Source organism: Zonotrichia leucophrys, chromosome 3 (assembly GCF_028769735.1).
Source record: "Zonotrichia leucophrys gambelii isolate GWCS_2022_RI chromosome 3, RI_Zleu_2.0, whole genome shotgun sequence".
Taxonomy (NCBI): Eukaryota; Metazoa; Chordata; class Aves; order Passeriformes; family Passerellidae; genus Zonotrichia; species Zonotrichia leucophrys.
In genome coordinates this window covers 38,423,205-38,711,562 of record NC_088172.1, presented here as the reverse complement: position 1 = coordinate 38,711,562, position 288,358 = coordinate 38,423,205, and the positions used below count along the sequence as shown (strand labels likewise).

Sequence of the window (288,358 nt, the reverse complement as noted above, 5' to 3'; positions counted from 1 at the left end):
TATGTCCCAATGGGGATTATCAAGAGTTGCTTCTACATCATGCTGCTGCTAGATGAAAGCTGGAAGTCCCCTGTGACTTTGAAACAGTTGGTTCTGGAAAGTAGGAAGAAAGCAGCTTCTCTTATCATCCAGAGCAACATTAGAGGTATTTTAAGTGCATTTGAGTCATCTGACATTGTGACGTATCATTTGAACAGTGGCCATACACTTCCAACTCCAAGAACTCAGTCTCGCACGATAACATTTACATATATTGTCTGTGGAGACATGCTCAGCTGTGACTTGCTAACTTAAATCTTATGAAATACTTGTCAGTGGATCGTGTGGCCTGGAGGATGTAAGGAACAACCTGCCAGCTCTATCAGAACCAGGCCTATTCTCTTCCCACCTAACGTGCCAAGCTCATAAATCAGTCGCAGTGCATCATGCTTTTATTAATACACAGTGGTTGTACTATTCCAGGACTGCATTATCACTGCTGCTTCTCGTGCATCAAAGATGTGGTAATCCATCTGTGTTCTGGCTAACTCCTTTGGGATGTTTCATGTGTGGCTGTGGGGAGACCAGCAATGCACTGGCCCTGATTCTGGATAGCCTATCCATTACCTTGGGAATGAACTCAAAGGAGCACCACAGCAGCATTCATTCTTGTCCTTGTGTGGGCTGAAATTCCAGTACATGCAACATGGCATGCTTACAGAGGGGACACAGGAAGAGAGTGGGAATTACACCTGTTTCTGTGAGATTAGGGATGATTTCTGGATATGCTATGTGTGAATATGAAAACAAAACACACTTTTGCTTTGGAATTTCACGATCTTACTCTACAGGTGAATTCCAGGATTATGCAGGTTTAAATTACTGGGATATGTCCTAAGTTTGTTTAGATCAGCGTGATTAGTGAAACTATGTTGACATTGATAGTTGCTATCATTTCTTAAACCAAAAAACCTAAGGAAGTTTCCTATGCCTTGCTGCTCTCATGCACATATCCAAATGTGGAGCTAAGGAATAACTGGTTTCCCAAAAATGCCCTGAGAAAACAGGATACCCTGTGTAGCCAGCATAGCTATGCATCCTAAATATAACAGTGCTGAGCATTCACAGAGCAGGGTTCAGGTTTACCCCATGTATGGCAGCCTGGCATGTTTAGGGCCAGACGTCCCCACCATGTAATGTGAGCGCTTCCTTGGGTGCCAGGCCAGCTCCCAGCCTGGCAGCTGCTGGCTGGGAGTGCAGTTCCCTGACCCAGACCCACCTCCTCCCAGCTGGAACCATCCCTTCTGCAAGGGGAGGTGGTGTGTGGCACGGGCAGCTCCGTCAGCCCCTGCACAGACCTGATGTGGAGGTTTGCTGCTGTTGATGGATGTGAGCAGTTGGGTTGGTGCGCTGGGCTCTGGTGTGGGTGCAGAGGTCCCCTCTTGGTGGTGCATGCAAGGGGTGCTGAACGCAATGTGCCACCATGGAGCGGCTCCAAAGCAGGGCCCACGTGCAGAGATGGGAAGGAAGGTTGCCCGGCCCCCAGGAGCCTGCGTCCCCACCTTGTGCAAGCTGTCCGCACACGTTGCAGCAGTGGGCGTCCTGGGACGGTGCCGGCAGCGCCTGGGGCGGCCTGGAAGTGGGTAATGCCGCTAGTGTGCCACTCCTGTCTGGGACAGAGGGGCTCTGGCACCAGGCTCCTCTCTTATGGACACTTTACAAACACCATGGTGCCTCATAGAAACTCGCTGGGCCTCCTGAAGCCCCCTGGCAAATGCCAGCCTTGCAAAGTGGGGCATGAGCAGCTGGAAGTGTGAAGGAGGCCGGTGCCAGCACAGCACAGCACAGCAGCCATGGGCATGTTGTGCATCGCTTCCCCCCACGCACGCCGCTCCCCAGGGCCTCCGGGGAGAGCAGAGGGGAAGGTGCCACGTGCAGAGCAGCTCACTCCTGCCTGGGAGGGTGACGCACTGGGGTGCCCAGCTCCGAGGTTGTGTGCCTCCATGGAGTGGGGCTGTGGTACCCATCTTCCAACATGTTTTTGGCCCTGAGATTTTTTGGATAGTCTTATGAGTCCCACGTGTGGGTAAGGGTAGGACTTTGGGAAGTTTTGGGAAGCGTGCTCTGCTACTCTGCAGAACCCCAGATACAGATCTTGTTTTGCTGTGCTGTCCCACAGGAGGGTCTCAGAGTAACTGACAGTTCACTGGATTTATGTGGACTTGAGGAAGGTTTGATCCCTTCCAATCCCTTTTTTCCCTGCTCTGTTCTCATCTGCTAGGGCTGCTCTAAGCTTTGGCAAAAATTCCCTTTTTCATATTATGGCTTAGCTTTGCCCAGTGCTACACAAAGCCTCTCTTGTCCAAGAGACATGGCAATCTGTACCTGAGGTGACCATTTTATGGTTAATGGCAGATGAATTTAAAAAAAAAAGGTGTATTCAGAGGGCTCTTGGGTGGTTTGTTTCACTTTACTGCCAGGGAGGATATCTGCTGTCAGTGCTGTCTGCTGTCCTGGGGAACTGTCTGACAGCTTGGATATTGTCTGTCAGGATATCTAACATGACAGCATGTATTTCAGAGCACAGTCTGAGCCCTCTTGGGATTATAGTCTTCAAATTTTCTTACATATGATATACCATTGTGGATTAAAGCATGGTGTGTCTCATTGGAGACGACTGAGGAAGCTGTGAAGAAGACAATAGTCCTATTTGGGCAGAGTTAGGCAGTTCAGCAGTATGGCAGGCATCATCTGCCATGAAGCTGGATCCTCTACTTGGGGAACACAAGTCTTGCTGAGGAAATCCATCTCATTGACCTGCAAGTTAAACAGCAAGGGCTGATGGAAACCTGGATTCCTTGGCCATGGCAGGCAAAAGGAATTCTCCAGATACTATGCTTGTGTGGGGCTCCAGATGGCCCACCTGAACTAGGCAAGGTATGGTTTGTGCAAGCCCTGTGCAAGCAGGAAGCTGCTGCCTCCTTAAATCATCTGGTGGGCAGGCAGTCAGCCTCTGCAGAGAGAAGGGAGGTAGCAGAGGGTCTGAAGCAAGAAGGAGGTCTCCAGCATCTCTTAACAGGGCTAAAGGATGATCATTTCCTCAGACATCAAGGAGGGGACTGGCTGCACCCCATGCTCTGCAGAGTGGGACCCTGAGCACCCACCAGCATCATCATCCTGCTCTCCCCCTCCATAGCCTGACCTTGCCCCAGAGTCCCAGGTGGCAGCTGCTTTGGAGCAAGATTCCCAGCTAATGACTTCCCAGCTGATGACTTCCCAGCTAATGACTCAAATGACTTTCCCATTTGGGGAGAAGAAGGTGAGAGCTAGACCCTCTTCCAGAAAACCCTTGAAAATGTCCATTTTTGCTTCCCTTTGAGATGCTGGCAGGGAACAAGGACAGGGTCATTTAGGGAGGATCTGAACAAACCCTGACAGAATCCATCAGAGAGACTGACATCCCAGCAGGGGGAGAGAGGTGGGGCAGGCTGCTAGGCCTCAGGGGGTGCTCTTTTATATTTCATTTATGAACTCTTGATTTGTATCTGGCTGGGGTTTGAGCCCATATGAGTCACGTTCACATGGGAGGGTGGGAGTGGCTTCATTATTTTCTCTTGAATCACCCCACATTTCTCTGTCACCAGAACTTGCTTTAACAGCCACGTGCGTGTGGGTATTTGTGGTGTGTGCCAGACCTGGCCAACCTGCTGGGAACGGGCTCAGCTGACTTTGCCTCAGCTTGGTGGACTTGGCTGTGTTTGCCTTACAGTTGGACTTGCTGATCTTGAAGGTCTCTTTCAACCTAAATGAAGCTAAGATTTTATGATATGTGAACTGTGGTATTATGAAGTGTGAGCAAATGCCATTCCACAGGAGTTTCTCACTGCTTGTTTTTTACACAAGGCTCTCCAGTGAGGGGTCAGGACCCCTTTTTTGACTCCTCTACTGGATTCTTGGAACACCAGTGTGCTTTCTCTCTTTGCTTTGTAGCTGGGCAGCATGAGCCTATAGCAGTCACTGCTGTTGGACCTCAGTAGTGCTACTGTCACCACTGACCTGCAGAATCATAGAATGGTTTGTTTTGGAAGGGACCTTAAAGATCATCCAGTTCACCCTGGACACCTTCCACTAGATCAGGTTGCTCAGGTACCTGCCCAACCTGACCTTGAACACTTTCAGGGATGGGACAGCCACAAATCTCTGGGCAACGTTTCAGTGCCTCACCACCCTCACATTGAACAGTTTCTTCCTTATATCTAATCTAGACCTGGCCTCTTTCAGTTTAAAACTATTGGCCCTTGTTCTGTCACTATCTGCCCACATAAGGTCTCTCCGCCTTCTTTTTGTAAGCCCTCTTAAGGTACTGGAAGGCCACAAGGAGGTCTCCCTGTGGCCTTCTTTTCTCCAGGCTGAGCAATCCCAGATCACTCAGCCTGTCTGGGCAGGAGAGGTTCTCCATCCCTCTGATCATCTTCATGGCCTCCTCTGGACTCCCTCTAACAGGTTCACATCTTGTGCTGGGAACCCGAGCTGGATGCAGCACTCCAGATGGGGACTCAGAGAGCAGAGGGAAGGGGCAGGATCACCTCCCCTGACCTGCTGACAACACCTTGTGATGCAGCCCAGGATGTGTTTGGCTTTCTGGGCTGCAAGTTCTCAGCTGGCTTATGTCCAGCTTTTCATCGATGAGAACCCCAAATCCTTCTCCAAGGGCTTATCTCTGTTCTTCTTCCAGTCTGTACTCACCTCTGGGATTGTCCTGACCCTACAGTGCCTTGCACCTGGCCTTGTTGAACCTCATGAGGTTCTCATGCTCCCACATCTCCAGTTTATCCAGGTTCCTCTGGATGGCATCCCTTCCCTCTGTTGTGCCAACTGCAGTGCTCAACATTGTATCATCTGCAAATTTGCCCAGGATGAATTTCACCCCATTTTCTATGTTCTTGATGAAGAGTTTGAAGAGCATTGGTCCCAAAATAAGAGCCCTGAAAGGGCCTGATATCTCTGTGAGCCACTGGCCTGAGGGCACAGGACCATCACAGGCTGCCCAGTGCTGGGGCTGCAGCAGGGCCAGATGTGGAGGGACAGAACGTAAGAAAATAGTGCAGAAGGCAGTCTCACCCCTGAGGAGCTGCAGCTGTACTTAATCACCAAAGATTAGGAAAGGCCTGCCCTTAATAGGCCACAGCTGTGTCCAATAAGAAGCTGAGTGCCACAAAAGAGTGGGTCAGCTGGGTGAGGAGAGAGTTGGAGTTTGTTGGCTGTGCTGTTAAGATGGTGGAGTCAGTGCTGTGAGGAGCTGACCATGAGAAATCACTGAGACGGTATGGAACTTTTGAAATAAGTTGATAACAACCAGGCATCTGGGCAGTAGATCTGTCACTGTCTCAAAACCCAAACCTAGCTTTGCTCATAGGGATGATGGCTGTCCTGGCTTGGAGCAGCTGGTGCAGTCCTCGGAAAAACACGTATGGAAGCTGAGAGGTACGGGGTAGCACAGGCCCTGTGAGGGCAGAACTGGCCCTGTGAGGGCTGTGCCATAGCTCCTGATGTTCTTGGAGAGGAGAGCAGCCTTTCAACCATGCTGGGAGCATACCATGCTGCAAACAGTGTGTGTGAGCAGGGCAGAGGCAGCCAGGCCAGTGGGTGCTGTGCCCTGCAGTCCCCTCACACTCTAGCTGGCTCCTGGTGATGCCAATGGGAGGGCAAAAATCCAGCAGTGTGCTGTGTCCACTGAGAGATGTGGCCTCTGAGCTGCTGCATGTGCGTCTGCAAATGGGGACCTGCAGTGAGAAGCACCTCAGGATGTGCCCAGGCCTTGCCCATCCCGGCTGCCAGAGCAGGAATGGCACAGGGAATGTGTGACAGGCTTTGGCAGCTGGTCAGAGTGTAGTGCAGCCTGGAGGAAGGAGAAGAGCTATGAGGCCCTGCTGCCCAGCCCAGCAGCCCACAGAGCTGGGGCTGCTCCACTGAGCTGGAATGGCCACAGGGCCAGCTCTGTCCCACCAGAGCCACAACTCTGATAAGCCTGGGAGAGCTGGGGCTTGCAGGCCTGCCAGTGGAGGGGTGGCTTGTCAGGAAAAGGATGCTGTGTATTTGCTAGGGGGTTTTTGCTGGGTTTTCCCCTCTTAAGACACCCACAGTCAAATGTGAAATTCACATTTCTCTACAAGACTTTGGCCAAATACTCTCTAACTCATAAACCACAAAAAATTTGAACACAGTTCTGAGCCAGCTCCTTTCCTAGAACCTTTCACAGCAGGCTTGTCCCTGGTTTTTCTGGGAGGTTTCAGGGCAAAACTGTTGCATCCTGGCTTTGATTTTGCAAACAGCTTCTTGAGGCTTGAAAAAGAAATGCCTGTCCCAGCTGTTGCCATTTTCAGCTTGCTGTGCTTGGCAAGAGTCTGTGCCAGCAGAGACCCTCCCTGGTGTCATAATGGGTTTGTGAAAGTGGTTTGTGCTGGCCCTTGTCCTGGGCAGTGACCGGGTGGGCAGGTACAGGGCCCCAAATCTAAAGTCTGTGGTGCAGTATCTGTTTGCTCCTTCGTGTAGGCATGGAGTGTTTGACAATGGGCCTCTTTTTCCTTAAATATAGAACTTGGGAAGGGGCCAGAGAGCTAGGAGGAGACCTTTCTTTTGTTCAGGTGGGACTGAGCAGTTCAGTAGCCAAGAGCAGCTGGTCAAGACTTCTGTGGCTGGCTGCTGAGGACCTCTGCCAGGGGTTGCCTGCCATCTGCTGGCAAATCCCATGGGATGGACAGAGCCCAGGAGAGCACTGCAAAGGGAAAGCTGCTGTGGTTAGATAGTAATGCTCTGGCCAGAGGCAGTATTTCTGACAGCATCAAGGGCCGAGGGATCATCACTCTGTTGCTCCAGGTGGTGAGACTGAAGACTGCATTATTGTCCAATACAGTTTCATAACCCCACTGGTGTGGACAGGTTCCAGAGGTGTGAGACCTTCAAAAAGGAGGCCTGAAATTCCTGATCTGCTATTGCCTGGCATTCACATACATCCTGATGCCAGCACCTTGTCTCTGTGTGGTGCCAGCTTCTGCCCACCACCACCAGGGCCTGCAGTGACCCCCATCCCAGACTCAGCCTGTTCTCTGCAGTTTTGTGGCCCTGAGCTGTGCTGGATTCAGGGCTGTGGCACTCTCTTTCCAAAGCAGGCATCACCAGGGCCTTTTCTTCAGGCCCACAGGAGGATGAGATGAGGGTGATGCCAGAGAGGAGCCTTGGATGTGGGGTCAGCAGGGCAAGACAACAAGAGAAGCAGGACCTGGCCAGGCTGGGACCAGCACCACAGCCAAGGGTGATCCCTGCAGGCAAGGAGGTGCTGCTGAAGTGCCCAGCTGGGGCAGGCAGAGCAGCGGGGTCTGTGTGGGCAAGGGGGAGCAGGCAGCTGGGCACTGCAGCGACACAATGGGGCAGATGTTGGTGAGTTCAGAGTGGCCAGCTGGGAGTTCTGTGCCTCTGAGTAGCAGTGCCTGGATCTATTCACATACCAGAATGCTCCTGTGGTCTGGGGCCCAGGCAAGCAGGCAAAGAGGATGTGTACATGCTCCTGGGGCAGAAAGGGCAACGCTGTGATTTACAGCAAGTGCCTCCCCTCCCCTGTCTCTGCCATGGAGATAAGCACTGTTTTGCCTGAGCCTTGCTGTTTGCACAGAGAACCTGTTTTCCAGATTACTCTACATGCATTTTGCCTTCTTCATGTCTGAGCAGTCAGATAATGCTGGAGGCTGAGTTAGTGTGCAGAGCAGAGGCACGGTGAGGGCCCAGCCTGCTGGGTCAAGCACCATTAGCACCATCAGCAGGAGCAGCAGATTGGCCCTCATGCCAAGGGCTGCTGCAGCTGATCCCTGCTCTGAGCTCCCTGCCAGCTTTGCTCCTCTGCTCCCTGCCCTTGGCTGCAGACAGTGAATCCCACAGGCAGCCTGTGATGGCTTCTGCAGGAGACCAAGGACCTGCCCATGGGGGCTCTTTGTGCTGATGCCTCAGCCTGCCTTCTCTCTGCCCTTCCTTCCCTTCTGTGAATAGCTGGGCTGGAATAAACCGCTCTGCATTGCCCATCCTGAGCATGATTCTTTTGTTTATTTCCCTACTGATTTTCTTTTTGTACCCATTAGGACTAGATTAGGCTGAGCTTTGTGGCAGTATCAGACCCTGGTTGTGAGCAGTGGCAGTTGTGTGAGACAGAGATTTTGGGCAGTTTTTTCTGGGAAATTGTGGCATTCCAGCACATCCATCTGTGCAAAACCAGGCAGTAAGTCTGCTCAGACCCTTTAGTACATTTTGAACATTCCTGAATTAAAGCTATGTGAGGGCAGTTCAGAAATGAAGCTGGGAGCAGTTCTGGTGCCAGGACACAGGCATCATCAGGAATCACCTCTGGCTCCTGTGACAGTGACTTCTTTTAGCCTTGAGAGTTACAGGAGTCAATACCTGCAATGATTTTTGCTACATCTTAGCTTTGATATTTTTTTTTACCCACAAAATTTTCCCACTCTGTTTCACTCTCTTGTCTCACTCAGGTGTGCTAGCTATGCCTTTTTTGTAATAAACTTTTAAACACTTGCAAAGATGATTGCATCCTTAACCTGGGGAGGGGATTATTACTGATTATGTAGAAATTCCATCTGGGAGCAGCAAGCCCCACTGCAATCACTTTGTATCAGCACCTGAAGGCAGACACATGGCCCTAAATATAAGGCAGGTATTTGTAAATGGGATGGGTACCATGATTATAAAAAGAAGGTTAATGAAATGGCAGGCGCTGTGCATGTGTGTGACTGTCACTGCAAGGCTATACAAACTGTCCATCTTGCTCTCTAAGCTGCTTTCTGGCTGTGTGTCTGTATTCCCCCAATATGGAGCTGTTGAAAGAGATCTAAATCTTCAGGGTATTGCACAACCTGAGATAAGGCTGCCAGGCTTGCTCAATGGCAGAGGGATAATAGTGGCAGGCTCTCACAAAAAATACCTGCAGGGAGAGATCCCGGTTTCATTGGTTTGTTTGTTTTAAGCTGAGCTGTATTCAGCTGTACTTGCATCTGGTGTTGCCAAATTCTGTAGCTCCCTCTGCCATATAACTGAATGCTGACTTAGTTACCTTAAAATGTAGCATGAATTCCCGTGCTGCACCAACTGCTGGAAAACATTCAGCTGAGGAGAAGGGAATTCAGGTGCTTTCAAGAGATACTTCCTCAGTGAGAATGGAAGGTGATGCTCAGGAGATTGGCCCCTCACATGCAGCTCTCTGAGGAAACTCAGTGCAGGGTGGGAAAGGAGTAGCAGCATTTCTTGCTCCACTTGCAGAGCTGCAGCCTTTTACTCTGCTTTTCCCTGAGGCCCCTCACCACCAAGCTGTCCTTAGTGTTTTAGCCATACCCTACTAATCCAAAATAGGGGGGTTTCTGTGCTGTGCCAGCAGGGTGTCAGCCTGAGCCCTTTGGCAGCAGTGTAGGGTTCCTGAGGGCTCGATGGGTGCTGGCACCTGGCCCAGGACAGCCAGGGCTGCCAAGAGCCAGCACTGCCACCGCTCCGCAAGCAGAACCCGACACCAGGGCAAAGCCAGGACAGCTGCAGCAGTCACACACCAGCACACCATCTGGGGGCTCACACAGGGGCACAAAAATGAGCTGTGCCTAAATATAACCCCTTACAGCCACCCAAACCATGCTCTGCAGGAGGAAATCGCATCTCCCACAATCTGTCCTCATGCCACTGCTGCACGGAGGCACTCTGAAGGCTCCATCAAATCTTTAAAAGGCCTCAGACAAAATGAAACGTTTTTGTTATGGTGTCACAGTAATCCCGATTAGGGCTGTAATGCAGGAATGTGTGAGATACAAGGTTTCTTAAACAGGGGCTGTTTATGCAAGCATTTCCTTGCCATGCCTGCTGGGAATACAGCCTCGACAGGAAAACGGCATTTGCAAACAAATGAGCAGAGACACACCAGCAAGTTCTCATCTCGGAGGGAAATTAGCATTTTAATATTCAGTGCAGGGTTTTGCAAGGCGGCCAGGGCTCCTAGGTGCTGTGTAATAATGACACCAATAATTAATAATAAATCTGATGCTGAAATGCCACGGAGTTAGGGCTGTCTGCATCCCTGGAATGTGGCAGGGGCTCAGAATGGAAGCTGTTCTTGTGGCACACAGCTTCCTGAGGATATTTTACAAATGGGGACAGGACACTCATGGCTAAAATTGAGAGATAAGAGGGGTGGCATGGAAGTAAGGAAAAACTTTAGTGCTGAGAGAGAGAGAGAAAGACAAAGGATTTGTAGGCCTGATGCTGCTTCTGATGTTGCTCTGGGACAGAGCATCCTCAAGCAGTGCTGGCCCAGGCTTTCCACCCCTTGCACACTGCTGGTCCCATCTGGGCAGGGACAGTGAGGACATGGTGCCTGTGGGATGCAGAGTGGGATAAACAAGGATGGAGCTGTGGGCAGTGGAATCCCTGCAGCTCTGTAATGGGATGGGGGGATGGAACCTGGCCTGGGCAATGGGAAAAAGGGTGGACAGAGCCACCACTGATGGCAGGCTGGGAGGCAGCATGAAGGGAAGGCAGGAGGTGTTGCCTGGCAGGTGCAACCTCTCTGTGCCTCCAGGGAAGGGGATGCCGCTGGTCTGGGGACTCACATTTCTCCTTTACAGCCTTGTACAGAGCTGGGAGGAGATGCTGCCACAGCTCCTGGCTGGCCCAGCTCTACGACAAAATCTTGTAAAGGAGAGGTGCAGAAAATATGAAAACCTTGTGGAACCTTTACATGGAAAACTTCTCCCATGAGCAGCTCCTCCTGTGGCTGACGCAGGGCCACCAGCTCAAGGTCATGAAGGTTTGAAGACTCCTGAGCACAGGCTGTTGAACCTCCACCTGTCCCAGAACTGCAGGATCCAAGCTAACAGGGAGTGTTTATCCCACCAGATGGCTTAAAGGGGTTTTGTTCCCCAGCAAGCTGCTCTGAGGGGTGGTTGCTCACAGGCAAGGTTCATCTCATAACATGGCCATGTGCCACAGCCACTGTGAGGAGTTTCTGGCAGCCTCTGATGCCCTGCAATTAATTAGCTGTGGGCACAGCAGGTGCCTCTTTAGCCCAAAGCTGCAATTTCACCACAGGCATTTCCCCATAACCTGCTTCTGATGTGACTTTTCTGTCAAATGTATCTGTTGATCTCACTTTTTTTTTTTTAATTTTAATTTTAACAATGCCTTTTACTACTCTCTCCAGAGCCATTTGCCAGCTGCTGCAGTCAGCCATTCCCCACACATGCAGAAGAGGCTCAAACTAGGACTTCATTTCACAGAAGGTGAGAAATGCACAGGCTGGGGCTGGTGACAGGATTGCTCCTTCCCAGGGTACCCTCAGAGCCCCAGCTGCTCTTTTCCCTCCTTCCTGGCCTGGCCAGCACAAACTCATCCTTACTGCTCTGGCCAGGAGCCTCTGAGAGCTGACTGCTCTTTGTTGTTTTATCTCCTATTTCTGTACATGTATTTTGGAGGTCTTTCTCTGAGGTCTGCCTGGGTGGCTTTTGCCTCTTTTTATGGGATTCTAAAATTATTGGCTGGTGTTTATTGTCTTCATTGGGTGAAATGCTTACAGCCTCTTGCTAAATCTGAACAGTTCCTCTTTAATTTGTGTTTCTGTCTTCTCAAACCCTAAAGGGAGAGGGAAAGATATTTTGAGTCCAAATTAGTTGTTTGAAAATTGTGCTTTGCGGGGAGAAACATGCTGCTAACTGTGCAGAAGGGAAGTTGGAAGCCAGCTGAGGAGGGGATTTTACTCAGGCCAGTTTCTTCTCAGATACCTGCCCGTTTTGCTGGGCTACATGGACTGCAAAATGGATTGATTTTAGATCCCTGATTTCATAATAACCTTATGGGCTCATATCAGCAGTTGCCCACAATGTTGTTGGGTCATACTTTGGAGTTTGGAATTGGGTGAGGAGGAAGCGGGATAGCAAGTAAGATTACAGCCATGGACTTGAGGAAAGCTGAAGTTGCTGAATGCCTTCTGTGCCTCAATTTTCATTGACAAGAGCATCCCTCAGGAATCTCTGACCCAGAAGACCAAGGCAAAGACTGTTGGAAGGAAGATTTTCCATTGGTCAAGGAGGATTCGGTTAGAGAACACCTAGGAAAACTTGGCATCCACAAGTCCATGGGCCCTGATGGGATGCATCCATGAGTGCTGAGAAAGCTGGTGGCCACCATAGTGAGGCCATTTGTGATCATCTCTGAAAGGCTGTGGCAATCAAGAGTGGAGCCTGAGGAGAAAACAAATGTTGTCCTGATCTTCAAAAAGGGCAAGAACAAGTACCCAGGGGACTACAGTCCTGTCATGCTCACCTCAATCCCTGGAAAGGTGACAGAGAGTCTCATTCTGGAAGCCACCTCTATCCATATGGATGACATGAAGGTCATCAGGAGGAGTCAGCATGGTTCACTAAAGGTAAATCCTGCTTGAACAACTTGAATGCCTTTTGTGATGTGACAGCCACCTGGATAGATGAGGGCAGAGCCGTGAATATGGTCTACCTCAGCTTCAGCAAGGATTGTTTGATACTGTCTCTCACAACATCCACATAGGCAAACTCAGGAAGTGTGGCCTGGATGAGAGGACAGTGAGGTGAATTGAGAGCTAGATGAACAGCAGATCCCAGAGGGCTGTGATCAGTGGCACGGGGTCTGGTGGGAAGCCTGTCACTGGTGGTGCCCCCAAGGATCAATACTGGGCCCAATATTGTTAAACTAATTCACCCACTGCTTGGATGAAGGGGATATGCCTCCTCAGAAGTTCACTGAAGACACAATCCTGGAATGGCCAATATTCCAGAGTGCTGGGCAGCCCTTCAGCAGGACCTCAACAGGCTGGAGAGATGAGCAAAGAACTGTGAAAAGTTCAACAAAGACAATTGCGGGGTCCTGGACCTGGGGAGGAATAACCCCATGCTCCAGTACAGGCTGGGGCTGACCTGCTGGAAAGCAGCTCTGAGGAGAAGGACCTGGGGATCCTGATGGACAACAAGCTGCTCATGAGCCAGCAGCGTGTCCTTGTGGCCAAGAAGGCCAATGGCATCCTGGGGTACATTAGGAAAAGCATTGCCAGCAGGTTGAGGGAGGAGATCCTGCCCCTCTGCTCAGCCCTACAGAGGCCACATCTGGAGTGCTGTGTCTGTTTCTGGGCTCCTCAGGACAAGAGAGGTATGGAGCTCCTGGAGTGGGTCCAGTGGAAGGTAACAAGAATGATATGGGCTCTGGAGCATCTCTGTTACAAGGAAAGGCTGAGGGAGCTGGGCCTGTCAGCCTTGAGAAGAAATAACTGAGAGAGGACCTTATCAATGTCCATCAGTATCTGTAGGAAGATGCCAAGAAGATGAAGCCAGGCTCTTCCTGATGGTGCCAAGCAATAGGACAAGAGGCAATGGACAGAAACTGATGCACTGGAAGTTCCACCTGAACATGAGTCTGAACTTCTTTACTGAATGGGTGACCAGATACTGGAAGAGGCTGCCCAGAGATGTTGTGGAGTCTCCCTCATGGGAGATATTCAAGAACTGCCTGGACACAGTCCTGTGCCTTGTGCTCTTGGATGACCTTGCTTGGGCAGGAGGCTTGGACCTTCTGTAGTCCAGCCTGATCCATTCTGGATCCTGTAGAATCTTAAAGCTTCATGCAAACTACCGAACCAAGCCCAGCCTCTTTAGTTTGAGTTGCACCCTGCCCTCTCTACTGTGAGGTGTCCAGAGGTTTGGTGTCTGCTGTTGCCCTTCATTGGCCATGAGCCAGACAATTCCCAAGCTGTGGAATTCTGTGCAGCCTGGTGGCATTGAAGCCACAACCTGAAACACCTATGGAGTGGATCCAGGCTGAACAAGGATGAGCTGATGAGACTGCAAAGTAATTTATTCTGGCAGTGGAGATGGAAACACCCAAAAAGCGGCTCCCAGCTAAATGGGTGAGAGTGTTTTAGCAATGGTTTTGGGACAGTCAAAATGATCACCTATGTAACCCACATAGCTTCTGAGAAAGGAAGATCAGGCCTGTAATTGGAGCAATAAAAGGGAAGGATCTGCTGTGGTCCATATTTTGTCAGGTATTCCTAGAGTGCCTGTGAGGCGTCAGGCTGGCCATGCAGCTCTGTGTTAGGCAGGGCTTTCTTATCCTGCCACCCTTTGCCTGTGCTTAGGACCACATCCCTCACAACCACATCAGTCTTGCCCCAAAGTAAATGATATGTGAATGAATGAGGAATGACAAAAATATTGCTGTTTCAATTTCAAGCAGCCTTCAGCCAGATCTGTTCTATTTTTTCTTTATGGTTGGTCAGTTCTTGCACAAATGTGGCTCTAAAGGCAATTTTCCAGAAGTGGAAGCATGAGAGCAGATTTTCCACAGAGGACTCTGCAGATCAGTGATTTATACTATTTTTCATCACCAGTGGGAAGAGAACTCTGTTAATAAAGGGAGCTTTTCGAGAGAAAGTGATTACTAAACACCTCCAGGATTCTGCTTTGTAAGAGATGAGGAGGATGTTATTTGCATTCTCAGAGATAAATACATTTTCTTCATCTCACTGGTGCCCAGACCATGCAGATTCGATGAAGAGCTCTGCCTTCAGTGCTCCTCTCATGTGCCCACTCAGGTGCATACAAAGGATCACACTAGGAAGCGAGTGATATAGCTGAACTTGCCGTGTTTTCAGCTCTGTAAATCCAGCCAGGGTTCCCAAGTGAGGTTTGGGATATTAGATGGACTGTAAAGATCAGCATCTGCACAAGCAGGAGGTTGTCTGTAGCCTGACTTTTGCATTTATTTTTATTTTTAATCTCTTCTCAAAGCGGCTGTGGTGCTGCCTCCCTGACTGCAGTGCACGCACGTTGGATGGAGATAAAGCATCACCATCTACTGGTGGCTGGGAGCATCACGGCAGAAGATTTTGGAAGGCAATGGTGCTTTTGCCAGGTACAGGTGTGAGATGATGCAGAGATTCCTCCTCCAAGGACAGGGAAGGTGGTCACAGCCTCCTTGGTTGTGTTAGAGCAGCTGAAGCCTGGCAGGTAATCCCTCATTTCCCCTTGCTGTGGCAGTGCCAGTATTGGTCCTCTGTGCAGGAAAGTTTGGTGCTCGTGGCACTGTTTTCCCTGGGTTTGTGTGACACATGATGGGCTGGAGCAGTCGTGGCTTCACTGCCTGGAAATGAGAACTGAGGGTGAGCCCATGAGCCAGGATGCCCCAGGAGAGAGCCAAGCCCCACAGGATGTGGGCTCAAGTCCCTGGGCTGTGAAGGGCTCCAGCCTGCTGGACATCTTCCAGGCCGTCACAGCCAGGTGTCAAGAGCAGAAAGGATCCTGGTTTTGCTATGCCCTTTGCAGCAAAGTAACCTGTGAACCCAGAGCAGGGGTGTGTGAAGGCAGGAACATGCTATTTGCTGCTCTGATTCAAATGTGTTGACAGGTTGTTGAGGTCATCCAGGCATGTTGCAAGCTGTGATGACCCAGGGGAGGAGGTGGGAGTCACCTCCTGCTGTCAGGGGGGTGTTCCACAGCTCACAGCCTTGCTGCTGTCATTGCCTGAATAGCGGAGCAGAGCACAGCCGTGGCTTGGTTTGTGCTCCTCAGCAGAGGCATGAGGGCCCACAGCCCATGCAGGTGAGGGCATGGGTGAGCACAGAGGGAGCACTGCTAGGAACAGGATCTTTGCTCATAGCCATGGAGCTCCATCCATGGCAGCCAGTGAGAGGCGGTGGTGTACAGGCAGTGGCTCTGAACTGCGCCTGACAGAGAGTGGAGACCATGGAGCTGACCACCAGCAGCATGCAGGGGATCTCCCACCTGGGATGGCTTCCTCTGAGAGCTGCTCACAAGTCCTAGCTGGTCTTTGGCCAGTGCCCACCAGCTCCTTCAGGATGTGAGGGAGATGGAGCAGAGGAGAAAGGGAGATGATGGGAGAAAACAGAGTGAAGGGGTATCAGAAGGCAGCTGGGAAACTGAGAGGATTTCACGGATGGATCTCCTTCAGCAACAGCAGCTCTTTCTCTGTTTCCTCAAGATACTCGAGTGACTTGTTCTGCTGTTAAAACCTTGCCTTTGGTCCACACGGGGAGCAAAGTTTTGAGGTGGCAACCACCCTGGAAGTCACAGTATGATGTACACAGCTTTATTCCTTGCATGGTCATTCATTCCCTGCTTTCTGGATGGGATTGGAAGCTGGGGCTGAGTTTTGTGCTTCTGCTGCTGCCAGCATCCAGGGTTTAGCATGGACACAGTCTCTGCTGAGACAGTGGGATAGAAACCGTCTGTGCATACCTCTGTGTCTCTTGTCAGTAAAGGTGCGCAGGAGATGTGTCTCTTCTTCCCAAGCTACTTGGACCTGTTGTGTTGAATATTCCTTAAAGGAATTCTTACTACCAGCAGCACCCAGCAGATGGATCATGTGGACTTCTTGGATAGATACCATCATTGTCCACTAAATCTTGATTTTGCTTCTGTTTGCCAGTTAAAAGGCAGTCAGAAAGAAGAGGTATTAAGAGCCACCCCATAGTTGTTTTATGCTTTTTCTTGCTGAGAACATTATAAATTCTCTTTAAGCACCATCATCTCCCCTCCCCATTTGCAAAAACCACAGCAAAGATATGAGAAACACCTCCACATTTCAAGGAAACACTGTTCAGGGAGAGCCTCTCTGTCCATCCGTCACTGCTGTTTCTCTCCAATCTACCATTCTTGGCACTTGCAATGTGCCACAGCAATCACAGCCCACATCCCTGCACAGCAATGCCTGTTGCTCACTCCTGTGCCTGTTGCCAGTGGAGCAACTGCTGGATCAGGAGTTTGTCAGGCTGGGAGCCTCCTCTGACGCTGTCACCAGGCATCTGAAAATTTTGGTCTTGTTCAACCGAGCTGCAAAACTCCAATATGTCAGATTTTCTGTGGAAGGGACTAGCAACCTTGGCAGTGGAGAAAGCAGCAAGTCTCACACCCTGGAAATGGTGGGCCTGTGGGCTCCTGAGAAGTTGAAAATAGAGCAACTTGTGTTGCTGGTTGATGAGTCCTGGGCAGCCAGGGAATGGTGCTGAGCGACTGCTTAGGACAAGTGTGGGCTCCTCTGAAACTTTGCCAAAGTCATAGCCTTTCCACAAGATATTTCAACATCACTGAATTGGCAAATTCTAATGAAAAAAAAATATCTCAGCTCATTTTTCTCTGCCAAGGAAGAGATCCAGCTTGCTGGAACAAGAACTTTGGTAACACATCCAAAGCCACAAATTTTCCTTTTTTTTTTTTTGGTCCCCTCTATCTTCTTCATTTATGCTTCAAATTAATCATGGCTTGATGTCTCTCAAACAAGTGGAAGAAAATGCAGAACCTCACTATTTTAGTTCTTTCATTTCACAACTCTTTGCCTGTTTTTTCCATCTGAATTGAAGTAGTGTTGTAGGATGGTGGACCCAATTTTTCCATCTAGTCAAGTTTATGTTAGGAGTAACTGTCCTGGGATCATTTTTGTTTGTATATTGGGGAGTCTTAGAGAAGCAAATGATGTATAGTAAGCACACAAAATCACTCCTTTAGTTTCCTGAGTTGCTGAGTTTTGAGCCGTCAAAACACTGAGTGGTTTGATTTGGTATTAAAATCAAGTGCATTTTAATAATGCCCTTTGGAAGACTCAGCTGAGTTTTCCAAAAGTCATTATTGTCACATCACAGTGAATCGTCTGTGATTTGTTTTGAATAAAAACAATATTTAGTACCTTAAAATAATTGTCTTGAGAGGACTGGAAGTCCTTGAGCCGGTGCAGTCTTGGTTCAGTCCCTCTCGAGGCAGCCAAACAAATTCAAAAGGAACAGGAGCAAGCAGCATCCTGAATAATCACTGCTTTCTGCCTGAAATCTCACCCAAGCCAGCGTGACAGGGTGTAGGAGGAATACTAAACAAACTGTTAATCCCAAAGTCTTGGCAGGAATTGCTGAGCATACCTGCCTCACTGTGGTCTTACAGCATATAGCAGGCATCAGAAACCCAGTAAAGGAATAAACTGGGTCAGCTGGGACTAAAGTAAATGGAAAAAAAAATTGTTGCAGTCCAGGTCATTTTCACTGTGAGATTGAAGAGCTGAGTGTATCAAAGTGAAAGCAAAGCAGCTGAAATGCCTTGGGTAAGATATTGGCTTCTCTAGCATGTCACCAAAGTTCATTTGTACTTTCATATTTGTCTAAAGAACACAGGACCCTGCAAATCTGGACCAGTCACACATGCCAGTTCCAGAATTGAAAAGGAAGGACAGCTTCAGCTGTATCAGGTTAAACTAGCAGTGGTTGTTGGTAGCTCCTTTAAGTGAGGGGAGGCACAGGAAATGCAAAGGCTTTTTGGAGCAGGGTGTGTGTGCTACAGAGTGTGAAATGACATCTGTTGTGGGATTCTCTACCCAGATATGAATTGCCTTGTACAGGAAATCAGTTACAGTTAAGTGCATAATAGCCAAAATTAGCTCAAATGAATTTACAAACAATGTCATTTTTCTTGCCTCTGTTGTACAGGAGTGGTGGTGTGCCTTAAAGGACAGACAAGACCATCTCTTGGTAGGGCTTCTCCTGGAAGGTCCTTGCTGCAGTGTTATCCATCTGTGCTGCTTGGCTTTGGCATTATCTTCACCCACTTCTGTTTCCCTTGTTCTACTTTTGCATGGAAAAACCCATGTTGTGTATTGCTCCATGAGAGTGGCTTCTTCATCTCTCTTAAGAAACAGTGGATGTGGCCACAGGACTTGGCACAGGATTCATCAAGGTTGTAAAATCAGAGTTTGGATTTGCTTTCTAGCCATTTGTGGATTTCACCTGGCTCAGCTTTGCAGCAATATTCAAATCTTTAAAGTGTTTGTGTTGCCAACATCAGCCTGAGATTGGGTTTTCTGAGTGAGGTATGCTTGCATGTGTCTTTGGGAAGTCAGCCTCCTTTTTCTTTGACTCTTCATAGCCTAAATGCGAGCAGCCCAGTGAATGCAAATTCACCCATGGCATTTTGTGTCCCTAAATGGTATGCAAAATAATTGTGCTTCTATAATTGTGTGTGGCAATAGTTTTTTAATCTGTTGACAAAGTTGTCTAAAATTTTTGACTTCAAAGTAGAATTTTTGGTGACAGTATCTGACAACATCTGGCTGCATATCCACATGTAGTCTCCATCTGATTTTTGTGAGACACACACAAAATGTGTCTCTTGTTTTTGGTACTTTTCTTGCTCTAAGGAATTAATTTTTTCTCAAAAATTTCAGTTACTCTTCATTACTCTTTACCATATGTTAAAGTCATATTGCATTAGAAAACGAGTAGCTCCTGTTGACACATGGTCTGCTTTATTAGCCAGGGTGTTATTTTGCAGTGTACAGTACACACAGGATGCATTCCAGATCCCTGAGGTGCTTGTTCTTGGCGTCCTCCCTGCTCTGAAATCTCTGCTGCCACTTCCTCCTTGCTGAGCCCACCAGCAGGCAGGATCTGGGAGTCCAAATGCAGGGGTTTAAGATACTGCTGGCACTCAGCTCCAGCCCATGTTCCTGCCAACAGAGAGAGGGACAAATAATATGAAATCTGAACCTCATCCAGGCTGTTTCACAGACCATATATTTGCTGAGGGCACAGAGCAGACACCTGGTACTGGTATCATCCTCAGTCACTTCAGCTAACTCTGTCAGCTCTGTGTCCTTGGTTAATCATGCTCAAGAGCTTGAGCTAACACGGTGTGCTGCTGGTTTTTTCTGCACTGTTAAGGAGCCACAATGCTTTTCCTTGAGGTCCCAAAGAAAGTCCAGTTTTCAAAAAGAGCTCCAAGCATTGGCATGGCAGCAGTGAAAGGAATTCAGTAATTGCCAGCATGGTTTTACTAAGCAGCTGCTACAAAAATTTCACCTCATCAGTTTTCTCACTGAATATATTTGTAAGTAGTTAGAAGGCACTTCTTGCATGTCTGATCATTTGCATAGTGAAAGATACAGACATTCAACTTGGTTTATTATATAACTCATTTGATAAATATTTATGTATATGAGAATATCTCTATATAGCAAACAGATGTCCATCCATTGAAGAGAAAAACATCTAATTTGATGATGTTTAGAAAATTTCAAGGAGTGGAGAATCTATCAGTTCCTTTGGTTGATGGTTTCAGCAATTATTTACAATACCTGCTATGGCCATGGACCTTGTTTTCTTGTTTAATGAATCTGGCTTAAACCTTCAGCTTCTAGTTTATATTAGCTCTGCTTCTGCTAGTGTTTAGAGCCATTTGGTTATTGTACTTTTTCCTTATTTGGGTTCTAATGCAGCATAAATTCTAGTCACTTCTTTGTTTTCCTTCTAACAAGATTACAAAATTGAACTGTGAGTTCCCTTCACCCTCTTTGAAGCATTTTCTTATCTATATATTTTGGTAGGAAAGGTACTAAAGATCCAAATACAACCACTATAAAATGCAGAGTATTCTAAAGGGTACATATTCTAAAGAGGCTTCTCAGTTCCCCAACTAAATACAGACTGGCAAAGAATAATTTGGTAGCCCTGCTAACACTGCTGTAGCAGCCAGTGCTGCTGTTTTAGGAGGTTCTAGGGAGCTCACAAGGCCACATTGTCACTTTATGGTCACATCAGTGTCCAGGAAGTTGTGGTGAAAGCCTTAGAGCAGACAGAACTGGGAGAATGTTTGCCACTGAGCCTGTGTGTGCTGGTGTGCTCTCTGGGGCTGTGTGGGATCACTGGTAACACAGGAATACTGATGGAATCATAGAATGGTTTGGGTTGGAAGGAAGCTTAAAGACCATCCAGTTCCAATCCTCCTGCTGTGGACAGCACTTCCACTACACCTTCCACTGTCCCAGGCTGCTCAGAGCCCCATCCAACCTGTTCTTGAACACTGCCAGGGATGGAACATCCACAGCTTCTCTGGGCAACCTGTGCCAGCGCCTCACCACCCTCACAGGAAAGGATTTCTTCCTAATTCCTAATCCAGATCTGCCCTCTTTCCTAATAATTCAATAAAAATCAAAGGTGGGATATTGAGTGTGCTATGTTTTGTTTAATTACAGCACCCTCTTCAGAATTTCACTTTAAACTTTTGCTAAAATTTATTTTTTTACCTACTCGATTTCTCTGTCTTTCATATGACATTCCTGAAGAGCTCTGTTGTGAAGTTATCATGGAGTTTAGCTTCTACTTTCCCTAAAAGCCAAACTCCATGTGTATATCCTGTAGATGTAGTCCAAAACCGAAACAATATTCAGATAAATTCTCATTGCCATCTTCCTTATAGACTAACAGGCTTCTGTTACCCCAGAGACTTGAGATGGAGTAAAGACCTGCAAAGATTTCATTGTTTTCCTGAACATTCAACTTGCTTTTCTGAATTTCTGTATGATTTTAAGATTATTCAAGGGAGGTGTTTATTCATATTGAACCAGTAAAGAAAGTTTCCATGATGAAACACTCTGTTCATATCCATTCAACATCTGTATGGCTGCAGTAACTAAATACAAAAGCACAGTCTGGAGGGAGAGCTTTTGAAAATGTGAAGCTGAAGTGGTGCACACTGAAGGACTGTGGTTGGATGTATCCTGGTGGGTGTCCACAGTACAGCTAGGAGACAGACACTCTCTGGGCTTTCAAAATCCTGTCTGGGCCTTTATTGCACTGAATGCAAATCCTGAGTGAGTTCTCTAAGGGACCATCTCATGATTATTCCAGAGTTCTGTCCAGGACACAGTGGAAGAAAAAATATAGCCAAAGCCATAGTGAATGCCTTTGGGCTGCTGCCACTGCCTCGTGCCTGCCTGGCCTGCTCTGAGCAGCAGCAGGGAGCAAAACAAGGTATATTGAGCATATTTGCAGCAGCTGCCAACAAACCACTCTCCCATCAACCTTGCTACAGCTCTGGTTCTTCCAGACTCATGAGACAGTGCTTGGACCCCTGAGAAATCCGGGAATTGCAGATTTCCCTCCTTGTAGCTCAGAAGAATCTCAAAAGTTTTTGCTTAGCTGGGTACCTGTGCTAATCTGCTTTATCAGCCTGCTTGCTACACTGCTGACCATGTTTGTAAGTCTGTTAAATGTAAAATGATGAACAAGCTACTGCAGTGTCATTGCAAGACTTCCAAACTGCCAAAGTAAATGACTTATAGCGCCTTAGTTTACTTTCTAGCAGATAAAAATAACTTCTGCACCACTGCCTAACCTTTTGTAAAGACAAGATTTCTGCAAGTGGTTTTCAACACCAGAATTCAATGGCTGACACACATTTATGCAAGTAAAGCTTGTTTTGGGCTTACTCTCTAGAAGCTGTGTTTTCATTGATAAATACATTTGCCATGGGTCCTGAAGGTTTTTTCCTGCAAGGGAACGGAAATTTCTAACTTCAAAACAGGAAGTGAGAGGTTGCATTCAAGATGTGTTGTGGTTGATTTCAGTAAGGGTTTTTTTCACCAGTGTGATAAAAGCAGATGTCAAGAGAGAGATCATGGATGAGTCTGCCTGAAAGCCTGGGGGGAGTAGGCAGTGGGTAGATCAACTGTGTTTCTTGTTTCTTGCAGTTCCTGCACTGTTCCTCATCTCTGGTCTACAAACCTTGCCATTGGAAGTGGGGAAACACATGGGTCAGGAATTGGCTTTGTTTAAGAAGTCATTATCTGTGTCCATGGAACTGTGTTGGCAACACCACCAGTTATCTGCCATCCCCACCACTTTGGTGTTTTGGGTTCAGCTGCAATGGGAAGCTCTGTGTACACACATGGGTGTGTTAGAACCACGCCACAGGTACGTCCCTCTAACATCTCCCATGTATTGGTGACACTCTTACTTGACTTAAAAAGGGGAGGCCATGAACAGCCCTCACCAGTAGGTGCTGGATTTTTCCTAGTGGGAATGTCAGACTGAAGGAGATAATTTTGTAAGCTGTCTCATCTCCTGTTACACATTGTAAAGTTCACTCCTTCCTCAAGGACTGTGCAGTATCAGATGTCTCTGAACAACAGCCTGCTTGTGAGTGCCAGAAATGAGGTTGACTCAAATTTTCTTGTGATGAACCATTGCACATTCCCCTTGCAGGATTAAAAACCCAATGTTTTAAACTTCTGGAATACCCTGAAGAGTGTTTGTCTGCTGTGAACACCCTTGGTGCTCCCACCTGAAGACATTACAGGAAAGAGATCACAGCCTTGCTTCAGTTTCTTAAATCCTTAATAAAATCCCTAAAATTCTTCAGTAAGTAGAGTTTAGATGTGGATGGCCTCACCTTGACACATTTTAATTACAGAACTCTATCATGCCTTCTTTGATGTATTTTCTGTTGCACAAGAGTTTATCGTGGAGCACAATCCTTTGGGAAGACAGCTGTGTATTGTGTGAGAACAGTGCTATGACTGTCTCCAGGTGCCTGGTGAAAAACATCCCAGTCAGGAATGATGGGGACTAAATGCACAGTTACTGCCTCATGTAGGACTGGCATAACAGGATAGGAGAAAAGGCAAGCTCAAACAATGTTGTGCATCTTCACAGGCTTGAAAGTAACAAGGCAAATCTCTGAGCACCACAAGTTTAAGAGAGCAGACATTAAAGATATTACATTAATAACCCTTAGAAATGCAGGCATGTGGGAGTTTGATATTAAATTTAACAGGACTGCATGAAAATTTCATTGCTATGGGCAGTAAAGTAATGATATTATCAAAGAGACAAGCATAGAAATGTGTACAAGAATGCCTACAAGTGATTGCAAAGAGAAAAAAACTATGGATTTTTTGGGCTTAAAAATGTTGCTGAAAGGGATTAGGTTTTCTCTCATGCTCAACTTTTACATTAGATATTCCCTACCCACCATACAGCTACTGAAAACTTGATTAATTTACTTGTAGGAAGCAGGACACTAAAACCAGGCACATGACCAGCAATGAAATATTTAATCAGAATGTTTACTATTCATTGGTGTTTGTTTATGCAAATAATTATTTGGCTAGTGTGGCTCTTTGAAGAAAGAAACTCCTTGTTAAAGTACCTGTGCTGCATTCAAGCACATACCATTTTAAACCTGAAAAACATTCTGCAGGAAAAAAAAAAAACAAAAAAAAAAGCCCCCAAAACCCCAGGATGATTAAATTTAATGCTGGTATTTTTAAGGTAAAACTGAAGCAATTCAAAAATTCATACTGAAAGAAAACAGATCTATCCTTGGGCTTTCTGGCTTACGTATCCTAAGAAAGGAACTGCAACAAAGTCTAGACTCAGTGTTAAAAATGTCCTTTGCAGATGCACAGAGACACATGGGGAGCTTTGTCAGAAGCAGCAAAGCCTTCAGAGCTGGTGGATGAGGTGAGCGGTCTCACAGCTCACCAGCTGCAAGGACCAATCCTCTGCTGAACTCATTATTCAGGTTCCTGGTTGTGTAACTTGCTGTTTTCTCATTTTGCTGGTGTGGTCAGGAGTCACTCAGAGCCAAAGACCCTGACAAACATCTGCTTTTTCCAGGTCTATTGGAACAGATTGTCACCCTGAAGCCCCAACATCTGCTCTGTGCAGAGGAACAGTTGTGGTGCTTGCTTGGTGCCAGAGCCTCTTAAAGGCACATTTCCCTGCAAAGCAGCAGGACCTCGCTGTGACAGCACAAGGTCTTGGAGACAGAAGGCTGACTTCCTGGGATTTAACAGGGATTTACCTCTCAGCTTTTCCTGTGCTTCCTAAAAAATGAAGTACACAAGTAATAAGGTTGAATGTACTTGGGTTATTTTGCCCATTTGTTTTGATTTGGTTTCGGTCTTCTGTGTTTTTTCAATAGAGCAGCCCAGAAAGAGATCGTGCAATCTGCTGGAAAATGTGTCTTTCATCACAGAGTCATAAAACAACTTAGGTTGGAAGGGGACTTTGGAGGGCATCTGGTCCACTGCCTTTCTCTGAGCAGGGAAATCTTGCAACTTCTATCTATCTGAGCAGGGAAATGAAGTTCTCTAGGGAAGAAAAGCCTTAAATATGACAGCTGCACCTGCAACAGTTTTAGGATTTTTTCCCCTGTATTTGGCCTAATTATCAGAGCCCAGAGTGACTGTGCTGTTAAAGTGTATCTGTTCCAACAAAACCCTCTGCTAAGCTAATTACAAAGGTCTTCTGTTGCAACTCACTTTGCTGATCCTTAAACAAATTCAAAGTGATTATCTTGGCCTACTAAGGGCAAGGCAGAAAACTAAGTCCAAATGTGATTGAGGTTTCATTACAAATTTGAGAACTAATGACAGTCAAGTAGATATGGGATATGTTGTATATTTTGGTTCTATTAAATTATAATTCTATTTTACATTGCTTTTAAACTTTGGGGGCAGGGGAGGAAGGTGATGTATCCAAATAGCGGTGCAGACTGTAAGGTTACTAAAAATGATTCAGATATTGCTCTGTGAAATAAAAATAGTTTTACCCTCCTTTAATTCAAAACGTCCACGTGAAATACACTACAGCCTAAATATATTGGATTATTGGATTGTAACAGGAGGATGTAAGCACATAACTGCCTCCTTTAATTTCGTTTTGCATTAAATACAAGAGCGGGCTGAGGCGCTCGGTCAGTGCGGGAAGGCTGAACCGGGAGCCCGGGATCCAAAGCTATGGGGGCTGTGACTGGCGCGGAGCCGGCCCGGGGGGCGCAGGGCCCCCGAGGCAGCTCCCGGCTCCCGCTGCCGGCTCCGGGTCCCAGTCCTGCTGCCGGCTCCGGGTCCCGGCTCTGGCTCCCGGTTCCCGCGGGGAGCGGGGGGCGCGGCGCGCGCCCGTTATTCCCGCCCATCATTCCCGCCCGCCCGCCCATTCTGCTGGCGGCGGGCGGGGCCCGGGGCCGGGGGCGGGCGGGACGGGACGGGACGGGACAGTGCCTGTTCCCCGCACGGCCGGGACAGCGGCGCCGAGGCTCCCGGCTCGCAGCCGCCCCGCCATGGCTCTCAGCTCCGAGCGGCTCTTCGACTCGCTGGGACACTTCGGCAGGTACGGGGGTGCCCCTGGCTGTCACGGCCGCACATCCCGTGCGGGGAGTGATGCTGCCCGCGCTGGCCCGGTGTCGCAGCTGCCCCAGGGACAGACAGCACCGTGTGTCCGTCCGCGCGCGCTCCCGGCATCGCGCAGCCTGCGGGGCGCTCGCTCGGACACAGCGCCACACGCGCGGGGACTGTCACAGCGCGCAGAGAGCGACACACGGCACCGCGCTGTGTGAACTGACGCGGAGCTGGCAGGCGCTGCTGCTTGTGTCTGCAGCACTCGGCACCCCCCGTGCGCGTTTCCATCCACGCAGCGCTCCAGCGTGTGCTCACCCACATCCATCCCCGCGTGTGCCGCGCTCGCACAGCAGCGATTCCGCACATCCCACATGGCCAGGTAGCGCTGCCGGCACCACGTGCGTGCGGCCGCCCCGTCAGGGCCATGCACTCTCAGGCATCTGAAACTCACACATTTCTGGCACGTGTGAGCACACACAGACACACAGACACACACAGACACACACACGCAGCCCCAGGGTGTGGAACAGCCTGCGCACTTCAGGGATGACAGAAGGGCACAAGCAGTATGCAGGGGAGCGCTGTGTGACACTCAGGCTGTGTCTGCTTAGGGGCACAGGGCTGTTGAGTACAGATGATGATGTGGTTTTTATTGAGGCTGGGTTTGTTGTCTGTGTTACAGGCATATGGAGTATGTGCGTATATCCTTATCAGCAAAGGTTTACCTGCGTGGTAAATGATGTGTGCCCGGTGGCGAGCTTCCTTTGATGTGCATTGTGGCTCTGGGGTGTGTCTGTGTGTACAGAGGCCTGGGTTTGTTGGATGGATACACAGACATGGCATGTGTGTGTCTGTTTATGCTTCTGTAGCTCTGGATGCGAGGCTGGCATCTGAGACTGCTTATAGTGGGTAATGGAGAAGAAATGTTAGGCAAGGAAATTGAGTTTTAGAGGATATGAATATTAAGGCTAATGGGTGCACATCCTCACAGCGAGCTCTCTCCTGCACGTCCGTGCTGTGCTGTTCATCGTGGGGTTTGCAGGCACACGCTCCTCGGAGCAGATGGATGGAATAGACCCACGTGTCGCAATCTGGCTGTGAGCTCAAGCTGTTGAGGTGCAGTGTTGTGCTCTCTGACTCGGTGACCAGTGAGCCAGCCTAACCCACAGTGCCGGTCTTCTCTCAGGGGCAGGCAGGAGCAGCATTTGGGACAAAGCCCGGGAGCTCCTTGTAATGGTTGAAGTGCCTGAACTGCAGCAGGAGAGGCTCTTAATATCATGTGCAAGCAGTAGTGGTGGGTATCAATAGCCTCTTCAGATGGTTAGGATGGAAAGACATTTTCTTGTTAAAGTGGCACCTGTGCTTAAATTAGATATTTGACTAGGTTGTGACTTACAGGCATGTGTATCTGAACAAATCTCATTTGTTATCAGTGGTGGGTCAGCAACAAAAATGCCTTGTTCTGTGTGAACTAGGAGAGAAATCCTAGCAATCAGTTGATTTTGCTGCTGCTGTTGTTTCTCTGTTTTGTGCTCTTTGTGGAACGCAGGCACTTGATGCTGAATACTGAAATAACACAAAAGTAGTTATTTTTAATTACTGGAGTAGTTTTCCTACTTGAGAACATTTATCAATACTTTGGATAAAGTTTTCAAAACTACTTCTTGCAATTAAAAGGAGACCAATTCTACAGCAATAACCTAGGGACCAGATTGTTTGAGATGCAGTTCGTAAAGAGCTGCTTTAAGTTTAGGAGCTTTGAGATGAGATGCAGGCTACCAAGATTTGCATAGTCCTGTTAGACTTATGGCTGTTTGAGATTTCAAAGGCCACACCAGTGATGTGGTATTAGTACAACAGTAGGTACAACAGCAGCTTATGGTGGGTGGAGCTATTTATAAATATTGTAAAAACTTTTTAAAATCCCTTGATAGTGCTAGATAAATTATCCTATTTCATATGAAAAAAGTTGTTCATAACTGTAACCATAGAGTTAGTTCTGCTCAGTTTGCAGCATCCTGGCACTAAGAGATAATCAGTGGTTCATTTCTTCAGTTAAAGCAATTCCCATAAAGCCCATATAACCTATGCACTATATATAGATTCTATAGATTTGACACAGTCAGATTCTGGGCAATCCAAGCATGACTGTTAGTATCTTGAGACTGTTTTGATTTTCTTAAAATCTGACAGATGCAGTAGAGAATGAGCAGCTGTTCATACATATATAAATACTGAGATAATATGCATGCATTTTATATACACGTAATATATAATATATAGCTATATAAAAGTTATTAATATACAGATAATATATAAGTTATTAATATAAAGATTATATATATACACCTTTCCCATTGATTAAGTTTGTGAATTTGACAGAATTAACATTTACAAGGATGGTGACAATATTTTGCTTTCTGTTTGGGCTCAGTTTCACAAGCCTCAGTGATGCCATTGTTCTTAATAGGGTCTTGAGACGTGCATGAACAACCATTAAAAATGTAATGTAGCATGTGCCATTAAATGAAGACTTTATGTCTCCGTTTGAATTTCGGCATGGGCAGCATCTGTGGCCTATAAATTCAAGAAGATTGTTTCAAACATTGTTCTTGAGTCTGTGGAGCATGAGATCACTGGTCACTGTTGCAGAGATTGGGTGACAGACAAATGGCGCTTGCCTGACTCAGATGGCCTCATCACTGAAGGGCTGCCAAGCCTTCAAGGGTTGCCACTAAAGGGCTGCCAAGCCTCCCAATGCACCTGCAGTGAACTGCACCCTTCTCCCGTGCAGCACATCCCGCCAGGCTGCACTATGGGCTCTCCCTCTCTGCCCCTCTCTGCCCGCCCACGCCAGGCCCAAACCCCTCCCAGGGCCCGTCAGGTGCAGTCAGACACCGCTGTCCCTAAGGGGGACACCACCAGTGGGCATCGGGTTGGTAGCACGGGGGGTGAGTGAGCCTTAGGAGGTGGCTCACACTGCCTGCATGGCTGGTTCCCAGGTAAACTAAAGGGCTTTTCATAACTTCAGTGACTGTAATCTAGCCGCAGGACATAAAGCATACATGTGTGGTTGCTGGTTAGAAACAGGCTGCGTGTCCTGCTGCTCTCATGTGTGCCATGGCAGTGTGCTGAGTGGAGACGTGATCTAATCAGGAATGACTGTCTGGAGGGAGCTCTGGGGAGGTGCCCCTTCTGGGAAGTGTGGATGAGTGTGAGGATTTGATTTCCCAGCTGGAACGTCTGGTAGCTCTGAGATGCAGCTCACACAGTGTGCAGCGTTTTCCTTGTGATTAACAGTTTTCAAATCTTGGCTTATACTTTAGCTAAAAGCAGGTGGTGAAAATTGTCAGGGAGAGAGAGGAAGACTGGGTGTCACTGACACTATTTCCAGATTTTGTAATGAAGTATTTTCAGAATCTTTTAAAAGATTGCCTTTTCTTCTGAAATATTCTGTCTTTTACAAAGTTGAGTACGTTACCTGGATTTTCAATGTTGATTTTATATAGAGTACATTTTACTAGCAGCTAGACTATCTAATAAATTAAAAATTACTGCAGTTTATCTCTACTAGATATTCATGTATTTATTCAGGTTTTGACATCTTTGCACTGTTGTTTTCTGTGAACTTTTTGCCTGGTCAGTGGAGTTGCTACTGTTTGGACTGTAGAAGCAAGCAAACCAAAGTTTAACAATGGCTGTTGTGAGGAGGAGGGAAGCAGGACAGGCTGCTTGTTTGGATAGAACAGTCACCTGTTCCAGCCAAACATGGGATTTAGTAGACATTAATACACTTACCAACAGTTTTGACATCTCTTTATTACCCTGCAACTTTTCTAGTGTTTATAAATATATGAGAGAGTCTGCTTAGCTAAAAAACTTGTTTGACTTTTTTAGAAATTCTTTGTTGTGGACTTCTGCGGACTGCTGCTCAGTGCCCTTGTGGCAATATTTGAGTGGCCTGTGCTAACAACTGTTTCTCCTCTCCCTGCTTTGCAGAGCTTTGGTTCACTTCTAAAGCTCTACACCAAACAGTCTGTCTCCTTTTCACATCCTGGAACTTTTCCAGGCTCTTCTTTTCATGCTCTTGCCCTTATCCTCTCTCTTGTTCCACAGCTCACAGCTCTTGGGATCAGATTACATCTGCAAATTGTGCTGTGTACATGTCACTTCCAGAAATTCTTGGTTTGTATTCCAATTAACAAGGAGTCCCAAGTATCTGAAAGATCATGCTCACTGCTTCTTTTCACAAAAAGAAAAAAAGAGCACTTTCAAGCAATGATTTTTCACACTCACCTGTTTTACAGATACCTTGCAAGGTTCTTTCCCAGAAAAATATATTTTCAAGTGGAGAAGTGTGCTTGTTGGAAATGGAAAGAAATTGGTTTTCCTTTTTCAAGTTAGTATGGAGAAGCAGGCCATTGTATTCATATTCAGCATTTGAACAGTCAAGTATTAATTTAAAAAGTGGAAGCATTACAAGATTTTTCTCAAATACTAATACATTTGGTACTTAGTACATTCTACACAAAATTAATATTTTAAACAATATAATGTGAATTTTTGCTTAACCTTTGAGTAGTTTGCTGAAGATGAACAAAGTGCCATGGTTTGGAGATTGTTTTTAAAAAAAAATCCTTTTTTCCCCCATATACTACCTTATACAGTGAAAAAGTTTATTGCAACATATCTGTCATTCTGTTTTCAAAATGTACCAATGCACAGCTGTCAGACAGAGGAATCTCATATCTAAGTCCTCCTTTGGCTCCCAGTCAGGGGTGGTGTTTGACAGAAATGTTTGATAAGCATTCTTACAACCATGCTATATTCTAACATCTGAGCCAGCCTGTGCTCATTTCAGATATTCATGGGATGAAACAGGGGGACTTGAGCATTTATTTTTCTCCCCCTTTTTTTTTTGTGTGTGTGTGTGGGGAGGATATTTTGCAAATAGTGCTTAACCTTGTTGGTTGAAAGGCGTGGTAATAGCTTTGGAGAACCGAGACAGCCCATGTGTTTGCAGAGAGCAAACTCCAGCAGCCCAAACAAAGGCCTTATTATCTATGCCTGACTAGGCAAAAGTGGAAATATTCTCAAGACTCAGAACCAAAGCTGGATACTGGCAAGTGCTCCAGGGCAATGGTGGCAATGCACCAGCAGCGTGGTCTGCAGGAGGCTCTAACAGCATCTGCAGGGATCCAGGTCATACTGAGAGCAGTCTGAAGCAAGATCTGCATAGACAAAGCTGTTCTGCCACAGAACATCCTCACCCTGGAGGTGCTTGCCTGTTCCTGGCTTGAAGAAGTAGATTATAGTAAGAGAAGCAGATTAAAAAGTAGATTGCCATAATAGAAAGATGACTAAATAAAAAGTGGGATGAAATTGCACCTGTACTATCCATTTCTTCTCTAAGTCTAGGACCTGCAGTGCGAGCAACCCTGAAACCTAAAGCTGGTAAATCAATTATGATTTGTAAACCAGACGGCTGAGATTCACCTCTGAAATGTTGCCAGCACCCCGGGGTGGCTTCTAAACCAAGCTGTAACACAGACACAGTTATGGCAGCATAAGGCACTTATCACACATGTCAAGGAGCTGATGAGCAACTCTTTCATCCTGAAATATTATGGTGTGAATGAATATGAAGTATGTAGGGCACTGGACAGTGTGTTCCCTGTAATACAATGCCTAGGACAGGGATACCATCCCTATAAAAGCTCTGTCAGTAATTTTCTTATAATAGTAAAGATTTTCAGCAATACTAAGATATCTCTAAGGTGGAAGGAAATTTTTATTAAAGGCCTTACTCATGGAAAGTCATGCAAGCAGAAAGCACCTTTAAATTTAGGAAATTTTTGTAAGGCCCCCGTAGCCTTAAGCACATTCTGTGACAATTTCTGTGCCATATTTTGCTATATACAACAAGCACTGAGATGCATACACTGCTGATGTTTTATTTAAGATAACTTGAAGCACAAGACTCTAGCAGCTGAACAAGAACATGAGATCCTCAACTTTTCAGAAATATGGAAAAAAAATTAGCAAGCCAGAGGAGATATCAGGAGATGTCTTGGTTACAATTGCAAGTCTGGAAAAAGTGTGATGAAAAATTGTACAAGACAGAGATTTACAAGTCCTAATAATGATAATTTGGCCATCAGTGTACCATATTAAGGTGCAGATTAGCAGATTAGCTAATGTACAGTAATATAGTGCCATATTAAGGTACACATTAGCAATTAGCTAATCTGTAGTAATATAGTGCCATATTAAGGTGTACATTAGCAAATTAGCTCATGCACAGCAGATGTTCTTTGTAAATCACATGTGGTGAAAATATGATTTGAGGAATCTAGAAGCACCATCCATTGGATCATGTACTGAACCCTTTCATCAAGAAAATGTTTTCATCAAGAGCTGAAGTTGGGTTTCCTCTCCCTCTTCTCTGGAGGCATTACCATTAGGTAGCTGCCTCAGAGATGCAGCTGCAGCAGTGGTGCTGAGGCAAGAATGCAGGACAAGCCCTGAAGGATAGATGGAAAAGGCCAATAAGGCAGCAAGAAGTAGAAAAGAAGTGCTGAAACGGTGCTTCAAAGAACTGGGAATAATTTGCTGCTCTATAAAGAGCAGTCAGCACCAGACTTTGGATGGAGTTCAGTGCCATTTAAATGTGTTATATCCATGATGGCCTGAACTTTTCCAGCTGTATTGTGAAAGAGATATGGAAGCATCTAAGTTCCTACCTGATACATCTGTAAAAGTCTGTTCTAGCTGTGTGGGGAATCAGTTGTCCAAAGCACTGGAGAGCTCACCTCAGTATCTTCACAGGGCTGCGGTGCAAACTTCAGACCCTGTTAAATCACCTTGTCCAGAGGGAGAACTGGACTATTAAGGGCATGACCCATCTGTCTTGTTTTCCCTATGTGGTTTAGGACAAGGTAAATCCTGGTTTGTGTGTGGTTCCTCACCAAGTGGAAAGGGGACCTAGAGTAACAGTATAGATGTATATGGATTGCATACTGTATACATTATATTGCATCTAAGTGAACTGTAAGCATGGTAAAATTATACACATAGTATCTCATTTCATTTAAATAATTTGTATTTAGGTATCATATTCCAGAACAGATTGTTGTTTGATCTTTTTTCCTGTGTCTTTAGAAGTGGTGTATGTCAGCAGAGCTGGGAATACCATAAGGCTGCTACAGCTCCATCTTTCTGAGGGAGATAATGCATGTTAGTTCCAGGTTCAGAGAAACTGGAACCTCATCCCATTTACACCTGTATTTCAGGCTCCTTGAGGGACTGTCATCCTTTGTAGATCAGTGTAGCCAACCTTGGTTCTGTCTCACCCGTTGAGAACAGAGGGAGCAGTTAGTACAAAAGTACATTTATGTAGAAGAACCCTGGTAGGTCTGAGCAGAATTCGGCTTCTTTATTTTTGTGGAGAATGGGACCTCTAAAATTCTTGTAAATATTAATGTGCAGTTAGAATATAGGATTATTCCAGACCATTCCCTTGGATGAGATAGCACAAGGGAAAGACTCAAGGAAAGAACCTGCCGGTACTGTGGAAGTAAATAACGGGTTGTGCACTCGCAGTGAAGAGGAACAGTTTGGAGGGAGGATGAGCCACGAATCTGCAAACGAAGCTGAAAATCCTCTTGCTACCCATAGCCACCTTTTCTGTGGCTTTAGAAATAACTTGCCTTGCCTTGGGGAAGATGTGCTGTCAGGGCTGCTAACCTGGGCCCTGCCAAGAGCTCCTGAACGACTGGTGGGTCATCAGTGTGGACTCCTGAAGAGAGAGGAAGAAAGGACATACTTTTTACTCCTCTTCCATGTCCTAACTGGGTTTTAACAAAGCCTGCAGAAGACTTTGTTAAAGATTCAAGCTAATCTTTTACAGAGAGGGAGCAGAGCTGTCAGTGTGGAGGCTGTTTTATTTCTCATGTAGTACATAGCCGCTAAACATGGGCGTACTTAATTCCAGGAACTAAAGCATGCTTAACAGAAGAAAATCATTTGACCATACCAGACTCTGCATGAAATTGAGTCTCTTTCTTCAGGCTATAGAGATATAGAATTGAAAAGGTAGGATTCCATATAATCAGGATTGCAACTGGCAGTATTCTCTTCAACAGGAAAGAATCTGTGGTTGATGCTGAGATGCTTTGATTTACATGTTGACTTTGTCCCAAATTTTAGAAGGCAGAGTTATCTGACACTTAATTCCCTTAATGTAATGTCTTGTTAAGTGATTTTTTTAAATGAAAGATTCAAAAAAGCTAATAAAGCAAAGATATCTATTTCAGCTCTTGGGTTTTGCTTTTGATGAAGAGTGACTATGGTGAATGTCAGAATTAACAATGAACATTGTAAGAGTTGCAAATGGAGCCAGGGAGAGTAAAACTACACATTATCTAGTATAAACTGCTTTATGTAGCCCATAGAAATAGACTAAATTACCTTAACCATGTTCAAGGCTGTGAAAGTAATGGTTTGGATAAAATCACTGCTTATATTAAGGAGGATTTACAGAACAGAGCAATACAAAATTCCATGACATTCCTCTCAAGTATTTACAGAAATGATTTGAACATACTTTGATCCATGAAACTAATATTCCATATTATTTCTAACTGAAAACTCAGAAGATACTTGTAGGTACAGGAACAGCTACAAACATTCCCTAGGAAAGTGATGTCCAGTGTTCTGAAATTAATTACACAGACTCCTCACTTGTTTTGTATTTTTCCATGAGAACTTTCAAAAACCTGTAAGAATGAGTAACTTTAAAATCATTTTCTAGGTAGGAAGAAATTAAATTTCAAATGTAGAAATTTAAAACCTTGGGTAATATACTTAACAATGTGTGGCAGGATGTGAAGAGAATTTATGTAGAATTTTTACTGAAAATGAACTGTCTGTATCCAGATCTTCTTAGGTGTGGATTATAAATAGGAAACAACAACAAAAAAAGAGTTCTTAAAAGGCATAATATAACTATGAGAACTGTAAGGCTTAATTACTTTGTGAATAATCTTTAAAAAATAGATTGCTCATTGCTTCAGCATAGGCAGTTTTCACCACTCTGAAGCAGATATTCAATTAATGTGTTTGTACTGTCAGCTGCAACAGATGCAAGGTTTTGCAGAAGAAATATGTAAATAGAGTAACAGAGGTGTAAGAGTGTTATTAACATGACAACCAATTAGTTTTATTTCAGGATTATAGACAGAAAAAAAAGTTAAAATAAATATAAGCTAGTTTGAGCAAAGTTAGTCCATTGTGTCAGCAACGTAACCAGCAGAAAACATCCTATTTGCTAAATGGGAAAGAAAGAATGAAATATAACTGCCTATACATGAAGTACTGCCTATGTCTATTGTTAGGTAGAACCTCAATAAAAACACTGAAATTCTATTAGACACTTTACAGAAAAGATTTGCTTATGTAAACTGATGGAAATGGTACAGTGTGGAAGGGAATGAGATACCTAATTTGGATTTGTCCACGAAGCAGAGGCTGACCAAAAGAAAACAGTGTTACCAGAGAAACTGGAATTGAGTTTTCCCTGTGACAGTAATGCTAGTGATACATCATGCAGAGTACATGCTCATTTTCTAAACGGTAGATGTTTATAGAAATGCCATTCCTGGAATAGAAACTTCCAAGTATAGAGCCTGAAGTGTTACTACTGTTCAAGTGTAACCTCTCTGCTGTGTGTAACATGAGTCCAAATTATTCCCAAACAAAGCTAAGTCACTTACAAACTGCATGGTCATGTTCTTTTAAATTAAATTACCTGGTATATGTCCTTAACCCATGTATTGCAGAAAGGGCAAGTGGGTAGCTAGAATAAAAACAAAACTGACTCCATTGTTGGAATTGCTGTTGCTCCCAGTGATGTGCTCCCCCTTAATGAGAGGTTGCTTTCCCAGGAAAGTCAGATGGAATGCTTATGTGTACCTTGGTAGCTTGAGTGCAAATCCAGGGCCTCTGTGTCTTTCCCAGATTCTCTGCCATTTGAATGAGCAGGTTGGGCATTGGGCTGCAGGGGCTGGGCCATGGTCACACCATCCTCCTGCCTGGCTGTCCCCTGGGGCAGCAAGAAACCCCGGGCACCTTTAGCAGCAGCTCCCTTTTGGCTGTGTGTGGCTGTCCATAGGTGAAAGCTCTGCTGCTCAACTGCTGAAACCCAGCAAGATTTATTGTTTTGTCACAGGTGATGACAGGAACCTTGTATGCCTGATTTAAATAGTCATAAAGGGAAGAACTGTAGAACTGTTCAATTAAGTTTCAAAATATATATCTATTTTTAAGTATGGCCCTTAATTCTCTAGCACTATTTCCATGCTGCTGTGGCTTCCTTCATCTGAGCTGCCATACCAAATGCAGAGTAGTGAGCAGCCAATGTATTTTTCTTCTTGACTCTAATGAACAAATGCTGGACTTGTCTTAATCAAAGGCAAATGTGCATAAGTTTAATGGGATAGAAGTGAATTCTTCAGAAAATCAGTTTTAAGTATAAGAATGATTTGGTGTGTGATGTTTGATGCACACATTGTTGTCAGTGATTATAATATTTAATTCCTGAGATTTTCCTGATCTCCACAGTTTCCTTTATTCCTGTTTCATCTCTGCTGTTGATAGGTTTAAACTGGACATCAAGCACAGCATCTTCTGCCTCTGAAAACAAATTTTGGCAATAACCCTGTGGGCTGAGACTCTCAGCATAGTTCAAACTGACCTTCGGAGGGAAGGAAGTTTATTCTTGACACCATAATTCAAATCAGGCTGTGCATGTTGTATATTTAAGGCTGCCTCCAAATCTGTATCTCTGCACCATAGCAAAAATACTCTTGAGTCACATTCAGTTCCTTTCTTCTCAAAAGATAAATGTGGAAGTGCATCATCACTTTTTGGTTTAGAGTGGAAAGAATGCTGAATGGCTTTTCTCACATTAAAAAAACCCAAACCAAAAACCAATCAACCCAGGATGGAATACAGAGGTTAAAGTGGTTACTGAACACAAATTCTTTCAGAAATAGTAAATATCTGGATATTTCTTTCCACTGAATCCATCCTGTTGAGTGTACACTGCACAACAAAAATGTACTGTGTTTTCTGACTTAAGAAACTTAAAAATGAGGTTGTTGACAAGACAAGCAGTAAAAATAGTTCTTGTAAAGCCCGTGGAATAGTGCAAATATTTTGCTAATCTCAGAACAGTTTTGTGAGTCTATTCTACACCAAAAAGATTTAAAACGTTTATATTAGATTTTGATGAGTATCTGGTAATTCCCCCTCTTCTGTTTTTGATTGACAGACAAGAAAATCAGAATCATATTTTATTTAACATAAAAATTAGTGTCCAGCAGAAATTCTTGTCCCTGCCATACACTGCAATGACAATTCTAAAAGAACTCTGAGGCTGGGGATTTATTCTCTAGCATATACATGGCAGTGTGCACTTAAGTATTTTTTGCGTGAGAGGTGAACAACTTTCCAAATAGACTGGTATGGATAGTTTGCATGGATGTAATATAAATTAGACTGAACAACTAGTCCAGCTTATTGCTTTTGTGTTTCATTTTTAAAAATATAATATCTATTTTGACTTTTTTATTCAAGTCAGATCTGTTTGCCAGACAATATTCACAGATGGTCCACAAAAGAAATACCACCACAGCTGAGGCTAGGGTGCACTGTGTCTCAAGGGGGGAATAAACAGTGGCAAAAGAGAAGGGAGAAAATATCTTGCATTGACAGTGCCACAGAGATGTTGTGCTATGAGACTACAGCCAGAGCAACAGTGATCTGAGATCTAATTCATTGTTTTAATGGAACAGTATTTCTCATATTCAGGTACTGACATGGTATTACCAGTTGTTTTTCTTACTGATCTTTGAACTTGTGCAGAGGAAATAGAAATGCAAAAATCTTTTTTTACTATAAGCTGCAAAGTGAAAAAAAAACCACTGTGGAGAAATATCACAAATATTTTAAGAGGGATTGGAACATTTTCATGTTGTGTCTTGCTTTTGTGAAGACAATTTTAGGCTCATTTGACTTCTGGCATTCATTAAGCATCTCTATACTGGAGCAGTAGCCTATAGTCTTCTTGACTTCTATATTTGACACTCCTGGCAAGAGTGACAAAATGTACTTGCCAAGTAATTATCTCCCATGGCAAGTCACTGAAGAGATGGAAAAACACTGAGAGGAATTATCATACCTTTTAGGACAGTCATCATGTTCACAGAACTTTTTTTTTAAATGGCAGAAAGTGGGGTTTTAAAAAGGAAAACATATCTGTAAAATATGTTAGACTATTTGCAACAATATATGTTCTATAATCTGTAGTGTGTATGTGAAGATGATTGGTATCTAAAATCCTATTGCCAAAATCTGCCCTTTTTGAGATCAGTCCTGGAAAATAAATCACAGAATTTGCTTTCTTTGGGTGAATTTCAACAGTGTTTTTTGCTCCTGCAATGGTATTTTCTTACCATTTCCATGCACGAACAACAGTATTTCTTTACTCAGGAAAATTTAACTTTAAACATTGAGTTTGGTGTGGTTAATAAAGGGATTATAGTATATATTATAGTATATAGTATATATTATATATAATATATAATACATATACTATATATTATATATATAGTCTATATACTATATACTATATATAATATATATAGTATATTATAATACATATAGTATATAGTACGTAGTATGTATTATATAGTATATACTATATACTATATAGTACATAGTGTATGGAATATAGTATATGGTATATGGTATATAGTATAGTATATATAATATATATATATGTGGTTAATAAAGGGATTATGGTATATATATTATATATATAGTACATACACTATATACACAGTATATAGTATATGTCTGCAGCAGAGAGTTTTAAGCTCAGTAATAAAGGACTTTCTTATCGGTTTGGGGTTCTTAAATTAAGAATTGGGGGAAAAGTTAATAATTTACAGTGGGGAGCAAGGGCAGCCTAGACTTTACCCTGTGTGGATATTGTGCTGTAACCTCCTGCCCTGCACAGCACCCGGGAGCTGCTCCAGGCTCCCGCAAAGGCCGGGGGCTGCTGGGCCATGGCATGGGCACAGCCAGGGACCTGTCCCAGGGCTCTGACACTGGGGCAGGGCATCCACATGGCCACAGCATGGGGTCTGGGATACGGCTCATGGGCCATGGAGTTCAAAGGGAGGTGTCCCAGGTGGCAACAGAGGAGGCAGCAGCTCTGTGCTCCTCCTCGCTCAGCACTCTCTGCCACCCCAGTCTCTGTTTGTCCATCTGCACTGAGGCTGGACCTGTGCCCTTGTCCCTTTTCAGTCTCCACCTGTTCTGGAAAGCAAAATTCCATTGACCTGTAGTACTCTCCCATCTCCTTCCATCCCTACATATTTATCTTCCTACATCCCTACACATCGACCTCGCTACACACTTTTCATTCTTTCCCTGTGTTGTCCCTAATGGTCGGATTCATTCCTCTTTGGGAACTATACGGGTTAAGGAATTTCCTGACATTTACACCACTGGTCTTTCTGGAAGAAAAGTTCTTCCTACCCACGCGAGATTGGCAGAAGCCTATAAGGTTGGGCTTTTCAATCCAGGACCGGGGGGAATGCTGTTAGAACACTGCTGCAGTCAGCAGTGGGTTTCCTTCACAGCAAAACAGGGCTTTCAGGGCAGTTTTTCTGTGTTTTGTATGCACAAAAATATACAGAGTATATACAGAGAGAGGCTTAGCCAGCCCAGTGTGGAATTTTACTGGAGAGAGCAGTAAATAGTTTTTGCAGGCAGGGAAGCAGCCTGTTAGTGTGGTGCAGAGTGCCTTCAGACCCTGGTGCTTCCAAATGCTTTTCCAACTTCACATCAGGCCTTATTCCTCCCTATCCCAGCTCTCCCTGCCCGCTCCTTGGCTCTTTTATTGAGCAGGTAGTGGTTAAAAACTGCAGTGCAATCCCACCTGCAAAATTCTGATCAACATGGTTATTTTGCTGTAAAAACCCATTTTCCCATTCTTAAATGAAGTCATATTCAGCATAAATTATGTCTGTTAATGTATATCTAGTATTCTGACTTCTTGTGTTTGCATTGATGCTGCAAATTAGGTAAGAAAAATAATGGTGCTACAAAGTGGATTTCTTTGTTGAAACTGAGTAAGATTTTCATAACATGGGAAATGGAAGGATGTTTTTACAAGAATAAGCTATATCTAATTGTAAGTTAAACCCTTGAAAGATGGGTGAAATATTGTATGACAGGTATTTCTTTAAAATGAATCCTTTATTGCTTTTTACAGAGGTGGAAAGAAAGAAGGGGCACAAAGAAGAGGAAAGCGTACAGACTGTAGTTTGTATGGTTGTCAGCAGTAACAGGAGGAGGAGGAGAACTGAGAATTCTGTACAATGAAGTGATAAAAGAAAAGGAAGATTTATTCAAGTTGTACCAGGGTGTTTTATAAGCTAATAATAGTCTTATGTTTGAAAAGGGGACATAGATATTAGATTTAATGAGAAACTTTCTTGCAGAAAGATTTGACAGTGGAGCAGTCTGTCAAAATGGTCATTGAAGTATGATCACAAGAAATGTTCAGGAAGAGATAAGATAAAACTCTCAAGTGAGTAGTGAGAGCAGAGATTAACTAGACCTGCTCATAGCCCTAGTGATACTGTTGGGCTTTGAATTTGTAAAAATTTGTGTAGTGGATGGTTTCATGCCATCTTCTCAGACTCTATCCTTAAAAGTTGTTATCTCCCTTAAGCCTTTCCAACAAAAAAATGGCATAAATTTATCTTTCCTACCCACTCTTACTGAGATGAAGATAAATGATGATCCTGATATTTCTTGTATTGCCAGAACTGATTAGGAAACTCAAGAGGTGTGTATGAGAGTTTGAAATTATTTCATTCTCCCTCTCTCTCAGAAATACCAAGTGGATTATTTGACACTGCAATTTTCCAATGCATAATGACAGAAATTGCAAATACTGATTCCAAGTATGCCACTTTTTACTAGCTAGTAGAAGATGTAAGTGACAGCTTCTAGGGGTTTAATTTACTATTATCTCTTTCTAGCGTTCTGCATACTGCAACAGTAGCCCAGGTTGTTGAATTTGGTCGTGCTCTGCTATTTTTAAAATGGGTTTGTGTCTTTTGATGGGAACAGTTTAAAATGAAACTGGAGAAGAGGAACTGAAAAACATTGTTGACCATATTTGTCTGCATCAATAGGGTCCCAAGGGTCACATTTCAAAATAACCTTTGCTTTTTTTGTGGTCCAGGATAGCTCAAACACCTTTCAGAGCTGTTTCAGCCTTGCTTTGACCTATGGCTAGCTACTTAATCCCCAAGAAGCTGTTCTCTTGAGAGAAAATTGATGGGCTTGAAGGGTTGCTGTGGTTATGTTCAGTTTCTCCTGACCATATCTTTCAGTTTTGTTTGGGAAGGAGCAGCACAGCACCTGTGTGAGGATTGCCTTGCAGCATCCTCCAGAGGGATGTGGAGCCAGATTTTGAGCTGCCACGGTGGCTTTAGCAATTGAACTCACTCCTCAGGCTGCTGTAGAAAAGTCAATAGAGCTGTTAGTCAAGACAAAGGGGGATAAAAAGCACTGCAGCAGAACAACAGCAATGTCAAATGCCATTGGATGGACAGGATAGGCTTTTACATCACCAAGGAAAGAAATAAGAATCAAGATAAAAGGCAGAGGAGAATGAGGATGGTGAATGGAGGTGTGCTTTACAAGAGAACTATTTTATTGGAAATGTTAATTGGGTATTAAGACAATGTAGCCAGTAAATTCTGCTTCAGTACTTTGCTTATAGATAGTTTCAAAATTATGTAGAAATTTTGATGATAGATTTAAAAGTCCTAGCGTATCTACTGTTGAGATCTGTATTGTGGGAATTCATGGCTAGATTAGATACATTTTGGAGAAGGCGTATCTAGAATCTGCATTGTTTACAGCGATTGGAATTGCTCTGAATTTTCCCAAAAGATGTTTCAAGGCATTTGGTTTTAGACATTATTTCCTATAACTTCAGCAGAGATAGCCTCTGATCATGTTAAAAAAACCCCCTGCTTTTTGTTTCATGCTGCTAAGGCCTGCTGTGTCCTGCAGAAAGAATGTGTGTATAGAAGCTCATTGAACACTTCTTCAAATTATTGCAATTCATTGGCCTTCAGGAAATAAAAAAGGGAGGAGAACAAAAGCTTTTTTTTTTTTTCTGAACAGATGTTGTATTAATTAGATGCATAATTTAAATATTTAATTGAGAAAATTACTCCTTATGCTTAAATTATCAGAAAATGTCTAGAATTTGCATACAGTGACACTAGAGTTCAATGCAAGTCTTTTGAAATTCTGAACATGTGCAGTTTTTTTACTAAGATTTACATGCATCTCAAGCAAGCTTTAAAAGCTGTTAAAATACCCAAATTCAGGCTAGGCATAAAACATTCTTTCACTAGGTTTGCTTTATGATACAATCTTTAATGGATAACTGCACACCCTGTTTAAGCCGAAACCCAACCCAGTTCAGAGCTCTGTTTTGCTACAAAACATTTCACATTGTTCAGATTCCATCTTCTACGTGTGTCTACATGTATTCTCTCTTTGTCTTTTGGCTGCAATAAAGAGAGATGGAAAATAGATGGAATTCAGCTGTAGAGATACAAGTAGGTGGAATGAGGGTCTTAATGTGTTTGGTTTGTTTTATTTGATGCACATATCGCTACTCCTAAGAACCTGAGGTTGCAACATTTTGGTTTTTCTAAGCATCCAAGTAATCTGAGGCCTTATTTTAAGGGGATGTGCTGCAGAGATTTGGAGGGTGGAAGGCTCCTTCAAACTAAGTGCTTAAGGTCCAAACTGTTTCATTTTAAATTGTCTTCTCTGTATTACTGAACACATGACTAAGAGCAGCACTCATTTCTTAACAATAGATGCCAAATTATGGATCTTTTTCTCATCTTTGGTCTCTTGCAGAGCTTAGCTAATATTGAAGCAGCACCACACAACAAAACACTTGACACGTTAATGATATCTCCATTTACTGATCTACCCAAACAATTACACTGAATATTTTCTTCATGTATAGAGGGCTTTTCCTCAGTAATATGTTTTCTTTCCCTTGACAGATTTCAAGCATGTGTGTATTTTGCATCTGTCTTTCAAGCTATGTCATGTGGTATCCATTACTTAGCATCTGTGTTCATGGCTGTTACTCCTAACTTTGTGTGTGGGTTCCCTGGAAATGTGAGTAGTGTTCTGTTCCACAACTCCTCTGCATCAAGTATAGAGGACATCTGGACACTATGGACATCAACAGAAAACTACATTGTAGTCCAGCTGGAAAATGGAGAAATTTGGGAACTTGATCAATGCAGCAGGTCCAAACGAGAAGTCACTTTGGATCTGGCGTACGAATACAAAGGCAACAAGTCTGTATTTCCTTGTTCTGATGGATTTCTCTATGATGATACAAAGTGGAAGAGCACTGTTGTTACACAGTGGGATCTGGTCTGTGACCGAGAATGGCTTGCAAAATTAATCCAGCCTACCTTCATGCTTGGAGTCCTGATTGGAGCAGTGATTTTTGGTGACATTGCTGACAGGTAAAGTGCCATCCTCTGAAAACTGTAGCTTCAGACTACAGTAACTTCATGTGTATCTACCTGGTTTTGTTGTTTCTATTCATTGTATATTCACAACTACATATGCAACATCCAGGAGGTTTGGATGTTGCTTTGTTCACAGATCTGTTTAACTTGGTTTCTTTTTCCTGTAACAAGTCCTAATTTTAAAATATATTCTCAAATAATTTACTTTTAAAACTTTTTCATACTTTCTCATCCATTGTTCCAGACCTTGATCCCTGAAACTGCCCTGTGCAGCTAGTATTTGTCTTTATATTTTTATTTATTTGTTTGGTTGGTTATTTATTTTGGCAGGAATAGCAATAGCTCATTGTAATAGCAATGTTAAAACCTGGGAATAGATTTTCACGTCATTTTTCATGAGAAGAGGTTCCTCATGGAAATGCAATTTTTTTTTTTTTTTTTTTTTTGTAGTATGACAAACAGCTGAAGGGCTATTAGAAGATTAAATATCATGTATTTGAAAATCACCTTTCCTAACCTGTGTCATGAATACAGCTCAATGGAGCTGATGCAAAGGCTATGAGGGTTTAATCAAGCCCCCTTCATAAAATAAGCACCCATATACTATTTTTGCTCGTTGTCCAGTTGTAGGTTTTCCCTGAAAAATTAGCTTAGACTTCAATCTCTTGAAAGCTTGTGAACATAAGAGGAAAAATGGGTGTGGGTGAGCTGTGCTGTAGCTTCACTCATTTACAGCATGAACAAAGTTCTGTTTGAGCACGAGGAGCATCAGTCCTGGAGGGACTCTTGCTCACAGTTCCAAGGCCCATTCCTGTCCAACAGTTCCTCCCTGGGTGTTATCTCAGCCCGTGCACTGAAATCCAGCATCAGAGCTGGACTCAGAAGCAACAGTGAGCCTTGGGGTGTACATCTGTGCTCTCCTGCCTCACTTGGTTTCCTCTCTCAACACAAACAGGCATATTCCTGCCTCAGAGAGCACCCAGCCATGCCTGTCTGGCCATATGAGAATCAAATATCCAAGTTATGTTGAACTTAGCTTTGTCTTGGGCGCTTTTTGTGCCTGTGCTTTGCTTCGAAGGCTGGTTTACAGTTATTTATGTCTTTCTGTAAAGGAGCTTGTTGACTGACAGTTCTGCTGGGTGGAGAGTGATGTTTCATCCCACGTCTAAGACTGTAAGCAGGACAAGGAGATCAGGAGTGTTGTTTTCTGATTTTCCGTCATTAGCACAGCACTACAGTGTGACAGTCACAACATGGGAATGCCAAAACAATGATGAACTTTTTAATTTGGCTTTTAGAACACATGGAATCAATCTGCTTCCCAATCCCAGGCTTTGCAAAATTGTATTTAATACAAAACCAGAATATAATACTAACATCTGTTTTGAGTTTCTTTAAATTATTCATAACTTTATTAATTAATACTTGGACATGATTTATAAGGTTAGGATTGTATTGTTCTCATTTCCATTAATTCAACCCATGGACAACCAGTTAAGATAATACACACATTCTGAGTTGCAGATTTACAGCTGCAGAATTTACAGCTGCAAGTTATTATTTTCTGACACATCCTGGCTCATGGGAAATAAGCTTGTGTATCCCTCCCATTACCAATTAACAGATTTCTCAATAGAAGAGCTCTGATAGCTAAGAGTTACTGGGATCTTTCCTGGCGGGGATCAAAGACCAAATCATGACTTCAGGTCAAGACTGGGAAAAAAAACCAGGAGGAATTTTACTGGAGTACGAAATACTCACATAAAAAATCCCAGTCCAAAACTCCTCAAACTCTCTGTCTAAAAGTAATATCCCCATTTGTAAAAAGCTGTTTGCAATGGAAGAGGTAATAAGAGACCAAGCAATTATTGTCGGGGAAGAAAAACAATTCCACGCAGTTTGTGTTACAGAGCATTTGTAGATAGAATGTAGTGAATTCCCAGTGGAGTCTTACCTACTGCTGCAGCTAGTGTTTGACATGATTTTTTGCCATTAGTTTACTTTCTTCCTAGATTTCTGTGGTTTTATATGCATGCATATGTGCTGTCAGAAATCAGAAAATTATGGGGAGCTGTGTGATTGTCATTTATTAGAGAATTCAGTTTTAAAGAACTGGACAAAGGTATGTTACAGAAACCTTTCATTACTATTAAAATTGGTTGTTACTTTGACAAAAGATGGCATGGTATCCCAGCCAACTTTTGTCAGAAATTATTAACACGATGCTACTTAATATAAAATAGCTGAAAAATTGATTTATGTCCTCATAAATAGGAGTAAAATTGCCAATCAATTATGTAGAAGTTAAAACTGGAGGTGCACATATGTAATGCTCAATGCACATTGCTTCCAGCCAAGAATTGTGGAATGGAAGTTCCATTCATCCTTTTTCTTAGAAGCTGAAATTGCCGACAAATTAATACAGGTAACTAAACCAGAATTTCTGTGGTGAGTTAGTAACTTCTGTCTAGGCTCTCTGGAGCTGCAGGTGTATTTTAATAGAATGTTTGTGGCTATGGATGATTTCATTACTGCTGTGATTTGCAGGCTGGGAAGACAGCGTGTTATATGGTTCACAAGTGCTGGTCAGTTTGTGTTTGGCATCGCGGTGGCCTTCACCTTTGACTACTACAGTTTTGTGATTGTGCGCTTTCTCCTCGCCATGGTAAGAAAGGACCTTCACCCTTGGCCCTTCTCCGTGCCATTTCTTACCCCTTCTCAGGAAAACCTCCCTTTTGTTATTATTTCCTCTCCAACTTCATTATTCTAAAGCCCCGTCTGTTGCACTTATTTCAGCAGAGCAGGGAGAGTCTGAATGTTCTTGGACCACAGCAGTTTTCCTCTTTGAATTAATAGAAAGCGTCTGTATGAAGCAGTGTTTGCTACTTCCTCCATCCCAACCTCTGCTGGACTGGTAATTAAATACCAAGTGTGAGCAGCAAACTCTGGATTCTGCATTGCAGCTGCTGTTGCATTTCTCCTTATTGTTAGAAATTGAATATTTTTTTTGCTTAAACTAGCAAATCTATAATAAGTATTATTTTTATCTCTACCATTTTGAGTGATGGAGGAGAGATGCACATTTTCTCTTCCATGCATCTCTTTGATCTTTTAAGCTGTATCTGGAATATAAAATGCATAGGCAGATATGTTTAACACCTAGATGTTTTAAAGGTACTTAGTACTAGATGTACTTAAAGGTATTTCAGTATATGTGTTTATGCAGACCCACACACACAATTTTATCTGTGTGTGGTATACATCCAATATCTGACACATACTCAATATTTATACATAATAACTAATTTTAAATAACTATTTTACAGCCCAAAGTACATTCTTGAGCTTTTCACTACATAATGCATAAAGAAATTAGAATGCCATCAGAAAAAAAAATCGTCTAACTTACTGAACATGGGTTAGATATTTAAAAATATTCCCATCATTTATTTTGTTTTGCTGACAGTGCCTTAGTCAAGACAGGATCTTGTACCTGGAGCTCCCTTTGCCTGAATTTCCTAGCAGGAAAAACTGCATCATGTCAGCCTTAAACAGTGAGATCTACAGGAGTCCCTCTGCTGACTCCCTTGGCTCTTGATGCCAGGTCCTGTGGTAGTTTAGAAATGCAGACGGCTCTGACCAGGCTGATGCTGTAGGTTTTCTCTGGCCACCGGGACTGATTTGCAAGGTGCACTCCTAAACTCTAGCCCTGTGCCACTGCAGTCAGTGCAGCTTTCCTATCAGTGGGTTCAGAATTGGAGACTGGTAACTGGAATATTGTTAATGGGAAAAACAATTAATCAAAACAATATACTGAAATATTTTCTAGTCTATATTGTCTAGCTGTGTTTTGCAATGTTTTAAGATACCAGGAATTTGATGTTGAGATATTTGAGAAATTGAAATATATATATTCAATAATATATATATATATTCAATGAAGAAATACTATTATGCAGAACATGCCAGGAATTGCATTCACTTGATGCCATATGAAAACCTGTAATTGTGTATGTATATGAGACTCTCTTCCAATATTGCAAAAACTTTGATTTAATGAGATATTTTACAAGGGTGTGGAAGGTAATTGTTCGTAAATGTGCAGTTTTCTGACATGCAGGGTATTAATGTTCTGCTTAAAAGCCGAGATCAAGATTTTCAGAAGTGACAACTACTTCAGGGGACCTCTCTTTCCCAAGCATCCAGTTTGTGATGTCATTAAGGGACCTGATTTTTGGAGGAGAAGGGCTTAATGACATCAGCAAATTAAGTTTCTTCACAGGTGTCTCTGGCTGGCTGTCCCTCACTACAGAGAAGCATCCTAGTTCACATCACATTTTTAAATAGTGTCCACGCAGTCAGAAGGTTTGAGTGCATTTTTTCTCCAGCTGACTCATTTTCATGGTTGCCTTTTTTCTGTCAGTGTGAGACAGGCCAGAGCGGTGACAATTTAGCATACACAGATGTAGAACATTGTTAGGTCTTTGGTTTTTACTGCTGGTGCACAGGGAGAGGAGAAACAAACCTCACTATGTTTTTTGTTTTGTTTTTTTCTTTTCTCTCTCCCATCCTCCCAGGTTTCAAGTGGCTATCTGGTTGTGGCTTTTGTTTATGTGACTGAATTTGTTGGCATTAAAGCACGAACCTGGGCTTCTATGCATGTCCATGCTTTTTTTGCTATGGGAATTATGATTGTGGCACTCGTGGGATTTTTGGTTCGGACCTGGTGGGTCTATCAGATATTTCTATCCATAGCAACTCTTCCCTTTGTCTTGTGCTGCTGGATGCTCCCAGAAACACCCTTTTGGCTGCTGTCAGAGGAAAGATATGAAGATGCACAGAAAGTGATTGATACAATGGCAAGATGGAATAAAGTCAGCACTCCCTGCAAAGTTTCTGAACTGTGCTCAGTCCAACAAGACGATGTGGCCAGTGGCAGAACGGGTGATGATGATACATCCTCAGCAAAGAAGCACAACATCTTAGACCTGTTTTGTAACTGGCAAATTGCAAGAAGGACCATCACAGTCTGGCTGATCTGGTTCACTGGGAGCTTGGGGTACTACGTCTTCTCCCTCAGTTCTGTCAGTCTAGGAGGCAATGAATATTTAAATCTCTTTCTCATAGGTAAATATTCTTGTACCTTATTCTGTTAATGACAGAACTGGAACAAACATTTAAAAATGTCTATAGATTTGACAGCCAATTTTTTACTTTGTTCATTCAATTGTGAACCTTGTTTGAAAAGTTTCTTGCTAACTTTTCATAAAATTGACTAACACAGTATCATTCACTCCAAATTCCACTGTATCTGAGAAAAAAAAAATTAGAATTTGTGGGTGCACAGAATTCTTCTCTGTCTTTCTGATTGTAAAACCATATTCTGGCTTGTCTTCTCTTTGCCTTGGAAGCTTATAGCAAATCCACACAAACACCAGGGGAAGCAGACAAGCAATACAAAATTCACACAGCTCTGTTAAAGGCACAAACTAGGAAAATGGGAGAAAAAATATTCCTTTTATCACTTACAGTCATGATATATTGAGTTTGTCTGTGTAGAAAACATAGTCATAATCGTCAGAAGGAAGAGTCATTTTCTTTTTCTCAGAAGTGTCTTTTTAATTAAGTGGTAATACTCTTTTAATTTTATCATTCTGGCTGTAATCTTTCTCTGGCATGTAAGTTGTTTACAAAGGCAGCTAAAGTGCATTCAGGGCTTGATCCAAAGTTTGTTAACATCAGTAAAAATATTCCACTGACTTCAGAAGACTCTAGATCAGACTTGCAGCTCTGAGCCAGTGAAGAATTAAATCATGTGCTTTGCTTTGTGCAGCTGAGTACTCTCAGTGAAGTGAATGTGACTGATGGTGTACACAGGCTCACAGAAGGACTGGGGCTCTCATTATTCCAGTTTGTTTTGCCCTGTATTACAGTGTATTGTTAGACTGATGTGTTGAAGAGTGGGTGCTGGTATTGCACAGATAACTAAACTGCTATTGTGGAGTTCACTGTACCCACCTCTTCTAAAAATATTTTAGCAGACTAACAGACCCTGAATAATTACAACCTGCTTTTTCCAACACAACCCCAAAATACTGTTTCCTGATATTACAGGTGTATTGACATGCTATATGTACTTAATAAAGGAATCCAGGCTGTTCAGGGCTGTATCTTACGTTCTTCCTTGGTTTTCTATTGGACATAGTACCATTCTTCCTGAGCAAATTGGCTTAAAACGTGTCCAAACTGGCTTTGGCTCAGTATTATTTGTCTAGGGGCAAATCATGTTTACACAGTGCAAACAGGTCTAGCCAAATGCCAGGACCTTTAGAGCAGCAGAAGTTTTTCTCTGGAAAGGAACATTAGGACAGGATGATCTGTATTAAGAGCGGGCTATTGTAAGCCCTCTTTTTCAGGGAGAAGGGAGAAAGCTGGAACTGCACTCTGTATTAGTGGGGCTTACTCAGAAAACTGGATGTGGACAGACCTTTCTTGCCTTTTACTTTGAGATGGTTTTGAACTGATTCTGGTGTGGCTACTGTTTCCTGTCCAGGTGGAAGCTGCAAAATCCTGAGAGGTGTGTCTGAGTGACACTAGCAATATTCCCTGTGGGCACACTTGAGCTGTTAATGTGAAAATGCCCGAAGGAGAAGAGCAGCAAATGTAGAGCTTTCAGACAGAAGTGTCAGTGTCATAGAAACAGAACTGTGGCCTTGCTCTTTTCTGTAATTTTCCACCCCAAAGAGAACTGGAGCTGCTCTGTGCTGTGAAACCTGTTTCCCTTGTCCTTCTCCACTCCCACTTCCGTATTTTAGGCTGTTCTCTGCCTTCTGTCACACTTTCTGTAACCAAATGAACTAGCCCAACACACTGGTTATCTTTAGATATTACTTGTGTTACTAGCCCCTGGATCAGATAAATTCCCCATAAAGAGGAAGTTACAGTTATGAGATGAATATGTGCAATCATGACTTAAACTGAGATAATTTCATACTGACAGGTGCTGTGGAGTTGCCTTGCTATATCATTGCTTGCGTTGCGATGGACAAACTGGGAAGGAGAAACACACTCATTCCGTTCCTTATTTTAAGTGCACTGATCTGTGTTTTAATTATGTTCATACCTCAGGTTAGTCATGTATGCTTGGAAGTGTTCCTATAGCAGAAATTGATTTTAAAGGCTCTTAAGTCAGTAGATGCAGCTGCTCTTTCTAAATCACAGAATAGTTAATTAAAGGCTGGTTTTAAGTTGCAGCTGCCAGTCTAAGATAGATTTCTGTATTTTCAGTACAAGTTTCAATGTCATTGCTGGAGTCACACATAAAATGCTCCCAGGGCTTCAGTGAACCAGGACTGGTAAAAAGTGATGTGGAAACTAGTAACTTATTGAGCAATTTTTAAAAAGCAAGCAATGAGTATTGCTTATTGTTTAAAGAAGTGTCACAACTTTTGAAGAACGTAAATTATGTTTGGAAGGGTGTAATTTTCTGGTGATATATTTATTTGTGCTCTCTTTCATTAGGATTTCAATATATTAATTATCTTAGCAAATATGGCTGGAAAATTTTCCATAGGTGTGGCATTTGGCCTTATATATCTCTACACAGCAGAACTGTACCCAACAATAGTAAGGTAAGAACTTTGGCCAGTTATGTATTTTTCATTAATTAATTAATTTTCATTCATTAATTTGTTGTTCTACACAAGATCCAGCAGCTCTTGGCATCAGTGGGGGTGATCTGAAAGACTTGGGATGGTATGAGTTCCTCAGCTGCCTCAGAGCTGTCTGGAGTTTGGTTGTACCATGGTTTTTATTTATTTTGCATTCCATGTGCATTGGTAGGTTCTACTGGGGAACTAGAAGAATACTCAGTACTTTCTTAAACATGTTTTATGCCTTTCTTATAAATCCTGGTTATTAATCCCATGATCTGTGCTGAATGATAATTATATTTTTAATCTTAATTACAGAAGCAGCTGCATTTCACTACAATATAAATTTACATTGGCATAGCAACAGCTTCTTAGTATAATTGCTTAAAGACACAAATCTTACTGATGTTTTAAGTGTCTGTGCATTTCTAATTGTTTCCTTTAACTGCCAGAATTCTTACTCAAATTCTTTTCCATGTAGATCACTTGCTGTTGGAAGTGGAAGCATGATGTGCCGTGTAGGAAGTGTGGTTGCTCCTTTCTGTGTTTATCTGAGAAGTGTCTGGATTTTCATGCCACTTGTAGGTATTTATTTCAATGGTGAATGTTTTTTGAAAAGGTGTATGTGTCACTTTTTTTCTCTTTGTAACTTACTAAGTATGTTTTTCACGTGACAAAGAAAGTAAAGCTGAACATTTATTTCAAAAAGAAAATTGAGTAAACCATTCTAGTTTGAAATTTTCAAGTCCCAATTCTAGTAGCCTCATATTATTAAAAATATGCTGCTGAAGCAAAAGAGAGACTTTGAATCGCTGAAATATTCAGAAAAGTTTTTATAATAGAAGAAGAAAAATATTTATGCTCTGAATCCTAGCATAAAATTGATAAAAATATTTTGCACTTATCATGTAGCATTTAGGAAGTGTCGTAGTCCAGACTTTTTTGCAGGCCCAGTAGCTTTTGACCATGCTCCTGATGTACTTTAACTTTTTTTCAAAGGCATAGTTCTTCCACTCCTGAAGTAACCACAGGTAGCTGGATTTTCTTACATTATGCCTTAACATTTTCCATGGCTTCTTTGGGAGCATCTTTGCTCCCAAAGATGCTCCATTGCATCTTTGGAACAGCCTCCCAAAAGATCAAGAAGGTGTTGTGCTTACTGTATTTGTTCACCTCACCTGTCCCAAAGCTCTTGTTCTGTGTTTTTCACCAGAACTGAACAAAACAATTCATGAGATAGAAAAAGATAAAGAAATGGTAAATTGATCCGCTTCATGATGACTTTGACAAGCACCAGAAGCAGGTCAGGTTACCATTAGGTTTTGTCTTTTACCACCAGTTGCCCCAGAAAAGAGAGGTGGGATCATTCCTTTGTGGACTTTGGGCATTATGTAGTAAAACCACTACTACAAAATATTTTATGTGTTCCCTGCTCACACATGAATCACATTTCTTCATTGCATTTCTGTTATGAAGCATTTGCTGCTTAGAAATCCTGCAGCAATTCAATCCTTTTTTTCTCCTGAAAGATAAATGATGCTTATATATGTAAAACCAGATGGAATTCCAAAATTTGTATTAAATTTTTAAGTAAAGAAATGTTTATTAATGATTTAGAATAGTTTAAATTCTCTCAAAAACCCCTTAGAATTCACTGTGACTAGGGCACTGCTGTTATATGTAGAGTATACATGTCAGAAAGTGAAAGTGTAATGGGATGTGTCTTTAACCTGGATTCATAGTCAAATTTTATCCACCATATTGGAGTTTCCTAAACAAGGGCATTTGATTTGGCAACTAAAAAATCTTTAATTATAGATTGTTTCAGAGAATTCTTGTGAGCTCATTTCATTACTTAAATTAATTACTTTTGGTTGTTTTTGATGAAAACTAAGAAGATGAAGGAGACCACAAATTAATTTATTTATTCAAGTTCCTAAAAATGTTTTCTTTCTTAACAATTTCTCCACCAATATATGATCCCAGAAAAGACAAAGAAACATTTGCACAGCAGAGTGGTCATGGGAAAACATTTCTTTTTTCCTCTTGTCAGCATTTTGCCTTTACTCTGAAATAAGATTTATCTGTGCAGAAGTGCTGCAGTCAAACCACAGATGGGGAACTGCTCAAATGTTTTGGAGAGCAGTGCAAATGGCAGTATAAGCACAGGAATTATTTCAGCTATGAACCACTCTCAGGGTACAAAAGTTATACAGAGTTTTTGTAGAGTTGAGTAGTAGTTCACAGTGAACGTTTCCATTATTAGCTCCTGTTATGGAGCATTTGTCAATTTTTTAAATAGGCTTGTCTTGAGTTAGAGCATAGCGTGCCAAATCTCAGGTCAAGTAAGTGTTTTGGAATGGAAGTGAAATCAAATGGATTACATTTGTAAGTAAACTGATCCACATCACCCTGATCTATTGCAAACACACACACTGTTGAACAGTTACTACTGCTGTTTGTTTGGCACTCTGCCTCATGCACAGTTATGCCACCTGTGAGTACTGCAAGCATCTTGAGTGGCTATAAATCTTCAATAAGTCTATAAATTTAATAACTTGCCAAATATGTTTTTCATGTGACAACTTTATAGAAAATGTGCAGTAAAACAACTACTCCTTATATAACCTATTTCTGTTTCTCAGGTGTTAAGAGTTATGTTGCAATAGCTCTTTAACAGGGTTGATTTTTCTCTCAGAAAAAAACATAAATTAGAAATTTAAAAAGCCCACACTGGTGTTAATAAATGATTACAAACCCTCAGTCAAATACTACTGGTTTTTCATGTCGAAATATAACCTTTTTTTGTTGAAGTAAGAACTTTGTCAATAAGATCACATTCTAGATTGGTTCAGAGGCATCAGATGTGAATATAAACATAAATAGCAAACTATAATAATAATTTGTGTTCAGAAGTAAAGGTATTGTTTTGTAGGGATATTTAATTCGAATTATCTTTTCTTCTGGAGTATATATATCAAGTCCTAGTCTCAGACCACTGCAGAATTATAAATGCTGGTCCAGAAAGGGAAGAGGACATAAGAAAAATAATGGTACATATTTTCTGAAGGTTTCTATGGTATCTGTTAGAACCTACTGATTGTACTGAAATGTTGGGGGACACTCTTAAGAGTTTGACTAAGCAAGAAATCAGATTTCAAATTAACACCCTGAAAACACAATGCATTTAACCACGTATGCCTGTCAAATTAACTTCAACATACTTAAATACCTTCTACAATAACACAAATACACTTTATTTGTAAACATAAGCATTTGACTATACCAGGAGAACATTTTCTGATACTGAATTATGTATTTAAAATAGTAAATACATACATGCAAAATGCATACCTTTGTAGTGAGGGTTAAATTATGTCAGATGCTTATGAAGAAGTGTGCCAAGACTGCAAAAGAGTTGCATTTACCAAATGTGAGTTCCTTCATTGATAACTGTGGCTACTGCCCTTGAAAAGGTAGATGTCGTTGAATTAATACACTGTGACTTGATTGTTTTATACTCTGTCTGTTGTAGGAAATACTGGAAAAGGGTTTGAGGGTCAGGGAGAAGGGAAATGTACTGAATTACTCAGCATGCAGCAGCTTTCATATAAGAGGGGTTAAAAAAAGGAAACTAACATGGGATGAAATAGAGTTCTGAGAGCTGAGATGAAAAAGCAGGAAAGATGGTGGTGTGTACACTTACAGAATAGTGAGAGTTCTCAGGGGAATAATGAGAGGTAGGTTCATGAGGAGGGAAAACATGAGAAGAATGCCAAGTGTCTAAAAAGAATAATGAAAAGAGAAAAGACACACATATTCAAAGCACACAGTGCTACTTTAAGCTTGTTCTTTTGAGTACCACTAGTGACCCAGTTCTCATACACTCCAAATTTATGGGTGTCCCTAAGATTCAATATCCATTACAGACCCCAATATCCTCAGTTATAAACTTCTGACAGACTAAAGGGTGTACATAAAACAGGATGTTATGGAATAGCTGCCATGTGTCAATTTATCTTGTCTTTCCATGTCAGAAAATCATGTCTGAATAGTAGAGAAGAAATTTGACACTCAGAAATGAGATTTTAATATTTTGGAATATATTTTTAAGTATCATTCCTGCCACATACATGTCTAAAAGGATCTTGTTCAGTTTGTGCCATTTCCTCTAGTCCTATTACTGCTAGGATTGGGTTTATTTAAACTTTCATGGTAAGACCATGACTTTTATTTTCACTGTAGTTTGTAGTATTTAGCAGTATTTTGATTTTTTTTTTTTTTTTTTGGTCTGGCCTCTATATTTATTGCAAAGCAAAAAGGAGGGTAAGCAACACTGCATTTTGCTTCTCAAAAGAATACAGGAAACAAACTCCTCTTTTTTTTGGAAGGGAAGAGAAGCAAAACCAGCATGATGCATGGGCAGGCAAATAGCACTGTTCAAGGTTACAGTAGGGAATTCTGATTTTAAAGCACCTTCCTGACTTAAAGTCTGGCTTAGCTGCAGATGGTAGCTGGGCAGCTCTTGTCTCAAGCTCTGTATGAGATGTAGGCACAGTGATTCCAAATGTTCTCTCTCACCCTTGGAAAGAATGCATTGAGCAAAGGACAGACTTCAGAATCAGCACAGGGCAAGGTAATGATAGTACAGCATCAAAGTTCACAGTCACAGAATGGAAAAACACTGAGACCAGGCAGGATGTTCTGTGTGAAAGCTTTTCTATCAGGAGAGAATTAGGTCATTATAACCTGGTGTTGGAGGACTGTCAGGAGTTTAATGCTGTTCTGTACTCAGAGAAGCAAAGTGGGAATTGGTGTCATTGAACAAGAAATAGAAATGTCTGTGTGAAGGGAATGTGAATGGAAAGAGTAGATATTCCTGGAACAAGTGAGTATTTCTCTACTGACCCCACATTATCCTGATCCTTGCACCACTTATGGTGCTGCTGTGGAATTGTGTACACCATGGACAAATCCAAAATGTGATCTCAGTGCAAATGTCAGTAGATGCCTGCACTCCTCACAGTTCTTCGAAACTGAGTTTAGCAAAGTATTCCTGTTGAGAGCTAGCAGATGCTGAAGAGCTCTCCTGAGCACAGATGTGCACTTCTGTGGCTCTGGGCCAAAGAGCCCTATTGAGAAATTCCAGTCTGGCTGTGTAGAGAAGGAACAAGCACACAGGTACAGGTAGACAGGAGTTGGAGTGTGAATTGAGATTCCAGGTGGCAGGGGAATTGTAGCTCTGTGAACATGCCTGTAAAAAAAAATGTATGCAATCCTAGAATCAGTTCTTAAATACACTCCTGATACTGAAATACTCAATGAAGGTAATATGTGTTGTTTACTCAAACAGAATTATTCCTGCTTGCACTGTATTGATCCCTTGTGAACAAAACACTTCACTTGCTCATTCATTAATTCTGCTGCATAATCTTTTCATTTATGCAACAAAAAAGGTAGATCTTTTATACAGGCAACATTTAAGACTTATGATCTTTGCTTTACAGTTCCTTGTACTTTATTATAGATTTACCCCCAAGCAAGATCAAAACTATGGTCAGATTGAAAGACTTATTTACCTTTACACCTACTGTTTATTTCTTCCAGTTGCTTGTTGGAATCATGGCTCTTCTGAGTGGAATCTTAACCATAATGCTTCCAGAAACACTGGGAAAACCATTGACTAATACTTTAGTGGAAGCTACAGAAATGGGAAGAAACAAGAAAAGCTGTTCAGAAAAGACTCCTCCAGCACATAGTGGTGCAGCATCAGAAAAGATAGAGATGTTTGGTCAAGAAAGAGTCAGCACTGACAAATAAAGCAGCAGCAAAATGGCTGTTCCCAATTTTAATCACTATCTAATTTATATGATCTCTGTATTCAAGAAATGTGACTGTTCTATAACATCTGTGCCTTTTACTTTGTATTCTGTCTTCCCTTTTCAATACAGGAATTGTATGAAACCTTTTCAAAGTGACTGAGATACTGCAGAAAATTGATAGGATTTCTAGATCTCTAATCAAACTTACCCAGACTTTAAACTGACTTGCTGTGACCAGTTGGAATGATTACTGTAAATGTTGGAACCTACCTGATTACATGTATGTAAAAAAAAATGCCAATTCTTAGCTTCACATTTTCTGCAGTTAGATTTGTAAACCTACAACAAAGTGCCCTGCCTGGTCTCTTCCTGTTGCAGCTGCCAGTTACAGGCTTGAGACTTCAGAACACAGTAAAGTGTTAAAATTCAAGAGAGAAGCCTTATCATTGCATCAGGTCATATCAATAATTTTAAACTAATTTATTCTTTTTCTTTCAAGTTTTCTACTAGAAATGGTGCCATTGCTAACAAAAGGAAAGTATTCTATGGCACAGCTTCTGACTGAAAAAGTAATACTAAGTTTGCAAAATGTGCAAATAGTTTGTATATTCATTCTGTTGAATGGCAACTGTATTTTTATTAGGGGTTTAGAAAAAAAGTGTTCACTGGATCTATTGCGGTTTTAGTTTAGGTAAAACTGAACTGTCTGATCCCATTTAAAGTCACATTCATTCCAGACCATTATTTCAGTGCACCCTTTCTCACTTATTTCAGCTTACATCTAGCATCAGATTTTTCATAACTTCTAAGAGCTAGACCAGCAACTTTGCCAAATGCCTCCAGGAAGGGCTTCATAGTCCTCAGTGGAAAACAATAAATGGCATATGGCTCTTATTCAGGGTCTCTGCACAGAAGTGGATTTAGTTATTAATTTTTGGTAGAAACGGTTTCCACTCACCATTTTTCTCACAGATCAGCTGTCTATAACTGATTTTTTCCTTATTATATCACACAAAACCAGTTAGAAAAATAGAATCCAAAAGATGGTAGCTGGAGGACACTGATCAATAGAAGAGTTACTAGTAACAGTTTTAGTCAAAGTTACTAGTAACAGTTTTAGTCAAAGTGTCAAAACATGCCACTGCTGCATCAACACATGCCTCATGTGTGCATCAACACTTATTGTTGGTGCAGTGGTTCTGTCTTATGACTCTGGACCATAGAAAACTGATAGAGAGGAATGCATCATTCTGGCTGCTTCTTTTATGGCTTTCTCCCACCTCCCCTTTTTCAGTCTCTCGCTAGAGCTGGGGGTTTCTTCCTTGTCTGAGGATCTGCATCTCCTTTGCTTGACTACCCTTGGTCTGAGGTGAGCAGCACAGCAACATCTGCGTGCTGAGGTTCAGACAGCCCTCTCTTGCCTGGGCTGTGTGAATTCAGTCCTCCCTGGTTTGAAATCAGTGTCTTCCCCTCTTAGGCCCCTATTCTCATGGCATGGTCTCATCAAAACAGGTCTTCCTTGATCTTTGCCATGTACCCACCCTAAAAGATGTCTCTAATACTGTATTCTATATGCTGTAGAAATTAATGGCCACATTTTTCAATTATATCTGCAGAGTTTTATTAAATTCAATGACTACTGAAACCAGACTAATGGTTTATATTCCCTTATAAAAGATTTTATTCTTCACTGCACTGTCCTAGAATTTGGTCCTGGTATTAGGAGAAAATAATACCTATATGAGGATCAACATGCTTTAAAGCAAATAAAAATCAGTAAATTTAAGTTCAGGGAGTTTCCCTGAGATAATTACATAGAAAGCAGAAAGGAGTCTTCATGCTTCTTACAATTCTGTGGGTGTTCCAGTGTTTGCAGGGAAAACCTCCAGAAAGACCTGCATAGAATACTGTGGCTTCTGTCCAGATATGAGTTCAGCAAAAGCACTTAACCTTCCCCCTGTGAGTAATCCCATCATTATTCTGAGAATGACTTGAATACATACTTTGATGACTGAAGATCAGATTACTCACATGCTGTGGTTTTTTTATTTTGCTGAAGAGCAGACCCAGTATTCTTCCACTGCTTTCAGGTCCCCCTCCACTTCCCAGAGCACAGCAGAGCAGCTCTCTTTATCTGCAAGATCTGCTGCCAAACTCTTCCTGCCCTGCCTTAAATAAGGGTTTAATCATGCTAAAAAACCACCATCATGCAATACACCTAACAAGGAATTAAACTGGTACTGTCTTGCCTTACAACCACCCTCCCCACACACAGAGCTCCAAAATCTTTCCTTATTTGGGGGATCTTTCACACTGATAGTCCCTCTTTTAATATCTCAAAACTCTAACTCCATCTATCTTAAAACTCACTACTCATAACTTTTAGGAACAGTACAGTCTATTTCTAACAAGGTATTAAAGAATATTTACAATTAAATTTTCTTCTTCCTTATCTGCTGAGAAACTGATTTTGGTCTTACCCCACCAAGAACACCCAAAGCATATTCCTTTGTGTTCCTTTGGCTTGAGGGATTCAGGATCTGGTCATGTGTAATCAGTACATACAAGGTAAAGAAAAGAACAAGAAAAAAGTTAACTACACAATGATACTGATACTGCTTACAACTAAAATTGAATTGAGTCTAGACCACAATGCAGCTTGATGGTTTAACCCCAAAAGCCATTTCCTCCTGTCACTGAAGTCACTTGGTATTTGGTCTTTAATTCAAATGACCCCTGAATTTCCCTGAACTAATGATGTTACTGTTTTTCCTTGGAAATAAAATGTTTGTTGATTTACAGGTACATCTTTTGTGATTTTATGCATCAATAGCATAGAAATTGCCTTGGGGTGTCCTATTCTTTAACCTGAGGAAGAGTATTACTTTTAAAAAAAGGAATTAGCATGTATCTCTATGTCTCTAGCATTTCTATTTGCTTGTTTTTTCCATATGGGCAAAAATATGTTTAACACTAGTCATGCATTATAAATGTAGGAAAATCAGGGTGAGCTGCTTTCTTTCTCTTAAATATTCATAGATTTTTTAAATCCCCTTGCAAGAGAGCACTGAGTTTGAGAACAAATGCTTCTGTTCCAATGGGGCATATTTTCATTTCAGTGCTCATAGGAAGAATTAATTTTCATAGTTTCCCACTTCAGTTCACAAGTCCTTTTATGTTTGTATTTGTCATCCTTATCTTAGTGCAAATTTTTGTGCTCATCAATGTCTCTGGAGTTACACAATGGTTTTATGAGATAATGAATTAGAGTCCTTATCTGTCTTAATTGCTGGTCACTATTGCATGATGGCAAATATTTTTGTCCAAAATTTGATATCCAGTTTTATTAGACAGTTTTGCAATTTTTTAGGACATACCTTTCTGGGTTAAATATAACAATAAGAGCAACTATTATTAGTTTAATGATAACTAAGGAAAAATAGTAAGTACATGTGTTTGATATTTCAAAATTGTATTTTTAAGCTATACAAAAATATATATATTTTCTATTTTAACAGCTTCATTCAATTTCTCTGTGCAAAATTCTGTAATTTAACCAACTATGTAGGAAAAAATTGCTATGCAAATCATGTGTGGTTATCATATGCTTTGGGTGGTACCCTGAATGTCTGAACAAGGGGTGAAGCCTCCTGGAAGGCAGAGGGCTTTTGTGTCGTGACTCTGTGGAAAGACAAAATGGCCTGACATCCCAGCTCTGGCACGGAGTGAAGGATTTCACTGTTGGCATTCTCCTGTGTCTTCCACAGGTTTATTTTACCAACCCCTCAGGTGGAGTCACTCAGGAAGCCTCTGTGGCATCGGGCTCAGCAGTGTGCATGGCCTGTGAGTGCCTTTTGGAAAGGCTTAGGAAAAGGTGAGCTCACTTGTGCCTGGACTCTTGGTCCAGAAAGGCATTTGTGACTGCAGAAAGGAGGCTCTGGATTCATCCTGCACCCTTTACAAACGTCTGAAAAGTGTTTGTCTGAATCCTAGAGCAGATTCCTAGGGGAAAAATTAGACACAAGGACTAAAAAGAAAATAGAGTATTGACAAAAACTGAGTTTATTCTATCAGGGAAAATTCTAGTCCATGGTGACAATTAGTTACCTCTCACAGGAAGAAAGACTAAAACACATCTATGTTCTGATAGCCCCATAATTTTGTACAAGATTCTGTACTACACGGAGCCTGTCTTTTGGTTACATGGGGGAAGTATGTACTCGTAAGAAAGTTTGTTTGCCCAGAATTTGTGGATTTAATACAATATATTTTTATGGGTTTTTTTAAATGTGTATTTATTATCTGCAATTATGTGCAAGAATAAAGTCAAACACACATTTTTTTAATTTTTACATCTTTACCTGATTTAATGAACTTCTATCACCAACTCTTCATTTGGTTCACACTCCCTTAAAGAGGCCTGGCTGGTGTTTTGGCATTCCATGGAGATCCTACGGTTTAGGATGGCAAATATCCTGTGTGTGTCTTTTCCCTGTTTGTCTTTGCAGGTGTAAACCAAGATTTGGGTAATGTGTTAAGTGGTGACTATGACAAAAGGTGCATTAAAAATGTCTTGTTTTGCATTTCAGTTGCAGGAAAAACATGATTCTTTCTTGCCTTTGTTTGTATAAACTCAGTGGAGCAGCAGTCCCTCAGACACATTCAGTAATGACAAAAATAGCTGTAGATACTGAGGGATGGGTTTGAGTTACCAGAAGAGAGAGTAGGTGACCACAGGAATGACAGAACAATGTACTTGTAAGCATGTGGTGTTCAGTGCATGTGAAGACTTAACTACAGCTTCCTCAGGTGGGAACTGGAGTGGGCTCAAAGTGCAAGGAAAATAAGAATTGCAGCAATTCATAGCTCTATTGTTATTTGTCCCCTTAAAATGTCTCAGGAGCCTATTTATTCTTCACTTCCCTTAAATCTCCAATTAGTGCAAATGACTCAACTTTCCATGCATATTTTATTAATCTTGTGTTTTCTGATCAAGTTACACTCATTGCTTTGCTTCATCATTTTTTGAAGGCTTAATGCATCCTTGCCAGGTGATTTACATTCCTCTCTGAAAGTAGCTGGAGTGAATGGTCCAAATAGTTGCTGCTAAAGCTGAGAAACTTGAATCAAGCCTGATAGACTGATTTCAAGAGCACTGAGTTCAATCAAGCTGAGAAAAATCAAGCCTAAGAAGTATATACTTCATATGGGGAAATACCCTTTTTAGTATGATTGGTATATAAACAGTGATTACAGATTCCAGTTTCTGGACAAAACAACACTTTCAAAAAATTACTAACCTAGATTTATGAATAATCAGAAGTAATGGGGAGTATCTCATTTAGTGACAAGCCCACTCTATTGTCTCTGCATTCCTGGCTATCATACAAGCTATGGATACTGCTTGGTCATTTGTTGCACATAAGTCAGATCCAGCTATGGAATGCTCATAGGCATTCAGTTATTAACATTGCCTCATGATCTTCCACATGGAGATGAACAGACTGGCATAGGAATATGAACAAAACAGCATCAAGGGGTGATTCTTGTTAAGATTGTCTCCACAGCCTCACTGCTAGTGATGAGATTAAAAAGTGGTTTTGACTGAGGTAATCAGCCAAATGGCAAAACAACCATCCTAAATGGTTGGGCTCTCTCTCAGTAAATATCTTCACAAAGCTTTTCAATAGGAATGTCATCACTGCTGGGTTCTTCCTCATGGAGAGAGAATTCCCCCAGAAATAAGTAAATAACATGGGACAACAGCAAAATGAGGCACAGCTGAAACTCCTTGCTGAAATAGTAACTTACCATGGACACTGATGCTTGACTTGAACTGGTTGAAGAAGTGGCAGATAAATGGTGCATGCCATTCACAAGATCTGAAATAGGTCAGCACTGCTGTGTTCAGAGAGGTCATTTCTGCCCATTGTTATGGCTCTGTTCAGAACAGCACACAAAGCAAAGGGAATGCTAAGGTAAAAGGAAACACTTCTTAAGCACTGCTCAAGCTGGGTAGGTGGTGTGCTGGGATGCCACTGGCAGTCATGGTTCAAGAAGAGCTCCAAGTACAATCAGGGTGTGTTTGTTCTGGGCCAGAAGGCTGGCAGTCTCTTCCCAAACAGACAAATCATGACTTGCACTTTACCAAACACAATGTCTTTGTTCACCTTTGCAAAGTATTTTAGCCCATAGAAGATTCTTTTCAATAATATTATTATTAGATTAGGTATCCCAAACCAGTTTGAATTTCCTGCATCTTATTCTCAGGAAAAAACACACTGAGAATTCCATGAAACATTCAGACTTGCACAGACATCTGTCACAGAATGTTTTGATCCAAATCATTCAAATTTGGCAACATTCTAAGCAATAAGCAGTGGAATCTCAGGAGGAGAAGTAGCAGGCAGTTTTTATCTTAGCTGGAACCAAAACCTCTGTTTATATTTGTATATTTCCATATGTGAAAGGATCCTTTCCAAACCCATTGTAGATACCCTGAAATGACTTAGACCAGTGTTCATTTTACAATACAGCAGGCCTACCAAAAATTTAACTTCTAAACAAGCAAACCTGTGTTCCTCTGCTGCCTTCCCTTAGTCCCCTATTTTCAGAATACTCAGAAAAATCAAGTCATACTATAATTTGGGAGAATTGTGCCTTATTCCTGTCACTGTTGAAGGGAAAATCCTTTAAAAAGTTATGTATCTCAGAGATCAGTGAAGTGTAGTGCATCATGGCTTTAGTTTTCAGAGCACAGCTAGACTGGGAGGCAAGAACAATCCACCGTGTGTGGTGCGCGCTGCTGCTGTTCATACAGACACCCTTTGGATGGCTGCTGGCCTGAATTCAAATGGCTACAGAGAAAAGGCACCTGCTTGGAAGATTCTTTGCAAATGCTGTTCGACAGGGCTGGAGGGGAGTGGTCGGCAAACATCGTCCCGCTGAGTCTTCAGGGACGAATGCTCAGGCTGTCAAATATTAGCCAAAATATCCTGCCAACAGCTAGTACCCCGGAGTAATAAACCGGGGTGTACGGCATGCAATTTCATCCCAGAGCTCCTGCAGAGAGGTTTGTTTTTGACAAACTCATGTTTTTGTGCTGAAAACAGCCCTGCCTGGCTGCGCTCATTGGGGATTTGCGGTCTGGCAGGAGCCCGCTCGTTCCGCACCGACCTGTGGTGGCTGGAGTTCCCCTCCTGGCCGCTCAGCGCCGTGGCAATACTCAGGCAGCTCCAAAGCACTCGGAGCATGACTGCCTGTGAGGGACGGCAAAGGACAATGTACCCCGGGCAGCACAGCGGGTCCCGTTGGGCCTCCCCCGGAGGGAATATCAGGGGGGAAAGTCCTGGCAGGCGGCAGAGAGCCCGGCCCTGGCAGAGGCCGCCGGGCGCTCCGGGAGCGCTGCCAGCACCGGAGGCGGCCCGAGCCTGGGCCTGGGCACAAACAGCTCCTTCATCCAGCGGGGCGGGAGCCGGGCCCCGGAGCGCCCCGGGACAGGGTGCGGCGGCCCCCGCGCTGCCCGGGACGCCGGCTCTTCCAGGCGGGACCGGGGGCCTCCTCCTCACCAGGTATCGCCTGCTCTCCCCGCTTGGGTTGTTTCCAGACCGTACCTCTAGGTGAAGAAGTAAATGTCGGATGCCGGAGCCCTTTTGCAGCCGAGGGCCGGGAAGCGCCCGCAGTGGCTGCGTGGGGAATTCCCGCGGGCAGATCCCATCTCCCGGTGCCAGGCAGGGAGGGCTCGGCCCACACACCGGGGCGGGAGGGGTGAACCGCAGGGCTTAGCTGGGGGGAAGGCCCGGGATCGCAGCTGCTCGCTGTGCCCTTCTTCCCCGGCCTGAGCGGCGACATGCCGGCCCTGGGGAGCGAGGAGCGCAGAGAGGATTGATTTCCTCTCCCGTTTGGGAGAAAAGCGTGTGTAGGTGCTCTTGCTGAAGGCAGCTCTTGCAGGTGGCTGATGGAGGGGGTATCCCTACCATCCCTTCGGAGGTGTGTCCCATGCTTGCAAACAATCCATCTGAAGGAGCAGCTGAGGCCTCCCGGGGTCCCCTGTGACAGTGGCTCTCTGTGATCACCTGCAAGTCCTGCTTTCTGGCAGCAGTGCTGTGTGTGTGCCAAAAGGCTGAGGGGATCGCTAGGAGCCTTTAGAGTCCTTTGTTCGGTGAGGAAAGATCATCCTCGCCTTTCTCCTGCAGCACTTCCTAAAAGCACATCTCATAGGGCAGCCCAAAGAGCAGAAAGGGGACCTGGCCAGAGTCAAAAGGCCAAAATCAGGAGCTCCTCCACAGCAAACACCCGAGAATAAATCAGTCTTTGCCCAGAAAAGCCCCTCTCTGGGGTCGTGTGAAGGGGAGTAACACCAAGGGTGCTTGTAAACTGGGGAAGTGATAAAACAAAAGTGATCAACAAAAAAAAAAGAAAGGAAAAAGTATTCCATGGCATGCGCTGACAGGGACAGTGGGTACAGCTGCCCTAGTGGATGAGGAGCGTCTCCAGAAGCTCAGAAAAGCTTTAGCCTTTGCTTCCCAGTACCAGAGGCTTCACACTATTCAAAACAGTGTTTCAGCATTTACTTATGATGAGAGTCAGTTAAAAAAAAAAACACACACACAAACTAAGCCCTTCAAATATAACAGGTTTTGGTTTTCTTTAGTTACTTCCTGTTCTAACTTTTCTGGTCAACAGTTCAGCTGGGCTTTTTCCACTGTTTATTTGGGTGTGTAAATATGCTTATTTTGGTAGGCCAGCCAGATTGCGACACAAGCTAAGAGCGTCAAGCCTGCTGTGACCGTGGGCTGCAGCTGCAGCTGGCAGTGGATGTGCACGTTCCTGTGTCTCTGTGTGTGTGTGTGTGTGTGTGTGCGTGCTGGGGAACAGTGTGTTTGTCCATACTGGCCATGTTACCCACTGCCAGAATGATGTTAGAGCTGAAAGTTAGTGGCACTTAGTGGTGACTACAGCTATTTGAGGCAAGAAAGAATAAAGACCCCCTTGTGTCACATGAGGCTGACATTGTCTCTTCAGATTTGGGAGTTGGGAGGTGAAGTCACATCACAAAGTATCTCAGTATTTTTAAAACTAATTTGTTCTGGCCTGGGAGAAGCAGGAGTGTGGCAGGGACATGAAACCCACATCAGGCAACTGGTGTCCTCCTTGCTGGGGAGTACAGCTCCAGGTAACTCTTTCTGGCTTCTATCCTGTTCTTTGTACACTGTGAAGGGAGAGAGCTAAACAATACCTGTCACCATTCACATCCCTCCCCAAGAGCTACTGCAGCTGATCTGCTTTTTTAAATGCTGATTTTTGCAAAACACTCAGGCCTGTCTGAGGGGATGAGAAGTGTCAGCCCTGCTGGGACTAAGCTGGGCTGCCACATCAGCTAAAAATACTTTCTCCTTCTCTGCCCTCCACCCAGCAAGATGCAGGCCAGGGCAGAGCCACAGGTGGGCCTTGCACTCAAAGCAGGATCGGTAGCTCTGCAAAGCCTGAGCTGTGCTTGCTCATACAAGCTGTGTGTAGCCTCTGCTTTGCACCCAGTTAGTTTTTGGCATGAAGGCTTGTGTTCCTGGACTGCAGCAGTAGGTGCAGGAAAAGTGATGCATTAGACAGGTGCTTGTCATGGTCTTCTGAGATGTTCTCACAGGCTCCAGCACTGTCAGCAGCCCCTTCCTGCCCTCACTGGATTTTACAGCACAGGGATCAGTTGATATCAAACTGGCTCATCTGCAAAAATCCCATCTGAACTGGGTAGACTTGTGAAACCTGAATCTCCACCAAGCCACAGCTCCCCTTTCTTCCCCAGGGACAGGGAGGTCAGTCAGGAAATTCAATCTCCACCATGGTCCAAGGGCTTCAGCAAAGGAGAGTTGTGAGGGACAACTGAAAGCACATCTCTGGCAGGTGGATAATGTACCCGTTGCATATGTTCCAGGGCAGCTGAAAAAGCAGGGCTGTGCTTGTCCATGGACTGCTGGGAGGCTCACTGGGCACTCTGAGAGCCACACACCATTTCCACAGCTGCCAGTTCTGAGTGAGAAGGTTTGTTCACAAAGATGTATTTAGATACCTTTCTCAGAACCATTTTTCTCAGTAATTACAGAATTATTACCCAGCCCCCCAATTTCTCGTTGCTTACATTCTTCCTTACTTTCCCTTTTCCCTTCACACAGCATTTTTCCAGACTGGGTTTCTGGGTGTCAGCCATGCAGGCCAGCAGTTCTGCTCCAGGGTCCATTTTCCCCCCTGTACTGTGTCCTCTTCCTCTGCTGTGCAGGCACTTCTGTAGTCAGCTTGTAAAAGAAGATGTGATAATTAACAGAAAGAAACTTAAGCATTGCCCAGAGAGGAAGGAGATGGGTTGTAACAACCCTTGGCTGTGATGCAGAAGGAATGCAATGACAGGCAACCGTTCCTGCTGCTCTTTCCCTTCTTGCATAGCAGAGACATCAAATTTTAAGTAGTAAAACCTCAGGGGTAAGTGAGAAGCTGTGTGAACAGTTATGAGCAAGGATCTCATAAATAAACCTGACCTATCATAATTCCAGGTTGTCTGTCTTGCCTAAATGTACATCAAAGATGCCAAAAGCCACAGGAAGATGGTAAATCAGCCTGTCATTGTCAAGTGCAGGCACTGGTTTCCAGTAGAAGTTCTCAGAGAGCAATTAGTGAGGCTGGATTTCTAGTCACTGATAAGCAAGCCCCATAGGAGAAACCAGAACCATCAGGGCACACAACTGAAGGTCTGTCTCGCTCAGCATCCTCTCCAAGAGTGAATATTGTAGCTATTCCAGGAAAAAAATTAGTCATAGGCAGAAGGGATTCTTCCCCTATATCCTTGGTCAGATTTTGGTAGTAACCTGTTGAAGGGGTGTCTGACCCAGCAGGAGCCCCCCTACTCACTGTTCAAAGCTGCTAAAGGATTTATCACCTCTGAGGTTGCCCAGTCTCTCTCTCCTGGGCCCATTTAGTCCTGGCTTCGGGGAGTTTGCAGGGTGCATGGAGCTGCATGGTTCAGTTCTGCTTGGTGCCTTCACCAGTGTGAGACCTGAGCTGGTCATGCCAGGAACACAGGCTGGCGCTTCACTGGGATGGGCAACCAGGGGACTGTCTACCAAGAGCTGTGTGCCACTCCTCAGGACAGGTGCCAGCTCCAAAACTTGCCCAGGACAGGGGAAAACAGGGGGAAATAGCAACAGTGCTTTTCCTGGAGAAGCAATCAGCAGGTGAGGAGTGGAGTGGAGCCCAGGACATAAAGCAAGTTATAAAGTAATGCAGTGAGAGGCAGAAATACAGGTCCTTGGAGCAGCAGGACTGGCTGGCACCTAGGGACTGCCATGTGCTGCTGAGAGAGCATGGCAGCCTTGGGTGCCCACAAATCTGTCCAGGGTAGTGAGTCATGCTGGCAGTACAAGGACCAAGAATGGATTGGAGACCTCCAGTGTGATTTGCTTCCGCTGTCCAGGCAGTGACAGCCCTCACTGCTGGAGATCCCAATGTTCAAGTAACCTTTTGGCCTAACAAGCTTAAAAAAAGCCAATTTCTCCAGAGCTCTTTTCACCTGACACAATAGAAAACTTGATGAGTGCCTCAGTCCCTCAGATTTTATTGAGGAAACCTTCCCCAAAACAGCCCAAGCCCTAGTGGTGCACGTGCAGATCTGCTGAGGATGACATAGTGGCTGCTTAAAGACTTTTCAAAACTTTTTTGTCATGTCAAAAGCTGATTTTTTAAACCTAACCGCAGTCCTTGTTGTGTGCAGCAGTTAATTAGTTGTTGGGGAGGATTATGTTACATCTCATGGGGGTATTTCATAGCCTGATACTCGCCCTGGATGATAGTGATGTGTGATATGTTGTTTCCAAATGCAGGTAGGAGCCTCTCTCCTCTCTCTGCTTCCTGGAGATGGCCTCACCCAAGGTTGCAGTGGTGGGTGCAGGAGTCATCGGCCTGTCCACAGCACTGTGCATCACTGAGACTTGTCCCAGCTGTTCTGTGACAGTCCTTTCAGACCAGTTCAGCCCCAACACAACGAGCGATGTGGCAGCTGGGATGCTCATCCCTCACATCTACCCAGGTTCGTTTAATTCAGGGCAGCACTGCCCGTGGCACCTCATGCAGCTCTGTGCAGCGGTGCATAGAGGCTCAGAAAAAAAGGTGCCTTCACCTGTGTTCTCTGTCTGTCCCATATCCTTGACACTCATTTGAATGCTTCTCTTTGCATTATTCCTCTCTGCACGTTTGGTTTTGTTCACATGCAGACACACCGATCCACAGGCAGAAGCAGTGGTTCCAAGAGACCTTCACTTACCTTTTTGCCATCAGCAACTCAGCCGAGGCATCAGAGGCTGGCATTCACCTGGTCTCTGGGTAAGAACAGCCCTGGGGCAGCCTTTGGTACATTTGTGCTGTGTTCTGGAGCAGGTTTTCTTTGCTGGATTCAGGGGTATTCCCTTCAAGGAATAGCTTTTATGTCTATATTCCCAAGAAACTGCATTGTAGCTGCTCACTTATGATGTGTTTTTAGGCAAAATTCAGGAACAGGTGTTCACAGAAAACCTACTCAAGTCTGACCAGCACCAAATCTCTTTTAATAACCATTGTTTTCCACACTGTTACCTACTAGCTGTTTGCAGCAGGGATCATCTCCATAGGAATGGGACTGCAGGATCCTCCAGCTTCAGCAAATAGGTGCAGGGATTCTACTGGGTGTGTTGGGGGTGTTTTATGCTGCCTATTATGTACTGAGAAATTTGCCTCGTAGGAGTATTGAGACTGAGCACTCTGTAGCTTTATGGATACCCAAGGAAAGGGGAACAAGTGTGCAAGTGGCCCCACCAGGTCCTGCCAGGTGTCTGCAGTTGTGGTGGGGACGCTGTTTGAGGGCACTCTGTACGTACACCATCACTGGAAGGGCTCTCTGCAGTTTATTTACCCTGGTGTGCCACCCTCACACCCAGCTGTGCTGACCCTTCTGCCTGTTTGCCCAGACAGAAGGTATTGCAGGAGCAGGCAGCAATTTTTCCCCCTTGCTGTTAGCCTTGCAGAGCTGCACTGGTGGGGGGAAAGAGGTTCTGAGCTCCTGGGTTTGTTCTAAGATTGCCATGACACTTAACATGGCAGAGCAATAGCAGTGAAGTTTTCCAGATTTTTCTCTGTCCTTTTAGTTGGCAGATCTTTAAAAGCCCTCCCAAGGAAGAGTTACCTTTCTGGTCAGATATTGTGCTGGGATTTCGACCAATGTCCGAAGCAGAACTCCAGAAGTTCCCGCAGCACCGATTTGGTCAGGCCTTTACAACCCTGAAATGTGACTGCCCACCCTACCTCCTGTGGCTGGAGAAAAGGTAGGGTTTGCTGCAGGCTGGGCATGCAGGGGGAAACCCTGGCAGAGGGACTGGAGACAAGACAGGGTTTCCTTGAGAGCCTTAGATTTGAACAAAACTGGGAAAAGGCTGTTTCTCATTGCAGGAAATGCAACAAGCTCTTGCTTTGGGAGAAGCACGGGAAATAAATATAGAACTTTTCTGAAATGTGGAAGGCCCTATTTGTGCAATGTCCACTTTCTCCCAGTGTGTCTGTACAGTGGGGCTTGGAGTGTGAGCAACCCTGGGCATAGGGCAAACGTAGCCACAGGGGCTATGCTTGGCCAGCCAGACCTTGAAGGTACATCAGGAGCCTGCCATGTCCTGAGAAAATATGTGGCCGCTCCACATTTGCCAAACTTCCCAAATAGTGTCCTTCTAGTGTCCCTCTGTTTTTGAAGATACCTCCAGTGTCTGTGAGAATAAGCACATCTAGGAAGGTGTCTTATTGTGAAGACTTTCCTCTTATGAAGTAACTGGACCAATTAATCTCAAATTTGTTCAACAATTGGAGTAATTTCTTAATCCATTTAGCTGAAAAAAATCCCAAAATGTTAAGCAGCATCATCTTAAACACAGTTCTTGAAAAAGTTTGCCGGCATAAGATGGGTGATGGCTTCAGAGTTCATGCCTGGATTGACATCAAAGTTAGAAAATCTGCCAATTTCCAAATTTTTAAGTTTCCCCCCAATACCTCAATTTTGGAGAACCATATGAGAGACAGGATGCAGATCTAAAAGGCCTTTGACACCCTGGGACATACTGGAGTAAGTATTTAATCCAAATAAGTACCTCTAAATTGAGCAAATGGCTGTATCCGCTTGAGAGAAAGAGACAGGCTGCAAGCTGATTTGGGGTTAAGTAAAGAGATGTGTACTGACACCAAGGTACAAATTGCCAGCTCAGCTGGTTACTTGGATGCCTTTCATCACACTGCAAAATGTGAAAAAGCATTTCTTGTTGTAGCAGCCAAGCGGGCCGGGAGTTCTCCTGTGGCACCAGTGCCATGTGAGGTCTGTGCCATCTACTCGGTACACATGATCTGTCATGTTTCATTGCCTAACTGAAGCAAATTTCTGCTGCAGGACAGCTAAGTTGTACAACCCATTTAGTATCTGCCATGTGATTTCTGCTCCCTCTTATTCCTGCTGTAGTCTTCTTATTTCTCAAAGGATGTAATCTAATGAGATGATCAAGCTCCTTTTTTTTCTCTTCTCCCTGGTGATGAGAAGTGAGAGAATATTAAACATGTAACTAATTCTCAAACCCCTAATGACCTGAGCAGTATTTATAGACCATTCTCCTGGCAATCCACAAGGAAAATTTTTGTTGTGCCCACCTTGCTTGGCCAAAAATAGACTTCAGGAATTTTTTCCTGCTTACTTGCCCGAACTCAGGAGTTTTCAGGAGGTTTTTTCATTGGTGTATTTTTTATGATGTGGTGACAGAGTCCCAGTTACAACTCTAAGGAGCTCTTCCTGCAAGTTGCCCAGCCACAGCTGCTGCATGAGAGCTCCCCTGTTCTTCATAGACAGCTTCAGTGTCCTGCTCCATCAGGCCCCAGAGCATCAACTATGCCCTGGATTCTTGGCTCACTCACTGCTTTGTGGGAAACCACTGCCTTCATAGTAGAGTTGATGACTTTGCCAGCTGCTAGAATGTTGCAGAGGATGGGATTTTCCACTTAGTGCATCACAGACCTGTCTCCTGACATGCTTATGCTAAAACCCCCAGCAAAAACCCCCTGCAATGGGATCCAGCTGACAGCATGCAGGGACTCCAATTCATACCAGTGATTTTCCACAGGGAAGGGCTTCAAAATTCAGGCAAGTTCAGGGGAGGATTTGGCATGAAATTGAGTTCAAAAATGAATTTCAAGAAGAGGTGACTTTCACTGAAGAGCAGACGTGTATGTATAGTGCTCTGAGCTGTCCTGAGTGACTGCTGGCTGCTGCTCCAGAAGGTTCTGGCCACCCTGGGGGTCCTGTGCCACGTCTGCCCAGCCTTCGTGTGGATATTAGGGCTTGGCACATGGCATTAGATGGCTATGTAGCTCAGGAGGTGAGTTGGGAATGAGTGTGGCAGCACATAACAGGCACATTGAAAGGAGTGTAGGACAATAGCTCTGCCACTAGCATGAGCAAGTTGGTAAATAAATCTGTTGTTTCCCAGCTTGCTTGGGCTGTTAAATCTTGATACTGCTATAGAAATGAATCAGACCACAAAGACCTGACTGTTTGCCTAGGGTCTGATGCCAGACGCTTCTCTAAAATTGCTCAACTTGCTGTACTTTTTCCAGCCCCACCAGGATAGATACCTCTGAGCAAATCAGATAAATCACAAACAGAACCTCCATGGCATTTTCTTTGCTTTTTGTCCTATCTATTGTTTGGTTTTGATCAGTATGTAAAAGGCAAAGGCAATCTATCTCATTTGCTTAATTACATGTGGGTTTCTTTTCTGCCTCACTTCTGGAGTCTTTTTGCAGGTTGAAAGCAACTGGCACCCAGATGTACACCAGGAAAGTGGCAGACCTGTGGGAGCTGCACAGAGAATATGACATCGTTGTCAACTGCACAGGCATGGGAGCCCACCAGCTGGTGGGGGACGAGCAGCTCTTCCCTGTCAGGGGACAAGTACTCAAGGTTCACGCTCCTTGGGTGACACAGTTCATCCGGGATGGAGATGGCTTAACTTACATCTATCCAGGAATACACAGGGTGACCCTGGGGGGAACCAGGGAAAAGGGGAGCTGGAGTCTCTCTCCTGATGCTGGCACTACTAGAGACATCTTTGACAGATGCTGCTCCCTTGAGCCCTCACTGCAGGGAGCTCAGGATATCGAGGTGAAGGTGGGCCTGAGGCCATCCAGGCAGTCTGTGAGAGTGCAGAGAGAGGTTTTGAGCCAAGGAGGAATTAAGCTCCCAGTGGTCCACAACTATGGGCATGGGGCAGGTGGCTTTTCAGTGCACAGGGGCACGGCCAAAGAGGCTGCTGTCCTGGTGGAAGAGTGCATTTCTGCTCTGCAAGCCTCCTCATCAAGGGCTAAGCTTTGAATCCCAGAGGCTCCTTTTCCATTTACAGCTAGTGCTGAAAGCAGCAGCTTGGACTTTAGGTCCATTACTGTATAGAAGGGAACTAAGTCAACATCTTGTTCCAGTGCAGATACTCAGTGGTATCTGTAACCACCTTGGAAAGGCATGATGTGTTGATCCATGTATTAGCCCAGCTGATCATCTCCTCCATCTGCCCTGGGCATTTATCTTAGTCTCATGTGAAGAAGACAAGATACATAACAGGGATCAGATTGCTGCAGTATAATACAAATAACATCAATTTAGCATTTCTGCACCTGCATCTAAAGGGTGTCAGATGCAGTAGGCTCAGATTCAGTAAAAATAGGTTGTCTCCTCTTGTACCAAATTTAATCTAGAATTGCCCTTGCTTCTGCCGCCTTGCTGACAAATTTTATCATTGTCTATAGGATTTAAAAGGAAAAGAAAACCCCATGCAGTGCTGCATTGCAGTGCTGCATTACAGTGCTCCAGGTCAGCTCTTATAGAAAGCAGTGTTAGGTCACTGTCACACACAGTGACCAGGCAAGTGTGATTTTAAGAGCAGGTCTGTAATACCCATCGCTGTATTTGCTCATATTGCACCTCAGGGAGCTTAAAGTTTCTGCTAATATTGCCCCACATGAACTACAGTTTTGTGTGTCTTTTCTCATGCTAGTTTGCAAATCTGTTTTTTCCCTTCAAGGCCCTCTTGGTTTTGCTCTTAGACACCAGTGATTTCCCCCCAGCCCCTCCCCTCCTCCCCCACACAACATTGATATGGCCTTTGTTCTACTGAAGAGGATTTTTCAGAGTGGGCTGGGGAATGCAGCATCCCTTTTCTACTTCACAACAACACTGTCTGATTTCCTTGCAACAGCTGATAGGAATAAATTGGAGACAAACCAACAAGGGTTCTAATACCGTCATCGGTTTTGTAGAAGAGCCATTTAAGACTGGATAAACACTCTAAAGAAAAATGTGTCTGTAACTGGACAGGAGCGAGCTCTTCTGCTGTAAGAAAGCCGAGTCCTCTGCTCACTCCATGGCAGAGGCTCTGTTGGGCTTTACACTCTCCTCAGCAATTCAAACCCTTTGATGTGTCTGAAGATAATCACTCCCCAAAACTGGATCTTACCATCAAAGTACAGGTCTGACTCTTAGTGAATAAATGACTCATTAAATCTTTAATGGCTCACTTGAGAGTGTTATCATCCATTTTTTGTCTAGCTTTTTTGTCCATAGAATTACAAAACCATTCAAAATCCTTCAATAATTCCAGTGATTAAAATTAACGGATAAATAAAGTTCTAATAATGAAGCAAAGGTCACTTCTGTAGTGTTTTCTTTCATAAGCAAGGGATTTTCTTTCATTTGGAATGGCCTGACAGGGCCAAGAAAGGCCACACTCAGCTACCAACTCCTGCTGTTCTCAGGGGGGATGAGGACAGTTATCATTTGCAAGGGACAGCTGTCAGAAGAAACATCACTAAATTAAATTATGGGTCAATAAGCGCCTGGGACCAGCCTAAGCCAGCCCTGCCTTCAGCAGGACTGAAGAAGAATGAAAAGGAGAATCCTCATTTTCTCAGCTCTGAAAGCTAATTTTGCACTCCCCCCTTTGTCCCCCCCCATTTGTCCTTTCCAGTGGTATGAGAGGGCAGAGCTGCTGCTTTTGGCAGCAGTGTTGGCGTAGGGCTTGTCAAACTGCAGCTTTGTCCTCAGCTAACACAGAACATAAAAATACATGGAAACAGAATATAAGAATGGACTCTTTTTCTTAATCTTTATTTTAAGCTTTATAATAGCAAACAGTGTAACTTGTCCTGGAGCAAGAAATGCTACTAATGCTAATAGGGTGATTATAGTCCCATAAGAAAGCAAAGCTGTCCTTGTGCACTTCTCTGCAGGGTGATGGGGTTTCTTCTAATCTACTTCTAAAAATTGTCTGTTTGATGCAGTGTCAAAAACAGGTTTGGCTGCAAAGCTTATCCATCTGGTGTCCTAGCTCTGCTCATAGCCAGCAGGGAGGACAGCCACTTCTGGTCTAGGGTCTTCCTCATCTGAGGGGTAGCTCAGTGTTTCAGATGATTTGTCTTCCACAAAGTTGTTGACTTGCTTCTAAAACCATTTATGGTGCTTCTATACTCCCCAACATCCTGTGGAAACAGGTTCTGTAAAGGGAGAAACTTCTTTGTCCAGGAGCAGAGCTTGTTGCCTTCATCTTTGTCTTAAACCTAAAAATATCATTTGATGCCCCTTTCTTCCATGTTATGAGAAGTAGTGACTCCATGTCCCATTTGAGTTTATAGAGTTCCACCATACTCTCTCTCAGACTCTCCTTTCCCACCTTGAAGAATCTTGGTTTACGTAATACATAATTGCCTCACTTTCACAAGCCCTGATCCTCATGGGGTTATCTGTTGGAGAAGACAGCACAGTGAAGCATAAGCAATCCAGAAGGTTCCTTCTCCAAGTGATAGAGCAGCCAACAAGGCGAGGTCCTATGCTGGACCCTGTTCTTGTCAACAAGGAGGGGCTGGTGTCCCAAGTGAAGATATTTCTCAGGGGTCAGTATTGGGGCTGGTGCTGTTAAAAATCTTTGTCAGTGTCACGGACAGTGGGAGTGAGTGCACCCTCAGCAAGTCTGCCAATGACACCAGGCTGTGTGGACACACTGGAGGGAAGGGATGTCATCCAGAGGGACCTTGGCAGGCTTGAGAGGTGGGACTGTCTTGAACTGTCTTGGACTTGGCCTTGCTGAACCTTGTCATGTTCAACAAGGCCAAGTGCAAGGTCCTGTGTCTGGACTGGGGCAATCCCAAACACAAATACAGGCTGTGTGGTGAATGGACTGAGAGCAGCCCTGAGGAGAAGGACCTGGGGGTGTTGGTTGAGGAGAAGCTCAACATGACCCAGCAATGTGTGCTTGCAGCCCAGGAAGCCAACTGTATCCTTGTCTACATGGAAGCAGAGTGACCAGCAGATTGAGGAGGTTGATTCTGCCCCCCTGCTCTGCTCTTGTGAGACCCCACCTCAAGTGCTGCATCCAGCCCTGGGGACCCCAACACAAGAAGAATATGCACCTGCTGGAGGGAGTCCAGAGGAAATAATGAAGATGATCAGAGGGCTGGAGAACCTCTGCTATGTATGTAGGCTGAGAGGGCTGGGGTTGTTCAGCCTGGAGAGGAGACAGCTCTGGAGAGCCCTTACAGCACCTCCCAGTACCTAAAGGGGGCTTACAAGAGAGTTGGAGAGAGATTTTTTGGAAGGGCATGTAGTAACAGGAATGGCTTTAAAATGAAAGAGGGTGGATTTAGATTAGCAAAAAATTCTTCACTGTGGGGGTCATGAGGCACAGGTTGTCTAGAGATGCGTGTGCATAATACCTGGAAGCATCCAAGGCCAAATTAAATGGGGCTTTAAGCAACCTGGTCTAGTAGAAGGTGCACCTGCCCATGCCTAGGGATGGAACTAGATGATCTTTAATGTCCCTTCCAAACAAAACCATTCCGAAACTATGACCCCTCTTCACTTCATAATATATTAAAATGCTTTCTAGTAACTAGTAAGCATTTAAGTGGCAACCAGATACCTGTCCTGAGTAGTACTAGGTGTTTCAGAGGCTGTGGCTGGGTAGTGAGGCAGTCTTCCTCCCAGATCAGCCAGGTGTTTTTCTCTGCTGTTGGCTATACTGACTCAAACTGCCTAAAGGAGTTGCAAAAGCCATCTCATGAGTTTGCACAAAGTAACAACTGTTACTTTGTGCAAACTCATGAGATGGCTTTTGCAACTCCTTTAGGCAGTTTGCACTTTACTGCCTTGAACAAACTGGTACCACCAGCAGATCAGTCATTTGCCTGACTGATGGGTCTGTGGATGAACACTGGCCCTACATGATCCCTCTAGGATGCAATTGGCAGCTTCTCTCCGCTGTGAAGAATGGGTGATTTATCCTTACCTTGTCTCTCTATCCTGTATGCAGTTGCTGACTCATGAGAGGATCTTCCCTCTTACCCCATGCCAGATTAGCTTCTTAATGGGTCCTTGGTGACAGATGTTGTTAAAGGCTTTCCAGCAGCTGAGCAGATCACAGCTAGCGGATTGCTCTCATCTGCAGCTTCACAGTTTCCTCTGAAGCTGTCAGAGGGTGGTGGAGCACAGCTTCATAGGCTCTCACTGCAAAGCTCTGCCAATTCTCCCCTCTTAGTCTGTCTCTCCTTGCAACTATTCTGTTACTATGGCTTTTGCTGTTTGCCTGCCACAGGTGTCAGATTTAATGGCTTGCATTTCTCTAGATCCCTTTCAGCACTTAAAAGAAAACAGCATCAATTGCCATCCTTTTTCTTTGGCTGTTTTAAGTAAAAGCTTATACACTGGCTCTTATAGTGCAATAATTTCCATTAGCATTCCTTAAAAACCCACAAGCAAGTAACATCTGCTTTTCATGAATTTGCTACTATCCGTTGCATTTGTTTGTTCCAAAGCCTCATCTAATGACCCTTCAATCTGAGGCAGCTTCCCTGCATTATCCCTTTAACAAATGGTTCTGCTATGGGAATTTCACTAAGCTTCTCTGTGCTGAACACAGACACAAGTAATCTGTTTAGCTGTTGTGTTAGGATGTGTTTCCTCTCAAACTCCTTTGCCACCTTGATCATCTGCTGACTGCACACTCTGGTCACCTGCAGAACCCTCCAGCAGGCTCCCTGCTCCTGCTGGGATAGAGGAGGCTCCTGCTGGAATAGAGAAGGCTTTTTGTCTCAAAATATTTTTATAGTCTTCCTTTCTGTTTCTGCTTTTAATTTGACAGAGTTCATGTCCTTTTCCTAATTTGGAGGGGATCTATTTTGGTTCTTTCCCCTGTAATTTTTATCATGCTATTACAATGACCCAGTAGTTATCTTCCTTCTGGAATATGTCTGATGTTTCTGACTTGTAATTATAATGAGGTCAAAATGGCACCTTTAAACAAACATAGTCATGATTCTCTGCTCCTCTCTTCCTCTTCACTTCTCCAGTTTCTAGCTTGAAATTCTTTTTAAAATCTCATTCTCACAGAGGTTTTCTCCCTGGTTAAAGTCATGCCACAAAAAGATTGGGCATTCTATTCAGAAACCTCATCTTTTTGTTCCAAAAGCTTTCAATTTGCCAAGAATATGCCCTAATATTTTGGGAATAACTGAACATCCTTCTGTTATGTTTCCCTGGGCATGGAAAATTTAAATAATCTAAAATATATCCTCGATCCATAGTGATGCTGCCCTGTGCCAGCTGTGCACCTGCCCACAAAGGGGAGTCACACTATTTCAGAGCCTTCAGGCCAGCTCACTGCTGCTGACTGCTTTCAGGCAGTTGAAGTTTGTTGAGATGAGTCCTGGCTGGCTTCAGCTGCCCAGCCCCAGGTGTCGGTCTCCAGCAATATCTCATCAGCCATCCCTGAGTTTCTGCTCCTCGCTCAAGACTCATGCCAGGAGCTGAAGCAAAGCTGCAGCCTCTGTTGCCTCTCCAGCTCCAGCTGAAGATGAGCCAGCAGCTAAGGAATTTTCAAAACTCTGTTTTGATCTTAAATCTGTCTGTGCTGCTGCATCAGCTCTGTAGATTTCATCTGGAATCACAGAACAAGTGTCAGAGAAACACTCTGGGAGAGGAGAGGATTAAGAGTGGAAGGTTCATTAAACCTCCCTGACTTCCTCATGCTGATGAAAGGTGTCCTGAAAGAAAGACTTCACTGTCACCTGGGCAAAGCATTTTATCCCTGTGCTGTTCCTTAAGCATATGCGTGTCTGGACATAAGTTATCCAAACTGTGCTTGAGTATTTCCTTCTTATCCACACTTTCTGATCTACACTGAAGAGGCACCCCTGGCAGATGGCAACCAATCTGGCACACTCACATGGAACTTCAAAGGTGTAATTGTGGTATAGAAAGAGAACGATTATATTTTGAGATATTTTTATCAATCCTTGTGATTCCAGAGAGCAGATGGGATGTGTGATGGATTTTAGAGCTTGAGCACAAAATGATAGTTTTCTGCAACAAGGAATTTTGTTGATTTTCCTCACAGAAATAATGCCATAAAGTCATATTTCTTGATAGAGGCTTTTGCTTCTCTTTAAAACAAATTTCTGGAAAATACAGGAAAATTGGCATTCACTATTCATTAGCATTCTCTTCCAGTCAAGGACTATTTGAGCTAAACTGCAAATTCATTAGGAATAAATGTAGCAATTAGAGATAACATCATGGCGTGGACCGAGATTTTTGTTGTTTTCACAGCAATCAAGTGACTATTGTTACATTGTCCGCTGCTCTGGTCTATCCTGCTCTATTCCCTACTTTCCACCAGAGGGAGATATTGGATCAAGCAGTTGCTGAAAAAAAACTTCGCACCATCTCAAAGAGCAAATGCAGTGATGCTTAATTCAGTGGAAATCTGGGTGCCTGTCGGGCTCCTACATACCTACAGGGCTTGGGGGATTTGGGTGCTTCAGCAGAGCTTTGAAAAAGGATCGTGGATCCTTTATGGATTTATGGAGAACACTTAAAAGTAGTACAAGAAAATGTGAAGGGAGCAGCATACAAGTGGTTGTTAATAAAAAACCCCAAGGAAAAAAAAATAGGTAAAGCTGCTGCTATAGCAGCATATCCCAGAGCTTTTCCCCCACCAAAAGGCTGGAGAGAAAACCATTGTCTTGGATAGCCAAGTGTCCTCAGCTCCTCATGTTGTGGGTTCTTGGGGTCCCCCAGCCCCTCAAGTAATGCCTGGGTTGGACATCCTGTGGAGCAGTCCCCACGGGGCTGCACCCTGGTCCATGTGTCCACTGGCTCCTGACCAGGCTCCTGGTGAGCCCAGACACCATTCTGGGTGCTCAGGTATTAGAAATTACTGCTTCAAGATCTGAAATAGACTGGTTTCTTTCTGGGAATTTCCCCCTCATGTCTAGTTTTCTCAATGCAGAAGTAAAAATTACTGGAGAAGGAAAAGCAGACATGAGTCAAAACCCAGGCTTACTAAGAAAGGGAGGTGCTGGTGAGAAAAGGAGGAGGGAAGAAATTTTCTGAAAGTGAACAATTTCATTCAAATGGTATTTCCAAAAGTAAAAGTAGTTTCAAGGGAATATTTTTCCTGTGTTTTGCTTTCATCCTTTGAGACTGTGTTACACCACTGTCAGCAGCCAGCACTAGGGGAGCACTGCCCCACATCACTTTGCTCCTATTAATGTCCACTAGCCACCGTAAGGCCAGTATATTTCTCAGACAGTAAGAGACATGTACCATGTGCATCACGTGCTGTGCTCTCACCATTGTCGCATCTTCCACTTTTAGATTCAGCTTCTCCAAAGTCCCAGTCAACCAGTGGATATCTAAGCCTGACATTAGCCTTTCCTTCAACTTGCCAGCCAAACAGAGGAGGGGAGGTTTGTTTTTTTTCTGTGTCATCAGACAATTAAGCAACTGAGCCAGCTGTTGGTGTTTCAGAAGCACCTGTGTGTGAGCCTTCAGTCAGCATTTTGGCTAAAACAAACTTCTGAAAAACAACCCTTCCCTCAGGGAACACAGTAGAGCCATGGAGGGAGCTTCTCTGTCACACAAATGAGTGGTTTAGATTGCTTAAAGGATCACCATCAAATATATTAGTGAAAACAAACTTTAATACAAATGTAAAAGTCAAGCAAAGCCTGATATATAATATATAATTTATATGTATTATCCATGCAGTATTAAAGGCTTATTATAATACTGTATGGATAAAACATATAAAGAATAACCAATTAGAATCAATTTAGAGTTATTTATATTGAGGCCAGGGATGTAAAAAGGGGTAAGGAAGGAAAGGTTAGAGAAGGCTCTCTGGTGGGTCATGAGATTCAGAGTGAGCTCCCTTGCTTGCTGGACTGCTTCTCAGAGAGGTGCCCACACATGGCTGGATCCTATCTCAGACTCACACAAGGTTAATTGTTTGTCTAAAGGGTCTAGAAGCACCTAAATGTTAGATTAATCAAGGATCAACTACAAACAGTAATAACTGTTAAGGATGCAAGATAATAACATGCATACTATATTTGCTAGAGGGTGCTCAGGTGAATACACACCCCCAGATATGTGTGTGTTCAAACATACAAAGGTTATACACACACAGGCACAGATATATAATGTATAAGTGCAAAGGTATATGTACTAAAACATTTCCCTTGAGAATCAGTGAAACACTCATATCTAACGCCCTTTTGGCATTTCTTAATGGGGTGAGGTGGGGTGTTGAGCCTCAAGTATTGGGATATCAGTCCAGGTTCTGTCGCCAGGTGACACTTCTCTGAATTTCACAAACTTGAGAGTTTGGGCACTCTGAGAGGCGTCCCACACAGAGAGAAATACTGATGCAGCCCACTGCAGTCCAGAAGAGTTCAAAGGGTCTGTCTTGGCTTTAGGGCCATGAGATGGTTGGCTTAAGCCATTGATACATTTTCATCCTGGCTGCAATCTGGGTATTACTGGAATTTATGAAATTCCAGTGAGGATGGTACTGTTCCACTTGAGCTACTTTTCAGATAAGGAACATTCCAGGGCTGTCAGAGGTGACTAATTATTCCTGCTGTCATCTCCCACCTTGATAAGGCAGCAGGAGTTCCTGGTACGGTCAGTACCATCCTCCACCTTCCCTTTCCAAGTTTCCAGTATGCTTCACCACCAATCTCTTGTGGAAAGGCCTGAGCAGGCCAGAGGAGGTGGGGGAGGAATGAACCACTCACACTTGCTTCCCTCCTTGCTAAACAAGAACATGGTTGGGCTTCAAGGAAATGAAGCCTCTCCTCTGCACAGACCTTGTAGCCTGGTGATTCAATTGATTTCTTGGTCGGTGGGGCAGCTGGTCTCCTTTGAGCATTTGAAAACTGGATTTAGGCTTCTCACATGCTTGCTGTGACTACAAGAAGAGCAATCCCACTTTAATGTGTGCTTCCAATAAAAAAAGCTCAAAGGGTATTTTTGAAATAAAGAAGAAGAGGCAGCTGAACTCCAGGGAAAGACTTCAAGAAACAACCCACTTCTCTACAGAGGTAAATCCCCTGAGAAGCACTGGCTACCTACTGCTTCTGAAAATCCCTCCATAATCCTGGGTGGGCACCTTTTTTCTGTGTGGTGAGTGTATCTGCACAGTGTCAGCACTCCAGGAATAATCACAGGACAAATTGACACAGAGATTTGCAGCAGGATAATTGCCTCAAACAGAAGGATAAATAGCTTTTTCTGGCATTTAATGGGCCTCTTAAGTGAACGGCAATAAACTCTGTGCGAACAGCTGTTTTCCCTCTTTTTCGTCCTTTTGCATCTCATCCATAATTATGCACTAAAATGTTCTTGTCTGGGTTGCTGAGAGCAATCTTGTTGCTGTTTCTCTTTGCAGTGTAAGGCTGAGCACTTCAGCACAAAGATTGAGTAAAAAACCCTGGATTCCTAAAGGCTCCTGCCACTATATATCAGCGATCATCTTTGCTTCACGTTAAGCCTGAGGGAGAAGTTAAGGGGAAAATTTGTCTCATCTAGTTGCTGCTCTGCATGTCCCAGTGTTGGGGTGTCCCCCTGCAGGTCTTGGTGTCCTGGGCTCCTGCTAGGAGGTTCCTTTGCCTGCCTGGCTTCTGGCACTGACCCAGCTACAGCTCAGGAGAAGCCATAGCTTCACTTTTTCCTTGCAGGGGAGGTAAGTGGCCTGTGAGACACTCCTCCCCACTCTGTGCTGGCTGGACCTTGGGGAGATAGCAGAGCAGCCTTTCCTCTGTAGCTGGTGGCTCTGCCTCCAGCCTTGCCGACAGGAGAGTAGGAGGCACAAAGCAAGCCCTGCAAAAAAGCCTTTATGCTTTCAGAAACATGTACTTTATCTGCTGATAGAGTACAGAGAAACGACCTTGTTCCTGAGGAAATTCAATACATTCTGGCAAAGGGAATTCCTCCTAACAAGGAGCCCATGAGCAAGCCAGGAGCTAGGGCACAGCCACAAGCATTATCCTTGCTGAGAGTTCCTCACTGGAAGCAATGCCAGCAGAGGTGCCTGCATTGTCAAAAACCCACTCTGTCCTTCCCAGTGCATCTTTGAAACCTCAGACTGGCCTTTGCTTCCCACATCCAGAGCTGAGGAAGGAGGCAGACATGCTGCAAGGAGGCACATGCTGGAAGGATGAGCCCTGTGGTAGCACCTAACCTACATACAAACTCTTGGCTGAGGAGGTTATTCCATTTGGATCAATAGCGGCGTCTCTGCATCATTGATGCTGCTCCACATGACATTGAGGGCAAACTGCTTGGAAAAGAGCCTGCGGGAAGAACACTGAGTTTTATCCTCACCGTCTGCTCCCAGACAGGCTGCTCAGCTGCAGGGGAGCTGTGGGATCTTTTCTGCTGAGGGCAGACCATTTCTCTCCTCCTTGTTAGGATTGTATCTAAGACTTCGAAATGCAACCAGATGGAGGAGAGGACTGGCTGACCACATGGTGATAGCTCAGAAAAACAACCTTTTTGTTACAGATAAAAACTGAATTTTAAAATGTCCTGAAAAATGAGATGCTTTCCAGACACGTGGATGATGCCTTTATTATAGGTGGATGCATATTATTAAACTGGCTTGCATACTGGTCCTGAACATTTTGGAAAGCCTCCTATCCTAGGAAAGCTTCTTTTCATCCATCAGGTCTCAAGGATGCTGCCAGCCACTCCCAGCTTTTATTGTTTCCTATCGGCTTTAATGATGCATAAATTGTATGGACACATGCTAGTGTATCAAACAACATTACAAGACAGACCATGGAAAAAGTGAATAGTAATTATGGGTCTTAATTTGTTTGTGAATCTTCTACCTGAAACATTTTGCTACTGTTCTTCTCCCTGTCAGCCACAGTGCTTTGGCTTGCACCTCATTCCCTCTTGGAGACCCCTTTTCCCTGAGTGCTTGCAGATGAAGGAAGGTTTCTCTCAGTGACATCTGCTCCATTGTTCCAGTTCTGTTGCCATCCCCTATCTAAATACTTTGGCATTTGTACTGTTCTATATAAGCCCATTAAAAACATCTAATAAAAAGGATTATATAATTTCTTAGAGCCATCATTACTACTCCAGCTGTGGTGTTTTGTCAAACTCTGACAATTATAGATTAATCCCTATGCCAAATTACACTTTTTAATGAAAGATATTCATCCTTGAGCTTAGAAGTGTAAAAATATAAGTCAAATTTATTGCATCCAAAAAAACCGCAGAGAGCTGAAGCCAGAATAACACTAAGATAATCTTTAAAACATACAGAAAATAGGATTTTTAATAGAAACACAGGGTGATTTCTAAGCAAAGCTGGATATCTGCCTAGGATTACAATATAGATACAGGGGAAATACAGATGATGAACTGATATCACAAAAATCTTTGTGCAACAGTATATGAACTGCATGTGAGTTATCACTACTTGTTTCCTGTAAACTGGAATATCTTTATTTTATAATGGCAATACATTTTCGATTTTTATACTAATATCTCTTCAATAAAATTTCCAGCTCTTATTTTAAAAAGCTGGCAGAATTTTGCTTGTTCAGAATGATTGGACAATTTAATAACAGGCAGGCTGTACAAGCACTGTTATTCCTATCCAGGACTGAAACCCAGCTTCTGGAGGCAACAGTTGTATTTTGTGGATACCCCAAGGCTTAGGGTTAAATAAATAAAGTTGAGGCCCAGGAGTAGCAGAGAGCTGCAGAGCATCTCCTCCCAAAGGGCCGTCTCATTCTTATTCTTCTTCTCCTTCCTGCAGCGAATGTGTGTGCACAGGTACACGTGTGGATGAGTGCAACCACACAAGGGTGTGACTCACAGGTAAACCTTGAGCTATAATCCCCGCTCCAGGCCAATAATTATCAACCATCTCTTCCATCAAATTTGGAGCACACGGCTAGGCTGTGCTGTTCGATTCCCTCTGTAGCTGGAGGGAAAGACAGCTTCTGCCTGTGCCTCGTGCTGTGCTGCTGAACAGCAAGATCAATCTTGTGTTAAGCTGCCTAAACGGCCCACAAGCTTGATGAGAGCTAATGGGAGACTGCATGAACATATATTTTTTAGTTGTTATCTTCAAACTCACCAGTGGCGAGCTGAGAAGGCGTTTTAATGATTCACACAGCTTTGCCTTGACAGCTGTTCAGACACGTATTTCTCAGCAGCGGTAAGTGGGTAATAGACCAATACAGCCAATTTACTTCGCTGTTGCTAGCATTTAAAAGATAAGACAAAGAGATTATTTCATAGTTTTCAGTGGGATTTAAGGCATGGGAAGGAGTAAGGGCTGTACCTACCTGGCAGAGCTGTGTGCAGGCTCCATAGAGGTCTGTCACTTGGTGCATAAAGAAATTCTTCCAGGATTTTTAGCTGCAATTTCAAGGAACGGAACTGAAACCAGGCTTGCACAACAGCCATCACTGAGAAGCCACCCAGGGAACCACAGTCTTTTAATTCCATGTTCCTCAGGGCTATGGCAGAGCTTTCGCACATAAATGCACAAGGCAATAAACTGGGCCAGGACCAAAGCTCTGAGTGCTACAGACTCAGGATCTGAGGCACACACATCTTCTGTGGGAAGGACACACCGTGCTTGTGGAAGTTTCTACACAGAACATCTCTGTTTTCAAGTGCACTGAACAACGTCACTGATTTTTGAAGCATTAGTCAGGAGTGTAGGAGGAAGGAGAGGGAAAAACCCTTCCTTTGCTCTGTCCTGTAGATTTTGGCAAGTGGCTCATATCAAGTCCAGAGCCCAGAGTCAAAAAGAGTGTTTTTATTCATTTACTCATTTTATAGGAGGAAGGTTTGACTTGTATTAACAGCTCTTGGAGAATCCTAGGGGCTCCTAGTGGCATTTTTCCTGCCTGGGGTTTAATTTTGCACAGGGATTTGGGCAGACATTTTAACTAACCAGAAGATAAACAAAAGCCCTGACAGTGGATGGAGGCAGAAGATGAATGGGGTAGGCAAGGTGTTTGCACTGGAAATGGCCATAAGAGAGAGAAACATTAAATAACTGCTGCAAAGGAGAGATTTCACTACCAACAATATTCCAGGCAAGAGGTAATTTGTAAGCAGCAAAGATAGCACTGAAGCAATGAAATTTCATTTGTGTTAAACTTTTTCTTTCTAGAGGTTTATCACTGTCCTCTTACTACAGAGAAATTTGTAAATGAGAGAGAAATTTTAACAGTTTAAAGACTTTGCCAGGAGAAACTGAGGGAGCTGTAGCTCTGTGGTACCTACATAAAAAGTAGATACTGCAAGACCAATGTCTGATTTTGGTTATCAGGGCACGAAGCTCCCTGTTCTCAGCAGAAATTGCACGCTCACACTCAGAGTCGCTGTTCCAGTTACTCCTTGCGTTTCATGGCAGCAGTTTGTGCTCAGCTGGATCCAGCTTGATGAATGTCCCTCTAACACCATCCATCTTGCTTTAGGAGAGCAAGCAGGGGAGGTTATTTGCTGCCTGACTCAGTGAGAGAGCATGTTTTGCGAAAGATATGAAACTTTGCAGAAACTGTATTTCCCAGCAATCACCTCAGAAAGGCCCATCCTCCAGCTGGACTGGAGTTTCATGCATTATGCTAAAATTCTAATTTGCTCTATTTCTCAACAGGCTTTGCTCACACACATATCTTTGCAGCCAATTCCTGGGGGAGGAATTGACTTATAATACACTTGTTAAATGAAGAAGTGAGACTGTTTAAGGGGCTTTCTTAATTCTCACTGATTCTCATGCTAACCCTGATAAGATTTCTCATTGTCCCTGAGATTTCATGAGATCTTTCTCTACCATTGTTCTTTTGTTCTCTATCTTTAGAAACCCTCTGTTGTGTTTTTAACAGGCAGACTCACATTCATAAGAAATTGCAGGGCAGGGGAGTGGGGAGGAAGTCACAAGAAATAAAACTGTTTGTTAAAACACAAAAGGAAAATGAAAACACTGAGTTAAATTAAATAAATTAAATAAACTATTCTTTATCAGGACCCCTCCTAGCATACCCACAAACTGCGGCTTATCAGCTTTCTAAGGAAGGGAATATTTTGTACAAGGTCAGCACTTACAGCTCACTGATGACAGGAAGAGTGGCTGGATTCAAGTATTTGAGCTTTTTGCTGAAATTACACAAAGAGAAGAACAACAAATGAAACTCAGATGCTAAAACTAAGAAAGACCTTGCAGTTTCTATTCTGCTCTGGTAGATGTCTTTTATCTGAGTATGCATTGTTAAAGCTTTTAGGAAAGCTTTGATTTCTCAAGGATTAAACTTCAAGAGAGAGTTTTAAAATATATTTCTGCATTTTATACTTCTGGAGTCAACCTGCCTTCAAGTCTTCCTCCATAACCATACACACACAAACTTATATTTTAATAGGACCTTCACATACCCTCATTTATTGACTCGGTGCTGATAGCTTAAAACAACATTTGTGCTAAGAATTTTGTGAAATAATACCCCTGCATTTAATGTTCCTGAGGTAGGTCTAAAATCTCTCTTCCCTGAACATTACTTTTGTCCTCCATGTGAATGCTGCCATTCCACAGAGGAGCAAAGTGATGCACAGGCACCCCTGTAGCAGCCCAAGTGACCATCTGCTGATGAACTCCAGGTGATGCTCACAAGTGGGGCCAGGTACATGTCTCTTAAGTTGATGTCAGTCATGATGGTGCAGTTGCACTCTCCCTTTGCCCTCAGGAATGCATTTCTTCCTCACACAAGCACCAGGACTTGTCCGATCCATTCGTGAGCCACCTAAGGGAAGTGGAAATAGGAAAAGTGTGTGGTTGTCAGAAGATCCACTTCCAGAGCCAGCTGGCTTCCCTGTGGCAAACATCTGAGCCTGAAAGCTGATCAAAAGATAGGATTATATCAACAAATGTGTCCAGGTCTATTAGGAAACTGCTCCAGATAGGGTGTATTTTGAGTTAGTTTTCATCTGTACCAGGCCCTGTTTTGACTTAGTTGATGACAGAGGAGCCACCCTCCTGCTATAGGAAAGGCAGGTAGGACTGACACACATTTCCAAGAGGAGCCTACATTTATGGTGTTTTAAAACAATCATGGAATTGCTTTAACCTAATTCAGAAGGACAATTTGCCTAAAAAATAGAGAACAGCAATGTTTAAATGGTGGGAATCACACACCTCACCTGCCAGTGCATCCGTGCTTGGAGCTGCACTGAAATCCCACTTCTCCAGACAGATCATTCCTCCCTCCCTTATCTTCCTAGGTGCAGCTCCTCCATCTTGCTGCCAGCAGGTCAGGTTGCTTGGCTGCTGGCACGCTCCACTTCTGCCAGCGCTCCTCTCTGACCTGCTCTCCAGCAGCAGCCAGCTCTGGCTCTGCTCCAGGCTGTGAGGAGACAGGAGAGGTCACAGAGGAGCAGTGCAGCCTGCTGCTGAAGAGAGGACACCAGAAGGAGCTTGGGGCAGCAAGCCTCTCCCTTGCCAGCAGACAAGGCAGGGGCACTGGAAGCACAGAACTGCTCACAGGAGACAAGAGTCACAGCCCCTCTTCCCTATTGTCAAAGAAAAAGGGAGTAGTCATGTATCCAAGTCCTGCATATCCCGTCTGGAAATATATTTATTACTCACTGAGCTGCAATTTGGTTGCCATTGCCTGGTCCCTGTTCCCGCAGAGTTTGCCTCCTGTCATTGACCCTGCTCCTCACCTGTGCTTCTGCTTCAGAAAACCCCACCAGCCACCCCTCCCTGCTCATGCCTTAGCCATGGATTAGTGTTGTGTCTAGGATCAAAGCCCTCCTGAGCACTTCACAGTTCTTCATAGCATGTCCCCATTGCACAACAAATGCAGGGCCACCTGTACACCCACTGACATAAGCAGGACCTGTCCCCTGCACTGCCCCTCAGCTCATGCAGATCCATTCCTTCACTCCTGAAACCAAGGATGTGTCATGAAAATCATCAGGATGGTGTGACTACCTGGGAGAGAGGCTAGGAGGCGAAGTATAAACATGAAAGAGTTACTCATAAGCACGAGGTGTTGCAACCAAATTAGGGCACCACAACTGATGTTTCACGCAGGCTTCTCACACCCTTCAAAAGTTTAGGACCAACATGATTTAACAGGTCACAGAATCACAGGTCACTAGCTGCCACACCACTGGATGCTAATCATAGTAAAACTTTCCAAAGCACATCTATTTTTGCAGCATTCTTGCTGCTTGTCTATCGATCCAGATGTCCCTGGAGTCGAACTCACTAGAGTTAGTTATCTGTACTGCCAGAGATACTGGGGGGAGAAGGGGGGTTTCACAGACATGTCAGAGGAGCTAGGATTTTGGTGTTATCTTGGCTGTCCAAAATCCTTTATCCTTCACAGGCAGCTCAAACCTTACAAGAAGGAAAGTCTTTATTTCCAGGTCCGGGTTGTCCTTTTGTTTGACTTCAACATAAACAGTCCCTAAGACTCCAGTAAAATTTCACCACCTCGTGACATCACAGTTGTTATTTTCAAACTTACCTGAACTAATCTAAACTAAACTAAACTAAACTAAATCTGAACTAATAGGTACCTTAAGAAGTCAGCACACTTCCATTCCATAGAGACGAGCTGATACAATAGTTAGGGCAGAGGGCTGTGTCCTCTCTCAGGCCGGCTGACACGCACCTGTGGCTACACAGCGGCGCGGCCCCACGTTCGCAGCGGGCGCCGTCCCGGCCGAGGCGCGGAGCATCCCTCGGGCCGCCGGCGGGCGAGCACCGCTGCGTCCCGCAGCCCCCGCCGGGCCGGGACAGGGGCATCCCGGCCCCTCCCCGGCCGGCCCCGCTCGGGGCGGGGACTCCCGGCTTTCGGCGGCGGGGGCCGCGGGGCCCGGCCCGCCGGCGGCATGAGCCCTGCGGCGGGGCGGGGGGGCGGCAGCGCCGGGCAGGGCAGCCCCCGACGCCATGCCCAAGGAGCGGCCGCTCTGGCGGGGCGCCGCTTTCCGCCTCTGCCTGCTCTCCGCCGCGCTCTTCCTCTGCCTGCAGCTGGGCATGAGGCGATCCTGGTGTCCGGAGGAGAAGCCCCGGGAGCCGGCGGCGGCGCGGGCGCCCGCCCCGTCCCGCGGCGCGGAGCAGCGGCCGGGCGCGGTGGCGGCTGCGGGCGGTGGCCGTCGGAGGGTCACCTACGTGCGGAGCGGCCGGCGGGGCAGCGCCGCACCCGCCTGCTGCGCCCCGCAGCCCCCGGGCAGCCGCCGCAGGAAGGTAGGGCGGGCTCGGGGAGCGGCCGCCGGGTCGCGACAGGAGACCCCGGCTCCCTGCGAGGGAATGAGGGCGAGCGGGCACCCGGGGCGGAGATGGGGCTGGTACCTGAGAAAAGGCGGCCGGGAGGGCGGTGGTGAAGCGAGACGGTGTGGTGGGATGTCGACTTCTTGGGAAGTGGGCAAGCGACTTTTTGAGCAGCGCTGCTCAGCTGCAGGGAAGGGCGAGTGTGCTGGAGGGGGACTGGACAAGGAGAGAGCTCGGTCTGAGAAGGTGACAGTGACCCCGAGTCAGGGTGGGCTGGCAGGCTGACGCATCCCCAACAGGATCAAACTTGGGCAAAGACCATGGCCCTTGGCGTTCTTGGCGCCCGAGTGCCATTTCATTCGCAGAAAGGCATCAAGAAATGGTTCTAGGACCTTGTCTGCTTGAGAGTTGGTGAGTTAGTGAACGAGCTGGTAAATGAACCTGTGACAAGGTTCGACCCTGCAATGAGTGTAAAGCCTTTTGGGGGAGTGAGGACCGTCACTAGGATCTGGAGATCAGCAAGAGTGAGGAGTGCCCGTGCTACCTCCACCCCCATTCAGCCGCGCGTGTGGCCAGTAGAGGGATGTTGCTTTCTTCAATGATCTCCGTGTCGTCCCTGGTTTTGGCAAATTCCACGCTCTCAGGAACTGCTTAGAGATATAGACAATGATTTTGTGGAGTTTCGGGAGGAGAAGAGCCAGCTTTGAGGGGGGTGAAAGAGTAGTTTGTTATGTACTCTGGGCTCCTGCTGTCAGGGTGCAGTAGTTCTGGTCCATGCAGAGATGTGCAGGTTCTTAAAGAAGCTGGAATGATCTTGAGGAGGAGCACACGGGATTTTGCTAGAGATGAGACCACTTTTGTGGTCAAAATAAAAAACTATTTCTGAACTTTGCCCCAACAAGAATAAACCAGTTTTCTGTGAAATGACTAAAGCTTGTCCTTACTGCCTTGATGAAAAGACTACGTGCTAACATCCAAACCACTACCTGACTATTGATCTCTCACAGGTCATGCATGTGGTGTCAACTGCAAATCTGCTTTCTTTTCTTTGCCTGTTCCACCCCAGTAATTATTCTTTTATTTCATGAGGGGATGGACAGCGATCTCATATATAGATTGACTTCTAGGTTTGGCTCATCTTCTGTGGGAAACTGTGATGTAAAAAACAAACTGCTACTTTCTGCTTCTGGTTTCCTGAAAGGTTTAGAAGAAATTAGATAATCCTTCACCATGCTTCCTTAACCACTGGCAGTGATGAGGACAACATTGCCACATATTTGTTCAGAATAATAACTATGTGGTGTTCTTTTGTGCTGTGGTATTGATACCACTTTGAGGTACCTAGGTCTTGCAGTGTCAGTTTTTGTGACTTTTGTTGTTGATGCTCTGTTACTTGATGTTATCCTAAAGCAGAGCTTTTTAGTGATTCTAATCGGTGGAAGAATTTCAGCATTAATGGAGGGAAAAGCCTGTGATTCTGTGGATTCAGAGAGTTTCTTGAAAATATCCTAAGAATGGCATCAAAAAACAAGGGGTAAAATTAAGACACATCCTAATTTAGTTAATGATTTTTGAGGAAATCCTAGTGGGTAAGTAGAGGAGAGGCTGCTCGTTTTACCTGAGAACTGGCAGAACCTTGCAGTGTTGGAGAGCTCGAGGCTCTGGAAAGCCCAAGTGTGTTTTGGTGCACCTCCAGGTGAAGTGTGTGAAAGAAACATCACTGCTGTGGTTTGTGGTATTGGGCATGTTGCTGCTGAGGTCTCATTTGAATCCCTCTAGTTTAGTCAAAGGAAAAATATTAGTATATATAATAGAGGGTGGAGTTGTTGCCAGGTTAGGTTTGAGACCATCAAGTGTCTTCTGTGTTCAGCTATTTGTCTTGAACATGTTGCTTCAGGCTAAGAAAAATCTACTTAAAGATAGGGTTTGGGGATAGCAGAACTGTACTTTGGAATAGAATTGTTAAATAAAAATATAGGGAAAAAGCAATGGTAAAATGAAGCAGAAGTGGTCTGTGCTCTGAAACTTTTTCGTGAGAAGAATCACAACAGCTAAAAAATTTAGTGGGTGATTTGTAATTTTTTTTTTTAATCAGGAAACATGGTATTTCACATCAGACTGTTGTATGACAAGATGGGGGCATTTACCAAAAAAGGCTGCTTAAATTGATAGTCCATAGTTTCTACCAGCAGCTCTGGAGAAAGGCCTCAGAGTGCCACTGCTGCCAGTGTGCTGTAAATGCTGCCTGGAGGGGAGGGACGGGCTCCTTGCACAGATCTGTGCTACATCGGGTTGGCATTGCTTTTTGCTGTGGCTTTTATGTGTTTTCAGCGTCTTCTGTCTGTCCATAAATTATTATCAGTCCATTCTTAAAGCCTGCAGAGACTTTCAGGTACAGGAGTTTTTTCTCTCCTGCTGTTTATGGGGATGATGTTGGACTATATTGGGATGTGTGAGCCAGCAGGATGGCAGCAAGGAAAAATCAGCAAGGCCAGACTTTGCTCTGTTTTCCTAGTGCCTCTAGGTTATAGCTCTGCTCACACTTACATCACTGAATTAATGCAGAAGACTGATGAACAGAGTGTTTCCATAGATGAAGCTGAATATCCTACTTTGTGGCTGTATAAAAAAAATAAATTGCAGAAGCACACAAGGAAATTATTTGGTGCCTGCTTTGAATCACTTTGAAGTTTCCTGAGCAGGGCTGTGTTATTTATTTTCCAAGCACAACTGCAGTCATCAACCAACACCAACACCACCAAAAGAGGAAAAAAAAAAAGACAGAGGATGGGAAAGATGGACTCTTGTCCATAAATGGTCCCTAAGTCTGCAGGAAACTGTCTGAGCTTTTCCTGACCGCTGGTGAGGCTCTGGCAGTGGAGACCATGGCTGTGCAGCAGGGGGAGGGTTGACCACCAAGGTTCCAAGCTCTGTTTGTGCCTCAAGATGCATACATAAAAATGTTAACTGAAAGGGGCAGGGAATAAAGTAATTTAGCCATGTGACATCTCTGGGAGCTGCTGGAGCTGCCTGTTGCGGTGCTTAAGGGAGTTGTGCTGCTCCCAGCTGTTCTGCTCCCAGTTGAGCCTACCAGAGAGCAGATGCTGCTGCTCTTGCTGACAAATAACAAGCAAGATTTGGCATTGACAGCATATGATGGTCATCTGAAGAATCGCAAGTTTTGTTGTGCTGCAAGCGTAAAGCAAATGGAAGTTCATAGTCCCATTTGTATTTGGTGTAAGTTCACAATCCCACTTCAAACTGCATTGTTGCTAATAAGATTATGCTTTTAAACGGAGATTCTAAGATCTGGTTGTGTTAAGCACTGAGCTGGTAACATATGCAGCAGGTAGAAATTCCAGCTACCTGGAAACACACAGGTTCTGCCCAGTGTAGCTGCTCCTGCAATAGTGACTTAGCAGGGTGCATACCCACAGAGCACTGTGGAAGACATGAGGTGTGTTTTAAAAGGTAATTCCAGGGTGCCATAGCAAAAGAAAAAAAATATTGCATTTGGAATTTGAAGTAACAGCAAATGCCTGTCACAATAATTGCAATCACAAGATTATGTTGGCTCTTGTGCACTGAACTTGGGAGGAGCCCTCTTGAAGAGTCTGGTTGAGAAAAGCTGGAATTCCTTGCCTTCTGGGCAGATTTATTTCCATGGAGGTGAGGAGCGTGGTATGCTGCCAAACTTAAACTGATGTTATTTTGGATGCTCTTTCATGTCATATCTAGGAATATAAAAGTATTTACCTTCAGTGATTAAAAGCAAAGAATAAGATTTTGCTGCTGGGCCCATGTATACTTTGCCTGGGATTATAATGTAATTTGAAACATGATGTATTATTGCCTAAAACCAAAAACTCTTTTGAGATTATATTTTTTTAGGTGTTCCTTTCACTTGTATACATTTGTCTTTTGGGTCATTATAAATGCAGACTAATTATCTTTTGCTGTTTCTTGTTGGATTGAAGGTTGTGGTTTTCTTTAAATAGGAACTATTTCTAAGAGGTTACTGCTCCTCTGCAGTGATGACTGATAACAGTCTCATCTTTAATTGTCTGCAAATTATTTTGGAGTGATATCTTTGAAATTATGTGGAATGACACATGTTTGGCACTTAGTAATACAGCAGGCTCATAAAAACCTCATTTGATTTAGTGTTACACTATTGCTAAGATTTTACTTAAATTTTCATTTGGGTTTTAACTTTAGAATGACAGTGCCATTTACATTGGTGTCAGTGATGTGTAGGGCTTATGCCAAGAGTCCTTTTTAGTTCTTCTAGAAATTTGGTTTAAAAAATCTAGTGGATGTTTTCATTACCTAATTGCATGCATAGTGTTTTCAAGCTGGCTTCACACCTTTAAAAGTACAGTAAGTTTTGGGTACTGCTTTTATAGGAAATTACTCTGACTCTTCATGAGGAAGAGCCAAAATTCTTGGAGAAAACTTGGTTATTCTGAAGGTAAATTGTTCCGTCTGTCTTTCTGAAGTTAAATTTATCCATCTGTCTTTCCACATCTCATGGTGTAATAGCTTGTCTGTTTTGGATTGGGTTTTAACTTTTATAAGTGTATTAATTCTGTGTGCCTGGAGCAACAATTTAACATTGCAGCAGAGTTTGACAGGGCAGGGCTTTGGGAGCTGTGCAGGGAGTCCCACCAGGCTGCGTCTGCAGGACTGGATTTGCCCTGGCTGAGCCAAACCAGGAGCCACAGGGGTTCAAGTGGCCTCTTGCATCTCCAAAGATTATTCCAGCCTCTCCACCTGTGTCCAAGAGTGATGAGCTTCACAGTGCAGTGCTGTTCCCTAAGTGCTGTGCTGAGGAGTGAATAGCATTCTGCCTTTGATGGATGGGATGGCACTTGGGATGCTGCTGCAGAGGAGTGCAGAGCTGAAGAGCTGGATATTGGTTATTCCTTGGAGTGTGCTACTTCTGGGCACCTTCTTTAATAACAGGGTTTCATACAGAGGAAAAAGGTGTTAAGAGGTGCAGGAAGGCAAGCCTGCAGGGAAAGCCTGAAGTACTGGTACTTGTTTTGAATAGGGAAAAGTAGGTTTTGAGGGAATGTGCCAAGACTCTTCAAACTAAAAGAAATAATTTTTTTGAAGGACATAATGACCGATTGTTCCCTAGGTCCACTGGAAGTAGGACAAGAAGTAACTGGCTTAATTTTCAGGCAAGATATTAGGAAAATCTTTTAACTGTGCAGCTGGTAAGGAATGGAAAGGCTCCTTAGAAAAATATGAACTGTGGGTATCCACACAGGGAAGGTCTAGGAATGTTTTCCTTTGTGCTTCAGGGCAACCTCCTGATGTCCCTCTGGCTACATTTACCTGCTCTGCAATTAGAGAAGCAATCTGGCAGATACAATGTGATTAACCAAACTGGAATTTAGCCTGAACAATGATCTAACATCAGTGGAATAAAAAGAGGTAATGGGGTCTTTTAAGACTATAATATGCAATTTTTGCCCTGGCTTAATACCTCCCTGCAGAGACCAGACCCCACCATAATTTTCTGTGTGAAGATTTAGTGGACCCCTGAGGAAGGGACACTAGTTGACAACTTTTTTCCCTCCAGCACTTGGAAGTCTCTTAGCAAATATAAACCAACCCAAAGTTACTTATCTGGTAAGATAAGCACAAGATAGGAGCTTGTGGCTTCAATCTGTTAGTACCTGGGGAACAGCCTTTGTCTGTTTTTGCTCAAATATTCAGGCTAATAGCACAGACTGAGCAAGGTTATTGTCTTTGGAAGAAAAGAATAAACTTTTATTGAAAGCAGTTTTCATCAGCTGATAACCAAATCTGGGGAACATCATCCAGCTCTGCCCGTAAACAAGGGCAGCTGAGGTACCAGAAAGTACCCAAACACAGGAATCCTTCTCCAAGTAGTCAAGTAATGGCAATACTGGGCTTTTATTGTATTTTAACTGCAGATGAAATGTGTTTATAGTATACCATAAAGAGGAAATGGTAATTATATGTTTTTTCTGACAATGATGTCACTTGAAATCTTGTGAGGCAAATGATTACTAAGAATAACCTCGATTCTTACACACTTTTTATTACCTGAAATAGTTCTTTCTTCATGAATTTTTGAGAAGCTGATGGGGAATATTATTCTTTAGAAAGTCATTACAGTGTTATGAGGCTTTATATCCAATAGCATAGATTTCTTTCAAAGTCTTTCAAATGCCAGTTTAAGGTTTTCTTTTGGCATATAAAGACAAGGGAAGTTTTTCTAGGTTGCTGTGGCACAGAAGAAAGTAAATCTAGGTGTTTAAGCCTTCTGTTCTAAGGGGCCCAAGGATGGAGGTGGTAATTTATTCTGCAGATGCCTTGCTCTGTGGGGCCATTACAGTTGTGCCATCATTTCCTTGAACCCAGAGACATAGTTCACATTGTACAAAATGTGAATCCTTTGTAACTGCTGCAGCAGATCAGAAAAAAAAAACCTGTTCCTGTTTGCTGTGTTCATCTCAAACTGTTCCATGGGACTGCTCTGAGGGCCAAGTGACCTGAACTGCCCAGAAGCAGTGGCATGGTTAGTACAAAAATGATCTTTTGTCACATTTCAAGTTTTGAAATAAGAAGTGAGGACAGTTTTGAGGACACACAGCTTTCCTTGCTCTCAAGGTGGCCAATCTTCCTACATTCTTTTCTAAAATTTCCTTCTGTGGAGAGAGAGGAGTCCAGAAAGAGAGATTTGAACAGGTAAAAATTCTGCTGGATAGCCCTAGGGATTTTACTTTACATCTCCAACCTTTATCTACCTTCTTACGAGACAAGTGTTTAAGTTCATTGCTAGTAAGGTTTTCATGCCAGTCCGTTCAGTCAGTTCACATCAGTGTTTACTCAGCCAGCCAGGTTGGTAACACAGATGTGTCTGCTCAGGGCTGCAGGGTAGGTGCCAGCATGCCCGATTTCTCTCTCATGCCACTTGCACTGAGCTGTGGCCACAGTTCAGACCAAGGTGCAGCTGGGGGATCTTTGGTGTGAGCAAAACTCCAGCAGCCCCTGGCAAGGGGTGCAGCACTGAAATCCTGTGGTGAAGAACAAAACCTCTCCCATCTGCCTTGCAGACTCGTGCAGATGGCGTGATGAGTTCATAATCACTTCCTACAAAACAGATGTAGAGTTTGGAGATTCAGGTAGCATTAGGGAGGGACCTCCAGCCTTTGCTCAAGAAGTCTGGTTTGGTTGTGGTAGCTCAGGCTGTCCTGCAGCCTGCAAGTGATGGCTGCCATTCGTGGCACAGATTAGATAAAAGATTTGACATGTAAGTGAAAGAGTTTGTGTGAACCACCACTAATCTTTGATGGCATCCGCAGCACAGCCCACTCTTATCTCTTGTTCTAATATTAACTTAGAGCTGAGTTTGTCTTGGATGGCTGCTCGGTGCTCCAGAGCTGTGTGCAGTGGATGTGAGTCATTTAATCAACTGGAGTGTTTTTGTAGCTAGAAGATATGCACCAAGACACTTTCGTGCATGATTAAATGTTGTCCAGAGCCCTTCCATGTTTGTAGGTCTGAGATCAAATGACCTGCAGTTCAGTGGAACAATTAAAAGAGGGAAAAAGAGGTGTGATTCAATTTTTCTTTCAGTTGTGGTAAATAGCATATGTATCATGCAATCTCTATGCATACATTCACCCTAATGCTGGGGGTTTTTTTTCAGTTTTTTTGCCTACAAAAGTGACAGGGTGATGTGCTGCCCTGTTTTGAGTTAGCCAGTCCCTCAGGGTAATAGAAACCATGTGCACCAATGGACTGATGCCTAGGGTAACAGATGAAAGCCATGATTTTGAACTTGCTCTGGTGGCAACAACTGGGTCAATTTCAGCAGGAGACGGTAGAAATATTCCCAGGTGTTTATGCTAAGTGAAAGGGCTTGGATTTTCAATGACATGTTGTTTCCCCATCAGATCTTCTCTTCCATCTTCAGCAGTGCTGCTTTTGAATGTGCCATCCAGCTCAGGTGCCCCCAGGAAAGGCTCTGGCTGCAAATGAACTGCACTGTCAGAGAATGGGTGGATGGGGTCCTTGCTGACCCCCTGAAAAGCACAAGTTCTGAGTGTGGTTCTGGGGGAACACCTTGGTGATTATTTTGCTCTTTTACTGATTTTTTTGCAGCCTTTAAAAGTTAGTGTTGTAATTTATATCCACCCTGACACATGTATAAATAAAATAAAAAATCCTTTCCTTGTGTCTTTGTGTAATGACAAATGTAGTAGTTCCAGCAGCTGTTAGAAAATAGAAATCTTGCTTCTCACCAAAGTCTTCTCCATTCTCTTTGCAGAAAATGGCTTTGCAGAGTTCTTCAAGAGTCAGAAAAGAATTGTTGTTGTTGGGAACTTAGCTGCTAGAGAATGGAAAATTACAAAACCGTGGCTAATTCCAAGTCCTGCACCTGTGTAGATAGCGTGTCCTCGAGGCCTAGCTGTAGTATAATAACAAACAGTGAAAGAGACATGAGAAAAGAGAGATGTAACCCCTAAGGAATGAGGAAGAGTTAATGGTATAGTTTAACCAATAGATTGCTTGGCTTACAGAATATTCATAAGCTTATTATTTGCTGTATAAGTGTTTGATACTTTCTTCAATAAACTGGACCTGAAGGACCTGAGGGACCGGGACCAGACCGGACCTGAGGGCCTGTGATGAACCAACTGGTGTCCTGGTCCCCTTCCTTCGACATGTTGTGATTTTGTAAATCCCAAATCTGGGGCACTTGTGAGAAACATCATTCCTGCTGCACCTCTCCCCATCGTGCAATGGGGGTTTCTCTTGTCTCTGGCAGTGTAGGACCAGGAGGACTATGCAGCGGGCCATTGGCTTTTGGAGTCTCTTGGGTCAGTCAAGTCAAGCCAGCTGCTTCAGATTTTGTATAGAGAATCTCTGGGTTTACGTGCTTGTGGAAGAAAGAGCTGACCAACAGCTCGTTTAGCAAGTGACCCACTGAAGTTTACTTTGGGTTCCACTTTCTGATAGGTTTCAGATGCAGCTCCAGGTGCAGTGCTGTGAGTTCTTCTGGAAGAGAGAGGTTTCTGAGTTCTTTCCAGGACTGACCTTGTGGCTTCTGCAAATTGAAGGAATTGAAACCTTTGCCCTTCTTGGCCTGTGGAATATAAATCTATGGCCTTGAGAGTTTAACACGGAAACATGTACAAGACCCTGATAGGCAACTTGTTTGTCTTAGGGATATTGCTAAAAATCCATTCTTGCTATTAGTTTTGATGAGGTAGGGTCACTTTTTGAGTGTGCGTGTGTGTCTGTGGCACCTTGTTCTGCTGGCCAAAATTACTGCAGAGAAGCAAATATCAGTGATGTGCCAGGGGCTGGACCTCATTGGGAAAGGTGTGCATTTGAAAATTATGTTAGAACCAGCAGACATTAACAACACAGAGTTGCTGTTGCTGTTTTGGCGTCCCCTTCTTGGCCTCATCCATCCCCAGCCCTCTTCCTCATTCTTCTCCTAGCAGCTAGCTAAGTCAAATAATCAACTGGGAGCTTCAAAGTCAGTGCCCTTTTTTAGTATCCTCTTTCATATTTTACAAAGAGACACTGTTTGAAATGTTAGGGGGACCAGATGGCAATGTCTATTGATATGGCATGCAATGTTAGAAGATATCTGCCACTTAGAAGCCTCAAAATTATAGGGATCCATTCCAAATCCTTCCTGCTCCCTGCAGAGTGGACAGCACTAGTGGAGGAGTGAGATTTATCCGATAGGTAAACACCACAGGGTAAGCTGTCCAAAAATCCCCAAAATTTTTAATACTGGTGCCGTCTCTTTGGGCGTTCCTTATGGTTGTTCTGCAGTACTGAAACTTTCAAAGAAATGAACTTTGTTTCATCTTGAATAGGGCAAAGCAGCAACATTGTGTTCCTTTTCCGTCCCTCTTTTGAGAAAATTAAAGGAGAAGCAATTATGTGTCAATTGGTTGCTGCTGAGCTGATGTGTTTTTACTTCATTAAACGTCTTGATTAATGGTTTGATCTTGCAATTATTATTCACTATGAAATCCATGGGAATTGTGGTGCATCATGAGTTCAGGGTCAAACCATGTAGTTTTTCAGTACTTCATCTGTGTAATGCTCAGAATTAGTGATAAAACATTGGAAAATATCCTTGATTAAAGAGGATGGTACATATTTGCCCAAGCCCATCCTCCATGGGATTGTGATGAATTTGTGTGCTTTGAAATGAGCTTGATTTTCTTCTCTATAGACCAGAAAATAAATGTATCATTTTGTACTTAAAATCCTAACAACTTGTAAGCCAGCTGTTGTTTCCTTTCTAGACAGAGGGAACTACTTGCCCAACACAGTTTTATTTTATTTGGAAGACTTTTACATAGCTCTAGACCAAGGGCACTAATCCATATTAAAAAAAAAAAAGAAGGGAATATGTTTAAAGCTAGAATACATTTCATTCTGTGGAACTCCATTACCTAATGCTTTTATGAAATAAGGAGTTAAAGAAGAAAAAAGTGGAGTTTGGGTTTTTGAATCTTCCCTGGCTATCCAGTAAAACCCAGTTCAACCAAGTGAACTGATGGTGGGTTGAAGGAACAGTACCCTCAGCACCTGTTGTAAATACTGTCTATCTTGCCTTAGGGTAAATACTGTAAATACTATCTGTCTTGCCTTAGGGTTTTACACTCTGAAATCCAAATACCTGTAGAAGTTACTCAGCCTTTTGGTTTACCCATGGATAAGAGTTGGTATTTACTTCTTTTATGAAATTATAGACATATAGTGACAAATGGTGCCCTCTCCTGCTCCCTGGGCACAGAGGGTTGTCCTGGTCCTTACCCAGGAGAGGAAGGGGTTTTCTAAAACTTCATATCTCCCTTTAGTCTAGAAGGTGTGGTGGACCATTTCTGTTTAGATATTTGCATTCCACTTGGATGGGAGAGAAGGCTGCACAAGTGTGAAATGCTCTTATTTGTGTGAAAGCATTGGTTTTACTCTAAAGCACCTTCTTTTTCCCCAGTTCTTAGCCTCAGGCAGAGGCTCTGAAGTCAGAGGATAAACTGCCAGAGGCATCCCTCTATGTAAATCATAGTTAGAGTGCTGGAACTTGCACAAAATAAACTCAGCTTATCTGGCTAGTGCAGTATTTACTGATGAATTCCTTTTTTTGTATTCTATGGTTTAAATTTTGCAGTGAAGTCAACCTAGAGGAAAATAGCTTTTTTCCTTTATTGAATGGATTATGACATCTCCATATTTCTCAGCCAGTGCACTTCAGCTAAAGCAGTAATGAATACAGGCTGAAACCACGGTCTTGCCTCTGCTTAGAAGAAACTGAATTTGACAAGCAGTGACCAGTGGTTGCTGTATCTGTTTCTTGCTGTTACCCTTAAGTGTTGGCAAAGGCATTCGGGCACTGGAAGGAATTCAGCTGATTGAGCTGCTTAAGCAGTTTTGAGAATTTACTTCCATAAATTTCAATCTGTTTTGGCTCCTGGTTTTATCTCCATTAGATATATTATCATGCTGTCAGCCTCTGGATAGCGCAGGAATGCTGCTGCCCAGTTTATTTATTTTATTTTAGAACTGTAGCAAAGCAATCTCACTTGGCTATTTTCAAAGCTGTATGTCTCTTAGAGTAAAATCAATCTCTCTTTTAATAAATGTGCATTTCTCCCATATGTTGCTGGGATTTGCAGTGGCAGAGCTGTTGGTCTCTGGTGACCTTTGAATGCCTGAGGAGAGGTTCCCCAGTGCAGCATTGCCCTTTCCTACCCCTGCAGCCCCCAGATCATTTGGCTGCAGGGATTTATTTCTCAGAGGTAGTGAGGAGTGGTAGTTATGCTGTGTAAATTATGAATTAGATGCAATGCTTTCTGAATTCATAAGTACTTGCAAATTATTATTTTGGCAAGTCTTCTGAAACCCTGCTTCCTGTAAGTCCCAAACCTGCACTAGGGGTGATGGTGAATTTACAGGGGTGTCCAGAGTGGCTAAAATAAACCTGGCAAGTAAGCTCCCAATACCCCAATATCCCAATACCTTTCCTGGGGAATTCAGGGTTACTATTTGAATTCACTGGAGCATTAGTCACCTAAATTCCTCTACAGATCTGGCTTCCTCCTGTTAATTTTGGAAGCTGCTCTTTATTTCACCAAATCCATTTCTTGATTCTTAAAGTGATGTAAATTCTGTCACTTCAAATCAATGCCTGCCTTTTTTTTCTGTGCATGCTTTTCTTTTGAGATCGTTGTTAGGGGAAAAGACAAACCTGAAAATACAGTTGGAGAGAGCTTGAGTGTGGGCTTTGTGTGTGAAACACAGAATCTCCCAGGGCATTGAAGTTGTTGGTGTTTTACATGGAGGTAACTAGTGCAGCTGCCGGCAGGTAAGGGCAGCAGTTGCCCCTAGAGCAGTAATTTGTATGGATGTGGCTCCTTTTCACACCTTCAGATGGGAAATGAGAAGCAAAAGGAGCAGAAAATAAGCATCAATATTAACAAAAGGAAAGCAGAGGTGAAATTCTTGGTGATTGCTGTCTTTTCAGGGGTTGTTATGTATTCATGTTCAGACTGACTTGCTTTACTAGAGTGAAGACTTGGTTTCAATTACCATGCAGTGACAGAAAGCTTTTCTAATGAGAATTGATGTCAGAAAATAGTTTTCTTCATTTCAACGTAATTCTTTGCCTTTTTTTCCTTTTGCCTGCTAAGTCTAAGAGTTTTACTTACTGGTACAAACTGGAGCCTTACGAAGCAAGTACTGATAAACTGCTTTTAAGTGGAGCCCTCTGGGTGATGTTTGGAGCTTCCTAAATTGACTCTTCCAGCACTCACATCCTGCTTCCAGGCAGACAAATGTGTGCTGCACTGCAGAGACTTGGAAAAGATGATGCACAGAGAGTGAGGACCTAGGGGAGACTTAAGTGCATCCTAGACATTCCCTTTTCCACAAAATTAAACACACATGTCCAGACATAGAATTCTCCACATACAGATCGTGTTGGAAACCCATCTGAATTTAAGACAGACACTCATTAATGCAGAAAGCACTGTTATCACGGGACTGCTTTCCATAGGCAGGATTTATTTTCCTGAGCAGCCTTCCTGCATGGGAAAGCTGGACTGCATGTGTGACACATTGCTGGATTATCTTGGCACAAAGCTATTGTTCCTCAGCCTATTTATTGTTCCAACATCAGATCTTTGGATAAGATCATGGAGTGGGTCCTCCTGGAAGACACGTTAAAACATGCTGAGGATGGGGAGTTGTTTAGGCACAGCCAAAATGGAAAGATATTGATTTGATGGTAGATGGATAAGGATTTGGTTGTAGTCAGTGGCTCAATGTCTAAATGACAAACCAGTAATGAATGGTGCCCATCAAGGGTCTGTACTGGGGGCAGTGCTGTTTATTTTGGGCAACCTGACCTAGTGGAGTGTGTGCCCCATGGAAATGGGTTGTACTGGGGGATATATAAAGGCCCTTTCCAACAGAGACCATTCTGTGGTTCTGTAACACACTGCAGATTTTTTAGCTCAGGAGTTTGCCTGTGTCAGGGGCTCCCTTGGTGGCCTGCTCGTTGCCTGCTCCAATGTGGTGCCTGCAGAGGATGGAGCAAACTGATGGTGACTGGGTGTGGAGAAGTCTGAGCATGTGTGCAGTGGTGTCAGAGATGTCTCTGCCTTAGATAAACTCAGAAAAGTAGAAACATGGAGAAATAGAAATATTTCTTGTATTAATTTCTTTTTCTTCAGTTCATCATGGACTTTGTGCAATGTGTGGGAGTTTTACTGTTGGAGGGAAAACTCTCAGTTTGTGTGGCTGCAGGACTAGGTGTCAGCTGCTTTTCCCTGTGATTCCCTCAATGCCTGATGCCTCAGAGGGAACCCACTGTTCTTCTCTCAGTGCAGGCACACACATGCAGAGGAGGTGTGTATTAGCAAGTTTTGCACTATGGGTTCTTAAGAGAAAACCTCGTATGTTTAAGAAAGACAAACTGCAAAGAAAAAAAGAAAATAATATTAAGGAGCAAAAAAAGGAAAGAAACAGTTCAGACATGCAGGTATGGAATATCTATAAAGCCAGTTGTGTTGGAAATTAATTCACTCAGAGCTTTAAATATGAGTCAGTCACTTTGCAAGCCTGTGTTTTAAATTACAGCTGGCTGAGCCTGTGTGTGTCCCTGCTGCTCCTCAGTAACCATGTGAGGAGCAGGATTTTACGTGTGTGCCTTTGAGCCCTGATGGTGCTGGTTCCATTTAGCTAAAGGGGACTGTATGAATTGGCCTTCTCAAGGAGGTCTGTGCCAAGGCTGAAGGCATGCTTGTTCTTTCCTACTGATACCTCCGCTTTTAGGTGGAGTTTGTTTTACTTGTGCCACATACTGCTGCTCCAAACATAAACCAGGAATTACTCAATCCTGCTGAAGGATAAAGTGCAGCTAAATGTTGCTTTAGGCTCATAGCTAAAGAACAGCCTCAGCCCTCTAAAATGCACATTTTTCTGCAGCATGGGCTGTGTGAATGTCTGGTCTGGGGTTTCTCTTCTGTGTTGTTGAGGGTCTGTGGTGTAAGTGTTCCTGAGCACATCCTTCAGGCTTCCTTTGCAGGTCATGGAGAGACATGGACTTTTCCAGTGCTTGACTCACCTTACATATTTTATATGTCTATTCTCTAGTGAGATGAATCATCCCTTTAAGATCCTGTCTGCCTCATCTGTCCTGTCAAATAACTTGACTCCCCAGCCCACTGTGGGAGCTGAGCTGATGGCTGTCTGCATGCACAAGTGTTTCTATTCCCCTGGCTCTCCCTGGGAGTCACCCAGATAATTGCCTCTGAAATTAAACATGGGTGCTCATGAGGGATTCTCTGCTGCTGAAGCTGCTCTGTGCTGTCAGCAAGAGGAGCAGTGGGCCTGGTTTGGCTGCCTCCACCCTCAGAGCCCTCCCACTGCCCTTAGCAGGCCTTGCGCTGGTTGCGTGTCCCTGGTGGGGCGTTGGCGTGTCCTGCAAAGCCAGGGCTCGTGTGGGCTGCAGCACGCAGCTTTCACTATTCAGGGTGCTTTGGAATTGAGGGAAAAACCTCAAACAGTATCACCACAATAAACTAATATGCTTAAGGCCACAGGTGCTTGAGAGGGACCACAAATAAAATTATGTCCGAGCTCTGTAAATTGTATCTGGAGGCAATCTGTTCTCACAAGGCCAAGCCTTCTGTGGAGGGATAGAAGGTAAGAAAATATAGTGCAGAAATATAGGCTCACACCTGAGGAGTTGCAGCTGTACTAATCACCAAAGATTAGGAACAGGCCTGCCCTTAATAGGCCACAGCTGTGTCCAGTAAGAAGAAGAGTGCTACAGAAGAGTGAGTTAGCTGGTGGAGAAGAGACTTGGAGTTTGTTGCCTGTGCTGCGAAGCAAGATGGAGTTTGTTGGCTATGTTGATAAGGAATCAGTGCTGTGAGGAGTTGCCCATGAGAAATCACCCAGAAGGTATGGAAGATTTACCATAAGAGGACAACAGCCTTCAAGGAAGCAATCTAATAAATTTGCCATGTAGATGTCTGAAGTTTTGCAGCCTGAATCTGAATCCCATGCATTGCCTTTCAAACTGATAAAATCCCTGCAAAATTTCACCCATGAGCAGGTTCTGTTCTGCTGAAGTACACAGGCAGAGTAATTGGAGATGAAGATGTGCATGTCATTTGTTTCTATGGCTGGCAAATATTTACAGTTCTTGATGGAATTTATTGCCACAAATGATTTCCACTCGCATTTGGTCCTGCCTCAGATGTAAAAAATTAAATTGTTGCACGATTTAATTGGAGGATTTACTTAAGGCATCTGTGTATATATTGACAAGTCTTTTGTTTCTTCTTTATAAGCAACAGACTGCTTGGCAGGGCAATGGGATACCCGAAATTTTGTTTACAAAAATGGCTAATATGTTTCTGTATTTTAATTGGCTGCTAAAAAGGAAGGAGATTAAAAAGGAGGAGAAACAGCTGCTGAGTTAAAAAAGATGGAAATATGAAAAACTTACTAATTCCCTTTCAAATGTAAGCAGAAGGGAAGGAAGGGGTTGGGCTTTTTGAATTAGTGCACTAAAACTAGGATTGGTCTGGAAAGAATTTAATTATTTGTGCGTAAGTTTAGGCTGGAAAAGCCAAACATTTGGCAGACCTACAATCCTAGACCTGCTGGTTTGTGAGCCCTTTGCACATTTTGACTTAAATTAATTCCATATTATGAGTTCAGATTTTTAGGACAGATTTAAATGACAGTTTAAAAGTATATCACATATATACTACAGGTTATTAAGGGACTATCAAATGACTATCACAGATGGCTATGAGGGGGAAAAAAATTTAGGAAAAAGTGGTCTCCAGAAAGAAGTCTCTGCAGATTATTGTGAGATTGGTCTGAAGGAAACATCAGTCCTTATCCTTAAGTGTGAAGTACCTGGAAGAAAAATCAGACCTTCAAATGCATCCTAGTTTTCCCAACAAAGCTGTGGCATTGCTTTAAGATATTATTTTCTCTATGGTTATCTCACGTGGTGAAAATTTAGACACCACTCTGAATAACAGTTTCTGGATATCCATTACCTTCAGGGGTAGCTGAAGTCAGTGTCTGACCAGTGGTTGTGATAAAGTCTTGCTGAAGCTTGATTTTTCTTACAGTGCTAATTTCAATTGATGTGTCCATAAGTGAAGCTATGTACAGAGGGATACTTTAAGATACTCAGTATGATAGTTTTTTAAGTGCCATTGTAACTTTCCAGGTACTGAAAGTTTACTGTCATGTCTTTACTGTCATGTCTTTATGTTGTGGAATATGGGTATGTTGATGTTTGGGAAACGCAGTCATGGTGTCTGGTTGGATGAATCCTTATCCTAGGAAGAGAACACAGCCATGGTGATGGGCAAAAATGCAGACTGTCTGCACCCATTTTCTGGCTCCTCCTGGGTAGCCTGTCTGAATTTCATATCCAGAGCTGTACAATCTGGGCTGTAATAGCTCCTCTGCTCCTCTTGCTGTAAAGCCCTCTGTGAAAGGAGCTGCATCTCAGCCTGTTTGTTCAGCAGCCACAGGGACCTGTCCTCAGTCATTCTGGGGATTTCCATGATAGTGGTGGGAAAACCCAAATCATGATGCCCTACTTCGGTTTGCTCTGAGTAAACAAAATTGCACAGTCAAGAGAGGGGAAAATTCCTCAAATAAGGATCATTTTTTATCAGGGATATACCTGATTTTCACAAAGCATCTGTAGAGTTTATTTGAGGAGGCTTACATGGAAACGCTATGAACCAGGCTGAAAATTACCTGGAAAGCTATAAACAAAGGCTATGAATGTACCTATGGAACAGCTCCTTCAGGAGGATATTTTGTATTCCTGAGCATGCCCAAAATGCATCACCAACATTTGTGAGTTACCCTCGGGGCAGGGGTGCACCCAGCCCCAGAGATGTGTTGGATTTTCACCCCTGTCCATTGTCTGTGAATCTTATTGTGAGGCAGCTCTTGAGGCACCCTGTAGGGGTGTCAGGAGGTGTTGGGAGCAGGACTCTCCCGTGTGTTCGTTAGTGAATGGAAATAGGCTGCTGCTTCCCAAGGAGCCAGGCACCAAGTGTGAAGTTTGAGAAGCATTGCTGTCAAACAGGAGCCTCGGGTCTGATCCCTGTCACAAAAGTAGCATTTATGCACTGCTCCGAAATTTAAAGAACTATACAAAAGCTTCATGTCTTTCTGTTCTTTTTCCTTTCCCCCTTCCCCCCCACTCCATCCCCCCACTATTTTTTAGTGAAACTGCATTAGTAAGTCACTGGGGTTTTTATTTCATTTCCATGTGTTTATCAATAGTTTGCAGACAGTGGGAAGGCAGTTTATCATCTTGAAGATTTTAAGAATCCGAGTGTAAGCTGCAGTGGCCCTTGGACATTGCACTCTGCTGAAAAAGAATCTCATTCATGTGGTTCATTATAGAGATTTTTTTTTCTTCCCTGTCAACTCTGTGCAGAAGGAATTCTTGCTGAATAGTCCACAATGGTCACCCTGCAATTCCTGTCCTTAATGAGCTACTTCAGCTACTTCTCACACAAATAGATTTCAAAATAACTGGGCATAGATATGTAGGTATCTGGGTGGTTGGTGGTTTTATTTGGTTTGGGTTGTTGTTTTTTTTTTTTTTGGTTTGTTTGGTTTTTTGTTTAGCTGGTTGATTTTTTTTTTTTCCTCTGAAAACGGTTGTCAGTCTTCATTTTCATTTCAGCTTTCAAGCCTGTTGAAACAGCAGCATTCCTGTCATTGCAAACGTTATTCAGCCGTGTGAACTGTGACTCATTCTGAAAGATTACACGAATTTCCCTCCCTGGTGTGCACCTATCCTCCTGCTGTTCGCTGTTTGCAGGCTGCCTGCTGCAAGCAGAGGTCAGGGGGACATGCAGCTGCAGAGCTGGCTTGCTAGCTTACTTCCAGGCTCATGCTGTGCAGAGTGTAGGAGTCCAAGTTTGCTGCAGGCAGGAAGTTTCAGGGTGAGAAATGCTACTTTTGTCTGCTTTTGGGGTAGAAAAAAACCTCAATATTCTTTTCAGCACCTCTTTAAAAAAAAAGCAAAAACCAAAACCCCCCCCAAAACCCCAAACAACCCAAAATCCATAACAAATCTGAAAAATAACCCCTAAAAGAATAACAAACCTCATGCAGACTCCCTGGCTTACATTCACTGTAGACTATGTTTACTTAGACTGCAAAAATACCAATTCATGATACCAGCTCAAGGCAAACACCATCTGGTCTGGTGGCCCCCTTTAATAATCTTTTCTAATTTTACCTTCTCTTTCCTGCATTCCTCTCTGGCATCAGAGGATCCCTGCTGTCACTGTGCTGGCTGTTCTGTGGTGCCACAGACCAACCCTGTCTGGGAGCTCACCTGTCTGCCTCCATCCTCTCCAGCTGATTGCTCTCTCCTGCCCCTTTTTCCAGGGCTCCATCTGAAATACAGTCCTGTGGGAATCCCGAGTGGGGCTTCTGATTGTAGTTTATTGAATGCCAGCATAAGCCTTTGAGGGAGAAACCCCATCCTGTCCACTATGGAAGCTCAGTTAATTGAGGATGATTAAAGGGAAGCTTGATAGTACCTGCCCGAGCGTAGAAGTGAGTTATGGTGCCTGGAGATGAAAGGCCACGAGGAATCAATCTTGATTTAGTACAGCTTAACACCGTGCTTGTATTTTTATCTACTTGAGGGCAAGAGATGACAAGTCTAAACTTCCCAGCATGACAGTGGGCAGAATTTGGGGAAGGAGGTGCAGATGGGAGCACAGAGCCCTGTTGCTCTGCAAGCACGTGTCTGAAAGGCCTTCTCTGCCCCACTCTACGTGGGAAGTGTTTCTGGAAAAGCTGACAGGATCCCTGAAATTCAGAGCTGAGGGACTGCAGAAAGCACCCACCAAAGCTACTTCCTTGGGGCTGTGTAAATGAGGAGTGGTAGGGCTACAGGCAGCCACACTTTCATTTTTCCAGGGGAACAAAGAATTCTGGCATATCTGTCAGGCAAGCATGGGAGAGGAAGAGGGCTTTTCTCAAAGTCCACAAGGAGCTTGTTTTCTCAATAAAGTCTAGATCTTAAGAAAGAAAACAGGTTGCTTGCAGGGGTTTCCTTTGGTGATTAGTGTTTGCAATCCAAGTTCTTCTTTCGGTTGACATTCATACCTGAGAGATATGAAATTAAAATAATATCACTATTTTGAACTGTTTTGATGTTGGATTTGGTTGTTTAGATCTTGGTTTTCTTCATGCATTTCTCCCAGCTTACTTGGGTGTCCTAGAATAATTGGGTTAACACATGTATCCTGGATGAGGAGCACTTTCTTTCTGAGTTACCTGCATCTGCTTTCAAAGCTGATAATTTTGAATCATGGTTAGATGCTTCTTCACTGTAGTTGAAACCCTGCTTTGTTCTGAAATGTTTTTCATGTGTAGACAAGCCCACAGGAAGCGATTTTAGTTTGAAATTAAGTCTCCTTAGCTTATTAGCCCATGTAATTTATGCTTGCAGTGCCTTTAAGGTGTTTTTTGTTTTGCTTTGTTTTACAGACTGTAAGGTGGCACATTGAACTACAACCATGGGCAAGTCCAACCCCTTCCCTCAACTATGAGGCCTCAAGATTCCTAAAGTACATTAGCACTTCTCAGGTAGGTTTTTTCTTTCAGTCTCCATTTAGAAAACACTTTGCCTGGTGCAGATTTTCCCCTCCTATCTAAGGAATTAACCTCGCACCAAACCTTTCTGAAACTGATTTATTTCTAAAGTTGCTTAACTTAGCACTGATGGTCAACATGAATATAAAGGTCAAAACACAGGTTTGAAAGAATGCATTATTTCCATGTTATTTATTTCCAAATGGGTTTGTGTCCTGACAGGAGTACGGTATGACTGAAATTCTAGATGTGGTGTTTCTCTCTCTCTCTCTTTCCCCTCTCTCCTTCTCAGATGGAAAAATACAGAGCACTCTGTATCAAGGGAGTATATTCAACCTCTCCACCTCTCAATAATAGTATGATAAGCAGGCTCATTTTACTCCAAAAGAAAACAGTTGAGGTTCCCAGTAAAATGAGAACAAGGCATCAGACCCTAAGTTGGACAAGTTGTCTCAAAGATACTAATAGAATATTGATATTTTCAGGACAAAACAACAGCCATGGAAATTGGTGGGTGTATGTGCTTTTTAAAATATGGCATTTCCAAATCCAGGTTGTGCTGATGGATTCTTCCATCGTTCAGCATACATGGAAATTCATGGGCCATCGTGTTTTAACAGAGCCATCACTTATGCACAACAGCATCTGTGTATGAATTTCCTGTCAGAAAAAAATGGAAAAGGTGCTGGATGCTCACAATTCCAACAGGGCAGATGCTTTTGGTACCTGGTCTATCAGCAATTGACCCTTGAATAGAGAGCTGACAGCATCATTACTTACTCTGAAGAACAGCAAAAAGCCCCAGGTGCCAGCATCACTGAAATGTCATTCACGTATGAAATTCTTTGCTAATGCAGCGCTTTTGAGGCTGAGATAATTTGAAAAACCTCTAAAAAAGAAGATAGGGTGTTCATGTATTCTCCAGCTTGTGGAGAATTGGCTAAATTCTCAATAAAATGACATCTCTGTTGCCACTCATGCCAGCACTGAGAGGGCATGAGGCGAGATCATGCTTGTGGGACAGCAAGAGATGTGTGTAGAACTGCTTGTTCTGTTGTGCAGAAGTTTACACTGTGGCAGACGTATCAAGTTTGAAAACATCCTTCATCTCAGCAACTTAATAAACAGTGGCAGATGCTGCTAAACTCCACTAGTGGGGTCAAAGCCTACAAGGACATCAATTAACAGAGGGTTTATTGCTTTTGACACACTCAGCGAGAAGCTTCATTCCCAGAGTAACTGACACTGGTTGGGGGAATAAGCATAAGTGAAAACAAAAAACGGGAGGAATCCATGTTCCTGACCTGGCAGATGTTACAAGATGAGTAACTGATGGGATAACACCATGACTGGTATGAGCACTTCTGAAAATGGCATCCTGCTTATGTAGACAGGCATGGGATGTCACTTTCCTTGTTTGCTGAGCAAGTGTCTACTAATTGCTGTGCCAAAGTTCAGCCCCATGCCATTAGTGTAGAAAGGCTCAAACTGCTGGAGCAGGAAGGTGCCATGTCAGCAGGGTCAAGGTGTGGCCAGAAAAAGCATTTTCAGTGCTGGTATTTTATCATCAGAAGCCTTTTTCTTGTGCTGCTATTTGTACAATAGCAGTGAGCAGAAGCCCAGAAGAGGATGCGAGCTCAGTGCATCAATAAATCATGCATCAGACTGATGATGGTGCTAAAGGCAGGTTCAGGGTTTGATTTCTGTTTGGTTTTTTTAAAAAATTGTTGTTGGTGTTGTTGTTTGGTTTTGTTTTTTTTATTTTTAATAGCAAGAGCTATTCAGTAGCAAGAGCTATTCAGTAGCAAGTGCTGTTAAAATTGCCTCAAACTCTGTTGTAATTGCTCATAATGCCATGAGTCAATTAAGTGGCAGCGTTGCAGAATCTTAGTTTTCTGCAGAGAGTACATTATTCTTCTGTGTCTTAAATTAGTGCTTATTATTGCAGTGCCATTTATTCCTTGATTGTTATGTGACTGAAGGGAAATGGGAAGTGGGGTGCAGAGCAAATCATTGCTTAAAACTTTGTGAATCCTGGGAACAGCATGAAGAGATGCTGTATTTGCTTTTGTGACTTTTCCATGGGAATTATGAGCCAAGGAGGAGCAGGGAGGTGATGATGCAGTGTGCAGCTCTTAGAATGTAAAGCTCCAGGTAAAGATCTTTCAGAGCATACACTTCTTAAAGAATGAGAATTTTATTTACTTGTTATAAAGTATGTGGTGAAGAGTGCCACATTAACGGCTGGGTTCCAGATTTTGCTCTCACCTCTGTGTAAAATTGTTTCATTTCTGTGGTTCCAGGTGAGAGCAGAGCAGTGCTTTTTAGTTTGGCTAGGAATGAGAACCGAGCCTCTGCAGTCTGCTGTAGAAGAAGGAAAGGAGCAAGATGAGAACACTCTGTTTAGGACTGTAATTTAACCTGGTTTTGTCCTTTCCACCATTTTAGTTGCTGCCTTTTTAACAGTGCCAGCTCCCATTCCTGCAGCCAGGGCTGGTACTGGGCCCAAAGAACAACTTTTCATCCTGATGGCCCAGCTGAGATCCTGCAGCTCTTCTCATCTTTGCTTTCTTCTCTGCAAAAATCTTCTCTTTCTTCTCTGGTAGCAACCTGTGCCCTGCGAGCCCTGACTGATGGCCAGGCTGCGTGGGTTGAGGAGCCCTTCAAGAACAAGCTGTGGCTGCTGATGCTGGTGCAGAGCAGTGCAGCCTTTCCTGGGCAGAATTAGCCACAGCTTTGGTGCTTCCTTCTGCTTCCCCTTGCCTCCTTGCCAGTGCTACAGTGAGAGCCGTACGAATTGTACCAGCTCTCTATCCACTGCTCTGCTCTGGCTCCTGTGCTCTGCAAAGGGTGCAGCACTCCCCAGCTCTGTGCCTGCCTCTTCCAGAGGGGGTTTGGAGAAAGAAGGTGGAGTGCAAGTGGTGGCCTGGGGGTGAAATTCTGGAAATTCTGAAATTCTGGATGGATGGCAGAGCTGGTGCTGCAGGCAGGGGCTCCTCTGTGGGGTGTCACTCACAGGGCCATGGCTTTGCTGGCTCAGTCACCGTGGGTTTGGCTGTTCCAGGCTGCTGCTCAGCTGCTGGCTAAGCTGAATTCACCCCTCAGTGATTTTTGACACCCTGATGAACCAGTGCATTTTCAGTCTTTGCTTTCTCGGTCTGTAAAAGGGCTTTGACTTATGGTGTCCCTCCCTGCAGGGTCTCTATCTCTTCTTTAGCAGGGCTTTTATCCTGGCTTTAGACTCCAGATGTCCAAGCCAGCTCAGCACGGACACACATGCTATGATTCCTCTGTTTAGTTATGCACTTGCTTAAATCCCTTTGTTGTTGGAGAGGGCATGTGTTGGGGTAAAGATTAAATCCATTCTGGAGCTGAGATCCAGGACACTCTAGGTAAGGTACTCATTGCAGAGATGCTGCAACTTTGTAATTGCAGTCTTGATTTTAACATTATTCAGGGTGCAGAATCCATTCCAAGGTTTGAAAAAAAAATTAAATTTGAATGCTGAAACATCTTTTCCTCATGGAAAAAAAAAAGAATTTGGGTATAGTACTAATGCTTAATTATTTGCTTTTCAAACTGCATTGCTCTCTGGGGAATTATGTAAGCCTTAAATTTCACCAAGCGGAACAGACAAACAAGGAAAAAAAAATCATCAAATCTTTGTAGCCATGTATCAGATTGACAATAAGACTTACATTAAACCAATGAACATTTTTCTTTTTTCCACTACTTCCCCAGAAGGCAAATTAAAAACAAGCTAAAACTCTGGTCTTAAAAAGAAATATCCTTTGATTTCAACAGATTTCGTGTGAGCACATGAACCTGAACAGCTTGAAAGGGTACTCTGAAACCACAAAAAAGCCCTGGTCAGTCTGTCTTGATGAGAGGTTTAGCCTCATCCATCGAATCAGAAGCAAGAAATGCCGTCTCTATTCACTTGGGTAAGTGCTCCCTTTAAAATAAAGGAAATTGTTTCATGGCATGTAGCTTCAAAAAGCCCTGTAAATACAACACAGGCTGCAGCAAGGTTGTCTTCTAAAATACAAACTTTGTTCAGGTGTGTTTATCATGTGTTGATGTGCTTCTGTAAACTTCATTTTTAGGGGAAAATCCTTTCTCCATGAGGGTCTTTATTTTCCTTTGCCTTTCTAATATCGGTATGAAAACAAATTGCTTGCTGGTGAGTTCTGAGTGGTAGTTCATGTGGAGGAAGATGGAAATCAAAGAGGTAAGTTGAGAAGCCTACAGCATCTGCCTTGAGCAGAGGTGACTTGCATAACTGCCAGGGATTTCAGCAGCATTGCTTGCAAAGATTCATTAGCCAGCTCTGGGACAAATCACTACATTTCCATGTGAGAGAGTGTTTGCTCGACACCTCAGGGATGACACGTGCCAAAGTGATAGTGACAAAGGCAGCTGTGGCTTTACTTTAAAATGTTTGCAGTGTTTATGATATTTACAGCACTTGAGAGTGAAGTTTTCACTCTTCCCAGGAGAAGTGCTTTTACAGGTAGCAAATCCACACATGCCTGTTTCCCTGCTAGTAAAACATTCTGTTGTCCCAGAGGATGAGAGAGATCAGTCCTTAGAGTGCATCAGGCCATCAGCACACAGATGGATTAGGAGAGCAGTCACTGGGATCTGGGGCTCATTTCACCCAGATCACCATTAGAGCTGCCTGATAAAACTGTCCTTGCTGTCCTGAGAGGCAGCTTTAGGTTAGAGGTGTATTGAAAGGCTTCACCTCCCTTGAACCAGTGGAGTTCATTCCTGTGATTTTGCTGCTGTGGATTTACAAAGGGTGGATAGCAAGGAACCGTGCTGGGGTGGCATTTCTCATGGCAGGCAATACCAGCAGTGAGCATGGAGGAGAGGCAGGGTGCCCTCTAGTCAAAGGGAGTGGTTTTGGTTAGTTTGGGTGGGTTCATACTTTAATTGAGTTTATTTGAGCTGTAACAACCCAGATCCTCTGAGAGGGAGGTGCTCTCAGGTTTTGTTCAGCAGCACTGCTCTGTGGCAGAATAAGAACATGCCCCTTAGAGACAAATCACATATACAGAGAGAAGATTTCTCTTGACTGCTGTTGCTTCTTATTTCCTGAGTGTTCTTTGCAATATATTTCAAATTATACTTACCTGGCGTTAATGCAAGATAGAGGTTTACATGATTCTTTTCCTTCTCAGCTTTTCATGTTCCTATGAAACTTAGGGGAGATGCTGTGCATCTCAGTTCCAGACTTCACTTTCTGACTGCAGTACTGAGTTATTGCCTCAGGGCCCTTCTAGTAGTCAGTAGGGAGAGGCAAGCACATTCAGGAAAATCAGCAAAGCTAAATAGCATTCTGGAGGTAGGTACAGCTTTCCTTTGGTTATAGTGGAAGTCTGGAATAAGGTGGCTGCTGATTTTTAGATGTCTTGGCAAAGTACTCAAAGTTCAGTGGAATTAACCAAGACCTTGCCCTTCAAGCTGCATGATCATTAATATTAGACCTGAGATCCTGTGTTGATGTCCATTTTGTCCTGTTGTTAAGGATCAAATGTGGACTGAGAATGGTATTTTTGTTAAATTGTCCTGTAGGTACAACGCAGAGTTGATCTAATCTGTGCTAGGAAATGCAGATTAGGCCCAAAGGTGACCAGCACTGACATATTTTGCTAATGGTTTTGAAAAAAACAAAAGCAAAACTAGCCAAAACTCAGCTAGTGTGCGCATACCAGTGCTTTATATGTGGTACTGTTCTGTGTATGGTCCAGGGAGCACAAGGGCCAGATTTTCTGTAGTGATGGAACAGTAGGGTTTAGCAAAGACCAAAACTGATGTTGCCTCTCCCATGAATCATCAAATACACATATGCAGTAAGTAACCAACCAGGATGCATCACGTGAAACACCTGAAAAATTAAAGGGAAATATTTGAGGTTATGGAGAAGCAGCCAAAAATCCACCAGTTTACTTCTGCAAACTTTGGAGCTTGTTACTGCATAATTTTCCCCCTCAGACTCACTTCCTTTAGTTTATGACAGACAGAAAAGTAATTTTGTTCTAAGGCAAAAATCCACTTTAAACATTTTTGTTATCCCTTATGTTTCATAAGGAGCAAATGGGGAGCAGCTGCTTCTAATGAAGAGCATTCACTGCTGAGAAAATGGATGGGGGACAAATGTGAAAGTTCAGTGGGAGTGTTACCAGGAATCCTGAATTAAATCCATATATCATTAAAATTGGAATAAAACATGCTGGTTAAGCTTTGCCTCCTTGAATGCCATAGAAGAGGTTCCTTGTGAATGGGAGCGAGCAGTGTCTGGAACATCTGGGGATTTTTTAGATTAGTATTAGTTGCTTCCACTACGGGGAGGCAGCAATGTTTTTGCTTGGGGGACAGGATTTCCCAGTGTGATACATAATTGCAATATGCATTAGTGAGCTCTAGTTATTAGTGCTAAATCTGCTTAGATTAAACTAAGTCAGTTACAAACACCACAGGCAGGCACTCAAGCTGGGGTAACATAAATGAATGGGATTTCAGAAACTTACCAGCAGAGGTTTAAAGAGTCTTCCTGTAATACAGCATAAATGCCATTTCAGGTGCATCCTAAAGTGTATGTAGGAGCTTTAGGATTCAGGCAGGGGGTCTGTCGCTTTTTCCTGAGCTGCTGAGCTCAGTTATCATCCTTTGAAAGAGGAGGGGAGGAGGGGGAGCAGAGAAAGGGAAAGCTGGACCTTAACTTGTATGTGTTTACAGCTGTGTCCTGCGGTCGCTGTGGGAGCTGGAGTACCTGCAGTTTTCAGGCTGGATCAGCTACAGGTGTAGTGCAGAGCGGACAAAGCAGCTTTTGTGCCTCTCGGCGCTGGCTGTGCCCCGGGCGATGCAGGGGCCTGCGCGATGCTTCTGCAGCCCAGTGCCCATTGTGGGTGCAAGGCTCTGTGCCCGTGCCCCTGTGCGAGCCCTGGGAGCGGGGAGCAGCCAAGGGACAGCGCTGCCCGCTGTGTCCGGGTCAGCGTGGCTGCCCTGCCTGCCCGGGAGCGGAGCTTTCCTGTGCCCCCGGGAGAGCCGGGCACGCTGCTGCTGGGAAGGGCCCCTCTGCCCCTCCGCAGGGCTCTGACACCGAGCTCCCTCTCCTCCCGGGAAAATAGGGCACTTCCTTCGGCAGCTTTTGTTTGGCCGCTGGTGGAGGCAGCAGCTGCTCTCGCCCGATGGCGAGGAGAGGCCTCGCTTGTCTTCTATGACCTCCACACCGTCCTGCTAAAATCATGATCCCTTTTTAAGTAACACATCTTTCTTTAAGTAACTACATCTTTGTTAGGAGACCTAATTTTCTTTTTTCTCATGCTGCATTATCTCTTTGCATGATCACGTGGGAAGCAGTTCCTTTGGAGAAGACCTGATTTTCTCTCCTATATATTTTTTGTTTTCTGGATCTCTCTTCAGGCATAAATTTGAGCTGTTAACTGGAGTGCCAGAAGACACATCATGCCCGTCTTTACCGTCATCTGTATTTTTTTCCTTTTTCCCCACCGCTGTGAAGCTCCCTTTGCAGTCCACATCAGCAACAATCTGTTGGGAGGCAGCCTGAGGTTTGTCTGCACCAAAGTCATCTGGCCCTCTGGCTTGTGCCAGCTGGTACGGCTGGAAGTGTGTCACGGACACACATGGCCATCAGTCGCTGGTGGGCTCATCACTAGCGCTGTGACTGTCCCCAACAATTCCCATGCTGTCCATTTTTAGCCATGTCTCATTCCTGAGGGATTACACTGCTCGTTGTCCCTCGCTGTCCCTTCTGTAGAAAGCCACATGCAAACAAACATGTCGATTCACTTGGTTAACTTCTGAACTTTTTTCCTAATGCGTGTTGAATGTATTAAAAGAAAACTCCGCTCTTTTCCTCCCACACAGCTGTATGGGTTGGAATCCTGTGAATTAGGGTTGTTCTTAAAAGCATGCTGGGCTATTTTTGCACACCCTGTCTCTTCCTGTTTTCCCAAAGGGAAGATGGTTGAGGAGAAGACAGAGTCCTAGGGTATTGTTAAAGTGTGCTTGGCCAGTATTGCAGCAAGTGTCATACTGTGTTGGTAACTTCCAAAGCAAATGCTCTTCCACACATTGTTTCATGAGTTGAATTCATTTTATCTTACCTGTATGTCATCTGTGTAGATCATTTAGTGCTGGCCTAACGTTGTACCATAGTGTATTGTGTGATTTAGCATGTGCCACGTTTCACATGCTGATACAAATAGCCAAAATTATTTCAGACCCACATCTTTGCTTAGGATAACTGTGGTGTAGTGTAGCAGGTGCTCTGCTAGTGCATCTAAGAGTGCTGCCCTGTCATGGTCTGTGCACAACAGATAAATCCTCTGCTATTAGTACAGAGTGAATGATCTCAGTTGTACAATTTGCAGTACAACTGATTTGAAAAAATACTAATTCTCTTCTCAGTGCTACATGTGTGTATATCAAACAGCTTAATTTTGTTTAAGTTTAGTGTTTAGTGCATGATTTGAATCACATTTGGAAGGAGGAGTAGGAATGAAGAGAACATCCTGTTTTACAGAGTGGGAAAGGCCTGTGGTTCAGATGTGTGACAGCAATGGTAAATACCAGATTTTTTTCATTTTAGTGCACCCTGTGTGAGCCACTGGGCTGTAGGAGGTGGGAATATGGCACAGCCTTTTAAAACACGTCTTCTCACAGAGGCAGGGACTGAGACAATACTGCTGTTCAAAGGGGCTATTAATTTTTCTTCTTCTTTGGGGTCTTCACCAAATTAGCAGCAATCTTTCTCTCAGGTTTATGTCACAACTCTGCTACTGTTGTAAAGTGCTTATTTTTAAATATGCTCTTTTAAATCGGTGTCTTCCTGTCCACAGAGAAAGAGAGGCATTTGGTTCTTGTGTCTTGTCCATACTGGTGGTCACTGTGGGTCACATTTGTAACAGGTGACAGATGTGGTGTGAAATATGCCACATTTTTACAAAGTAAATTTATTTTCTCTTCTGGTTATGGCTTGGTTATTGGAAGTTTGTGCAGCAGAGACTAAGGAAAGTATTGTAAACTTTACAAGAAAAAGCAAATTAAAATAGAGAAATATATATAAACATAAAATATTAATGTAAGTAATGACAGCACAAAGATTCCAATGTTTAATTTACTTTCATGCAAATTTTTCCAACTTCTGAATTAAGGAAAAGCTCTTTGGGAAAGTTATCAGCCTGGCTAAAAGTGGTTTAGTTCTTGCCTAGAAAGTTCTAATGTTGCATTGAGCTTGAATTTGCTTCAAGTTAATTCATCCTCAGAACATCCTACTCACTAAAGTTCTTTTTGCTGCATTAATAGTTACTTTTTTAAAATATATATTTTTTAACATAGGTTAGGCAACGATGACAACCAGTTTGAGCTGAGCATGGCCAACAGTGGGTGTGAGGTGCATCGCTTTGACCCCAGCATCAAATCAGCTCACATCCAGCAGGGCCGGCACCTCTGGCACCATCGGCTCTCCATCGACTGGAGGGATCCCAACCCTGCCATCGCAGCTCACAAACTCCACAGCAACACTAAGAAGCTGGGCACAGTGCTGAATGAATTTGGACATCAGAAGGTAAGGAAGGGCCTGTGTGTCAGGTTTCTGACTGCAGGGTTAGGTGTTGGGAAAACTCCAGATCTCCCTTCTTGCTGTCTGAGGAGACCAAGCATTTTCCAAGCTCTTCTCCTGATGGTGGATTTTTCTTCAGCAGTACTTGTAATGCATTTCTTTTAGGGGTGCCTTTTCTCTCTTGCTTTCTCTGTGTGCTGATAACAGCCACAATGATTTTAAATCCCTAGCTGTATAGCAAACACTTTCTTTCTTCTCCTCACTTCCTTTTCCCTTGAAGTATCTGGTGACATTGGGTGCTAGCACATTTAGTCCTATGGAAGTTCTGATCTTTGCCTGAGTAAAACTACTCACAAAGACAAGTTTATAAAGGGAAAACAATATTTGCAACAGTAATTAGAAGAGAAGAGGTAATGGATGGTTTGTTGACATTTTCAAGGTCACTGTTCCTAATTACAGTCCTCAAAAACAAAAACATCCTGTTTTGAAATTGGCAGCAATCAGTGGGGTGTTTTTTTAACATTTCCCCGTTTGTTTTTAAGGAACTATAAAGAATCAAGAATCTTCAAATCTCAAATAAATGTTGCCATAATACATTTCAGGAAGTTCTTAGGCTGCTTTTAAGAGAGTTTTTCCTTCAGAGGAAATACAAACATGAATTCAAATGCTAATATACTTCATTGCCTGCAGCTAGTTCTGCTTGTCATTGTTTTTCAAGAAATAGGCAGCCTGGGCTATGGAGGTGCTCTTCTCTAAGATTTACAAAGCAAGCAGGGCAACATTTGTTTGGCTTGTTATTTAAAAATGCAAGATGTCCTTTTCAGTTAACTTTTTACCTTTTTGAAATGTTTTCTTTTGGTTCAGCTCTACTGATTGGAACATTTTGAAGATAAGAGCAGAGAAAAGGAGCCTTTTTCTTCTTCTTCCTGGTCATACTGTAATAACTGTGCTGGGCTGTGGCATGAGTGAAACATCTGGGGAGACAGGGATGGCTTTTCTTTGATGTGTGCCTTGCACAGTTTTGATTTTAGAAGAATTAGTCACGCAGCAAAAAACTAATGACCCGATCCAGAAAAAGTGTACAAGTGACATACCAGACCTGCTGAGGCCAGTGTCAGGTTATCATGATAGAATAGAGCGGTTGTAGCACCTTCTGTGAAGGAGAAGGATGTAGGGGTGAATTCTGAGTGTGTAACTTTCTGAAAACTGTGGGCTGGATGGCAGCCAAGGAACATAATGCACACATAACACATGCAACAGGCTTTCCTCTAGATGTGTGCTTTAACGTGGGATTTGGTTAAGTGTTTAGGTGCATTATGAACAGTGTATAAATCCTCTTGCTCTGGTAGCATTTGAGGAGCTCCTCTGTGCAAAGCTATGGCTTAGTGAAGTCAGGATCTGATTTTCTCCCAGTGGGAATAAAGGTGTTACACACTCTGAGACTTTCTGGTGTTTTATACTTGTGAAATACCTGAGTGGGCTGACTGTCCTCACGTTTTTCTGTTTAGGTTTTCTTTAACTTAGAAGGAAGGCAGCCTGAGAAGTTGTATATTGTGTAGAGACACTATTCTTGTGGTGAATGTGAGTGGAATGTTCCCTTGACTGAATAAATAAGTTAATTCAAAACAGTTTCACAGAATATTTTCTGAAGCACTGTTTTTCAATTAGAAAATTCAAACATGCTCTTCATCCCATTTTTAATTAAAAAAAACCCTTCTGCCTACCCTCAACGTTGTTCCGTTCCCACTTCAAGGCAGGAATTCCAGGCAGCTGCATTTGAAGTTAATGCCTCATTTTATCCATGCTTTTATTCTTGGAGATTTGGGACTTGATCCAAGACCCTACAAGTGACTGAAACTACTTCCACTGATGTTAGAAAGTCAGGCTGATGAAGACTGCACAGACAAGATCTCCTGAAGTTCTTCCTGTTGTAGTCCTGAAAAGAAAACTGGCATTTTGGGGGTTTTGTGTGCAAGAGAATCAAAGAACTTGGATGGGCTCATTTGCACCCTGACTCAGATGAGAGCACACCTGCTATTCTGCAGGCAATACTGGGACCTCATCCACCACCAGGGAAACCCACCCTGATATTTTGGCAAGAAATACAAACACTTTTTGGAGGCAGAGTGGATGTGAGAAAAGATTAGAAGAACTTGATCTTTCTAACTGGCTATGTGGCAAAACAGTCCTCAGTTCTCTGAGGATTGTAAATAGCCTGGAGGCAGAGGACTTATCTAGTAATATATTAGGATGTGGCTGACAAAGGAAACATGTAGTCAGAGTATTTTTGGGAACCATTAGAGTGTGAAATCTCTTAAGCCCTGGAATAATCTCCAAAGGATGTCATGGGAGCCTTATTTCCTGATATACAGATCTAAACTGAAAATTTACTGGTGTATCTTCTGAGAAGAGCAATATTTTATCAGCCACAGGAAAGCATAAAGATGTAAAAATTGATCTTGCTCATCCTCCCTTCCCATCCCCCCTGCCCTCAAGTTTTTTGCTGAACATGCACACTCTGTAGTGTACTCTTGATGAACAGTGGTGGAAAAAGCAGAAAGCCACTGCGGGCCCATGATTCTTATGGCAGCGGAGTTCAACTTTATGAAAGCATTCACTTTCTCTAACTACCTACAGGGGAGAGGATGCTACAATGCTGGTGTTTCCCATGGATTAGTGATAGATGCACAGAGAGCTTCCTTTCTAGGGAGTTGTTGGAGAATTCAAGTCAGAAGGGATCTTGAATGGCTTGTGGTTCAGTCCTCTGCTCAAAGCAGGGCCAGCTGTGAAGTCAGACCAGGTTGTTCAAGGCTTTATCCACTCTGGTCTTGAAAAACACTGAGTTTTCTCCAGAGCAGAGACTTTCCAGCTTCTCTGGGTCAGATGTTGTCTTGCTGGACTGTTCTCTTCATGAAAATGTTTCTCCTCATATCCAATTGAACATCCCTGATTTCCTTTCATGTCCGTTGGCTCTTGTCCTGCTTCTATGCACTGCTAACCCTTAACAAATTCAAACCAAGCTATTAAGTGTATTCTGTATTCCAAAGATTGTGCTGTGAAGCACAATTTAAAACCTTCTGCAGAAGGACCCTGAGGAGCAGAAAATGGACAGTGGTCATACATGCAATTTTTGTTTCAGTAGAAGTTTTCCTCCCTCTGGAGCTCCGCAGGATAAGTCTCTAGTCATGCCCTCAGTAAGTGCCATGAGTTTGTATTCCTTGGCAGTATGGCTCACCAGTGGATGAAATTGTTTCTTGTAAAACAAATTCATCTGCAAAGGAGGATCTGAGAATGCTGGGTAAAACCCTAATTTAATCAGGAAGTGCTCATAGCTGTGACTTTGAGGGGACAGCAGAGCTGTGTTCAACCCCAGACATTCAAGTTATCTCAGACAAATTTTGTAAGAGACCATACTGTGTCATTGTTTGTTATGAAAAGAAATGTAAATCAATCTTTACATCCTGATTTCGATGTGAAGGCTTTAATTTACACTCTCTCTTCATGAAGATTTTTTTCTGTAACAACTTGGATAATTTTGCTTCATTTTATTGAGTAGGTTTCAATTTAGGATTTCAAAAGGAAAAAACTCTTCACCTGTTATTTAATACTCAACACAACTTCAAAACACTATACCCTGAAGAACACTATACCCTGAAGTCATTTTGATTAATAACATCATCTCCTCACAGGCAAGTAATTTATCACTTGCTCTTCTCCTCAAGTAGATATTATAGAATTTATTTTGTGCTACTTTCAGCTTTGAGAAGGCTGATGTGAAAGGACAAGTATTAAAGAAAGGATTAACCATTTTTGCATAAAATCAGCTCTGTTGGTAGTACACAAATTGATATAAAAGTCCAGAGAAAATGTGTAACAGCTTAGATGTACAGATCTGCTCTAGATCTGTAGATCTGCTACAGATTGGCTATGTGTGGCTTAGCATCATAACAAATGAGACCAGGTCTTTTGAATTGTTGCATCACAAATTCTAAAGTAAGTGTTTGGAATTCTGAATTCTTGGAAGGGTTTTAATTTTTTCTTTGCTTTTTATGCTTGTCTGGGGCTTTTCCAGAATCTCAATTCTAGAAGGATACAACCCGCACTTCATTTGAATTTTAGCCTCATTATTTTTACATCCAATTTTTCTTGTGCAATCAATGGTCTCTAAGCTTAAAGTGGCCCTTTTTCTGCAGCTGTTATTTACCATCTATATATAGCAGTGAAGAAGAGCCTTTGCTTAGCTGGGTTATCATTCTGGCCTTTCTAAGATTTCTCCAACATGAGAGATCCTCTATTTCCTGTAACATCTTATTTGTGTTGTGCTGCCCCTCCTGCAGCTGGAGCATCAGCAATCAGTACTATTCAGAAGTCCCAATGGTGTCTCTGCTAAGGCTCAGGCTGTGACTGCCTTCTTCCTGGAAATGTCCTGACTGTCCTTCCCTGGAAATGTCTGCAGTTACTGCTTATCATCTTGTTTGCTTTTTTTGTCACTCATCAGACTGTCTCCTTGTTATATCAGTTTCTGAATGGCACAGTAAAAAGAGTTTTGTCTCAGAACACTGAATTGTTTCATAGTGTAAATGGCTGGTCATGACCTATTTGCAGAAGGAGTAACTCTGCTCAGCAAAGTCCCATTTTAGCACTGCACCCTTTTGCACCAGGCAGATGCAATACCATAGCACTTGGAGCTTATAGTCTAAATAAATGACTGGCCACAGGATGGAGGAGCACAAACCTCACCTCCATTAACTTAAATTTCTATATTTGAGGTAGCTGTTGAGGTTCTTATAGACTGAAGCTAAACTGTTGTGGTGCAGTTTGTCTCATTCAAGGACAGACATTGCTGCAGCTTGAGCAGGATGGGAACCCTTTGTTTGGGGGTCTCTCAGAGAGCTGGCAAACCTTACTCCCCTTGCTGAAAAGAGGCAGTCAAGCTGGTGCAGATGTTTCTACCTGCAGTTGGAAACACTGCCTTCCGTAGTGTTGTAATAGTTGCCCCTGAGTAATCCACAAGCTCATGGCACACAGTGTTTCTTTCCTGCATGTATGTATTTTTTCATTTCAGGGATAATGAAATCAAGGTGGTGGTAGGTCTGTATTTGCTTAGTCAGCTGAGTCAGCTGCTGCCTGAAGTATTTTAATTGTAGGTAGATTGAAGGGTTTGGCTGCAACTAAAAGTGGGCTTGACAACCTCATGTTTCTGGAAGCAAAGATCTTTGCACAGTGATATACTGCTCACCACCTCTTGCTTTTGGTGTTGTGTGCACAAAGTGCCTCATGCACTTTCCTTTACAGGCTTTCTCTTGGTCTCTTACATTTCCTTTTGCCTCATTTAAATTCTCTCCACCAGGGGCACTTCCCAAGACATTGTTAAGAATATTGGTATTTCTAGACAGCGACCTGAAGGTGCTGTTCAGTATGCAATTGTCAGGCATGGAGGAAAGATCTTTTTAATGATACCATTGGCTGAATATGGTGCAATCCATAGCCTTTTCTTCCCCTAGGAAAAGGCCTAGTGCAACACCTGAATTGTAATGAAAGTGTTGAAGCAGAACTTATTCAGGTCATCTTTCAAAATAAGAAATAAAGGCACTTACAAAGGATATTACGGTCTGCTAAAAATGAGAAGGGAAGGACAATTTTTTTAGGGCTTTATTTTCCTTTTTTTTTTTTTTTTTTTGCTACCAGTGTTATGGTTGTTAGGACCCTTCAGAAAGAAATCAGGTAGGAAAATTCTGCTTTCCACCAGCTTTGCAAGAGGGCTGTGCAAGCTGTGCTCAATTCCACCTTGCTATTTGACAATTTCAGTGTCTAAGAGTTGCATTCAGAGGAGCATGGCACTGGCTGCAGGCACTGTGGGGCAGTGCACAGAGCTGTGCTGCTGCTGCAGGAAACCAGGCAGTCCTGTTCCCTCCTCCTGCCCAACCTGGAGCTCGGCAGGAGCCTGGGCAGCTTCACAAGGTGGTACCAGGTGCAGGTACCTGCTGAGCTCAGGCCTGTGTGCACACTCCCCAGCTCTTCCTTAGGCCACTAACCCTGGCTTAAACACAGTAATGTGAATTTTATGGTTTTATTTTGGCTGGATATCTGATCAGGGTGGTGGTCCATGGTGTGGCATGGGCTTAATGAGAACTGACAGCAACCCCTTTCTATGAGCATCCTGGTTTTCCTCCACTGCCCATCTTTCTCACAATTTCCCAGTGGTGTTGACACTGACAAGCACTTCAGACAAATGCCCTACTCAGAGCCTCTAGGAGCTTTCTAAAAAAATGTACTTTTTCTTCTCCCCACATTTGTCCTTCCTCCAGTCATAGTTTACAAGGTCTTGTCATTGGAATTGGCCATATCTCATTTCAATACTTTCACCTTAGTGTCCGAATCCTTTCTGGTCTCTCTTTTCATCTGACAGCAGTTTAAGGTTCCGTTTAAGGTTCCGTTCTCAAAAATTTGAAATCCAGAGGTCAATGGCTTTGCAGTTCTTCCTGCCCCTCCTGAATGCCTGTCCCAGATGAAATCTGAGTTGTGTGAGCATTTTGTGATGGTTTTTATTCATGTTTTCAGGAATGTACGTGCAGCTTTCTTCCTGTTGTGGTTGCAAGCAAATAGAAGGTTAGGCAGGTTGGCACCTTGGACCAGAAATGGAATGAAACAAATGGATCCCCATGGAGGGATGCAGTCTCAAAGGACTTTATTGCTCTGGCAAGTGCAGATGGGAACCAAGTCCTCCACCAGATTTAAGTGGAGCTACTTGGATATACCAGGGCTGCAGATTCTCATCCTGCAAGAGATGTCCTTTAAGGTGTGGTGAATGTTTTTTGAAGATGGGACTCTGATTCCTTTCTTCAATTACCTACATTTTGAAGGCCCCCATGGGCGCTGTGTTAATAAACCATAGAAAGCCAAAATGCTATTTACTCTGAGCAACTATTTTATGGTAGGCTAAGCCCTCTGTCCCATGCACTGCGTGCACTCACTTGCAAATCTTGCCCCTCAGGGCTTTGGAATCAATTGCTGCTTTACCATTTGCCTTCTATTGCAAACCTCCTGCACTGACAGCTCCCTTATCCTGCTGCAGTGTGCCTGACCTGCTGCTGCTGGTTTTCACTTTCAGCAAGACCAGGATAACGTGGCTTTATGCAAGCATGGAGCTGTGTCCCACCATCCGTGCTTGGTGCAGCACAAACAGACTGCAAATGTTTGTTCCCCTCTAATGAAGAGGCTGGAGGGTCTAGCATACACCATTTATTCTTTTGAGTAAATATCCGTTCCCACAGGCATCCAGCAGTGTCTGGCAGAGAAGACCAAATGAGCAGAAAGGAAAGGGTTTCCCCCTCTCTGTGGGGGGAGAGGGCAGCAGGACATCTCCTGCAGGACTGGATGGCTGAATGCACATTCTGCAAAGCAGCTCCTGCCCCCAACCAGGGCTGCACACAGAGCAGCTGCTGGAGGAGTGCATGCAGTGTTTAAAATGTCTGTTTGCAGCATGGGCATTGGCAAGCAGAGCTTTTGCAGCTGATCAGACTCTTAATTTATTTAAAGTCAGGATTTCTGCAGACCCCTTGTGGGATTTTTCCTACTTGGGCAATCTAGACTTTGGAATGAAGCACTGGGCGAGGGGTCTGGGTTGTTTTCATCTTTTAGTGTACAGCAGAAGAGCCATGTGAACTGGAAAAGGCAACAGGATGCAAATGGGAGCTGGAGCACAGTGTTTCTGAGCAGAGGTGCACACTTGTGAGCTGCTGCCACTCAGAGCAGATGAGGAGGTCACTGTTTGAAGGCTTATGTCCTCACAGTGACTTTTCACCATTTCCTCTGAGGAGGCACCACTTTGAGTCTTCAGCTAGTGAGTGGTGAGGTTCCTGTTGCCTGCTCTGGAGACTGGTCTCAGTTTAAAGAAACGGGGAACAAAGATCTTTGATGCTCAGTTTTTCTTGTGAGGGAAGGGCTTCTCCCTTAGCCAAGTCCATGTGCAGTGTGTGCCTGCTCCATGCAGGGTTTGCAGAACCTGTTCTCTGGGTCATTGTACAGGAACCTTGGTCTTGCTGGGTAGCAAGCTAGATAAGATGTCTGGCTTTGAGATCATTATAGTATAGAGCTAGCTAAACCCATCAAACCTGTCTGAAAATCAATTTAGCCTGGGGACCTGTATTTTTGTATGACCAGAAGATGATTAACAAGTGACCTGCTGTCTCTGACTAGTCCAGTGTCCAGCACAAAAGAGGAAAGATGCCAAGAACTGGTCCCATGAAAAGAATGATGTATGTGGTGACAGAAGGCTACAGGTGAAAACTGTGACTACCTGACCAATTGCAGCCAGGGAAAAAGGATTTCAGGCCATGCTGATCTTGTGACTCATCTGGGGGTTGTTTGTCCAAAGATTATGTTGTCCATTGGTAAAGTGGCATTAAAAGGAGCCTTCTGCCAGCTGAAAGGTCTCTTCTCTGTCTGTCCACTGGAGTAAGAGTCTTTGCTTCACTGGTCCAGTTAACTGGACTGGATGGGGTCTATGTATCTTCCATTCTGGAATGGGTCCTCAGAGAGTAATTCTTTCCAGATGGAGAGAGTATGTGGGAAATGTCTTGGCATCAGAGACCAAGGGAAGAGCTGGGGAGTTGAAGTGCCAGGTTACCCCCAGACTGGGGCTCTGAGGCTGTGTGAAGGAAACACTTGGGCTGCCAGCATGGATCTTTCCTAGGAACAATCCCCCATGGGAAAGCACAGTGCTCATAGCACTCCTGAGCACACAGCTGAGATTGTGCCTCTGGCCTGTGCTGGGTGGGCTTCCTGGATGGGTGCATTTGTCTGGGGCCATTACTGCATCTGGCAATCTGTTCCTGCACTGATAGTTGGCTGTGAGAAAGTTAAATAAGTTTTTAAAATATTATTTTGAAACATTTTCTCTGATTTAAGTAGCAAACATAGTATTACTTAATATCCTGCTCCTGCTGTGTAATGGGTTCATGGAAGCACATCCCCAGAACTGGGAGAACAGACTGCCACTTGTGAGGCTGTGGAGAATCAGTGATGAGAGCAGAGGTATGAAGCTTGCCTGCACTCACTGCAGGCTTTCTGTTTCAGTGATGTGGATATTGTATGAGTAACTACAACTGGACAGTTGCCCTTTACTGTAAAAAAAGACCAAAGGCCCTGTAAGCACCCAACTGCACAAATCAGCTTTGTGACTTTGATGCCTTAAGCAGATTCTTGAAGACGTGCCCGTTCTGTCACACTGGGAGTGGATAATCTCAAATGACACATTTGTTCCAGAGCCAATTTGAAACTGGCTGTCCAGACCACCAAGAGAGGTGTAAATGTGAGCAGGAAGGAAGGGCAGTCATTTGAGAGAGAAGTGCTGCTGGTTGGGGCTGTACATCGCTGCTCAGCCGTGATTGACTTTCCTCCCGATTTCGGCACCTGTGCTGCTCTGGCCAGGCCCCCAGCAGTCCTGGTGTCCCCAGCAGATGGCTCAGAGAGAATCAGGATGTTTCCCCTTCCCACTGCTCTCAGGGAGCATGGGAAGAGACAGTCACAAGCTGCTGGGAGCATAATTTGCTTTTAGGCTCTGTGGCATCCTGGCTGCCATCAATTACAGCCTTCACTAAGAATAAAAGGAAATGAAAGGAAAGGGACTTTACATCCAAGCCATCTCCTGCTGGTGAGGACAGGCTGTGGATGTATTTTGAGAGGAAAGAAAATGAGGGAAGTATCATGCTGAAAATCTGCATGTGGGAAAAGGATAAGAGGGAAGTTACAGTTAAACAAAGCACACCCAAGCACCTGCTGTTACCTGCAAAGACATGCTATCAAAATGTAAATTAAACAACTTTCTCTAGAGTTTTGTTTTCTGAGAACAGAGAATTGTATTTAGGGAAAGAGGGGGAAAACTGATGCACAAGCCAGCAGACTTTTTCTTGCTGTACAGCTGATGTCAGAATGGTAACCAGGTATCACAGGGAGCGGAGGAATATTTTTCTGTTGCACTGTGGGAGCAGCCCTGCAGTTCAGGAGGCTGAGGTGGTTCTGAGATCTGTCTCTGTGCCTGAAAGCTGTAGCCAGCTCTCCTCTCCCTCCTCCCAAGCTTACACTGCAGACCTGCTCCCACAGAACTGGAGGGATCCTCTGTACCTGACCTGCATTTGCTGGTTTTGCCTTTCCTGGCTTCCACTTCCACATGCTGAGCTCATGCTGGAAGTAATACAGCTAAATTGCTTCCTCCAGCTACTCACTCTCAATTGACTCTTCTCCACGGGGAGCTTTAAATGATGCCCATGGGGCAGCACAGCCTGAAATCCCCGTTAACCCTGGTGTTTCAAAAGCGGCCAAGGTGAACAGAGCTCAGATCTCTGCTTTAGGAAATGATGCACACTTGTAACAAGTCATTACCCTAAAAAGAAGAAATGAGCCTTCATACAGTGTATGTTGACCTTCACTAAGTAAAACACAATTTTTCAGCTGTGTTATGTGCTTGGTTGTGCACGAGCATGGCCCCCTTTTTTTTCTTTTTCCTCCAAGTGTAAGTGGTGCAATGCTGCAGTGCTTTTTCAAGGGAGCTAAACTGAGAAAACATTCTAAAATCCACGTTTTTAACTTTTCTGTGATAACCTAGTTAGTTCATGGAGGATAATAGGATTTGTGGAAGATAAGAGGAACCAGCCTTTGTGAGTGTTTGAAACTCACTGCCATACTTTACCTTCAGGCACTGTAGATCTTTGCCCTTCAGGATTTATTCACAGCAGCAGACTCCAGCTGTGCTCCCGGGTGAATTAGAGCTCTGAATTTATAGATTTGCCCACTAATCCTTTCACTGACACTTTGGATCAAGGCAACTGGAAGGTGGTAGTGCATTTCTTATCGGTAGTGTGCTGCTTATCACCAATGGTAAATATCTCCTGAGCTGTCTAATCATCACAAAACTTGCATTTGGTGTTAGCAGGATGCTGGTAATTTGCTCAGATATGCCTAAACAGAGCTGTTCTGCCATTCATTTTGCACTATCCATGGTATGCACTGGAGACTCTGGGCAGAAAGGGACACCTTGCCTGGAAGGCAGTCATGAAATTTGGTGGGTTGAGACAGGTACCTTCCTCCCTCCAGGTTTCTGTGCAGTGCAGGGCACAAAGAGCAACAAAGAGCCTCTGGTTTGTGTATGCAACACATCTTCACTAGCTCGTGTTTCTTTCCTTGTCATTTCATTGTGTGTTGAAGCTGTTATTGTGGTAACTCATTTTCTCCTACCGAAACACTGGTTACCAGCCACTTTTCAGATCAGTTTTGCAAATACAGCACAGAGCATACAGAGTGCCTGCTGAGCAGCCAGAGCAGCAGTTAGTGTCACGAGAGAAAAACAAACAAACCTGAAGGACTGGAAACATTACCATGGGAAAAGATGTCCTACTGATGCCATAAAGTAAGATCATGGGAAAACAAAACCAAATGCCTAGAAACATTTTTTCCCCTATCCATCCACCCCCTCCCCCCCCGAAAAAAAAAAAAAAAGGTTTGAATGATTTGTCTGCTTTCAAAGTTACATAAGTCTCCCAGAGATAAAAATCTGTGGTTTGTTAAGTGTGGCAGTGTGAACCCTGTGGTGGTTGCACCCATGTGGAACCAGCTGCCTGTGAAACTGCACTGCAGGTAGAGATGTGAGTTGGTATTTGCAAAATAAATAACCAATTTAAATGTATGAAGGAGAACAAGTGGGCTCACCCACCAACTGAAATGTCATGAGCTGCTTCATTTAAATTCAGCCTCCCCTTGAACCCAAAGGAGCGCTGCGTTCAACTGTTTCACTGACCCGCGGACAGACAGACTGACAGGCCCTTTGTTAGGGGGGCAAGTTAGGAAATACCAGAGCTAAGGTTGTCTGTGCAGCCTTCCTTTCTGCTCCCCATGGGCACATACCACAATATGGGCTTTAATTCCACAGTCCCTCGGTCATTTTCCACTGGCCCCCTGCCTCCTACAGAGTGAAGGAGGCACAATGCCTTCTTAATGAGCACACAAGCGGTGGCTTGGCTTGTTAGGATTCACTCTGTGACCATGGAGCTCATTCAAGTCCTGCTCTGAAAATGTGGTGTTTTGTTTCCAGCTGTTTTACAGCTTGTTCCATGCAAGTCCCACAGCCCTTCATGCGCTCAGCCCCTGTTCAGTGATTGCCACCCTTGTTTTACAGACGGAGACCGGAATGGGCAAGTGTCCAGCACCTACAGATTCCTGCCATGCCATGCCATGCCCATCCACAGTGCTGGGGCACAGCCCCTGAGGAGGGCTGACGTGGCTGTGAGCCCTGCACCCCAGCACCTCAGCCCCTGGCACCTCCAGGCAGCCATCCATGGAAGCAGGGAAGGAGGATGTGGCCACCCCTTGCCATGGCCCATGCAAAGCACAGCTCTGGTTGGGCTGGAGAGGTGCTCACAGCACAAGACCTGCCCTGTGCCCAGGGCAGAACCCCACAGATGGGACATGGCATGCATGGCACCAGCAGCTGCCCTGGCATGGGCAGCTCAGGAGAACAGCTGCCTTGGAAGTGCTTTTAAATTACCTGCCCAAATTTCTCTCCTATACCTGCACAGGTGCCTTTTTTGATATTGCCACAAGTGGTTAAGGTAGAGTGCCAGAGAGAATCTGGGGGTTTTGTTGGTTTCATTTTGGTTTTTTTTTTTTTCCTGGTTTGATTTTTGGGGATTTTTCTTTTTTAATTTCCCCCACCTTTTTTTTTTTTTTTTAAATTGGAATTCTTGACTATATAAAGTCTTCAGTTTTTCACTTCAAACCCATCTTGAGTGCGAGCAGATGGGCAGAAGCATCAGCTCAGGTGGAACTGGCACAGGCAAACCCTACTCTCATGGTGTAGGACTTTCCCCTGCTGGGCTCTGGAAAACAAGCTGAGCTCTGCAGCTTGTGACCACTGCTGCGCTGTGGTCATTGTTTTCTACCAGGTGTGAAATGGTGATGAAATGCTCTTTTTATGTTAAAGCATCAGCTTGCCTCCCCCAGCTAATCTCCAAACAAAGTCAACCCACAGCTGTGAGAAGCTGGATTGCTGAATATCTCACTACAAAATTAAATAATGGTCTAAAACTAGAACATGGTACTTATCTGTTGGATCTGTTATTCCTTTCAAACACCTTCATGTCTTCTTTTCTGCTGTGCCTTTTCCTTTGGAGGAGCTGCCCTTAAAATCCTGAAGACTCTTTGCATAGTTATCCTTTGTTTTGGTCCTCCTCTCTCAGCATCTGTAGCAATGCCTGCAAAGCTGCAGCCAGCAGCTTGGCCAAAGGCAGCTGATCACCTGAGCTGCTCACAGCGTTCATTTTTTGCTTTGCTCTTCTCTTGCACTTGTATGATGCATGTAGAACGTGGCTCATGAGCACCTTACTCAGCTATGGTGCAGGTAATTCCTGTTAGTGGATTTGGGTCTGTCCTTTGGTTCTGTTTATTTTTTTCATAGCTGTGATGCCACCCAAGAATTGTGAAGGAACCTGTTACATGCTTTGGTTATAGGAGGATTTTGAAATACACAGCTCTTTGACCCTGAGCTGGAGGCAGGAGGAAAAGGGCTATGAACAGTCCAGCATGAAACTCTGTGTACTGCTGTGTTAGTCCTCTGAGACTTTTTGATTTATTTTTTTAATACAAAATGAAAATCTATGTGTATTGAAAAATGGCCAACCCTAGCCTCAGATGTTATATAACTGCAAAGTTTCTTGTTTTCACATAGTAATGGTGCTTTTGTTGCAGATTGACGTCCTCAAGGCAGACGTGGAGAGCGCCGAGTGGAAAATTTTGGAAAACCTGATTCTGGAAGATGTTGTTGAGCAGATAGGACAGCTGGTCTTTGAGGTGCACATGCACTGGCCTGGGTTTGAGGTCAGTGGCAATGACAGCACCGTGGTGCGGTACTGGTACAGCCTGCTCCGAGAGCTGGAGCTCAAGGACTTCAGGCTTTTCCATACCTACAAAGACTTATCAAAACCACAGATGTTTCTGAAAAAGGAAGCCTTCAACGCCAGTAGCTGTTACACACTGAGCTGGGTAAATACAAGATGGAAATAGCAGAAAGGAGTTTATGATGTGTGATTGCAAACCATCTGGTCCTGGAGCGTTATTGAAGAGGATTTTGGTGTCACTGGCTAAAGTTGCTCAATATGCACTCGGTGACTGCTAACAAAATGAACTGGCTTTTATATTTATATGTTGTCAAAAGAACTGGCAATAGGGGAAGATACATTGTATAGCAATTTATTTGCCAGTGGGTACATTGTCCCATTGAGGACAGGGGTTTCTGTAAAGGTTTGTCTAGGGGAGCATGAGAGCATGGCTTTTCCAGGCTGCCCCATGCCTGAACATGCCAGCAAGGAGAGCATCCCTCTGGAGCTGCCCTGGGAAGCTCTGCTGACTGAGCTGGACCAGCCCTTGGGCAGGAGAGTGCTTGGGATGAGGTGTCTTTTTAAGAAAGTGTCAAGTGTTACTTCTCTGTAAAGTGATCATCTTTGATTTGCACCTTTTTTACTGAGGCCTTGTTTGCTATGGAACAAACTTTAGGCAAGAACAGAATGTTCTTGAACCCACTGGCAAATTGCAGCTGAATTTGGCAGAGACAGAAACCACCACCAAACTAAGTTCCTACCTATTTCTTTGGGCAACTTCTGAATGCCCTGACTTATGTTTTTTAAGCCAGTCTGGCTGCAGAAAGTGACTTCAACGCTTCTGACATGGGAGACGATGGGACAGAGACACAGCTGCTGGATAAGCTGCTGCCAGAGCTCCCCTTCCTCATCCTCAAGAGCCTTCAGCCACAGAAGACAGGGCTTCCCTAGTTCATCTGCTCAAAGAACAGCTTGATTGAAAATAGTCCTACAATGGCTGCAGCAAGTGGTTTTTGATCTAGTGAAATACATGTAAGAGACAAAAGTGCAACCTGGTCTTTTTTGGTTTGGGGTTTAGTTGAACATTTCCTGGTGCCTTTTCCAGTTCTGTGCCTCACCACCTTGCCTCTCCCTGGCATAAGGAGGCCAGACCCTGCATCTGCACTGATGCTGGCAGAGGTGGTGCCCTGGACTGCAGCTATGCTGGGGTTCTGCACACTGGAATTGTCTGCAGTGCCCCTGGGAGCCTTTGACATTCCCCAAAGAGCTCAAGAATGGGGGGAGATAAAAATATATAGCAGGTTGGATTTTTTCTTATCTTTAGATGAATTTTGATATTAAACTTTTCATTAAAATACAAGATGTCACCACTTTCATGTCTTTTGTATGTGGGCTTTTTAACTGCCTTTGGTTTCCAACTTCTCCAAGTCTGCAGCTTCCTCAAGGGAAGTGGTGGAGGGGGAGATCCTGATCTCTTCTCTCCAGTCACCATGTCAGGACATGAAAAAATGGAATTAAAAAAATGGAATTAAACTGTTTTAGTGGAAGTTCAGATGGGTTGTGAGGAAAAGGTTCTTTACCCCAGAAGGTGGCCAGTCACTGGAACAGGCTTCCCAGGGAAGTGGTCATGGCACCAAGCCTGTCAGAGTTCAGGCAGTCTCTGCATGACTCTCTTACTAACCTGGTTTAGTTTTAGATGCTGTGAGGAGCAATGAGTTGATCTTGATGATCTTCATTTGATCCCTTCCAACTTGAGATATTCTATGATTCTATAAAAGTAGCTCCTGTTTCTGCCCCTGCACATCCCACCTGGGCCAGGGCTTTGCAGACGCCCAGGGCAGGGCAGTGTGGGCGCCCACTGTGTCCTCAGCTCTGCATCAAAACCAAGATGACCTGATACAGATGTGTACAATTCCCCATGTCCAAGATGTTGAGCACAGCACTCTCCTCAGGGCTGAGCTACCTATTGCCATCCCTGAACCAGGTAATGCACAATCCAAGAGATCCACAACCTCTGGAAAACGAGTAAGAAATGCCTTCTTTGTGAGAGCCAGCCTTGCTACAAGCCTCATACATTAAGTACTGAAGTTGTTTAATGATGCAGAGCCACGAGGAGATTCATCAAAATGCAGGAGGCTGCCAGGGTTTCCTAAACTAATATCTGGTGTGTTGGAATGGCCATGCTCGCTGCACTGCAGAATGGCTCAACTCCCATTTTTCAAATAATGGGGTGGCAAAAGTCCAGCTGCAAGTCCTGATTTGTTAATGAAGTATAAAAATATGGATTCCTGCACTGCGCAGGTTTTTGTTCCTAACTAGTATTAGAGTAAGTAGCCTAGTAGCTTATTATCAGTTGTTTAAGAAACCAGTAGAAAGAGGCTAAAAAATAAATTACATGACCTCTCTCAGATGTCAAAATTCAAAACAGAAGCACGTCTTCCATCATTTATTTCCCTGAAGTAGTATAGTGATATGCAAATTAAAGAAGTGGAGTAGAGGTCCATCCTGGTTCTTTGGTTAGTGAGGGAGATTAATAAACCCTCAGGTAATCTCTTGCTTGGGATTGCCAGGTAGTATCAGAAACACTTCAGGCTACAGCAAATACGTCTTTGGCCAAAAAATTCCAATAACTATGGTAATTTTAAAGAAAACCTTATCTCTAATACAGGGTAGATAAAAGCCATTTATCATTCTGGAGGTAGTTATGTGATATTATAGGAGAAAATGAACAGTGCTTATTTAATGCACTCTGTGCTTTTCTACTTCACATCTCTTAGAGCAGAGTTACAGCTTTCCTTTCTGAGGTCTTGCTTTATGCACTTACCCCTTCTCTTTTATTAATCTCTTTTACCTATAGAAGAGACCTTTAAATGAATTCAGTTCCTGTCTCCTGATGGCTGAGCTGCTGGGTGTGTGCCCAGGGACACAGGGCAGTGCTGGCTGGCTGCTGCAGTGGACAGGCTGCTGCTGAGGGGTGTTGTGTGGGGCCTGTGTCTACCCACTGCCATACCCAGGCACAACTGCCCCTGGCCTGCCAGAGATCCTCTCCATGCAGTAACCACAGGCCAGTGTTGCCCTCCACAACTCTTCCCAGATCACACCTGCACAGGAATCACCACAGCTTCCCCCTTCCTCAAGGGCTAGGTACAGAGAACACCATTAAAACCAGTGCGGACAGGGCATTCTGCCCTTGTAGCCACAGCCTGGAGACTGGGAACTGCATGGCCATGAAGGAAGTCAGACTCAGCCCCAGATCTACTCAGCATCACTGTTGCAGTGTGTTTCAAACTTCCGAGTCCCTTAACCAGGTGTGCCAAAACCCACCCTCCCCCCCTTGCCCCCTTGCTGAGTGAGTCCTGTCAATCAGGCTTAACATTCCAACAAGGTGTTGTGTGGTTGGTCAAATTCAAAGGATGCCCCTCAGGCCTGGGGGTCATTGGCCTGTCTAGGTGTCCCTCGCCCCTTGAGACCCTGGCCCCCCCTCCTGGTTGGTGGCTCACCTGTCCCCTCCCCGCCCCTCCCCCTGAGCTTAAAAGGTGAGTCCAGCCATTCTGTGCTCGCCATTCTGTTGGAGGTCTTCCCAAGATTCAGACCTCTGTAACCATGGAATAAACCACTGCATATAACCCTCCGGCAGAATCCGTCCTTTTTTCTCTTCACCTTCGCCTGAAGCCTCTTCCTAAGGTAAACGGAGTCCCTAACAAGCCTGGACTTGTTTAGTGCCCAGCTGAAACCACCGGCAAGCTAAAAGTGTCTCTGGGGTGATCCACCACAGAAGCCGCCTCTGGCTCAGCAGCAAGGGTCAGACTGGCCCAGGCACAATCTAACTGGTAATATTGGGATTCATATTCCAATACATCACCATTACAGGCATTGCCCAGCTCTGCTGTCCCCAGGTGCACTGGGCATCCCCCCACCCTCTCTGCAGGCAGGTGCATCAGCTCTCCTGAGCAGCCAGTCCCCTGCTTCCAGCCCAGGAGCCTCCTCAGGCCACTCATGGTGGCCACAGCCAGTGCCAACCCCACCTAACAAAGATGTGATGACAGGTCTTGTTCCTGATGTGCAGCCATTATTGCATCAGTTGGACAACTCCACCAGGAGATGTTTCAGGTTGATCTAAAGTGGATCCTCACAGAGATGACCCAGGGGTAGGGGCAATTCTACTTGCACAAATCCTTTTGTGGGGGTGAGGGCATTTCTCTTTCAGACAGGCTCATAGTGATTTATAAACCACATTTGTGAATCAAAACTTACAGATGCTGTCCATAAGCAGGTGAAAATGAAGAGAACAGATGCCCCTCAAACTATCCCAGCTGATACTGCAACATGAGCTTTCCATGGCGAGCCCATGACAGCACAGAGGGGAATTTGTTAGAACACTTAAACACTCCTCCAGGAAAACTGGGCCCCTTCTGGATGTCACACTAGCTTCCTTGGAGGTTCCAAAATTTGCCTAAACAAAGGTCTGACCTCCTGCTGCACTCCAAAACCTGTCATTTATTGCATGTACTTCTGGCCCCAGGTTTTGATCCCATTGTGACTGTGAAAGGTTGTTCTTTGAGCGCCTCTCAACTGTGAAAGAACAAAGAAAGCGTAAAGGGAACATATGTCTGGCCTTTCCTGGCAGATGCCAAGAAGACATATCACCCAGTAGCACACCTGAAGAAATGGCACTCATTCTCTCTGGTGAATAATTCAACAGCTGAGACCATCTGGTTCATTACAAAACTTTGATTTCATGAGCTTCATTAGCTGCTCCCTTGTCCTTGACAGGATACTCAGGGTTATTCAGTAGGAAACCACTCTTGATTTTTTCCTGCTTGTTAACACAATGTGACATTTAATTGCAGTCAGTAGAGACCTGGTTTAGTGGCAGTGGAAGTTCAGAGCTGACCTACATTCAGAGATATTTATACCTGCCCCCCTCCACTGGATTTCAGGGGCAGCATCTGCAGAGCAAGCTTGGCCCTTGAAGGGAACCACCTGCAGTAATGAAAGGGTCTCTGCACTTAAAGAGAAGTCCCTGTTCATGGTGCAGTTTGACCTCATGGAAAGAGTTTTACCTGCTTCAGAAGGAGACTTTTGCAGACAGCCCATGTTACATCCCTTATCCCAGTAGGCAGCACCTTGCACAGGGAGGGCAGGAGCCTGCTGTGCACTGCCTGCAAGGGATGACTCAAATGTGAGCACCAGTGCCACGTCCCTGCTCTTTTTGGTGGATTACCAACATACATCTTTGAGTTTAAGCAGTTTTCTGAAGGGAAGTGCAGTGGTATACACAGTACAAAACTGCAAGTAATGAAAATGCTTCAGTGTCTTAGCTGGTATTCCCCCCACTCTATATTTGAAATTCCATTTCTGAATCAATCACAAACAATGTGAAACCCACCCTTGCATCCACCTGCAGATATCTAGAGTGGAGCCACCACTGAGGGTGCCACTGCCCTTGCAGGGAGGAGGGGACAGGTGCCTGACTGGTGTCAGAGCTCTGAGGCAGCAGCAGCAGCAGCTGTGCCCTAAGAGAACCTGTGTCTCTCCACCAATATCAGCCAGGAGCAGCCAAGACAAAGGGACAAGGACTTTCCCAGACAACCCCATGCTGACCTCTCAAACTGACTTGCCAGGCAAGGAGAGGCCCTGAAATGACTTCCAACTTCTTCTTCATGCAAGAAAAATTGCTCCAAGAAACATGAGAATCCAGAATCTGAAGAAATATTCCATAATGTTATTCAATTTGTTTAATATTGGAGGAATAATGACTAAAAGCAAACAAAATCCACTTGTTCTGCTGCCCCAAGGTACTCCCAAAGCATCAGCATCAGTGCAGAGAAAGGAGTTTGCAGCAGGGAAGCTCTTCTGATAAAACTCAGCAAGGTTTTGGAAACTCCAGGGAATGGGCCTTCCTTCTTTTTCCTGTAGATGTCTGGCCTGACAAATGATTTGAGAGTCTCAGTTCCCTTTTTATCTCCAAGGAATATTGGAAGGGATTATTGTTTGAGAGAGAACATGAGGAAAGAGCAGGACTGTGTGGGGGTGCCAAAGCAAAATATGAACAAGGGTCCTGAGGAAAGGCTTGGGGTTGCCTGGGGAAATCAGCCTGGAGCAAGCTGAGGTGGGAGGTGAAATTGTTACAACTCTTCTAGGACAGGGCATTTTTCTTTTTTTTCCCCCTCTTAACATCATTTTACAAGAGTTTAAAGTCCGCCAAAAAAAGAAAGACTTATTACACAATTAAAGAGTTTAGCTGGGGAATAGGAGCAAGACACCAACTGTGGGGCAATTTCGCTGGGAGAGTGGGAAAGATTTGCAGCTCCCAGAACTACGTCTGGGTAACTGTCAGTGGTCTTGAAGCTCCATAAAGTTCCTATTACTGAAATGACTCCCCAGAGGATGTGTGTTGCTGTCTTCCTTTCCCAAACCAGAGAAGCAGGCTCAGTTAGCCTTGACATCTTCCAGATTACCCAAAAAAATGCCAAGGCCTAATGAGAACCTCTTACTCTGTTGACCAATGCAGCAATGCTTCATTTGAGCAGTCCCCCCAGAGGCATGAAGCACAGCAGGGCAAAAGGAGGCTCAGAAAGGCTCAGTGCATTTAACACATTTTAAATATTCTGTCATGGAAGATAACAAACAGGTCTGAGGACAAACTTCCAGCGTGCCTGGTGAATTTACAGGTCCATGGCTCGCTGAAAGTTATTGCAGCTTGTTTCTGAAAGCTTCAAATTCTGCAAGCAGCTTCTGTAAACATAACCCTGCCACAAGTAGTTTTCTCTGAGTGCTGCAAGACAGCCGTGGTGTCTGTTTTGCTTATCAGCAAGCCTAACAGCAAAGCCATGTTTTCCTGCAAAATATGAGGCATAAAATTTTGAGTGTATGCTAGTTAAGTCAACCTACAGTAACAAGTCCCTTAAGTAGTCTCCAGAGGAACAACCTTCCTGGCAACTGGTTTTTTCTGGAGTATAGGTTATGCTGTTTATAAAGTGTTCCAAGCAAAACTCCCCTCCCTCCTCCGCTCTCCGCGTGTTCCCCCCGTGCAGGCTGCCTGTCATATGGAGTCTTCCTAGCAAATGGGAGCAGGATTCTGTAATAACCAGCTGGAAGAAAGAAGGAAAGTACATCATGTTACTAGGCTGCCCGAGCTGCAATGCTCCCTGTTTAAATCAGCTGTTAAGGACCACAGTGTTAAACAGGGTACCGAACATCTGCCTGCTACTAAAAATTGGATTTTTCCAAGACAATCTTGGACTTTTCTGGATGCACAGTAATTTCGATGTTTGTTCTTTGTAATGAGGGCAAAGACTGAGCAGCCCCATCTTACTGGGGACAATTATAAACTCTGAGCAAGACAGATGCCAAGACCATCTGCTTCAAGACAGCCAGCCTCCTTACCAGCAAGATGCACGAGGATATGTGGGCTATTTCCCCCTCTTGTATATGAAAAAAAGTCCAAGAAAAAGCTGGCAAAAGGTCAGAGGAATGATCAATTTTCCCAGACAGAAGAACGATGGAGATAGTTGACTGACCTGCAAAACTTCTGGTATAAAAGCAATCTGTTTTAATGAAAGCAGCAACATATTGGCATGTCATTTCTGAAATCTGCAGGTGCATGATCAAGGGGAATAAAAACCCAATGCTGTGATGGCAGCCCTGCAGTCCAGCTTTGCTGTGTCCCCTCCTGGCAGTGCCACACACTCACTTCCAGCCCTCCCGGGATGTCCGTTCAGCTTGAATCACTGAGCCGCACTCTCCACCAATGTTTGAGGAAAATGAACCAGGGATCTCCACATGCACTCCTCACTTTTCTCCCAATGCTGACTTCCCCCTGGATCTGTCTGCTCACAGGCAAAGCCCAGCATAGAGTCTCAGCCTAGACTTGCTCTGACCAACCCCTGTAACAGACCAATTTCTGGTCAAACATGAAATTTTGACAAGATCAATGATTTGATTAGCTCAGAAAGAAATCTCCTCCCAGGTGGCTGCTGGAAAAGCAAGTCTGGACTCACACCTCACTCACATACACATCTATCCTTGTGCACAGCAAACTAGCTGACAACCTGAGCTTTGCAGTTTGCAACAAGAGGGAATTATCCTCATGAAAATTCCCCCTGCAGGCATCAATGCAGATGTGAGAAATTCCACAAAAGATTAATGCAGTGACCAACTGGGAGGGACAAAGGATTTTATCTGAAAGTTTCTGGGGAGATTTTGATTCTGGGCTTGCTGCAAATGTTTAATCCCAATTTATCAACTCCAGCAGAATTGATTGAAACATTTTTTTTTACTCCAAAGACAACAGCCAGTATATGACTACAAGAGCTTATACACTTATTTTCATATTTTGCATGTACTATTTTACAAGTATATATCTAAAGTTCAGCATGGTAGGTGACACATGGAAAAACACAGTACCAAAAACACAGCCAAGCACTTTGTGTATTATGATTTAAATGGTTTTAAGCATTTGGGAAAGGTGTTTCTGATGTGAAAGCCAGCATGTGTTCCTATGGGAAGATTTTCTATCAGCTCTATTCCTCTTCTCCTCCTTATTTCTCTGTACATATAAACTGTTAACAGTCAGGGCACACTGCCACATATCCATTTGGGAAATGGATTTGAAGGAGAAAATCAGTTCCAAATTTCTCCAGCCCGCTTTCTCTTGAAGCAGCACCTGGCACACACCAGAGCTCAACTCCCAGCTCAGGAATCAAACCCTCCCTCTGAAAAGCACATCAGAAATTCATCCTCTGCAAGACAACAGCAGCCCTTTCCCATCCACATGCTGAAGAGCAGAGGAGCAGGAACAGCCTCTCCCAACAGAGGATCAGTCCACAGGACATGCAGATGAACACTGCAAGAGAATGAGTTTATTTGAACACTGATACAAGCACACATTAAAATACCAAATGGAAGGAGATATTTTATATGGACACTGCAAGACAGAAAAATTGAATAAAGATAGGCAGAGTTTTTATAAAAAGATTTATTAAAAATAAGTTCTTTAAAGAGAAAAGGTGTCACATGTATATACATTAAATTGTCAAAACCTTCATGGGGCTTATAATACAAACTATTCCAAACAGAAAAAGAGACATTAATTTTTTTTTTTTAATATGTCATGCTTATTGGAACAGAATAGCATATGGGAAGACAAAAAAACACCACAGCACACAACCATTACAAGGAAAACCCTGAAAATGAAGACTACTGGCAAAAGTGAAAGTGAGTAGCCTCATGATTCTACAGACAGAAACTAAGACTATGAACGGCATCTTCAGTTGATAGAGTTCATCTGACAACTGCTAGCTTCCAATTAATTCTTCATCTCTAGTGTGAATTAGCAAATCTCAGCAAGTGGATTTGTGCTTATCTTTTCCAGCTCTATTGCAGTAGGTACCAAAGATTTCTTCTTAGGAAGAAAGTTAGACAATTGCTGGTTTTCTCTTTAAACTCCCTGACAGCCAGAACCACAAAAATAGTTTTTCTTAAAATTATATTATTTTACAAGAGTGTTTTGCACAAGCAGAGGCGAGACAAACTGGCACATGATTCTGCATGCTTCAGATGACCTCAGCTTAGCTTCTCATTCCCAGATGCCACATTTAGAACTATATCCTTTCACTTGAGTCTTCTGAATTTCCTGGTGTTTAGTGCATATATACAGAGAGCTGAGAACTGCAGTATTACAATGTCTACCCCTCCTCACAGCAGAATGCACTCTAATCTCAGATGTATGCAGGGCTTGCATCTTTTGGTCTCTGCAGCACCCCCTCTAGTCCCACAGTTTAATCAGACCATCCCAGCCGCACGTGATGACTTTGGATGTTTCGTGTGGATGCCACACTGCACCGATACAGACTTTGTCATGTGCTTTTAACCTGCTGTAGAGTTTTGTTGTCTTCCAGTCCCAGATGTTCAGTTTCCCATCTGCATCTCCAGATATCACATAGCTGTATCAACAGGAATAAAATGAAAGTTGTATCGTGTGTGCATGACATTGCATGCTATTACAAGCAGCAACTGAGCAACAGTAAAGAGCTTCCTCCAGGGAGCTTCCCATCTGACACAGCCTGCAACATTCCTGCCAAGGAATTAGCTTTCAGGCTGTGCTCTAAGAGCACACAAGTCCTGCAGAAGGTGATCCATCAACTGTGAGGTAAACGTCCTAAGCAGTGTGATTATACCCTGCACGGTGTGGCTGGAACCCAAGAGAAAGTGCCACAAGTTTCTCTAAAATTATAGACACTTTTTCCTCCAGGTTTGCTGAGGTAATTCCCCAGTTTTTATAGTAACTTGTATCTTATGTACATACAGTACTAAATGTATGGGCGTATTACTAAGCAAACAGGAAGAAAGAGATGGTTCTCTGAACAGTAAATGAGGATATCCACACCAGACCTAGGAACTGGGCAAACTGGGTGAGTTCAAATCCCAGATACTCTAGATGAGTGCACATTGTGGGAACAGACCCTGCACAGCACACCATGTGCAAAAAGATGGGAGTCAGATGTGGAAGCCTCTCTCAGTCCTATCAGATGCTAAGAGTGAACTTTCTGTTCTGCTGCTTGGCGAGGGAGCTCTGCCCAATGCTGAGCTAACGGGACTGTGCATTCATGAAATGTTGCAGGGGATTCAAAAGAAAATTTAGAGTCCATACTTGCAAGTTATAAGATGAAGTTCATTCCCACAAAAACTTACCTCATATCAGGTGAAAAATCCACTTGACAAGCATAGCCAGCTACCATGTGACCTTTGAAAATTTTCTTTTTGTTTAATCTGAATCTGTTCTGAGCTCCAAAAATCAAGATTTGGTTATCCATTGACTGGCAAGCCAACCACTTCCCTGTAAATGCAATAAACAAAGGTGGTGTCAGGATGCTGCATCTGAAGAAACAGACCTAAGTGGAATGTTTTTAGAGATTTTGACATTTTTTCTTGCACTGTCTGAATCCAGATTTTCATTATGTAGCAGGGATTTGGGTAACAGCTGATATTGTTTCTGCCTGCCAAGAGTTGAAACCTTGTGTTTGACAGGCTTTGGGATGCCTCTTCCTACAAAATGCACTCAGGACTCTACTAAAGCTCTGACTGCTCCAGCTCTGTGCTGCATCAACCCCACTGGCTTCCTGTCAAGTTTTTAAGATACTGTGTAATCTTGCTGGTGGCACATAATCACATAACTCAATGAGGGGAACCAAATCCATCTAGCTGCACTCTTCCTGATCACCTGTTTTGTGGGTGCTCTAAGGAAGTCACCCCTTCTTTTCTTTATGGGAAAATAGGTCTAAGGTAGACTGAGGAGTTTGCAACTATGTAGTATTCTCTGCCTTAATGGAATGCAATTAATAAAGATATTTTAGTGAAAGAAAAATTGAGGCTTTTCTAATCATAATTTCATCTCATTTTGCATCTTGGCTGTGCATTAGCTCCTGCCTGAGAATCCTTACTGGATGTGCTACAGGACACCCAGAACAGAAACTTCTGTCCCAAACTCTGCATATTGGCACTGCCTTTAAAGTGTTTTATGCAGTGACAACATAACATTGGCTGTGTAACAAGTTGATCAGCCTCTACTCAGCCTAATGGGATTGTTAACAGCAAGTCTGGCAACACTGTAATAATGGTGATACTAAAGTTATTTAAATTTGGCCAAAACAGATAACAGGAATTTTGCCTTGTTAGAAGGATTTTCACTGATTACTGGAAGCACTAAACAACTATCCTTCTTCAGCATGATTTTAATTGAAGAACATAAACAGCAGTGAACATGAACATACAGAAACACTGAGATAACTTGGGATTTCTCTTATGCAAGAATTATTTGGACTACATTCATAACAGAAGGGAACAAGATCATGTACAACATGAGTTTCTACTTTAACTGCGGCACCACAAGGATTGCTGTACTTGCTCAACACTCTGCCACCATTGTTAGTTCTCTGCATTCTTGCTCTTAATAGTTTAAATGCAGAAAAGAGCACATGGTAGCTCTATGGAGAGTCCTTTTGCCTCATCTGGATGAAGGCCTAATTTTAAACTGACACAGTTACCCTGATATAAACCCTCATTTTGACATACTTGCTCTTTAGAATTTTAAATCAAAACATGATCCAATCCAATCTTGGATTAATTGCACAGAGTGACTGGGGAGGGGTTAGTCTGAGGTGAAAGGAGGATGCAACACAGCAACATCACAGAGATAATAATCAGTAAGAGGTGCCTATGTAAATAAGGTCTAAGAAGGCAGTAAAGTGTTAACCTACCATTTGGAGACAAAGTCACGGCTGGCATGGAATGCATACTTGGCTCAGCTATGTACTTGAAGTCTACAGGAATGTCCCTGCAAAAGGAAGAAGTATGTGTTTTATGAAGACATGGAGATGTTCCAAAGAGCTGCTTCAAGTCAGCTGATTTATGTGGCAACTGAACCATGGAGAATGTATGGTGGCATCCAAAGGAAGAATATGCAAAAATCTCAAAAATATTATGAATGTTCACCCAAGAACTCCAGATGCAGAGCCATCTAAAGCATAATCTCTGAGAATGTGAATTTACTCCAGTCAAATGTGCCAGAGTCTAAATGAGAGTAATAATTCTAATTGTTAAGAGCAAAACTATAGCACAAAGTTCCTTTATTGTCTCCAGGATAACTGCAGCTCTTACAAAGTTCCTATTTAGATAGCAAGAACATACTGACATATGCATGGATCTTACTGGAACATCTTACTGACTTGAGTTTTGTTTTAAATCAATACTTCTGTCTCTTTTAAATTCCACTTTTTAAACATTTTTTTAAATGAAAAGAAAAAAGGACTCATCTCTTTGACATGCCCTTTTCCTCCTGACCTCCCCAAATGGGATGCCAACCAAATTCCAAATATTCACAGCTGAACTGAACGCTGAACTCCCCAGCTCAATTGCATAAAGACTGTGCCAGTGCACGTTCTTAACATACACTGTCCTGTACACAGGCCTAGGGTAAAAACAAGGACAGTCTAATCCTCACTCCACAGAACTGCCCTTTGGTTTTGACTATATAAATTGAATTACTAACGGCTTGTGCATATTCACAGTATTCCTCCTACCCTGCACTGGAAGACTGGAAAAAGGGGAAGGCATGTACATGGCATTCTCATTAAGCAAAAGAAACCTCCAGCAGAAAATAGATTTGATTAATGTATTCTGCAGAAAGCACATGCAAAATGTTCTGTAGCGACATGAATTAATACAAAGGGGATGTTTATGACTCCATTGTGTAATTGACAGAGCAGAAGGGCTGCTGGGACACTCGGGGAGCGGAGAGCGTGGGTGGCTGCCTGTCCCAGCTGCCCCGGCCTTGCTGGATGGCAATACAGCCGGCATTAGCAAGGTAATTAGCATCCTGCTTTATTGAGCAGGAAGTTATTTCCCTCATCTCCAGTTCAGCAACACACAGGGGCAGCAGGGTGAGAAGCTGCTCTGTTGTCAGGAAGGGACACAAATGCTCCTGTGAGTTAAAATCATCTACTCCTCAGAATAAGAAAGGCAACCCACTTAATACACTCCATGGATAAAAGCATGCAGTTTAGGCCAGGGATAACCAGCTTCCAAACAGACAGACCTAAGATGGCAATTGGGCAGCAAATCAGTGAAGATTCCATATAATCTCTGAGGCTGATCCACACAACAGCACAGGAAGGGCAGCCCCTGTGCCACACCCTCCCCAAACCATTTCCAGCTCCACTTGCAACAGGACACAAGGTTATTGCTGCAGCAAGGCCAGGCCCTGATCCACGCCCACCACCCAGCACTCCTGCAGACCAACAACCTTCTGGTAAAGCCAATCCCACTGGAAGCCCCGTTAAAGTCTCATCACAGAAGATGCATCTCCAATACTGAATTGCTCTGCAGTCAGAAATTTAAATGCAGCATCGGTTGTTTTGCTTCTCCTTTTACAAATGAAGGCAGGCTCACCTGCTAGAATTTATTCACGACAGCTCTGCTTTATGTTGATACCCACCAGGCACACTTAGGACAGCAGCAAGATATGCTGCATTAAATTATTAGGCAGAATAAAGAGAAGCATTTGTTTCACATTTCCTTCCAGTCAAATTGCTAAATAAGTAATGTCAGCTTGCTGCCTTAAAAAAATTACCAACACAGATGCTATTATGGTTGTCCAACTTCAAAACTCATGTGACACGTTTGTTTTTTGTGACAAATATTTAAAATTTAAATATTTTAAAGTCCTTTCCCCACTTCATAGCATTGCAAAGGCCAACAAGTTTTAAATATCAGAAATTCTATCTCCTAGCCAAGATTTAGAAGCGTTTTACTCTTGGGTTTTGATACAACTTCTTCCCCAGGCAAGAGACAGAAAAATCTTTTTAACAAAAGAAGGAAAAGAAGCAAGCCAACCCAAACCCTCAGTACAGCCCAATCCAGTTTTGGGACTTAAACATAGTGAAGATGTTCATCAGGAGACTGCATTATCTCTACCAGGAGTCATGGTGAAAAGACCCACTGAGGGGCACAGATTTACAGAGATGACAAGCCTCCAAAACCTGTCAGCATAATAACTTCATTGCCACTGCACAGTTCTTGCTTTGCTGGCTGACCCAGAGGTAAAAAGAACTAACAGCCTCCAAAGTTAAATGCTCACATCATTTCAGTGCTTACCCAAGCAGGATCAGATGCATACAAGGCAAAGACAAAATAATATTTTGCATTTCTAGAAGAGAGAACGCAGTATACAATACCCATGCCAACTTTAACATCTCAATCACATGAAATGCAAAAGCAGGCAAATTTTCAAGTACTTCCATTAATATTCCTAAATAAACTATGTAATCTACAAGAGTGTGTACTATACTTGAAATCTGAACTTTCAGCAACTAACCAACTGCAATTCTACGTACAGCCCCATGATATCTTTGCACAGGATGGATTCTTGGGAAAGGAGATTTAAGTTCTCAGGAGTTCCTCACTCTAAAGTCAGACATGCCATCCCATTACCCATCTCTGGCCAAGTCAAAGTGTTTACAAAACACTACAGAATTCCTCTAGACAACTGAAATGAAGCAATTAGACTAACTTCTAATTACTAGCTTTTAAGGCCATATTCAGGTCATAGTTACTTCCACTTTTTTTCTGTAGGATACTGAAGAAACATTGTGCTGAAGAACATACTGAAGAAAAGTGCCAAAAGGTGCAGCAACCAAATCACTGCTAAGTAGCAAATAATTTTTCTTACTAACTTAGGAAAAGGATTTGAGAAATAATTTGCCAAGGTCATTTCTGAACTCCAAAATCTTTCATAACGAATGTGTTAACTTAGTTTTAAGGCATTTTAAAAATCTGAGTCTTGAAATTACAGAAACATGCTTACAGACCAATTAGCATATATCATGGTAGGTTGTGGGGAAAGGTTTTCAAGTCATGCCCAGGAAGATGGCATTACACTTGCTCTTTATAAAACCAAAGAATTTCCCAACAACTGCATTACAGAATATTGCATGGAGTCGAGTTTCCTATCATTTCAACAAGGGAGCCCTTTCTTCAGTGTACAAAACACTATTACATGTTTTTTTTCCTCAGAAGAAAAAAACTTCTGCTACTGGAACAATCAGGTTGCGATGTTCCCATGCCAGAACCTTTTTGCCTTTCCTGCTTTTCTCCACAGACTGACTAAATCCACCCACTTCACTATTTATTTCAGCCACCACACAAAGCTCATAAAACAAGGGCAATCCAATCTCAAGGAAATAACAGATTTGTGCAAACGAGATCATCCTCCCACTCAAAGAGGAGACATTCCTTAGCAGACATGGTATTGTAAAGATTTTTCTTTAAGGAGCTCAGTAAATCCATGGGTCTGCTTATGCAGTACTGAACAGAGGCTTTCTTGGAGCAGCATATGGTGACAGCATTTTATGTCTAGCCTCAGCCTGGGTTCCCAGACTTTGGTCATTCCTACTGCTACTGGCAATGATTGCAGACGATCACAGACAAGCTGAGGATTTAGCTGCCTGCTTGGGGAACATTCCAATACCACAGATTGGAGTCTCTTGTCTAAGCTACAGGAAAAAAAAAAAAGCAAGCAGCTAGGAAGAAACTGATTAGTCAGAGAACTGTCAAACTAGATTCTGCATTATGCAACAGTTTTGCATGTGTGAACAGCAAAAGGAAATGAATACCTCAAGATATGGGACTGATTATTTCAAAAATAAATTCTCAAATCCCAAAGAAATCTTAGAAGTTCTAAGTTCAAGATCTTAGTACCTAGAACTTTGTGAAAAACATTTCAGATAGGAGTGATCTGTTTTCTCTGCAGGTTAAATATAAAAAACTGGAAGCCATTTCAAATATTTTGTATTATTTTTTCTTGGACAGACTCTTCCTGTTGTCATCTATTGTATTCATACTGTGTGTACCAATTACTGCCAAAAAGCCTAACAGAAAACTAACAGAAAACCAGAATAAAGCTACACTAAACTAGTTACTTCAAACATGGGCCAAGTATCATATAATACCATGGACATCCAAGTTCAAAGCATTCAAAACCAATACACACTAATTGTAATAGGGCAGACATTGCTTTAAGAGTTAATTTAAAGACTAATACACCCTTGGGGAAAGGGGAGAGAACAAAGACCACTGACAGAGTGCACTGTGCAGAGAGATAGGGCTGTCTTATGTTTTCTTTGGGGAAGAGGAAATCAATGAAGTGTCTCAAGCATTAAGTCAGAACAGTGTTTTGAAGCTTTTCCTGAGCTAGCTAGAACTCAGTACACTCCAGTGGCCTACGTGCTATGTGTACTTCTAAAAATGAACTCTCTTCTCAGTTTGCTCACAATATACTTTAAGGTAAAATTTTTGAGGCAAAATTCAAAATTTTAGACTTACCATTCCCAGACTCTTAAACTCTTGTCATCAGATGTACTCACAAACCTTCTATTTTCATCCACAAACACAATGGTGTTCACAGCTCCCAAATGCCTATCGTATTCCTGCACAATCTCACCACTTCGAATATCCCACTACAATTAAAAAAGTCAGAATAAGAACCTGGTTTTTACTAAATACCAGTACTCTTAGAGAAATAAATATTGAGTAGACATACCTGTACAATTTTCTTATCTGACATCCCCGCAACAAAGAGATTTTGTTTATCTTCATCAGGATTGAACTTGACACAATAAGGAACCTTCCTGTTGGTGAATCTTGAAATACATTGCCCTGCAACAGAAAACCCATTTGTAGTGTATCAGGTTGGAAGTGCTGTGGGCTGATTGGTTGTTTGCAGATACTGAAAAAAACACTTTACTAAGAGCAGACAACACTTCTTTTAATGTCATTGAGAGAAATAGATGGCAGAATTTGCCCTGCTCTTTGATTAGACCATCTTTCAGATTTGTATGCATGCACCTGCATAAACATGCACACACACAAACTGCTCTGTAAGTTTGTTACAGCTTCCCAAACAACACAACTGCTTGGTATCCTGTACGCCACCAGGACATAACAGAACTTAAGGACAGGTTCACAAGGATATCACAAGCTGACCACTGTTTTTGCAAAACATATCTCCTTAGGATCAGAGGACTTCTCAACACGATATACAAATGTGGGCAAGAATTCAAGACTAACCTCAGAAAAGGTTAACAGTAATCCAATTGCAAAATAAAGCCCTGTCCTCTCCTCTTAGCTTCAGCCACAAATACCCTCATAACTCCTTATCCATAACTAACAGGAGACGTGTTAATCCAAAAGCTTTGTCTAAAGAACTGAGCTCAGACTCAAGTTCAGACTCAACACTGGAGAATTAGACTTACACCTTTCTGTCTGTGTAAGATTAGATTTCTGTTAACCCAGAAAGCTACCAACTTTTTCAAACATGGGAACTTTCTGTCTTAGGAAGAGACCCAGGTTTAAAAGAATACTGACAAAATCTATCCTGTATTTTTTTTAAAAAAACTATTTGTGGCAGAATGTTACAGAGCATCTCCCAGGTATGAGAGCATCAGACCTACCCTTCAACTCTCTATACCAGCAGGTCACCACCTGTTCTTATTTGGAGTGCTCTTAAGGTTAAGCAAAAGACTAAGTGAGATAATTTCTCTAAATTAAGCATATTTAGGTGTAAAGAGTAATTTCATGCCTGTAAATGTAAACATTCAATTTGACAAGAGGTCTTTTTGCTAAAAATTGTTCTAGCATTACAAACAACTATTGAACTTCTCAAATTCAAAGCCATATGAAATACAGGTAGTGTCAGTTGCACCATTGCAGATAACAACAAAACATGTGAAAAAAGACGAATTATCCTGCAATGAAAGCCTAAACAGTGAACAACAAGACAATAGGAAGGACAACTGGAAACAACCTGAATGTTGAGATATCTTTGCAGTCACTATTAATTAAAACCAGTATCAAATAGCAGCACCTACAAACAGAAGCCTACCTGTTTCAGTGTCCCAGAGTTTTAGATAGCGGTCATATGCAGCACTAAGGAACTGAGTGCCTGCATTGTTAAAACAAATGTCTCGGACAGCTTTACTGTGTCCTACAAAACAGAAAAAATGCAATGGTAGACTTCTATCCATTCATACTTAGAATTAATTAAAAAAACCAAATTCATATTACTCAAAGGCTCTAACAATGCAAAGAGATGAAGAAAAATCACTTAAATGACTTATTGAAGTTCTTAATGAGAAGTAGTAAAGAATAATTCAAGTGAGAAAGAAAAAGTAACTCCTAAAGAATAGTGAGAATAAAACATCATAACACCCTCACACCTCTAAAATACTGGAGAAACAAAAGCACTGCATAGAAACAACTTGATAAACAAGTATAAACTTGTATAAATTGATACACAAGCAGAACTTCAGAAGAAATTTAAACGACTCTAATAAATGGCAACATCTAATGAAAAAGAGGAGAGACAAACACTACATGAGGCTAATCTAATGGAGAAACATTTAAAATTAGAAAGCAGGTAGAAAATATGGGAAATATTAGATCAGAAAATTAAGAATGCTTTCATCTGATGTTAATCTTGTTACCCCTCAACCTCAACGCTTTTATGTGACCACCACCTCAGACTTGCAGGTTTTTTTTAGTTTAAATATTGACACAGTAATTGAAATATAGCAAAATGGTAGGCAAATCTGGTTGATAATAAGAATCTTTTGAGAAAAACAGTCACACTATTCAAAAAGAGCAGTCTATTGAGAGAGAACCTTTTTTGAGCCATCATCTTTGCCACACTGCTGTCATCAGAAATAATAGGTGAAAAAAGACTTCTTTCTTGTTACTCAACATATATTCACTCAGTGTTCTAGAAATGTTCCTATTTCAATAGGAGAATCAGCTACTTTTGTTCTGCATTCAAGGTTGCTAAGAAGTTTGTATTTCTCTCTCTCTCTCAGATATCTGCTTTAAAAAGCACCTGTTACATGAACAAAGACTGCACCTGAACCTAAAAAAGATTTCCCATGCTTTTGCACTAAAAACTCGGCACAGATGGAATGACCTATTTAAGGAGGGATTAGACCATGAGACACCCTCACCGGTCAAGTACAGAGGGTTGCTGTTTTCAACATGAAGATTGGGCAACTTCATGTCAAAATTTTGCCTTAGAAAAGAAGTCTTGCATAAAGTATTCATGACTGTAGGACACTAATGTCTTGTTTTAAGGGTTGTAAGGTGTTACACATCAACATTAAATTGCTTGGAATAATGACAAAGTTCTTAACAAAACATGCATGTTTTTCAGTCCTTACTGCCAAGATCATTCCAAACAGCCATGGGCTTGGATGCACACAAGTCCTCTCTATGACAAATTAATAAGCTAACCTAAACCATATTCTTCCAGGAAGTTGTTTTAGACATAAATGAGTTTTAAAAAAATCAATTACCAATAAATGTTCGTAGACATCTTCGATCACCATATACTTCCCACAGCTAGGAAAAAAAGGATGGGGGGGAAATATGTCAATTGTTAAACAACAATGATGCTGAAATTAAGTGCCAACATATGTCAAACATCTTTTAAGTAATTAATTACTAACATATACCATGTACTGATTAAGCACAATCTATCCAGAAATTCACTAGAATGCTGTCATCTTCCTGTCAGCAAAATTCCCTTAGAATAACTAAAACTCCCATACTATATTCCAACTTTATTGACTTAAAGTTTTGCTACTAAAAAAACCCCAAAAACCCCAAAACATCAGCTTTCTGTTGATATATGCTGGACTGAAGTGAGATTAGTTCACACCACAAACGCTTCAGTAAAAGATTTCAGCAGAGACCTATTGTTAGTTGTAAAACTAGGCGTCGCAGAAAATAAATTAATACAACAACAAAGGCAATAATGTGAGAAACTTGTGACCTACTAAATGCTATTAAAAACAACTAACATTATTCTAACACAGACAAAGGTATTTGGTAGAAGTATGTTTATGTATCCTAAAATGCACTGTCTTCCAGGATGGTAGAAAATGTATTAATGAAAACCGAAAAATAACTCACCTTAATTTTGCAATCCATAGAGCAAGACAACATTATATGCCCAGACAGAGGAAACAATCTGACTGCACTGACACCCTGTAAATAAGAACATAAGTTAACAGTAAGTGGATAATCAGAAGTTTGTTCAGTTCATTTGCCCTCTTTTCCAAGCAAAAAGCTAAAGCTTATCTTCATAAAATATACAGATACTGTACCTAGAAAAGAAATAACCTGCCCACATTCCATTTTAGAAACAGTGATGTATTTTGAACAAATGCTATTGGGAAAAAAAGTTGTTTCACTTTAATGGTTGCATATATAACCTCCTTCAACATCCACACCATTACTGTAGCAAACACAGCAAATAAATACAAACTGGGAATTAAAGGAACTGTCTCTGCATAACAAGCCTTTTTAGATGGGGCAGGTATGGAATTTTTCAAAAAAATGAAACAAAACTTTTGGCCAGCTCAATTTCTTACATATAGTACCAACGCTTTCTACCCACTGAGCTGAGATTTCCTGGGCACAGCATCTTCACAGCTGTTTGTATTCCAGGTACTCCTTTCTGGGAAGCCCAAAGAACCCCCAAGTACTCGTGGTTTTAATGTCCCTCCTTTCCATTTCATGTTGATTACTCCATTCATATGCCATCCAGTTCCTCCCTCCCACCTCTGGTTGGAGCTGGGTACTTTATCTTCCCTATTATGGTCTACTTATATCCCCCAGCTTTTCTAAATTTGTCAGCCCATTTTTCTTTTGCCTCTCTCATCGATATCATTATTCACCTTGTTTGAAGGAAAAAGCCATTTTACATATGAGTCTGGTGTAATAGGATAAAAGGCAGAGGAGGGACTAGAGCTTTGGGGAGGAGGTGTTATTCTGGCAAGCCCTGATAGTTGCAACTATAAGCTCGTTGATGCAGCAATCATTTAAGAAAAGCTCAGAAATGTGACTCAACTGAAAAAAAGGGTAAAGGCCAAAACCATTCCCTGTGTCCTCCTTTCTCCCATCTTCCAAATATTATTAAGGTGATGTCCATTGCAAGGCAGAATATTCCCCTCAAATCAGTGGCAACAGAAGCAGCAAATTGAGTATATACTGTACTACCCTGAGCAGTGAAACACTTTTCTAACACCAGAAGCGTGTATATTGTTTTGGTATCTGACACAAGAAGGAACTGTGGATTTTAAGCAGCATCAAAGAAAATCCTTACCAAGACACACCTCTCAAAGGTATTAGCTATATTTGGGAAACCTGTAATCACCAAACCTATGTAACTTTACCCAAGTTTGATACAAAATAGCCTTTAAGTACTCTTACTACAAAAAACCCTCAAACCCCAAACATTCTTAGGAATCTCTAGAATCAGCTTTATTGTCATTCACATTGCAGTTTCAGAAATAACTTCAAATCCCCCCAAAGTCACTGAACAATACTTTACCCTTTAAGGCAGGAAGTCAAAAAGTATATGCAGCTAGACAACTGCAGTGGAACACGCAAACACCTTGAGCATGTAACTCAACTAATTACATGCAGAGTATGGTAAAGAGGAAAATACTCTTTCCTTCTACTGACTTTTCAGTTTTATAGAAATTACTAGCTGCAGACCACAAATTAAATGGGTTGTTATGCTCTATGCTCACAAAGATTCCTACCTTTGTATGCCCAGACCACACATGGATTTGTTTCTTTGGAAGATAGCACTTCTCAGGTGGTACTGTAGAACGGAGATTGACCCCAACATCTTGAGGGACATGAAGATAAGATCTCCCCTGATAGTCATACATTTCTTTAACTGAAAAGGTAAACAGAGAATTCTGAGAATCCATATTTTAAGAGGTTGTAATCTTTGAAAGGCTTAATAACTCACACAATTACAGTTTTCTCAACATAGCTGCTCTGCTGTAGAGCAAGAGGTGAGAGAGGGGGTATAAGAAAAACCAGCTTCCTCATACAGATGGAGAATCTTATTTGACATCAGTTATACTCAAATTATGTCAATTCAGCAAAGTCTGCTTGGAACCTTACAATCCAAACATGAAGACAATCTTTCTCTTACCCATTTTACTCATCATCAAACAGCAAGAGAGTTCCCCTGACCAAAAAGACTTCGCTTACACTAACGCTACATAGATTAAACTGTGCAACTCTAACCCTGACATTTGCCTGCAACTCACATTCTGGCCAACTCTGTGCTGGGTCAGTCATATCAACAGAATTGCAAATCAAGGAAAAAAGGATTCATTTGGCCAGCATGAACCAATATTGGTCAGCAGCAGCCAACAACTGCTCTTTAGCTAGATTTAAGAAGCAATTGGACAGTCAGAAACACAGGGATGCATTGTGCAGGAAATGGATTATTTCAGAGTAGACGTATGTTGGGTAGTCATGACAATAAACTGTGCACTGATTAAATAAATTTCTCAGTGTCTGCAATGTTGTTATGGCAGTTTTGGTTGTACTCTTGCACAGTATCCATGCATACACACATCTTCAAAATGGAGTATTTCTGGAATGTTTGCATGTGAGATCACAGTTTATATGGCAAGGTCTTTCACTGTGAAATTTCAGGTAGAGAGCATGAAAACTTGGATACAAAATAATTAGCCCATAGGAGGCTCAGTGGCTAAAATTTCATGTTTGTTATGTTCACTGCTATAAATACCATCATGATCTACTACACATAAACAGAACAATGTTCTAATGCCAGCAATGCTTTTCTCACAGCCACCACTTCTTCCTCAATGCACATTAGAAAGGATGCTCACAGCTCCTGTGTGTGAGCGTGGCTGTAGAAACTGGCACACAAAGGGAGACCCTGTCTACCAAACTATCCACACCAAGCAGTGCTACACAGGGCTGTTTTGTAAGCACACAGTTGAAGTAACAGCTTTAAAAAATTACTGAATTCTACTTAATTACCAAACCATTTTCTTTGAAGGTACCACATACTAGGGTAATTAATTGATACACAATTATTCATAATATGACAGCAAGAACATTTACGTTAAAAATTGAGGAAGTGTAAAGTCCAAGTAATTTTCTAAATTGTTCATAAACCATAACTCAGAGCACTACCTGCTGATGAAAATACTGACACATAAAACTACAATAATTCTGAAGCTGAAACTAAGCCAAATCCATAACTTCAATATGTTTGCTCTGTGAAACAGAAAAGAGATACATGCATCTAATAACACTGAAAATAAATAAAACCAGTACCCTGAAAAATTATATTTCCACACTGCTCTTCACAGTACGAAGTGGAATTAGTCCAAGTTTATCTCTTTCCCTGTCCTTTATGCTTTTGCCTCTGAGTGCTGTTATCTCCAATACAGAAACATCAACGTGCTGAGGCTGTCTGCCATCCTCACTAATTAACACAGCAGGCAAGAAAACACAGTGAGCTAGAAATTGAGAACAGCCAGGAAGATGCCATTACCATGTAATATAGTCTTCTCCTCTCCAGGTTTATCATCTTCTAGTTTTCCTCTCTTCTGCCTCTTAGCTGTTATTTCATCCAACTCCTTCTGCTCTTCCTGGAAAAAAATAAAATATGATCTCTTAAAAAGTCAGCATTCAGAATCACATCACAAAATCCAGAACTGTACTATTGTTTACTCACTATTAAGAAGACATTTATTTGCTAAACAAGATTAGAAATATTTCTAAGCATCAATAAAGAGAATACCCCTATCAAAACCATAAAGGCTTGGAAAGCTATGTACACTGAAAAGAACAAAGATATTTTTAGTCACAGACTAAAGCTAAGCACTGACTGGACAAGAAGGATATCTGTTGGTTGGATGGTTCAGGGTGTGTGCATTTGTGTGTGTGATATTGGGCGTTTACATTTGCCATTTTTTTTCAAAAGAAGTTTTATTTTCACTTTTTTTTTCCCCTCAAGCTGTTTCTTTTAATCAGACTACACATAGATTGAATCAATTTTATTTCCAAAAAGTGTTCCAAATAATTGAATGCAGAATATCTGGAACACCTGATTTGGATATGTCACCCAAAATATTTCTAATTACCCCAAAGCATAGCATGGATCTGGCTTGGACAAGCACTAGTGCAGCTGGATCTCTGTTGAAACCACTGCCATGTACTGACAATTTGTATCCATTTTGTTAAAGCAGGACTTACTTCTGATGGTTTGGCTACTTCTTTTTCATCAACATACTTCGCCCATGGTCCCAGAAACCCATCAATATTAGATGCATCATTCTCCTTGAATTTCTTCCTCTTTTCAATTTTCCTCTGTCCTGTTTCAAATACTGTTAAACCTGAAGAAGGAAACAATACACTGACTAACTGCTAACACAGAATACATCAGAGGTTACACCATAGTCAGTTTAGAAGAAAAAGCCACCACCACTGCTCCTTTCAATATAAAGGACAACATGGAAAAAGTATTTGATCAAAATTGGCCAAAGCACTGCTCACTTCTCCAGCTATGAACACCGCTAACTATGTGCGGTAACAGAGTAACACTTTAACGGAGTATCCTTGCTTGTTAGAATATTTAACCAGGCATGTACCATAAATTTTTAACAGTAAGTCTGCAGATTGCATGAATACATAAATTTCATGATTTAAATAGTGTAGTCTTTGAAAGTAAAATCTTCCTGGCTTGTGATCCCTCTGAACCCCCTCAGTTTGAAAAAAACCAGCCCCGAAATAAGACAAGTGCTCCAAAACCCCAACCCCAACTGTGTATTTTAGAAAATTTAATTTAGAAAAAAATAATAGAATTATAGAATGGTTTGGCTTGAAAGTGACCTTTAATGGCCACCTACTCCAACCACCTCGCAATAAGCTTCAACAAGATCAGTTTGCTCAGAGCCCTGTCCAACCTGAATTTGAATGTTTCGAGGGATAAGGCTCCCACTACCTGTCTGGGCAACTTGCTCTAGTATTTCACCAACCACATTGTAAAAAATTTCTTCCTTATGATGTAGTTTGAATCTGTCCTCTTTTAGCTTAAAATCATTACCCTCGTCCTATTGCTACAGGCCCTCTTAAAAAGTCAGTCACTATTGACAGTCATCTCCTCCAACCACTATCACCTTCTTTCATAGAAATACTAGCTTTTCACAAATATTGCACAGAATTTCATGTATCAAAACCACTATACAACATGGATATGGGAGGGGAAAAATCCTGTAGGTAATTATTTTAACATATTTTAAGTTTTCCAAGGTTGTATATACAATTATGTTCAATTTTCAAAAAGTGTTTTTCTGCAGCAGCAGTAATACTCATCTAGTACAAAAGAGACAAAAGAAGCTTTATACAAACAAGGGAAAAATAGAAAATGTAAAAAGTTAAGTGGTGATCAGAAGGAATCACATTAATCAAGGGTTTTCTTAAAATGAAGTATGAAATTCCATTATGAAAAGGGTTTTTTTAAAATGGTTTAATCTTAGTCATTTCCTTCTTTGGAAGGAAAGACTGAAATAAGCTTGGATATATTCTGAGGAAAAGGACACAGAAATAAAGATCCTTTGTATACCCTTGTGAATAGGATATTTGAAAAAGGCATGCAAGGGAAAGCATAACCATGACATTTACACAGGTACAGTTTTCCAATGCAAACGAGTCCCTTTGAGTGTTAAATATCTTGTATCAAAGTATAAATTACAAAGCCCATGCCTCTGGTATCAATCCTCCCAGTGGCATGCCGTGCTGTTACCATTTGGCAACCTTCCAGTGGTTTTTCTTTTCCAAATAACCCAAAGAGCTTAACTTTGCTAAGCAGAGATAACATGCAGCTCCCAACAGGAGTGCCAGAGGTTGCACACAGAGTGATCAGTTTGCTCCTGAGGAGCAGCTTTGGTGATTAGCTCAACAGACAGGTATCCTAATGCAGACACATGACAATGTTAGCTTAGACAGAATTTAGGAGAACCAAAAAGCTGTTTCAAATTGTACTGATAAATTGTATTCATGCAATGGCACATTACAAATCCTATTCTGAAATTTGTCATGACAACCTGAATCATTTGCTACTTCAAGAAAACAAAACACTCCAATATCTCTCTTCCCCCTCTGCATTAAAATTGCAACACGTTTCTTCTTTATTGTGTTCTTGGACATGGGTAAGTCTCACATAATACCTTCCTTTGCTAATACCCATTAGTAAAGAAGCAATGAAAACAATTTAAAGATGCAAGTAATTTATACAAGATTCTGAATTTATTACCTTGATTTTTTTCAGCTTCTTCTACAGAACCAATATATTTGGTAGCAGCTTCAGGGTTATCTACCGAGGGATCTAATGCATAACCTGGAACAAGAGGAAAAAAATACTGTTATTTCAAGCTTTTCAGTTTTGTACAACTTTTACTACTCTGTCCCTCTGCAAATTCTTTCCTGTTTACTCTGAACGAGCTGGGGATGACGAAGGATTGAAACTTTGGAATCCCATTAACTTGTCACTTGGCCTGAGTATAAAGACTACTCTGAGGTAGCACCATGAGGCCCTCGAGTACATACTGCTATCAGAATTCTTACATTTGCACAGCACAGAGAAATACAGAAATGTAACAGGCAACAGTTACCAACATAAGATACATAAGATACAAAGGGTGGGTAATCACAAGAAGCCAAGTAACAGAATCTGGTGGGCAAGGACCCCAGGATGCCCCTGCTCCGAGCGAGGTCAACGCTGAATTCAGGCCAGTGTGCTGCAATGCAAACAGATTCTGAAATGCCATGGCAACCTCTTCTTGTAGTAGCATAGCATAAGAAACAGACTAGCTCAAAATCTTATGTCAGTGCACTCAATGTTAAGTGGATGCTGCTTTAGACCAGGACACTGCTCCTCGGTTTGCAAAGCCAGTGAGTCACGTGGGAAGCATTCAGTGGTTGCTGCATCCACAGAGCCCTCTGGCTTCAGGAGCAGCCTTCTGCCCTGCCCACTACTTCTGCTGGGTCAGAGACTGTCAGCTCTGGCAGCCCTGGGGTGGCAGCAGCTGGGAGGCAGAGGACAGAGATGGGGGGAAAATAAATGAAGTTTTCTGGGGCTTTGGGTGTATTCTGTCTCCCAGAGCAAAAGTAACTTAATCCTCCTCCTGCCACAACTGGGAAAGCTTCAACTTGAAAGGAGTTGTTTTAACTAATGCGGATGGTATCAGAAGCAGCAGTCATGGACTTTAATTTTTAAAAGAATTAAATAGTCACATCTTCATTTCCTGATGACAGCTGTTGAGCCTCAATAAAAACAAAACAGATCCAAACAACTCCATCCACAACAAAATCAGCTGCATTTAGTCTTATAAATAATTTATAAAATGGACAATCATTTCATAGCTATTCAGGATATTTACAATTTTCATACATATAGCCAACTTTTTTTCTCCATTTCTCCTGAAGTGGATAACATGATCTTATAAGATGACAAATGAATTCATTTGGTTTCCAAGGAACAGGTGGTGCACTGAACACTTACTGACCACCATGGTTTATTTTTTTTGGGAAAGGCTGCACCCTGGTGGACATAATCACAATTTTTATTAAATACTAAAGTGACAAAATGTCTCTTGAGGAGTCAATGAGCATTCCTCTCTATCACGGATGGGAAAAAAAAAAGATAAAGAAAGATATTAAACCACCAGTAAAACACATGTAATGAATTAAATTCTACAGCATCTAATTCCTGTATTTTTGTAGATTCACAGAGGCAATCATGAGCAGAGGGAGATTATCTAGTTTACTCTGGAGACCAATGGCTCATAAATGCACATACAAACACATACAAGCTGGGAACCTATCAACACCATTGCAACAGCCAAAGGAGATTGTCTCCCCAAACATTTTTCAGAAAGACTACTCTCCTAGAACATGGTCCAGTTAATTTCCTTTTGGATGCTGGGAAAAAAAGTACTATTGAAATTAGTGGAAGTGTCATTCCAAGAACACAGCAGGTATTCCCAATCCAAATGGAGCACTCCACCTGCCAACCAGCCCTGTAGTTTCAAACCTGGTAAAACCCAGCTGTAGAACAATATATGTCCAGATGATCCATGAATACAATATAGGAAGAGAAATACATGCCAATGTCTTCTTACCAAATATACATTCCCACTATTCCTCCGTTAAACAATAAAATAATTTATTCTAGGCTTTTAGTAGGATTTACTTCTATGGATAACCAAACTGAGCCAACACTGCAATCAGACTTCCCCTAATTTAGCTGCCTGCTTTTACTAAGCCACTATTTCAATGAGCTCCCTTCCAAGCTATAAGGTTTCTGCTAACAGTAGAGAGATATTACTTTGGATTGCTGTCAAAATCAATACAGTGGTTTACTTGTCCTCCAACTGTATTGACACCATCTCTGGGACTCTATTTGCTTGGTACTTGTAAAAGAGGGACAGTATTCCCATGAATAGGGCCCCTGGGCCAAGCACAGCTTCCCGTGGAAGTGGAGACTTACAGTTGGGTTGAATTTGGTCCAGCATCATTCTCATAGAAAAGCTCTGAACAATTTCTACTTTCTAGTGGATATGTGAAAGGAATATTTTCCTTCTGGCTGGGACTCCTAAATGCAGCTGCAAAAGACAGCTTGCTTTTATCCTACTCAGCTGGTATCCCACATAGTGTGCCCTGACTTCTGTGGCTCCTTCAGTTTTTGTTAGGAGGCAGATATTTCCCACAGCATTTTAGCAACGAAAGACAATTCCACCTACATCCATAATTTTAGTGCATCTGAAAATGGTTGGTTAAGTAATTAGACTTTGATGTGCATTCCAGAAAGACAGCTCATTAAAGCCTGTTTACACCTCACTGTGCAATGCAGCACACAGAGACCCAAAGTAGTTCAGGTATGAGGAAAAATACAGCTGGACTAACCCACACTGCACTGGCATTTCTACAGAATCAAAGTAATCAGAGAATAAAGTGCCTACAATTTCTAACAGGTAATAAGTGACTGTAGGTGCTGCATGTAACATGAGTAGATTAAAAAAAAAAATCACAAGTGTTATTTCCAAGGCAGTTATTTTAGGCTCTTAAAATATCAGTGTTAGTGATGACATAATCCTGCTATAACCAAGTTACTGAATACTCAGAAAGAGCTTTGAGATTCATTAGACTTCAATAGAAGACTATTTCTTATTAAAAAGGACATTATCTTGTGAAGAAGAGATTTAAAAATACCAAATGTTGCATGAGTGAAGCAGTCCACTGTTAGGATGAGCACTGATGCTCAAATAGCTACGAAATGGCTAAAATATTCATGAACAATTTATGTGCGGCATGTAAAAAATAATCTGTAATTCTTCTTCTGAAAATGTCTATGTGCTCATATATTGACTTTTTATCAGTACTCAAAAGGGAATTTTCAAGAAAAGAGACTCCTTCAGCTGAGAGCACAGATACAGAAGAATAAACATGTGCTGTATGTTAGGATTTCCTAGACTTTTTTGATGTGCTCCAAGGAATACAACATTGCAAAAATAATGCTAGTTAAGCATTTTAAATCATAATGTCTTGTGAAGGGGAATTTTATTTTCTTGATAGTTGGAATTAAAATAAGAAGACTGCCTTACATCAATGGAATAAACTAGGGTATATCACCTAGGACTGCAGATGCAAAACTGGTTACCAATTAAAAAAGTCAGACTCCCACAGAGCAATTATTAATGGTTTTCCATTAAACTAGGACAGGACCTTTCACAAGATCATAAAATGCCTACTTGGACTATTTTATTCAATGTTTATTATGGATTATGCCATCAGTATACTCCTTTCAGGTAGCTGTAAAGGGCAATAAGGTGTCCCCCACAGGATTCTTTTTTTTCCAAGCTGAACAGTCTCAGCTCTCTCAGTCACTGCAGATTTTAACCCTAATGTGGAAAACATCTCCAGTGCCTGTGACAACTTCAGTTTCCCTAACTCCTGGAATAAAGGGAACCTTACTGAGATTGGTATGTCTCATTTAAATTAAAAAGCAAATGGCACTGAGGAGGCTGAGAGAGTACTTTCTGATAAAATATCTGAGGTACTTAAAGAACACCTAAAGAAATATAATACTTTAAAAAATACTTAAAGAAAAGTAAGCAATTTGCAATGACACACAATCTTTAGAAACCCAAGGAAAAGGCAGCACAGAAATCTGAAATCCCAGGTAATAGGGACACTAATAATCACAGAATCCTATTCAAACTGAAGGCAGGGAAATGGAAAACCCAAGCACACATGCAAAACAACAGAGGCTAAAAGTAATACATTGGAACATATTGTTTTAAAATAATAAACTAACATAATTGGTAGGACAGTACTGACATAATTGGACATAGAATATATGCTTTACCAGGCAGAAAGAATACAGAAAAGATGGTCATGCCAGTGGGGAAAAACATGCTCTGCTCTATGCCATAGAAAGCTTAAAGACAAATCAGATTAACAAGCTAATAGTGTTAATGAGCATTAAATGATCCTGCGGACTGAAATTTCAGGTCTAAGTAGTGGCGAGTAGAGTTGCCAGAAGTCCCAGAGTGACCATTAAGACAGAAAATGCAGTAACCATGAGAGATTAAACAACAGGTGCCAGGAAAAGAAGCACAGTAATAATGATGTATTTTAGTCATCTCCTTGCAGCAGACTGCACAAATCTCACACCAAGATGTGATAATTTTTACACAATGTACTTGTACCATGAAGCAGTCATGCCAGAGATTCACATGAAAAAAAGCCAGTTTAGCAGTACAGGAAACTTGATTGTAAGATATTCTTTCTAAGGACACACATTTTGTAAGATATTCTTTCTAAGGACACACATTTTAACAATGACCATAATGGGGTATAAAATGAACATTGTTGGCAAAGCAAAGGAAGATTGAAAAACATTTATGACAATAATTTTAATCTCAAAATAGGAGGGCTATATTAAGAAAAGATTTCTAAAAGGAACAGAAAGTAACCACCAAAGGGTAAAGCCTTTTTCAAATGCAGGGGCACTTCAAAGACACCATACAGGAGAAAAAAACCCTCATGCCTGCTAGCTAATAAAACACAACTTTAAAGCAACCAGAGGAAGCGAGCACTGCCGAACAGCATGTTAAGAGAAAATATTAGAAATAAGAAACTATTCTTCAAAGAGTTGAAGTTGCATCCAGATGTGGAAAATACAAAGATCAAACTCCAGCAGACAAAGTAAACACTACACTAAGGCAGCCTGCCTCCAAAAGTGAGGGAAATCGTATAGGATATAAAAACTAACACTTGTCCTTCATCAAAGCTGGCAGGCACAGAAAGTGCACCCAACAATGTATAGGCCAACTGATGCTCAAGGACTGAGAAGAGCATCTGTCAGGGTTGTATTAAACACATGTTGATTCTAGTGGACTCCTGGGCCAGAATCTTGCTTTATGGGCAACATGATGCTGAATCTACCTCCACATGAAATGCCAGGAAACTACAGAGTCAAATAAGTGGTAACAAAACACCAGGATCAGAGGCAGTCACCCAAGAGATCTAAAGCCAAATCACAGTGCAGGTACTCTTGCCTAATATCACCTCAGTATGGCAGAAAAGGAATGTATCAAATACAATGCTGTCTTTCAAAGGACATTTCAGAGGAGATATGGAGAACTACAGATCAACCTGCCAGACATTTGTACTGTTAGAAGATTCAAGGAGTAGAAACTACAATAAAGAAAATGAGTATGCACTTGGATGAGCATTCTATATTGCAGGAGAACAGACACCACAGTTTTCTCTACAGGTACATCACAATGAGAAAATCTCCACAATATTTCTGAGGTGACAATCCTGTGAATGAGCCAAGCTTAGTTGATCTTGGATACCTTTACAAAACCAAGTTAGACTGATTACAGGGTGCCTCAATGATATTTTAAAAACCCACAGGGTTTTATGTGGTCAATTGATGAAAAGTTATTAAAACACTGTCTAGAATAAATGGTTGGTTTGCACAGCACAGGAAAGTTGCTGGTGGATTCATGCTCAGGCCCATGACATCCAACATATTGATAAATGATGTGGAAAAATGGAGCAAGTAGCTTAGAGTAAGTTACTCACAGAACAAATTCACAGTGAGAATAACACGTAACTGCTGTGCACAGCTTTGCTTTCCATCTTAGGAGCAATACAGTGGAACTAGAAGGGACACAGAAGAGAGACAAGGACAGCCATAGGCATGAAAAGGCTGCCACTGAGGAACAAGAAGATTGATCAGATCTATCCAGGTGGGAAAAAAAAGGAGACTGAGAAGAAGCTATGGCCAAGATCTATAAAATAAGAAATCACACAGAAATGGTGAATAAGAAATGATTGCTCATTTCATTTTCCAGGATAAGAAACATGGGGATATGAAGCCAAACTAGAAAGCTGTTAAGTGCCACAAGTTCAGAACAGAGATACTTCCTCACATAAGGAGCTGCTAAGTTGCAGAGCTGCCTGAAAGAGGTTACTGTACAAAGAAAAATTATATGGGTTCAAGAAGCAGCTGGAAACGTTTGTCAAAAAGAAAAAACAGAAAACCCCCAACAAGTTGTCTGAAAATTAATAAATATACAAGCATTGCCCTTGGCTGACAGACTATGTATTGAAAAGAAGTATTCAGGTGTATCACTATTTTCTTGCTTCCTTCTTCTGCTCCTCACTAGATACCCACTGCTGGCCACTTGTCCAATGGAATAAAGGGCTGGAAGGATCCTCAATCAATGACAGCATGGATGTTCTCAATGATGCTATCCAAGCAACATAAGAAAAATGTAGTTTTAAGAGTAAATATTTACTGCACAAAAAGTGGGTAAGAAAGACTAGTTGCCAAAAAATACTTGGGTTTTGTTTGTGATTAATATACAAGTTTCTCAATGAATATGTATAACCTTTCAGGATTATATATATTATAAAGCTGGCTTTTTTTTTGGTGAAAGACACTGAGACAGTTGAGCTGTTTTGGACACATGATCTCATTTACTACACTTGTCCCTCATTAACAGTCACTGCTTATCTATTTGCCAGCCTTTGCAGATTTGTTTGAGACCTTCTGCCTTAGTGCAATGGTGCTAAACAGAGTAATAGAGACCAGAAGTCTCAAGATCTGCAGCTTTTAAAAGAGAGGTTTACTCCTGCTCCTCTAATAGGTTATGAATCAGTCTTAAAAAGATTCATGGCTTGGGGATATGCCTATCAATTTTACTTGCATTTCTATACTTCCTGTTTTCTGAGAAGATATTTATTGCATCCTTCCAAATGGAAAAACAAGGTATTGAAAGTGTTAATAGATAACTTTCTGACAGCTTAAAGGAGTGCTGTTTTTAACAGATCTACTGAGCCAGAATATCATGCTCACTTCCTGCATCTCCTAGCTTGAACTTCAGCTTCTCAGTGCTGGCTTTTGCTGTTTAAATTGCCTGTATCTCAGCCTATTCCTAGTTCCATTGTCACTATATCCAGATCATTATCTGTTGAACATTTCTAGAAAGCTGAATGATAGCTGCACAGTTGCCAGTGTTACAAGGTCTAAAAATACATTTTTATACTCACTTTTAATGCAGCTTTCAAGACAGTTGCTATACAGTGATAACATAACGAATAGAAGTAGTTTTGGAGTAGACTTGTGAGCTTTATCTTTCTCCAAATGAAACTTTTCAAATAAAAAACCCCAAATGAAACACTACATGTCTACAGGCACTTTTTCTCAGTATCTATTTTACATATACAAAAATGTTACATTTAATTTCAACCCACAAAATGTTACATTTAATTTCACAGAAAAATCTAATCTGTCTATTCAGATCTTGAATAGAGGCTCCTACTTGTATTGTCTGTCAAGATCTAATATCAAAATTACAGTCAAGTAAGTTAAAATTATGCTATGAAACTAGATATCCATTTCTTAATATTGTCATTTTGGTTATAGTCCACATCCTAACAACTCAGTGAAAAGTACTGATTAGCTAAAACTATGTAAGAGGAAAACTCTGTCAGTAATATATTTCAATTTTCAACATTTACAAGAAAGCTTCTAATAAAACTCAAGTACAAAGAAAAATTGAGTGTGGGATAGTCTCTCATGTGAGGCATTTTCTTCCACTGTAATAGGCAGTTACCACAGATGTTAGCAACCAAGTCCCAATCTCATGCATCACAGAATGCAGTAGGTGAATTCAGGCATGCATAAAGCCCTAATGAAATTAAGGATACTTGTTCAGGAAGGTGATTTTTGAGGCAAAACAGTTTGCAAGAAGTAGTATTTTGAATGTAAATATGAATAAAGAAAGACGCAAATCTGTTGGGCAAAAAGTTGAGTGCTGTGACATTTTAAGTTAACACAGGAAGTATCAGATCTTGTCTAATAAACTGAATTTCAAGTATATAAAGGATACTTCATCTGAACAAGCACTTGCAATCAAACTTAAAACAGAAATGAAAGCTTACCATGAAACACAGGAAAAAAAGTAACCACTGTTATATGTAAACATATGGCAGCTTTGCTCTTTCAAATGTGTGTGAAAGAGTGTTTAGAATCCACAGTCTATCCCTATTTTTCCTATCTAAAAAAAAAAATAAAAATTCTAGCAATTCATAAAAAGCCTGTTTGAATCTCAAGCTTCCCCAAGACTGAAATGTTTTATTTTTCAAGTGCCACTATTTACAAGGGAAAATGTTATCCAACATCAGAAAGCAATTACTACACTGACCACCAAGACAGTTCTTTGGGTCTGTTTTAGTAATGCGTTCCCATCCTCTACAAACCTGGTTCATTCAGTTTGGATCAAGGGGCAACCACTGAAAAAGCTGACAACTCAGTAAGGCTTCCTTATGGCTTAGAGGGAGTCAGAATCACATGAAATGAAGGAATCTATTTGCATAACAGATCTACAGTTAGTCATATGAGAAGTGTGAAATTTTGATTTGTGTTTTATACACTTGGTGCAACTAATGGAAGGATTAATTAAGAGGGGCTTGCTAGGAAATCATACACTGGATTACAGTTCAAAACAGAATTACAAAATGAATTTTCCCAAATAAATACTATCATCTCTATTCATATGGATTCTCATTCAAAAGCCTTTCCCCATTTTATTAATTCTGACAAAAAGCAATTTACAGAAGTTACAGTCCTATTAATAGTTCCATCAAGACCATCATGATTTTTCCAACCTGGGTATGATAAAGATGGAGGTGAATTCCACTGTTAAGGACTTACCATAGGTTGCAAATGTTCTTCTTTGTTGTTCAAACATGAAATCATTGATGTGAGCTGGTTCTGCATATCCAGAAAGCATGTTTCTAGGTGCAGCCATTTGCTGAGTCCTAAATGGGTTTTCTGGTCCAAACTTCATCAAAAATGTTAAAACAAGGTGGAGCAGAATTAGTAATTTGTTATTTTTGTGTATTTACTTTTTCAGAAAAAAAAACACAGAAAAAAAGAAACCTGTCTTTCAAAAATGGCAATGCAAAATCACTTCAACTTTAAATTTCTTACTGAATAAGCTTCTTCATCTGTTATTTCACACAGTAATCACACAGCTGTTGAGAACAGTTGATTTCAGGATTGAACTTTCTAGCACAGAGCTCAGGTTGATATGAGCTACTTGACTTGTTGATACTTGGCAGAACCAACACGGACCCTCACTCACTACGGGACCAGCACAAGCATTCAGAAGACAAAACCCAAGGCTGTCCCACAGCAGGTCTCCCTAACTAAAACATTTACACACAGCAGCACTGAAGCAAGTTAAAAACAGTACTTTTGTTCACACACACCCATGGCTTTGATATGTTGCAAACTGGCTTATGAAAAGGCCAATTTATGTGGTTCCTCAAAAGGTTTTCTAAACATAAAGCATAACTAATGTAGAAATTTGAGACTGATGCAGTATTTATCTACCTAGAAGGCTAACTCCCGGTCAAAGAGAAGAAAAACTGTACAAAGAAGTTAAATATGGAAAAAAGTTAAATGCCTGAACAGCTATTTTTATCTTTCAGATAGCCTGTCAGTTATAACAAAATGGAAAGTGGTTCACATGGCACCAGGCAGTCTAAATTCAGTCTTAAATGGTTTTTCACCATATAAATTTAGCATAGCTCAAGTTACTAAAATTCTTAATATTGATGTGAATAATTAAACTGAAAGTACTTTGATTTTAATGTTAAATCCTCCTCTTAAAAGTCTTATATCTGCAAGTCTTACAAATGTTAATTTTGCCCTAATGAGCACAATGAATAAATAGCAAAAATGTGAAAAGAGTAAAGGACCACTTCAATGCAGTTCATGTTTAACTCAACATCTTTATAATGCTATTTTCCCAGCTTAATTTTTAATTTTCATAGCCATAATTCTGATAAACATGTTAAGACTCTTCTTAGAAGAGCTTTATGCAGAATATTAAAATTCAAGCACTAAAAATACCAACACACTTCTGTAGAATCTATTTTTTAGTTTGCTCAAACTATACTCCAAAAAGCAGCAAGCATCCAAGGAAGTTGTCTTATAGGAAAGTCACACAAAATTTATGCAGCCTCTTTCCTTTAAGCCAAAGACATTTCTGCTTTAAAAACCAACACTGCTTCTTACCTCAGGTGCAAACATGGTTTCATAAGTGGGATTGTATTGAACTTCCTTGATAGCAGGATCAAGGTGGACTCCTGTTTCCACATCTTCCTGAAATAAAACAGGCATATTAATAACCCACTCTTCACACACAGACATTTAAATATATGACATTACCTTGTCTCAGTCCAAATTAGGCCTGTAGTACAAGTTGACACTTCCAGCATTATGAAAGAGTACCTTGGCCAAAGTTTCTATTTTACAAAAATACTGATTGCAAAACCAATGTCAGGTGATCACGGAGAAACTTGTCTAAAACACTTGAAGATTTTTGCATGTGAAAAATTATTTTATATAATAATTTTTATTTTTATTTTTATTTAAAGATTTCATGCACACATTTTAAAAACAGCAGCAAGATGGAAGGAAAGCCTTTTTTAGTATGTTTGAAAACCAGACTTGTAAAGAAGAACCAATTAAAATGGTCACAAATTTAATATAAAGTTATCAAGGTAGAACTCTACAAAAGGTAGAAGGCAGAAATCACAAGTAACTACTCGGAAAGTTGCAAAGAAAAAAATTACATATCAACATTACATACAAACATTAATTATAACAATGACTTTCACAGAATCCAATAATCCCATATTTCCAAAAGGTACATTTTTATACAGAACGGTGTAAATGTAATTCAGCTTTAGTACTTAAACACATTTGCAAGCCTGTTGTGACAAAAATTTAACTTGATAGATGAAGAGACAAGAAAGAAGGATTAACCAAAAGAAGAACTTCAAGCAACTCACAGGGAAAAATTCAGAAGGGCACGTGCAGTTGAAATAGAAGACAGAGAAGAAAGAAAATGGCTGACAAGGTAGCAGTGCCCAAAAAGACCTGGTTTCAGAGCTTTATGAGGGCTCTTTCACATCATCAGAACCCCTTCCCTCATCAAGACCTCAGTTAATGAAGAATATTTTGCAGAATTATTACTGCCATTGCTTCCTGTATCTTTATTCTAGACAAGCAGCAATTGAAAAGGACTCAGAATGTGCTAATATACTGACAAAATCCCTAGTAATCATACTGAAAAAGGTATCTTAGCATCACTGCTTGGTCAGTGCTTACCTACAACAGGATCCCAAAGCATTTGTGACTTACAAAAGAAAGTGGCACAACAAAGAACCAGATTTTAGCGGTTGCTTCATTAACAGAAAATTATCTCAAATAAACTCAATCTTGTTTTACATTATAGTATCTCAAAAGAACTAAATGGCACATCCTTAACTTGTTAAATATTGTTAGCTATTCTCTGACATAAGAGAATAGCTAGCAAAACCAAAAGAAGCTTTTTCTCTCCCCAGTTCAACAGCAGGTCAATTACAAATTTGCTCATGCATACAAGATTTAAAGATTTTAAAACCTGGTTTTCTAGAACACAGAAAAGAAAAACAGTACCTAAAGATCTTTGGCTTGTTACCTGATTATATTTCATTAAAACTGCTCAGCAAAGGAAAATAAAAGAATGTCCAAAAAAACTCAAAACAAAACAAAAACATTACATCAGCTAATTGTTTTTCTACTAAGGCCACTGTCTCAGTAGAATTGTCAAGTCCAACCATAAAGCTTTGCTCTCACCACATAATCAATTATTTTAACAGGCAGGTCCAGCCACTGCAATGATCTTGTCTGAACCCTCAGCACTACCAGTTCTCAGCCTGACCTCATTTTTCTCATCACACCACCCTTCCAATTCACTGGGCTTGGATGTCAGCACCTACTGGTACATTCACAGCCCCAGTTCCATACACCATGAACCTGCCTGCAAACAGCACAGCAGGCCTAATCCTGTCACTCACACATCCCCAGTTAGAACATGAGCACACCAAAACCACTTCCTAACCTGTGTTACATAAAAAATTACACTTCCTTTCACTGCTCCATGTCATGAGGACATTTTCACAGACAGCTTTTTCAAGTCACATCATACAGCTTACTCTTCCAGCTACACCTCACATCTTGTCCACAAAACCAAACATTTGAGAAAATAAAAATTAATATGATTGATAGTAAGGCAAAGTTTATCTGATTGGTAGTTAGTGACATTTAAACAGTAATAAGCTTACTGGAAATTAGGACAGTTTTTTCTCCTGCTCTTTAATCTGAAAAAGCAAAAAAAAAAATAACTCCAGATTTGCAAAAATGCCAAGAATTTTTCAGTTCTGCTATTTTTCCTCCTCTTTTCTTCCTGTGAAGTTCTATTATATGCGGCTTGGTAATTGAGAAAAGAAACAGATTGTGCCATAAAAGCTGATCCTCTGCTGGAGGATTACAGCAATTCTGGTTCTACTCTGCTGCTGGTGGAACAGTGCTGAGTCACTTGAAAGCCACACAATATGTTCACTCCTAGACCACCACAGGCACATTCTTTCTGTGTGAAAACCACCGAGCCTTGAAATTGAAGCACATGTTATATTTATAAGAGCTCTGCTCCTCAAGACCTCCAGTCTTATTCACGTTTTCATGTATTGGGGCATCAAATGACAATCTCATAACCATTATGTGCTTCACCAGCATGTTATCTTCTCATTGGCTTTCAACTGTGCAAAAATTTGAATGTGGTCCAACTACCCACTCTATTTTCTCAGTATTTTTAAAAAATGAAATCTTGATAGGAATATAAAGTATTGACACAACATGCTGCCAAGTGTTTGTCCATGGCAAGAGTTCAAATTGCAGCAGACAAATTATCCTTTGGTCAACATCTGGTAAGTGCCCTTTTGTACAGCATTATGAGACTCTAGAAGGTAGCAGAAACATGAAAAATATTAACTAGCCCATCATTCATTTCACTAATTGCCAAGCTATCTGCATTGGCATATTTTGGTTGTGACTTTATTATTTTCTTTTCCAGATGAGAGGAAAAGAATTCATTGGCAACCTCTGCACGTGGTGAAAATCTCTGGGTACAACTGCATGCATTGCCAGCAGACCATTTCAGCAGAACTCATCTAAGACCCAGAAAGCAAGAAAAGGTAATATAGGTCTCACAACACTGTCCCTTTATGCTGGCAACAGCCTTAACTGCATGCATTTGCCACAGCTGCAGCTGACAGGGAAGGGATCACAGGAGCAGCAGTCTGGCAGAGCTGTGACTGAGATAAGGTAATCTAAGAGATCACCTCTCTGCTGTGCTGGAGCTTTTCCTTTGGTCACAGGAAGGATTTATCTAAAAGCCTACGGTGAGCAATCCCTCATGTAGCTTATGTGCCAAGTGTGACACGAGTGGCTCTGTGGGATGGGAGATAGTTAAGCTGAAAGAGGAGGGCATCTGTGATTCCAGGGAAGGGCTAAGTATAACTCCAGATCACTTCCACTCTCCAAGGCACAGGAACCATTAAAAAATGGGTCAAAAAGCCCTCAAACAGATACAGTGTTCCTTTGGAGAAAGTGAAAAGTTCAGCTGTATGACTGGCAGAAAAGCAGCTGGTGTTTGCTGCCAACTCAGAAATTTTATTACTATGAGCTTTATGGCATGCTGTAGTATCACTAAAGGGCTGTACACCCCACATAACCCGGAACCAAAGCATTAAGGTTTTAGGAAGTTACATTTTACTGGCTATCTTGAAAAACATAATAGAAAGGAGCTGCAAACTTAGCTCTATGTGTCACCTCTCTGCTTTTCTCAGCACTTGTAACAAGCACCCAACTGAAATACAGTGCCTACATTGAGCACCACATGTCAGGTATGAAAAAACCCCCATGACTGAAGGCCTAAGAAAATAAGACCTCAATAGAAAAAGTGAGAAACCTAATGCAGCAGATTATACAAGTTTGCACAAATAAGGACAATCAAAAACTGAAAATGTTCACTCCATAGAGCCACTGAAGTTTGGCACACAGATTGAATGAAGGTCTGCCCAAGAGATGCAAGAATCACTGCTGGTACAATGTAAAAAGAAGCAGGTGACATCATTTCACCAAATTACTTACTGTGTTGGTATGTTGTTTTGGTTTTTTTTTTTAATAGATGTGATGTCTACTAAATTGCAATATCAGGTTGCTTTACAATTCAGAGATGATTTGATGAGGTAAAAAAATTGTTTTGATAGTTAAATGCTGTCCTTTGGCACCTTTTGCTTAACAAAACACAATCACACTGTTATGGGGGAATGGCACACAGGGCTGTACTCTTGAGTATTAGCATTGCCTCAGGAATCTATCTTGAGACAGGAAGAAGCTTTTGATGCTAAGTGTAGACAAGGGGGTGCTTCATTACAACTCCCCAGTTGTAATGTCTGGTTCCTTTCAAGGCATGCTCCTTCAGTCCTACCATAAAGCTTGGCCACTTTAAAGCATAAGAAAGAGGACAAGAAATAAAAGGGATTTTAGACTACAAGTACAGTAGATCAGATTAACTTTCCTCCTTAACAGGTTCCTTAAACATGCCACAATCCTCTTTTTATTTAAAAAAAAAAACCTCCTACCCAAATGCCATAAAACAATAGTGCTACTTTCTATGAAAATCGCTTAATTTATAGAATAAAAAATAATAAACACTAATAAAAAATTATGTTAAAAGAGCTTGCTGGAAGTTTCTTTATGTGCACACAAGACAAAAATATTTCTTAAATTAAACAGCAGCAAAATCCCTGTAACAGGCAACAAACCAAAGCCTTAATAAAAAGACCAAGGTGCACCTTGGATGGTAACTCTGCTCCTTAGTAATAACACAATGTGGCTTATATTTTCCAGCTTCATCTCATGCAAGCAGAGAGTTTTGATGTCTGTATGTTGGGGGCTTTTCTTTTTTTTTTCTGGACATTTCAGATAATAAACTTACAGCATTCCATTTCCCCAGGTATAGTCATTACTAGTTAGTCAAATAGCTAAAAAGGGCAGGCTGCTTTGCATAACATTTAATTAGTTTTAATTATCGATCACATTAAAATGTGGCAAATTAAGCCCACATCCCATGAGCCACTGAGACTTAAGCAGTTTGTCACTTATCAATTCTCGCCTAAACCACTTGGGCTGTCAAATGCACATTATCTCATTCTAAAGATTTACAAATTTATTACCAAGAGATAAATAGCATTTGCAGTGAAGCTCCAACAGTAACACACGGCTGTTATCAGCTTTTATTCTTTCTACCCATTCATGCACTCCTAATAGTAATTGACTGTCTCACTAACTTTAACAGAATAAAAATAAACCAGCAAGAAAAGCATATGCTAAATAGTTTTGTTGAACTAAGTTATATTCCCAGGATCTTGCAGGATGACAAGTTCTAAACAACTATTGTCTACAAAATATTTTGTGTCCAAGAAAACTGGAAAACCCACCATGTCAAAGAAGACAAGCATTCCTAACAATAACACTTCCCAAGTCTACTAAGGTTCAACCACTGCTACAGAACTGTCACACACCACTTTGTATCTTTCTTCTCCCCGCTGCTGGCAGGATTCGGTTTTAAAAAACATTAAGGAGAGTGACTGAAGTCTATTTTCTCCCCTTATGTAAAACTTTTCTGGAAACCTGCACAGTGCCAAAGGTGAACTAGATTGAAAGGGAACTGACATTTCCAATCCCTTCTCACATTAAAGGCAGCACAAATCTCCAGCTCCTGCACTGGGCTGGGCCAGCCTTGTTATTTTAACCCAGTTAAGTGTCCTCTCCTCAAGACTACTGAAGGGAATGCTGTAGAGAAGTATCATGAAATCTGCTCCAATCTGAGCCTTACCCTGGACAGAGATCAAACAATAATTGTTCTCTCAAAAGCAAAGTTTAGAGACACAATGGTTCCTGCAAAGTGATTTCTTCACAGAAAGTACAATTTCCTGAATTTCCTTCTACATTTATAATTCAAAAGTGAAGGTAGAACTGTCAGTGTTAGGGTGATCTTTTCATAGAAATAGAAACTGTAGGAAAACTAATCATAATTGGGTTTGACAACTGCCTGGCTGTTGGCAACCAGGCTCTTTCCCCTTCTTGAACAGCCTCTATTTACAACACTGTCATGCTTACCTACTGCTTGATGATGTATTTGGAGAAAGAAATATCTTGATTAAACTGTCTACTGTTGCCACAAAAGAAAACATCTGCCTTATGGAAACCTGGCATCTAGGGGAGAGTAAGAGCAGAGCAATGATACTTCTGCACTCTCCCAATAGCCAAATATTTTCAGGTCTTGGTGAGTCTTGAGGAAATGTGTATTTATTGACACCTCATTCTTCAATGAATCTCCTCCAAGTACTTGTCCAGACTCTGCTTGTAACAAAATTCTTCAACACACTGTACTTTTTGGCATGAGAATAAGCCCTACTGCACATTGCATGAAGAGCTCCATCCTTTTATTTGCTTTGAAGCTAACTCCTACTAGATAGCTTATGGCTGCTGTAAAGGAAGAGACAGGGAGTGTTTAACCCCCTCTCTGTGCCATTTAATGATTTTGTAGGTGTCTATCATATTTCACACCTCAGCTGTCTGTTTTGGCCTTCTCACTACCACCTTGTACAGGAGCAGAACCCTTCCTCAGCCCAGCTATCCTTCTCTGAATAGTTACTACCTATCTTCTTCTGCATGAAGGGACCAGAAACACAAACTTCCATCTTTCTTGTCTTTCTTCATGTGTTTTAGTGGCGCTAAAAACAGTAACAGAAACATGCAACTTTCATCCAGTGGGCTTTCCTGTTTAGAATGAGAGTAGAAGTGTTACTGGACTGGAGTCACCAATAATTACAGCAGTTATCTATTACGAGCAATTTAACATGAGGATCAGCAATAGGCCTATTCCAAGAAGCAGACTGTCAGAAGAGGGTGTAACAAAAGCCAGCCCCTCAAACTTTTAATACAGTTACCAACCATTAGCACAGCTTTCAATCACAGAATAATTTTTTTCATAGAAATGTGGCTTTATGTAACTATGATGTACTTTGAAACAAGGACTCAGCAGATTTCAACTGAAAAATTAAATCCATGCAGGAGTAACATCTTAGGGCTTTATTTGATATGCACACTTCAGTAGACCAAATGCTGTCAGCTCAATGTGCTAACAATGACACCTGCTTTTAAAGAGAGTGAGGACCTGTTCCTGTTCAAAGCACATAAATCTCTGGCCAGTCAAGAGGCCAAAATTCTGAACCAGAAACAGCTGAAACAGTTAGAACACAGAACACCAACCATTTCAGCTTCACACTCTCAACTGCCAAAAATGCAAGCTGAGGTTGCCAGTCCCTGTAGCTGCCAGTCCCTGAGCAACTACATAAACCTTTGTGCTGGCAAGGCAAAGGGAAAACCTGTTGCTACGGGCTTAAGGGTGGTGGAAAGCACATCCAGTGCTACTTGCCACCTATCACTAACACTCAGGAAACATCATAGATGTTAATTAGTATTTGCTCTCAAATGTGCACAAGACAGCCTGCTAGATGCTGCAACTTGAGAAGCCAGGTTTCCAAGCCCCTAAGAGATAAACAAATGTAGTCACTATACACAACACAACATCTACACAAAAATATGGTAAATTGTGATATAAATTTACTAATGACAACAAAGTGAAAGAGCCCATTAACCTCTAGGTCACTAGGCAAGAAACTTTTCCGAGCATGTGGCAGCAGGACAGTAACAATGACAGTTATCACAGCAAGATGCCTGCTTTTGATTAGAAATTTGTTGCCTGTACAAAAAATCCCAAAGCTAAACCAGCACTCTCCCCCCTCCCTTTCTGGTAACACAAAAGTGAGCCAATGTGATACTGAACTTGGAAAAGAAAGGCTTCCCCAGCAATAATGGTACAGGAACACCAACCAGCTTTCAGGCTGCCCTTTAGAAGAGGATTCAGATGCAGCCACCCTATCAAGTATCGACTTCACCTCACCGCCCGGGAAAACCACATAGGAAAACACCTTACACAAGGAACAGCAAGCAGTGTCTAAGGAACTGGAATCAAGGCACGCTCTGAGATGGAACTAACACAGGGGTCTTAGTAAACTCGATCCCGCGGCGGGAATCCACGGGCGCTCCCCGCCACACGCCCTTCCCTCCACAGCTCCGACCCCCACACCTCCAGGCAGGGCAGGGCAGGGCCAGGCGGCGGCACCGCACCCCTACCGGCACCGCGCCCGTCCCGCCCCGCTTCCCAGCCCGGGGCTGCTCCAGGGCTGCCCCAGGGCAGGCGGGCGGCCCAGGCCCCGGAGGGCTGCCTACCTTCACGGCTACTTCCGGGGCCGCGTCGACCGGCAGGGCCGGGGGCGCGGCGGGCGGCGCCCGGAGGTGCAGCACGGCATCGCGGCTGGCGAGCACAGCGGCGGAGCGCTGGGAGCCGCCCTCGGTCTCGGGCTCCGAGTCGGGCTCCGAGTCGGAGCCGCCGTAGGAGGCGAGCGCGGCTATAGCCGCCGACATCTTGGCGCGGGGGATGACGGGACGGGCAGGTCCTGGCAGCTCCGCAAGGCTCGAGGCGTCCCTTCCCCCGCAGAACGAGCGGGGTGGAGCTGCGTCTTAAAATTGTGGCTAGTTAAAAGAGAAAACACACTCTAAAGGATAAATTTTGTTACAGGATATACAGGCGCTTGATGGGAGAAGATTCCACTTGGCTGTTGACGGTGCTTAACCTTTCAGGACTCTACAGCAGGACTACAAGCTCCAGCATGCAACGCGGCGCCGCGCTCGGAAGTTTCCCTCCGGCTCTCGCCTTCACTTTGCCTGGCGGCAGGGGAAAATAAATATTCAAGAGCCCGGGGTAAACTCCAGCCGCCCACTTCTTCCCCCACACAAAGCGTCTTCGCCGTCTTTTCGACAGAGGGCATCGGAGAGAGGAGCCCGGCCCCACAGGACCCCCGCTTGTCACCCCCGGGCTCCCACTGCTCCAGCCCCGTGCCGTGCCCCGGGCAGCTCCGCCCCCTCGCGCTGATTGGCCGCCGGCAAACCCGGCTTCGGCACGTCACAGCGGCGGGACCCCGCCCCGCCCGCGCCGGGGAGAGGGAGCCCGGCGGGCCGGACTGTACCACCTGCCCGCCCGCGGGGTGGGGGGCGGTGGCGCATGGACCAGCCCGAGCATCGGGCGGTGGGGGGGGGCGGCCGGGTTCGGCCGCCGGGTAAACAGCGCTTCCCCCCCGCTCCCTCCCGCCCGGCTCGGCGCGCCGGGAGAGGCTCCGCCCCCCGCGCGCGCACACACGCGCACACACACAGAGACACGCGCGCGCTGCCCGGTGTCTATTGTGAAGCCGCCGGGGACGCTCCGCGCCCGCCGCCGCCGCCCCCCGAAACACGGAGCCGCCAGCTGGGAATGGCCGGCGCCGCCTGAACTTCCAGCGCCCCGGCGGCCGCGGAGGGAGGGGCTGAGGCTGAGCGGCGTGAAGGTGCGCAGCGAGGGCAGGCGAGTAAGTGCCCCCCGCCCCCTTGCCTTGCTTCCCCCGCGGTCTCTGGGACTGGCGGGAGGGACCGGTCCCCGCTCCCCATCGCCGGCGGGGCTGCGGGACGCGCCTACCCCACAAAGGGACCGGCGCTCGCCAGGTGTTGGTCCCCTCCCCTTTGTCCGCGCCCGCGCGGGGGGCGGCGGCGGGAGGCTGTGATGGAGGGAAGGTGGAAGCACGCCGCGGAGCCGCTTTCCTCCGTGTCCCCGCCGCCCCCGCATGCAGGGGCATGAGGGGGGCGTGTTGCGAGGCGGCGGAGGGGAGGGGGCCGCACTTGTGCCGGAGCGCGGCGCTTGGCTCTCCTCCTCCCGCTCCCGGCCGCCCCGTGTGCCCGCGGCGGGATCGGCCGGCGGGGAAGGTGCGGGGAGCGGGGCCGGGGTCAGCGCGCGGGCGGGCGGGCGGGGGGCGGCGGGTGACGTCACCGCCGCCAGGTGCGGGGAGCGGCGCCCCCTCCCATCCCCGCCCGTCCCCTCCCGCCGCGGGCACCGGCGCTGGCCAGGGCAGAGGTGCGGACGGGCGGCGGGACCGCCGGGGGATTCGGTCCGGTTCCCGGGCAGAGCTGCCCGCTGGAACACTGCTACCATTGTTAGGAGGGCTCGGAGATCGCGGGGGATGGCCGGGAGCGAGGAGAAGCGCGTAGGTTCCAACTTCTCCCAGCCCGCTCCCGATCGTCTTCCTGCGCGCCCGCGGACCGGAGCGATGGGAAGGACGAAGCCGCGGCCGAGGAAGGGCTGGCTGTGCCGCCAGGTGTGTGCAGTGCTCCCGCTTGCACCTGGAGCCGCACAGTGCCATGACTTCCCTTCGAGCCGCATGTGCTTTCGGAATTAAAGTGAGCACACAGTGACATCTAATTGTGACACAGTGGCATTTAATCCGATTAAATGCTCTACTTTGAATTTTCCACCCTTTTCAGCAGTCACGGTTTGAAACATTTGTTTTCTTAGCTTGACAAGGTATCACTTGGTTTTATTTGTTTTTTTTTTAAAGGCTAGAATAAACGTAGAGGGCATATAGAAACTGTTGATAATGTGGAGTGGAGCAAGGTGCTGCATTAAGATCTGTTCTGTTAGACACAGGTATGCTATGTCTTTGTGTGCTGGAACAGGATTTTAGGTAAAAGTCCTACATATTCCACCACCAAGACCTTTTGTTTGCATCTCCACAGCTGAAATATGCTACATTGAACAAACATTTCATATGGTAATGAGCTGACTTTTTCATCTTAAATCTAAGGATGATGAATCCATAAGTAAGGAAAACTATATGACACTTCACATGAATCACTGCTTATTAATATCAAAAGGGGTTCTTCCACTGCAGTCAATTGGTTTATTGGCAGCAATTGTTAACCGATTCCATATGACTGCATTCCTTTTTCTCTTGGCATGCAGATCGTAGGTATTGTCTGAAGTTAAAAGGTGTACTTCCTGAAAAGTGAAAAATTCAAGGTCTGTTTGTGCAACCAGTTTGTGATGTTTTATCTGGAGAACTGTATTGAAAATCATTAAAGTAGTTCTACCGTGTTAACCTTGAATTTTAAGTGTTTGATTCACAAAGCTTCGGTAGCTGACATAAGTATGTTCAACTGTGTTGTGTCCAAGCATCCAAGTTCGCTTGCCAGTGAAATGCAATCATCTGGGATTCTAGACGCTTTTGTTGCAGAACCTACAAAAATCATTTACTGGTTTAAAATAGCTGCCTTCCTGGTACCAGCTGTAGTAGATAAACAAATACGTGAGAAGGCATTCAGGGCAATACTGTCTGAAGTTTCTCATTGCTTATATAGTAGCGAAGATTAATTTTCAGCAAGCAAGCCAATGTCACTTCTGGATATGAAAAACTGACTTGGCTATGCTTTGAAAGTGTAGATGGCTAATGTACACCATGATCTAAAATCTGGTTTTGTCAAAAAAGCTGAGGAGTTGCTGCTGATCATTTGTGTTGAGCTAATATACTGGTGTATCTTGACTATCAGCTGCATATTTATTTGTATTTCAAGAAGGGGTTGATCAGTATAAAACAAATTGAAAGGATGATACAGCTTTTCTGAAAAGCTCTGCTCATTGATTACTGTGTGCTGCATGTTCCCATTTCACTGAGTTCCACAAAATGTGTTCTGTTATGCGTTGGATGCTGCTGGTTCCGAGGCAGACTGAGGCAGTGGGTGGAAGGTGGTTTGGGTTGCTTGGCTTTGCTTTCCATCCAGCTTTTTCACTGCTGCTTTGCCTTGCACTTACTTTGCTTCTCTTGCTTTAATTTTCCAAAGGAAGATAAAACTGTCTCCCTTTGTACAGCACTCTTTAATATCAAGAGGGCCTTTTAACACTTGTATGTTGTTACTCCTCATATAGTGGCAAATACTATCCCAAGTATTACCATGTCTTTTCCCCTGGTGAAAGGAAAGAGGAAGAAGTATTTTAGGAGAGTGGTTCCTTGAGCAGTAGAAGCCTGGTTTTTACCTTTTCTTTTTCTTTTCTTTTTTTTCCTTTATTTCTTTTTTTTTTTTGTGTGTGTGTGTGGATGTGTTTAGTGTTTTTTTTAATCCTGAGAGTGGTTGTAAGCTATAATGGAATTTTTTTTTAGTAGAGTCTCATTCTTTTGTAGATTGTCTAATGTCCGACAAGGTGTTAATGCATTCTGAATCCTTTCCCTTGGTCAGGACAATTACAGCATCTTGATTTCGTGAACTTAGCATTTTATAGGTATCTTTGGGAATTCTACACCTCTGACAAATTTGGTTGGATTCAGCCAGCCAGTTTCCAAGTGGAGGAACACCCATCAACCCACCCCCCCCCCCCACTTCCTGTTTGAGACTGATTTGCTTCACAATTTGAGGTACAATATATTAAATTTTAACATTTCACAAATTTTCCTCCACATCAGTCTTTTTCTTCCCTATAGTTGATGACAAAATCTGTTCCCTCTACTTTTAATGTATTCTATCCTACTTTCTTTTCCCTTTGCTTGCTCTTTCATAGTTCTTTTTTGTTGCTTTCCATTATGGGCATGCTTTATCTCACACCTTTGTGCTTTCAGCTGGTTTTTCTTCCCCACAGAAAATGATGCATATAATCCTGCTTATTCTACTTTTTTCCTGTATATTTTTTAGTTCTTCTAAATTGCTATCAGCCCCCTTGCATATGCTCTCACTTCTCATCCACCAAGATCTGTAAGTCTGCAGTTTGGAGGAAAGGGAGGGGAAAAAAAACCACGATACTTATCGGACAGAGAATTGAACCAAAATACGAAGTTCTGTTGTCTGTGGGAAATACAGATTTGAAAGAAAATGAGGTTTTTTTGCCTCTGTTCTTATTCTTTTGGCTGCTGAGAAAAGGTATAATGATGTAAGCCTTCTCAGGTTGCTCCTGCTGCGTTTGGATTGGGCCCTTTTCTAAGCACCTGCTTGTGTGTCTGATGCATCTCAGTGCTCTCTAATGTAGCTGCTTGGAGACTGAAGCACATTTTATAACTCGCGCTCTGCTATTTCTGCTGCTGTGGAGCCTCTGACTGCTGCAAGGGTGATAATACCTCTTTTATAGTTTTTGTTATTTTGGACTAGGTCCCGGATTCTGAAAGATACCAAGGCGCCAGATTGCAAAAAGAGTTCTCTGTTCCAGTACATCTGTGAATCAGTCTCTTTAAGTTTTTTGGAAGGGATCTTGAGGTTGTCTGACACAGATTACATGCTATATATTTCATGTTTACAAGGTGTGGTTTCAAAGAAAGAATGATATGGGATAAGACTGAAACAACTTAGACTGTTGTACTTGTTTCAGATGACTTTGCAAACTAAATAATATTTGTTGCAGAGCCACCTCTTCCCTAGAGGGTGGAAGCTGTGCAGCTTCTTCGAGCTACTCAGCTGCATATGCAGTACTGTGAACTGCATCTTACAGACCAAGCTGAATGAGTACTGTGTCAGAGAGGCAGCAAAACTAATTATAGACTTCTGGGAATATAAACTTAATTAGCATAATTACAAATTTATATTGGTTTTCTTAATTCTCTGAAAAATGTTTTTTCAAATCAGTTAAAGGACAGAAAATGTCATCAAAAGTGTATACATTTCTGAAAATATGTGCTGTGTTTTTGGGGGAAGCTAGATTGACAGCTTGCTTGTTTGTTGGTGTAAGAAATTACCTTCTACATTCAAAGAACTGCAGAATAACAAAGAAATGTAGTTACATTTTAGCAAAGCTCTTAACAAAGAGCAGAAATAATGGATAATTTTCAATGAGCTTGTACCTTTTTGTTGGCTGACTTTTCAGTTAGATAATGTAGTTGCACCATGAATGTAGTCTTCTGACAGCTGATTCCATGCAGAATAAAATATTATAAATGCCCTAAATATATGACATTAAAAACTTAATAGAAATCAGGAATTTATTGCCAGGTGTAGGGTTTTGGCATATAATAAAAGACATTCAATTCTGTTGAAGAATGTTTTTTTGTAGCTAAGGCATTTGTACTGTCTTTTCCCTTTTTTTCTGCTCTGTGGTAAGCTGTATTCATTTTCTGCAAGTATTAATAGAGTGTCTGTTCTCTACTTGTCTCTTCACAAATTGAAAAACAAATTTGGTAGAAAATTGGTCAATAGATTTTAAGTTACTGAAGGAGAGTTTCCAACAAATATTCTCTAAGTGATCTCCAAGTTTGCATAGGGAACAGGTCTGAAAGTCATTGGGTGCTCTTAATGAAAAAATATTCACATGTAATTCTCATCCTTTACAATCACAAATGCCTGCAGATAGAAGTATGTGATGACAGCAGACTGATGGTAGACTCAGTGGTACTAACTGAAATCACAAGTACTTGGTACTGCTTCTGCAATGATAGATGTGCCTCACTAATCTACATGGGGTTTTGATTGCAATAGTAGCAGAGTGGATTAAATACGAATAAAGTTCGACTTTGCATACACTTTTAAAAGGTGCAATTGAAGGTTCCTCACACCAGGCTGTTAAATGAAAAAGCCATGATATGAGAGGTAAAATATTTTCATGGATCACAAAAATCTCAGAGAGGAATTAACAGAAATATTAACTTACAGGAGACTTAATTTTTTCTCTTAAATATTGAACAGGAGCTGTCCAATATCTTTTATTCGTCATCTGTAGAATTTGATTCATATAGTAGAATTATATACAGAGGATTTAAAACAATTTAATCAAATTCACAAATATTGGAAAGGTCACCTGAGAAGTCTAAGCAAGCTTTGTGAAAGGACAGCAGGATGACAGGTAAAACTGCCTGTTGGTATAGGCAAACCAGTGTGTTTTGAAAGTGGAAAATAAGTTTCCATTTATATGTCTGAAGAGTTTCTAAATTAACTGTATTAATGTACCAAAAATTTTGAGCATTATTATAAGGTTTGATAAGGTACTGTTTTCCAAATCATAGGTGTAATCAGAAGTGGGCAAAAAAATAGAGAAGGAATTGCCATTGTAAACAAATTCATTAATTCTTATCTGCTATTCAAAGTGCATTATTAACCGTCAATTAGTTTAAAAGAGATAAATCACACTATTATAAAGAGTTTGATATGATGGATATGGCAGAGTTTGTCAAGGGAATGAAAAGATTGGAATTATTTACCCAAAGAAATGAAAGAAAGTAAAGAGTGGGCTATAAAATACATGTGAATTTAAGCTCTCCAATAGCAGATGTAAAGCAAAAACCCCTTCAGTCAGTAAAAAGCAATTTATTGAAGCCATATGTTTTTTGCAAGGAGGAGGGAATTGAGACTTTTTCCCTGTGTCTGCTAAATGTACCTGTATTTCTCTTGATACGTGTATGTGTCTGTATACCTGTCTTTCACTGATACACTGTTTCTCTTGAACACACAGAACCAACTTAAACTCCTTGCTTTACTTGCTTCAAACCAATAATTTGTACTTTGTTCTTTCTCATCAGAGGTGACTGCTCAAATAAATTAATATTCATTCTAATGAAGTATTCTCAGTTTTCAGTAGCTGAAATAAATGTAATTCTTGGGTTTTGGAGTAATTTTCTGGCTGCTTGATGTAATGAGCTATTTTACACAAAATGAAGCAGTCCAAGCCAGAAAGATAACGAGTAAAACTCCTGCATCAATAGATTGAATATAGAAATGGCTTGTAGCATGGGGATGGGAAGTTTGAAAAATCATGAATGAAAATTGATGTATGAAGTGAAGCTGTCTTAGACCAGTCCAGCAAGTTTATGAGTGCCCTTTTTGGGTGTGGAGTCTTCTTTCTTTCAGAGTAGCTCTTTTGTCTTTTATCTGCACTGCATAGTAGATGTGGAGGTTATGGAAAACTGAAAGAGTGATTGATACTGAGATACTTTACTGGTCATATTTATGCTAAATACTATATTGAAGTGGCTTGTCCAGCAGCTCCCAGTTGCCAGTTCTGATGTGATGGCTATAGAGTGGCCAAAATGGAGATGTTAGGGATATTTCTCCAACATGACACTGTTTGTGGTTTGAGGATCTTTTGCCTTCCAGGCACATTCAGGTTCACATAGATTGTCTGACAGATGAGCTGTACCAGATAAGTGGTTTTCTAGAAAAAGTTCTCATTATCATAAAACAAAACCACACCCTCCATAGTGATTTTGGAACAGGACTTCAAGTAATTAAAAAAAATTGGGAAAATCACAAGTCATTTATAAGTTGATATGTGGGAACTTAAGTAGTTCAACCAGCACTTGTAAAAGTGGCATGCAGAGTCAGCTTTTCAGTAAAAAAAGGAAATGCTTAACTTGTTAAATCTTGTTCAGCCACTAGCCACTGAATATCTGTGCAGAAATGCTTAGAAAGGTCTTTTAACTGTCAACAGCCTTTTGTTGATGTTAAAGGAGAAGGCTGTGATTGACAAACTTCCCCAACTGTTTCCATGTGCAGTTGTGAAACTTAGCAAGCTTGAGAATACAGGTGAAAATACAGGTTGAGTTTGTCATAGGTCTCTTCATTTGGAGCCTCTCTTCAGGAACAAGGGCTTTACAAAAATTGTCTAATTTGTGGGGAAGGAACTTTCAGTTCCATGCCACCCAGCTGCCCAGTATGGCAGATGTTGGTCTCTGCTGGTGATACAGGACACTGGTATTTGTTACATCTTGATACTCTGAGCAAACTGCTCTGGCTGATCCTGTTTTGGGCTGCCTTGCAGAAGGAAAATTATCTTACAGTTAATTCAGGAGCAGTGATAGGTGGCTTAGACTGCTGTAGTGATGGTAATGAAAGTTCCTGGCATTGCGGTTTGATCTGAATTTTCCCTTGTAAAAACAGATCCAACCCTGTACAACAAATATGTGGTGTTGCTGGGCTTACACTGTAGCTGAGGAATGGCATTCTATGGCAGGATGCATACAGGTATCAGTCACAGGCGGAGTGAACTGAAGATTCAAGATTGTTGTGCCAGGGAAGCTTCCAGTGTGGCACCCACTGGAAGCAGTGCTGTCTGTGTACCCAGGCAAGACAAAGGGATGCATTCTGTGGCTCTGCCTAGCATGAGTAGTCTACTAAAAAAAAATAAATTAAAAATATCTCTGAGTTAAAAAGAAGTTAACAGTTTTTGTTTCCCAGGGAAATGAACTTCAAGCAAATCTGCCTTCAGCAAGTTCCGTGCTACAGGGAGAGATTCTGTACAATTCAGTCCAAAAAGATTATCTTGTCTACCAGCTATGATGTTTCCAGTAATGGAAGTCAGATATTAGAAATTATCTGTGTCTAGCTGATTTAGCTAGACTTTTATACATTCTACTTCTAGCAATAAAATTTTATTTCTTTGTCCAGAAAATGGAAGTTTTATTAGCAAGGAGAAAGATTTTTGTTTATACTATTGCTCTAAAAGAGGTCCAGTTCTTGTGGGAGGAGAATTGGACCTCTCTTCCATACCTGTCACTACTCAACACATTATTTTATTCTGGGGTGACGAGTGAAGTACATGTTTAAGTTCTGGACAGGTTTGTGTTCCTCCTGTATGGCCATCTGTTCTATCTGCAGGAAAGTTCAGAGTAGTGGTTCATGGCTCAAATGTTTTCGAGTACTGGCAGTATTCATTAAAAAATTGATAGCAGTGATATCATATTGAAAGGGAAAAGAAACCGATTGAGGTAGATGGGATTGATCCTTAAGATCTATCATATTTCATAGATTCTTAAAGCACTACCATATTTATAGGCTGTCTTCTAGTAAGCTATAGTTTCCTCATAAGTTTACTATCTGTTTGTTTATTAGAAATCTGATCAGTGTTGCAAAAAGTTCAAAACCTGTGGACCATCCCTTTGAGGGTCTGGTGATTTGGTTAATAGAGCATAGCATGTAATAGCTGGAATGATCTTCTCATGGTGGATTGCCCAATGATGGGACATCTTAATGAATGTATGTAAATTTGTGACCTAAATTTTTTATTAATTCTGAACTTCCATCAGCTTCTGACACCATATGCTCTGTGTAGATATTAAAGAGTTTCCATGGGAAGTAGCTGCTTAATGATCAGTATTGTCCTAAAGTAATACTTGGTAAGAAGTTTCATGTAGAATAACTTACTAGTAGAGAAAAATCTTTTAATATTTTCAATCTCTTGCCCTGTTGCATAAAACAGCCCCTTAACTTTATCTTTCATTGTTTCTGGGAATACATTGAAAAGCAAAGGCATTTGTATATAGAAACAATCTAAATGGGTCATCTTCTGTGTCTGAGCATTTTCAGAAATGTAAGTGCTTTCCAGTAGCTCAGTGCTTCTATATGGAGCACTGGCTACCAAGGCTGATTTTTGAGCCTGAATGTGGTAAGAAGTGTTTCAGATTTTTGGAATCCTAAAACATATGCTGATTATAGATAGTCTAGTCCATCCTTGATTATAATGAGCCTCTTTACTAATAGTAATTTTTTTAATTGAAACTGTCTGTGTCATTACAAGAAAGTCTTTTTAGAAAAAAGGATTAATTTTATTAAGCAAAGAGATAAAGGTGTGATTTTAAAATAGAGACAGTTGGGGAAAAAAGCTTTAAGAGCTATGTAACGCAGTCATAAATATGTTGGATGTTGAGGTACTGTTCTGTTTTTTGGTCAGTTTTTGTTTTATGAGAGAGCTTGGTGGTAACTTTTTAGAAGGCTGAGGGACTTTTAAGGACAAATTCTTTTCTACCTGTTTTATATCTCCTTTTTCCAGGAATTGATGAGATCATGTAGCAGTACTTTCAAACATGCACTATAAGACTCCTTAATGTAAATTTTCCACCTTCCTCAGAAGTCTGACTTCCAACATGAAGCTTGTAATGTTTGGGGTTTTTTTTCCTTGCAGCTTGCATGTATGCCATTTTTGCAAGTTAGCAGTTTAGCTTATTTTTCAAGATATTACATCCATTTAGATCCCAAGACACATCTGTTAGCTTTATTTTTAGAGTGCTCAGCTACCTCTTAGCTGGAGTTGCAGACAAAATGATAGATGGTTGTGATTTCATGTTGAAACAAGGGCAACCATTTGGATACTGTTGTTGAGAGGATTGTAGAGAGGTCTGATTCACCTGTACTTGGGAACAGTACTTTGATTCAAAAGAAACACTTCAGAAAAATATATGTTGTGTGTGACTGTTGAAATGTTGAAATATCTGGAGCCTTGTAGAAGGAAAATATGTATTAAGTGCACAGAGTTACAGCTTTTCAGAAAATGAAGACATTTTCAAATGCTTAAAACACACAATGAAACACTTGGTTCTAATTGTAATAATAATATTGTTGAGGTTGACATGGAGTTTTTTTCTGAACTTTCTTAATCAAAATTTATCTCTGGTACATCGTAGTCCCACTGCAGTGCATATATGAATATTGGCTAGAATTATGCAAGCCTTGGAGATAAGATTTAATAAGTGATGTGCAGATCTATTTTAGAAATATAAGATCTGGAGGATGTATTTTTGTGTGTTTGTCCTAACTGCTGAATCATACACAAATGTTTGATCTTTTTCTGCTCTTTTGAATCTTGAATTGTTTTGTGCTTACTAGCACAATGGCAAAGGTAAGGTGAATAATATTCAAAGTTGTGTTTGCCTATAATGTATTTTTAATATATGTGTTGTCCCCCACAGGAGATAGGATATATGCTTTTGAACTCCCAGAAGACCAAGGAAGATGCTTCTGCTTTGTAGGGAACAGACCTAATCTCAAAGATGGGTACCCTGTCTCCTGGCCATATTTTGTAAGAGAAAATAAGGACAGCTGCTTCATTTTTTGAAGGAAAGAATGTAAGCAGCTGAGTTCATCTCCAGTGGATAGAGAAGGTTGCCTATAGATTTAAATCTGACAGATGAAAACTAGAGAAGGGATGGAATATGAAGTTACCTGTCTGTACTGTCATTCATGGATTTTAGTTTCATGTCGTACTGTATGTCAGTAGTCTGGAAAAGGTTAAAAGAGGTTTCTTCTCTGAAAAGAGATTTCTTGTCTGACAGTCCATACTGTCCTGGGCCATCTGATGGGGCTGAGACAGTGCTGGCTCATTTCCAGACATGAGCAGATAGCTGTCTTCAGCTGCCCATGTAGGTGTACTGTAGATGTTGTATTAGATCTAGGCTTTAACAGTATGGTCAGATTTGACCGAACTGTATGTAATGAGAAGTTGCTTGCCACAACATGTAATTAAAAGCAAGATGGGGTGGGTTTTTTTGTTTGTTTTGGTGCTTTTGTTGTTGGGGTTTTCTGTAAAAATAAAGTTGTCTGTGCAGGAATGAAAAAATGTGTCTTTTACATGAAAGCTGATACACTTAGGTCTGCGGGAATGGAGTCAGTGTCTTTTAGTGTCTTTATTAGAAAAACCTAAGTATGCCTCAAACTAAACACTACTGGTGATTTAATATTTTTAATACCTTTCCTCCTCCTGATATTTCAATATGGAGTAAAGTGGTTAGGTGCACTTTGTGTAATTTACATTTTTTTAATAACGTATTAGTAATCTTAAATGCTGTTTGGGAACAGACAAAAATTAAGCTGACCAGTAACTATCATATCATGACTTGGTAGAGAAATGAGAATTGACAGACTCTGGAACTATGTTTCATTGTGATTCCAAATTTCTCTCCTTCACCCAAATTCTGGTCTCAGCAGGATCATGTTCTTCCCTGTATGTATTAAGTTTAAAGTCACAGTATTTTCCTCTCACTCTTCTAAATACAACACCTCTATAAGTGCTGATTTCCTGTCAGCTTTTATTGCAATGGAGCATGAATTTATGAAGGTGATTTATTCCTACAGGCAGCAGAGAGACTTTCAGCAAAAAAATTCAGCACCTCTCAATGTTTTTCCCCCATTTTCAGTGCCAGATATGCTTAAGCATCTATTCCTGAATCCGGTGGTGTGCTGCAAACCTTCACTGCTGTGATGCAGCTAATAAGGGCATATATCGAACTTTTTCTAAAACGAGTAGTTTTCAAACTTTTTTCCTTGGAGCTGCTGAGCGTTGTTTACTGCAGTTTGAGAAATGCTACCTTGGTTTGAGTATCCCTGCTCAGTTGTACCTGTGTGTATACCCAGAAAACAGAACTGACAATGAGGAATGCAGAAAGGCAATAGGTTCACTGTGTTTTAGTGGAGAGAGGAAGGTACCCAAAACTGCTGCTTTGCTAAAGGACAGTGATGACCTTCCCTTAGAGAATGCCATCGAATGCCTTTCTTCTCACCTCAGTGTTTGCCATCCATGGTCTGTCACATCTACCTCAAATGGCCCCCTTATCTGTAAGGGGACACGTTTCAGTGCAACATTAAACGCCCCTCAGATTGACAGCTGCTGTCTTGGAGAAAGAGATCTCTGCAGATACTGTGTGGCTGCTGCTTTTTAGTAGCTGAAGAGCCTTGAGTCACTTTAATGGTCTGTTGTGGCATGTATATAATGGATATTTCATGGAATTCATAAGTTGCTCTTTGTCAGAACATTTTGATCTTAAGGTATTAGAAACTAATTGAAGCGAACATTTCCCTTCAGCCCTTGCTGACCTCTGCAATCCACGTTACTGCTTGAAATAGTAGTTGCATTCACTCAGCCATTAAACAACTTCTAGAGCTGTACTCTGATCTCAAGAGTGTAGTTCTCTTAATGTTCTTTTTTAAGTTGGCCATAAAAGAAAGACAACAGCTACTGTCAGAAGTATTAAGCAGTAGTGTGCAATGTGAACAGGCTAGTTTAACTCACTCCTAAATATAATTCTTCTAAAAATAACTGTACTCCAAACAATAAAAATTGACATAAGTTGACAGCATGTTTTAGCAGATGTTGACAAAATGTTGACTTCTAATTTTTGAGCTTTTAGATAAAAAATGTAACAAAAAATAACTGAAAAATAATTGAAAAATTAATTAAAAAAATTAAACTCTTCTCATTGTCCTTGTCTGGGTTTTTTTTTGGTCAGGTGAACACTAAAATAAGCATTTCATTAGTCTTCTGATTTTTTTTTTCCCCTCATCTCACCATTGTATGCTTTTTTCTACAAAATGGTGATGCTTGCTGAGGCTCTGGATTGAGCAAGAGAAAAAATCCTCAGTTGTGGAGTAAGTTACCGTTCACAGTTCTTACCTTTTTGTTCCTTGCTAAGCGAGGCAGTAAATAAAATGCTTTGTTTTTTTTTTTGTGGTAGAGGTAAGTGTTGCCTGCATGATAAAGTAGAATGATGACACACAGGACTTGCTTTAATGTGTAGATATCATAGACAAGGCTAGGCAAGTAAATGTATTACAAACTGTTACAGCTGGTGTCAAGCTATACTTGCTTAAATTGGTGGGTCACTTCAATGGATGTGGAAGGCTTAATCATTTTAACAGCCCAAGTAATGAATTGTAAATTATAGTTACTGCTTGAAATTTTTTTCTAATTGCTCTAAATAGTAATAAAGAATTTCTGTCCATTGTTCTAGTTGTGAGGCTTATCACTCTTACAAATATTTTAAAGGTTGGACTGCTAAAATGATATGAAATGAAATACTGTGCTTATTTTCGTAAGTCCATCATTATGTATCTAAGCAAAAAACTGTGTTTAATAGAAGAAGCATTTTAAACTGAAAGCTAGAAATTTGTATCAAGATTAAGAAGATAGGAAAAGAATAATGTGTGACCAATAAATTCTAGAATGTAAAGACTACAAACATTTTGGTTTATTTGTAATAACTAGTGTAACTAGTATAATTTAAAAATACTGATTAGGCACATGGTGTGATTCTTGGGGCTGCCCTTCCAACTCAAAATATTCTCTTATCTATGACTCAGTGATATGAAGAGGGCAAAATTTGCTGTCAGAATTTTTAAATCTTATGTCATATGGTTTTTTGAGTTTGTTTTTTTTTTTTTTTGTTATTAACAATGCTGATACATTTGGGGATTTTTTGAGGAGTGTTATTATATCATGATGGGTAAAGCTTGCTCAGCAAAAAAATTTTTAACTTACTCAATTTGTTTATACCTAGGGCATGAAAGAATATCATTCTAACCAAAACTTTGCAGTTACTGTTTAAAAGGTTTGTTTATGCTTTCATTGTAGACAAAACTGTATTTGGAGAGAACAAAATAAAACCATAATCCTGAGTGATTTTTTTTTTAATTGGAAGAGTTTTGTTAAAATAAAGATGCACAAGGTCAGACCAGTCATCTTCAGTGATAGATGAATTGTGTGTGAAATCCTAAAGGATTGCTTTGTGACCATTCACAACTATGATAAATATAAATGTCAGGTAGCATCTCATAGCATTTATAATTGTTTCAATGGAAGCCAAACAGAGCTTTTAGAGCTTTTCTACTCTCTTTAATGTCTGGTCAGCAGTGTTATTAAGGAAGAAGACTGTTTGGTTTCATCTTATTATTGTCTCAAGACTGGAAGAAACCAATAACTACAAATGAGGTTTAAGAGGTGAAAAATAGGATTTGGAAAAGTATAGGAAATTACTAACAAGAACAGTGAGCAGCCTCAGGATGATGTTGGCAGTTGTGTTCTGAGAAAGATTTGCTCAGATTCCCAACTGAGTCTTAAAAACTCTGCCACCAAATTAAAGGAAGCCTCGAGTGTTGTCTGCAATAATAGTCTCATTTCTGGGTATTACTAAATCACCATTATAACACAATTTGTGTGGACATCTCAGGAAACCATTTCTTAAAGTATTATAGCTTTTTATAATGAGCCAAATTTAGCAAAATAAAATACAGACTTGAAATCTGCTAAGATGTTGTGCAAAATAACCTCTTCACTTCATTTGTTCTTCGATGTCAGTTGCTATGTTCAATTGAAATCCTGACTCTTGATAACCTTCTGCTTTTTACATAGAATAAATAATTTTCCTGAAAAAGGAATCTTTATATTTGTCTGCTTCTCAATGAATTTGATTTTTTTCTCATTGGTAGTTACTAGAAAATGTTAAAGTGGAAAGTCAGAATCTAAACCTTGTCATATTCCCTTTCTTTCCAGTTACAGACTATGGATAGAGAAGTTTTGTCACAAGAAGAAAAAGTTTGGTTTAAGGGCGTCTGTGTTAATGCAGATACTTAGATGGGTTTTGGGTGGGGATGAATTAGGCAAATTTCAAACTTTTTTTCCCAAGCCTAGTCTTTGGCAAGAAACCTGATGAGTACTGTAAAGAAAAAACCACACCACTAAGTAAGAGGTGAGTGAAAACTTGTAGCTAAAAATTCCCTCTCTCTTTCACCTACAAGGCTGAAATGAGAACACAGACTGTTCTGCAACAAACCCCTGTTGCGGTCAGTCTGCTGTGTGTGAAAAAGAGAAAGATTATTTGGTTCCCTTCAGCATGGAATGAGAATTATGATGTCCACAGCTGTCTGTGATCACATCCTGGTGTGATGAAGCTGCAAGACATATGGATGAGTGGGATCAATGTATGACATTATCTGTGAAGGCACTGAAGTTTAATCATCGAGTTAAGATTGGTGAAGCACTGCAGCAAGAAACTGTAGGGAGGAGTCAGATGAAATAGAAAAAAACAAGCATTAGCGAAGAATTTTTTTCAAGTGCCTACTGAATTTGAAGGGCAATGGAGGCCTCTGTGTGATTTCTCCCCTAGGAAAATTAAGTTTTAAAACTGCCAATTTTTCTCTTAAATTATTTAAAGCCCCCACCCTTTTGAAATTGGTAGTAAAATTCTCAAGGTTTCTTTAATGATGTGCTAAATGTTGATAGCTTTATATATATATAGATTGTTTGCACTGTGAGGGAAGTTGAAAGAGTGGAGAGGGATTGAAGGATAGAAGATATGCTATAAGGAGGAAATGAATCTGGGAGCTGGAAAAGGGGGAAAGAAAGATAAATGTGTTGATAAAAAATTTAGGAAAAAAGGAGAAGTGAAGGAGTTTTGGAAGAGAGCTCAAGCATGCAGATATGTACACTTGAGAAGAAATAGAGAATAGCAGTTAGGGAAAGGAAAATAGCCTTTATGAGAAACAAAATCCTGTATACAACTAAATATAATTAGTGGAAAATATGATTGAATACAAAGTGGAAGGAGAAAAGCAAGTAGGGAAAGGTAACAAGAATACTAAGGATGCAGAGCATCAAAATGCAGATCCTTCCTAAATCAGGATCTTATTTAGGAAAATAAAACCATCTGAATTTACAATCTTCCAAAAATGTAAGGGAAGAGGGTTTTGGGATACAAAACTAGATTAAACTGCAACTTGAGCTTGAAACCCTATGCAGAACTGAAAGACCTGTAGGTATTAGTAGAGCTTATTTATAAGCAATATTTGTTTTATTTGAAGAACTTCTGGACAGTCAGTCTAATCTCTTGTTAGCCATTGTCATTCATCCTGAATAGAATATCTGTTAGGTTTTCATCTTACTTCCTGACAGATGCTTTTTTCCGTAAAGATAGCAACACAAGGTTTTGCAGAGCCAGTTATTTAAGTGTGGGTATGAGGCTTCAGTGCCTTATGTTAACAATCTACACAAAGCCTCAGCAGTGTTTGGTTTTAAGAACATTATGCAGTCTGAAACTTTGTGACTAACTTGGGCTTATATGTTGTATAAAATGCTTGCAGTGTGGACACTAAACTTGAGGCAGAAAACCTGTCTCTGTTTCACCCCTATGTCTGTATTTTGAAAAAATTATGGATTTAAGTGTATATATTTTAATTGCAGTATATAATGTATATAGACAATATTTTTATTTTAATATCTATATGGCTCATTGATTTTCAGAAACGTGTTTGTTGGCATGGAGATTGTCAAGAAATTCTTGAGGTGCTGATTTCATTAAGCAGTCCCTGCTGATTGTTCTTGCATTCAAGGCACCCTGCAGTTGTGTGGTCTTAGATTGAGCAGGATTGGGTACTCATCCAAGGTCTTTTTGTTTTTGTAGAGTGTTTATTTTTTTGTTCTGGATTATATTTTGCTTGCATTAATACTCTCTTCAGAAAATTTTACCTGCATGCTTGAAGTAGAAACAGAGGTAGAAACTTCAGGATTTCTATCTGTACTGCTTAAAAAGTGGTTATTAAATTATTACCAAAGTATTCATTGCAGATTTATGCAAAACTTTTCCAAAAATTCTTGTCAATTTTTTTTTTGCACTGGTTAAATCAAGGAGGCTTTGCAATTTATTTCAATAGAATCAGGCTCCTTATAAAAAAAGTAGGGAAAGCTGAGTTGGCTGCAGGGAATTCCTGAAGTTTCTCTTTAAAGACAGAAGCTGTCTTTTTCATTCTCATCACAGTATGCTTAATTTTAAACTAGCAAAGTAAGAAAATAAGGCATCTGTGTAGATTTGGAACTGGACTTCACAGTTGGGCTTTTGTGAGAAATAATGGCGATGAGTATTCTACACAAACCATTCTTTTTAAAATCTCAGCTGTAACTGGTCCTTATTCTTAAACTAGGACTGTTTTTCAGAGGAAGATAATTCTTGTAAATAAGTTATTTCAAACTGGAGGCACCCTATTCTGTGAATACTTTCAATCAACTTCTTAATTGTAAATGTGGCATTATTGATGGGGAAAGTATTAATGAACTTGGGGATGAGGGAGTTTGAAATAAAATAGGTAATAACAGTGACAGTTCAAATGAAATAAGATTTTATGCTGTCAATTCTGTAAGATGGTAGAAACAGATTATTCTGAAATCTAATAAGCAGTTTGCATGCATAAGTAAGTTATCAGTAATCTGATGCCATGTCAGACAGACATCTGTAATTGTTTATTTTTCCAGAAGAAAAAATACATAGTTTAAAATAAAACATTAAAGTAGTGCTGGGAGGGGAGGGAGGGCAGGGAGTTTATTTTGCATTACATTCTTCTCAGAATGTAATCTTTTAGTACATCATCAGGACTCACTTAATTGAGACCATTTCTTCATATGTTATATGCCTCAACTGATGGGACCCATTTTATTTTGGTAGTAATTCCAGTCTTCCTTCCTGTTTTATTTTGTATTGAAACAACTGTAAGGGGAGATAGTCCTACAATTCGAAGATAATCACCATAACACTAGGAATACTTGGTAATGTTTCCATATATGTGTTTCCTGATTCTTTTAATCCCTTAGCAGTTCTCAGCCCTTTACTATCCAGGGGGGCCCTGTCCAATTTCCTAATAGTCCTTTTGAAGCTGGAACCCCAAAACCAGTATTGTAGGTTTTCCCTACCAGTACTGAGTTAGAGGCAGAATGGTAACTTTTCTTTTGTTTTTTCTTTTTCCTGGCTTGTTATTTTTCTTCCTAATAGAGCCCAGAGTGCCATTTGCCTTATTTGTGATGAAAAGGCTTTGTTGGCTTGTCTTCAGCTGAGGATCTGGGTCTGTTGCAGCCCTCAGGTCCTTCTCAGCAGGGCTGCTGCCACTTGTCCTGCCAGCTGTCAGCCCTATCTCCTTGTACTTACCCTGATTCAGCTGACTCATTCCTCAAGTATCTTCATATAATTCCTTCCACTATCATACAGTGAGTTTGGGTAGGAGATTTTGGGTGTTGTTTGTTTAGGGTTTTGTGGGTTTTTTTTCCATGCCAAACAGGATCAGAACTATATGTCCACCACTTGTTACAATCTATGATAATTTAAAGATGATTCGGGAATCAAGGACTTGGAAACATGAAAGAAAAATGGTCCTGAACATCTTGAAGACGAAGTCCCCAAAGGGCTTCCTTAGATTTGTGTCCTAGAGAAAAAGGCTAAATTTCCAGCTTGTAAATTACCAAGAAAAGGAATACGTCTCTTTTAATTTTCGTATTTGCAGTGAGAAGTTATTTCTGCTGAACTATTGTATAGTCCCAAAAATTTTGGGACTTCTTAGTGTAGTCCCAGCAGTGGTTATACAATCACTTCAACTCAGTGTTATTCTCTGTTGACCTTTGAGGATGTCATCCCAGTAAAGACTGTCCATCCATTTACTATATGTTTAATCTTTTTTATAGACAAATAAATACTTCCTTTTTGGGGATGTGAATACCAGCAGCTTTCAGATGAGGAAAAATGAACAGATATTTCAAAAACAACATTACAGTCACATTGTGACTATTTGCAATAAAACCTGCTTTATACCCATGTATTTCAAATATATTTGTCATCATAATTTGTTTTGATTAATATAGTTAAAATTGGGATTTTTTTACATAAATAATGAGATCAAACTCTTATGAGATAAACCTCTTATCATTTTAAGTATTTCTTTTGAAGATACAATTTGAACAGAGAGTGGAGGAATGAGGTCTGATAGATCTGTGTGTGAAGAAATTAATTTTGTTAATCTTTTGTTCATGGAAATTTTAAAAGACGTTTTCTGACAACCTAATCTAGTAGTTTATTTTCCCTTAATATTGCAGCTGAAATTAAAGTCATCCATCATAATGATGTAGATAAATAAAGAAAATATTCCTCACAAAGGTGTTACTACAGGCTAATGTTCGTCTAGTAATGACATAGATAATAAAAACTAATTTGAATAATGTGCGCACAGAAAGTTACTGTGACTGAGATAAAGAATGCAGGAGCATTTTGGTCTCAAAAACAGACACTAAGATGTTACAAATAAAACTTTCCTGTGATTCTGATGGTTTTGTTACTGTTTTACCAAGTAATACTGCAACATTAGGACCAAAAGTGTTTATATTTGGTAGACGTATGACAAACAGTGGTAGTAGCAAAGCAAGCCTCCTGCCCACACACCAAATGCTGTTGCCTGCTTTCAATGCACATTTAACATAGTCACTTTAAGGATGTGAAAGGAAGCTGGGTGTTCCTTTCCTTCTCTAAACTCAAAGGTTATTTTCCATCTTTTACATACTTTATTTTGTGTTTTAAATGGAAGGTGCATAGATATGACTGGTCTCTTCTCTTGCCTTCTGAGAAACTTTCTGATCCTTATGAAGTTTAGCAAGGCCAACTGCAAGGTCTTGCACCTGTGTTGAGGCAATGCCAATCCATAGAGGCTGAACAGTAATTCAATTTGAGCTGCATCCAAAGCAGCGTGGCCATAAGGTCAAGGGAGGTGATTCTGCCCTTCTGCTCTGCTCTCCTGAGACCTGTGTGGAGCACTGGATCCAGCTCTGCACTTACCCTAACATGGGAAGGACATGGACCTATTGGAGCAAGTCCAGAGGAGGCCATGCATCAGAGGAGACTGAAGCACCTCTCCTATGGAGACAGGCTCAGAGAGCTGGGGTTGTCCAGTGTAGAAAAGAAAAAGTGTCAGAGAGACCTTACAGCACCTTTCAGTGTCTAAAGGGAGCTGCAAGAGTGCTGGAGAGGGACTTTTATAAGGGCATGTGGTGAGAGAGCAAGGGAGAATAGCTTCAAACTGAAAGAGGGTGGGTTTAGATTGGTTATTAGGATCTTTTGGAGGTTGCTGTGACCCCAAGCGATGTTAAAAGTCTCTTTTCCCAGCCCACCACTCGAAGAAGGAATCAGAGCTCTTCAGTTCTCGGTCTCAAGGTTGTTTATTGTTCCTTATCTACAAAATATTTTCTCCTGCCCTGCCGAGGTCCGTCCAGCAACACAGTCAGAGGCACTCTGCCTGCCCCCCTGGGGTGCTGTTATGTCTTTATACTAAAAACTACATATACAATGTTTACAATTACTTTCCAATACCTATCACCCATGTTAGGCAGTGAGCTTCTACTCTAAACCAATCTAAAAGTGCCAACATCACAGGAGAAGATGGTGACCAAGAAGAAGGAGAAAGGCTGGACACAGCCAGATCCCTCCATCTTGCCTCCTGAAACCCCAAAATCTACTTTTCCACCCCATGATAACTTCACTATTATTCTACCTAAACTGTTGTGGCTTGCTGATCTTCATCTAAGGTTGGTAACTTGCTCCACAGGTCATAATCAAAGCCACAGGCATTTTGGGCTCTGTGCCAGGGTCTCTGAGCCCCCTGGCAGGGGTCTTGGCTGCTCAGGACAGCCAGAGGATGTCCTAATAACTGGGTACCCACAGTTATTAGGAAGAAATTCTTCACTGTGGAGGTGGTGAGGCACTGATACAGGTTTTCTGGTGTGTAAGGTGTGCATGTGCCATCCTTGGGAGCTTTTAAAGCCAGGTTGGATGGGGCTTTGAGCACCCTCCTCTAGTGGAAAGTGTCTCTTTTCCTAAAAAGGCAGACCTCTTCAGAGATCTCTTCCAACCCAAACCATTCTGTGATTCTATGAATTTATGGTGCATGTAGATTGGAAAACAAAGGTTTGTTGTGATTTCACTGTACTTTTAGTGGAACTCTGTTGTGGTTTGACCAGGAAGGAGTGGGAATTCTGGGAAGCTGTGGTCAAACCAATGAAGGTTTTGGGTTTCATACTGACACCTGGTGTAGCCAGTGGGGTTTGGACACACCTCCGAGAATACACAGGGGTTAAAAGCAAGGCACTGCCTGGCACTTCCTCTTTGGGACATCGTCGGCAAAGAGGTCAGATCTCTTCCCCCGCCCAGCCCGCTGCTGCTGGGCGGGGGAGGGGCGGCCATGCGGTAGGCCAGGGGCCTGGACAGAGGTGGGGGTTGAGGGGCTTTCAAGGATGGAAGGGTGGCGGAGCCCAAGAGACATCGAGACATCGGGCGGCCAGCCCCCCCCCCCCTCCGGGAGGGAGAGCGGCCGGCCGCAGCAGCAGCACGTGTGGGAGTATCATCTCGTCCCAGGACAGACAGAGACTGAAAACTTTTAACCCTTTCTTGCATGATTGGGGCCTTGCAAAAATGCTAATCCTCCTCGAAGCTGAATAAGAAGGGAGATAGGAGATGAGATGAAACAAGGACCTGGCCCGATTAATGGGGAGATGATTGGATGGGGAGAGATGATTTGGAGTGGCCTTTTGGCTGGACTTTTCTCGTGGCTATGGACTCAGTTGTTCCTGTGACACAGACTGCATTTAGGGGAGGCAGTGCCTCAAAACCAAGAAGGTTCTTCGTGAAGACCCCCGGCCCCAGGGGGTTGGAAAAATATGGGGGGGACAAATGTCCCAAAAGCAAAGACTGTGCCTTTTTGGAGTGAGACAAGGCATCCTTGAAAGACAACCCTAAAAGCAGCTCTGGCCATGTCTCAGTGGTGAGAGCACTGAGCATGGAAGGAAGATGTCACAAGCGGCAAATAGACTTTCCGGGCGGTGCCGAAGTGACAGAGAAGCACACGAAGTTTTCAGTGTGTTTCCACGAGAAGTCTATGGAACGAGAAAGACTCCTTTCCTCTTCATGAACTGAAGTTTGAGTATACTAACGTGTAGGGCCAAGGCTGGGCAGTTGTTTTGGGAGAATGTATTGGATTGGGAAAGTCAGGTGGTGGGGGAGGAGGAAAATGGTTTTTTTTTGTAAGGTTTTCAATTCTTTTCTTCTTTTTCCTTATAGTCTCTCCCTATTTTCCTGTAGTTTAAGTAATAAAGTAGTCTTTATGTTTAAGTTAGAGCCTGTTTTGCTTATTCCTGGTCACATCTCACAGCAGACACCAGGGTGAGGCATTTTCATGGGGGCACTGGCTCTGTGCCAGGCTCAAACCATGACAAACTCCATATTAATTTTTTTTTTTCTCTGTGTACTTTGTTATAGTAGTAGCATATTAGAATCAAAAGATTAGTGTTGTACTTCTGGTTTCTGAGCAGGGGATATTTTTGATGGATACTAAACTTGGTTTTGTTCAGTTGACTTTCTCAGCTGGAAATGTAGTGTCCACATGTGTAAAATCTCAGGATGGAGTGCTGAATTCCCAATAAACTAGTTGATCTCAAACAGACACCCGACCCCCAGGTGGAGTTACTTACCTGTCTTATGTTTATCTTACCTATTGTTTTGCCATGAGCTGATTAATTCAGGCAAATTTGTAATCCTTGTAGGTATGATGACAATCCAAACAATAGTGAAATAGATTGTAGGACATTATGTTCCCTGTATTTCTTCATTTTTACTGCAGGGCAGACAAATATATATTCTTTGGCTCACAACGAGTACACCTGCTGAAATACAGGACCTTTGCTCAAGACTATTGCTCTGTGCCAACAGCATTATTATAACTGTATTTTTTTCAGTCAGCAGAGCAGTAGGAGGAATAATGCATTTAAATACACCAAATCATATTTAATTTGTTGCTTAGCAGCCAAAGCAAATTATGGAAATCTCTGAGGCAGATCAAAGATTGCTGTAGTATAGGGATTTCAGATCATCTTGCCCATTTTTTGTTTTTATTTAATGCTACACCAAAGTTCAGAGTTGGGGAGAGAGAAATCTCTTTTCCTAGTTACCAATGTTCTCCGTAGCAAAAATAATTTTGATGAAACCTGAAATGGCATCAGAAGAGCAAAAGTGATTGCTATAAAAAAAGCAGAGTTGGGATAAGAGTACAGGGAGAAAGAAAAACAATTTTGCCTTTTGATATGTCACCAGATGAGCACTTCAGTTAGATACATAGATGAGAAAATGTGATGTATTCCTCATCTGGATGTTGAGGAAATTCTCTGGATGCCGAGTTAATTTACAGGTTTTTTCACCATGTAAGTTCCAGTGCATGGAAAATGCACTAACTAGTCAGAGCTATTGTGAAGGGACAGGTGATTCACTTTCACATTGTGCATAGGGCAAGCTGTGTTATGTGTGAAATCTCAGTTGTTTGGTATTAATTTAGTTTTGCTGTCTATAGCTGGATATGAAATGTAGTAATTCCCACAGCAAAAGCAAACACAAGCTTTGAGCACATACAATTCTTTCAATATTCTTCTGTCTTCAATGTTTTGCACAAGAAGGAATTGCTATGAATTGATGTTTGAGAGTTGCAAGTATGGAATATAAAATCTATTTAAAGATAAAAGTACTTTCAAAGACATTAAAAGGTAAGATATGTATATAAATACACACAAAAAGAAAAAAGGTAGATACTTTAAATATATAGGTAAACATTAAGGTATATGCAGATAGGGATGTTCATACATGGGTAGTGAAAGATCATCTGAGGGACTGGTATAGCTCTATAACAAATGTTCCAAAGCTCATGCAGTGGGGAAGGGTGTAAGTTGGGAAATATTTTACTGTTTTTATTTTTGAGCACAAAGGAAACAACTGCTGCAGTACATGACAGCTGGGCACTGTAATGAGAGATGTGCATGCATGTATGAATTGAAATTTTTAAGCTTAAACCATGAAAATGGGCTAATTTTGAGTCAAATGTTTTGTGATTGCGAATCTGTTGCTGTCATGAATTATTCTTCAGAGAAACTCAAAACCTTTTGAACAGAAAAATCCTTTTGGTGGGAAACGTGATATACAGTAATATCTTTGGTACCCAGCACACAAGTACCCAGGCCACAGTCCATTTTCTTTGATGGTCAGTTAGGAAATAGGAGCTGAAATTCCCTGGCTATGACCACAAGTGTGATTTTTAACTTTAACTCTTTGGTTTTGGGTAGGTTTTTTTTTTTTTTTCAATTTCTTTTGGCTTAAAGATAATGCTTACCCTTATTTTAAAGTTCCTCTATGTGGCTTAAGTGAGTAATCCTTATGTGTGGGTAGCATCATTTTGAGGGTAGCTTTTGATGCATATAAGCAGCTGCTGCAGAGAGATACTGGATATTTATGGAAGTTGGGTTCCAAGGTTTGGGCTTTTTTGTGTATGTAAGAAGGCAGAGTATTTTTCATGCTAACATAAAGAAAGAAGTGTATACTTTAAAAAATAACATAGAAAATGTTAACAACTTTTATATCACAAGTATTTTATAAAGAAAAACTCAAACACACTACAATCTGAATGTTTACTTTGCTGTGAAATCTTTCTGCAGTTTGTACTGCAGTTTGGTCTTCTAAGAATTCTGTTTATGCAGCATCCTTTGTTTAAAGGTATTTATGTACTTCAAGGCTTATTGATTTAGTAAAACATGTGAGAAACATTGGAAGTATATGTTTTCTTTCATAAGCTAAAGCTAAAGGAATGGAGAATCTTTGGGGACTGCCTGAAGTTAACACAATGTGAGAAGCTTAGAGTTAGAGCCAAGTCTGCAGATTGCTTATGCCCTAACCTCAAATGTCTTATTTTTCCTTTTTTGGCATTCAGAATTTAATTTCAAATTTTAATTTTAGACAGTTGTAAAATTGTAGCTTACAGAACAATGCGTACATAAACATCATATATCTCAAAAGATTCTTTGGTACTAAACCTGAAATTTTACAAGTTAATTTAGTTATAATTGAGGGAAGGGGCTCTTACTGTGTTGTGTTTGTGGTGTGGTTTGATTGGTTCTTTTTTCCTGACAGAAGCAGATACTGTTATTATAGTCTACAGTTTCAATGGAAAAAAGAGAAAGAGAGACTGAAGAGCATGCAGGGAGCATTATTTTGGTGTTTCAGTAATGAAAGTCAAAGATGATGTTACCAGTCAGCAGTGGGCATCTAATGGACAGTTTGCTTACTGACAAAAGCCTTAAGGGAGGTAGGCTACAAATTAGAAATGAAATCATCAGAAGTGATCTCTTTCTGTAAGATACAGCTTTTAGTTTGATTTGGAAAACCAATTCCTTTATCTGTGCAGGAGCTCGCTTTTTCGCAAAACTTATAATTGACAGGCTTCTCTCCATGTTTTCCATAGGAGCCATATAGCTTCAACTATAGGGGATGTTTCTCACAGGCCCCTTCTTGTCATGTGCTCACTTTTAGAACATGAGGTCTGTATATTTCTGGCAGAACTGTTGCTAATTGTACATGTGTGGTACAGCAAAAGCACCAACAGAGATTCCTTGTGTCTATCAGAAAGGCAGCAACCAGATATAGCCCTAAAGCAATTTATGGTAGTGTGATCCCAATTGTAATCATTGCTCAGAACCACCAGCACTATGCTGATGTTAGGCAGCCAATCTGTTTCCATCTTCTGGGGCATTACAGGACTGGGTGTGCATCTCTTACATGGAGGGAGGGAGAGACAGGTGTCAGTAAGGGGCAGACTGCAGATGCAGAGCACTTTGGTTATCTGCAGCCCCTTTGCCCCTGCTACGTTTGAAATTCCTGAATAGTGTGGACTACCCGTCAAGCACATTGGGATAGCAGTTTGCATAATCTTGAATTATCTCATTCAGGAAATGGAGGTGCTCCTGTGAGGCTGAAAGCATTCTAGTGATCCTGCTTTTCTCTCTGTGTTTGGATCTAACCAGCCACAGACTATGTAGAATTGAAAATTACTGGCAAGAACAATGTTGAATCTTGTTTCCTAGCCTGCAATCTTGCAGGCAGGGCAGAGAATTAGGATTTTTGAGGGTTTTGTGTGCATGGGATAATATTTAGAAAATAAACTTGTGACGAATTGTTTTATCTTGATTTGCATTGAAATGCATTTGAAGATTACATAATCTTGCAGGATTGGATCATTAATCTTTATTGCTACGTTTCTTCATTTATGAGCTATCCTATATCCCTCAAGCAGAGTGAATTTGTCTGCCTGCTTGCATTTATATTCTTAGCATAATAAATTCTAAGCCAGCAGAAGATACCACAATGTTTGATGTTATTCAGAGCTGCAGAGCTGTAATGGTAGCAAATATGTGAAATTGTTTAGTTTGTACAGAGAGATGTTGTGCTTACAGAGTAGAAAAGTGCATGCATTTTGTATGTTTTGTGATCTCAGGGTTTTTTCCCCTAATGCATAGCTGAAGTTTACTTGAAATTACTAAAGGTAGATTTCTTTCCTAGCTTCTCTAGGGAAATTAATTCCAACTGCTTTTCATGAATGTAAAAAATTACTGAAGTCTTTCTGTGGAATTATAAACAAGCACTAAACTTGCTTGGTGCTTGTACTTTTATGTCATTACCCAATGAACACTAGGTGAGCACTGTGATGCCATTAAAAGTCTCTGAATATTGAATAAATGAAGATGTTCATTTAATTGTCACATCAATAAAAATGTCTGGAAATTTGGACTCTGTTAGGGTGTCAAATTTTGGTGGATTTTTTCCTTCTTTAATTGCCTAGATACCTTTTTTAATGGTTTTATTTATTTTAACATTTGGATACAGGAAGGAGTATAACAGTCGCATTCAGATGTTTGGAAGAGATAGAAATGTATTGCAGTGAAAGGCCACAAAAGGATTTAAGGGATTGGAGTGTCTGTAACATGGGGATTGTCTTGAGGAGCTGAGGTTTAGCCTAGAGAAGACTCAAAGGAACCTTATCAATGTGTATAAATGCCTGACAGAAAACAGTAAAGAAGATGAAGCCAGGCTCCTTCTCAGTGGTGCCCAGTGACATGACAAGGGCATGCGCACAAATTGAAACACAGGAAATTCCATTTAAGCATAAGAAAAAACTTTCTCTTTGTGGGTCTAGTTAAACACTGGAAAAGGTTGGCAGGACATTGTGGACTTTCTATTTGTGAGATACTCAAAACATGACTGGTAAGGCCTAGAGCAACATGACTTGATCTAGATAATTTTCAGAGGTCTTTTTCACCTGCATTGATTCTATAATTCATTGGCCAAAGTTCTTCTGACTTGCTTTCTGTGGAGGTGAGCTTTTGAACCTTCAAACATGTGGTCTTTCTTAGACCTTCTAGAAACATTCTTGGAGGAATGAAGCAGCACTGGAGTTTGCTCAGAGCAATTGTAATCTTCATGCTTTCAGGTTTCTAGACCATGATGAATCAAAACCAAGGCTGTCCTGCTTAATGCTGCTAATAATCTCCATCTCCAGGAATGGGAGCTTGGCCTTGATGATCTCTAGTGGTCCATCCAAAGAAATGTCTCTGTGACTCTCTGCCTTCCTGTGAATTTTAGATCCTTGTGTTCATCAAACACGAGGTAAAATGAGTAAGGATTCTTGCTAATTGCTGTGAATGGGATCAGAATGATGAAGTGATCCAAGCAACCTCTTGTAGCTGCAGTACTTTGAGGGGCTGTCATAATGCATGTGGTGACATACCTCCTATCCCTGTGTTTGGAATTTCTGCAGCTGAGGATTCCTCCCACTAGACATATACAAAGAACAACCTTGTTGTATCAGCAGGTATCATAATGTGGAGACAGTGCAGCAAAAGAAGATTCTGGTTGAAAAGAAGCCTGAGTTTACCTGGGTCCTTGCAGACCAACAATGGAGAGTCTGTGGTCAACACATATAAAATAACGTCTGGATTAGTAACTCTTTTCCTTTTATAGAACAGGTGGAAGTTTATGCAACAAAAGTACCTAAGTTATACTGCACTCTTTTCCTCAGCAGTGACATGGAGAAGTTGTCATTGGGGTAAGGATCATTTACCTCTGTGCTGATCTATTTTCATGATTCTCTGCAGTGAATGAACTGTAATGAGTAATCAAATCCCTTCATGTTAGCTCCTAACTTGTTTTTGCTGTAGCTAGTGTCACATTGAATATATCATGAGATAATGATACATTTTCATAGCTTTTCATATCTCTGAAAAGTTATAGCATGTGGGTTTCTTATGCTTGTTTTTAATGCTGATTATCATGGAAGATTGTCCTCACTCCTCTGTTCTGTATATTTTCTTTCCTGAGAAAATGGGCGGGAGGTGGGGGAAGGCAGGAGGAAGGAGGTAGTGCTGAAAATGAAGTTGCAGCCCATCATCTTCTGGAATGGTGGGTGGTTCAGGTTGTGTGCATTTTAAGATTCTGTGTTTTAGGAAGCTGACATAAAACCATGCAGCCGATGAAATGATAATTACTTCACTGAGTGACCCAGTGTGTAGGTATGCACACACTTGCACATTGGTCTAAATTTACTTCTTTTACTGCAATTAATGTATCTTATTAGTACATATTATTTTGAAGTGAAAGACTGAAAACATGGTTTTCACATTTACAACTAATTATACTTATGCCTACTTTAGTTTCAGACAAGTAGTCAGTGGCTTGATTGAAATCTTGAAAAGCACAGTTTGTATGGCACGTGCTCCTCTATATATAGCATAGAATTCTGATTTCTGTATGGTGTGTAATAGCAGTAACAGTTGCTAAAATACATTTGAAATGTCGTAAATTACGTAGAATTCTGTCAAGTTATATAAAGTCAAGACTTATTCTCCCCATCCCAGTAATTAAAAGTATTTAGGAATTACTCATCTTTTTATCTCAGTAAACAAAAGAGGGATCATAAAGAATCATTCATTTAAATAACTTTGGTAAATGCAACTTCAGGCAATTTATATTGTTTATCTTTATTGTTTATCAGGCAAATATTTGTTTATCTTAAGACTTTGAGCCTCGTTTAAACAGATAGAGAAGATGGAAGGAAATGGAGTGGTTTAGAAAGGTAAGATCTTCATGTATATACACAGAAAATATTGCCCATGGGAAAGCAACAGGTGTCTTCAAAAGAATAATACCGTTTTCCTCTTTACTTTTTTGTCTTAGTTCTAATGTTGGCTGCAGAAGCTCTTATGACAGGTCACAGACCTAAGCCTCTTTTCTGTGCCTCTGGCATTCTGAATGAAGTAATGAAGTCTCTTCACCCAGCAACAGGTAGCTTTTTGGTGACTGGAAGAAGGAAGAGTCAGAGATCCAAACTGCCAAAATATAATTGAAATGCAGAGAAGAAAGTTACTCAACCAAAAAAAAAAAAAAAAAAAAAAAAGAAAAAAATAGAAGCAGAAGAAGAAGAAAAAAAAAACATGAAGAAATAAGATGAAGAGAAAAATATGGATGTACTGCCCTGACCCTGGCTGGATGCCAGGCACCCACCAAAGCCTCTCTGTCTCTCACCTCTGCAGCTGGACAGGGGAGAGAAAATATAATGAAGGATTTGTTACTTAAGAGCTAGAATAGATCACTCACCAAATATTATCATGGGCAAAACAGGCTAGAGTTAGAGATATTAATTGAATTTATTATTAACAAACCCAAACAAATGGGTTATAAGGATATGGACAAAGGGAAATTAAATAACGTTTTCTTTTATCACATTTATCATCCTCAAGACAGATGAATAAAAGCTGTTGGAATAATAAAAAAGGAAATGACCCCCCAAAACAAACCATCAAAAAACACCAATAACAAATAATACCATTTTTTCCCTTCCATTTTCTGTCCCCACCAAAGGTATTTCTGAAACTTCTCATTCTAAAAATGGGTAACATAACTAAAAAAATAAAAAGGAAAATGAAAAACCATCATCCCAAACTGTTGTTTAAACGGATTGTAAATACATTCTCTCCCTTTTAATAATATTAAGTGAAATACTGAGATACTGGTTTGGCATCATCTGGGGCCATGAAGGAAGCTAAACTTACCAGCTGCTTGGAAGAATAGTTTATGTTCCAGTAAAAGTGGTTTCACTTTAGTCTTCATTAAATATTGTAATGGAGGAATCAGAAAACTCAGTGTTGTTTGACTTTTTTTGAAAATCAGCAAATGAGTAGAAGACCTGAAGTGGGCAAAATTACATGTACAAGGAAACTATTGTTTTGTGTTGCACAAAGCACTTCAGTTGCATTTATATGCAATGGTAGGATTGGAAGGCAGAGGAAGAGTAGGATGTACATACTTCAGCACACAAAATGTGAATAGTTATACAAATAGTTACAATTTACCTGCAGGCCTAGAGGGTTTCTAATTTTTTTATAAATAGACACTAATACAGAAACTAAGAATTTTTATAGTGCCCCTGTACTGACAATGTTGTAGATTTATAAGGACAGGTAATTTGCTGTGAAAAAGCTGAACTCCTGCCTAGTCCAAAGGCAATAGTTGTGTTTCTGATTTTTATATTCACAGAGCAGTAGATATAAAATTCATACTGTTCAGCCTGAATGAGTTACTTAATTCTAGGTGAATGGCTGGATTTTTAGTTGACTGAAATTCCTTAGAGAAGCATAATGATTTGAAATACATGGATTTTGCCTTTCTCTACAGAGGTATTTTATTTGTAGGTTGGTTTGGCTTTTCTTTCAGTTCTGTTTTTCGATTTGCTGTGCTCAAAGATTGGAAGAAGAGATGAGCAGCTGAGAACTGTGCAGAGTAGGAAAAAGATGGCATTGTTCCCTGTAATAAGTACCTACAACGTGGCTGGGACCACTGGTGGAAATGATGGCATGGTTTTGTTTGATCTTGCTTTTAGGGCTTTACTAAAGTTCTGTGTTATGCACTGACATGTACAGACTCACTGAGGTATGAAGTACAGATGGTCCTTCAGCTCCTTCCCAGCCACCAACCCTCCTGTCCTCCATGCAGTATGGATGGATCCTGAGCTGGATATTTTGAGAGCATATGACTGGTTTTCTGCAAAAAACCTTAAAATAGCAGAAAGAAGGGTTCTGCACAACAAATAGTGATGTTTAAAAGCTCTTTCTGGAGGAGAAAAAAACCCCAAACAACAGAAAACAAATGAAACTAAATGGGAAAAAATTAGAAACATTCTAGGAGGAATGGAGCAGCACTGGAACAGGCTGTTTATGAACAGTTTATAAATAACCAACAAAAATAATAATAAATAACCAACAAAGCGGAAACTCCAAACAATCTCCACTCCCCCACCTCCCTTGCAAAAAGTGCATGAAACAAAACAAAAACAACCCCCAATGGACCTAACTATGGAGGCTTGGGATAATTGTGATCAAATGCAGCAAAATTGCAGACTAGTCATCCTTCAGGTAGAAGGTAAAAATTAGAGTGAGGTCTAGTACTACCTAGGAGCTCAGGACCCCTGAGTACAGCCTTCCCTCTCCCATTTTTAACACCAAAACAACCCCATTGCATTGTCATTATTGTTTTGTATGTACAAAACATAGATTATTAATAACAGGATTGATTATTTTTAAAAATTTCTTCTGTCTTTAATATGTTTACATCCACTTGACTTTTGGTCCCATTACTACAAATTATTTTGATAAGAGTAGAACATTCATTTTTAGATGACTTTGTAGGATTGGGATTTCTACAGGAGAGGAATCTGAGCTCTTATTTCTCATTGAGAGGCTCATTTTCAGACATTGTAATAGGGCATGAGATTTTATTTTCATATGATATTTGGGATCTCACATCATATATTTTTTTAAAAATGTAAATAATACCTGTCTTGGCTATCTGAAGTTTTCAGCTCTCCTTTGCTAAAAGGAGAGCAGAAAGAAAAGTAATTAATTTTCCATAAAGGTGCCAAAAGCAAACTTCAGCATTTATTCTCTGGAATGAAAATATTTCATATTTTTGGGTGACATGGTAAATGTATCTTATTTCATAGAGTGGGTCTTAAAAAGACGTACATTATAGATTTTTCTTTCCTGACTTTCATCATGACATTATGTTAATAGAATTGAACTGATAACCTCCATCTAAACCAGTTTAGGGACTGTATTGCAATATTGAGTAAGTGCATTACATAATAACTTTAAAAAAGACAGCCTTCTCTCTTTCATTATTTGTTGGGTTATATTCTAGTATATTCTATGGCAAGCTTATTATTTCAACTGATTTTTCTTTAAAGTAGCAATTTAAAAAGCTGGTTTATATCTGCTAACTTAGCTGTGACATTTGAAACTTTTTTTTCTATAACAAAACCCTTGTATATTTTCTTGGCTTTCAGTGTAACTATTTTACTTGTTTTTACTCTGGCTGCTTAGCATGATAACAGTAATCACACCAAGAATTCTGTGGATATTTATGACTACAGTTCTGGTGTCTGTGCCTGCTTTAAAAATTTTGTTGAGTAGAATTGGCACCTAGGTTATAAAGCAGCCCATTGACCTGCCCTTCAGGCTGTGCTGGTAAATACTACTCTATTAGAAAAATTTTAGACAAGCATAAGTAACAGCAACAGAAGAGAGTAAGTGGAGTGTGACTGATGCTGTTGCCTTCTATTGATGAGAACTGCTTTAAAAGGAAAGAAAATACTATTTTTCTAAAATCTGTTCATTTCAGGAAGGCTTAAAAATGCTAGGGTTTTTCTGCTTCAAAAATTCTTATATTTATTTACCTTTAGGGTTATGTAACTGCAAGTCAGTTCTTTAGACTTGGCTTGTAATCACTTTCTATCTTGATAACATCAGCCAAGGAATGGGTGAAATGGCCTTTTATAATTGTGAACTTTTTCTATTGGTGCATCTGTCTATAATCAACTGATTAAAGTAGGTGATCTTTCTGTATCAGTGTTCAGAATCCACATTTTAAGATACGGTTTTCTGAGCTGTTTTGTTGCAGTGTTGGTTGGGGTTTTTTGATGTTAAGTGGGCAGTGGAAACCACCATCTAAAAACTTCAGCTCTGGGTTGGGCTAAGTACAACTCAAGGACTGTACTCAAGAAGCTACTGTAAGGTACATGTACCTTTAATAATGAGTCCCTGTTCTTGAAAGTATTTCTTCCACTGGAGTCAGATTGAAGAATGCCATGAAACATCAAGGGAGAGATACATTGTTTGTGTTGGAAAAAATCCTTATCTTTGCTAGCTCACTATGTATTCTGGTCTTGATAGTATATAATACCATAATAATTCTGTTATTAGTTGATAGTGAGAAGTATATGAGCGAGTCCAGAATTTTTGCAAAATTCTTTCCAAATACATATGTTGCCCAGGATTGTTGGAATGGTTTGATTAAAAATTCTGAGCTTGTCTCAAATAAAGATAAATTATTCTAATTGAAGACATTTTATTGTAATAAAGACAACACTTCTTGAGTTACGTGTGAGATCATTGTCTGTTCTCAGTTGTTCAAATATATGACCAAATGCAGCTTCTCTAGCCTTAAAATAAGTTTAGGCCTTAAGAACAACAAAGTTCTTTGGCAAAATGTGTCCCTTGGATCTTGCTTCTAGGAGAGATCATCTTTATAATATCCATTGTCTTTCCTCTTCAGAAGGTTTTCCTCTTCAGCTGCTGTTTCTTTGTCAGAATTATTTGGAAAGTTTCTCTGCAGAAATCTCCCAGCATGTTTGTGGGAGGAGTAGATGCATTGAGAAAAGTTAGCTTTATCTATAGAAACAGCTTATCAGATGCAAACTTCTATTCCTTTTTCATTAATCTTGTAAATGTACAGAGAATACTGAAGATAGATTGGTTGAAATGTTCATTGCACAGTGCTGCTTTCACTGCTAATGCAGTTTAAAGTTATTAAAGAGACTGCATTTTTAAAGTGCTTGGAAAGAACTTTTAGATTTTTTCAGGCAAGAGGATTAAGGCAGATTTATTCTCACAGGGTATGCCTGCACAATTCCCAAATCAAAAATATTTTCTCCGTGCCTTGATCTACACTTGGTTGGTGGTTTGTTTTGTTTATTGTTTCAAATCTAGTACTACCACTGAGAACTGGTGTTAATAGATGGAGTGATAAAAGTGAATGATTGAAGCTGTTTTTACTTCCTACCAGCAAAGTGTGTTGGCACTCACCTGTAGAAAAACTTAAACACTAACAGAACTGAACTTTAGAAAGTAAAGTGAATAATAGTTTGGGATTGCTTGTTTTGGGTGTGTGGTCTTATTTGGTTTTTTTTATAATTCAAGTACAGACAAAGAATTTATCTAGAGCTTTTCCTAGAAGTCTAGGAAAAGCATGAGTGGCAGAAAACTGACCACAAGATTCTCAAACCTATCTTGTCTATTAATGGCTTCAATTCACAAGCATATCCCTGTGTTGTGACAAGCAATCTGTCTTGCAGTTGTTTTTTCTTGTGTGTGTGTGTCTGTGTGTGTACACTTGCATTTCTATGAGTATATGTATTCTGTGTTGTAGAACTGGAGAATGCCCCATAGTTGTAACAGTACAGCTTTTATTATCCTGAATTGTTTTGTTTTCATAGATTTTAAAAACTCATTTATGGTGAAGAGTTTCTTTTGCCTGTGATAATAAGCTCTATATGTTTCTCTTTGTGAGGAGAAAGGTGGTAGAAATCTCTTTATATACAATTCTACATACAATATACATATAACCCTGACTTGAGGTGGAAGTAAGCATAGATATTGTCAGAAGTCTTGAAAGCATACGATTCTGTTGAGATATGCCTTGCTGTGGGATAATCCACTAGGGCAGGGGAGATTACAGTTAGTGTATTAAAAATAAATGGAACTTCAACATTTTAGAGACTGATTGAGCATGAGTATATCATAATCTTTATGTTCATTATGTGTTAAAATGTATTTAAGAAAGTATGGTACTAAAGAAATTATTGACATTTCCTGTCATCACTGCATTACACATAAAATCAGTTATCATAACAAATAACAGATAGTTTTTGAGGTGATAGATTTATTTTTCATACTGGACATGTTTTCTGGACTAGAAAATGTCTTTCCACACAATGCATTAATTTTCCAGTTGTTAATGTAGAGTAACATTAATGCTAGGGTGGAAAAATCAGTAGTGTTAGGAAAAATACATGCAAAATATCCAACTTAATAAAATTAACAGAACCAAAGGGAGAATTTCCAGAAAAACAGATATGTGAAATGCTGCTTAAGAGCTGTGCAGAGCCAAGCCAAAATGGAGGAAAAAATTTCTCATACTCTGTCTGTGGAGCTGGGTAAGAGCAAGAACAGGGAAGGCATGTATTCTACACAGCTACTCTACTCAGAAACACCTTCCCAGCTTTGACTTTGCATGGGAGTCAGATTTCCAAAGTCAAGAGAGTGATCTGAACAACCGAAAAATCTGAAAAATCTAATTAGCTGCCACTAGTGTCTAAAAGTTTGTAGTAAAAACTTCCATAATCTTTGAAACCTATGTCAGTTCCAGGCCTGGAGATAGAGCCATGATGATGCTCAGGTGTCCAACTTCCAGCAAAGGCTGTCTGGAAATCATGGCTGGACATTTGTGCTGCTTCACTCTTCCAGGAATATAAACCAGGAGGAATTAAGCGAGCACATCTGATGCAAGGAGACAGTAGGATGTTAAGCCCAAACTGTAGCTCTTTTTTCTTTGCCAAATATCAGAAGTGTGCTTTTATCCAGGTGCTTAAGGCAATTTCCTGGAAAGGAGGATCTCCTGGAAGGATGGATATGAGTAGATGGGGATTTCTGATTAGTGAATCTTTGTTTCCTGATAGTGCATCAGTGCTTAGATGTTTTGTGAGATATGGGCAGTAGCATCAGTTAATCCAATTGTCTGAACACAGGCAATGTGCCTGAAAATACGGAATGTTTAATATAATTTGAGGTGCTTACTTCTTGTGTAGCTTGGGTATCTAAAAAGATAAAAGAGGTGCAATTTCAGAAACACATTTTTCTTTTTTCTAGTTGAGCATATTTCCTCTTCTCAGGATACTGAGTGTTGTGAATACTGTTTTTCTATACCTAAAGTACATACAGTATCTAAACAATTCAGGTACCTACCAGAGCCTGTGATTTTGATCTCTAGAACCAGCCAGCTATTTTCCTGTGCTATGTCCTTTAGTGCAGGGCTTTTTATTTTGTATATGACCCCTGGATACACTTTAACAAGAGCAGTAAAAAACTGGTACAGTTAATTCAGTGAGATACTTAAGGCACATTTGTTATTTTTGATAGTTCTGTACTTAGCGGATAAAATATTCCATTTTTCTGTTATATTAAAAATTCATGTAAACATTCTGAAAGCAGCCCTATCTTTGATTCCTAATGAGTGTATTTTTAATGAAAAAGAAACACAAGCAAAGAAAGAACAAAACTTTTTTTAAAAGGTTTTTAGTGCACAGTATATTACAGGATGGGCAGTGCGTGTGTAAAGAAAACTTTCCAAGTGCAATTTGCATGCACAGTCATACAGAACTGTGCTGCTTTTCACATTGCTGTTAATGATTCATTAATCTGCAAAATTACTTCATTATTATCCATCAAAACTCTTCTTGTAACTTCTTGTCAAATATCTACCTGAACAGACACCAGCAATACTAATGCTAAAATTTGTGCCTCTGTTTTTCTGTATTATTTTCTTGTCTCCTATTGTAAGTCTCTTAGAGATTCCAGTCTTAATGAGTAGACAGAAAGTGGGAAGCTGTTGATGTTCTCACCTGTAGATGAGAAATTGAAAAGCCTCCTTAAATGGTGAAAGATTGAAGATTGAATTGATTAGAGTGACATGTAATAGAAAGTGCAAATGTCAAAATAAACATTTTTATCTTTATCCATAGAAGAGTGCATGAGAAAGCATGAGGAACCCTGACTGACCTAGACAATAATTGCCAAGCAAAACAGAATCTGAATTCTGTAAAGGCAAATTTGCTATTAGTCTGTATCAGAAAAAATATTTCTGAAATAGCTAGAAATAAAATAGTGCCATTTTACAAAACAGTGGAATGATTTAATGTAAAATTTTGTATTCAGAAAATAGATTTTATAATATCTTATTATTTATTATAATATATTACCATTATATATATTATTATATATTTTTGATTATATGAATGTAATGCATGCAGCTAAGGAGTAGGATTTTGATTTATTTGATGTACACAAGTTTGAAGGAGTTGTGACACACCCCCCATATTAAGTACATCAGAGAGTAAAGATTGAAGGAAGAAGAGTTACTTAAGCTAAATGATGGTTTTGGCAAAAGAACAACTATCGATAAGAATGGGCATGAATATGCTTAGGTTGGAAACTAGAAAGAGTGTTTAACCATACAGAGTTTTGTGGTCCTGAAATAGTTTTCCATTGGGGTTTATTGCCCTGCAGTAGATACCAGCTGGGACTTGGTTAAATAAGAATCATATGACAGGATGGGCCATATGTGACTTTCTTGCCTAAGTCTGGCTGTATGTTGCTGGCTGAGAAACACGGGAAAATACCTAAAATTCAGAGAAAAGATTAGTTCAAGTAAAGGATTATACATAAACTATTTACTGTAGGAGTAATCATACCTAGCTTTCATAGGTTCAAGCACTAAGTTGCAAGAAGGATTTGAACTTTTAAAGAAGGAGCTTCCACCTGAACATGATTTCAAGGACAGTGGAATGCAATCTGAGTGCCTATCTTTTAAATACTTAAACTACTGCAAAGTTATTTGCTATGATTGTACTCCCTTACTTCAGCCTTTGTAATGTGATGGTGTGTTAGTTAGGAAAATTAGTTAGATTGTGTTAATTAGTTAGGAAAATTGCCTCCACATATCTAACCAGAAAATGAATTCTGCACCAATCTTTCTTGCTCAATATTCATACTCCAACAGTGACCACCAGCAGATGCTTGGAGAAGAGTAAGAATAGGATTAGCCCATATAATTCTTGCTGAAATTCTTTCAGCTTCTGAGTATTTTCATCTTGAAGGTTTTTTAAACTCTTGGGAATTAGTCTATTTAGGAACCTGCCATGAGCTCTCATAGGTGCTTGTCTGTTCTTCCCTTGACTTTGTCACGTGAATTGCATTCAGTGTCTCCTGCACGAAGTCCCTGGTGCTGCTGCTCGTTGTTTGAAGTCCAGCCATGTTTGCTTTGAACCTGGCTCCTCTTACCTTTTTGTGCTATCCATTTGTTTGCTATTTTGGAAGAAAACATGAATACCTAATCTTTATGTAAGATGTTTCCACTAAAGATTTTTAAGGTCTCTGTTATAGTAACTCACTTTATTTTGCTCACGGAAGCATTCCATACATTTGAACTTTCCAGATACGGAGACAGTTCATAGCATAGATCCATATTGCCCTCTTGGAACCTTTTCCACCCTGTATTGAGAGGAGCAGGTAGAAGCTTCATGCAATATGTAAAGTATGGAACAAGTGTAATTTTATAGAATTATATAGAATATTTTTTTTCTGTTTGATACTCTTTCTTAATATTCCCTAATTTGCATAATGCTTCTTGAATTTTCTAATTTGCTTTTTTAGTATGGCCAAGCACCAAACTGATGCTTTCATGGAATTATCTCTTCTGCTCCCTAGTGTTACTACTCAGAGCTTCTTGTTTTATATATGAAGCCAGGATTAGTTTTCCATACATGCATCATTTTACATTAATCTAAATTGAATTTCACCAGCTTCTTTGTTGCCTGGTCCCTCAGACTGATAAGCGTTTTTGCTGGTCGTTAGGGCACTCCTCTTTACTACTTGTAGTACATACCATCAGTAGATTTTCTCACCTTGCTGAAGAACTGCCACCCTTTCTCCTTGCCATGTTACTTATGAATGTGTCAAACAGGACAGCTCCCAGTGCAGCCCCCTGTGCAAGTGACTCTTGCATTGCGAGAGCTGAGTCTGAACTCTGATCTTCTGATTCCTCTATTTTAATCAGTTATTTTTCCCCAAACTTTGCTTTCATGTCTCAGTGTTTACTTTGCTAAAAAAACTTTAGTGAGAAATTTTGTTTACAGCCTTTTTAAAAAGGTGAGTAGGCTGCATGAGCCGGATCACTCTTGTGCATGAGTGTAAGTTCTTTTTTGAAGATTTGGACAAGGTTCTCTCAAGTCAGTTTGCAGATGACACGCACTTGGGCTCGAGTGTTGATCTGCTGGAGGGCAGGAAGGCCCTACAGCAGGATCTGGACCAGCTGGATGTAGAGGCTGAGGTCAGTTGTACAGGCTTCCACAAGGTGATGTGCTCTCTCCTTGGGTCACAGCACTTCAGGCTGGGGCAGAGCGGCTGGAAAGCTGCCCAGTGGAAGAGGACCTGGGGGTGCTGCTCAGCAGGGCCTGAACATGAGCCAGCTGTGCCCAGATGACCACTCAGACCTGTATCAGAAATAGTGTGCTCAGCAGGACCAGGGCAGTGGTTGTCTGCCTGTATTCAGCACTAGTGAGGTCACAGGCCAATGATTGCTTGTTTTGTCGTGCTAACCATGAAACAACTTCTGATCTGAAACACCTAAAAAATATTTGTTTTGGTTTTTTTCCCATCTACATAATTGTTTAATGGAATTGAATGCTCTACAGTTGCTACATCTCTAATGTCTTAGCAACTGATGCATCTGTTATAATTGGTGTCACTATCATGGTTGGCAGGTAGGAATATTTAGCAAAACCTTTTATTCCTGTCTGTTATTTCAATCCAGCTTGTTTGCTAGTCATTGAAATGCTAGTTTGTTACTTAGATTTGACTTCAGACTCTCCAGTACATAATTCCGTTATCACTGTTAGTATATTTTTTTGTTCCCAGGCTTCTTTCCACAAAGTTTCCAATATGTCTGGTATATTAAAGTTTTTATTTAGGACAAAAAATTGATGTAAAATGGTGCGTTGAATTTTCAATTCCTGTTCTAATGCTGAAAGTGTAAATAATGCATTCTAAATTATTCATGCATCCATAAATATTGAAACATAGGCATTAATAATTTGATAAAATTAAGCATTTAAAACACATTTTAAAATGTAATTGTATATAAAATGAAGGAAAAGAAAAAATGGCAAGGAGAAGTAGAAAATTATATGTATTCAATGCTATGCACTGGAAGTATGAGCTGTATAGTGCATGCTGTTAATGTGGAAACACTGGTAATGTAGAAATATGCAAATGTGTACTTTTTCCAGCTCTTCTGTTGAGAGCCCAGAATAGTAAAATGGAACAAATAGCTGAACAGATCAGCCAGAATAGTAACATTAGAATAATATACTTGACAGAACGTTTTTGTTTGAAATGTATTCCCTGTCATTATAACAGGAAAATAATTTTTTTGTTCAAAAAAATGAAATGGCATTTTACCTTAATTAGGAAAAAAACCCAAAACCCAACCAAATGCATAATAAATGTTTCCTCCTTCTGATCGTCCTGTATTAAATGAGTCCAGTGCCAGTAGGTCAGGATTCCACCGTTATTTGAGATTTAACCTCTAAAACTAAATGAGATTTTCAGGGCAGGAGTTGTGTAATTCCCCATCTAGCACTAAATAGCATCTCAACATGATACTGCAGTAAAAATAATAATAAGCACAAAAAGAGAGCCTTCACAATTTTCAACACTGCTTCTTTACCCTTTGTTCTGTGTGCTCTACTAGGAGCTCAAATAATTTGGCCTTCTTTGGATTAATTTTATCCAATTTTAACACCCTGAACACTTTAGAATTATCCCAGAAGGATTTGCATTGTGGTCTCTACCTATACAGACTTAGAGCGTGGTGTTTTGAAGCAGTTAACTAGGGATGCCTTGTGAAAGTTCTTTAATCCATGCCTCAGAAGACTTTTCAGCTGATCTGTGGAATTTATGGAATACTTAAGATTAACCATCCTCATTTCAGTGAACAAGCTCCAGGAAGCTTGTAGTTTAAATAATGAGAATAACGTAAGTACTCTCTGTGTTCCCTCCCCCACCCACTAAGTTCTTCGTTTGAAATTCAGCCAGCTCTTCAGAGCTCTGTGATAAAGTCCTTCCCTTTCCTTTATAGTTTTGTATTGTCACTTTCTAATTATCTTATTTTATACATAGTTCCATTAACAAATGAGGAAATCTGTAGTACAGAGGAGCAAGCAGTAGTTCATGCTTAATTTATATAGCATTTCTAAAGAGTGTCTTTTAATACTAAAAGAAGTATCGGGCTTTCTTTAACACATAGTATGCACCAAGCCACAGATGATAATTTAATGCTTGTTGAATACTGAATATAATGTTAACTTCCTCTTTTCAATAGGAAAATTTAAGTGAATAGTCCAGTAGCATTATCAGTTAATAATTTAATTTCTGTCTGTACAATATTTGTAACAATTTGAATTTGCCTCACAGGTAGTAGACATTTATTGTCAGCTCAGTACATCAGCAGACACCACTGACAGCTTAAGCTAAATTTGCCAGAGCTTGTGTGATTGAAGCTTTGAGTCAGGGACAAAACCAAGGCATATTGCTCTGGTGGTTGGATTGTTTCCCTAGATGAGCTATTTTTGTTGTGATAACTCTCCCCCCACCACACCTCCTTCTTTTCTCCTGTATTTTCCCTTTTTTTTTTTTTTTTTTGTGGCAATAATATTTATTCAAAGGTATGATGAAATATACTAGTTCTCAAGTATGCAGATGGCCTGTAGTTTTTGTGAAATGTTGCCACAACTTTCTTTGGGAAAGCTTGCCAGACTTCTTAAGACACCTGTGGATGTTTCTAAGGATGGGTTAACTGAGCATTTGCCAGAAATAACTTGAGCATAATTGATCCTCCCTTGTAGTGGAAGAATGGACTGTAGATGACCTGAAACTTTCCCTTGCTTTTGCTCAGATCTATGGTTCTTCAACTCTTTTAAAGCTCTCACAGGAGCACTTATGCTTTGCTCATTGTGGGTTCTTGCAGTCTTCAGTCTGCTGAGCATCTGGATGTGCTCAACACAGAGAGAGATGTTGTTGAGTGACCTGTGCAGGGTAGCAGGCTGAAGGGAGGAGTAGCAAAAATTGCCTTTGCTGCTGCCTCTTTTCCCCTCAGAAAGTCTGGAGGGGTTAGAAAAGCGAACAAACAGGGATTCAAAATGTGCTCTGTTGAACATGGCTGATTAAAGAGTTCATCTGTCAAGTTGTGGTCTCTCCAAAGTGACTCAAACCAGCAAGAAATTCTACCAGCTGTCCCTAGGCAATTCTTCTTTGAGAAGTCCTGGCAGAGCTCCTTGTGGGATTTTTGCACAAAAGTACAGAGTGGAGTGACTTTGTATTGGGGGAAATGTTAGGGCTTCCTGAAGTGAAGGTGAAGTCTCTGGGTAAGAGTGCTTTCATGCTGAGGAACTCAGCCTGTGGAGCCACTTCAGCAGGCTTCATGCCCTTTGTAGATGCCTGATGGCCAGGAGTGCCCACCATCACGTGTTCAGTACTATTGCAGTGATCCTAACCAGAAGCTGAAAGGAGATTGTTTTTAGAATTGGTGTCTTATCTGCAGTTATTTTTTGAAAACCAGGTGAACTTCAAGACAGTTGGCAGCAACAGTGAAGAAACTGAGGCCTCTTGAAGACAAAAAATATAAGTTGCATGCAGACTTCTCAGAAGTGTGGAAACTTTTTTTCTGCTCATTCAATGATATTACAATTAGAAATTTCTAAAAAAACACAGTGGTGATTGAAAACTATTTAAGTGAAGCTTTCTCAGCAAAACACCTTCACAGTGAAATTATCTACTTTGTAATGAGAAAAGCCTGTTCCTAAAGCTTTTTTTCAGTTTAACTGTTACCTAAGACTAGGTCTATAAGGAACAAGAATCTCCTCATCCTCAACAGTTTTGCTCAGTGTTGCATAATCATTTGGTTATTTTAATTAGTTGACAAGATGCTACTCTTTCTTCAATAAGCAGTAATATTTTTGAGTGATATCAGTAGTGGGGAGTAATTATGGCTAGGTAAACTTGCAGCCTTCATTAGGAATGACTGTATGACTACAAGAGCTGGATAATTAGTTTAATAGTTTTTATTTATGGACAAGGTTGTCCAAATATTTATACAATGATAATTTAATGGTATAAGTGTAAAGTCTTGGACAAGGTCACAGTTTGTTACTTTTTCTTCCTTTTCTCCCATATTAGCAAATATTAACCCTGTGGTGATACTTGATATAAACTGGGTCTTGGAAGAAGATGCTTTAGACTTGTGATGTAGCTTAAATTGTAAAACAGAGGAGTTGTCTTCTTTCTATTGTTTTTTGGTTGGTTTGGTTAATTTTTTTTATTTTTGGTTTTGTTTGGTTATTTTTTTGTTGTTGTTGTTTTGGTTTTTTTTTTTTTTTGTTAGTTTCTTTCGGATTAGTTGTTTAGAGGAAAGTAGGTTCAGTGTATGATCAAAATACAAATTTTGACACCTCCTTTCTTGTTGCTCTAATACTCAGATTACTGTGCTGCTCCCTCCCCCTGGCTCATGTACATTGGAATGATCATCTGAACACTCATAGAATAACTTCAAGCACGTGGGAGTTGCCATGCAAGATCAATCTTGGTTCATCTAAACGTGTACATGGCAATAATCATCTGAGTTCTTATAGAACTCCCAGCATGTAGGAGTTGCCATGTGAGTTAAATATAAATTATCAACGCTCCTAATTTTGTTAGCCTTTTTAGTCTGGGTTCAGCAAGGAGTTCTGGTAGTATTTTTCACCACAGGAGAATCTAGCTCCTTCAGAAGAGTACAAAACTGAGGTTATGGATTATAAAAACTGATAAATTTGCTGTGGTTTTTCAGAAATGTGCAGAAATTGTATTATGCCAATCCCAGTTAGGTTTTCTTTTTTAAATCTTGTCTTTGGGATCTTTCATTGCATCTATATATAAATATAAAGCTGTCTTCTCTTAGTGAATAAACACCAGCATCAGTTTTCTCACCAATGTGATATTCTCTCCTGCTTACTGATGCTGAGCATCTCCAGACTATTAGTAGGAACTCATTATCTACTCTATTGAGTGCATAGCCGTGTCTCTTGAAGCATTGATCTGCAAGTAATATAAATGGCATTTGGTGGCTGCTTTAGCTTTTACTTGTTGCATTCAAAAGCATTAATTTATTTCAGATTGAATTAAAGGTAGTATATTTTTTGAGCAATCTTTTTACTTTCCTACTTGGTTTTTTTCTTGTCTTTTGATAAAGATTTTGATTGAAGATCTTGCGGAATAAGCAAGAGTAACCAAACAGACTGTTATTATTGATTGCATCTGTCATTGTGCTATATAGGGTAAGGCAAGGATTTTATTTAGAATTTTTATTTCTAACATTTATTGGGAAAAATAGAAATTTTGCCTTTTTTTATTATTTCAAATTTGTTGCTAAGAATTTTAGTGGTATGAAAATATTCTTTACTATCATTGAAATCAGAATTTTACTACATAGAAATATTATCTTTATTAATTATTTTGTTAGTTTTACTTACAAAAAGATTGTCTCAATTTGTTGGATTAATATTTCCATGAATTTTTGTATGAATCATAGAATCATTTTGATTCAAAATACCTTTAAGATCATAGAGTCCAGTCAATAGCCTTACACTGCCAAGGGCATCACTAAACCATTTCCCCAAGTGCCACATTTACATGTCTTTTGGACACCTCCAAGCATCCTCTTCCCACACACGAGGTGACTCAGGTATTCTGTGCCATATAACAGCCCATCCTTATGCTGAATCCCATGGAGATTCCACATCCATTCATTTTCTGGGGTGGGTTCCTGGCTGGTGTTTCAGTGTACTAATTCCAGACTCCTGGACAGTTTTCTCATCTGTAAGTTAATAAAATAACCTGAATCAATATCCAAAGAACACCTCCTGACTTGAAACAAAGTTCACATGTTAATCAAAGTATTCTGAACTTCCTTGACTGCACAACTTGTCTTCCCTCAGAAAGGTGTACTATTTCCTAGATTTAATTAATTTAAATTCAGTTATAATATGTTTTAGTTATGTAAAACAGGAGGGATAATAAAGTATAAAAGTACAGTTTGAGAGACAGAATTTTTAAAGTCAATATTAATTATTAATCTAGAATGGAATTGGTATATTGTCTCATGTCTTCAAAGGAATGAATTGTACTTCATTTAATGTTAGGGTCAAGGTTATAACTAGATTTAAGGTGGATCTTGATTAGTTTAGTTAATAAATAGGATTATATAACATTGTCTTTTGCATTACATAGGATTAGATTTGTAGTTTAAGCATGATATATCCTACCCAAAATAGATACATCACAGGCAGTAAAATATGTTTCTTTTCCAAGACTGCTTAATGCTATGTTTATAAATATATTAAGCTCCTCCCTGCCTAATTGAGACATTTAACTTAAGTCACCCACACATGCTTAGGGGTGCTTAATTTGTGTAGGTATGTGGGTAGCCTCCTGAATTCTCTGTTATTCCCGGGAGAAGCTTGAAAAGATGGGCTTGGGGATTAGATCTGTGACCAATTTCATCTCATCTGAGAGTGGTCATTACTGTCTCTGACTGAAAACATTTGTTTGGTTATGCCATATTTAAGCACTGAAAAATATGGGTACAGCACTCAAGATAGGTGATTTAAACCTATGTCTTCCCCTTTCTAGGGGAGAAAGAGCTAAGTAATAGAGGAAAAATGGAAAAGTACCTTTCAAGTGACCAGGACATTCAACTATAAGGACACATGTCTAATATTCAATAATTCTGAAACTGGTTTTATCTAATGACTGTATATATAATGACTCTCTCTCTCTCTCTATATATATATATATATGTGTGTATATATATATATATATGTATGTTTCAAGTGCATAATTCTTTTCTGGGATTAAGGTCTGGGAACTAAGTTCTTCTACTTGCAGCTAATTTCTCAGTTTCTCAATAAGATTTGACTTCCTTGTTTGCTTACTTGGTTTCAAGAGTCTTCACACAAAAGTGTTCTGTCGCTTAATGCTTTTGATTACTGCAGTAAGAGAGGCATGAATTCATTCTTCTTAATCTTGTGTTCATCCTTTAATCATTTCCATTTCTTAAATGAATTCTTCAAACATCAGGCTGTAATTCAGGAAGCAAGAATCATCCTACCTTTGGTGCCTGTGCTTCAAAGAGGGTAGACAGGGTTAACCTGGAGCCCATGGAGGCCTTTTTGATTTCCTGCTTCTTCCGTATGTCCTTGGTTAAAAAAAAGGAAAAAAATGAATGAAATGGATGGCTCTTTTTGTGATTCCTGGGCATTCTGTGGAAACTCCAGCATTGAGCTGGCTGTGATGATTCCCAGCTGCTGTCCTCAGAGGCAGCTGAAGGGACTATGTTGGTGTCTTCACAGACACATCCATTTCCTATTTTTTCCTATGCTTTAAACAGTATTTTGATGATAGCACCAATATTTGATAAGTAGCATTTTATACAATTCTGGTATAATACTGTGTCCTAAATTCTCTGAATTTCTACAGTTAGCATATCTTAATTGCAAAAGGAATTACTGAAATTATTGAGTTCTTACATTATCTACCTTTGAGGCATCTTTATTTCTTGATAATTATATGTACTAGTTCAAAGTCTAACAATTGCAAGCTGTCTTTTCAGAGCTCCCTGTAGAGACAGCTAAAGATAATCTCATTTCTACATTCCTATTCTTTCACTATCTACTCTCTGCTAAATATTTGTTAAGAGAGAAAGAGCCAACTTTATTAACTCCCTTACTAGATCTGCCCTTCCTCATGGCTCATTTTTTTGCTGTACTGTGTCAAGAATAAACCGTCTTTTCCTCTATGTGATCCCTTGACTCCCTTGGAGGAGCCAGCAGAGACCCATGTTAAGTCAGTGGTTTCCCTTATGATAGAAGATGCTATGATTGTCACATGTAATGGGCCTGAGGATGTTTTCCCTGCAGACTGAGAGCACCTTCTTTTCCTTGATAAATATATACCTGCAGGTTCTTTGCTCATAGTGACTTAATCCTGCTGATGCCATAAGCCATGGAGGTGGGCCTTTACTGTCTCTCTGTTAAGAAGTTCTGATGTAAGGTGAATGCACAACTGAACACAATCTTCTGACCCAGCGAAGTTCCCTTGAAAAGCTTCCATGTGGGACTAGTTTCTCTCTGCTTGAAACTGAGATGGCATCTCCAGTTTGCCGACCGGAGTTTTCATTTACATGGATTTTGTATTTCCAAGCCCAAATCATAAACTACAAGGATGTATGAATTTCTAAATGCCCTTCTTTCATGTTTGTGCCTTCAGTTATTTCAGCTGGTACTTTAAATAATGATTGTTGGATGCATAGTACAAAACCAACTCAAAAATTTCAAAAATCAAGTTTCCAAACTGGAGTCAAGAAAAGGAGGTGAATGTGGTCATTCTTTGTCTGTTTGTCTGATTCCTATTTCATCTCAATATTTTTAAGTGACTGTCAAATCTAAGAGGAACGTCTTAGGGAACAGATATTTGAAACGTTGTTGAGCTCCTGTACATATTGTTAAAATGTATGTCTTTGCAAATGTTACAGGCAGTGGAAAGGTGACAGTGTTAGTTTACATGTAAATAGCTAGAGGAAACCAGAGAGGGAAGGCATTCTACAGATATCCCAATTATGGGAGCAGCTTTAGTTAAAGCTCACAATGAGCGATGACACAAACGCCTTGAGAGGACTATCTTTAATTAGTTCTAATCTTCACCAAAAGAATTAGTTTTCTCACCAATATTTATTCATTTCATGGCAAGAATACTACTCAAACTCAGGCATGGACAGTGACAATAAATGCTGGCTATAATTAACTTGAGTATTTAAACTTAGGGGAAAATACTTATGTAAATATGAGGACTTCAAATGCTGCTTACAGAATTACAAAGAAATCTAATTTTGTCTGGAAAATGAGTTTTTCCTTATGAGATATTTTAAGGTGTTTAAATTATAGCTCGCAGAAACTATGGAATAGTTAATTAAAATTAATTTATTAAAATACAGCACATTTAAAAACCTTCAAGCATGTAATCCCTACTTGCTACATAAATTTGCTGAATGTATACTGATTCTTTTATATAATATTTCATCAGTGTTATGACAGAAGGGAAAATAGCTCACATTTCTTCTTAATAAATATTCACATGACTAGTTTCCTTGATTTTGCGTAAAAATTTATTTATTCAGTGGAAGTCATATAAATCAGGCTAATAGAAAAAAACTTCCTGTTGCAAGTTCTAAATGTCATCCTGTAAAGAATCTCATTTCATTCCAGAATAACTGCTTAAAGGACCAGGAGTTTGAGAGTCTGGAACTCAGACCTCAACCTGCAAAGGACATCTCAACAAGAAACTTAACTGGGGAAAAAAAGAATTTGCAAGATTGAATTTATGCAGTTGCAAATTTAGAGTAGGCAATAGCAATAAATGATGTCACAATTAAAAGTATTCACAGAATGTAAGATTATTTGTACTGGAGAGGACTTCTAAAGAAAACCTAGTTCCACACCTTCCCCTAGGCCATGTGTCTTGGAGCCACATCCAGCCTGCTCTTGAGCACTTACAGGGATAGGGCATCCACAGCTTCTCTGGGCAACCTGTCCCAGTGCCTCACCACCCTCACAGTGAAGAATTCCTTCCTAATGTCTATTCTAAACATTAAATATCTATTTAACTATATCTCTTTCCATTTAAAGCCATTCTCCCTTCTTCTGTCACTACATGCCCTTGTAACAAGTCCCTCTGCAGCTCTCTTGCAGCCCCCTTTAGGCACTGGAAGTGGTGTAGGATCTCCCTGGAGCTGTCTCTCCAGAGTGAACAACCCCTACTCTCAGCCTGTCTCCATAGGAGAGGTGCTCCAGCTCTCTGATCCATCTCTGTGGTCCTCATCTGGACCCCTCAATTTTTTTTCTGCTAAATAAGAACAGAAATGTATCACTTAGTAGAATTTCTAGCACAGAAAGTGTGTGGCATCTGTAAATACCTGAATGTTACAAATAATGAGAAGTAATAATTAATGTATGTAATTTGAAAGTATAGGCAAACAAAGCTCATAGGAAAGAGGGAGAATTGACACATTTTTGTATATGTGGTATGTAGTTGGTTGTAAGAGGTTACCCAAGAAATTACTGGAAATACCCTATTTAAACCGATGATATTTGAATGGAAAAATTATTGTCCCAAATGACACTTCACTGCATAGAAAACCAGCATGTCTGAGACTCCTGTCTTTACTTAGCAAGTCTTTAACTCACTTCACCTGGTGTAACAACTGTTGTTGTTACACCAGGTGAATGATGTAATGATCTGTTTCTAGCCTGCCACAGTATAAATAATTATTAAAATAGTATTTATATTTTATGTATTATAGTAATATAAATCATTATTAAATCATCATCAGTGTTTCTGGACTGTGAAATATTTAATAACATTTCAGTTCAAAAGCAAACAATTTCTTTGTAAATGTTAATACCTTTTTTCTGCAGCAAGACTCATAAATGGCAGTAGACAGGGAAAAATGTTGTTTTTCTGCATTGACATTTTTTGCAGCAAATCGTCTTCTCAGGAATTTCATTGTTCACAAGGGGGGGAAATTAATCTACAAAGAAGCTCAGCTAGTCGTATAAGATGATTATTACACATCTTTATATCCCACTTGATAGTTGATATATCTTAATTCTTTCTTTAAAACTGTGAAAAAGAAAATCAAACCAAATAATCTGTCATTTGTGGGTTTAGTATCTACGCATAAAATGCATTTAGGCACTTGGTGTCATAGCATAAAGTGCAGGGAAGATTTCGTGGTTAAATACGTGACTCCTTCGTGGCTCTTGCAGTGCTAACATCACTTCTTCGAATCTCTAATAATATTTTGAGGCACAAAAAGCTGCCAACAGTCATTGTTGACATCTGTAACTTAGCTTGGTAAGGGAGTACTAGTTAATGTAGTGTGTATCACTGCTGAATTAATATACAGGAACTGCCTAAGTAGCTCCTTCATTGTGTGATGCTTCTTAGTCACGGCCCCCTGTACATTGGTCTAATTAGTACTGTAGATTCCCAACATCATTTATTATTTGATTAATATGTAATTTCTTTCTCAGATTCATCGGCAATATCAACACAATGCCCAGACTCTTGTATTCCCCTTCCTTCCTTTCATCACAATGCACAGCAACTCATTTCTTTCATTTTTGGCACATGATCATTTAATATTTACCCGTGGTAGCTTGGTACCAAAGGAACAATTATTTCCTAATCACTTGCCTTCGGGGGGTTCTCCACTTGTGTCTGGGGAAAAAGGGCAGTTTGGGAGCGTGTCTGTGTTTCCTTTGTAAGGCCAGCCCTGTTGTTAGGGCAGGGCACTGTGTGTTGAATTCTAATGCTGGGTGCCTGTTCGGAAGGGGCAGCGGGAGGGAGGTGTTGGCTGCGGGCAGCAGAGCCCCAGCCTGGGGCTCCCTGCGGGCGAGGAGCTCCGGCAGCTGTCCGGGCCGTGCCCATGGGGAACGCAGCCACAGGCTGGAGCTCCTCAGCCCCCCAGTGCCCACCAGGCTGCTGTGCTTCGCAGCCAGCGAGTTCAGGTACCTGTCCTCGAAATATTTATCATTTGCTGCCTGCACAAAATATTGTCCATTCAAAAGCAGGTTGTGGTATCTGTGCAACAGAAGTGTATTGGCATTGATTTTTATGCGCATTCAGTAGATTTTGTAAGATTGTTTAAAATTCACGAGTGCTTGTAATAGGTCTTATCCTGGATTGACAGAGGACTATGTAACAGAGGTAACTGTTCTTGTATGGAATGTTTATTTTCAAGGGAAATTGTAGAAAATTTTCAAAGGTAGCATGTTATGATAAGATATACTTAAACCACAGAGAAGGTACCTTTGGTTCTGGTACTAAGGTTTTGATTTTAAATTAACACTGGATTAGTTATCTGTCTCTGTCAAGACTATAATAAAGATCTTTTGCTGCAATCCATCATAGGGCTTTTGTGTTATACACTATACCTAGAAACTGTTAACAGGGAGACTAGATTAATGCAGAGAGAAAAAATGTCATCAGATAAAACATGGGTCTCAAAAAGCAATTTCAAGTTCCATACTATGTTATGCATTAATACATTTTTAGCCTTTGGGGAAAAGAGAAAAACTTGTAATCAAAAATTAATTTAAGCATTCTTGGCTGTACCTAAATTAGAACCCGGGATACTTCCAAAATTGTTATTAATCAAATGACCTGACAGGAGCTCACTAGGAGAAAATTAATGAGTACAGGCTATTCTGAATAATATTTAGTTATGCTGATAATAAATTTTGCAACTCTTTTGCTAATTTTACATATAACAATTTAAAGTATTTCTATTTTGAGGTAGCCATATATGTCTGTACATGTATGTTACACAAATACATTGTGCATATGCTCTTTATTTTTTAATTTAACTTCTTCAGAAATCTTAATAGAAATGCAAGTGCAAGACGTCACTATTTTTTCTTGATTAATATCTTAACAATAAAGTGAGATGTGGTTTCATATGACTTAAATATTTTTCCAATAATGTATGGACACATCAGTTAATTTTTTTTTTTCTTTTCTTTTTTTGGTAAACTATCATTGCAATTTTTGCTGGTTTGCGTATAATGATTCTCATCTTTTCTGTGAACAATTCACAAGATTGATTTTATAAGTCTTCACTGTAATTTAGTGCTATATAGGAAGGAAAGAAATTGGTGATTAATATTTTGTGCCTTTAGGGTTTGGATTTGAAGAATGCAATTCTATTCTATCCAGTTTCTGGCTATTTACTGTTTTGAAACTTTAACATATAATAGGTCATTAACAGATTGGGTTGTCCTACCTGTAACAAAAGTTTTAGTTTCAAGATACTAAGAAGTAGAATTATAAGGAAAACTAAGCCTAAATACTGATTAATTCACATCTAACATCTGGAAATCCTTAGTGGTGTATTTTAATTTTTAATAGACCTAGGAGAGTTTTTTTCATCAGAAATTTTAGCCTTTGTGTATTCTGTATTTTATATGTTATATGTATTTTGGAAGAAAGCTGTTATACAAAAAATTTATTATTATTTTCTTATTTCTGTTTTTGCTTAACATACCTAATATGAAGGAAATTTGTAAGTCTAAATGTTTCTTGCTGTAGACATGCTAAAGAGTGTCACATCTAACTTTGTTCATTGAATTTTGTCTGTAAGCCAGAAGTGTAACTGGCTTAGTGCCTTATTGCCCCCAGCAATCCTGCTGTTCAGAGTAGGTGGTGTTGAACCTGATTTGTTTTTAATGTTTTTTCTTTAATTTTTCCAAGAGCATTTTAATTTAAATAACTTCTTTGTTAAGGTAAACAGAGATGGCAAGAAAACTGCAGTAATGATGGCTGGATTTGTTGGGGTTTTTTTTGCTTTTGCTGTAGATTTGATAAAGTTGGTGTGAATGACTCACAAGACACCATAGTAAGATGGAAGCCATTGGGAAGGTAGTGGGGAATAAAGGAAATAACATTTGATGCTTAATAAATTTACAAATCAGTAGGTACTTGTTTATATTCTGGAAAATAGTAGTTGAAAACAAAGGAAAAAACTTCAGTTATGTGAAATCAAGCTGAGTTTACCCTTGTAAAGGACCTGTCTTGAAAAGCCACGGTTAGTAAGCTGGTTCACTCTGAATTGTTTGTCAATTCCATTTCACTCATAGGAATTCTGCTTAAGGATAGGGATGAGATTTGCAAAATCCACACGCTGTTTATTTCACCCTATGCGTTTTGTGCCTGTATTGGGGAAAAGAAACCAATATTGACCTGAATATTCTCTCCTTGTCTTTAGGATATCTGAAGCTTTTGATCTGTACTTGTCATTAGAGTGAAATTTTTCAGGAGGGTTTGAAGAGAGGAGAGGAGAAGAGGGGAGGAGAGGAATGTATAAATGATGGTGACAGCCTCCCCCACCTGCATACTGGGACAAAAGGGGCCAGAGGCAGCCTGGACAAAACACAGCGGGGGGGAATTCCAGACAAGTGAGTGGGGACACTGAGGAAAGCCCAAAGTTAAAGAGCTGGTTGTAGCCAGGGTGGAAAGGTAAATTATCTTCCCCAGCAGAATGGGAAATGGTGTGCAAGCCCTGAGGGCTGGGCTCACAGGGTGGGGAGTGGTTGCTCCTGCTATGATGGTGTATTTTGTTACACAGAGCTCATTGACTTGACCCAGATTGCAGCTTCACTCGCTGAAAATATGCTGGTGTTTCCTCTCAAACTTGAGGTAGCCCCTGTAATAATGAACAGATACATCAACTTTCTCCTCTGAAATATTGCTGCTGTTTCTGTTAATGAGGTTGTACTTGGTGCATTGCTACTGGGGAGTTGTAGTTTGCTCCGCTGCCCAAACTGAGAACTCTGCTGACACTGCCACCACCAGAGCCATCTCAGTGACAGTGGCTATTTAAGATTTTATTGAAAAGCAAATTTATCACAGATAAAGCTCCTAAAAGTCAGCATACAAATTATTAATCTCTCAATTTCTTTCCACCCATAGTTTGCCAAAACTGCCTTCGCTTTGACAATACTAATTCATGGTAGTCACAAGCTACATAGGGCTTAAAATACAGCTTTTGCTTTTCCAGTGTAAAGAAATATTGCCCTTTTAAAAATTTGTTTTGCTGAATACGTATTAAACTTTTAAATTTTGACAAGGAAGTAGATGTGGCTGTAGTTTGTGTCTGTGATCAAATCCAAATTGATTTGTGTGCTTTGAAGATGAGTGTGCAGGTATGTGTGCAGGTGTGCATACAGGCATAGGGGAGAGACTTATGATACACATCTGAGAGAAAATTGGCTGGATGGTAGTTGCTGGAAAATAATTTTTTAACACTGTAATTATGCCTTAGAGATTGAGTAGAACTCAAGTCCTACCCATGTTTGTGACCGTACTCACTTTTCTGCTTATCTGATGTGACAGATGTGCTGATACGATTACAGTTTGTTCTATAGGAGGAAAATACTAATTGCCCCAGACAATTAACACAATATGGAAGTCAGTCAATATTAAATAGAGAATAAATAGTGCAAATTAATTTAAAATATATTTTATAGTTATGTGAAGTAGGCTGGTTTTTGCAATTTAATTACTGTTGTGATAATAAAATGCTTTCCTATACAATGTTATTGAGCTAGAGCCTTCTGTGACCCATTGACATAATAATCTCCCCCCAGATAATCTTACCATCAGTTCAGCAACAGAATATTTAAAGAATGTTTTGAGAGATTGTTGTTATTAGTTGGGGAACAGTATTTTTCATATTTGTGACTACAGAGGAAATATGAAATATTTTAGAGGTGACTCTGTGACTTAATGGAAAAAAAATTATCAACTTCCATTCTATGCCCTTTATAGGTATTGCTCCTTAGATTGACCAAACTCTTGTGGCTAGAGACAGGACTCAAGGGAGCAGCATGAAGCAGGGGAGGTTTAGATTGGATATCAGGAAAAGGTTTTTCATCCAGAGCGTGGCTGGGCACAGGAACAGGCTCCCCAGGGAAGTGGTCACAGCACCAAGCCTGTCTGATTTCAAGAAGTGTTTGGACAACACTTTTAGGCACATGGTGTGGTTCTTTGAGTGTCCTGTGCAGGGCCAGGAGTTGGACTTGATGATTGTGATGGATTTCTTCCAGCTCAGGATAGTCTATGATTCTATAAACGTGTAACAACTTTTTTGAATACACAGTCTAGTATAGGAGGTCTTATGATGCCAATGATTCATGTTATGCTCGTTCCTAAAGAGCAGTGATGTCAACATCACATTCCAGTAATATATTCCATGTTTATTTGCTTTCACATGTTTTTTTAGTTGCAAAAAAGTCTTTTCCTAGTTAGTTGAAGTTAAAAAAAAATTTGAAAGTGAGTTACAGAAGACTGAGATTTGAGGGAAATGTTCCAAGGAGAAGGTTTTCCATTCTGCGACATGGCTCACAAACAGAAAGGATTTCAAAACTGTAATTTTAACACATTTCTGTTGAATTGCCAATTTAAGATGTCATCTTGTCAGATCTGAGATGTATCCTTTAAGGGATGTTAATTGCCTTTAGAGTTTTGAAATCGTTATGTTGACTCAGCAGTAGGTGGTGGCCTACTTTGTTGAAGGACACCACTCTGTAGGTGTCTGCTTCTTCTTAAACTTAAACTGATCTTGATCTTGCAGTGAGGGCTGCAGAAAAACAAGGAACACAAACTCTTTGCACATTTGCCTTCCATAGTAGAGGAGTGCATTATAAGAACTTCATCTTTGGATTTTCTGCAACTGGTATGACTTATGATGTCTTGTAATACAGTTAAAAGAAATTTTGCCTGGAGAATGAGCTTGTTTTTTTAACTTACGCAATTTTGATTTTACCAGATTTGTTAACACATTGCAGGGTTTTTTTATTAGCTTGTGTATAGCGTAGATGCAGTTAGTACATGATTATGTAAGCAAATATAAAAACTATTATATATTCTATTTGTGTTTCCTAGAGTGGGTGGGAGAAGTGTTAAATTGATTGTTGCATTTGAAACTGTGGTCTGTTCTGCCAGCAGCTGGAACGTGATCAATTAAATGGGGCATATGAAAGGCATTGCTGTTTCATATTGTTAAAGGAAAATTACAAGTAATACTGAGGTCTAAAGATATACTCTAAAAATGACTGGAAATAAATTTGACTCCATCAAAGCAAAGGCATTCAGTGCTGGATTATTAGCATGTTATAGAAAAAATAATAGATTAATATCTTTCATTAATGCTAAAAAAAAATGACATTTTTAGTAAGGATGAAATGTAGCCTAATCAGAAGTAAACTTTCATTAATAAAAACCATGTGATCATGAAATTTCATTAGTCATCTGAAAAAGAAACTGAAGTGGAATTTAATTTTTATTTAAACTGTGGGGCAGGTTTCATTTCCCCCACCTTATTGTTGTGCTTTCATTCCTACTTGTCTCCCTGTACTCATTAGAAAACCTGAATTATTACTGTGACTACTGACATCTCAGATTTTTCACGAGCTTCTAGTAAACCATGTAACATTTCTCCACACATCTTGCAATTCTGAAATATTCCTGCAGGAGGGTGATGAAGGGAAAGTGGTAGCTTGTTCCCCACCCCAGTGCTCCCCAGGGCCTTCTCTGAGCGCCAGCAGCCAGGGACCCTGTCCTGCCCGGAGCCAGGGGCTGTGGGCATGGGGGGCAGGTACCCTGAGAGAGCAGGTACCCTGAGAGAGCAGGTTTCTGAGCACTGCTGGAGAACTGTGAGACACAGAAATCTCACTCACCCCTTAAGACCCCTAATAGCTGTAGAGGACTTGCAACACACTCAACCACGTGCTTTTTTGATAAGAAGTGTGATCAAATCTCATTAAGGCTATTCTTCTGAAAACATTTTAATTAGCTCTCTTTAGTGCCGTTGTTCTGCTAGTTTTTTAAGTAATAGGAACTAATTAAAAAGCAACTCAAGCATTTTAGCTAATTCCTGAAAAATCACATATGAAAGCATGGTAGCTTAACAAAAACATTAGGCATAACTGTTATGTACACACAGTTGTATTCTATACTCATACTGGAAGCATATGTGAGGGGGATGAGTTTGTGCCAGCCATTGTGCAAGTGAAGTAGCAAAGGGTTTTGCAAAGAAGATTAGAGTTGGCTTCTCAAGTGGATTCAGAGTGCTTCAAAGGATGTATAGGAAGTGGGGCAAAAGAGTTTTCAATAGTGGCTCTCCAAAAGACATCGGCATCTCTTTGTAAAGAGGAGTTTCATTTTAAGATCACTATGGAGTAAAGTACTTCCAGTTAACTGAGTGCAAACTAGTGCCACTTCACTCCAGAGAGCTGCCTGCCAAGGTTTGCATGGAATTGCAGGGGAGAGGAGCTGGCTGTGTTTGAGGATTGCCTTTCCCCATTGAGTTCCGAGGCGGCGGAGCTGAGGGGAGGGAGAGCTGTGTGACAGGAGAGCTGCGAACCTCTGAGGAGGTGTCATGTAACCTCTCAGCCGAGGGACCTTCTTATGCACTGACAAGCTGCTTCTCTCTTCTGCCTGCTGGGCTTACCAGCGCTTTCCAGGGCTTACTTGGGAGTGACATGGTAACAGGATTTCATGATCTAGGAATGAATTTTTCCTTTGCTGCCCCAGTGACTTGAGTAATGCATGGTTTGGGATGGGGGGGAGGAGTGGGGTGGGGGGAGGGTGTGTGCATTTTTTTTTGCATTTTGCCTAAAGCATATAAGAGATTGTAACAATGCCTTTTTTGTTTTTTCCTCTTTCACAGCTCTAAAGCTATATAATAAACAGTGCTTTCAGTTTTTTTCAGCTTTCTTTTTATGAACTACTTTAGGAAAAATATCTTTTATAGGAGTGAAGAAATTGTGTGAGTACAGTAAAGTTCCATTTGCTGTTGCACACCCGTTACTCCCTGTGTTGGGATCACTAGTTGCAATTGGGAAGGAACCATCAAGACCTTCTAGTAATTGCAACAAACTGCAAGGAATATGAGGTCCGTAGTGGACAAATTACCAGCAGGTACTTTTGTTGAATAGAGCATCCTGTGGCAATTAGTTTCAGAATTTATTAAACATTGTGTGAAATGCCTTTTCCTTTGTTTTAAGCATAATTAAGTGGTATTTTCCTTTGTTGCCTCCCTTCTTTTGTTTCTGTGGGAATCTGGTAAATATCCTCTCTTTAGGCTTTGCATAGTTTTCAAATATTAGGAATATTTTTGAAGGTGTCAGTTATATCTTCTGTTGTTTGTTTCCCTTCCAAATTTATTCCTCTTTGAAAACTACACCTTTCAGCATACTTACTGCTCCTACTGCTACCTTTTTTTGTTATACTATGAGTTTGTATAGGACACCCACAACAGCATTATTCAGATATTAGAAAATGTTGAAAGTGTGAAATTTTTCTGTGAAAATATTTATTTACATACTTGTTTGGACCATCTTTAAAAGACTTGTCTACTTGGTATTTATGCAACACTGTCATTAAAGCAGTAATCAAGAAAGGGCTCAACTTTGGGATTAATATTTAATTGCTTCTGTAGAACATTGCTGATGTATCATTTGATGTGTTTCTTTGACAGGGACAGAACAGTTCCTTTATTTTCTCTTGGGGAACCATGATAATGAACCTGTAGTTAAACGTTCATGAACACTTTTTCATTGCTTCTCTCTGACACTGCATTCAGATTTGCACTTTTTATTTTATTTCGTTGGTGTGTAAAGTCTGGCTTTTCAGGACTTAGGTACTTGGTGGCTAGAAAGATTTGGGATATTTCTAGAAAATAAAAATCAATAGAAAGCGTAGAGTATTTTGATAGTTCTGTCCAGAAAATAAGGGTGGTAGACATGATGTTGAAATGCAATGAATGAGATGCAATCGGATCCTGGAAACACAGAGGTGTTTCTCAGGTGCACTTTAAGGATCCCACCTGGGTCCCTCAGCGATGAGCCCTGGCTCCAGTGAAAGAATATACTCCCAGGAAACCAGGCAAGGAGAAATCTAAGCAGTCTGCGAGGTGAAAGTACTCCTTTACAGTCACCTTTGCATCTTCTAATTCACTGTGCCATTCTAGGTCAGCAAAATTTCACCTCTATCTTATCCTATTATGCAAAAACACCCTCTTAGTTTTGACCAAGTAAGGATAACAGTGGCTAAATATATAGTGTAGGGAAAGTGCATTCTGTGACTCTACACAAACCCTGGCTGCATCTTGAGAATGTTTTGGGGTAAAACTTCTAAGCAGAGGACAGATGAAACAGGCAGGCTGGGTGCTGAGGGACTAGGACTGCATATGGGTTGCGTTGTGGAAAACCTGTTTTCCTTTGGTCTGGAGAAAGTGTGATCTCTTCTGCAGTGGGAGGGGAGAATATAAGTTACACCAACACTAAGTGTATCCATTCTCTGTATATCAAGTGGGAGTTTTGTCAGAGTGTTACATGACAAATGATGGAAAAATACAGAATTTTAGGGAATCAGCTTTTGGTGAAGAAGCATGTTAGTAAACGGGTCTTAATAAGCAGTACTAATAAGATGAGGGATGTAACTTGCCCTCTGGGAAACTCCTTCCAGTCAGTGTCATGGGTGCAGAAAATTATCAGCCTGGGATTCACAGCCTGAGACAATTCTTGTGCTGTCTGTAAAACTAGTGAAGACTCTTGATGTATTTACCATTTGAATTTGAAAACTGTGAAGGGGTAGGATTTCTGAGTCCTGGAGGGAATTGCACTACAAGTCTATTGCGGAGACTTTCATATTTGGAAGATGCATTATTAGCTGAATTAATTGTCAGTAGCAGTGTAGGGAGAAGGGCAACATCTTCCCTTTCCCTACCTTGACTATGTATGATTTAGAAGTGATGTTCAGATTAGAAGGGTGACTCCTGCTGGTAACATGACACAATGAATGAATCACACCTACCTTTCAACTATAATAGACGACAGCTAGTTCGACTTTGACCTCATAACAAAAGGACTTTTTTTTGGACTTTGCTTGCACTGAATAAGGAAGTAGTCCATCACAAACACAATATTTCTCTAATGGTTTAGGTCTGCAGAGATTTTCCTGTCTTTTTTAGGAGGGTGGGGGGGTTAGGAAAAAACAGAAACAGTAAAAAATTACTTGGCACTTCAGTCGACTCTGAATCAGGTGAAGGTTTAGAGAGAATGAAATAATCTTTCTTTGGGAAAGGAAGAAAATATTTAGGTATTCATAGAGCAAGGAATTCTATCAGTACTATTGGAGCTATTTTTATCTGTTAAGATTAGTCATTTTAACTTCAGACATAACCTGAATGTAAAATATTTACAATTAAAATTGTAACAATACTGTGTCTGTTTTCTTCACAGGTTTGCTGGTCCTCTGATACATTTCAGAATGCCGCTGGTAAAAAGGAACATAGACCCCAGGCACTTGTGCCACACAGCTCTGCCCCGAGGTATCAAGAATGAGCTGGAATGTGTCACCAATATTTCCTTGGCAAATATAATCAGACAACTGAGTAGCCTAAGTAAGTACATTGTCTTAATAGCTGTATTTAGAACTAATATATTTCACAGTCACAGTGTTTGAAGTAGGAACACCTTTTCAATTTCTCTGTAGAAAGTTGTCACTGGGTCTGGAATGTAGTGCTTTTGTGGGTAGTGTCTAGCATGGATGTCTGTGAAGGAAAACTAGGACCTTTTCTAGCAGCACATCTTAAAGCACTTCATTCATGTATTTCTGTTACCAGTGGAATGTGACAGAAAAAGATAGCTGGTAATTAATGAAGTCAGTAATTGCTAACCTTAGAGCAATTCTTGAGTAGGGAATATGACTTAATGAGAAATATATCACTGGTTGCTTAATTCTCTCCACTTAAACCCTTTGTCATGTTGTGGTCATTCAGGAAAAAAGAGGAGTTACCTTTTGGAATATACCCAGAAATTTAATTATTATATGGTATTTGAAATAGTTAAAGATTTTTCTTCCTTCTTCTCCCTCTGTCAACAATTGTATCCTTGGTACACTTGAGAGGAGTGAATACTTCTCGGGCTGTGAAACTCTGAAGGAGTTTTGATGAAAAGGCTGATCTCTGACTTGTTTCTTCTTTAAGTTACAGCAACTTAAAAAGTTGTCAGATGAACCAGCACGATCACATTTTGAATTTCCAATACTGCAAGTGCTTGTTAACCTCTAGGACGTTACTAAAACTACCAACACATTAAATATTTAAATGTGCATGTATTTACATCTACAATGTGAAAAGTCTTTTAGCTCCACCATTTTCTTAGAGTCACAGGTGGTGTAGCCTAATTTGTTGATTAGATTGATTTAATTATTGGTCTGATGATACGCTGTATAGTGTCTGTTGTGGCAGCCTTTCAAAGCTGTTAGGGTGCCATTAGATGGAAAACTTAAATGAGGACACTGAATTATGGAATTGAGACAGGAATGCTTACAACACATAAATATGAACATATTAATATAGCTGCAGCAACAAAGGAAAAAAACCTATTTTAATACTTTTCAGTGAACAAAGAGCATATAATATCAGGATGCAGTATATGATCACCATCTGTGGTTTTGCTTCATTCTGCCAAAAACTCTTCCCAAACTAGCTGCTCATGTACTAGGCTCCCCTTCCAAGTCACTGTTATTAATGTTGTATTATTTTATTTTAGTTTGCTTATTTTAAAAATTCTTACTTGATTATAAGCTTCATCTGGGGAATTTGCTTTTGTAAGTGGCATGTCAAATATATATTTGGCATTTTCATTTGGAGGTATTATTTGACCCTAAAAACCCAACAGTAACTTCTAACTCAGCATCATGGTCTAGGGTTCACCTACTGAGATTCAGCTGCCTTTGCTGTGTTTTCTTGGTATACAGATCTTATGTCTGATGTTGTATGTGCTGCTGCTTGTGAGGAGGTCAGGATGAAGCAATACTAGAACAGAAAGTGCTCAATTAAGGAAGAAGAAAATAAATTAAGAATATCCGTTGAATGTTCGCACATTTATTACGTGGTTTGCCTGACATATACAGCACAGAAACACTTGCAAGGGAATGTGACCATAACTATGTATAATTCCTCTTTGTAAAAGCAGTGTGGTTCTTCCCTAAAACATGCATCCATGTGTTTGTACCAAGTTTTTACCTGATCCTCTGTGTGTTTTCAACAAAAACAAACTTTTTTCCTACAATTAAAATAGAACATGTTTTGCAAACTAGTCCTTATTTCTCAGCAGTGCTAAAGACTATTCTTTAAAAATGGGGATCATGTTTCAAAGGTTTGGGTACTTGTGAAAGTATTTTGTTCCAGAATTCTTTTAGCTTTTCTGCCTGTTTATGCTAGGAGCAATACAAATTCAAAAATATTCAGGAGTTCTGGAATAGGAATTTTGTGTCTCATGCTTAAACCCAAATAACCAATCTTCACTTGGTGTGTCACTGTTAGGGGTGAACAGCAAGGTCTGCTGACATGCAGATAAATTTTAGTACTTGCCTGTGAGTCACAGCCAGCAGACATGGTTTTGCAGCAGTCCCCTGGCAACCAGCTCTCTGCAGTCCTTCCCTTTTTGTTTTCCATGGATAATGTGTATATTTGAGAATCAGCCTTTAAGTTGTAGACAAAATGAGCTTTACTCTGAGGGTGGAAACCGAGAGCTCTGATAGGGTCTCGTTTTCTTAAACTAAAGCTGCTTTTGCTTTTGCTGGTGAAGTTATGCAAATTTAAATGAATGGTCTTTGACCTGATTAACAATCAGTCATCTCTGCCTCTAAGATTTTTCACTTATCTACCCTCAAATAGAGGATCAATCTTCTTATGGTTATGATTCTTAAGACCAGGCAGTCTTAACTTCTCTTCTGACATGATATAAAGAATGCTGTCGTGGAATTGGAGCCACCAGTACTCTAAACAATAACAAAAGGCATTATTGAAAAAAAATTAGCATAGAGTTTTGTCATGTAAGTCATGGGGTCTCCATTTTTGGAGATACTAACAGCTCAGCTGGATTGGTCAAGCAGCTGGATCTAATTGGATCTGCTTTGCACAGGGTGTTGGACTAGATGACTTGGAGGTCTTTTAACCTAAACAGGATTGTGTTTCTATGATCTTGGATACTACATTTAAATAGGATATACAAGCAGAAACAGTACCTATGAAATGACAGGAATTCTGTTTTCCTGTATTTCAGTATAAAATTTAAAGAGCTTTACATCACTATGTCAGTGATAACTACCATGTGTCTCCATGAAAATTATCAAACCTTTCATTGCTTATTTGATGGGCTGCTTCTAATTGTTTAGTTTGAGAAATTTTTTGACCTTTAAAAGAAGTAGAGATCAAAGGACAAAATATTTATTTCTGCTTTGAGTGATAGTCATTGCCTTTATCCCTGAAGCATGAAAACATGTCAGTCTGTCATGATACAACATACAAAATTGCCAGGAAGTAATTTTTCCTCCCATATTCCCAGTCTTCTCTTACTTCATAAAAGGATCTGTTTTCTGACAACTTTTCTTAGCACTGTGGCAGAACAGAAACTCTCCGGACAACAGCAACAGCTGTTTTAGTTTCCTAGCCATTCTTCCCCGTATTTCTTTGTTTCTAACAGTATCTGCTTTGAGGAAGTGCTTCCCTCATGTTTGCAGCAATATTGCACAGACATTAGTACTCTCTATACATCGGTCTGTGTCAGGCCATAAGATTCCTGTGTACATGAAACACAACTGATAGCATTGTGCAGCTGTGCCATTGTTAGAAGGCAGATAAATAGTTCTCTTGTGTGGATGTAGCCTCCTCATTTTGTTCACAGCTATTGACCAATCTTGGTTTTCCTTTTATTCAGCTGTTCCATGGAAACAGAATCTCGGTATCACATAAGAAACCTAACTGATGGGGTTTGTTCTCAGCCCCAGTCTCTGACACCTCCATCTAGGGAGGAGAACATTTCTCTTTTTGAATATGTGCCTTTAATGAATATTGGTATTGCAGGCATACAGACTAGGCCTTTTATTCAATCATAACAAGATGTCATTCCTCATTTTTTCATTTACTTCTGCATAACCAAAGAGAATGCTGCATAATTCTGCTAAGCTGCAGTGCCTTATATGTTAGTGAAAACAATTTTCACTTAACATTGACCCTTTTGTAGCCTTTTCCCTCTCTCTATCTTTTCTGTGTAGTATATCTGTTTTTACCATGTCCGTCTAATTCTTTCTTTTCCTTGCCCCTTATTTGTTAGTTTTCAAGAGCGAAAGCCTGACTTTGGAGCAAACAATTTTTCCCTCTTATTTTTTTTCTCAGATAGGCTTCAGTTTTTTTCTTTTTTTTTTTTTGCTTACTGTGCCTTCCCCAAAAGCATTCATCTTGTGGGGGGCACTTTTGTCTTATACAGTGAGAAACACTTTTTCAGCTCAGGAAAACCTGCAGTTTGTCATGACTTAAGCCATTAACATTCAGTAAGTGGGAAATACGTAGCTGCAAGGTGTTGGCACTGCAATTAATTTTTAGAACCAGGCCTCTTGAGCTCAAAGACGGGCCTCTCTCTTCACCCTGTGTGAACAGCATCTTCAGCACATGGTAAGTAAGGTTCCTGCATGCTGCATGATTGGAAGGAAGTCTCTGCAGACCTGCAGCTAGAGCTTCAGTCAGTATTCCAGAACCCCTGTGTTGCATCTTGCCCTGCCCATCCTCCTCCTCAGTGTGTTCAGGAAGACATTAATTGTGAATTTTCTTCATTAGTCACTCCTCTTTATTCATTATTACAGCAATTGCCTGGCAACACAAGTGTTCTTTTGCACAAGGGGATAAGAAAACTGATGGACCTAAAGCTAAAGGCTAACTCAGCTTGAGAGAACCCCAACCTCTCAAAATCTTCCCTCTGATTTCTTGATGTTGTCTTTGCAGCAGTGGCAATGCTGTTTTGTGCCTGTCCCAAATGGTAATGAGAGAATGAGCAAGGGGTCAGTAAAGTTTCATTGAATGCAACTGTGTGTTAACAGAAAAAAGCCCCACCTGTCATTAATTCCTTGCCTACATAACACAGTGAATTCAGGTTGTGTTAGAAATGAAAGGAAGAGCAAGACTTCCCTGTGAAATGATCATTAGCACTGCTACTTTCCATGTAAGTTCAGTTCTCAGCAGTCTCTTTCACAGATTTCTGAATATATAATGGTAATCTCAGCTAGTTTACTTGATAATGTCCTCAGTGGGTGGATACAAACCTTATCTCAGACTTGCATGGCTGAAGATTTTTTGGAAGCTGACTTCTTTTTGGATGTCAACAAGAAGCATCAGACCTGCTCTGGATAAGGCCTTTAACAAAGTTTATTTGATACTTTTGATGCCCTGCTCAGGTTGTCTGATAAACATCTGGTTCAATTTTCCTGGCTAAAGGAATCAAGTTGTCTCCTCAGTACTCTGATACTCCTACTGTAATGCTTGTGGACTGCCCTCACATGTTCATAATGAAAGTTCCTAATTAGCATCAGTGCCATGTATTTAGTGTGTCATTTACAGAGCTTGCTCAGCATAACCAATGATTTCCCGAGGATCTACCAAGGTTCTTATCTCCAAGTTCAGTCTCCTAGCTGTTAGTGCATTTCCTAAGCATTTAGTGCATTAGCTGTGAGATTGAAATGATCCTGATGAGAAATAAGCCCAGACTTTCAAACTCAGATACATCTTGCTTTTTTCTAAAAACTAAATTATGTAGTGAAGATCTGAAGCTGAATCAACAGGCTATGGATATGTTAAATGATATGTCAGGAATAATGAAGGAGGAAAAGTGTATTAATAGACTTATACTATCTTTCCTGTTTTGCTGTATAAGGGAACCTTGGTTATATATTGTGAGTGGCTTATGTGGTAACTAGTTATCCTGAGAGAATATTTTCTAATAAATACACTATATTGTGTAGAAAGAAACTATTCAGTCATGAATAATGTAATTTTGCATAGTATAAATATATTGGGATGGGATTGCACAGTGGGACATGACAGGTTTTACATCTACTCCTGTTCTGTACCTTTATTTTTTAGAAAATATAGTGGACAAAAATATTGTATAGTGTGTGAACAGGAATGAAATAATAGAAATCAAGGAATGATAGTGTATAGGTAGGTAACAGACTAAATCCTAAGCTTGTTCTTTGAGATGTTTTACCAATTTATACATTTTTTTCAATTGCCAAACATATTTTTAAGCGAATATTTTGGGGTTTGTGTAATTCAATATATCAATAAATTTACTATTTTAATATCAAATATTATTTTAGTGACATAACTATTATACTTTGTACTTAATAATGTCACCACATATTTGATGTATTATGTATTCTTATAATTTAGTTCAATGATAATTGTGTTGGGTTAGATTTTAGGTTTGTAAATGTTAAAATATGCAAACACACACACCACTGAGCTCCAAAAATCTGACAGATCACTTAAAGGCTAAGTTAATCAAGATCAATGCTTCTGGGAAGATTGAACAATTGTCTTATTTTGAATGTCCTGCTTGCTGCATCTTGCATTGGCCTGAGTTTTGCCAGTCATCCTCTTGAATTTCCCAGAATGATGCTGGTTTATGGCACTGAGCACAGTGTGTGGTGAATGTGTTTATCCAGTGCAAATTCAGAGCACATTTCACAAAGGCTGCCAGCACCTAACTGGTCTGCAGGGTGCTGCTTCAGGCTGGGCTGCAGTTGAAGGGTTTGGAACTCTTTTTCAATGCTGAAGGATTGTAAAGAAATGACTTCTTCCACAAGTCCTGGTTCAGAACTCATGGCCCGCTCATTGTCTGAGAGCCTGTAACTAAATCTGTTGGTAACTGATCTAGTGTTGCAAAATGATTAATTTAAATGGCCTTTCCTTAGGGTTTGCCAACAGGTACAGCATTGAGAATACAGACAGAGTTCAGGAGGGTTTAAGGACTGGAGTTTTGAGAGGACTGCTAGTGTATGTCCTGATCCTTGTTGTGGTTCTAAGAATTTGAGTAACACAATAATAAAGTCTTTGAAGACATTTATTTGTCAAGCTTTATTTAATTAGACTAAAATACTGCCCAGAACCTGATGTGGACATTGTGGTTGACTTCAGTTCATCTGATACATACCCAGTCCCCTAGAACAAGATAAAAACCCCCATTTCTTTAACCTTAGTATGTTTTCATTTTAGTGTGTGGGAAAATCAGCAATTACTCATTTGTGGATAAAAGCCAGGGAGGTTGGACAAATGCTTAAGAAATTATGGGGGGAAATTAGGAGATAAAACAAATTAGAAGGAACATTTGGTGAAAGCAAAGCACTGTAATACTGATCAGTATTTTTTGACATTTTATAAGCCATTGTACATTTATTGCCATGGTAATGAATGGAAATTGAGTGGGTGATACATGTTTTGGTGGTTTTAATTTAAAAAAAAATAGGAAGGCAGTAAGCAGTATAATTTTTACTCTATTTTCAGTTAGTAGCTACTAGCTACTGTTCTGTTTTCAGCTCATAGATCTTTTTTAAAAGTCAGAAAATTAATTGTTCAAAAAGCCATCAAAGTACATGCATGTTATTGAGGGAAGGAAGAACAGAACATTGTTTCCAAGACATTTTATTTGTCTGTCACAAAAAAGGATATTGACTGACACCAGAGAGAGCTGCATTCCTGTATCCCTTTCTTAATTGTGATCAGAGCCCTTAGATACATGAGGAAAAGTTATGAAAAGAATAATAAGGTGAATAATAAATTCCTTAATTAAAACTGAATAATAATGTATCCTCTTATTAAAAAAAATTTAAGTGCTCATAAAAACAAATGCCAAGCAGGTTTTGCAAATACAGTAAAATAAGCTTTTCACAGACATTGAATTAATTTAATTGCATAAGTCTATATTGTAATTTAATTTAGTAGGCAAACAAGACCACTGATCTTTCTGATCTGGTATTTTGAATCCAACTGTGAGCTGGATCCTAAGGCATTAGTATTATAATTGTCATGGGGAACTGTAATTCTCTTTATTGTGCTGTGTGAAACAACACAAGAGCAGAGTTTTTCAGCAAGCCCATAATATGTAAAGCAAGCCCATAATATTGTAAATATTCTGAAGTGTTAATGATACCTTGGAATATTCATTGTGTATAATGGAGTTAATTTTGCATTCTTACTCTTCTGACATATTACCTATAAATTATGAGGAATGAGTTCAGCTTTGTTTACTAGAGTGCTTTTTTCTCACACTTTCTTATTTGAATTTGTGACACTTTGTTCAGTATGGTCACCTGTAATTGTGTCCTTTGTGATCCATTCAAAACTGAGAGTAGACTCCTTTAGAATACACAGAGATGGCAACTCAAATACTGGGTTATGTGTGTTATGTACATATTTATACATTCACGTATAACATTTTTTAGAATGTAAGTTGTACATTTCACAAAAAGCAAACATTTTGCTTTGCTAGAGGAAGCATTTGGTTAAATATACCTCTGGCTAAATAAAGAGACCACCAACACACAGGTAGGTGGAGACATGATGGTTGGCACACCACTTCAAACATGACAAGTTGTTTTTAATGTATTTCCCATTTGAGGATTAGTGTTCATAAGCATAGGCAAATTATTCCTTGCAGTATGTTTGTGGCTGTATGCAATGTAATGAAAAGATTTCCAAGAGAGATTATTTGTAGTTGGAGCTCATTAATGAGGTAGATTAATTTTAAGCCTGATGAAATGATACAGATAAAAATTTAGCCTCAAAATACACCTATAAAATGGAAGTTACTGGATTTTAAAGCCCAGCTTCTAAATTAATTTTCAATTCTGCACATGTAATTTTATATTTTATTTCAATTTTAGCCTGTGTGTCTCTGAATGTTATGTGAGTTATCTAATTACAATTAATATTTCTGAACATATTATCTGAAATGCATTAAATTTTTAATTTAATCTGTGTATTAAAACGTCAACAATCTTGTTCTTAGTGGATCACATTTTTAAGTAATTTCCCTTGCTTCAGGTACAGGTTAAAGAACATAAATTTTTCAGAGTTTCAAGACACATATTAGAAAGTCTTACATTAGGTGAGTTGCCAGCTGAGAAGACTTTTACTAACTTTCTGTCTGTATTTTTCTGTGGACTTGTGCTATGAGACAAAGGTTCAGAGGGGGAGTGCCTTTGATCTGCTTCTCACTGTGGCTATTAGCAGCTGCTCCAAGAGTGAGAGCAAGACAGCATGTAGGATATTCCTACTAATCTCCCTGCTTCCAGCATTTTTCAACCTGGAAGCCTCTCCAAGCAGCTGAGGTTTGTCTGTGTTTCCTAAAAGAAAGTGTGTTTCTTTTTCATGACTTTCTGTCATTGGAAACTTTGATCTCAGTTTTTTTCAAGCAATTGATACATATTGTAATTAACATGGATCCCAGCATAGAAGCTTAGGAAAACTCACCTTTGTCGACTGTGGAGACTGGTGATTTACTCCTATGCCCTGTTTTCTACCTTTTGAGGAATTATTTATCTGTGCCACATCTTTTGTATGCCCCTTCTGTTACTTTTTCCCCAAGCCGTTTGATTAGAGATTTTCCAAACTCTCTTGGAAATCTCAGTAGATATCTCTGTGCTTCTAAGCCATTCAGAATGTCCCTTTACAAAAGCTGTGCTGCCTCTTCTGGCATGAGTCATCCAAATGTCTGCTAATTCAGTTCTTCATTATGATCTATACTAATTTGTATGGATGTCAGGCTTATGGGTCTGTAGCTCTCAAGCTCTCAAGATGTTCCATGAAAAAAAATTTGAACCTTGTTGTTGTGTGTTTCAATGTGTGTGAGTGCAGTTGTTCCTAATACTTGCTGGTCATTTCTTTCCTTTAGTTTTGTAATTTTTATATAGTCTCTTTAGTTTCTTTGGGCTTCCCACAATGAGCTCTTGCATCAGGGTGTCCCCAGTTCCCTTCGGTGGACACCAGTGGAAGGTGTTAAATTAGCTTGTCCACAGGGGTCTTGTCTTCCCTGTATTCCTTCATATTTTCATTGCCAGTCTGCTCTGCAGACTCCCTGGCAGGCTTTCTTATTCCTCATGTCTTTGAAGAAATATTTGTTGTTAGTTTGCTAGTTGTTCCTCTTCTATTTTCTTCTTCTGTACATTTCTTCTGATATCATCTTTTATATTCCATTGTGTATAGTCATGCTGGTTTTCTATTGCTGTTTCCTAAGTGTTAATAAATGGTGTGTGCTGGCCTTGTGCTTACTGCATAGCATCTTCAAGTAGTTTCCACAGTACCTGTAGGGATTTAATTTTTGTTCTTTTGATGTGTTTATATAAAAATGTCCTTGTTTTTATGTATATTTTCCGATGTATTGCTCACCAAAGGCAGAATTTCCACAGCTATCCTTTTCTTTTATACCTGTCAGAACTTGAGTGCAAAGCAGGTAGTTAGAAATTTGTGAGATTTATACTTCCAAAACCAACATAAGTGCACAAACAGTACATGAATTACATATGCACAGTATCATAGAAGGCTTTGAAAGCTATCACATTGTATTTCAGAAGTGTGGCTACACATTCTGCTGTGTAGTCTGGTGGGGTTTTTCCAGTGACATAGGCAGACTTCTCAAATGGAGTCTTGAGAGCATTGGAAGCAGTATGGGGAGTACTCTGTAGCAGGGAAACCAATTACTGATCCTTTCCTGGCAATATTTGAATCTCCTGCTCTTTTGTGCTAAAAATATGTTGTCCATTGTTGTGAACAAAAGACATTTTTTTGGTTGTTTGGGATTTTTTTTTACTTCAGTGCAAATGGGTCAGTTACTAGAATTTGGATTTTTCAAGGTAGGATTATTTTAGTGTGTATTTTTGAATAGGCTGCTTCTGATTTATCTAGATATGAATATCTGATCTTCCTTTTTTTGTAAAGTTCTCTGTACAGCAGGAGTGGAAGCAGTGCTTCATTTTGAGAACAGTGTTGAAGTAAATTCAAAGATTAGTTATCACTCAGACAAAAGCAGCTTCAGATGTTGGAAGTTGTCCTTTTAGAAATATCCAAGAAACTGCAGTCTAGTTCCATGCATATCAGCATAGTTAAATTATTTTATGGCAGCTGAATATCTGTCCTGTAATGTATTAAATAATTTAATTTCTGATAAATAAGTTGCATAGTAAGTGTTTAACTTCTATTTGCTTGTCTAAAGGACTCTTAATGGGCTCAGCAAGTGCAGGTTGTTACAACGATACTCATGCATCTTAGAATTATTTAATTAAACAGTAGGAAATCATTTGCCTGTCTTGTGGTATGCTTGAATATTTTTTTTTCCCCATGTTTCAGGTAAATATGCTGAAGATATATTTGGTGAACTTTTCAATGAAGCACACAGTTTCTCATTTAGAGTCAACTCCTTACAGGAACGTGTAGATCGCTTGTCCGTCAGTGTTACACAACTCGATCCAAAGGAAGAGGAATGTAAGTTACCTCCTGCAGGGAGGATTTCTTATTTTGTCCCTCAGACAGCGCTGATAGGTGAAATGGAAGTAATAGTTTAATAGTTTAAATCATATTTATAAGAACACACAGCAAAGCATCATAAGAAAGGTCCAGTTCTATTTCTGCTACACACTTTTTTTATAGCCTCGAGCAGCTTTCTGAGCTCACCGTTTTCATGGTTACTGAATGATACTAAAAAATTTACATAAAAATGGCTACAGGAGTATCTGTCACTTCAGTAGTATTGCATATTTAGAATATTAATAATATTGTGTAATATTATGTGAATGCTTAGAGATAAGTCTATACACTTTTTTAAACCTTTCTATTAATTCTCGTGGAATGTAAACATTTGTCCAAGTAGGGTTTTGGCATTTAACTTGTACCATCTTACTTTCTGAATGACGTTATAGTTGTATAGCTTCATTTATTACTGCTGCATAACCTCTTGGACTCTTCCTAAATAATTTTAAGTATTGTAAATATTGGTTAGCACTGAGAAAACAAGTACTCTCAGAAGTCATCAGCTCATGCCTGTAAGATAGAATTTGTACCGAATTTTAAAGGATGCCTAGGGTTTGTTGGACCACCTAATTCATAAATGCCATGAAGCTTTTTTGCCTTCATTGATATCTGTTGGTCACAGGTCAACTGTGAAAAATCTTGTAACCCCCAAAAAATTTAGGGTGTTCTAAACTATGTGGTTAAGACCTAGAAAGAAGAGTAACACCCCATCATGAAGTGTAACTTTAGATTGCTTGTGGGATCCAGTTTTAAACTATAGAAAGCTGTTTCAGTTCTCAATGTCTAGATATAATAATTTTGTATTATTAGATTGTGTGATTACAATTGTGTATACAGAAAATTGAAGTGTCTAACCAGAAGTGTGATCTTCAGGTTGTCTTTGGTTATAGATGTCAGAATTTCACTAGTAGCAAAATTAAGCAAGGGGAATTTTTGATTCTGTATTTCGCGTGACATTAATTTTAGAACAGGTTTTGAAAGACAGCTGCTCACAGCTAGTAGCAGATTTTCCACAAAATCATGACTTGCCTAGGGGAATTCTTACATTAATGGGATTTTCCAAGTCTCTTGATAACTGAGCATAAATCACTCTTGTATACCTCTTTTTCCAATTGTTGTGGTTTAACCTGGCAGGGAGTTATACACCACACATCCACTTGCTCACCCCTGGTCCACAGTGGGAGGAGGGAGATAATCAGGGGGGGAAAAAATGTAAAATTTGTGTGTTGAAATAATGACATTTTAATAGGATAGAAAAGGAAGGAAAACATCAATAATAATATTAGAATACACAGAACAAGTGATGCACAATGCAGTTGCTCACCACCTGCTGACTGATGCCCAGCCAGTTCCTGAGGAGCAGCCCAGCCCCCAGACACCTTTTCCCCTGGGTTTATGTGCTAAGCATGGCACCATATGGTGTGGAAGGTCTCTTTGGCCAGTTTGGGTCAGCTCTCATGGCTGGGTCTCTTCCCATCTCCTCGTGCCCCCCATCCTGCTGGCTGGTAGGGTGGAGTTAGAAGCTGAAGAGTCCTTGACCACTGCTCAGCAATGATAAAGCATCAGTGTGTTATCAGCATTATTCTCATCCTAAATCCCGAATACAGCACTATACCAGATACTAGGAAAAAATGAAATCTCCTCCTGCCCAAACCAGGGCATTTTTGCTATGATTGGATAATGGTAAAAAACCCTTTCCATATATGATAATAAATAGTCAGCAGTTGTAATCTTGTAATGACTGTAACACTCTGGAGTGTTAATGGCATTTCCACATTTACTCTTGACAGCCTAGTTTTGGTTCAAATCAGAGGGGGATGTATGTTGATATATCATATCTGATATGTTAATCATTCACATTTCCATAGAATGGAGAGACCATATTAAGCCATTGAGTTAAAGCATCTAGGGATATTACACAATAGCAAGACAATTGTACTATGCTATGTAAAAGGCCTTTTACAAGTTTGGCTCTAGGTTTCAGGACCAAAAATCCGTAACTATTTGATGTTAGAGAATTGCTAGGTGTAGTTTTAAATAGTGTGTAGTCCCCAATGCGCCGTACCAACACATTTTCACAGAACTGTGCTTGCTGTAGTGTTTGCTACACTCTGTAGCCAAAGAAAGGTACAGACTGCAGTCAAGGAAGCAGGGCTGGGAATAGGTCCTCACAGTGAAGTCCAGTGTGGCTCAGGGTGATTTGAACCTGATTCCCAGGATTTGTGTGTCACACCACAGAATGGCAGTGACTGCTTGTACTTCAGAGGGACACATGCAGTCCTCAGTGTCAGGGGCTGTTAAATTACTGTTTTTATTAGCCTAAGAATATCCAGTCCCTGAGCTGTACCCAGTGCTCCTTATTCACAAATGTCTGCCTGGAATGAGTCACCAGATGAGGACAAAGGAGATGAGCAGACATTTGATATTCTATTTCCTTAAAAGTTAGGGATCAGGAAACTTTTTCCCTTCAGTATACTGTTTTGGGCTTGACTTTGGAAATCCATCACAAATAGTTTAGGTTTAGTCCTAGTGTGGACTAGAATAGCTGAAGGATGTTAATGCATGAAGGGGAGGGAAGGGGGAGAATATTTGAATTTACCTTTTTTAACTCACTATGCAAGAATTAAGCAACTTTCAGTACTTCTACTCAGTTAACAGCATGAGTAAAATGGGATATACTTGTGAAATGAGTCTCATCTGCTCTTTGCCAGGAGGCAGTAATAGAAGATTTAATGGGTTCCTTTGGGCCCATGCTATTACACAAGAGAAAGAAATTAAGATTCATTTAAAGCTAAGTGGCATGAACAAAACCAGCCCAAGTCAGATTCACTAAACGAGATGCAGATACTTGGCAAGATGTTTCTGGTAGAATCAGAGTGATAAAAAGCTCTGAATTTGTTTGAACAGTCTGTGTGTTTTCTCATTTTGAATTACTACAGCATCTCTGTGAAAGAATAAAACCAAGGTTAAGATTTAAGATTGTATCTTTAGGAGTCTAACTCCTCATGACCAATTTTTCTGTCATAAAAGAGTTGCTGCCAACTTGGTTTGCTTTGAATTATTACACTGTTTTCAAATTGTTGATTTCTCAATGTTATTAATTTAATATTTTAATAGATTTTTAAAAATACTTTATTATTTTCATATACATGTGGGTTTTACCCTCAGAAGATACCAAACTTGTATGCAGACAAAAAGAAATTCTCTGTTTTCCATCAGTAAACTCAACTTTATTTCACTTGTATGGGAAACAAACCCATATGTATCCAAGACTAATATTTGGGGTCCTTTTAGGATTGAGAAAACACATTCTTGCTATAAAGTTGAACTAAGGTCAACAGCTTCACTAGCCCTGCAATATAAGGTGTCCTCATAGGTGAGAAAATAAATTCTGAGTATAGTTTCTTTGCAAACATTTTTCATTTTAGTATTTACTTTATAGTAAATAGTAAATATACAGTTTGTAGGTAACATTACTAACTCTGTCCATATATATGCAAAATGCATCGATAAAATAATACTTCTCTTAATTGATCAAGTTTTCATGAATTTAATTGTGCCTTTTAAGTGTGAGGAACTGCCAAAAGTGAAAAATGGCATAGTTGTAGAAATCTGACAGTTTTGAAAAGAATATTAATTTTAACAATTATGTGGTTCTTTTTTGAAATGCTGATACATGGTACAGCTCTGATGCATTCATGAGATATTGGAAAATAGTTTTGTATCACTCAGAAATAAATAATATCAGGGCAGAAGGAAAATTCATAAATTCAGAGTTTATCAGACTATTTTGGTATTAATTTAGTGCTTCTTTCATTGTGACCTGCCTAATTCTATTTAAACCTTCAGAGAGGATTTTAATCTCAAAGGAAGTGTATCAAATTCTTGATTTCCATAGCATATTTGCTACAACTGTGACAGGCAACTTAAATAAACCTAATGGCAGAAGTGCTGTGGGTGAGCAGCCTGGCACATTTCAGGAAAGTGAATTGTGTTTCAGTAGGCTTCTGCCTTTGAATACAAGTGTTAGTTGTTTTTGTAAACATTCTATAAATATTGCCCTGTCATTAAAACAATAGGAGTTCAGAAGTTTGGCTGGACCAATGCCAGAAACAGATTTGTTGTTTTGCTATGGGGGAAAAGAAAGGTGGCATTTGGTGGGAAGAAAGCTAAAAAGCTTGACAGATAATTGTGGTCTGTATACTCTGGAAATGGGAGACTTGGTCATCTCTAAAGTCTGGATACTCAGCCCATTGTGAGACTTAGAAGGAAAGGGTAGCAAACCCCAGTTTAAGGGTCAGCTCACTGTCTTTAGCCTGTGAAGAAGATTTTGCTGAGTATAAATGTAATCAAAATTAAGAACTGGGAGCACATCAAAATTGGGTCATGATCTCCACATGTACTGTATTAAGTGGAGAGTAACACTATTGTCAATTCATTCATTAGAAATGTTACCCTCCAAGGCAGATAAAGACTGTTCAATTATATAGCAGATCTCTTTTCCTTGCACATTGCTACTTAAAGAAGGTTAGATTTGATTGTTAGATTGATCTCCCTCTCAAGATTCTGAGCAGGTGGGCTGAGCTTCAACTGCTCTCCATCTTCTTAGGCCCTTGATTAAATCTGTGGGTTATTTAGTAAGTAAATCAGTTTTAAATTAGCATGTCCAAGGCTTAATAGTTCCATGGTAAGACCATGATAGTGCATGTTTTGTGTATAAAAAGAGGGATGTGGACACAATACCATTTGTCAAACAATGTGGTGGTTTTGTTGAGACTAACCAGCAGATTCTGTGCTTGATGCCCACAGGTATTTCACATCTTAATAGGGCTTACTTGTTCTACATGCTGCATTTGAAGCAGCTTCTGAGTCCTCCTAAAATGATTGATCTAACATTTACATCTTCTTTTTGTTTACCTGTAGTAAAGGTACATACATTCTCCATCCAAAAAGTTCTTGAGCTGTTTTGGAATTTTTTAGAACAGTATTTCAGAAAATTTCTATTTCTTGTGTAGGGGACAGACCCAAGAGTGATGTCTGATCTACAGAAATAATCTCTCTCTTTAGCAACTATCAAACAACAGTCAGAGTATTCTGATGGCAGAGAAACCTAAAGTGTGCATTCTGGTCATTGTTTAAATGGATAACCGTTAAAAGTATAAAATAAATAAGGTAGAAATCAGACTTTGAGATTGCAGTGTCTTTAGGAACTGAATCACACAAATCTTTACCTTAAGAGAATTTTCAGCAGCACCACTCCCTACCAATTAAGTACCTTTAGTGGGAAATTTACAACTAAGTTATTTGTTTGTGAGTGTTGTTCTTTTCTCTTTGCACTTTTCAAATTGCTGAGTAAGTTTTTGAACAGAGAAAGGGAATTGTATAGGGCAACCGAGTCCCTTGATTTGGATGAAATTTCCCCTAGTCATTTAGTTCTGCAGGGAGTCACAGCTGTGATATTCAAGAGTTTACAGTCCTGAAAGATGCCAGGATAAAATTCTGCAAAAAGTATTAAGAGAACAAGCTTTTAAGAGGAATATATGATTTCTTTATTTACTCTCTTTAGGAGAATGGTATTTTTTGGCCTAGAACCTAATTGTAAATTGTGTAGTTGAGTGATTGTAAAAGAATAAAAATAAATCTAGAAACTTTTTTTTTTCTTCTGGTGAAGTAAAATGTAGTATTTAATGTATTTGAAAAGTTAAAGTTAGCTGCTGTCTGTCAGTGCTCTGGTGAGCTCTATACCTGACTTTTACTACAGATTGCAGGCTGCAGTTTAATGAGATGCTTGACAAGAGATAAAACATTATTTAGTTATTTAGATTACAGATGTGCTTTTATTTAATTTTTACTTTACCCCAAAAGAAACACAGTTATTGTATCTCATCAGAGTACAATTTAAATACCCTTCCCCCCCACAGTGTGTTGTTGATTATGACTAAAAATGGACTGGCATCTCTTTTTCAAAACCAAGTGTACAAAAGGTTGACAGTTTAGCTTTCTGACACACAGCTTTTGCTTATGTGGAAAATGTTGTGCACAGAGGGCTGCGTGGCTTAGATTGGCTGATAGAATACGTCTTTTCATACAATCCAAACAACAGACACAATAAAGACAAACAGGCATTTGTTTAGATTATTGAATGAATCTTCAAATTAAATTGTGAATATCTCAACTTTTAAGGAAATTATTTAAGACCCTGGTTTTTGTTAATTACAGTGAGCACAAGTGGTGTAGTAGGTGGACTTTCAGAAAAATACATCTGTATCAAATTTAGGATTTTGGGCTGTACAAAAACTTCTGGTGCTTGTTAGGAATTAAGCAACTAGAAGCCTAAATTTACCATCATCAAGTCAAATTCCTGCAGGTTTTCTATCTCCTCCTTCAGCTGCTCATCTCTACTCACACCTGAGTTCATACATGCACTTTGCCTGCCCAGTGCCGTGGCAGTGCCAGTTTGTCCCTCAGCCAGAGCTGGGTGCCACCAGCCAGGTTTTCACCTCTCCCCCCCCGAGGCTGTAAAGCACGCAGGGCTCTTGTCCCTCTGCCAGCTGGCAAGCTGAACAAGTGGCTTTGGAAGCCAGACCGTGCACAGCCCAGGATTAGGCTGGGTGTGTGACACGGGATTTACCTGATCCCTCTGGGTAGGCACCTTATATCCGTGTCGGGATTGTCCCTGTGCTGCGTGCCACCTCCTTCCTTTCCTGAGCAATGCTGTCCTGGTGTGCTCTGTTGGTTGGAATAATGGTGTGCTTGTCAGGGAATGCCTGGTACAGGTCATCAGCACAGGAAATGTTGCTTTTCCATGAAGCCTTCTGCTGTGTATCTTAGGTATAAGAGAAAATTATTATACTTATTGTTGGGGATTGATTTATTGATTGCTTATCCTCTAGTGTGTTATCCCCCTGTATGTGTGTACAAAATGTAGAGTTTTAATCAAGAAAAGGGAAATTATGAATTAGATTGTCTGTGCTTGCTCATTGAAGAGATGGAATGCTAATAAGGAGTTTGTAGAACAGTGTAAATAATATGGTGTCACATACTCTGTGAACATTTTAATATTAAACCAAAGTACTATATTTATTTATTAGAATAAATTAAGTTAGTTGTCTTCAGAATGTACACAGGTTGAAAGAGAAGTATACTAAGTTTTACTTTTGTTGGAAATGTCTCCAATATATGACAATTAGAAATCTTGCAGGATTGCCAAGCAACTCTGAGCAAGTACATTTGGTGTTATTTGTATAACCAACAACCCAAAGGAAAGGCATAAAATGATCTAAGACTTAAATTTTAGACTTAAATTTTTAAACCTCAGTTATTCTAACTGAACTTTTGCCAGCTGATAACAAGCTGTACTTCATGACAGGTACAAAATATATAGGGTTAGTTATGACTGCAGAAATACCTACAGAAATTGAGACTCCTAGCTGACATTCAGACTTTATAATACTTCTTTCACACACTTAAAAAGGCTTCTGAGCAGCTAATTAAAGCTATTAAAAAGAATAAAAGACACTGTGATGAATTAGAACCTAAGGGTAAAAAGGAGGAAACTTCTCCAGGAATATACAACCTTGCCAAGCGTAATAAACTTCAAAAGCCAAGCTGAAAATCAAATAAATCCCATCTTTAGCCTCACAAAGGATGTTGCCAATATGCTTAGGTAAGAAGACAGAACATTCCAGGAACTGCAAGCCTTCTGGAAAAAATCCTGCTTTCTGCCCCTTTGTGATCACACAGTAGAAATCCAGCTTGGTGTATGTACATGTGTATGTGAACACTTGTATGTGTTACAGGAACCTGAGTGAAAAAAACAGTTTTCTGCTTAAATAGGTTTTATTTAAACTGCTGCCAAAGGCCCTAGTGATAGGGGTAGAGTTGTCCTCTCATCTTGCATAAAGGGGCATTACTACCAAGCTGTTTCTATGAAATAAACATAATTATTTATAGATAAAATGTATGTGCTGAAAGTGCTCTTTACTACCATGTCAGAAAACTGTTTTCAGCATTGTTTGTGATTTTAAAAAAAGAGCCCAAGCTAATGAAAAGATCTGCTGCTTTATCTAATGGAAGTCTCATGCTGGTTGCAAGGGTAGCTTTTAGGCACACCTGGACTTCACAGGTGTGGTAACTGAAGAGCAGGGAGGGAGAGAAATATGAGACTAAATAGGTATACAGTTTCCAGAATTAAAAGTGCAAAGCTTATCAGTTGTGGTTACTTTTCCATTAATCTTTATCTAAATTTTAATGAAACAGAAAAGATTCTTTTGAAATCAAGAAAGATATCTATCTGTCTTTTGAAATCAAGAAAGATATCTATGTAGACTTTACCAGGAGTGGATAAAAATAGTTGAAATCCCTGTTTAATGTGTTGTGTTCATGTAGTATTGTTTTCCTGTGGATCTTACATAAAGGTAATTGATTATTCCTAACAACTGTTCTTAAAAGTCAAGGTGGCTCTGAATTATACAGAGAAGGCTCATATTGATTAAACAGATTAAAAAGCATTTGACTATTTTCATGTGTTGCAACACAGAATTACCTCCCATTAAAGCCCATTGATCTCAGTAGCATAAGCTTAAGTGATTTTCTGGTTTGGCATCTTAGCGGGCCCTCAGTGGAACTGCTGCCTACATGCAAGGAATGCAAAGTTTGGCTTGCTGATGCCATAAAGGTAAAATCTATACCTCAAGGTAGAGAGCAGTTTTTCTTAGCAAAAGGATTGTGAAATAGAGTTGGTAAATGTTATTAGGTACTTCTGAACTACTGAATGATATTTTACAGCTACAGCATGCAATTTGTTGAACTACTTAGGAGAGACATAGTTCTGATATCTATTTAGGTGAGAAAAAATTCCTGTGAAGCTAAATAGAGGATGATGTGCTAGAACATTAGAACCATGTTTGTCACACAGTCTGACAATATCTTGCCACAGCAATAGTGCTTTATATTTTAACCAACATCAGGTAATTCCAGATTAATCCAAACAAAATGTATCTGGTGGGATTTTTTTAAATGGCAATATCCCCTTTCAGTGTCACTGCAGGACATTACCATGAGAAAAGCTTTCCGGAGCTCCACGATTCAAGACCAGCAGCTGTTTGACCGCAAAACTCTGCCAATTCCTTTGCAAGAAACTTATGACATTTGTGAGCAGCCTCCTCCGCTTAACATTCTCACCCCTTACAGGTTAGTGAAACAAAATTGATCCAAATCAATGCCTAGCTTATTTTATGTAATAGAGAGGATGTATCCAGGCACCTTGCTCACATGGAGTAGCACTTGAATATTTAAGGAGCCGGACTAGAAAACTGTGAAGCTGCTGGAGGAATGAGAGCAGCAGAAGACATTGTAAGCATTGAAATTTTACTCCATTTTACTCAAATCTTAACTCAGTGTAACATGGTAGGAAAAAAGTAGTTCTTAAATTCTGTATTTATTAAACCATATAATGCACTTGCATGTGAAGTGAAGAAATTAAACAGGTAAGTGTGTAGAAAGAAGGGTCTTCAATGGAAATGAATATTGTTTGCTGTCCCAGAAATTCAGTTTGAATCAGTAGCTGGACATTAGCAGCCACACAAAATTGCTCAATATTTTAACAGCAAGATTTGAGCTACTGGCATGGGAGTTCTCTGATTTATGACACACATTTTTTTGGTAGTGGGTTTTTTTTGGGTTTTTTGGAGGTTTTTTTTTGTTTGTTTGTTTCTTTGTTTCTTTGTTTGGTTTTTGTTTGTTTGTTTTGTCTGGAGCTTGTGTTAAAGTTATCTTTCTAAAATTAGGACCTTGAATACCAGGAAAGATAGTAAAAAGTGTTGGTGCAGAAGGTCAATGATCACCACTTTTGTGTTCCTCAGTAAAACATTTCAGGGTCTGAGATACTATATATTCCTTAATATGCCCTTGCTTTGTGTTTGGATTCATATCTTCTCAAAGAAACAGTATGCTCTATTTGTGTCACTGTATTTCAGGGATGATGGAAAAGAGGGTTTGAAGTTCTATACCAATCCTTCATATTTCTTTGATCTGTGGAAGGAAAAAATGTTGCAGGACACAGAGGACAAAAGAAAAGAAAAGAGGAAGCAGAAGGTACATATGTTAACTTTATATGGCTTCTCTTTGTTTTTTCCTAGAAAGGGTTTGCTTGCAGATGTGGTACTTTAATAGCAATCCAGACTTGACAGAGACATCTATTCAACTAAAGCTACTTGTATTCATTCAGTTCCACCAACTTAAACAATTAAATAGTAATAATAATAATAATAATAACAACAGCAGCAGTAGTAAAATATTATAGAAGGACCTAAAGCTTTCATGCTGTCTTAACATAACCAACTTTTGCCAAAGTTTGTAAGTACTCTAGCAATGACTCAGAAAGGAAGGAGGAATGCAGCAGGAGCAAAGAGTTTCACTTGAAAATTTATTTTGTAAGACAAAGTTATGACAGTCTTACAGGTGAAAAAGCTTGAATGACATTTTAATAGATATGTGTAAACTAGAAAGAAATTAGTAGGAATAAAACACTTGCTTATATTTTCTTAAAATTAAACAAGCACTTTTGTAAATGGTAATGCTACTTTTTTATTTGACCATTATTCTGTATGTTTCATATGTAGTAGAGAGAGTAAATATGAGTGTCAGATTTATAATTTGATTCCAGACTTAGAATGAAAAGCTACTTAAACAGGTATTTTTCTCCATATTATTCAGGTTGTTAGCCACTAGTCTGATGTTTCTGGCTCTTACAAGTCATTCTGGTCTACATATTATGTTTAGCCTGAAAGCAAATTTTTCTTGCATTTGAAATGAGATTGTTTTTCATAATTTTGTGGCTGATGTTTATATGCAAGTAATTAAAAACCACTGTCTCAGTTGTCAGTTTTGTTTGCACAACTCTCCTACAGCAGAAAAATCTAGATCGCCCTCACGAACCAGAGAAAGTGCCAAGGGCACCTCATGACAGACGGAGAGAGTGGCAGAAGCTAGCCCAAGGTCCAGAGCTGGCAGAAGATGATGCTAACCTCTTACATAAGCACATTGAAGTTGCTAATGGCCCAGCTTCACATTTTGAATCAAGGTTCCTTTTTGTTTTTTCTATCCTTTATGAAGTGTATTCATACTGTGAACATGCATGAGAAGTGGTCAATGACGAGATGCTATTGTTCCCCTTGAAATGCACTGGAAATCACTGATTTAGCTTAATCAAAACTCAGGTTTGAAATTCTTAGTGTGTCTATAAAGGAGTAGTTACTGTGTTGTTGTTTTTAAGGGTACCATGTATCCTCATTGTATCCTTGAGGATGTGCTGTCCTCTGCAGCTTGATGGAGGTGTAGTGTCCCAGGTGTGTCACTGCATTCCAGTCCTGACCCACAAAATCCCCATTGTTCCAGCCTCTTGATTTTTCTGAAGCAGACACTGCCAAGACTATATCGTGTGTGTGATGTGAACAAACTTCCACTTGGAACTCAAATGAGAATGCTGAGCTTCCCTTTACTCTTGAACAAATCCCTGATTTGATTGACATTTCTGGTTATAGCCTATTACAAAATCCAACCTGTTGAATTCTCATTTCACAGCGTGTATTTGCTGGTGGCTAAAAGTAGCATTTCACATGGCAAACACCTGCTGTGCTTATGCTTCTGGTCTTGGTGCAAAATCAAGTCCATTTTACCAGCCAAGAAACATCTAATAGCAAAGAGGGCTGACAAGTAATGTTAGGCAGTTTGGGGATAATTTTTTTGTTCGGGGGTTTCGGGTGTTTTGTTGGTTTTTTTTTTTAATTAAAAAGTATTCATTGTCCTCCAAAAACTGGTTAATTTTTTCCCCTATCTTTCTGTGGTCAAAAGCACACCATAAGAGGGTATTTTGTTTAGCTTTGTAAGGCCTTCAAACAAGCTCAGTAGTGATGGTGAGTAATTATGACAACTCTAGGAGAGAGTGTTTGTTGCCTGAAAAGTAGAAAAACCTGCTTGTAAAAAACTTAGCTCAATTCAGAATGGAAAATGCTCTCAGTGCGTTTCACTCAGTGGGGTACAAGTTAAGTTATGGTGATTAGCATTTTTCTAGGAACAGCTTTATAGAATCTCTGTAAGCTGCTGTGTCAAGTCATTGGCAGAAACATCTGCTTTCCTGCTGTCCTTTTGTTATGTTGTATGTTGGGTTCCACTTTAGACATGCTTGTTTTATATCCAGGACCCTGGACTAAACCTTGATTATCTCAGTACTAGTAATGCAATTATTAATAATGCTGAAGTGCTTGGGAGCGCTGCATGTGCAGAACATGTTGTTCAGATACAGAACAGCACCATACTTTGAAATAAATGAGAAAGATTTTCACCCCTGAAGAACTTAATAGGCTTAGGTACTACAGTGGTGGCAGTATGTGGAAATGTAGAGTGTTGCTCTACTAGCTGGAAAGTGTTCTACAAACACTTTTGCTCTGAATTTAATAGAATTTTTTAAAATAAAATTCTGTAATTGAATAGTTAATTAAAATTTACTAACTGATCAGATCCTTGAGGCGTGTCTAAAGTTGCCATTAACAAGTTGAATCATCTTTATTTAGTGCTAGTACTCAATAGTAGATATTGATTGAGTCCTGTGTCTATTAAAGCAGCGAGTTCTCTGTATATATTGGAATAAAGATCCTCTGACAGAAGTTCAGCTAAATTATTCAGTTGTAAATTCTACCACTCTAACATCGATGGATGTTTCATGAATGTTGTAAAAGAAGAGGAGTTCTGATTGTATTGCTGTGTTTATTTAACTCAAAATAATGTGTCTAATAAACACTAAGGTCACACACATGGTGTAGAAACTATCTGATATACCTGTCAAAATCAAACCCTTGAGCTGCTAGAAGTAATAACAGGGAAAGTGGGATGAATTATTGAAAAGCCACACTGTATAATATGCAACACCAGTGGAGAGAAGATACTTGCATTCAGAATCAGACTGAAGCGTAGCACAGCGGCTGAGGGCACTAATACTGCCTCCTACTGAAGGTGAATTGGATCATTTCTCCCTGTTTCTTACAGATCCCAGGCCTATGTGGACCACATTGACGGGTCGTATTCCCTCTCTGCCCTGCCCTACAGCCAGATGTCCGAGCTGCTGAGCCGAGCCGAGGAGCGCGTGCTGGTGCGGCCCCATGAGCCGCCGCCGCCGCCCCCCATGCACGGCACCGCCGAGGCCAAGGCCGTGCCCCCCTGCGTCAGGTAGCAGCCACCGAGGCCTCGTGCCCTGCTCCTGGGGCTGCTGTGGTTATCCACCCCTGCCAATAGCTGCCAGCATTGCTGCTGTGCTGCCCAGGAACCCCAGCGTGCCTGCAGGAGCAGGGCCGCCGGGAGCTGGGTGGGAAGGCCGGCATCTAAATCCCATAGGGTGGAGAAAGGCCTCAGCTTGCCATCAACACTGCCACTGTGTTCTGAGTTAAATGGCAAGACCAAAAACTGTATGGAAATGCTTCTGTGAGATATGTTGGCATTTCAGGATGTAGTTTTGGAGTTTTGGAAATTTGTACAACTGGGATGTGTTTCAGCCTACATGAAAGGAAGAATATATCACACTAAGACAGCTGTCAAAACTATGTATTCATTGCATTTGCTAAATTGAAGTGCTTCTCTCTCCCAAAGTGGGTTTTTTTTCCCTACTTCTTTGTACCTTTTCAGAAGTGGATACATACATAGAATATTTTCTAGAGATGAAAATTTCTTTGTCACTCCCCTATTTTTTTATACCAAAAGTCTTATTTTATGGTCAGGCACATACAACTTAGAATAGTGGATAGCTAATTCAGATGGGATTATTACATCAGCAAGATTTTAGTGTCCTGAAATGGGTGATATTTGCTGCTTAGGAGATCATACACAAAAATGCATAACTCTTTAGATTAATTTACCACAACAGTTTAAAGAAATCCTCTAGTGGTCTTTCAGGAAAATAAATTTACTGTTCTCTCTTGTTTCTTCAGTTCACCTATTTATTGTCCTGTAATGAGTATCTAGCATATAACTGTACCTCTCTGTATGCAGTATTGATGACCTTTAATATTAGTCTCACTCATTTTTTCATCACACCTTAAGTATATATATTTCAAATTAACTTGTTTTCATTGTTTGCATTGTTTTGTTTTGGTTTTAAAGTTCTGTGAACCAAAACAGTTAATCAACTGCTAGTTCCCTGACTTGAGAAAGATAATTTGGATTTACTTAGGGACGACAGGGAAGAACTATATCAAAGGTACAGGAAATCTTTGATCAAGATGCAGGTACACTGTATAAGAACATAGATTTGGTTAATAGCTGAATTTGAGCAGAGGTCTTTTGGACACCCGTTGCAAGCTCTATACTGAAAATTAGACATCCTTATTTATGAGGTGTGGACAAACACCCTGAAATCATCATAGCACATAATGCTCTTTAATGCTCAGGTTTCAATGTTCTAAAGTTGCAGAAGTTAATCTATTACTATTTTTCCACTCTCTAGCTCTAATATCTTTGTTCTGTTATTGGATGTTGCAGTTCTACTCCTGGCTTGGTAGAAAATCGCCCTCAGTCACCAGCAACAGGCAGAACACCGGTGTTTGTGAGCCCCACTCCTCCTCCTCCACCACCGCCACCCCTTCCATCCGCCTTGTCGACTTCATCCTTAAGAGCTGCAATGACTTCCACCCCTCCACCCCCAGTCCCACCGCCACCACCCCCTCCCACAGCTGCTCTGCAGGCCCCAGCTGTGCCGCCTCCGCCAGCTCCTCTCCAGATTGCTCCTGGAGTTCTTCATCCAGCTCCACCTCCAGTGGCTCCTCCCCTGGCACAGCCCTCTCCCCCTGTCACCAGAGCCGCCCAGGTGTGCGAAGCTCTGCCTGTTCACCCCGTTCCTCCGCAAGCTGAAGTTCAGGGACTTCCTCCACCACCCCCACCTCCTCCCCTGCCACCTCCGGGCATCCGACCCTCCTCCCCTGTCACAGTTGCAAACCTCTCTCACCCTCCTCCTGTCCTGCATCCTCCTGCCACAACCATTGTCCCTGGCCCTCATGCGCCCATAATGCCTCCGTCTCCACCATCCCAAGTGATTCCTGCTCCTGAGCCCAAACGCCATCCTTCAACTCTGCCTGTGATCAGTGATGCTAGGAGCGTTCTGCTGGAAGCAATACGGAAAGGTAACGTTGGCTATTACACACCAAACAGAACCATCTCAGAAACCTGCTAAATACACGTGACCTTTGAGACTTGGAATATTTCACATGTGTAAGAAATTACAGGAATGCATCTCAAGTCTGTTTGTTTTCTATCCCCTACAGTGTATACATTGCCAAGTAGACAGGTTTTTTTCAATTTGTAATTTCACTTATCAGATGTTTAGTTTGGATGGCAAACCTGATTCTTTGTGGAAGTTAGGTTACAGAAAAAAGTACGTGTGTTTGTAGATGATCTGTGGAGATTATCTTTCCGTTTCTGTTTACCTGCAAATGTAGTTATTTCTGATCATCTACAAATTGTGTAGAAGACAAAAACGTTGGTTTTCACAGACTATTAGATAAAAGGGAAACGGATCAATTGGCATTGGAATTTTGATCATCTGTCACTGTATTACAAGATATAAGTGACATTCAGAAATCATTGCTGAAGACCTCAAGCTGTTAAGTATCTGGTCTGGACACTGATCTCAGTGCAGTAGTGGAGCAGCCTTTGCATTGCAAGGTGCCCATGGCAGAGTGCAAGAGAAGGGCAGAGCTTCAGGGCAGGGTTTTCCTGATGATCTCATGAGGAGCTGTGTGTGCCAGCTGGACCTTTCAGCTTATGGTGCCCATGGCCAGGAAAATCCCCACTGGCACCAGAACACACATTGGTGTGTGCTGCTGTTTGATGGTGGGGTGTCTTTCAGTAGTTAAGATCTCCCAAGTGTTTCAAGTCCTACATTCTTCTCTTCCCCTGTACTGCAGCACAGCACAGAATCTGTATGGTACTGTAATATCAGCAGACAGGCTATAGCACTAATTCAAAATATTTTTGCATGTCTGTATGCACATGAATTGGTAACATCACTGAAATCTAAAGAAATGTTGACAACAGCTGAGTACAACATGGGTGCATGAACATGCATAGAGAATGTCAGCAAAAATGAGAAAATAGAGCCTGCTGGTATAATCTTGGTGATTGCTGAGAACACTTTTGACCGAGTCATACCCAAAAAACAAAGGCTTGAGTTACCACAGCTTTGATCTCCAAGTAATACTTTATCCCAAACCAAATCATTACATGATAAAAAACAGAGTTAGAAGAGGTCCTGTCTTGTTGGGATATTCAAATAGCTGTAAATTTACATTAAAATTATTAATAGAGAGTCTAGAAAATGCAAATAGCAAAATGGCTTAATCACTTAGAGTGGTACTAAAAATGTATTTTAATGGAAAATCAGAACCAGGATATTGTAGTAGATGGACTCAAGATCTTGTCTGCCGCTGCAATTCTGACATTCTTCTCTTTAAAAGCTTGACAAAAAAAATTCTACCTGAGCAGGACAGCATTCTGTGTATTCATTTCTGATTGCAAAGCATTCTGAATCATGACCTAGATCCATGTGCAGTGGGGAAGCAGGAGGGTGACATGTTTGTGCTCTGCTGTTCCCAGGCATTCAGCTCCGCAAAGTGGAGGAGCAGCGGGAGCAAGAAGCGAAGCACGAGCGCATTGAGAACGACGTCGCCACCATCCTCTCCCGCCGCATCGCTGTGGAGTACAGTGATTCAGAAGATGATTCAGAATTTGATGAAGTAGATTGGCTAGAGTAAAATTATTACATTGCTGTACACTGCAAAATCGAATGCTAATGTCCATTGTGGTGCTTGTTCTTTGGAAGTTTGATGGTCATTTCTAGTGTTTTTTGTATTCTTTTCTTAACATAATTAATCCATGTTTTTCTACTTTTCAGTTTACAAAGAGCTCCTAGTGCATCTTCAAAACTAAATGTTTTACAGTGGCTTTTCTTACACATCTCTTTTGAAAGAACATACTTTGTTCCAATAGACCACTAAGTATTAAGCATGGGCAGCTGTTGGTAGAGTAGCAGATTCAATTTTTTGGCATATCTTAACTGTGCACTTTGTGAATTTTAAGTTGATGAAGGCAACTGAGATTGACATTCCAAGGGCAGCTGTATGTACTAATGAGCCTTATTCCACTTCTGATAGTATTTTAAAACATTAAACCTAGCTATCAAAATATCACTGCCTCGATCACACCTGTATACTAAAAGTACATATAGTTAGCAGCACTGAACACACTGAAAAGCAAATGGATCTTTGGGGGGGTTTATTATTGTTTTATTGTTGTTTTTAAATAATTATGGCCTTATTTGAATGTTTAGAGATTCCCCTTCCCTTCTTCCCTCCCAGGTACATATTGTGTGGTACTATTTTTGCCTGCATAATAAAAGTTTAAAGTTTTTTTTCCTTGTGAAATCTTTTGACTTAAACATGCTGTGTAACTTATGTAACTGTTAAAATAACAGTTTGATTTAATAAATGGTTCATTTTAAATGTTCCTGGGTGTTGGTCTTTCAATGAATCCTGCTTTTCACTGGTATACCTGAGAGATCCTTGGTTTTCAGGTATTTAATCTGAGGTGTACAAAGTTAAAGTATTTTCCCATCAATGTATCTTGATGAGATGCAGCAGTTAAAATCATGATTGATGAAAGATGATTTTTTAAGTGCTGTCTAGCAGTGCAGTGCATGTTTTGCACATCTTTTGTGTTTCTCTTCCCTGGAATAACTCCTTCAAGTCTGAGCCCATAGCCAAAAGCCTGTTGAGAAGGGAAGCGTGAGAGGGTGCAAGAGCTCTCTTATCCTGTGATCTTGTTCCTGGAAGATGGAATCCTGTAATAGAGGATAAGAAGTCTTGAAGGTCAGATTGAGATTTCTTGAAGGTGGAACATTAAATATTCTATGTGTTACAAACCAGCTTGCAGGGACACGTGCTTGTTAGCCTTCTCTTGGAATTGGGCAAAACTCCCGAGGGATACACTGGGGTAGGAGCAGTGTACAGCAACCCTTCCAGCTTCTCTGTCACCCTCTCAGCCTCCAGTGGCCTGCTGTACTCAAGACTTTCAACTGCAGCAGTAACACCTTTGTTAGTTTTGTGGAAGAAAAAATATTGTCACAATTTGTGAATCTGCATCTTTGCAACTGTGGCTGCAGATATGTGTGCCCTGCTCTCTCTTGAGTTTTTTCACAGTAGCACCATCTGGTTTGTTCTTTTGTTCTCCATTGACTTCCCAAGTGTGTGTCCTGCTTAACCCCTCATTGTAATGGTAAAGAAAGGATGTCAGAGCCACTTCTGCATATTTGATGGTGTTTCCTTGGATCTCAGTAATCCTAACTCACCAAACCTAGCTTGTCCAGAAGCTAAATGTGGGATCCTATTGTTGCAGCTGTAAAGATTTGAGATCATAAAGCAAAGTTCATTGTATGCAACCACAGCTCCCCTTTAGCCAGGGACCAAGATTTGCACTCCAGGCAGCTGAAAAGAACCTGAATTTCGTGTGCAGTTAGTTCTGCCATTCACAAAATTTCATTTCAACTGATATTTATACCTATTCCTTGCACAAGTCTCTGTAACTGATTTTTCTGGTGGGTATCACAGAAATCAGCCCGCATTGCCACTTAAATGGAGCAGCAGTATTTCTATACCCAGGCTCTAACTGTTCGAATTAGAGCATCTCACCATCATGCCTGCGTTGGTGGGTGTGCTCTGAGTGTGTCCAGGAACTGTGAACTGCATATAACTTACATAAAATGAAGAAAAAGGGAAGAAATTAAAGCAAAAAAACGCCCTTACTGTAACTGCAGCTATCACATAGCAGACTTGAAGGTATTAAAAAAAAAATCCTTATTGACAAATAGTTGTTATTGACCTGTTTCACTGTCTTGCTGATTAATAATATCCCTTCCAAGCTGGTACCCAGGGCAGATAAAGCACTCATGTAATATGACACAGTCACACAAAGTAATGAACCTTGCCTGTGAAAAGTCAAGAGTTAAATTCAGTTAACATTTCAAAGGCAGGATTCTTGGCCTTCTGCCACTGCTACAGCTATCTGCCATAGCAACTGGTCTCCAGATAGCAATAGCATGATTCACTAGTAGCAAGAGGTGATTGTTGAATTTGAATATTTGTGTTTGTAGATCAGCTCCCGAGCCGTGCATTTGCAGTCTCGGTGATTTGTGTCCCTCTTACTGTGGTCTCCAGCCGCCTTTCTCGTTTGGTGGAATGCTGTGCAGAGGGCTGCTGGGCTCTTCATGCCTGTGATTAGATGTGTAATAGATTATTGATTGCTTTGTCTTGTAAGGTACTAAATCAAGATTTCTGCATTGAACTGTTTACGGAGTCTGTTGTTTACCTCTGTACATTTGCAGCAGCTGGTTAAAACCAAGGCTTGAAGTCTGACACAAAAATAATGTGTCAGTAGTGTTCCATATAAGTGAAGAGAAACCTTTGTCTTCACCCTTTTCTCAAACTGTAATCTGGGACAGTTAAGAATTATTTGCCTCTCCTACTGAGAATGGGCAGGGGGGAGGAAGAACAATATAAAGTGCATGGAAGAAACAAAATCTGCTTGGTGGCAGACGACTAGGGAGGTGCAGAATTGGTCACTCGGGGGTTTTATCAAAAGATTAAACAGTAACAATGCAGCTATCATAGACAAACCAAAAACAAATCAGTAAATGGAAGAGAACAAGGACTGAAGAAGCAAAAATTAAAGAGATACATAATTTTGGAGTTTTTTTGTAGCAGTGTGATATGAACAGTAACCATTAAATACTAGATATTATTAAGGGATTATGTTATCTCTCAGTAAAGTGGGATTTTGAAATCAGGAGGCATTAAAAGGCCTTTAATTGATAAAATTATTCTTCTGTGCATGTTACATGGGAGCGCACTCCTCGGGATTTAGGTGGACACCATTGGACTGGCACACCATTGACTGTCTGGGACCCAAGAGTGCCAACAGGTAACCACAGTCCCCAAGGCTTTGCGACAGACTCCTCAGGATGATGGAACTATCCTGGCTTGGATGCAGCTGCCCCCGCTGAAGTGCATCCCACGGGATTTCCCTGGGGCTGTGAGCCTTTGTCTGCCTGGAGGATGCAGATGGGAACAGACTCTGCCATACTCAGTGTCCCCAGCCCATGGATCCCCTCGAGAGGGGCTCAGGATGGTGCAGAAGGCCCTGTTTGGCAGCGGGAGCAGCTCCCAGCAGCATTCCCACAGCTGTGCGGGGTTACGGCAGCAGCGGAGCCCCGATCCCGGCACGGCCACAAACCGCGGCGGTTCCAAGGGCAGACACGGAGGCGAAGCCTCGGCACCGGCTCTGCCGCCCAGGGCTGCATCAGCGAGATGTGACAGAAATTCGACTCGAGCTCCATCAAGTGTCCGCTTTGTCTCCTCAGCTGCAGGCCAGAATGAGTTTTACTCTCCCCGATCCTCTTCTGCAGATGCGGGCATTAAACACCAGGAGAGGAATCACAACCAGAGACCAGGGGCAGCAGCGACAGCGATCCCCCTTTTTGTCACCTCTGCCAATTGTCCCCTCTCCTTTCCCCTCCTGGCCACTTTTCACACTTGAAGGATTCTCGGGGCTGGGAGTCTGCCCACAGGAGCTTTCCACACGCTCTTTGGGGCTGCAGCTGGGAGAGACCTCCCTGATTCCCAAACTGCTTCCCGAGCACACACCAGCCCTCGGCAGAGGTGAGTTCCCTCCGTCTGTCCTCTGAGCTGCTCGGGACTGCTCTCCCCTCCCTCGCCCAGCCCCAGTGGGCTGGGTCGGGTTTGGGTGTTTCAAAGGCAGCTCCTGGCGGCTCGGGCCTTGCTTTGGGCACTCCCGTGAGCCGGGGCTTGGCGGGCAGCTCGAGGGCCCAGGGAATGCCCGGCAGCACCGCCAGGCACTGCCCAGGAGCAGGCAGGGCATTCTCATCCCACCCCAGCTGCTGCTGGAAGAGGACACACGGACAGGCCTCAGGAAACGGGCACTGGGGTACAGAGCAGATATAGCGAGGCTTTTCCCCCCTGCTGATTCCTGTGCCTGGAGAATGGGCTCTGCCACATTGTTCATCGCTCATGTTCCTCAGCTGCCAGCACCCCTTGACAGCAGCATCAGTAACAGCCTCTAAAGAAAATTGCATCCATCCCATTTCGTCTAAATTCTTATTTTTGCCGTATTTGCAGGCTCTGAGCAATTGCTCCAGCTACCTTCTTTTGACAACTGGAAGTGTCTGGGCACAGATCAGAGAAGTCATCAAGCATCTCTCACCAAATGGGGCTGAGTATTCCCCTTACGTTTCTTTACCTGATGGTTAAGTAACTTCCCTTTCAGACACAAGACAGCTGAGTGCCCCCTACAGACAGGTCGTTTTCATTTCCCACCTCCCCCATTTTAATGCCTTCGATGTCAGAGTGTTCTTTATTGCAAAACTTGTGACATTTTTGCACAGTTTCACCGCAGTATTATTCCAAGAAAAGCTGAAAAAATACCTCCCTTTCATGAGATCTTCCACTGTGTTTTAGCCACTTCTAATCCTCTGCTAGGCATTTCCTTCACCACAATTTTAAAATTTCAGAACAGGTCTCCTTCTCAACCCACCCCAGTGTTTCCTGTGGAACAAGATCCATGCTCAGTGTCATATTATCACAGCTTGATCTTGCACTTCAGTATCAGCCAGAAATAACTCCAGAAACTGCCTGAGACTTCTAACCTTGTGAGAAAGCAGCTCACAGCCTGGGTCTTGGCATGCTGCTGTGGTTTAGAAATTCCCCTTCATGCCAAGCAAATGCTGGAGGCTGGATTTTTCCCAGTTGCATTTTGGCAAGGCCAACACCGGCTTGTAAGCATCACCAGCAGGACACACAGCCCCACACGGGGATGGAGGAGACCATCAAGCAGCCTGGGCAAGAGGCTGCCCCTCACACTGCAGCCCAGATAAGGATGCATCTTCTGGGTTTTAAAAGCACAAAGAAGTTAGCAATGCTCCCAGACAGGACAGGTGTTCTCCACAAGCCAGCATCCTTTGCTGGTCAGTGGGAATCCTGGCAGTAATCCAGCTGTGGTTAATTAGGAGAAAACATGAGGATAACTCCTTTGCTCCTGTGTACTTTGTTCCCTGCATGATGGCTGTGCACCCCAGCACCTGTTCAGGGAAGTTTCAGTGCCAGTGATTTTCTTTGGATGAATCAGAGGTAGAAAGAGCAACTCAGACCCTGTTCCCACAGCAAAGAGAGCCCAGCTCTGGGAGCAGCCAAATCCGTCTGGGCTTCCCAGACAGCTCCTCCAACTCTCTGTAGATCCCTCTGATGGAGACCTCTAGGGTCACATGGAAAAGTTACCACCCTAAATCCCAGAAATGTTAAGGCCAGGATTTGATGCCTCCTTGGGTTTTGAAGCTTTCCACTGACTTGACACATCTCTGCAGCTTGCAAAATCCCAGGATGTGAGCTTCTCCTGAAGAACCTGCAAATGAGGGTAGAGCCAGCCCTATCCCCACAGTGTCCCCACAATGTTGACTCCACATCCCTTGAAACCAGGAGGCATTTTTGGGAAGATGTGTGCTGAAGCTCTGCCCCAGCAGTGGCCGCTGCCACAAGACCTGAGAAAATCCCACAAGGGCAAGGTTGAAGGGGCTCCCATGGCTGCAGCCCCACATGACCATCATCCCTCATTCAGACATCACAAATTCCTGCTGGAGCACCCTCTGTCAGCCACATCAGCTCCCAGAGCTGGCCAGCCTGTGACACCTGTAAGAAGTGTTTAGCAGAGGTCTGCTGGCAAAACATCACCCCTCCCAACACACATGGGAGCAATTACTTCTTCAGGTTTTTAGTCTGTTTTAAGTAGTCCTCATATTCTCCATAAATTTCATTAGCTGGATTTATGTAGTCTCTAAACTGCAGTATTATGGGCACAGCAGGAAATTATTTGCTGTTCTGGTGAAAATGAGTATTTCCTAGTTTTGTCAATGCAGGGAATTACATTATCAGGGAAATAATAACCAGCTGAACTGAAGGAGGGTTTGATTCATGGTAATTACTGATTATATGCAGATTACTTTATGGCTTTAATTCTTTGGTCTCCCACTGTTTGCTTGCTAAACCTCTAAAAAAAAAAAAAAACAGGCAGCGAGTATATGAGAGTCTTGTTTGTAAGGCAAATTACAGAAGCTAATTTGTTGATTACATGAAAGGAAGCAGAGCTCTGCACAGACCAGGACAGCAGTGGGAAGGAGCCAGCAGAGAGCTGTGCTTGCATCCATCCTCAGCTGCAGCCACTTCTGTGCTGCTCTCCAGCACCCATTTCACGTTCCCAAGATTGCCAGCCTAACCTGTGCTTAGGGCTGCTTCCACTGGGGCAACAGCAGGGCTGGAGGTGCTCTGTGCCCTTTGTCTTTCACCCCTGTTCAGCAGGTGGAGATAAGGGGATGTATCAGTTCATTTGTGATCAATGCACCTGAAAATATTTCTTCCAATTCAGTGCAACCACCAGGCCCTTGCAGACTTTCAGTTTTAACTAGCACTATGCTTTAAGGAATCAGAAGCTGGTTAGCAAACTGCTGCTTTTGACAGAAAGCTATCCAAAAATAGAGCAGAGCATCACCACTGCTTCTCAGACACTCCTGCTTTTCCAAAACAGCTTTTCTCTTATTTCCTACAGCAAACCTTCAGCAGACTTGCAATCCCCAGGGATGAAACTAGCCTTTTGATCTCATATATTATTCTTAGCATTGCTGGAGCAAAATTTCAGATCATGTTCTCTCTGCAAGGGAGAGATGGGGAGCAAGACCCTGCTCCTGCTGCCTCCCTGCCTGGGAAGCTCCTTCACTCCCACTGTGCCCAGGGCAGCATGCTGATTGCATACTGCATTTATTCCTAAAATACATAGCTATGCCCTCTCGTGTGAAATGCGGGTGCTGGGGTTTGCATCAGAAAACATCCCCCTGTGTCAGAGCAGGCTCAGAAGCATGGCTGGGTGCTCCACAGTGCCTGGGTGCATTGTCTGCAGCCGCTTCAGCACACGTGCCAGCTGGGCTCTTGCAGCTGCCAGCACTTTATTTAACAGATGAAAGGGAGAAAGAGGGAAAGCACTGTAATTGCCAGCCCAAAAGACAGCGCTCTGTGTCAGGCAGACCTGCCTGCACCCCTGGGGGTGTCAGTGCAGAGGAGCAGGGGTGAGCAGCAGCTGTTGAATCCATCAAGACTGGATGGCACTTACAGACCTTGTGAGCTCTGCCTTCATCATGACACGGTGCAGGGCCAAATCCAGGCTCTGGGATAAAGGGTTGGCACCACCAACTTCCCTTTGGGAGCCTCCAGAAAAGCACGCTGTCGCCTTGGTCAGTACCAGCCATGATGGTTCCCCCAGCCCAAATATGGGGCAGTGCTGTTCCTCCACAGAGTAATAGAACAGGAGTGGTCAGGGTTGGAAGGAGCCTTAGAGATCATCCAATCCCTCTGTCATGGGCAGGGACACCCTCCACTAGACCAGACTGCCCAAGGTCCCTGTCCATGCTGACCTTGAGCACTGCCAGGGATGGGGCACCCACAGCTCCTTTGGGTAACCTGCTCCAGTGTCTCACCAGCCCCACAGTGGAGAATTTCTTCCTTATATCTAGTCTAATCTCTTCCACTTTAAAGCCTTTAAAGCCTTTTAACCTTTGTCCTAAGCCCACATTATCCCCCTCACTAGTAAAGACTCCCTTTCTGAATGCAAAAGTGCATTCTTGGCTGTTCCCAAGTGCCTCAGTGGATGAAACATCCTGACTCTGTGCCCCTCTGTGTTCTGCAAAGCAGAACCCCACTGAAGGGACAGTGTCTTCAGAAGTGGTCCCCATTCCTGCCATAATATCCACAGGTGTGTTTCAGCCTCTGTGTTTTGGGCAGGTGGATGCACCAGTAGACTTCGATCTGCCTGTGCAGCATGGCCACCCTTTGGAATGCTGAACTTTCCATTCTCCCTTTGCAGGTCATATGTCTTTAAAAGAAAGATGCATGCCCCTTTATGCTGACCAGTAAGAGCTATTCATCACCACATTTACCCTCTCATTTATCCTATTTCAGTGCAAGAATAATAATTAAATGGTAATTATAATGAAAGAAATGCTATTTAAAGTGAAATATTTTCCTTTTGGCCGTTTGCTATGGAAAGGCTGCTTCTTCTTCTGCTGTTTCACTAACACCCACGATCAGATAATATTTGATGAACCACCACAAATTAGGATGCAGCTGACGTCTCGGTTTGCGCTGTTTGTGCCCGGAGACGGTGTGTGTGCGGTTTTGCTTTATCACCGAGCTGGCTGCCCCGGGGCTAACCACAAACCCACAAACCCCTTCAGGCCGTGCCGAGCACCGCCTGGATGTCAGCACCCAAAAATCCCCCGGGTTCCCACCGGGAGGAGCGGGCGGCGGGGATGCGCATCGGGAGGTGGCAGCATTTCACCGCAGCGCCGGGGGGAGAACAGCGCCTTGCCCAGCCACGGTGTGTGCTCCAGAGAAAATCAGCACCTTTTAATCCTTTTGGCATATTTTCCAAGAATGCCATACTTTCCATTTGCTACTTGTTGCTTGTGGGGGCCCAGTTGTCAGGTTTTCTGGGTGTGGATTGAAGGCACTTGAGACAGTAATTCATGTTTGGACTCAGGTGTTTATTATTTCTCATCAGTAAAACAGTCTCACTACTGTGAGTTCAGCAGCTTTTCATTAGAAGGCACAAAATGGCCAACAATCTCTTGTTACAAGGTCTTTAAAGACTAAACTAACCAATTAACAGCTGACACCTAGATTATTTTCCCTTTTTACCCAATAACTGATCCCAAACACCCTGCAATGTGGACTTTTCTGCCCGATTACAAAATACCACCCAAACCCATGAAGAGGAAGGAAGAAGAAGCATGAAGAAGAAACCCAGGACGATACCCTGTGCCCTCCATCTTGCTTCCATCCACAACATACTAACAATCCCAAAACCTAAATTTCTCACCAAGTGATATTCCTACACTACTATCTATAATCTATTTCACACTTTTGTGGATTCTAGTCTATCTTGAAGTGTAGGAAACTTTCTCCATGAATGAGGGCCAAAGTCAGTGCTCCCCTGGGGGTCAGGGCACTCCAGAGCAGACAGAGAAATATTCCTGGTGTCCTGAGATTCCACAGTTGCTTTTATAGCTCTCCTCTTTTCTTTTTGCTTCCCCTCCTCCCCCTGCCCCCCGACCCCCAACTCCTTTCTTTATTTCCTTATTCTGAGAGAGGGAAGGAGTTAAAAGAAGCAGCAAAAAGGCAGCAAACCACCCAGAGCAACATCCCAGAGTCCAGGCTGCTGCTCACCCCAGTCCTAGCAAGAACAGGGTGGCATCAGAGGGAAGCACTTCCAGGTCACCCATGTCACCCATGGGAAGCATGACCAGGGCCTCCACCTGCTCAGGGGGATGGGGATTGCCTTGGGAGTCCCCCCAATCCCCTGCTCACTGGGGAAACAGTCCTGCAGAAGCCCTGTGAGAGCCCCCAGAGTGATGGAGAAATCCTCCTCCTCTGGGCACCTCGGGAGGAGGGATGGCACTGCTGCCGCTCTGGGAGCAGCTCTGCACCACCAGGGCCACGGAGCCTGCCCTGAGGAGGGGCCTGCACTGGGCTCGGCACATCAGCCAGACCCACAGCCAACATCAGCCAGACCCACAGCCACCCCTCTGTGCCCCCAGAGGGTGGAGGCAGGGGTGGCAGCCCCACAGCCCTCATCTCCTCAAGCAATAGGAAGGCCATAAACCACAGGAAAACAGTAAAACACGGATCTGGGCTGGTTCTTCAAAATGTTTGCAACCCCTCCCTTTAGAGCAGGCAGGCCGATGCAGGAGCAATGCCTGTCTGCTCCTCCCTGATGCAGAGCTATTGCTGCTCTGGGTGATTTTATCAACCAGCCCATGTCCTATGAGCTGCACAAAGTGCTCCTAAACACCAAAGCACCTCCTTACTCTCCATGTGCCATGTTTGCGCTCCTGCAGACCACAGATCAGTTCAGATCCAAGGGAGTTGGAAAGTTCTCTTAAAAAGAAACAGCACCCAGATGACTTTTGATAAACCCTGAGTTCTGTTTTCCAAAAGAATACAGTCCTTCAGAGCCCAGGCAGTCACTTGCAAGTGTGTGTATCATTTCTGCCAGTGGGACACAGCTGGTTCCACCATATATCCCCTTGTTTGCAGAAAGTTCCTCTAACACCTTCCTTCACAGCACGCAGCCCAATGCAGGAGCATCCCTGGGCTGCAGCAATCCCCTCCCAATGCACCCCCAGATCTGGGGGGGAGCAACCTGCACAGAAGGGCTCTTTCCACACCTGGGAAGAAGAGGAGGAAGGCAAGGATGATACTAAAACCTCTATATCTCATGTTCACAGCACAAGTCCTGACCTCCATCCGAGGAAAGCTGCTTGTCCATGGAGAATGGCTCACAGAGTTGCTTCTCTGTGTGGAGCCAGCAGAACAAGTATTTCACTAAGAGAAATCAGTGAATCTGTATAAAGTGGGCTGGTTTGTGCCTGTCCTGCTCCTTTCAGTGACCCTGGGCAAGTGGAGCAGGGATGAGCTGCAGCATGAGCCAGCACAGCTTCAGCCAAGGGGCTGGACTGCTCAGAAATAAACGTGGTTGGCAAGGCAAACAACCCCTGAGTCACTTTAAATTAAGCGACTGATCCCCTTCTCACAAAGGTTTTTGTGCAAACATTGGGGCTGCACCTTTATTAGTGACCAGATATTGAGCTATCAGTGCCTGAGATACTGGCAGCTTGTTCAAGAGCAGATTTTCCTTTTACAGGCTGCAATAAATGATGCCAATGATGTTAGCTAAACTATTATTTTTCTTTTGGCTAGTTATCTGAAGATTAAAGTCTTCCTACTGCTGACAACTGCACCTATTGCTGTGTCACATACCTTCCTTACAGGAAGATTTTTCATAGTACATGAAGAAACTGCTGTAATGTCTCCCTTTTTCCTCAGGGCAAAATTGACACAAAGAACCAATTGTAATATGATATTAACTCTTATTCCAGTCACATGGCTGTGCTAAATGTCTGCATTAACCTGATGTTCACACAAAAACAAATGCTCTGAGAAGATATCAAGAAGGTTAACATTTTATCTGGCAGTGGATCCCACATGTCTCCCATGTGTTTTGCTGTGACCATTTTGAAGGTGGTTACCAGCACCCTGGGTGTGCTCAGTGGAGAGAATAGAGACAGAGTGTTACAGGTGTGCACTGCTAAAAATGAAAGATTAATGGGTAGTGAACTTGCTCTGTATCGCAGATTTTTAAAGTCATATATAGGTCTTTAGGCAATAATTACTTAGGGTGGTGAATGAGTAAGGTTTTGCACAGGGTGATCAGTGCACTTTACAGCTTTATGGATGTTGGACAGTGTCTGGGCTCTGATCCTTATTCTGTCTTGAGTGACCCCAAAACACTGAATTCTTGTCTTTTTTTTTCTTTTAATCTAACCAAGTTTGTCTAATTCAAACTTGGCACATGATTGCCTGAAGAGATTACTTCCCCAGTTTTTATACATTCTTCTTTTTAGAAAGTTACTGTAATGTGGATAAATATCCACCGCTGCCACCAAGCCTATAACTTTGACAAAGGCAGCTATTGATTTTGTCTGATGTCATCTGTTCCATATGAGCACACGCAGCTTCCCACTCGTCAGCTTATTTGCTATATTATTACTTATTGATTCCCTTATTTGCTTTTATTTACCAGCTGTAGTAGGTGGTGGAGTCGTTTGGCAATTATGAGGAGTGACTTTGAAGACACTTTGCTTTATCCAGCTTTCTCAGCAAAACTTGGCCAGAGTTTGTCAGAGGGATGGCATTAATTTCTGCTACTTTCCATAGGTTCCCTGAGCAGCCTGAGCAGGACAGAACCTGGGCGATCCCTTAAGAACCCTCCAATGCTGACCTTTCTGTCAAAGCCACGAGGTCTGTCCTCTGAGGCTGCAGACACTGACCTGTGCACAAATGCACATGCACTCCAACCTTAGTTCTGCTGTCAGACACCACTAATTCTGTCAGTCACCATTAATTATAGTTAATGTCTGTGTCCTAATGACACGGACTAGAATTTAGCCCCATTTGTCTACCCACATTTTTATGTCTTAGTTTGCAGTCTCCATAGTGCTACAGGGCACATACTGCAGACATGAGGGTCCAAGAAGATTTTCTTCCACCCTTTCATATTTTGGATAGCACCAAACCCTGCTTACTGTGGGCCTTGCACTCTGCCTGGTGAGCAGTTGCTCACACCACAAAAATGAGAAGGGCTCAGGTCTGGGGCTGGCAGTCTTGTATTAGGAGCTTGCAATGGTTCAGTAACCCTTCCCTCACATAGTTTGTAGGTGGCCTGGAATAAAGAACATTTCCATAGAAAACATTTTACCTGAGACATTTTTCCTAGACTGTTATTTTTTTGCCATCAGTTTCCAAACTCAGTTCTAGCTAAGTGGAAAGATGATTTACTCCATAATATTTTTGTGTGGTATCTCAATGAAATAGAATGCCCTGACTGGTACCTGCAAGTACGGATGTCCTCAGACTCCAGTCATTTCTCTTTAATCAGCTTGGAGCAGTAATTACAGGAAGTGTTCCAAAGCACCTCCTGTGGTGAGGGATGATTTGTAGCACTCTCTCCTGGCAATGGGCTTGCACAAAAGCCCAACAAAAGAAAAGCTGATTTAAAAAGATGTGTATATACACAGGCAACCTCAGAGTTACTTAATTCAATGCTTGATTAATAAGATGCTGACACTGTGCAGGAAACATTTTGGGGGCAAAGCTTGCCATGTTTATTTATAATAAATTCTGCTTTATGTGGGCTCCATTCTGCTGTCTTGACATTGTGTAAATTGGAAAGTAATCACAAAGTCGGAGAGGAGAGGAGAGGAGAGGAGAGGAGAGGAGAGGAGAGGAGAGGAGAGGAGAGGAGAGGAGAGGAGAGGAGAGGAGAGGACTGTGGCATTTGTAGCACCTGACTACTGCTACTGAAACTGCGAATTAAAGAAGTACACGTGTCTGTAACAAACATGAGTAGTTCGGGTAGAGACTGCACAAGTTTACTCAACCTGTCACTCTCTCTGGAGATAGGATCATTCTCTCTGTGCTGTTCCAGGTGGATCTTTGCAACTTGCTTTGGGAGGTTTCCAGTGATGAAGAAATAACCTCCCTACAGAGATTGTTGCAGTGCTCCTTTGTTTTTGGCAATTCTCCAGTGTCAAGCCTGACTCTTCCTTGCTGCCATTTAAGCTCATCATTCGCTATTCTACAAACCATGGATTTTAGATGCACAAGATTTCTTCTCTTTTTTACAGCAGCTTTCACACACTGGAGGAGTTCCCCTGAACCCTCACAAGTGGTGAGGAGAAGCTATTGACCAAGCTCAGTTCACCATACTCCTCTGTGTTTTTCCTACACAGCTGTTCACTCCCCATCTGGATTTCCACAGCTGATTTCCCACTGGTTTGCTGTGCTTGCCTCTGACAAAATGTCTTTATATTTTTTCCCCAGAATCTCTTTCAGACTTGATAAGATCATGTTGAATACCAAGTCAATCCTCTGGGGTAACTGCAGCCCCTCCCTGATGTCTGACAGCTGCCCACTGAGTGAGTATTGTCCCTGCTCCATCACCCAGGTAATTAATGAGAAAATTGAATCACACTTTGGGTGAGACAGACACCTGTGACTCAGTACAGCTCCCACTCTGGCAGCACACCCCCAGTGAGTGCTTTTAGAGCTCCCCCCCCCACCCAGGGGGTTTTACACAGAAATTTCACCCAAATGAAGGTCTCCTCCCTTGCGTTTGAGAGGTTGCACAGAAGAAGAGGGGGTTGTGTCAGGCTTTCTTCCTTCACTGTAGCTGTGAAAGATATTTTCACAAAGCAGCTGTCATATTTGTAGAAAGAAAAATAAACACAAACAAGGCACAAACGAGCAATAATAAGGCTCCCAGGCTCTGCTATTTCCTCAGTCATGCCGTCTCTATCAGCTTCAGGTAAGACCTTAGCAATTAAAGCCAGAAAGAATAAGATAAACCATAGAGGGTTTTGCTCTCTCTACAAAGAAACATTTTCAAAAGTTAGAAACCTCCACTGTTGGGTCACAGCATAAAGGAGCTTGCAGACAGACAGCAGCTCTGTGATGGATGGAGCGTGCCAGCAGCTCTTGGGAAGCACAGCTCGATGGGAAAGCAGCAGAGCAATAGCTCTTCCCTCGCCTGGACTGGGGTGAAGTGGGGGAATGGACATGGCTCAGTGCAGCACAGCGAGCACATCGCAGCCAATCGATGGCCCCAGGAGCTGCAGCAGCCGAGAAATTGCTGCCATGGATTTATATAGGGTTATACATTTTAAAGGGAGGCCACCTGAGAGTCATCTTAAGAAGCAGGAACAGCCTCTGTGTGGTAGCAAAGAGAGGTGATACCAGGACAGACAAAGTTATAAACATCATATTAAGGCGTTTGGGAATGGAGCGAAAGGCAAGATGATATAAAAGCTGCCTTAGGTTGTTTAAAAGATATTTTTATTGCCTGAGGATGATATGTTCAAGGACATAAATGTGTATTTCTCAGTCTCAGTTTGTGATTAAAAATGCCAGCTAACTCCAGAGCATGTCTGGAGCCTCTCTGAGAGGCAGCAGAGCAGAGTGGGGAGGAAGGTTTCCAAGCAGCCCAGCACCATCACTTGCCCCAGACGTGGGGTTTGTGTGACACAGCTGGGAGAGAAAAGACACCCTCTTCCCTGAGGGAGTCACAGAGGGGCTTGAGCTGGAGCTAGCAGCTGCAGATCCCCTGAGCTTGGCTGTCCTCCCCATCTTGCCTATTTTGATCTCTGCCCTCTGTTCCTGCTCTCAGGTGTAGCCAGGGTCGTGTGTCCATATCAAATGGGAGCCACCACCAGAAGCCAGATGAGGTCACCTGCTGCAGGGTGAGTGTTTACCTCCACCAAAAGGTCTGGTTGACCTCTCTGATGTGTGTAAAAGCAGCTGTGGGGTGTTTTTAGACTGATCTGAGTGTGCCTTCATTTGGGCTGTGCTCTGTCGGTGGGACTACATTGCTACATCCACTTTTACCTGTCCTGGTCCTGCCCTGAGGCAATGAAAAAATGAACCACTGAGCATTGCCCTGCCTATTGCACCCCCAAGACAGGACTTGAAGATATCCTTCAGGAAGCCCAATGGCATGACAGGCCCTTCAGAATTATCCTGGCTGTAAAACAGCACATAGTGGTGAGGCAGGCTAAGCCTTCAGTGCTCACTCTGAAGCCCTTAGGAGTGTAAGGGCTTCCTGAAAAATATCACTCCTGTTGTGCCTTTTCACCTCAAAAGCAGGAAATAAACTCCACCAGTCACTTACAGGTGTTTCTAAGGAGCACTGTGAGACAAGTGAGTTGCAGCTCTGACAGCTGCAGTCGTTTTTGCTTGCCTCTCTGCCAGACTGGCCCACAGATCTTTATTATTTATGATTTCCCCAGATGCAGCAAGAGCAAAAGTGGCACAGAAGTAACACTGCTCCCCTTGGAGCACTCCCCTCTGAGGGAGGGGACTTGTAGAAAGAAAATTAAAATTTACTTAGCCCCTCACATGTGAAACCCCTCTGAGGGAAGCAGCAGCAATGCCATCTGAAAAGAAAAGGAAGGGGAGACATGTTTGAGGAAAGACAGCTCATGCCAAGAGCAGGAAACATAACCATTGTCACAGGGCCTTCAGGGAAAAGAGAGGGAAAGGTCACCTTTGGGAAAGGTGAAGGGAGTGTCAGGGGAAGAAGACAGATAAATGGGAATAACAGAAGCATATAGATGATGTCAAAATGGGAAGAGAAGGCAGGCATCCTAGCTGTGCATTGTAAGCAGGTACCTTTTTCCAGAAGGAAAAAATACTTTTCCCATGTTCTCTGGTAGCTCTCAGGCAATTTCACTGCTACCTCATCTTCCCATACCATTATTTTCTGCCCTTCAGAAGAGGAAGATTACAAAACACAGGTTCCACAGGTGTCCAGCTGTCACTTATGACTGCACAGAGCAATACCAGATCCCTTCCTACCTTGCACTCTCCTGTGGTACTGTCCTGGGAGCCCCCTCAGCACTGAGTGCTACCAACACACCCCTTGGTTTGCGGCAGGGATAAAATGGGAAGGGGGTGTCAGGGGGCTTGTGCCTGCTCAGCACTGGCTGAGGCATTGGGGAATCACTGGAGAGGTGGGAATAGCCACGTAGCTTGGCAGACAAATGGCTGGGCAGCAAACCTGCTCTGCTCCCTGCATTATAGAGAAGCTGGACTGACATGGCCAGGTCAAGTACCAGACACAAAGTGTTTCTGTCTGCTCAGATAAAGTAACAAGTGCTCATTTCAGAGCAAGCATGGCAGCATGGGAGGAGTGCTCTAAGCACTGAAGGCTTAGCCTGCCTCACCACTATGTGCTGTTTTACAGCCAGGATAATTCTGAAGGGTTTGTCACGCCTTTGGGCTTCCTGAAGGATATCTTCAAGTCCTGTTTGTTATTGTTAGGAAGCTTTTATGGGTCTGACCAATACTATGAACATTATTGTTTGGCAAAATGTCCCAGTTTTAATGGCAATGAAAGCAGAGACAGAGCCTTTTCCAGCTTCTAAAAATGTCTTATGAAAGACGAAGGTGGCCTGGTTGACACAACAAGAGCTGTGTGCTGCTAACAGAGCTGTGGGTTCCAGCAGACGAGATAGCAGCAGGGCATTCACCTTGGCATGGCTGGGAGAGCTGGGGGGCTCTGCAGAGCCTTTATTTCCCTCAAGCACATCTCATGTGGAAATAACACTGTGACAGCAAATACAGCAAAGTGCTCTAATCTTCCCAATTTCATTCAAAATAAAAATAATGCAATTAGCTGTTCTTGCTCATGAATGGGCAGTATCTGATTGCTGTTAGAGCCCACTGTTCCAGTGTTACAAGTGAGGCCTCGTACAATGGGCTGCTCTGCTAATGTCCGTCTCCCACGTGATGGCCTTTGACATCCATGGGGCAGCTGAGATCCCTGGGATGAAGGAGTCCATCCTCAGCCATGCCCAAGTAAGGGAGCCACTCAAAGTCTCGGGTTTATGCTTGGTGCACAGATCACACTCCGTACCCAAACTCTGCCTGCAAAAGGTTTTCTGATGCATTTATTTCAGCAGCATAATTCAATACAATTAATTATTTTCTTTGAGACATTTGAAGAGCAGCAAGAGCAGAAAGAGGGAAGCCTTAACTTATTTGTCTCCCATTTTCCTTATTTGCCTCCCATTTTCCTTCTTTGTGATTACAAAATGAAGTTTAAAACAAAATACACCTCTGCTTGGCAAAATCAGATAAACTCTTGAGGAAAACTCAGCTTTCTACTTACTAACAAAAATTGGTCACAGTATCAAAAGTCAGACTGACATTGGAATGTAGCATGATCCCCATATTAACTTACACATTTATTTTCCATCAGACCAGATTTCTTTTGACAGCATCATAATATTACATAGACGTGCTGCTTTCTATAAAAAGCAGGAACAAGTAGGAGTGACAAATGGTATCTGTCTGCAGGTATACAATCACATTATCTCTCTGTGATGCAAAGGTGCTGATTAAAAAAAATAATTCAGTCATTCAAGAAGTGTCATAGATCTAATTACTTTCACAGGAAACTAAGCCTTTATTTAGACAATCTACCGCTTGTAGAATATTTCCAGAACCACTCCTTCTGCCTTGGTTTTAAATATAATTATTACTATGCATACCAAATTCTTGGTGGTGGTAAAATGAGCCCTGATCCACACAAAGTATGCCTTATCTCAAAAAAGACAGAAGGTTCAAGCTCAATTTTCAAAACTCTTTTCCAATTCTTTCCTGAATAATCTCAGTCTTTCAATTAAACTACAAAATGAAACAACTGCACAGCAGGAAGCTTGCTTGGAGAAAATCTTCTCTGGAAAAGCAACATTGTTTTAAACTAGTCAGGAGCTAGAGAGTGAGTAGCATGGAAAAAAAAAAAAAAAGAACCTAAACTTTAAAATATTCCCCCAGTTCAGTGTCCCAGCTCAGCCCTTTCCCTGCTGGAGTGAATTAAGTGTGTGGAAATGTTGGACAGCGCAGAGACAGAAAACCCAGATAATTCTTATCCTGTGTGGTATTCCTGTGCTTTCCCAGCAAATGAGGCCATGTGGAAAACACAGGTGTACAGACACCTCAATCTACCAAGTGTAGTGGGAAAAGGCAGCTTCCAGGCTGCTGGTGTTGCTTGGCAAAGTGCTCTGTGGACGTGCTGCTGCCTGGTTATAAGGGCACAGAGGATAGAGGCACAGAGTGCTGTTTGATTTGATATTTGTGTGTCCACTCAGCAAGCAAGACTGCTGACAGGCCCACCTTTAGGAGTATGGGTGCTTAAATCCTCTTCCTAATTCTTATCCTGAGCATCTTACTCTCACTTTAAAGTGCTATTGTATGGATGTAACTCCAGTCTTGCACAGGTGGAGAGAGAGCCTGTGCCACAGAGGAAGGTGTCCCACAAGGGACAGCGCAAAGATGTTCTACCCCATCATCTTGTGTCAGGGGCACAGAGGGCAGCAGGGGATGGAAAAGGTGTTGTCTTGTAGGTGACTGCCAAGTCTGGCTTTGCAGCTTGAAGTTTACTTGTGTTCAAAGCAGGACAAAAGTTGAATCTGGACTACTTTTCTCCCTTCACTGTCTGAATGGTATCTTGGGCAGCTCAAAAGTTCTGCCTGCATTTGCATTTTTCAGTTCAAGAGGTCTAGGATTGAGGATAACCCAAACAATGCTGCAGCAAAGAAATAGTTTTGGTCTTTTGTCTTGTGTGTGGCCTCATTGCTGGAAGGTTACACCACAGCCAGCCAATGTACCCAAGGTACCTGCTGGAGAAGCTGCCCCCATGCCATGAGTCATACAGTGAAGCACTGCACACTTTCCCTGACCAGATACAAGCACATTCATCTTTTCTCTTGCTCTTTCTCTCCCACCACTTGTTTTGTGATGCCAACAAAGTAAACTCATTTTAAAAAAAAGTGAGAATCTGCCCTTCACTGTGAGGCTTTGCTGCAACCTGTGGAGCCTTCGCAGAGACCTGACCATTGTTTCACCTCTGGCTGCCTCCTGTCCTTTCTTTGCAGCAGACAGAGCTGACAGGAGCAGACCTGCCTCCACTGAACCGGCTGCCACCTCCACTGTCAGCACTGAGTCAGCGCTTCTGCCCTTCTCCAGCTGCCCCGGCAGCAGCTGGGTTATTTCCAGGACACTGGAGTTACTGCCCTTAATACATGGAGCTGCCACTCGGGGAATGCTGTCCCTGGGAGAGCTCTCTGTAGTCAGAAGAAAGAGTTTAAGCATCAAGAGGGCAGGGAAAGGCGTAGTGGTATTCTACCCAGGGGATTTTTGTGAGGCACTCCTGAGCAGAGTGCAGCAGCCTGGGAGCTGCTTTCTGTGAGCTTTCAAGGGAGGAGCTCGCTCGAGGAGGATCAGGGGATGGGGACACTGTCACTACACACACTGTCCCCCAAACAAGCCAACCCAGCAAGCATTAAGGTGAGATCCAGATGGGCTCATCCTCCATGCAGAGCTGAATCTCACCTGCTTGGTCACTCCTTCCAAGTCACACATCTCATCATAAAGCAGTAAGAAAGAGAAAACGTTTTTGTTTGTTTCCCTTTGTCCTTTATTCTTCTTAATAATGACTGCTACAACAGCTAGCTGAAATGCTGAGGAGCAGCTGCAATATCAGAAATTATTTTTACCTCATTATTGAAAATTATCCTTTTTAAAGGGAGAGAGGCAGAATGGAGATTAGAGGTTCTAGTGCTTCGTCAGGGTTACTTA

At 41.6% G+C, this 288,358-nt stretch overlaps 5 protein-coding genes and 2 long non-coding RNA genes across 17 annotated transcripts; 4 read left to right on the top strand and 3 right to left on the bottom strand.

The window, feature by feature from the left end:
- The first annotated feature begins 25,884 nt into the window (after nt 1-25,884).
- On the top strand, nt 25,885-59,936 carry SLC22A16 (solute carrier family 22 member 16). Its single transcript, XM_064707881.1, has 8 exons — nt 25,885-25,987; nt 43,179-43,655; nt 46,209-46,326; nt 48,239-48,788; nt 50,662-50,789; nt 51,183-51,292; nt 51,795-51,894; nt 56,921-59,936. The coding sequence occupies exons 1-8, from the start codon at nt 25,938-25,940 to the stop codon at nt 57,131-57,133; spliced, it is 1,746 nt and encodes a 581-aa protein (XP_064563951.1). The 5' UTR covers nt 25,885-25,937; the 3' UTR covers nt 57,134-59,936.
- On the bottom strand, nt 55,395-57,057 carry LOC135445440 (uncharacterized). The gene is made up of 2 exons (XR_010439525.1): nt 56,893-57,057; nt 55,395-56,567 (listed from the first exon to the last, which is right to left on the bottom strand). It is a non-coding gene; the product is annotated as an uncharacterized LOC135445440 (long non-coding RNA).
- On the bottom strand, nt 59,566-65,285 carry LOC135445441 (uncharacterized). Its single transcript, XR_010439526.1, has 3 exons — nt 64,749-65,285; nt 62,947-63,075; nt 59,566-59,675 (listed from the first exon to the last, which is right to left on the bottom strand). It is a non-coding gene; the product is annotated as an uncharacterized LOC135445441 (long non-coding RNA).
- On the top strand, nt 64,330-74,867 carry DDO (D-aspartate oxidase). Of its 3 annotated transcripts, none has more exons than XM_064707884.1 (6): nt 64,330-64,706; nt 67,072-67,173; nt 69,003-69,208; nt 69,393-69,501; nt 70,299-70,475; nt 72,982-74,867. In XM_064707884.1, exons 3-6 carry the CDS (start codon nt 69,037-69,039, stop codon nt 73,547-73,549), a joined length of 1,026 nt encoding a protein of 341 aa, XP_064563954.1. In that variant the 5' UTR covers nt 64,330-64,706; nt 67,072-67,173; nt 69,003-69,036; the 3' UTR covers nt 73,550-74,867. The 3 variants fall into 3 exon arrangements, with proteins under 3 accessions (XP_064563954.1, XP_064563952.1, XP_064563953.1); XM_064707882.1 differs by having other exon boundaries at nt 67,067-67,173; XM_064707883.1 differs by lacking the exon at nt 67,072-67,173.
- A 15,562-nt stretch (nt 74,868-90,429) lies between these two features.
- METTL24 (methyltransferase like 24) lies at nt 90,430-135,841 on the top strand. 6 transcript variants are annotated; one of them, XM_064707879.1, is made up of 6 exons: nt 114,817-114,949; nt 115,112-115,236; nt 119,560-119,598; nt 119,876-119,944; nt 120,375-120,603; nt 134,338-135,841. In XM_064707879.1, the coding sequence occupies exons 5-6, from the start codon at nt 120,409-120,411 to the stop codon at nt 134,650-134,652; spliced, it is 510 nt and encodes a 169-aa protein (XP_064563949.1). In that variant the 5' UTR covers nt 114,817-114,949; nt 115,112-115,236; nt 119,560-119,598; nt 119,876-119,944; nt 120,375-120,408; the 3' UTR covers nt 134,653-135,841. The 6 variants fall into 6 exon arrangements, with proteins under 6 accessions (XP_064563945.1, XP_064563946.1, XP_064563949.1 ...); XM_064707875.1 differs by lacking the exons at nt 115,112-115,236; nt 119,560-119,598; nt 119,876-119,944 and adding exons at nt 90,430-90,788; nt 110,901-110,999 and having other exon boundaries at nt 114,810-114,949; XM_064707876.1 differs by lacking the exons at nt 115,112-115,236; nt 119,560-119,598; nt 119,876-119,944 and adding exons at nt 106,169-106,295; nt 110,901-110,999 and having other exon boundaries at nt 114,810-114,949.
- A 7,591-nt stretch (nt 135,842-143,432) lies between these two features.
- On the bottom strand, nt 143,433-179,961 carry CDC40 (cell division cycle 40). The gene is made up of 15 exons (XM_064707874.1): nt 179,692-179,961; nt 171,517-171,603; nt 170,146-170,275; nt 161,167-161,250; nt 159,108-159,247; nt 158,404-158,500; nt 156,617-156,756; nt 154,980-155,054; nt 154,361-154,406; nt 152,905-153,006; nt 151,564-151,679; nt 151,347-151,480; nt 146,726-146,802; nt 145,161-145,305; nt 143,433-144,412 (listed from the first exon to the last, which is right to left on the bottom strand). Exons 1-15 carry the CDS (start codon nt 179,884-179,886, stop codon nt 144,235-144,237), a joined length of 1,746 nt encoding a protein of 581 aa, XP_064563944.1. The 5' UTR covers nt 179,887-179,961; the 3' UTR covers nt 143,433-144,234.
- A 508-nt stretch (nt 179,962-180,469) lies between these two features.
- Nucleotides 180,470-269,000, top strand: WASF1 (WASP family member 1). 4 transcript variants are annotated; one of them, XM_064707871.1, is made up of 9 exons: nt 180,470-180,859; nt 240,331-240,491; nt 251,274-251,408; nt 260,492-260,645; nt 261,431-261,548; nt 262,364-262,536; nt 264,498-264,677; nt 265,983-266,620; nt 268,092-269,000. In XM_064707871.1, the coding sequence occupies exons 2-9, from the start codon at nt 240,359-240,361 to the stop codon at nt 268,247-268,249; spliced, it is 1,689 nt and encodes a 562-aa protein (XP_064563941.1). In that variant the 5' UTR covers nt 180,470-180,859; nt 240,331-240,358; the 3' UTR covers nt 268,250-269,000. The 4 variants fall into 4 exon arrangements, with proteins under 4 accessions (XP_064563941.1, XP_064563940.1, XP_064563939.1 ...); XM_064707870.1 differs by having other exon boundaries at nt 180,704-180,842; XM_064707869.1 differs by having other exon boundaries at nt 180,725-180,863.
- Nucleotides 269,001-288,358: the final 19,358 nt, after the last annotated feature.

What these genes read in the sequence shown, in the direction of transcription:
- SLC22A16 (XM_064707881.1), top strand. Translation starts at nt 25,938, where the DNA reads ATGGCTCTCAGCTCCGAGCGGCTCTTCGACTCGCTGGGACACTTCGGC. An exon ending in TCGCTGGGACACTTCGGCAG is followed by an intron (nt 25,988 to 43,178) that starts GTACGGGGGTGC and finishes TTCCCTTGACAG; the next exon opens with ATTTCAAGCATGTGTGTATT. An exon ending in TAATTATGTTCATACCTCAG is followed by an intron (nt 50,790 to 51,182) that starts GTTAGTCATGTA and finishes CTCTTTCATTAG; the next exon opens with GATTTCAATATATTAATTAT.
- DDO (XM_064707883.1), top strand. Translation starts at nt 69,037, where the DNA reads ATGGCCTCACCCAAGGTTGCAGTGGTGGGTGCAGGAGTCATCGGCCTG. An exon ending in GGCATTCACCTGGTCTCTGG is followed by an intron (nt 69,502 to 70,298) that starts GTAAGAACAGCC and finishes CTGTCCTTTTAG; the next exon opens with TTGGCAGATCTTTAAAAGCC. An exon ending in CTCCTGTGGCTGGAGAAAAG is followed by an intron (nt 70,476 to 72,981) that starts GTAGGGTTTGCT and finishes GTCTTTTTGCAG; the next exon opens with GTTGAAAGCAACTGGCACCC.
- METTL24 (XM_064707875.1), top strand. Translation starts at nt 90,492, where the DNA reads ATGCCCAAGGAGCGGCCGCTCTGGCGGGGCGCCGCTTTCCGCCTCTGC. An exon ending in AGTACATTAGCACTTCTCAG is followed by an intron (nt 111,000 to 114,809) that starts GTAGGTTTTTTC and finishes TGATTTCAACAG; the next exon opens with ATTTCGTGTGAGCACATGAA. An exon ending in TGCCGTCTCTATTCACTTGG is followed by an intron (nt 114,950 to 120,374) that starts GTAAGTGCTCCC and finishes TTTTTAACATAG; the next exon opens with GTTAGGCAACGATGACAACC.
- CDC40 (XM_064707874.1), bottom strand. Translation starts at nt 179,886, where the DNA reads ATGTCGGCGGCTATAGCCGCGCTCGCCTCCTACGGCGGCTCCGACTCG. An exon ending in AAGAACATTTGCAACCTATG is followed by an intron (nt 161,251 to 170,145) that starts GTAAGTCCTTAA and finishes CTCTTGTTCCAG; the next exon opens with GTTATGCATTAGATCCCTCG. An exon ending in AGTTTAAGAGTCTGGGAATG is followed by an intron (nt 146,803 to 151,346) that starts GTAAGTCTAAAA and finishes TTCCTTTTGCAG; the next exon opens with GGACATTCCTGTAGACTTCA.
- WASF1 (XM_064707871.1), top strand. Translation starts at nt 240,359, where the DNA reads ATGCCGCTGGTAAAAAGGAACATAGACCCCAGGCACTTGTGCCACACA. An exon ending in AACATTCTCACCCCTTACAG is followed by an intron (nt 260,646 to 261,430) that starts GTTAGTGAAACA and finishes ACTGTATTTCAG; the next exon opens with GGATGATGGAAAAGAGGGTT. An exon ending in GCCGTGCCCCCCTGCGTCAG is followed by an intron (nt 264,678 to 265,982) that starts GTAGCAGCCACC and finishes TGGATGTTGCAG; the next exon opens with TTCTACTCCTGGCTTGGTAG.